At 37.9% G+C, this 244,357-nt stretch overlaps 3 protein-coding genes across 4 annotated transcripts; 2 read left to right on the top strand and 1 right to left on the bottom strand.

The window, feature by feature from the left end:
- Positions 1-5,031: 5,031 nt before the first annotated feature.
- Positions 5,032-47,093, top strand: LOC134533812 (uncharacterized). 2 transcript variants are annotated; one of them, XM_063371494.1, is made up of 13 exons: positions 5,032-5,053; positions 10,517-10,656; positions 13,268-13,504; positions 14,555-14,712; positions 16,215-16,362; positions 27,840-28,049; positions 29,758-29,974; positions 31,496-31,650; positions 35,029-35,268; positions 36,458-36,564; positions 37,785-37,926; positions 38,603-38,716; positions 42,576-47,093. In XM_063371494.1, exons 2-13 carry the CDS (start codon positions 10,590-10,592, stop codon positions 42,593-42,595), a joined length of 1,815 nt encoding a protein of 604 aa, XP_063227564.1. In that variant the 5' UTR covers positions 5,032-5,053; positions 10,517-10,589; the 3' UTR covers positions 42,596-47,093. The 2 variants fall into 2 exon arrangements, with proteins under 2 accessions (XP_063227564.1, XP_063227563.1); XM_063371493.1 differs by having other exon boundaries at positions 5,033-5,053; positions 38,603-38,783.
- Positions 19,963-24,382, top strand: LOC134533811 (uncharacterized). Its single transcript, XM_063371492.1, has 2 exons — positions 19,963-20,414; positions 22,862-24,382. The coding sequence occupies exons 1-2, from the start codon at positions 20,240-20,242 to the stop codon at positions 23,632-23,634; spliced, it is 948 nt and encodes a 315-aa protein (XP_063227562.1). The 5' UTR covers positions 19,963-20,239; the 3' UTR covers positions 23,635-24,382.
- Positions 47,094-51,658: 4,565 nt separating the features above from the next.
- Positions 51,659-188,036, bottom strand: LOC134533813 (proton-coupled zinc antiporter SLC30A1). The gene is made up of 9 exons (XM_063371495.1): positions 187,806-188,036; positions 93,079-93,268; positions 81,174-81,429; positions 80,161-80,340; positions 78,536-78,661; positions 74,108-74,286; positions 60,462-60,548; positions 57,311-57,517; positions 51,659-55,650 (listed from the first exon to the last, which is right to left on the bottom strand). Exons 2-9 carry the CDS (start codon positions 93,265-93,267, stop codon positions 55,360-55,362), a joined length of 1,515 nt encoding a protein of 504 aa, XP_063227565.1. The 5' UTR covers position 93,268; positions 187,806-188,036; the 3' UTR covers positions 51,659-55,359.
- Between the last annotated feature and the right edge of the window lie 56,321 nt (positions 188,037-244,357).

Genomic DNA, 244,357 nt, shown 5'->3' with positions numbered 1-244,357 from the left:
ATACTCTTTTAAATTATAAATATACCCTCAGTCATCCTAATTTACAGAGGTATTTTGGGTCACATGATACATTTTATATGTATTTCAGAACATTTATGGAAATATTTCGGTTAAATGTTTCAGAAATATTGATGGGACATTAGTGGAAACATTTCAGAAACATTACCATTTGATGTTGCAGGGAGGTTTCATTGAAACATTTCAGAAACATTACCATTTGATGTTGCAGGGAGGTTTCATTGAAATATTTCACAGGGCGGACATTTGGACGTTTCTGAAATATATCCGAGATGTTTCAGGTAGGTTGCGAAATGTTTCAAACATGTTACAATGTTTCAAAAGTTATATTTCTGAAACATATCTGTAACATTTTGTGCTGTATGGGATTTTACACTCAATATTTTTTATACTATCATTATTTCAGTTATTTCACATTTAAAACATTTAAATATTGCATGTGTTCCTCGCCATCTCCATTTTCGCTGTGCACGATTATGATGGCTGCTTCCATCCAACACCCTCATATTTTAAACCCCATCCAGTGCAGGTCGATCCTAAGGCATCATAACTGTTGCTATCTCGGGTTCGAAACCCAGGGGAGGGGTGGGCGGACTTAGCGAGGGCTGGCATGAATTTGCTGATAGTAATGTGCCGTCAGCCGCGGTCTCGTGTTCGAGATCGGGCGCAGGTCCTAGCGGGTTGGCTGGCTTTTTTAGCGTTTTCTGCTCCGGGAGAGCGCCAGGCTAGCTCGGTGTCTAACCGTGTGATGGTCGTGGGTTCGTTGCCCCAGCGTGGTCCGCTAGAACCGTCGGCGGTGGTGAATTTTGTTTCCTGATTGGGTTGTTTAAGTTAATTGACATACACTGTTTGGTTTTTCTACGGGTCGCACGTCGCGCACGGGGGGTGCGGGGTGGACTTTTTATTGTTCACGATTGACACTGGTTCATTACATTGGGCGCGAGGTTTACTCGGCGGTACATGACTGCCAATGGGGCGTCGGAACACGTAGAAGTTTTGATTACACTATGATTACAATTACACTTGATAAAATGGTACTCTGTGGTGCTTTTAAGTACACGGTTACACTGCACACGTTATTTGAGCGGGGCACCTGCGTGCCCTACGTGCGTTTACTTAAGTCCTCACGCCAGTTGCAGTCGAGGGAGAGCGTTCAATTAGCATCGGCTAATTTCGTAATCTGTAATTGGCGACGCGCGGGCCCACCTGTGCGGACCGCGGCTCGCTATTAAATTAAAACACGTTTAATCTTGAAGTTAGCCTGTGCCTGTGCACTAGGTGATTAAATAAAGTTCTGGGGTGGCGGGAGACGGCTCGTACCGAATACTGCACGGCCCCACGTAATGCTTTGTGTGGGGCGTGTTAAATTGATGCGGCTGGGTTAGGCCCTACACCGTAAAAAGGACCGGGCGCACACGGGGAGTATTAAAAAGAGGTTTTGGTTGTGACTATAATTACCAGATGGACGTTCGGTGAAACAAAGAGATGCTGGCTCCCCGTGGGACGTGCGTCCGTCCCGGTCCGCGAGTCGCGCTGTACTGATGTGCAGCCCTGGCGCGAGGGGAGGGGTAAGCTCCCCGTCGCGCCAGAGTTTCTAAAGTTCCGTTATTCGTAAAAATCTATATAATTAACTAATTTTAAGTGGCTCTAAATTCACATAATAAAACATAATGATTAATCTAATATCTATATATGTTATAGAAATGACATTTAATAATTTTGTCTAAAGTAAGTTTGAATATTAGAGTCAAGCTGGAGACTGTCTGTTTCTTGAAAACTACTCCAGTGGCGAACGATAATGCTAATTTGGGGTGGTTTACGTCACACGTTTCCCTACTGAAATTAGGCTGAAGGCCGCAAGGGTTGCACTCACAGCTGTTTTAGCGGAAAACCACACGTGAGTGAGCCGGGCACTCCTACGTCGCACTTTATTAATTAGGGGCTTTTGTTTGTTTTTGATTACGTTATTATTGCGTGGGGAATTTTGTAGGCACGGTGAGTGCATTGCATGCGTAATTAGAAATGGTTCGCTATTCTCTACCTTGGGCTGCGGTCCGCTCACTTGACTCGGGTGGGCCATGGCTAGGGGCGCTTTCCGTTAGCGGAGCCGAGTACTGGCGGGTGCAGGTCGGGCTTTGGGGTGGCCTTCGGCCGTACGATGTCAAATGTTTCAGGAAGGTGCCAGGCTAGCTCGTGCTGTCCGACCAAAAGTTTATGTGTGGGTCGTTAGCCCCAGTGTGGCTCACTAGATTCGTTAGTGGTAGTTTGCCATGTGACTGGCTAATTAGGTGGCATTGCACTCCCTAGGAGGCTTAGTCTGCTGGTTCCTGACTAAGAAGCCGAAACTGGAACTGGTAGGGTAGGAACAGGGCTTTTCTGCCATAGGAGGTACAATGTCAATATGATGCCTTTTTATTATAGTCACCCTGTAATAGGGAGCGAAAAAAGCTATTATATTAATTTGTCCTTGACATAATTGTCCCACCTCTACATAGGGTGTCTTAATTATGGTGTTACAGCATCGTATGATTAGCAGAAGTTGGTGTTCCTGATGCTTCGATATTGTTCTTGCTTGAAGGTCTTCTGGTTAAGTTACTATGGCAACCAACCAGATCGCTAATCAACAACTGCAAAAACTGATGTTTTGAATTTTTATTGATTTGTGAACATAATCATTGTAGCATATCCAGTTTTGATATATTGAAAATGTGTAAATGCAAACAATGCATAAACATTGTTCTTGAAATATTCAAAGTAGGTTTCTGTATTAACTGTTTAGGATTGATTTTATTTTATTTATCTACATAATATTTACAAGGTTAGTTTCTTGCAATTAATGATATCAAAAGTGCTTAGTTCATGTGTTAAGTGTAGGCTTACATGAAATTTATTGTCACAGGTTTTGTTTCCTAATAGCATTGCTCACCAATAAAAAAAAAAACTAGTAATTTGTCTTAATATATTAACATTTGAAAATTACAAAAATGTTAGATAGTTTCCCTAGAAATACATAATATTAATTTTAATAAACCGGTTTTTCGAAACTTGTCAAAAAATATTTGTTATTACCATTCCATATTACACGAATTCTTAAAATGCAGTAGAGTATGTTTGCATTCTCTATGTATTTATATTGAATATTTATGGAATCCTCATTAGTACCTATGCATTAAAAATTGATCGTTTCCAAATATTCGGTATTCCACAAGTTTTAGGGTAAATTTACAGATATAGAGCTTCCAGAAAATTAGGTAAATAATAACTAAAGGAAAGAAACATTTGACTCGATTAGCTATAGTAATTAACTAATTATATATAAAGTTTTTTTTTTTTACATATTCAATCTGTATTATTATTGAATCTGACTTCCAAAAAACCTCTTAAGTTATTAGCCTATTACAGCGATTTTGTTTCCTAACCTAACTAAAACTAAGTGTGTTTGGGAGGGGTCCGGGTTAGGGAGGGACCTAAGTGTGTCTCAGGCCGAAGCCTATCACGCCTTAGTCATGCTGGGATTAGCCATGCAGGGAGAGGGTCACATGCATCATGTGCTAGGAGGGGATTGGCCAGCCATGGCAGCGATTGTTGCCATGACTAACTCCCCTCACTCTTATCTCTAGTCTAATCTGGATTAAGTTGGGCCCAGGTAAAACCTGCATAGACACAGGGAAAACCCTGGGCACTTTCATGCGGGATGCAAGTTTGCATGCATTAAATGTAGGGAAGTACAGGAGACAGAGGATGGTCTGGATGAAGAGTTGGCCAGAGTAAAAAGATTCTACCATGCGGGGGTTGGGCACCTGAACTCAAAGTCCGCTTTGTTGTCGTCCAGGACTGGAATTCGATGGCCAGGGACGTAAGCGCCCCTGGAAGTGAGTGTAACACGAACCACTCACATCCGCTCCAGACAGCAGCACATATAACTAAAAGAAGGAAAATTAAACATCCTACAAACTAAACTAATTTTTTTTCCCTTGTTCCTCAGAAGCTACTTCTCTACAAATTACTACATTGTAATACTTTCTAAGCTTGTGTTGTCTTATTTGGATTTAGGCCTATATTTCTTGTGAATTACACATCAATACTAATTAAATTTTTAGTCCCGATTAGTTCACCTAAAAATACTCAGTTCTTTAGTATAGCTAGGTTTAAATTAGTTCCTTGAGATTTCAGAGTAGGTACTAAATTATTGAGACTTGGAAATAGGGTTTGTATTAACTGAAAGTCAAGAACTTGTGAATAATTGATTGTTTTTACAACAAAAAAAAAAAAACTTTTTTTATAATGATCGTTTTGTATGTAATACAGTTTTCACTCGATTTTTTGACTCCTCGCAAAAATTTATAGATTTGGATTTAAGTAAAGAGAAAACCAAGGATATTATTCATAATCTTTTTAAAAATATTTTAGTTACTCTTGTATGGTGTACTAACCTTCCTTGTAGGCCTGAGAGACAAAATTACTGGGGTGCAAATCATAATGCGAGGTTAAGTCACAAGACTTAAAAACTCATCAATTCACATTTATTCATTATCGTTGATAAACTATTATTATTTGTTATATTATTCTAGTATGCATTAGAAATGCAGTTAAATGAGCACACATTACACAACGGAAATTTAAAAGTTTGAAAATCCAATACAAACACATGCAAAAACTGCCTAAAGTAGTATGATCTCAAAAACGCAGTTGACGATAATTCCGGTCTATGGAAAAATGAGGTAGCGTTGAGGCATTTACATGTGATCCGTTCGGTGTTCCTGTTGTTCGGAATTTAAGTTTTAAGACAATTCTGAAAGTCTTATTTTTTTCCTTTAAAGTTCAAATAAGTAAAATTAATTTTTATTTATTGATTTTGAATATACCTAGTGTAATTTTACATTTATACCTCATTGGTACTATTATTATCAGTTATTTGTAAGTAATTCATATATTTTTATTCTAAAAATTACAAATAATAACGTACGTACGTTTTGAAAAATTTTTATAGTTGGCAAACAACAAGTTGACGAACAAATCAACAACTTGTATATGTTTAAGTAGTTGAGTTCACAGAGACTGTAATCTGTGGTCAGTCTGGATAGTGAATTACAGCATGATGTAAATTTGCAGGTTACCGAACAATTAACTATGGAGGTGGATAATAGTAGTTTAACTAAGAGGAAATTGCTAACTGAGGAAGTTACTGAGGTTGATAGACAAGCTAAAGCTCATAAGATTGCAGATCCACAGCAACACAGTTCTCCTAATAACAGGTATGTTCATCGTTCAGAGTGTCGTTACCCCATTAACCATCCTGGCCCATATATTGTCCTGATAGAATCAATGCAACATAATATAGGTAACTTACACCCTTTGACCATTGGCAAAAAACTTCATCCTAACCCTCATATTGTCCAAATTCAGCGCTCGGGGCCTAACAGGCTGAAGATTACCTTCGCTACCCTACAGGCAGCGAACCAATTTGTTACCTCAGATCAAGTCAAGTCGCTTCAGGTTAAATGTCTTATTCCCCAAGGTCTAATCCAGCGGGAGGGATTGATCTATGGCATCCCTTTGGACGTGGCTATCGACGATCTGCTAGAGGGTATCGAGTCCCCTCAACGCGTCATACATCTTGAGCGGTTGACTAAATATATAGCTCCAGATACCCGGGTGCCCATTAAACTAGTTAAAGTGACGTTTGAGGGACAAACTCTTCCCGAATATATTGCCATCTTTAAAGAGCGTTTCATCGTCAAACCTCGTGTTCAGTCAGTCCTTCAATGCCATCGATGTCATCGTTTTGGTCACTCGATCAAGTTATGTCGATCTAAGGCTCTATCATGTGCAATTTGCTCTCAGGAGCACTCCTTGGATACATGTCCCCATAACGATTCTCCATTATGTGTCAACTGCCGGGGTAACCACCCCTCCACGGACAAGGTTAAGTGCCCTGCTTGGGAATTTGAGAGGGAGATAAAACGGGTCATGGCCTACAATAATCTCTCATATTCGGATGCGAGACAGCAGGTACAGCGCGCTACTGGTCGGATATACCCATTACCTAAAGATCGTATGGATCCCCACCACTTGCCGAGACTCACCAGCTTCCCCCCTCTGACGCAGCCTTCACCTATCGGTCCACAACACATTCCCATTTCTGATCACTCTTACGCACAGGCTATTCACTCCGACTCCCTGCATCCACCCCTTCGACCGGATGGGTACAGGGTTTGCTATAAAGCAGTACCACCGATCACGGATGTCATGAGTCAGAATTCTTTCAATCTTCAACATTATTATTCTCAGTTTCGGCCCTACACGCCTGACATCACCAATGGTGTGGCACTGCCGGGGCCTCCCGACGGAGGACTGTCCTCTTCTCCCCCTATGATGCATACGCGTCATCCTTCACAGGATGCCCTACAGGACACTTCCTCTTCTGACGTAGCTCCACCTCCACACTCCACACGATTAAGGCTTAACATGGAAAAACTTAAGTCATTGGTCGATACCATTGAAATTATGATAGCTACAGCTAAAAAGGAAACTGATTACGCCTTCGACAAAGAAAGCCTCATCGCGGCTTTTGTCCAGGTGCTCGTTTAACAATGCTTCTCAGACACCCCTTCTTGCTTCTTCAGTGGAATGTGCAATCTCTTTCGGCTAATAGGTTCCCCCTGCTCCATTTTCTCTCTACAGTCTCATGTGATGCAGTTCTTCTTACAGAAACTCTCTTAACTTCAGGACATCATGTTACTTTTCCCGGCTATAACTTATACCTCTCGAAAAAGCTGGATAGGGGTACGGCAATTCTGGTCTCTCGAAGACATCCCAGCACGGAAATTAACGTGTCCTACCCTCCCTCTATGCAACGCGTAGATGCTATCGCTATCAGGCTCCTCCTTGATGATGTTCCACTCACCATTGTCTCGATTTATGTCCACCCCCGATCTTCGTATACATCTCAAGATTGGGAAGACTTTTTTCAACAATTCGATGGTGCTGTGTTCATTGGGGGTGATTTTAATGCCCATCATATCTACTGGGGCAACAAATCTAATGATGCAGCTGGGATCAATCTTCTTGACTATTTACATACGTCTCCTTATATTCTGTTAAATGGTACACAACACACCTGGATGGGTCCTCCTACTGCGTCATCTACTGCAATCGATCTCTCTTTCATAACGTCTAATCTGGCTGGCAACTTTAAATGGGAGGTTCTTTCGGACAACTGGGGCAGTGACCACTTCCCTATTCTTATCACCACGTCACAGCCCACTACCTCAAGGCACTCAGAAGCACACTGGTATTATACTTTTCTTACATCACGGGCCGATTGGACTTTGTTTTCTTCGTGGCTGGAATCTCGGACCGCAGCTACGTTCTGCTCTTCCAATGATGACCTCCTTCGCTTATACTCTAGCTTCTATAATAACCTCTTCCAAGCAGCTCGTGCATCTATGCCATTCCGGTTAAAGGGTTCTGTACATAAACAAAGTAAGGCTCCCTGGTGGGATGAACACTGTGCCAGTGCCAATCGGCAGCGCTTAAACGCCCTACGAACGTACAAAACACGGTCTACTTTGGATAACTTTATACTTCTTAAGAAATCTCAAGCATTTGCTAAATTAACCTGGAAAAAGCGTAAACAAGCTCACTGGCAATCTTACTGTGAATCTTTTTCACGTTCTACCTCTCTGAAAACGTTATGGCGACAATTCAATACTTTTAGACATAGTCTCACATCCACGGCCTGGGCATCTCTGCCTCCCCATTTACTCCATGACTTCATGTCACTGGTCGCTCCTCCTACAGTTTCCCCTCCGCCTTTCCTCGCTGACGTTCCTCCGGTTCGCCCCGCGTCAAAGGATAAGGTCTGTACCTCGCTCCTACAAGACTTTTCTTTTTCAGAATTCTCTCAATGTGTCCAGACAACACCTGATTCTGCACCCGGACCGGACTTGGTTACTTATAGTATGATCCGTCATCTTCCTGTCAATGCGCAGTCCTTCTTATTGCACATTTTTAACCTCATTCTACGGCTTGGCATTATTCCACCTAGCTGGCACGAATTCTACATCCTTCCGATACTTAAACCAGGCAAGTCTCCTCTTGAGGCCACCTCCTATCGACCTATCGCTCTCCGTTCGTGCTTGGCTAAATTGTTTGAGAAGTTACTCAAAAATAGGTTGGTGTGGTGGTTCGAATATTATAACCTCCTTCGTCCAGAACAATTTGGCTTTCGTTCTGGTATGGGCACTGAAGATGCAATCTGCTCCCTTTACTCCCAAATTCGTTTAGCCTTTCAACGTAAAGAGATATTCTCTGCCATATTTATGGACATATCTGCGGCTTTTGATAATGTCCAACTTCCTATCCTGTATTCGAAACTATGCAAATTAGGACTTCCTCGTCAGATTATCAGGATCCTTTCTGCCTTACTCTCTTCTCGTACTTATACACCGCGGATGGTACGGCCTGCACCTTACACCCGACAGGTGTCCCAAGGATTAGTGCAAGGAAGCTCTCTTAGCCCTCTTCTCTTCCTTCTCTATACTCAGGACCTTATGTTTCACATTGGAACTTCGGCTAAATTAACTGCGTACGCCGATGATGTGGTGTTGTGGTATCGTGGTTCTACTATTCTTGACACTAGTACTACTCTTTCAGCTGCCCTCACTCAGGCTCAAAGTTGGTTGGGAACGCATGGATTCAGTCTGTCCTTATCGAAAACGAAGATAATACACTTTACACGAAAACGGGTTACGACGCCTGCTCATGCTATTTCATTGGATGGTGTTCCCTTACCTATAGTCACGTGCATCAAATACCTTGGTGTTTTCTTAGATCAACGGATGCTCGGTATCGCTCACATTAATTATGTCATTGATAAATGCTCTCGTCGGTTACACCTCCTTAAGGCTCTAGCTGGGAAAACTTGGGGGGCTGATGTCCGTAGTCTTCGCTCGTTTTACATTTCTACTATCCGACCGAACCTTCTCTACGGTAGCCAGGTATTAATGTACGCGTCCACTTCTCAGTTGCAAAGGTTGGAAACACTTCAGAATACTGCTATGCGAATCATCCTAGGTGCGTTTAAATCCACACCTATCATGTATATGTACATTGAACTAGGCCTTATTCCATTATCCTTATATCGCCGTATGCTATATGCCCGCCATTGGGTTCACCTTCGTATCGTCAGGCTGCCAGGTTTACGACGGGCTATGGACGCCCTATATGACATCCCCACTCCAGTTCTTACAGCTGCTCGATCCATTGATCCTGGACCGTATGGCTATAAATACTGCTACTCGTTTGATGTTCTTACTTATGTCCCCTTGGTTCGTATAGAGGGTCGTAAAGACAAACCCCCCGCGGTGCTTCGGCAAATATACTTGGACCTTCTAGCTTCCTACCCCTCTGCCTCTCGCATATATACGGACGGCTCTAAACGTCAGGATGGTGTGGGTGCAGCATGGTTTGACTCCTCGCACTGTCGATCTGGACTTTACAGGCTTCCTGAATACATTTCCATCTACTATGCCGAAGCGTATGCAATACTTATGGCCTTACAATATATTCTGTCGCACGTGGTTCCCATTCCCTTGATTGTTTCCGATTCTGCCAGCGTTCTCACGTCCCTCTGCTCATCTCATCAGACCTCCGACTTGCTTCTCTTACGTATTAAACACCTCTGCCTTCAAATTGAACCACATTCGGGCCCTGTTACATTCCTTTGGGTTCCCAGCCATGTGGGCTTGGGGGGAAATGAAACTGTAGATAAGATGGCTAATTTAGCCATATCCACCGGTCACCTAGTACAACCCGCCTCGTACCAGCCTCTGCTCCCTCTCGTGAAGAGATACTTCAAGGAGATTATGTTCCAGGATTGGATTGCTTATGCCCACACGCATTCATCACTCTACCCTTCTCTCCATCCCTCTACGGTTCCAGTTTACAAAACTCTTCCCCCATATGCTTCTCGCCGTCAGGCGGTCATGTCCTTCCGTCTTCGGTCCGAACATCTTCTGACTCCAGAGCACCTCTGTCGACTGGACATGACACCCCATCCGACCTGCCCTTGTGGGGCTCCTGTTGCGGATGTTCAGCATCTTTTATTGGAATGTCCCCGTTTGAGTGCGAGAACACACCTCCTACGTACTTTTCAAGAACTGGAATTGCCGTCCCCACTTTCATACCCTAATATGGTATACACCTCCACCCATGCTGCATATTTGGCAATCATCGCTTACTTTTTGTCCAATGGTATCACTTTTTAACCCTGGGGTTGCTCTTGTAACTTCCTTGGTGACCGGCCCTCCCCAACTCCTTGTTCCATGCTCCACGGCCTACTCCACCCTTGGTAGACGGGCCTCTACCAAGAAGATGTAGTTTATTCTCTAGCCTCCTCTTCTGATTAACATGCTCCCGACACTCTGAACTATGGCCGTGGGCTTCATGCTGTAGGCCACTATCCAATAAAAAAAAAAAAAAAAAAAGTTTAAGTAGTTGTACCACGCCTAGCATCGTAATTTTATTGTGACTTTTTAATGCTTTGTTTTTATTTATAGTTTTAAAATATGAATAACCATAAACCCATATGGGTGAATTTTATTCCGGTTCTGGTTGTATATGTTGCTTTTGTGGGTAAGTTTAGTGTTAGGAAGTATTCATTAGGGCGTGCCTTGTGTATGCTGTGTTTTTATACTCTGTGCGTCTTTATACTCTGTATATATCATAATAACGTTAGTTTTGTTGAAAAATGCTTATTTTCGTATTTTATTTTGTTTTAACCCTAGAAATTATATATATTTTAGGAAAACTGATTGGCAAATGAATACCTACTGGCATATCTAAAACTTTAATAAATTCACGTTGTGTATGTTGTAATAAAGTTAATTATCGGACGTGGCGGCTCTTTTGAACGGAAACACAAAAAAATTTCGGAAAACATGGTTGTCACACACTACACACGTCCATATATTTACCTTGAAGGGATGGGTTCTTATTTCCTACTAGTGAAAAATAATAGTTTATAGCTTACATTACTACACCAGCATCGGAAGTCGCGGCTTCGGGGAACGAAAAGTAAATAAAAACGAAAAATAAGTTTTTAAAGTACTAGAGATGCCCCTAAATTTACCCTGGAAATATGGTTTCTGAATTCTTACTGGTTCGTTAAAAATAACATTTTAAAGCCTACATTACAATACCTGTGTTTTCACACTGCCGCTGCCATTCATTGTTTACCCACAATTGTGCATCTCTTTGTTTACCATAACTAGCCAGCTATAGAAAATACGCTAATTCTATTCTTCCATTTCATATATTGTAGTTCATCCCTGGATCCTGAAGGCTTAATCCTGATGGCTTGATCCTATGGTACATGATGGTTGTTTTAATTCAGTATATTGTAATATCCTGATGACATGATACTGTTGGCTTGATCCTGTGGTACATGATGCTTGCTGTTTTAATTCAGTACGTCAGAAGATCCTGTACATAAAAAAAATTGTCATATAATAATGAATTATATTCGTAAGTCAAATAAAAAGGATTTTTTCAACCTACAATCAAAATTCATTCTTATTTCACAATTTCTTTTATGTGCAGGAGCTTCGGTAAATATGTAGTTGAGCGGTATTTGCGAAAAAAAAATGTTAAAAATCCGAAAATACCTTTATTAGATGCTGTTCAACTTCCTCTTTCCATTAAAAGCGGCGGAGATAAGAAATTCCAAATACTTTAGGAGATATCGCCGTTCTTATTTTGCTATACAAGACCTGTGTAATCAATCGACCTTCAACATTTTTTTATTGCCGTGTGTTACTGTGTTTGTGAATGCCTAATTAATGAAAATGGTCGATTAGGTCAGGTCAGTTACATTATAAACACTTTGAAACTAAGCGTACATTAAAAATAATATGAATTAATTTCAATGGTTCTTTAGTTTTAAAGTATTTATAATGTAACTGACCTGACCTAACAAACCGGGACAAAGGAGGAACAGTAGCAACTCACGTAAAAAATTTTTTGTTACTTATTACTTGCGCAACAATAACAAATAAGACTTTAAAATTAGAAACGTTAAAAACTCGCCTAAGTTGGAGGCGGTAATTAAGCACAGTTTTAAACAATAAATAAACTAAATAATCACGTATTGGTTCATTTGAATTCTGGCCTATCAGGAACAATCACATGACATCATTATCCAATAAAAAATAGATACTCGTAATCAAGAAACAATGGTGGATTCCACATGAATGTGATGAAATTTAAAAATTTGATGTCTCCTAAAGTATTTGGAATTTCTTTCTCCGCCGCTTTCAATGAAAAGAGGAAGTTGAAGAGCATCTAATAAAGGTATTTTCGGATTTTTAACATTTTTTTTTCCGAAATACCGCTAACTACATATGATGAAATTAAAAAATTCGATATCTCCTAAAGTATTTGGAATTTCTTACCTCTGCCGCTTTTAATGAAAAGAGGAAGTTAAAGAGCATAAAATAAAAGTATTTTCGGATTTTTAACATTTTTTTTTTGCAAATACCACCCAACTACATATTTACCGGAGCTTCTAACGTACTGAACTAAAACCGGAAGCATCATGTATCACAGGATCAAGCCAACAGGATCATGCTATCAAGATATTTCAATGTACTATACTGAATTAAAATTCAGCAAGCATCATTTACCACAGGATCAAGCCTTCAGTATCCAGGGATAAACTTGGATACATGAAACACCAGCCATAAGGAATACAGAATATACGATGGCTGTAATCAAAGAATTCCCTGGAAAGACTGCAATATTCAATGTGTCTGCTACTTCAGTGCACAGCTCGAATTCCTCACAGCAAATGAACGACATTAATTCAATTAAAATTTTAGGCTCCCATTAGACTCTTTTGTTACAACGTGACTCAAATGAGTACGTACTTTAAATGCAAACATTTCGTATTACAATTGCTTTTTCTATTAAAAAAGAAAAGTGAAATACAAGCATTAAAAATTGCTGACAACTGCAGTACAGTCATTATTTAAACAAATTTCATTATTACAACAACGCTTACATTGTCTGGGCCTTTAGGTGGGAATACCACACTGTAAAAAGAATACAGTCTTACTGAGCAAATGAAAATGTTATTAAAAAATATGGTGCTCAATCAGTGTTTTAATGTTATAGTAGGATAAACTTTTTGTATTTGATTTGAAAACTAATTGCTTGTGTGACCATAAAAAATTTGTTTGTTTTACAGTAGGCACTGCAGAGGCTTGCACCATACCTGTGATCATTCAAGGTTCATGGTTTTCGTGGGAGAACGGCAAGAACACACTGACTGACATTAATGCCGATGAGTTCAAAGGGAAAGGATACTGTGTTGACATCAAAGAAGAGTACCACGTCAACTACACATTTGTGTTCAAAGGGAATGAGTGCTACCATTGTGTCAAGTTAATTGTCAGGACTGTGAATGTTCTTGAGAAAATTGAAAGTGAGTATTTTTCAAACTGTGTGCTTGGAGATATATTTGGTATGGCCGAATTTACAGTAGTCATCACGTCGCCATCCTTCATCCAATCATTTTGTCAGTCGTGTGGCCTGCAACTTTTCAGAATGCCTGAATAATTCTCTCCGTCCAACTTTCAAAAGCTTGCTGAGCTTTTATTTTTTATTGGACAGACGTTTTTACGAAATTATAACCCTCTTAAATGTTTTTAAGGTAATACCATTCAGCTTTCATCATCTTAAAAGGCTTCAAATTTAGTTTATTAATTTAACTGTGTTCATAACAGTGTTAAAATTGTTTTTAAATACTTTAGATTTATTTTGTTTAAACCAATATATATTTCTGAAATCCAGTTAATTATAATTGCAATCAGTATGTTATGAGGGAAGGCATGACAGTTGTTGATTGGTCAGTTTAATAGCCTTCTTCCAATGCGTTAGAAGTTTGGTTCTTGTCGGGGTGAAACTTACAGGAAACATGGCAGACTTTTCACTGAGCCGCTGAGTTATCTCAGGGTGTTCCCGTTTTCACTGTCAGTATATTTTGTTTGATAACAAAGGAGAATTTAGCAACCAGGCAACCAATTTAAAGAGAAAAATTTACTAGAACACAAGTACTGACAAGTTCTTTAAATTTTTCTCTTTAGATCAACACCAGTAAATTGTGTCGCTGCACCATTTTGTTTCACCTCACCCATCACCTTCATCCGAAGTTGATGAGACTTCTAACCAGTGATAAATCGAATCCCAATTTTCTTTAATTTGAATCTTATACAGTATCTCAAATGTATCCTTTGAATCAGAACATAGGTGCCAAGTGTAAAAAAATTGAATAGTGTACAATAAATGAAAAATTATAATTAAGATAGAAGATTTGATGGTATTTGAGAATTTGATTGGCCCATCCCTAGTTTTAACATTAATTCATCCATTTATACAGACTTATTGTTGAAGAGGATGACCTGGGACAGTTCCGTCAGATTGCGTGTTTTGAGAGAATTGGGTTTGCGTCATTAAGTTTTCTTTTCTTTCGCAGCTGGCTGTGTCAACCTGCGGCCAGGAGTTGAGCCAACCGTGCAGAATGTGTGTCGGGATCTGGACCCCAATCAGCAGCTCATCACTTTGTTCTCCGAGAACTACTATCCCGTCAACTGTCGGTCCAGTCTGGAGGGAGTGTGGCAGTTTGCATATCAGGTACGTCACAGTAAGAAATTTTTTTTAAATGTTAAACTTAACAATAATAATTAGTAATATTTTTATGGCATTGGCAGGTTTAAAGGATTTAAAGTATTGCTGTTTTTACCTTTTCACATTAAAATAATTTTTTTAAATTGAAAAAAAAAAAAAACTTTTTTTTTAGTATCAGCTTAACTTTATATAAAAAAATATTTTGATAACCATCAGTTTGTGATGATATTAAAATGGATAATGTTTATTCTCCCCGTGAAGCAATATGCTGATCAGGTAACATCAGAAGTGTCTGTCTATGCAGTCTAATTATATTTTTACATAGAAGCCTTGAACCTTGTATTTCAACAATATGCTGCTGTGTAGACTTTAAATGTAATATAGTTTTTTTCCTTCTGTAAAAAAAAATGTCGGCATGTGAAGAATAAATTGCACTTATTAACTCTATGTGTGATACACCTTTAGTTTACAAAGAGTGTTTTGTAGACTTTGCCATTTAAGTAATGTGGATTTGGACCAGCTATCTTTCATTCATTCGTAATTTAACATTTATCAAAGAATTTAGTGTACAGGCTTCATCAAGCGTAATATTATGAGTAAAATCATTTTTTGAAAATATTAATTTGAGGAAAATTATTTAACTGAGTGTGTGCCAGTAGGATGTCAGGATTGTGCCATCTCGTGTGTTGTACAAGAAGCTGCACCAGATGTCCTAAGATGATGTTTACTGTATGCTATTTGCTATCAGAGATTGCTTCATGAAAATAGCTGCTTTAGTTCACAATAATTTTCGAACAGGGTTGGGTCATTATGCTTACCTAAATTTCCTTAAATACATATTAGATAACTTTTAGTAATGAAAATATTATAAATATTAATACAAAATCAAGAAGCATATACCTATTTTAGTATTTAGATGTGCAAAAATATGGTTTTTTGTACTAAACAAAGTATTTTAAAGTTTCTACACTAAAGAAAATTTTAAAAATATAGTCACAATTTTTGTGAGTTGGTGGGAATGGTATAATTTCAATAATAGCAAATTGCATGCACCCAATGATTGTTCTGGGCATAAAAGTAAGACTTAACTTTTTTGAAAATTGCTGGTAGGCCAAAGCATTTTGTGTGGTGGAATGGAAGGGAATGTATTTTAATGATTAGTCGTTATACTGCCTCCAAAATGTAATGCAGATTGCAGCGTGACTCCAAATGTAATTTATAATTACGTATGGAATATTATGCATTTTTAAGTGTTATTTTTATTAAGAATTTTATGTACATAATATATGCAACAAGGTTTTGCTATTGGTACAATAAGACTGAATCAAATATAATTTAGTAGGTTAAATTTACAATAGACAAATTATGTTGAAAATATATTTTGCATGTTTCATTACAAGTACTGGTTTTAACAAATTTAAAACCACTTAAAATAACACATAGAATGTAATTATCTTATTGAATGTTGCGTGAGTTAGCTGTGACTGCATTTGTTTGTCTCTCCACAGAATCGTTTTAGGTTCACTGGCGAATGTAACAACCCAGATGCCACTATAAGGTCGTGCCAAACTGCAGGCACCCAGTTCCTGATCACTAACCAGAAGTTCAACATTACGTACAAGAAATGCTCAGGCATGGCTGGAACTTTCGATGGTTGTAAGTTGAAGAAAACGTAACCTTATGTTTGTTTAACAGTCTCTTTGCTGTTTACATATTTTGTAATTTCATTTTTGTATTATTATTTTTAATGTTTATAAAGGGTTCTAAAATGGTTAATAGTGACACAAAATGTAGCTTACCTAATTCATTATGTTGTACACTGGTCATAGGTATGAGTGTATAGTTCAACATAGTTCTGATTATAGGGATGAATTTTGTTTCGTACAGTAGAATCCCGCCGATGCGACCCCCCTCTGATGCGTCCATTCCGTTTATACAACCATTTTTTGAGAAACCGTGAAAAATTTGAGCAGAGAAAGTCAAAAATTTGAGTAAAATCGGCTGAAAAACAAGTCTGTTACACTTTTTTGGGCGCTATGTGTTCACGTTTATCTTGGCGAGAGCTGTACTGTAAGCAGGCAGGCATACAAAAGACGGCTAAAAATAGATACCACCCCTCCAGACTGTACACGCGGCAGTGTCTAGCCGAGCTCGGCACGTTCACTATCGCACGAAAAGCCATCTCAGCTGTCATGTTATCTTACCCGCCCCCACGAAAAGCCGCTGTGGTAGCTTCTGCGAGAGCGTAAGAAACTCGTCATGCCAGGCTGGCGGTAGCGGTGGCTTGACGTCGTACGTGGTGACGTGACGCGATGCTTACCTCTCCCATCCCCTGCTTATTCTTCAAGGCTCATCCCTCCCAGAGCCACAAACCATGTAAAAACACCCTCCCCCCCTTTCCCAACTAACATTTCAACACATTCCCTCCCTTATTTCAACCTTCTGAGTGAGAAACTGTCAGCATCCTCTTCGCCTCCCACACCGCGTGCGGCAAAAGCCAGGTTGTATAGTTCATTCTCGGTAAAATAAATATTTTTATGGGCTTATACGACTGTCCTTCCCCATTAATAAATACTTTATGCGTTTAAGTTATTTTGATACAATTTTTTTATTAGTCACACAGCAGTTTCTGCTGAAAAATCTTTAATACCTCGAATTTTATTGAATAGAAAAATTTAGCAGGGTCGTAAATATATTTATTTTACTGCATAGTTACTTTTCCATCTGCATTCCAACGTGTTTTTTTATTTTTTATTTTTTACGTTGTGAAGGGACGTGGAAAAGGTAATTGCTTGAGCTGTCAAAATAAACATCGCTGACAGCAAGGGCGGGAGCGCATCCTGTCGGTCTGTCGCTGTGATTATCTCAGGGTTCCTACAATCTGGAATGTCAGGGATAGTCAGGGAAAGTCAGGGAAAAATAAAGGTGTCAGGGAAAGTCAGTGAGATAGCTGTAAAGTCAGGGAAAGTCAGGGAGATAGCTATAAAGTTAGTGAAATGAAGTGGAAAGTAAAATTTCGAAAAATAACTCTGAAAGAAATAAATCTAATCAAAAAACATCATAGGTCTGGCTATTAGCTATGTACATAGATCATCTCTAGTTGCAATAAATTCTGTTCCGCTCACTGTATCTTTTGAAGGTTACTGCAGTCTTCTGCATGCAGTAGTGAATGAAGATGTGAAAGTAGTAAAGAAGTTCACTAACTCGGCTTGTATGTCTTAAGTTTTGAGATATATTAAGTATTATGCTGTATTTACCATTTGTAGTGTTTTGCCAACACACTTACTAGTTTGTTTCAAAATACAGTGGAACCCCTGAATTACACTTTTCAAGGGGAAAACTGAAAAAGGTGTAATTCGGAGGAAAGTGTAATTGAGGGGAAAGTAAAATTTTACTAAAAACTACATGATGATAGATATAATTATTCTTTAAGTCAACGCTTGATGTAATAAAATTTTACAACAACTATATTATTTTTGTTTGCAATAAACTTTAGTATTTAATGGCAATCCTAAAACTTAAGTAAAAATATGTTATAGGCCTAACATTAACAACTTGATATTTTTAAATTTTTTTGCCATTGGTCCACATTGTTCTGCGGCATTTTCGATGGACGTTCGATTATGAACAATTGTGTTTAATGTAGACATGAGAAATTCTCAATGCCTTGGCTAAACCCACACGCGATCCAACGCGGTTTTCATACTAACTCAAAATATTCCATTTTTGCTTAACTGTTAACAGCGTTTCTTTCACGACCACTCGCCATTGCACGAATATCGCGAAAAGTAATCATAAACGTGAATAAATTATCTGTAAAACGTGTCAATAAAGCACGAAAATTTACGTCAAGGTAAACAAAAACAAAGCCCAAAATCACTGGTACCAAACAAACAGAGTGGCGTGCAGTATCTGTTGCAAACTTTTGCCAAGGAGTGAGAAACTGTATTTGCTACGTGGACGTGTTCCTTTCACTACATGGAACGATCACCCTTGAAAAACACCATATTTCAAGGATTTATATATTTTACGGTGATATAGGATGTTAAATAACGCGAACCTAACTTAACCTTTCACTTTGTTAAACTTCGGAACTGTTCGGGTGGTGGTTGTGGCTCTCTTGCCTGTGAAAAGAAGGCTACCTGTTTGTTGCATGTGGAGTAGTAAGCTTTTGTGTGTAACCATCCACCTACTTTGTTTTGTTCCAGGTTGATTATGTAAAGACTGTTACAGTTCATTATGTCTGACAAAAAAACTGTATTTAATCAGCTGTGGCTGAAGCCAGCTCTGATTCCAGATTTTTCAGCATGGGTACGTCCTGTAGATGGGCATAATACTCAAGCATTTTGTAGTCTGTGTAAAAAGACTTTGAACTTGAGCAATATGGGAAAGCAAGCATTAGTTACTCATGGGAAAGGACCAACCTATTTGAAAATGGTGGGAGGTGCAACAAGTCAGACTTCTTTGTCTTCTTTTTTCATAAAGATGCCAGGTAATATTGCAAGTTGTTCTGGATCAACAGCGATTTCAGGCGTTAACCTAGACAAGGGACAGATTAGTGATTCTTCTTGCTCAAATAGTGTCTTCACGTCACAATGCACTCAGCTTCAGATAAACACGGTCACTAGTCTACAGAATGTAGTGCCTCAAAGAAATCTCAACAGTTACGTTTTAAAAGAAGATACAATGAAAGCAGAGATTATTTGGAGTCTGCAGGTTGTGTGCAAGAAAATGTCTTTTAATTCTTGCAGTAACATAAGTACTGTATTTAAAATGATGTTTCCCGATAGTGCAGTTGCCAATGCATTTACTTTAGGAGGAGATAAAGTTGCCTATGTTCTTGTTCACGGGCTAGCACCGTACTTCCAGCAGAATATGCTAGATCGCCTGAAGTTGTGCAACAATTTTGTATTATGTTTTAATGAAGCATTGAACAAAGTACCGTATTTACTCGCGTAAAGGCCCCCCTTTTTTCCCCAAATTTTGACTCCAAAAAAGGGGAGGGGGCCTATACGCGAATTTGGAGGAAAAAATAGATTTTTCTTTTCAAGTTGTGCGTCTTTGTTCGAATGATGTAGGCGGGGGAGGCAGCGATGCGGCAGGAGGGAGAGAGAGGCAACGACTCCGCAGGGGGGAGAGGCAGCGCTAGGACAGGGGGGGGAGAGAGGCAGAGGCAGCGCTTTGACAGGGGGGAGAGAGGCAGAGGCGTGGCTTAACCTCCCTCCTGCCAGCTAGCCAGCCAACCAGACAAAGGAGTGTTAGGGCCCTGACACACGAGCGACCGAGTCGCGCGACTGAGACGCGCGACTCGGTCGCCGGGAAATCGCTTGCCATAAGATAGCATGGGCGTGGGTGAGAACCTGGCACACGGGCGACTGAGCGCGTCTCCATCGCGCGTCTGTCGCCAGCAGACGCGAATCCCCGCGACAGATCGCGGCGACCAGTCGTGCGGGAGCCTTGCACACGGGCGACTTTTAGCCGCGCGTCCGAGCGACTGTCGGTCAGTATCTGGTTGTATGTGCTGGCGAGGAAGATGGCGTTCGATTGTGACCGTTTTATAATCGAAATAGAATCAAGGCCAGCTATTTGGGATTCCAGATGTGATGAGTATGCTAACAAATGCAAAAAGGGAAAGGCATGGGAAGAGGTGTGCGATATGTTCGTTGAGAACTTCAAAGCCATGGATAGCGTCCATAAAAATAAAGCAGGTAAGTGTAATTTATAAATATAAGTGGTTAGTGGTGATCTGAATATTTCGTGCAGCCCTGCATTCACTTTATTTGTTTCAAATGTATTATAAACATAATTGTTCTACGTGAAGCCTATTTACTAGACAGAGTATTGCAATAATTTTATAAAACTTATAAAACGAATATAATATTTTTTTTCATTATTCCTTTATAGAAACGTTACTACGTTTTTAAATGATTTACAATCGTGAAGATTACTGTTCAAAATATTTACATTATTGTCGAAACTGTTTGGATGTGCCCGCTGCATTTTCGTATCGGGTGTTCTCTTCAAACGTCCGTTTAAGTATTCATATTACCACGAACCACCTGATATTGGCAATAATTACAACACATGTGAAATATTGTATAGTTAATATATCTCTTAACAACAAACAGGTGTGAAATTTTAACAGTTCGTGTTATTCTTCCCTCATAAAATACAAAACCACTGTGCGTGCATGTGAGTCATTGCCAATGTAAATAAATTAGCTATTAATGGAAGGGTTTGTTTTCAAATTACATTGCAGTATTTTGCTTCTACGCGGAATTCATTGTAACTTACGCTTATGTCTAATGTTTACGATAAACATAGAAATACAAGTAAAATACGATATAATATTGTTACGAACGTGGGAACGATAGGGTTCGAAAGGATAGCCCCTTTTTTTAATTAATTATCACTATTTTTATTGGTGCTACTATTTACAGTTTTATTTACAAGTTATCCTGGCTTGATATAGGCTCGAAATAAAGAAAGTCTCTCTCAGTCCGTCACAGTCTTACCGCAGCCACAGATCGCCGTAAAGTGTCCGCCGATGTCACACAGGGCACTTGCTGGCTTCGCCGATGTTATACACTCTCTTCCCAGAAGTCGCCCGGTCTTCGCCGCCTCGTCGCACAGGTCTTCGCCTCTCCACACTGCGCCAGACGCGCCACACAATTATCTGCTCTGATGCAACCGCCCCCTGCTGATATAGAGGTCGGCCTTACATTTAGAACCTTCGAGATGCTCTTTGACATTGCGCAACTAGGGACGTCCAGGATTATGTGCTGGGGCCGGCGACGATGTCGGAGAACATTCAAGAACCGTTCCATTGACCGACCAGGTGCAGCCAGGTCATTAGCGCAGGCAGGGCGAGGGTGAAGGGGGGGCAGGCAGGCCGCGTGTCATCAAGATAAAGATAAGGCACGCGCGGCGCTAATCTGTTTCCGAGAAGAGCATCGCTCCGTCCCCACTGCGACTGGGCTTGCACGTAACAATATAATTAAAAGTAGCGTAACAACTAACATAATTCCAAAGTGAACACATTTTCGCATACGGAAATTTTGTTTTCTCTATATTTTGTTTATGCCACAAAATTCACCATGGCTACTGTCCAATGTAACGGTTATACGGTTATAACTATTACGTTGTTGAATGTGACACCTCTATAAAAGTTAAATTTCACTAGTATTGTTCACTCTTCAAAGCAAAAAATATTGCCATGGCACTGACCCTTGTTCACTAGAAAAGTAATCGGAAAACTTTTCTCGGATTGTTAAAGCTGATCGTGTATTTCCTGGTCGTGTAAGCGGCTCCCCTTCATCTAGTCCCACGACGTTCAGAGTGCTGTCAAATTCAACACCATCCCTTTCTCTAACAAAATTGTGTAAAATACAACATGCTTTCACTATAGTTTCTGCGTTTTCAATTTTCACGTCCAATGGCCTGTGAAAGATACGCCACTTATTTGTAAGTATGCCGAAAGTGCATTCGATGTAACGTCTGGCTCGTGACAGCCTGTAGTTAAATATTTTCTTTTTTTGAGTAAGATTTTTCCCACCATAAGGCCTCTGCATGTGAGTTGAAAGAGCAAATGCTTCGTCACCTACGAAGGTAAAGGGAAGTGGCTCTCCATTTTCAACTATTGGCCTATCACTTGGGATGTTCAACGTATTATCCTTCATCTTCTGAAACAGCTCACTGTTTTTATATATTGCTGAGTCTGATGATTTTCCATAAGAACCAACATCAACAAATAAAAACCTATAATTAGAGTCGCATAATGCTAACAACACCATGGAAAAATATTTCTTGTAGGAAAAATAGGTTGACCCACTTTTAGCAGGTTGAATAAGCCTTACATGCTTGCCATCTATTGCTCCTAAACAGTTTGGGAAATTTGCACGTGTTCCAAAACCGTCAGCAATCTTCAGCCAGTCCTCTTGCATTAACTGCGGGAAACATGCTTCATGTAAAAGCCGCCATATTGTTTCACACACTTCAATAACAATCTTGCGACATGTGGAAATTCCACAACGGAATGTGTAATGCAATTCTGTGAACGAACATCCTGTAGCAAGGTACCTGCAAAAAAAAAAAAAAAAAAAAAACACACACACTAAAAATATGCACCTTACATTATTGTTTTTTTTTTTTTCAGCTGCAGATCTGCAACGGAAATGGAAGAATCTACGTGACTGTTTCAGAAGAGAACTGGCTAAACAGAGGAATTGTAAATCAGGTTCTGCAGCAGATGGCAGGAAACAATATATATATTTCCAGCAGTTAACTTTCCTATTGCCAGTATGCGACACCAAACCTACAACAGAAGAATCTCCAGACTTGCACACGCAAGCCACACCCGCAGCAGCTACATCTACGGCACCTACTTCTCTTAAAAGAAAAAAACCGTCACCAGAAACAGAAGAACTTGAGCTACTTCAGTCGCTTAGAAGAAATATGGAAAAACGACATGCAGGTAGAGAAGAAGAAGACAGTGACAGGCATTTCTTGTTGAGTCTTTTGCCGTACTTCAAACGTCTGCCAGACGATATGAAACTTGAAGTTCAAAGCGACTTTTTAAACACCTTAAGAAGGTACAATCAGGTGTCAATTTCTGGTCATCGATGTCCTTCTCAGACTTCTGTCTACCCTCATTCTTCTCCATCAGTGATCACAGGCCCATCATTTGTTTCGCTTCCATACCCTAGTAGTAATACAAGTACCTCTGGAGTACGCAACCAACAATTTACACCCACCATCAGTCAGTCTTACAACTACGGGTCTCATTCAACTTCAGAAACATCGCAGTTAATGAGTCAACCCCAGCAGCCGCTGCAATGCCACGCCTTATCACCAATGTCACCAGCAGCTTCCTCATCAGTATCTCTCCAGTCTGATACGTCAAGTATTTGTGAAGACTATTTTAACTGATACCTAATAAATTATAAGACATGTGACCTTCATGGAAAGAGCAGTTTCAGTGAATAACAAATAAATATGTTATCTAACAATTTTCTTCTAAATTTATGAAAGAATTTATTTTCGTGTGCAAAACGATAAACATTTATGTGTTGGATCTTTGAGACAATATCGTGTCACGTAATAATAAATGTTACTTATTTGGGGTATGTTCAGAAAATGTTTTTTTTTAATAATATGATAATAAATGCTTCAACTATACCCTTAAAATACATGTAACTGTCTAATTAAATTATAATTTCAGCCGTAGCCAAACACATTTCACTCCTGTGTTCCTTGTACAACTATGAAATGAACTATTTGTCTGCTTATACAAGTGTACCCACCTTAATGTAATTGCAAGTCTCTCTTCAGCAGGGATACTTCTTCTCATACTTGTGTCAACTTTTTCAATGTGAATTTTCAGTACATCCAGAAGATCCGAGAAAGTACTCCGAGACATTCTGAAATAGTTAAAATATTTCGAATTGTCTTCTTTTAGCTCACTCATAATCGTATAAAACTGGCCCCTTGCTAAGCTGTCTGCAGTTATTGGGTGCATCCATAGTACACGTTGCCTGCGACGACGCCGGCGCCGACGGCAACGACGCCTTAGGACAATGCCAAGAACTGTTTCTTCGTCGGTGTCCATATTCACAGTGAAGAGTGTGTCGCGTGAACCTGGCACACGAGCGTCTCGGTCGCGCGGCTGAGTCGCTCTACTCGGTCGCTTGGACGCTCGACTGCAGTCGCGCGTCTCAGTCGCGCGACCGAGACGCTCGTGTGCCAGGGCCCTTAGAATCCTTGACCCACTTCCCTTCCTCCTTCACTTCCCCTCTTCTCACCGACAACACTCCACATCAACACAGCGGCAGCCGGCAGCGCGCGAGTCCAGCTTTCTTTATCTTTATGTCGTTTGAGATAGGACTAACTGCTTACGTCTGGCATGCCTCACGACGGTCCTACTGAGAACGGACAAACTATAATACCAGTCTCTGTATCACTGCCGCTTACAAAATCACCTCCCGCCGGTCACAATACATGGCTTGTTGTTTGATGCATGCCAAGCTGCCCTGCCCTCAGATAAACCCAGAAAAATACGTTTTTAAATTTTTTCTCAAAAATGTTTACAAAACAAGGAGGGGGGCTTATACGCGGGCGGGGCCTTTACGCGAGTAAATACGGTAATTCAGCGAGGACAAATGGACATAGTAATTAGGTTTTGGGATGAAGAAAAGCAAATGGTTATTACCAGATATTTGAACAGTGTGTTTCTTGATAGAAGCACAGCTGAACATTTGCTTAGGAATTTTTTGGATGGGATTGCTCCTCTGTCACCTTCCAAAATAATACAGGTGTCTATGGATGGCCCCAACGTCAATTTGAAATTTTTAAAATGTCTCCAAGAACACATCAGATCCACCACAAGCAATGAAACTTTCACATTACTGAATCTGGGAACGTGTAGTTTGAATGTGGTTCATGGTGCTTTGAAAACTGGCATTGAATCTGTTGGATGGGACATTAGTACCTTGTTGCTACACTTATATTTTCTTTTCCATGATTCTCCAGCTCGACGAGCATTATTTACAGAGCTGACGGAATGCACAATATTTCCTTTGAAGTTCTGTAATGTATGATGGCTAGACAATGCCAAGTGCCTTAAAAGAGCGTTAGAGATATGGGATCATGTTGCAAAATTTGTTAATGTAGCCAAGCTTCCGAAGACAAAAGTTGCAAAAACCTTGATTGAAGCCGTTCGTGATCCATTTGTAAAGTGTAAATTGGCATTCTGCAAGAAAATTGCAGATGAGTGTGAGCCCTTTCTTAAGAAGTTTCAAACTTCAAAACCCATGAGTCCATTTATTTTTGAAGCAGTGCAGAAACTTCTGAGAGAAATTATGAACCGCTGTGTAAAGCCTGACGTGTTGAAGTGTACTAGCACAAATCTGCTCTCTATTGATGTAAAAAAAATCAGACAATTTGATCCTAAGCAATAAAGTTGATGTTGGATTTGCAGCAAAACGTTTTCTTGCAGAAGTATCAACCTCTGTAACGGAAAGAGAAAAGCTTGAGTTTATGCATGAATGTCGGGGTATGTTGACAGCCATGACTGCCAAACTTCAAGAAAGATGTCCTTTGAAGTACAAAGCAGTTAGAGGATTATCTTCTCTAGATCCCTCGATTATTCAACACTCACCTTCGCTTGGTCAGAAAAGGTTTTCTTTTCTTTTAGATGAGCTACTTGCTTCAAACAAAATAGATGATGAAGTTGCAGAAAAGGCTAAAAAAGAATACTGTAACTTGTGTGATATGAAGAAATCTGTACTTAGTGAAATGCTTCAAGAACACTGCAAAAATAACGAGGAGGCAAGACTCGATAGTACCTATGGAAACTTCATGAGAGGAAGTGAAGTGTACAAAAACCTGTGGGAAGTAATTAAGATATGTCTTGTGCTCTCCCATGGTAATGCAACTGTGGAAGGGGGTTTTTCAATTAATAAGTCACTATTGGTTGAAAACATGCTAGAAAAGACAGTGATAGTGCAACAGGCAGGAGGGATTGAGAATGTGAAAATAGATAAAAGGATGTTAGATTATGTGAAAAGTGCTCGAAAACGATATCAAGATTATTTGGAACTTAGAAAACAGAAAACAAGTGAGGAAACAACAAGAAAGGGAGAAAAGAGATTGTTAGAAAAACAAGTGAAAGAGTTAGTAGAAGAAAGAAAAAAAATTATGAGGGAAATAGAATAAAAAAAAGGAAGCAATGGAAAGGGAATTAAAAGAACTTGAAAAAAAAAAGAGCTTTGCTGTAACTAGTATTTCAAATTTTTTGAATTTATTTGTTACATGTTAACATTTCGTTTTGTAATTGAATTACATATTTATTGAATCACAGTGTTTTGAATTTTTTAATATTCATGTCAAAAATGGAAGTTTTAGTAAAGTTTGTGCTTTGTGTGTGCTTTCTGATATTTATATTTAAGGTGTGGTACGGTTAACTTAAGGAAAGGAGGAGGCCAATATAATTAGGGCACAGTTAAAACATCAATATTTTTTGTAAAACTGAATTTTTTTTTCGTAATTGGTCAGGGAAAGTCAGGGAAAAGTCAGGGAAATAAATTTGACTCAGGCTGTAGGAACCCTGTATCTACTCCAAAAACATATCACAGCAGTTCAGGATAGCATTGTTCTTATATCTTTCGTTTATAGCCAAATGTTTTCTACCTGATCCACACAAGTTCCTTAGCCACGTTTTGAACGAAAATATCCACCAGCCGGCTAGCATAGCCAAACTCGCGTGACGCGAATTCACTTAGCGCAAGTATTTATCGGAACCCATTGTTCGGGGTATGTGAGTCAGAGGTGTATAATGAATTTAAAAAGTTGTCTTTTTTACACTATACGCGATAGACTATTTTAGTTTTCAATGTCAATCAAGACTAAGGAAAAATGCTTTGTATCTTAGCAGTTCAAGAAAGAGAAGGTGAAGTTACCTTTAATTAATTATTCTATGATGACCACCTTTTAGGAAAAAATGTTCGACTGTCTGCTTAGTGTACTGACATTTTGCATGGACTAAATGTGATTTTCTGTTTTTTCCTAAATTCTTGCAACAAAATACTGATGTTTCATAAAATAATTGTAATGAGATACAATTTTGCATGCCTAATAGCTTGGCTGCAATCTTCTACAGTAGCACAGATAATAGAGAAAATACTATCATCACATACACTAAGTAGCACTACGTCATCCTAGTAAAGTCTTTCTACTATTCCTCTGCCATCACATTAATTTTTTTTTCCTGTTTGCACCTCTATTCCATAATCTAATTTCTACTTGTTCCTACTCCTCCTTGACTTAACTTTCTCCAATCTTCTGCTGAGTTCATATTTAATTGTGTTCTTGAAAACTGTTATATTTACAAAGCCTTTCACATACCCAAATATGATGCATTGCTTCTTCCATTCTCTTTGTTAGTATAAGTACTAATACTCTTTGAAACAACTTAACTGCTGCTTTAACATTCAGGCAGCCATGCGTTTTGCATATTGATGATCAAATTTAACTTATGTTTTTGTGGTGTATGCATTTATTTTTTAATGATGGTGAAAGTTTTTTTTGTTTTAATTTTTAAATCTGTATGCAAATTTATGGTTGTAATTTGTTTGAAGTGGTGGAATACAGCTGTTTGGGAGATTGGTTTGTCGACAAGAACCACTTCTTCGCTGTGGCGAACACCAAGGAGTCGCGGAAAGACGAGAAGTACAGGTGCTTCCTGAAGAACAGAGACGACGACTTGTACATAGGAGTCTCCATCACAGCCGAATGCAACACCTTGAAGACCGTGGAGAAGAGTCCGGAGAGGTTGCACGTGACACCAGGTAACGACCGGTATTTCACTTCCGTATCTTGAACTTTGCATTCACGTTATAGTGCATTACTGTTCCAGTCAGTGACGAAGCAAAAAGTTTTTGGTTGTTAATTGTGATTGCAATTTTTTTTCTACTCCAAAAAGTCACAACGTTTTGTTAAATTATTAAACAGCTTGGCATGCACGAGGTTAACCAACCTCGAAATCTTCATGTCATACTCACCATTGGCAGAATACACTACGCAGGCATCGGACAATATATTTACGTAATATTATTTGTGGTATAATTTTAATTAGGCTTAAGAAAATAGGCACTGAAGGAAGTGTATAACTATTACGGAAAGGGTAATTATAGTTTTTTGATTCTTCGCATTAATAAAGTTACACAAGTGTCATTGCTATTGAGTGTGCATGGAAATTGAAAACACGTGAACATAAAAGGGCATTACTCCGAATCTAGTACCGTGCTTGTTAAAACAGTGCAAAATTCTTATCTGTAAAGACCGAAAAAATGGCATAGCCAACATTTTGTCAAATTTCAACATTTATTTGGAAACTTAACATTTTCCATGAAATACTGTTTTTTTTTGTTGTTGGTTGGCACCATTTCTGATAGCATCATGTGGTACATTGTAGATATTTAACACAAGAACTAAGATATGATAGTATTTTGATAAACTCTTCTTTTGCTTCTTCTTCTTTAAAATCAGCACTAATCAAGTACAATCCAGGGTTGGCATAAATTTGATACGTGTGCTATGAGTAGTAACTCATCCTTAATTTTTTATGTCTTTGGTTATTTTGTGAAAAAACAGGATGGGTTTAATTACATGTGAAATTAATACGTATTATATATCTAGACCTAGGTTTATGCTTAAAGTTTTTGGCGTATGACCTGACACTTAATTGCAGTCATTTCTCAAGTAGAGAAAAATTTTGCTTCCTGGTAAACTTCCAAAACTAGTGAATATTAATACTTGACTAACCTATCTGTTTATGTGCTTACACTTTTGTTTTAGTAATTGTATAGTTATGTGCCCAAGATATAACTGTTTATGGTATTAAAAGTCATCTTACCTTGTGTTTCACGTATATGTTTTGCCCGGTCTCCCTTTGTTAACATTTAATTAAGTTTATTTTATTCATATAATCTAAAACCATTCACATTTTGTATGTACTATCTTGTTAATGCCAGGTGATAGTACTTACCATTTGTGTGCATGATTCAACAGCAACTATGTTAGTTTGATGGTTCAATTTATTGATGGCTGTAGAGATATAGACTTAATTACTTAAAGAGATTTTTGGAAATAGTTTCTGTCACGTAACAAATATTTTTTTTAAATGCCACATACTGATGCATAGGCTATAAGAAAAACAATTTAAGAAATGAAGGCATAAATTAGCATTTGGTACCAACTTTTAGAAAATTACACTGAATTTTCACATTAATTTTATATTTTTACACTGATTTTTCATACTACTTTTGTGTTTTTACACAGGATTGGTGCACAGCTTTTGCCATGTTGGAACATCACTTTTGGTCAGTTTTATTTATGGTTTTTTGGAGTCACTACTTATCAGGCATGGCCATGGTCCCGAACATGTTGAATTGAAGATGTTCACTGCACTAAAAAGTTAGGTTTTGGCGTGATTGCAAAGCATACCAAAATGAGGCCTTTACCTCGAGATTGAATTACACTCACTTCTTGTTTCAGTGAAAGCTGAGGTAGTGGAGCCGAGATGCCATCTGCCTCAGAACTTCACAGGGACGTGGATCAACACGGCCAACATCGATGCAGATGTGCAGATCAACGAGACGCACATAATCGAAACGTGGTACCCTGACGAGGGACGGTACCGGCGGACAATCTACGTGTGTCAGGAGAAGAGGGACTCACGCTACATGATGGCCAGACTTACCGTGGACGGATGGTTGGTCACTTTCCTTTTTTGATGCATGCACAACTATTTTTTTCCGTTCCGGGCAAAAAAAGAAACATACGTCAAAAAAAAATTAAAAACTGGAAAGGGAATTCATAATATTTACGGATATGTTTTTAGTAAGCTAAGTACTGTAATGGTGTTTTAAATATCACATTCTTGGACATTTGAATTATAATGAAAAAATTAAGTACACTGTCATGCATCAGTTTTGTTTTATTATGTTGTCTTTGGTTGCCATTTTTTTTCCAGAGATATTAGGAAAAGGAAATTGTTCTTAACTAAGAAAAGAATTGTGGCATTTAAGCATAAATAAAATATATTGTCTATGTTCATATAGTTTGAAGATGTTTTATTTTAATTAATTATTTGGTCAATAATGAAACATTACACAGATGTCTATGTAAAATATGTAATATTTGTATGAAAATAGGGATGGGTCAATTCTACATTTCTTTGATTTTGATTACAGAATTTCCCTCGATTCCAGGTTGTGTGTTTCTAATTACCAGTCTTACTTTTTTTCTGAATGAAATTATGGAAAGTCAAACAGAAGGTTAACCTGAAGAATGACACTTAAGAGGTCTAAATATAAGTACATTTTCTGAAAATTTACATTTGAAAAGCTTGCAAGTATTGCGAAAGTGCATATTTAAAACTGATCAAAATCCATGATTGTGTGTTCTTGTGGAATTCCTCTCTTTGGCCTTTGATCTTTAACAGTCCTGATTGTAGTGTTATAATTGATTGCGTCCGTGAACGTTTACATTGAAATGAAAATGGTAACTGATCATGAGAGATTTTCTGTTTATCGTGATTCAAATTCACACTAGGTTTAATAACACAAGCTATCGTGGTTTTAGTATATTAGTGCTAGGCGAGTTGCATGAACATTGTCAGCTTACAGGCTGGATAATATGCAATTGTGGTAATAATCAATTTATGTGATTCCTTTTTACATCCAAATATTGACAGTTTTTACAACCTACCATTCTAAATATGATAGGATTCCTTACATGGTTCCATTCCTCCTTACAGCGTGAGAATCGACGGTTCCGATTCCAGGTACAATCGGTGGAATCGAAGCACCGAAGAATTGATATGTCCATCCCTAAAAGTAGACCTTATGTATGCCTCTTACATGGTGTGTTTTCTTACTTATTTGTCAGAGTAAATATCTGTAACCCTAACATTTGAGCATTATCTGTCAGTCACTTTTTTTTAAATACAGTTAAATACTTTATCATTTAGCTGGAGAAAATTTACATATGCTACCATGTTTTCTCTTTTTTTACATTAATAATCACAGTATGCCTAAATAACAAAAGCTCTATAGTACCTATTAATGCTAATTTATGAACAACCATGCATTATTAAATTATTATAAACATAGCAACCCTTATAGCTTGCATGCTAGAGGTCTTGCTTTACTTTTTTTATATTTGGTTGGTTAAACTGTAATGTGCTTGTGTGTAATGATAATTGTCTAAGTGATGTTAATTTTCTGTTTAGTCAAAAGGATTACGTTTGCTTCGACTTCGTGCCTAGACATCATAACATAATACGATTCAGAAGAGGCATTGCAGTTATTAAAGATAACTTTCATACTGTGTGTTCATGGGTGCAGTTCAAAAATAAAGAAGACTGGAAATACGACCTCTTTTTGGGTAAGTTTGTTGGTTTTTCTTAATGGTCTTTAAAATAGGTACAGTATTTTCAATGTGTTTAAACAACAGATGAGCCAGATTTAATAATAACACCGAGTCTAGTCTACACTTGATCATTTTTTAGTAGAGTCAAGTCCTTAACAGTCAAGCTGGAGAAGTTGCAGAAATTTTTAAGAAATATTTATTTTCCTGTTGTCAGAAGTTTTGAAGACCTGTAAAATCAAGGGGAATTTTGGTTTAGTAAATTAAAATTAAGAAAATATCTAGTATATTTATTGCATAGTTTTTCTTATTTTTTAAATGATTTTGAACCTACAGCTTCCTTAGACATAATCGTCCTCCTGACTCAATTTTTTTTTGTTGCAATCTGAATTGAAAAATACCCTTTGCAGGATAGTGAAGCAACATTAGAAGTAGGCCAGTGCAAATCAGATTTTTAGTTCAAAATGAATACAAGTATCCAATTATTCATGAATTTGAATATAATAAGATAGAAAATTACAATCCCACTAAAAATTTTCTTCATATGTAGTAGCAACATCTAGAAAATTAGAAAATAATACTAAAATAAAGGTTTGTTTAGTTAAGTCAGCTACAATAAGCATATGGAAAAATGTTTGTTGAAATATTTAAATTATGAAATACTATTTTTATTTGATTAACCTAACCAACCTTTTATTTCAGTTCAGTTCACCTTATTTTCCAAAACCTGCTACAGTGCTACTCTACATATTGATCTAGAAAATCTTTTTGAACTGTAAAATACCTGGAAATCCATTTCAATCTATTTTCCGAAAAACGTGGGATCTTTTTTTTATGCTGTATTCCCAAATTAGTGATTCAATGAGCTGAGATTTATGTCTTTAGACCCTAGTTATTCACGAGTTTTCTTTGTTACTTGCAGCCAGGTAAGTTGTATTTTAGTTCAGCAATATTATAACACAATTTTGTTCATTTCATCTGGAAACTTAAACTATTATTTACGTTTTTTAATATATATTTTTGAGTCTAGACGTCAGTTTCATCATAGATATAGACAGCATGTAATTTTCTACGGTATCACACGGTGTTAGTTTGATTGTGACTCGATTTTTATGCCTTTCAGACTATAACAATTACTGCTTTTAATGCCCATGTCAATGGAGTGTCCGTGGTTTGTGGTATTCAGTCCATGATTGTTGACATTTTTTTTTTCCCACTTATGGTGCGTGTGACGAAAAGAATACAAATAGTAATTTGTTTTAAATGACAAATATGCTGTGTTTTGAATTGTTTACGCAATTTTTTCCATTACTTTTTAGCGAAGCAGTAGCGGAAAAAAAAACTTTGAATACTTGTTCCATGTTTAAAACATTGCTTATTGTTCATGTTTTTGATTAAGTCCCATTAAACATCAAAAAAGGTAATTTGTATGGCACAAATAACTTCATCTCAGCAATGAATGTTGATATATTACTCACGAGTTATGTTACGTTAAGTATTCGTAAGTAAACAAATATTTATTTTTAAGTGTTAGTATTCGAGGTCAAATCGAATACGAATAGTTCATTATTCATATTTGTATTAAAAAATTTGAATATTTGCATAGGTTTAATTATAAGTAGTAAAAAGAATCCCCTATTTTAAACAAATTCCTTTATTTTCACGCGATTGAATGGATATACTAACAAAAAATGCAGGTGTTTTTTTTTTTTTAATTTTTACATTTCTGAAACAAAAATTGCAAACATTTTCTGGTTAACGATTGTTCCAACTTCAAAAAACAGCAATTTTCAACCATCATACTCATTTTTTAAAATTCCTTTTGCTATAAACAAAAAGCAAAGCTATCCTTCATTTTGACTAGATAGTTAAGCAAAAGACGAAATATTTGATCACATTCAGGTTTGTGCTTAACATTTCCAATTGCTGCTGTAGTAAAAAAGAAGTTAATTTTAACAATTTATTTATTTTTTTTTTTTCTGTGGAAAACTATTAGAATGTAAATACAAGATTAAGCCTATGAAGTGCTTACAAAATATGCTGATCGTATGTCAACTATGTATAGAGTATAGATTTTAAGAAAAATTTGAGTTTTGTCCTGTAGAGTACAATGAACTCTACTTGAGAGTTGAGGTGAACTGCAGCTTACAGCGGCTCAAGATTTTGAATCTAGGCCCATCTTTTGTTGAGACTGATGGGTATATTTTACAAAATTTGTTAACTTAAATTGTTGCATAATTATGTCTAGGGGCTGGAAAATTTATCATCTATTTTCTCTAAAATTAGCATCTATTACTGTGAAATTAGCATTTTTAATGAATTTTATTTTAAACTTATAATTTGCATACCTCAATTTTGTACGAAAACATTTATTCAATGCCTTTCTAAATATAATCACAAAAAATTATTTAATGCTTATTTTACTTCAAAAATTGGTAGTGCATAATGGTAGCAAACATTTGAGTCACAGGTTTGATTTATAGAATAATACAAAAATCAACTGGGTTAATTGGGTTGGACTTAATTTTCAAGTAATTTCCGATACTTGTATCTTGACTTTATCACCGAGACATGGTTTTTACGCGAGTTAATTGATGCCATTTCTGAAAATGTCACGCAGAAGGTTATAGATCTTTAACACAGGAAACAAATTTCAATAACAAAGTACATATTTTGATATGTCTCATACATACTATTTTTTACTACAGAGCCCATTGATTTTATTTACGAACACTACAAATGTAATAAGTTGCTCTTTGTGCTGTATTTGTACGCCTTGTATCTTCATATATTTGGTTATTTATTGAGGGGGGAAAAAAAGAAAAGATGGATTTTTTTTACAGGAGAAGCTGCACCACATTTTATGTAACACAAAAATTTTATTTTTCAAATGGAGAAAAACTATTTCCCCAAAATAAACATCCAAACAAAATTGAAAAATAATACGATATTAACCTATCTTCTCATTTTACACTAACATTTTAGAAATCTTCTAGTCTAGCTAAGTAACTGCTCTTTAACTGTTTATCTAGTTTATTTTTTATAGAGTTCTTTGAAATTTATGAATATACTAGATTTTTTAAAAATTAAAACAAATACACCATAATTTTGTTTGGCAAAAACTTGATTGGCCTAAAATATAATCATAAAAATCTTGCCTCTAATAGTTATAGAACACATTTACTGAAACATTTTACTATTAGAAAGATGGATATTATATGTCATATTGGTAAACTTCCTCCCTAGATATTTATTTTTGTATGTACGTGTTTGTGTGTACACAAGCAATGTGCTACTGTCTGTGGATGTAGTGCAAAATATACGTCTTAAAAAAGAACTTGTGCCCCTTCAAACAAGGATCCTGTCTGTGCAACTGATTGGTGTTAATGCTTGCAGCACAGAACCCAGTCCCGGTGCGCTGTCCCGTGGCAGGGAAGTTCAACTTCACCCAGCGAGGAGAGATCCTGTTTGAGACCCGCATCCTAGGCGGAGTCACCCTGTCCCCCCGCCCCACCACCTACTGCCAGCAGAACATTTCCGACTTCTCTGTTTGCGACACGGACCAGAAGGAAGTCACCATCGACGAGACCTACTGCCTCAGCGTGGACTACAAGGGACGGCCGGTCGACATTTACAGTACGTTTCTCATTTATCTGTTCTCAGGAAATCTGATGCCTGGGTGTGTGTGTGGAATATATCAAGGGCCTGATAACTTTTACAACTCTGTGTATGCATTTCCATTACTTTTTAAACTTTGCTGATTTAGAGTTTGGTCTCTGCAGCATAAAAGACGTTCAGAAAGCAAATGTATAAACAGTACTTAGTAAAGAGTGCTGGGCTGGAAGCGGGTGGCATGTTTTGACATTTGGGAAGGGGGAAGGGGAGGGGGCCAACTTTACAGCAGAAACAAATTTAGGAGAGAAGGGGGAAGGATCTTGTAACAGCTACATTAGCGCTCTCTCACCTCCCCACCTCCTTTCGAGGAAATTCCGAAGTGTTATGCAGCGTCATCTGTCATCTGAGACAACATTTTAAAGGCAGTAAAAAAAACAGCGGTTAAAACAGGCATAAGTAATGCAGTTTAGACCAGAGCATGTATTTTTTCAACTAAGCTCATCCAGCCCTCGGCCTGTCATATGATGGTACAGTGATGGTTATGTACTAAACATAGTGTTATGGTGAATTGTTACTTAGGTTTATCTGTACCAATCACAATAAAACCCAGTTTTTCTGTAGACAGTAATGTATGATGAGAAATGGTTACATATACTGCTGGTATCTTGTCAGCAGTTGCAAGTTACCAGACCTGTGCAGTGCAGTCCAACAAAATATTCAGTTTGAGAGCTTTTAATGAAAGCATCAAAATGTTAACCCATTAGTTGCAAGAAATTTGCTGACAATATTAGTTTTTTTTAAATGCACTTACTTGACAGAATATTTTTTATAAAAACCATAAAATATGTCAGTTATTGGTATTGAATCTGTAAAATATTAATTATGGAAACCTGTATCAGAATCTGTTTTTTTCCGTATCGGGCCATCACTAGAATATATGTATCATAATTGTCTTGTCTAAAAAAATTGAACTTTTGTGATGCATGAGAGCTCGGAAGGAAATGCTGTAGGTAAGAGTATGTTGTTAAAATTTAGGTATGTAGTTGTGTATTCCAACTGTTCCAAAATTAGCTTCTTTGCTGAAATGTGACCTTTTCCAAATGCGTGAGTTGAATGTTCTTTAATGCAATGGATTTAAAATTAAATTTCAGAATTCTTTAAATTGAATTGTATATTTTGTCATGTCACATTACACAAAACTCTTTTGCAGGTGAACCTGATTACAGGATGAAGTGCATTGGGTTTTGGAAGGAAAATCTTAAGTCATATCTAATTACTTATGATGAATTAGACCCCTTCAGCAAGTACAGATGCTGGGTGAGTTTATTTTGCTGCAACAATTTCAATTTTGAAATTTATGCGTGTTGTTAATAAAAACTTAAATTCTATTCTTTGACCTAAGGTGGAGGTGATGCTAAATATAAATATCATTACTAACTAAATAGGAAACTTGGAGGTGGGATCCTCATTTGCTGAACATGACTGATGACTGATGAGTTTATAGCAGCAACAAACAGCATTGGTGTGTGAACCAAGTAAGGTTGTGCTGATCTGATTTTTATTGGTCGGATTGGTTCCGATTCGGTTTTACATAATGAACCTCGGTTATGGTTTTGGTTCTTACAGAGGAAAAAAATCTCATTGCTACACTTACACTATTATTTATATTAACTGGGTCATTATTTGGTTATTAAAAAAATTTAGGGAAAAGAGGTGTATGCACTTTGTATTTTTTTACGTATTTAAAAACCGTTGTCTTAGGAAGTGAACTGTGTTTGTCTGTTGTCGTCGTTGTCCATTTTGTCACATTGCTGGGTTTGTCTGTGTGTGTCTATGTTGTCATTGTGTTTTCCAAGGTCGTTGTTTTTTTTTTACTGAAATCGTTGCTATAGTCTTGTCACTGTTTACTATTGTTGTTGCTATTGTCTTACTGTTATTGTTGCTACTGTTTTGTCATTGTTGCCCACTGTGTCCGTCTGTGCAGTAATAATGTTTTTACTAATTCCTTCCAGGGAATTAATTTTTTTGTCATTGCCCGATTTTTTTTTTCTGTGTTTGTTTATTTATCTTTCTTGTTGTTATTGAGACATACAGTGTAATCAGCAATGGCGTATGTCCAAAACTACATTTTAAATGACAATGGCTTTACAAAAATAAAATATGAACATTTTCTAAAATGGTCTAAAATACCAATAACTACAACATTATGTTAATTCTATAGTCACCATGCCCTTGAATCTTGAATATGTCCAAACCGTACACCACGCAGTATTTATTTAATGTCAGAAAATTATGATAGTATTGCAAAAAAATATTATTTAAATCTAATAAGGGAGAAAAGGTTAAGTATGTATAGAGTCAAGATTTTTTGGTGTTATAAAAAGAAAATTTTGTTTTTAAAAATAGAGGATTTCATGTTTATTGTAATTTTAAAATTAAAGTACTTGTAAAATTAGTACATATTGAGCACAATTGTGATTATCAACTGTGTGGAGGCTGATGCACTTGAATAGAGTGTGTTTATTGCCATTGAACAGGTATACCAGAGAGCAGGCTTGAATAGAGTACTGATGTCTCAAGCCCTTGGTCCTTTCTGCGACTTGAAGCAAAATGTGACGAGCTGGAACCACACGGAAGGGGCGGCTGTGGCAGTCGACATGACAGAATATGAAAGAGAACGTAAGTGTTTGCCCGCTTGACTGTGTTTGGTTGCAAAGTTTCGATTATTTTATTTGAAAAAAAATTTTTTTCTGGTATTATAAGATTAAGTCAAAAAGTGTTTGGTTTTGGAAGGAGGTTCATATAACTAGTGCTGAATTATGCTGCAGTACTTTTTGAATAAGGTAACACATGTTTAAAGGAAGGTCCCCATGTTTACAAGAGTCTGAAACACAGCTCTCTTATAATGTGCATTGTAAGTTTCAAGTTTGTTTATTGTGCGGGCCAAACACCTTGTGAGCTATCAGCGCATGGGTTTGGAGCGTGAGAGGTAAACAGGACAGGAAGGGAAGTAAGGGGAAGGAACTGCATATCAGCGGGACCCCGCCAAGGGGGTTGGGAAATCTCATAAGTGCTGCATTTTTCTTTTAGTGCTTTATCCGTTCATCAAAATATGTTGACCATGTGGTGCTTAGCAAACGATATGTAGATACGTGCATTAGAAACATCAATGTTTCTAGAACAGTGGATCAGTTGATGTATAACCAGGCCGTCCTGATCCTGCACTATTTAGTTTCTTAGAACCTCGTTCCGATCAACGTGTTTCCATCAAACTGTGAAGCCCAGCTCGCAAAACGTTTGGCCCGCACCGTGAATGTGTATGTATTAATGGTTTGTTTTATGATTGTTTCTGCAGGGGACCAGTGCCCTATGTACTTCGACGATGGCACCAACCCGTGGCTCCAGTCTGAAAACTACATCAAAGTGTTCACGTTTGGGTCGGGAGGAGCGGTCTCTGCCAGCAGCACGGGTATGCTGTGCACCATTCTCCTGGTTCATGTGTGGTTCAGGGCGCCGGCATGATCAGACGTGTGCAGGTGGGTGGAGGCGCCACTCAGCCCGCCAAGGTGTTGTTCTGAGGCTTGAGCCTTCGGGCGGGTTGTGATTTCATCTCGACAGAGTGCAAAGTTTGTGCTATTGCTCAACCTCAGGTTCCATCATTTGCAATACTGTTTATTAAACACTGCTTGGATATTCTAATATACAGAACAAAAATATTTGTGAACCAATATTTTACTGTCATCACTAAATGTAGAGTCAGGAATGGTAGTAAGGTGGCATTGTTTTCCCCATAATCTGTTGTATTTTCACTGGGAAAGGTTTAGCTGTTAAAGCGTTCTGTGGTACCAGGTTTATATGTACCCTCTTTTATCGCATAATCGTCGCACCCATATTTTAGGGCGTCAAAATTTGGATTTAAAAAAAACTAGATTCCGAGCGCTTTGTGTGGGTATTTTTCCCATATAAAACAATGTACGTATTTGAAAGTAGAAATATAATATTTATTCGGACATTACCACTTATTTAATTAACGGAAATACGAAGTTGTCTGACATGTAAATTTTCTTTTTAGACGTTTTTAAACGTTACAACCTTTATCTTAGTGATGGCCCGATATTCGATATCCGATATCGGAGATCGGTAATATCGGCACATTTTTCAATATCGGACATCGGTAAATACTTGCGATATTTTGATAACCGATGTTTGCTCTCGCCAATAATACTTCTCACATAACCTTAACTGTAATTCCAAGCTTATTTTCCGCGGGCGTAATTTATCTTTCTTCACGTCACCATATTACCTAGTAATTCCAAGCATATTTTCCACAGAAACAATTTCAAGATTTCAAGCCTATTTCTTCTTTCTGATACTGCAATGCATCCCGACGCGACAGTACAATTCTTCCATGTGTACACAAATCCCAGTCATTAGTGCATATTTATTCGTTTCAGATATTCGCAAAATGTTTTCGCTTATGAATTTTCGAAGTTCACTATGTGTACATAAATTGAAATCATAAACGAAAATAATTACGATATTTAATTTAATAAGTGGTGTAGCCGTAAGTAAACATGAAGAAGAATAAAGTTGCTGCTTGATATAACCATAGAGTAAGTAAAGGGATATAGCATACATTTTCTTTCCGTGTCGTTTCATGGTCGCCAACTGCTGTTCTATACAAAAACATTACGTAAGTTTTTACAAAAGCTAAAATATGAAACGTGTTTACGTAGAGCAAGTTGCAGCAAAGGTATTATGTTGGCTATATTGAGTGCATTGAAAACAACATAAATAAAGATGTGTGGTTTTATATACTCTGCAGTACGTTTCAAAGTTGTATTGAAATTACTTTTCACGTATTTTTAATGTGTTTTCGCACCAATAAATGGAGTGATACACTTGAACAATGGTCACAAAATTTACTACTTGAAGACCTTCCTTTCTAGCATGACGTTTACCGTGATGAAATTTTACAAAGGGTACAAAAGTTTGATGTTTTTCGGCGGTAGCCTACAACTCACGTAGTTTAGGTTCCCTACCACGTTCGTGCAACTTCGGCTTTCTCTCAAAAATTGAAATTAAAAAAAATCGAAGTGTTAGGTTATGTTAGGTCAGTCACAACATGCTTGAACTTCTGATTTAGCGGCTGAAGTGGCGTTAATAAACTTCGGAAATCTTCGGAAATTCTTGCAGGGAACCGAAACTACGTGAGTTGTGGGCTTCCCGTTTTTCGGACGGTATTTTTCGTAGATTACAGTTGAGACACTGGACTCAGTACATGCAGTGGCTTGTAATTCATACATTATTAGCAAATACACTAGAGACTAATACCGGACAGCTACAATATTTCTCAACATTTCTCCACAAAAATCTGAAATTTGTTTCCTTGTAGTTACAATATGTTTTTTGCATACTGTAGGTAATACCTACACCAGAATATTGCTTTATCTGGCCTTGAAAAACAATTTAAATTTATAAGACCTTGAATTTAGAGAGCTTATTTGTAGGCCATTATGATAAATTCATTATTAGCTTTCATTTAATGTGAATTTACTATATTTTACAATTAATAAAAATAATATACATTCACATATGTGTTTTATTAATATTTAACATTTTTCATTATTGTCTCTAACAATACTCCAGAACCACAATTTTATAGAATTAGTGTTAGAAATGAGATAGGCCTATTATCAGAATATCGGGTATCGGTTATCGGATCGGTAAATTTGGAAATATCGGTATTGGTATCGGGTTTTTGGATATCGGGCCATCACTACTTTATCTGTCCGTCTGCGTCGCCGCGGTGTACCTCTTACGAAAATGTAGCCAGCGCTCGTTGCAATCATTAATGTTTGATTATATTGCTTTCCGTATAGAGCGTGCACACGTAGTCAAATATCTATATCTCACCGATTCATGCAACGCACGCTCTTTGTCAACTGCCGAGTTAACTACATTTGATAGCCCGCACTGTTTCGTGGTGTGTACAACAATAGTTACGCGTTAGTTCACATCACAGATTCAAGTGGCTTGCGTTCAGGTCACAGATTTTGTTTTTCTATTTAAAGTTGAAGAAAGGTTTTTGTTGCATGAATTATTAATATAAATTGTTTCACATGCTCTTGTATACTCCACCTTTTTTTTTAAATAAACGTACTTTCCGTGAACGGGTTTTGTGTTTATAAATAACTTACCTAACAAAAATTTTTTTTTCCGCATAATTGTCGCACCCCTACTTTTCAAACTTGGTTTAAGTATAAAATTTGCGACGATTATGCGAGAAAACACGGTATTTACGGTTCTTGGGGCTAGTCAATTTGCTGAGAACAGGCAAAATCAAGAACCAAGTCTTACACATTTATAATTGTAACTATGATTATGTAGTTTTGGAGATATTCCATTAGAATAATTGTAAAACATTAAACATTAATTTTTGTAAGGTAAAATTAGAGTTCATTTTAATATTGTTGCTCATTTCTGTCTAAATAAATGTGGTACCCTATATTATTTTTGTGTTACACATACTACATAAAGTGAATTTACCAGCCATGACCATGACTAGTGAATACAGTAGGCCTACTTATATTGTGCATTCTTTTGTTTGGCATGTTCTGTAATTCAGCACCAATTTGAATTTATACATCAGTATTCCTGCCAGATGGTTCACTATTTGTGCTAGTGTCACCTGCAAGGCGCACTACCGTCAATAGTAACCTTTGTTATAATTTTTACGTTGTTGGATTCTAATATTGTAAAAATCATTTATTGTTTGTCCTTATGAAGGTTTATTCTAATTTTTAACTACATAACTAAAAAATTACTTGCAGGTAGGTGGATTAGGACAGGTGACATTCAGATTATAAACATGGTGCCTTTATATGCATGGCCACTAAAAAGTATTGGGTGATTAAAAGTCTTATAAGTAATCAATATGTAATATTCTTTCAGTTCTCGTAAATTATTTTACAAGTCCAGATTACTCAGCTAATATATATTTTGTTTTATGTTAACGTTTATTGGTTATTCTTGTAATCCGGTACGGGCGAGTTCTCGAACGTGCTGGGCTATAGAAAGAGCTGTATTTGTTGTTTTCATTCCACGGAAACCTTCGCCCTTGAATGAATGAAATTTAACAATTGACAGGCCAACAGTGGCACCTGCAGATTGGTGTCTGATACAAGTAGGTGTGCCTTCGAAACTTATCAGGATGTTTTCCTTGGCCATTTTACTTTTTTTGACAAGGCTGATTTTTGAGTGACAAATATATGAATTAAGATTCCCATGCTTCATTAAACTTAGTGTTTTGTTTTATGTAATTTCAGGGTTTGGCTCTCTTCAATGACGTTAAGAGAAAGTGCCTTCATTGGAAGATACAGAGAGGTGATTTTTGTCACATTCCATTCGTGCATGCGGTAATAATTAGAATTATTGAATCGTATTGAATTGATTGAACTACAGTTTGCACTTTTGAATCATGTCTGCTTTTTTAACATACAAGTGGTTAGTGAAAGTGGTTTTAGCAATTGATGAAAACTTTATAGTTGTGATTATCTCAAGATCAATGAAATATTTTTATATTAACTTAATGAAATATTTTATGTAATTTTGTAGTGTATTTTACTGTTAGTGAGAAGTTAACGTGTTTGTACTAATGCCAGCACAAGTATGAATAGTTTTTAGTAAATTTTTGCAGTTTAATTTTAATGCTGGAATAAGTGGTGATCTGGGAACGAAGTTCAAAATATTGAAGCTAGTTTTTATGCAAAGTTTAGTGTGGCATCAGTATTTCTGTCTCCTAGTCAAACGATTATTATTTTTTACCTTCTTTCTTAATCTATATATATAAAATTGGATGTTGGTATGTATGATGTTGATAAACTCTGACACCGTTTGACCGATTGCCATGAAAGTTGGCACATTGAAGTGTTTTTCCATGGCATTGCAGCAAATCAACTTCTAAACCAATCACCGTGAAAATAGGTATTCATAGATAATTGAACACAGGGAATATTTTTGCGATAGCCATTTTGCTATACCTCGCCACTGCATGGTGCTGCAGTGCATCAACTTTTACACTTTTCAACCGATCTAAGTGAAAATTGGTATATTTAGGTATTTGAACTCTGAGAATATTTTTGCATTATCCATTTAGCGATAACTCTCCACTAGATGGCACTGCAGTGCATCAACTTCTATGTTGTTCATCCGATCGCCATGGGTAAATTCATTTTTATAACAGAAAATCACAGGTCATAGACTTACAAACAGTTAGTGTATGTTATTTCTTTATGCTCCCAACACAGTCATATAGTAAGTTTTGGCAACTTCTTATCCTCCGTGGGGAGACTCCTTCGCTTAGTGAATTTTGCGGCAGCTAACTATAAGTATACACAGGTAGAACAACATCTTTTGGGTTCTGCCAGTAATAGGAATTATTTTGCACACTTGACGTTCAAATTAAGAAGTCATTTACTGCCTACATTTTATTTCGAAAAAAAGTTCCCTTCAGCCTTTGTTCAGCCTGGGTAATGCCGGGTACTGCAGCTAGTATCATATAAAGCTATGTCCTTTCTGAGATAACCGAGGGTAGTGAATGATTTCTTTGTTTCTTTCATGCTAAGTCAGTCTTGCATAATTTATATTTATAATGAAATGATACATTTAATAACAGGTTTGTCTAAATAACGTATTTAATTCTTGAGGCCAATAGTTTTTACAAAAAATCCTTATTTCTTTTTGGTTTTATGGTATCTGTTTTGTAAAAAAAATTTTGTACAGATGGTTTTCTTATTTTTAGTAGTAGTAAATTTTTTTATTAGTAAAAGCAAGAGTACTAACTGGTAGTTTGTGAAATGCTGTCCTGCAAAAACTTTATTTACACACATTTTGTGGTTGTAATGTTTTGCCTGTAATTTTGTTAGATAGATCCTGATGCTTACACATAATTGTAACGAAGCCGTCCATAATTTTTGCCTTTTAGGCTTAACATGTGTTAAAGGTTGTATATATAACTCAGACTGTTTTTATAACTTTATAACAGGTGCTGTGCTGTGTTTTTATTTTGTTTTGTGATTTTGATTGTATGTGGAATTTTTTACAAAACTTTTATATGTATTATGACTCTTCTGCACTCAAACATTGTTAGCGTAGTGGAGGGGCAAAAATCAGTATCATTCCTGTATGCATTTTTATTTATTAGGTACAGTATTTGTTTATCAGAAACTTTTATAATTGAGTTTTATTGCTTAGTTAATATATTTTTATGTTTTGAATAGTTACATTCATGTGACTCCTTTACTATAAAGAAAAAAATTTAGCAAAATGGATTAATTTATTGAGGTTTTTAACCGTATTAAATAAAAATTGTGGTTTCACAGTGATTAAAGTAGGGGTTATACAAAATGTAGTATATTTTTTGTGTGTAAACTTATAGACAAATGTTGTGGCACTAACTTTTGGACCTTAATTATTGGTTGTCATGAAAATAGTGTGATTTTACTTATATATCATGTATAGTGCCTGTTCTGAAAAAAATAATGTAATCTATGCAAAGAAAGTTGAAAGAAGTGCTGAATTTACCTTATTGGTGATTTGCTGTTCAGTTTATTCACTTCATGAATAATGGTGACTTCATCAGTTAATTCACAGACCCATTTCCTCATTTATATAGCAAATATATTTATAGCGACCAATTTGAGAATCTGTTTTTTTTTGAGCTATTTATTCTATGTACTGTGATAGAAGAAAGTTTTATCATGTGTACTATGTATATTATCTACAGTTTCTTAATAAACCTATTACTGTAGTTTGAACTGGACGTAGTTATGCAGAAAGGAACCAACCCACATGAAACCTATTCTGAGTATTTTGAAGTAAAATTTAATTATAAGTTGTAATTCTCCTATAGATAATATAATTTGGGTATCATTTTAATGGTCTAGAATAAATACTGATATAATAATAGCAACAACGGTACGATCAACCTTGTACTAGTTTAATTTATTTTCAAATAAAATATAACAAAATTGTGGGTTGGTTCCTTTTTGCATTTAACTGCGTCCAACTGACAAATTAATGCAGCAAAAAAAATCATTTTTATTTTTTACTTTTTAGTTTTTTTATTTTTCCCTTGAATGATTCGTGAATATTGGTTAGAAAGTAATAAGTTTTAGTAAAAGAGTTAAAGAGTTATTGACAGAAAAAGTATTAAAACAGCATTCCAAATATTGAGTCTAAAGGTTAGGAGCATAGCTAACTATTTGTAGTTCCTCAAGGATACATTATTATGCTTTGCAAAATATTACAGCAAATAATTTTTTTCTCATAAAAAATGATACATATGTTAGGCTGGGTTTAGGTATATAAACTATGCCAGAAAATGCAAGAACATTAGAAAGGCAATAAATACATGATGCAGTGAAAAAAATTACACTTAATTTAAATTATTGAAACTTTCATATGTATGTACAATAAAAATGAATAATTATCAAAAGAAGCCTGTGGAAGAAATATGTTTTGTAGTTTTACAATTTCAAATTGTAGAGTGATGCCATCTTGTGACTTTTGTGCTTTTAAGAATGATTGAGATTTTCTTGCATTGGTTGCTTGTTTCATTGTTACAATGATTAAATAATTGTGTGGTTTATAAACACGGCCTTTATAAGTCCATTTAATGTTCCAACATTTTATGTCTATATTTTAATACATTTCTTATAAATAAGTTTGTGTGAAGTGTCTTAAATCAGTTTTCCAGATTGGTTAATATATTTTAGGATATATATTTTATTGAAAAGTTTCTAAATTGAAATATTATCTGAGCCTCTGAAAATTGTAAGACTGTACAAATATCAGTAATATAGAGTCACTTAAGGCTTGTTTTATGAAATCAAAGCACAAATAATTAAACATTTAAAAAATATTGTTTCAAGTTACTTTCTTATTTTATCTCTGTAGTTCATATTTTATTACATTTTGTTCCCAACATTTAAAACATTTAATATATTTATTGTAATTCATAATTCATGTTATTGTAAAGCTATTGTTTATCTGTGAGCCGTATTTTACTGATATCAATTATTTACCAATAATTGGCTATTCTAATGATTGCACATTAAAATTGGTACATCCCTGATTTATAGTAAGGTATGATTGTATTTACAAATACTAAACACAATCTATAAATTTTTACATAGTATTTGGGGTATGAAATAAAATTAAGTAGATGTATTTTTGTTAAAGTAACAACTTATTAAATTTGTTGAGTTTCTTTGTAAGTACATCAGTTTTACACTGGTAATTTTTACTTTAATTGTTTATTGAATTTAAGGATCTGTCTTTCATAAACAAAGAATTGAAATCATTGTGTATAATCAAAACCCTTATTAAAAAATATAAATATCTATGTATTCTAAAAGCCCATGGCAGCTGTAAGCGTTTAAGCAGTACAGAGTTGTGTATGCATGGTAAAACGAGGACTGTGAATTTTTAACACACACACTTGCACTGTTAGAGTGCTGTAGTCTTGACAGGTTCCATTTGCTTGAGTCTGTTTGTAACCATTCAATCTGAAACTCATCTGAACTTTTCTGTTTTTCTCTACTTTCCATAAGTATGTTTTAGAAATGTAAGAAATACCAAAAAGACTCTGAACTTTTGTAATCCATAAAATCATATTTGTATAACTTCAAAATTCCCTTTAATTGTGAAAGCATAATGGTTGTGTTGTTGATTTTCTTAATTTTTAAAATTTTAACTGTTTGTACATTCCAGTAAAACCTGTTTTTTTTTTTTAATGTGTATCTTGAAAACAACTTTTGTAATAAACATATAATTTGTTTACAGTCTTTTGAATTTCTTTATTTTATAATAATGTTTTTAAAAAATGTATCAAGAGAAGAAATGCAAGAAATCCCATAAAGTCATGTTATCTTAACCTATATATAGGTATATTAATAAAATTAATAAAAAATTGAATTAGTCAATTTTTCCCATCTGAGGCGTAGTAGTGGCCTACACACGAGGATGTATGATGAGCAGTGTTCTGCTTGTAGACTGCCACAGCCAAGCATGGATGCAGCAGCTGGTACTTAATAAAGTTATCAAGGTTCGAGTTAGGTTTTGCGATGTAGATGATAAGCATTAAGGATACAGGTGGAGACTCTCTGGCTTGATGCTGTGTGTGGGCCCCTTCTTGCACCTCTGCGTGATCTGGCCTGCTCTGAGCATCTGACTTGCAGTTAGATGTCCCACACGTCTTACCAGCTACCGGTAGTCACCACGTGGTTTCACTGAAGACACATGGTTCAGCAAAAAAATATGCTTTATGATTAGGCACTGTGCTGTTTTGATTTTTATTGCTCCACAAACATCTTAGCTGGGAAAACATTATAACTCACATTCCACACTCACATATTGTCCACGTATACGTTTGTAAACTTATTAATCCGACCAATAAACCATTTGATGCTTGAAAACCCGTACAGATTTTAACTCCAATCTTCTCAACGTTTTCTCTCAAGAGAGTCGTTCGGCATTTTTGTGCAGTATTTTATGCAATGTGAAGAGGTGTTTGCTTCTTCACCTAAAATTTTGTCACATCTCAATACAATTAATTGAGTTCAGTTGAGATGCTGGCATAAATTTTGCTCAAATGTTATGCTGTTGAGTTAATGGGTCCAATTTTTTAATATTTTATAAATCACCTGTATAGATAATTTTCTTTTCAATTTATCACCACCATGACCACTTGATTTAAAAACACACATAAAACTGATGTTTTGAAAAACAACATTTTGTTTGTATAAGTTTAAAATAAATTGCACGAACATAGACACTTTGTGACAGCAGGTGGGAGGTAAAACAAATTAAAAAAACTCTGTACTATTATAAATACCCTAATTCTCTTGTCTCAAGTAAAGAACTGAAGTTAGCAACCCAAACAAGTTTTGTTTATCTATGATAGTTTCTAATAAAACATGCCAAAAAAATATTATTTACATCCATGCTGTATTTAAGATAAATTTTAGCATAGCAGAATCTAGCTCTTAGGAGATATTCAGGACATAATGCAGCATTTTACAAAAGAAATGAGCTTTCGTGCAAAACTCGACATGTCCTTCACCAGTAAAAATGTATGTTTCAGATGTTTTGAGACCCTTTTTCTGAGGTGAAGACTACCATCTCACGATACAAAACACAACATATCCAAGTCATTTAAAAGGGTGAATTATGGGTTTTTGTGCAAAAAGGGTCTCAAAACATGTGAGAAATACATTTTTACTGGTGATGGACATGTTGAGTTTTGCACAAAAGCTCCTCAAATAAAATATGGCCTGACGTTTACTGTAATTATGTACTTTAATGGGTGAGTACATTGAGATGGATTAAGAAAGAGAGTAGAAGTTAGTTAGAAATAGCGGTGGTTCAATGAGGGTTGAGAGAGAACGGGGCAATACATGCGGTTGTTCACATGTAAAATGTAATACATAATATAGGTTACAACTTCTATATGATTTGGCTTTGTACCTACAAGGTTTTGTCCTTAAGGGTTCTTTTTTAAATTTTTTTTTATTTTTACTGGCTATAAAGTCTTTCATTATATCCTTCAAATATCCTATTCCTCTATCTGTGACATTTAACTTATACCTTGTGTTGGTGGTCACGCACCCACTTTCTTATATTCTGAAAGTAGCCCAAGAATAATATTTAATCAAAAACATCATTAGATATTTGTACAGGTAATGATGAACTTTTAAGTTTTTATTGTGAAAATTGTTTTTATCATTTAATTATTTAAGAAGGTACAGGAGAATAATTTATTCTTCAATATAACTTAAAAAAAAATATTGATGGTATTTCAGAGCCTGAATATAATCCAACCTTTTTTATTCTACCAGGGAGTGAGAATGATGGTGGAGGTATTACCTAGTTCAATAAAGCTCAACAGATGGCAGCACCTACCAAAAACATTTTACAATGTCAAACCAAAAGTAGCCATTTCATCTTAATTCTACCAGGGAGTCAGAATGATGGTGGAGGTATTACCTAGTTCAATAATTCTCAACAGATGGCAGCACCTACCAAAAACATTTTACAATGTCAAACCAAAAGTAGCCATTTCATCTTAATTCTACCAGGGAGTCAGAATGATGGTGGAGGTATTACCTAGTTCAATAATGCTCAACAGATGGCAGCACCTACCAAAAACATTTTACAATGTCAAAACAAAAGTAGCCATTTCATCTCCATTCTACCAGGGAGTCAGAATGATGGTGGAGGTATTCTCTAGTTCAATAATGCTCAACAGATGGCAGCACCTACCAAAAACATTTTACAATGTCAAACCAAAAAGTAGCCATTTCATCTCCATTCTACCAGGGAGTCAGAATGATGGTGGAGGTATTCTCTAGTTCAATAATGCTCAACAGATGGCAGCACCTACAAAAAAAAAAAGGAACTGATGAGGCAGTTATAGCTTCGCATATTATCCAGTTAGCTTTATTTAATCAGTTTAATAGTAATGTAGGGAAGGTAAAGAAACTTAAAAATAATCTCTAGAGCATCACCTGTCAGCTCTTTGTGTTTATTTAATTATTTTTATAATTATGATACCAATGCTATTAAGATATTTGAATGAGAACATTTCAAATTGTTAAAATATTAGTGTTTCAATCTAAAAAGATTTTTTTTTTGTAAGCATTGTTGAAGGATTTGGTTTATGCTCTATCACATTTTCAACTATCATAATGTAGCTGTAGATCTAATAATTATTTTTAATCAAATAACATCAAGCTAACAAATAAATCATTTTTTTATTGACAGGGAAGCTAATTAATGTTTGCATTCAAAATCATTAGCTTACCACTTTTTTATTATGGGTGTCAAAATTGTCATTATTTAGACATTCAGGTTTAAATAGATAATTCTGTCAGGCCAAAATTTTCGAGTTGGAGGTTCTTTGTAATTTATTTGACTCTACTTTCAGCATCTATGTTTATTAAAAATAATATGAAAGAACCAATTTTTGTTTAAATAAAATTAATAATTAAAGTTTTGTATATGTATGAGTTCACTGAAGTTTTTCACAAATGTGTTTTGAATTTGAAACCTGTAGAATTATAATTTTACAAATATAAGATTTCCATATTGGGCTTTTCTACTATATCATGTCATGAACAAAATAGTGTCATATCTTACAGCAATGACTGAAGCATAAAAAATAGCCTGTGCATTACTTCTAAAAATATTATCACCGCAAATACCCTAAATAAACTTCTTTAATTGTAGGAAAAAAAATTATATTTGTTATAACAACAGTTGTTTAATGACTACGCATGTTTTACATTTACCATTTTAAAAGCTAATGTGTTAAAAAAATCACCTATGCAATTTAAAATATTTTAAAAAAATTTTAACTGTAAACAAAAATTGTTTAAAACCCCATGTAAACAGAATTACTCATACAAAAAAATTAATTAGGCCAAAAATACATAGAAACAGAGCAAACAATCATTTGATTTTTATCAAAATAGGTAGACTAAATACAGACGTGTTCCTATTAAAAAATATTTGTTGGCAACAATTTTAATGAAAAGGTTGCTTCAATGTTTGATTTTTATCATTGTAAAATTCAATAACATGGAAAATGGAGAACATGTACATACATATTTGATTTTACTCTTCGGTTCCATGTGATTATAATGACATTTTTATCAGTTACTTGTAAGTTTGCAACATTATTTATTTATTTTAAATTTTTGACTCACTAATTGCTCTAGGACAAAAAAATGAGCTCACAAACAAAAGCTTTTCCTCGAACATGTTTTACAACCTACGTGACCGATTAGAATAAAAGCTAGGCTCAGATTCTGGAACTTCAGCTCATCTGCAATAATTTCAACAAAATTTGTTCATGTTCCTATCCTACCCTGTAATATAACACTGGGCCCTACCGAATCAAACACTAAATCCGGGCACTGGAAATATGAAAACATAATGAAAATTTATTTATAACTGCAGACCTTGTGCTTTTAATTTTTTTAACAATGAAATGATAACCAGATCTGGAAGAGCGCCTGCTTCCGGAGAACATCTGCAGTGATGCAGATGATGCCCTTCTTTTGTGGGAGACTGCATCCTGCATCCTGCATCCAGCATCACATGTCTCCCTTCCCCACTTCCAGTTGAGGAACTGCGAAGAGATTGCTGTAGGTCTCACACCATTGCAATCCAGGTTCAAATTTTCTTGCAAATATTGAGTCTAAAAAAATGGCTGTTGCAGACGGTTGATACTTACTAAACTCATGGTTTCCCCCAAAACTGATATGTATTTGTTAGTACTAATGTAAGTCAAGTCTGGAACACAAGCTCATCCAATGCAAAAAAAAAAAAAAAAAAAAAGGCAAGATTTTCATTGTGTTAAAAACTTTTATAACAGATATATTTTTTGTACACTGTAAAAATATTTCACTTTTATTAATATAAGCTTGGAACATCAAAAATAGCAACACTTTGAACACAATTTGCCGTTCATAATTCTGAACTCTCTTTAATAAAACAATACTGCTGGGATCTGTTCCACATCTATCGTATTAGCTAATAGTCTAGGTCTGGTTCAGTCTAATGTGATAAAGTAGGAATACATTTTTAGCCGCACATTTCACTGATGAATTGTATTAGTTCTCTTTATATTTAATAGTATGTAGAAATAATACACAAAAATAAGTTGTAGTTACTTTTCAGTTACAATATTGTGCATGTAAGCATGTCAGTATTAGCTAATAATTTAAATAGGGTTGTGCAAATATTCAGTAATCAAAATATTAAATATGCCATGTTTTTTCCTTTTAGTTTTTATATTCGCCAAGATTAGTTTTATTAAGTTAACTTACACGATTGATATTTTAAACACAATAACTGTATGTATGTGTCATTTGATTTTTGGAAAGCTTGCTAAAATGTCAAGGTATTGGTTAACATTGTTTCTTTTTTTAAAGTTGACTTAAAATTAGTTTGATGAATATATTTTTTTGACTCAAGATTTTAATTGCATAATTTTTTTTGACTTGAGAGATCACTAACCAAAAGACACCCAAATAATCTGCATTCATGCATTTTTAATGCTGATGTGAATTCATTATTTGTGGGATAGAACTATGCACTTTTAACTATTTCTAGGCCTGTTATTATTTAACCTTGCTAGTAAGTTTAACAAAACACCATCAAACAATTGAGTATAAAGGCACGGACACAATCAACATAAGTTTTCACTAACACAACATATTATTATACGTAACAGTTGAACTTCACATAATTCAATATAACTAGCTACAATCCTGCATTGCGATATACATTTACACAAACTCAATATTAGTATTAGTAGTGTTCGCTTTAGCTTTAAAACTTGCTTAATATTGTGTCATTGCTAAAACTGTGATACCTTTTCCGTCAGTTATAAGTCCTGAAAATCCCACTAAGTAGTCATTTGAGAACTATAATTAATAAGAATAAAAATGTTTTTACTAGTTTGTGCAGAATATTTATTTCATTTGTTTATCAAGTTTGTATGACGGAGTTGCGCTATAAACATTATAGCACACTTTCCAAAGAAGAAAAAGTTTATTTATGTGTTTATTTTGAGATTCTTGTACTATTATGGGGTTTATTCTTTAAATGAAATTTTTTTCTCTTTAAGATTACACACTGCCAACTACAGCAGCATTAATTTTTCAAAGGTTAAAACAACCATCATACTCCATGGAAGTTTATGTCATGTTCATGTGGGAGAAGCCAGGTCACTGTGCTAGTTTTGTATAGTGTAAGTGCGTATTGCTATAACTATACATGTGTTAATATTATGTTGACTGTGTCTGGGAATTTCTGTGTCTGTTTTTTGTGTAATTTATATTTTACATGTCCTCTTTCTTTATGTAACTCATCTGGTAACCCTACTGAAAGTATATTTAAAAGTTAACTCAGTAATAAACATTGCATATATTTATTAAAGGTTATCAGTGTTTGCACAACCCTCAAGTATCGTTTTTATCCTTTACTTCAAAATCCACCCCAGCCTTTATAAAACAGCAAATGCTGGAGTAAATTGAGCTATGTGTACACTTTTTAACCAATGGAGGCATGCAATTGGACTATTTACATAAAACAAACTGCACACACAAGCGCCATCACTGACTGACTCGGCCAATGTCGGAGGACTGTTTCTACCATGCACTGAAGAGAATCACTTTGAAGGAAGAGACAATCCTCGAAGCATATAATTTTATGGTGGTGTTTCCATATTCACTGTTTATGCATAATTTTGGCATGAGGCTTGGCAGTAAAGTGTTAATGACAAATGTTGATGAACCGAAAAACATACATAAATCAATAGAAATACTTTAAAAATGTTTGCATTCAGATGTACATTATTAACAGTTGGTAAAGAAGGTGTTTACTGAAGCATGACTGTGCAAGCCTTTTCTCAACCAATACCAACTTTGGAAGTTTGATACAAACACAAAATAAACGTAATAACATTTTAAATACCCTTAAAAATAGTCCATTCAAATTACAAACCTTCGAATAAAAAATCAGTAACCTTACATAAATTTCAGTACAAAAAATAATAAAGTTATAACATGCCTAAAAGTTGTGAACAGCTTTCTAAATATTTTTTTAAAACATTTAGCTGGATTTTTTTTTGTCTTAAATGGCATTGCAGTGTAAGTGTGGGCAAGACCCAATTATCCTTACAGTTATATCAGACATATGGATCCACAACTGGTTTCAGAATATGTTTGTCCCTCACAAAACTAAAAATTGACGGCATTTCAAACATATGAGACATGCATAAGTCAAAGTAGGAAGAATTTCAGTACATATATAAAGGAGGCAGATTATCTCAACATACTTTATCAAAATAATCTTTAATGTTGCATTCATTGCATTACATGTGACCTACACAAAATCAGCCGGATGTAAAAAATAATATTGACTACTGACTGCCTTATGAATTCAACTCAAAATTTAAGGATCTAATTCTGTGGCTGGATCGCAAGGCTCATTTGTCACTACCTATAACATGATGCCTTTGTAATGACAGCTACAAATGAAACTATGCAATTGTTGAACACACTAGTGCAATGATTAATCATGACTTAGTATGTAATTTTTCTTAAAAAGCTTAAGGTCTAAAAAATATTACGTACCTACTTAATATTAGAAGTGGGCGAACCTTAGAAAATAGAAAATTTTGAATTAGTTATTTTCCATTTTCAACAAGTGTAAAAACAACATCATTTGGTGTTAAAAAAATATTTTAAAAATGTATTTTGTATATAAAGTACAAATCATGTTTGGGGAAACTTCAAGAAGAAATGAAGTGTCTCAAATGTAACAAAGTCTTTCTTAATCTTACATTGGTTATTTATAATGTTTATTTCTTACTTACTCATATCTATTAGAAATGCTAGTAAAAATCTTAGCTATGTCTGAAGCTTGACTTGACTTAAATTTTTTTTATAATATTTTCATAAACTAAGATTTTAAAATTAAATATCCAGCTTCGCCCAACTCTATTCAATACAATATTTTTTTTTTAAAATTACATTAGTTTACTTAAACAGTTATACATGTGTGTTATTTGCACATTTAAATCATACTCTCAGATAATTTTGATACACTTTTAGGATTGCTGAACACATGTTGGTGCCAATTATGATTTTACCAATGAATGAATCCCAATACAGTAGCTAATCTGGCTCCTTTACTGTTAAGTCTAATTAGTGTGGAACAAATCCCTAGCTATCACAGCACAGCAACACATCTGTATTAATGTCCACATGAACTTAAAAACAATTCAAAAATCAAAACTAGCACAATTTCTTCCATAATGCATGAAGGCATGAACACTTTACTGCTCAAAACTATCTGGAAATTGACAAGCATTTGGTAACTATTTAATAACGAAGGTGTGTATTGTCTCTTGTGATGTGTGTTGTGGGACTGACTGAGATCATGTGCTAGTACCCCTTTGGGGCGGTTTCCAAAAGACACCTACTAAATTACGTGATCTCTCCAAGTAGCTAAATCTCATTGCAAAGGTTCCAAAAATCACTTTTTACTGTCTTTCCCTTCATCAATTTCAAAACTTTCACTGGGTGTTGAAGGAAGCGACTTGGTTTCTATTCTCTCCGAAACAGAATCACTGTTCGTCACCTCAGAGGTATTCAACACTTTCGTCTCACCACACGCACACTGGGTTTTTGCACACTCCTGCTTGTCGACAGAAGTTTCTTGGGTCTTCGGAGCAATAGGATAAGAAATTTCTAGTTGTTTATTCGGAAGGTCAGACTTCAACTCACAGACTTTATTCTTCTGTTCCGATTTGTTTTTCTTGACACTCTGTAAAGAGAAAAGTGAAAATTTAAGATATCCACACAACATTGAACACTGGCAGAGAAACCATATGTTAAAAATTTTAATGTAGTGTATCTTTAACACACTCAGGATGATTCCCATGCATGATAGGAGCACACTGACATCTGTAAGGTGGCAATTGTTTTTCTCCAGTCAGTCAGTGTCTCCTCGGAAATGAGTGGAAGTTCTGATACTGAATGTATGACTAAAGCTAACATTAATATTTTCTGGGTGAGGGGAGTGAATAGCCAGTGTTGGAGCATGCACAGAAGTCAAGAATCGGTGTGCATCATTAGTCACGTGAAATGTCAAGAACTCTGATGGTCAACTGGTGGCCAATCAGTGGCCGTGTCTGATCCGCGACATCATTTTGTATGGCCCCTTAGAGAATCACTCAATAAAACAATATTAGGTAAACAGTGTATTGTTAACTGTCTTTGTTGGCATGAATGTAGAATAAGATGTCAGGTAGACATTGTTATAAAGCTAAATTATTCTCACAAAAATATTTAAAAAAAATTATTTATATTATTGTAACCTATATATTTTTTCTTCACAATTTTTCTGGGATTTTTTTTGTAAATACTATTTTTAAGAGAGTTATTCATTTTTTTTTTGCTTTAGATGTCACATATAGTATTTATTGGTTATCATACAGAATAATACAACAAAATAAATGTAAGAAATAAATATATAAAAATGGATATTGGCACATATGACGTTGATAAACTTCAAAACCGTCTGACCAATCACCATGAAAGTTGGCACCTCTGTGTGTTTCATTACGAAGGTTTTTATGACATCCATTTTGCCATAACTCGCCATTAGTATATGGCGCTGCTGCATATGAACTTCTATTACTGTTCAATGCATCACTATGAAAATTGGTATATAGGTATTTGAACTTGGAGACTATTCTTGCACTATCCATTTAGCAATAATTCATCATTAGTTGGGGCTGTAAGCACACCAACTTCTATTCCGTTCCACCGGTCACCATGAAAATTGGTATATTGTGATTTTTACTATCCTTAATCCTCAATAACAACAAATAGTACTTGTGACTGTGATTAGTATTTGGCAAGTGAGTTTAAACAGGAATACCATTTCAGACGCTTCATAGATTTAAGATTACATACAAACTATCCATTTTAAATATAAAGAGGTAAATAAATAAACACTGGTAGGACAGCCAGTGGCGTAGCCAGGATATGTGTATGGGGGGTGTTAAGAAGCATGCCCTCCTCCCCCCCCCCCCCGTATTAATACGGGGGGTCCGAAGGTCCTCCCCCGGAAAAAATTTGGATTTTAAGGTGTAAAATAGTGCTATTTTAGCAGTTTTCGGTACACTTAAATTTAAATACTGTAATGGTCAAAAATTTTATTAATTTATAATATGAAATTTGTTTGAGTGATCAATAAGAATTTGGTGCTAAGGGGGGGGGGGGGGTTGAAACACAAACACCCCCCCCCCCCCCCCCCCCTCCCTGGCTAAGCCCCTGAGGACAGCGTCTTTCGGGTTATACTAGTTTTGTACAAATTCTCATATGCTTGACCGTCGAATTCATCTGAGGAATGGTGTCCGGCCTCGGAGAAGAGTGAAGTCGGCCCTGTACCTTGTGGCCGTCGCCGGTCCAGACTGTACCTTGTGGCCGTGGCTGTGTCCATGGCCGTGGCTGTGGCCGTGGCTGTGGCTGTGCCCGTGGCCGTCCGAGCGCACGACCACCTTGTCGGGGTCCGAGGAGACGTCGGCGCAGCAGTGCTGGGCGTGGCACTGCTCCGACTTGCAGTTGACCAGGCACAGGGTGTCCCGGTCGCTCGGCAGCGCCGTCAGGATGCTGCTGCTGTTCAGCTGAAGCCCAAACCACGGCCGTGCCACCCGCGCGTCCCTTCCTCCCGCCGCCCCCCACCGGGAGCCACAGCTGCATTTGCGCATGGGCGCTACGAGTCCCACGGCAAGGCGCAGCGTTTCCGAAAGCCTGGCGAGCTACGAGACCATCCGCGAGTGGGTTTTCACCTTCTGATTTATAAATACTTTTTTTTTTTAAATGCTTGAAAATTCCCAGCTGATATGCAGAAAAACTTTCCTGAAATAGTATTAGTTGTCCTTGTTCTGGAATAAATTCAACAGTCACCAGGCATTCAAATAACTTCACCTACTATCAGGGCCATGTTGTTGAGCTCCCTCCCTTTTATTTGATGTGTGCAACTTTTCAAACCCCACATTTAAAACAAAAACCTAAACACTGTAAATTTTACTGTGGCCATAAACAAAATCTGTGGGTATTGCATTACTTGTACAATTTCCTAATAATTCTATTAATAATAAACTTGTTATTTTCGTCTTATCAGCGTAAACCCAAAAATTAAGAAAATCTGGAAACTCATCTGGGGCACTCCTGGTGCCCGGGTCTCGAGGATTTCGTCCCCACCCTAATAATGTGCCCTGCCTAACATACTATTTAGGCATGTCTCCTATTAGAATGTGGAACACATTGACTCGCCTTTCATCAGATAAGTAAACACTTGACGTATGTTGCCACTACGCAAGCCAGTGGGTTTTCATCAAGGCTCAAGGACATACATTCCATCACCATTGTTTTGCTTCAGCTTTCCAGCCTCGTCCCACATGGTCCATTATCACTTGTCTCTTTCATGTGGCCCTGGCTGTAAGATGGCCAAAAAAGTACAGAAGTTGGTGATGATGAAATGACAGTAGAGTATCAACTGGTACTGAATAATCTGAGGTACCTACTCTAGGCCAAATTTTCTTTAATAGGAAATAAATATGGGATATTGATGAGTGAACACATCTCATACACAAATGATTGGTAGAATCAGCATAGCGACCACTATTCTCTTGTTTGGGAAGCATTTCTTTTAGCCCACAATCCAAAAGTCCACATAAAATATTAAAAAAAAGTCTACTTTGATGACAGCAAAGTGTGTGGGAGAAGAAAGCCAGGTGGAAAGTGGCTTGATATGGTTAAAGAAAGTTTAAGAATGACTAAACTATAATCAATATGGTACCTAAGATAATTAAGACTCAAACACTTGTAGGTTTTAGTTAATCAATTGAATCATAATTCTTTAAGTATACATTCTACACGAATTGCACAAAGTAATAAGTACATACAAATAGAGGCCTTTCGAAAATCATGTATAGAACATACAGTAACTACCTTCTGCATAGTTGGACAGTATGTCCAAATATCATCAGCACCAGATTTTTTTTATAAGATTACTTTATCACAAATTGTATTCTAGGTCAGATACTTTTAACATATAGGCTACAATTCAGGGAATATAATTCTCAATTTTTATTTAGAAATTTTAATTTTTATGTATTTTGTTGTATATGCCTGTAAGTTATGCCTCAGTTCAATGTTATGACGTCAACCAGGCCTGCGCCCCAGAAGCCTGGTCAGCCTCCGCCACCTTTCCCCTCACCCCCCGTCCCACTTCCCGTACTGGCAGCCGCTCCGTAGTCGGGTGGTTGTGTTTGAATATCACGCCAAGAACTACCTCCAGAGGGCGCTGTAGCGGCAGTGTGACGTCCCCCTAAATATGTAATAATAATATTGTATATCTTTTTATTTTTTTCCCCAATCATTTGTGTCGCCACTGACGGGCGGGAGGGTTTTTGTTTTGTTTATTATATAAGTTTTAGTAAGTAAGTTACAGACGTTGCACCGACCACGTGGCGACCTGTACCTCGTGAGTAGGCGTGTGGGACGCCTGGAGAGCCCACTATTACGTATTACATCATAAGCGTGCCCGACGCTGAGAGCGGGTCAGGTCTGAGCGTACTACGGGAGTTAACCGAGGGTCCAGTCTTGCCTCACAAGGGTGACCTCACGCCCTGAGACGGATGATAGCCGGGTCCACGTGCCCTTCCACGTGGTGGCGCCCATTACGTAACAACACCGTATCGACCCTCTCGAAACCCGAACCCCGACAGTTATTACACTTCAGTAGGCCTCAATGGCAGACACAGGATTTTTAGAGGGGAGGGTAATTTAAAAAAAATTGAGAACATTTTTAAATTGGAACATGTTTATTCAATAAAACTTATATTAAATTGACACTGACACTCTGACCAGTGGCGGACGTAGGGTAAGAGGGTTCAGGGACCCTGCGTACCCTCCCAAGTACGAAAAAATGTGCAAGATATCAGTGAAGACAGTATGTTACTGTGTGAGAAGCCATATTGCCTAAGGCTACTACTATAGACCCATATGTCAGTGTGTTAGTATCACTAGGATTTTAAGGTTTAAAAATACGTGTGTTAAAATTTTAATTGTTTTAAAATTATTTTTTAGTCATCCTTAAAAATATTTGCGTATTCTTAACTGACACTGGATTATGGGTCTACAGTAGTAGCCGTAGGCAACGTAACTTCTTAAGCAGTAACATACCGTCATCACTGAAATTTTGGAAAAATTTTCACAAGTTCTGGGGGGTGAAGGATATAGCCTTCCTGTCCCCCCCCCCCCCTCGCACAACCACTCTGGCAGGACCAGTGTTATTTGTTTTGAGAATTATGTATTCTTATTTACATGCTTCTATTCCATTATTATGCTTAATGGTTTGACTTAGTGTTACAGAAAGTGTGCCTTTGGCATTACTACAGATTGGAAGAGAAAAAAAATATATGGCAAACTGACGACATTTTAGTAACATCAGTGGTACTTTTGTAAGTTGGTCGTTCACCTAATTTGAATTTTGATCTGGAACATTTGAGTCTTAAAATACTGTATGCAGAAAATATAAATTGGCAACGTTACTAAGCTCACCTTGTAGAATTCAGGTTGGATGGTGATGTGAGTGATGCCTTGGTCTCGGAAGAACTCTGTGATGTATTTCGTTATCTGTGAATAGTCCTGAAAGAAAAATCATAAAGTGATGAATTTGTAGGTACTCCTATGTACAACAAACGGTAACAAGTAAAAGGGGTTTTAATTTTACTGACATCCATTGCATTTCATATAAATTTATTTTAAGAATGACACACACAGATACTGACATAAACTAACATGAGTTTTCTCACAGAAGTTGAACCTATGGTGTTTTGGATGCAAAAGGCAAATGATGGAACATTGTTTCATTAGATACTCTGTGCTATAGGGGGACGCTGTACTGTATTAATGCTCAGTCTCATACGCTGACTTAGTTATTTCATTTTATTCTCACTACTAAATTAAGTCCTATACCTCTCTTGCATTTTATGTTTCATCTCAAATTTTCTCAAAGGCTGTTCACTACATATTACCTGAAAGAGGTTAAATAAATGTCACACAAGTATTCATAATTCACTGGTGTGAGCTTTTACAGCTTACTTAAAAATTGCATTAGTAAATATCTGGTGAGAAAATTTGTGATCTAACCAATTTGTGAAAGGATGGTATGGATGGTAATAAACTTATGGAAAATGCCTTCAACTAATAGTTATAGCCAGAAAATGAAACAACCAACTTGGCATGCCTTAATAACATGCGTTATTTACATCCACACTTATTTACTGTGGGATAATCTAGCAACATTAAAAATGATACTTATAAGAATGTACTTTTTTCAAAATTGTTTCCACAAAAGTCCCTAAACTTTACAATAACACAAAAAAAATTATATCAAAAGAGCAACTACTTATTTCCTTAGCACTCATTTTTCAAATTTTATACCTATTTAACAGTGTTTCATAATTGCATATATTCTTGAACCAGCTCAATTAGAGATTTACATTACTTATGTATTTGTAGCTATGATAATTTATATTTTTCATGAGTCTCTAATAACAAATTCATATACAATTTTTTTTTAATCATAAGACGGCTTTGATAAGAGAAACTTCAGAAGAAATCTTATGAGATAAGTTATAAAGAAGGAAAGTTACTTTTGTAAAAGAAAAAAAAACTATTAAGCAATCTAACAAATAATATTAAAAAAAAATTGTCATCAAGTTCTTTCTGTCATGTACCAACAGAACTGCCAAAATCACTAAAATCAATATATACTTGGGTTTATTATTTTACAAACTGTAACTGACTATCAAACACTTACTACACTGAAACTAAGGCACTTATGACAATCCTATTAGTAAATAAGCCTCATAAGGGCGGTATTCCAAGATATTTGGGTAAGGTAACGAATAAGCATTACCTCTGTAACCTAAGTCGCAGACCATATTCCAGAACGTGTCCAAACTCAAGCACTGTTATGTAACAAAAAAGAAATAGTTTTAATAAACTATGCCCTGCACGAGGCTAGAAACTGATTTCGATACATTCTAGCTGTCATTTGGCAACCATTGATACATTTTCTACGACAAATATCGTACAGATAGCAACACTGTTGTGCGAATTACATTGTGTAATTTAAATTTTCTCAAGTACTTTTAAAGTTGTGACTATTTCTTGTTATGAGCATTAAATTGTACAAAATGTATTCCAGGATAGTTTCACTAACATAAAGTTTCATCGGCACACCAACACGCTTGGTACGGTACGTCCCATGATGATCATAAAAATGACTTTATACAAGTTAATGACGCCAGATGTGACTCAGCCATCTCGATGAAACCAATGAAAAAGTGAGCTCTGCGCATGTGCGTCACAACAGCAACAGTCAGAACAGCAACAGATTAGGACACCCAAATCGGTTGCCTAAAAAAAAAGGGACTGGCTGTGTCCTACGTGCACTAGGAATATGGTTAGGTACAGATGCATATGCAACACCTAAAAACTTATTATTACTAAAAAATTAACCAACTATTCTATTTCATGAAATTGAAATTAAAAGCAAAATATATATACTATTTTTTCATGTTTGAGTCTAGCCGCACTGTAATCTTTGCTTATTTTGAGTTATGAATTGTCAAATATATAAAGTACCCTTATATTTAAGGTCATTTTACTGTTGAGGCTGCCTAGCATTTGACTTCGTCTAATATGCAAAGTCATTATGTCTTCTAGGTCACTTTATTACTATCAAACTTATTAAAATAAAGATATTGTGTTTGAGTTAGCCAACTTTTGCAAGTATATTACATATATCTTAATAAATCACGCAATTCCGTAAATACTAATAATAGTAGTGAAGTAGCAGTAGGTAACTGCTCCCTGTTGATGACGACTGCAATGTCGACCGAAACATCGGTGAATTATTCGCCAAGGACGCTGTTTTGGAATACAGGCCATAGTGTTAATGCTTAAAATTTAAACTGTGCAATTTGCTTTCTTTTATTTCTTTGCCTTTTGGGACACGCCCACACTACATAGCAAAACAAGCAGTAGCTGCATAAAGGCTAATGTTAGACATTCATTTAAAACAGTGAATGGATTTATCAGGCTAGAAATATTTTAAAAATACTATCATATATAAAAATTTTGTTGAACAAACATGATAATGCAATTAGCAGTAAGCTATTAAAATAACTGCGTGCAAAAGTTTATTAAATATAATTATTTTATTTAGGTGCAATGCATTTATATGAATGTTGTGGTATACATAATAATTTTTTAATAAACAATTAAAATAGAAAAAATTCACTAATGTGTTTTTTTTTTCGGACATGGTTCTGCTATGGGAAGTATGCGGAGCTCAGGTTCCAGTACCGTCCGCCGCTGTCGGAGCGCGTCCTGTGACATCACTACCAACCGTAGCCTGTGCTGTATTTAATATGTGTGAAGTGTGTGTTCCTTAAAGACCTTGATCAGAAAAACGGACGGCACAAGAGTTCAAGTACTTATTACGAGGGTCATTCTAAAAGTAAAGAACGTTTTGATCTGATGAGCCGCACAGTTCTCTCCCCCACCCCCTTCCCCCTCCTGTACCACTCACCAAGGACCTTCCCATTCCTTCGCGCCTATCTGACCGAATCTGACTCTGACAGCGAGCCCCAACGGTCGTTTACTGTTTATAGTGTGACAAAATTAAAGATCCCGCCAAATGTGAGGTTGGTAGTAAAATATGTTGTTTTTTTTCAATGCAAAAAAAGTCAGTCCTATCTAAATTTACAGACGCATAACCGAGGTTTATAGTAACGTGAAGAATGAAGTTTCAGTTCGAAAATGGTGCATCATGTTTAATGGCGGGTGAATGAATATTCATGATGGAGAATGCTACGGTTGACCTTCAGTTGTGACTGACAAACCCCAAATGGAAGGTTTTTTTTTATGGAAGTGACAATGAACTGAAAGAAGAGGTTAATGACTTGTTCAACAACTTGGCGGTGACTGAGTATTCAGAAGGCATAGAAAAGCTGGTGATACGATATGACAATGTTTAAATTTGTATGGCGAATACAAAGAAAAATAGCCAATATAATATAAGATATTGTGTGTGTTGTAAAAATGTTTTGTTTCATTATCTGAAATAAAAAAAATATATAGAGAAACAAACGTTCTTTACTTTCAGAAGTATTTTCGTATGTATTTCTCTTCCAGCTATGCAAATGCAAATACAGACTGGCTGCATTCAAGTTTTAATTAATTTTTGTGACGCTACTTCCGCTCCGGTGAGCAAAAGGAGCGTCTCTGTGATCCCTGCTTTTAGTGTTGGGCACCATCGACTAATTTCTACTATGGAATAATCAATCATGGTAAATATGTAGAGTCGCGGTATATGCGGAAAAAAATGCTAAAAATCCGAAAATACTTTTATTCTATGCTCTTTCACTTCCTCTTTTCAAATCAACCGGCGGAGGTAAAAATTCCAAATACTTTAGGAGATATCGAATTTTTTAATTTTCATCACAATACCTGCGTATTCATGCGGCGATGACCATTGTTTCTTGTTTACGAGTATCTATTATGTTTCTTATTGGACAATTTTGTCACGTGACAGTTCCGTGATTGGCCAGTATTCAAATGAACCAATACGTGATTATTTATTCATTTATTGTTCAATACAATGTTTAATTAAACGGTCAACTTCTGCCATTTGATCATTCGTTTCTAATTTTAAAGTCTTATTTTTTTTATTTGGATATTGTTGCGCAAGTAATAAGTAACAAAAATATTTTACGTGAGTTTTTAATGCTCATCATTTGTCCGGGTTTTGTTAGGTCAGGTCAGTTACATTATAAATAATTTAAAACTAAAGAACCATTGAAATTAATTCACATTATTTTTAATGTCCGCTTAGTTTGAAAGTATTTATAATGTAACTGACCTGACCTAATCGACCATTTTAGTTCCTACTGTTTATCCTTTGTCCGAGTTTGTTTGGTCAGGTCAGTTACATTATAAATATTTTAAAACTAAACAGCCATTAAATTTCATTCACATTATTTTTTATGTCCGCTTAGTTTGAAAGTATTAATAATGTAACTGACCTGACCTAATCAACCATTTTATTTATAACGCATTCACTAACACACGGCAAAATAAAAAAATGGCGTCGTTCTAATGGTTGTACAGGTGTTGTATTGCTAAATTAAAAAATTTGATATCTCCTAAAGTATTTGGAATTTATTACCTCCGCTGGTTGATTTGAAAAGAGGAAGTGAAAGAGCATAGAATAAAAGTATTTTCGGATTTGTAACATTTTTTCCGCATGAATACACAGGTATTGTAATGAAAATTAAAAAAATTCGATATCTCCGAAAGTATTTGGATTTTCTTATCTCCGCCGGTTGATTTGAAAAGAGGAAGTGAAAGAGCATAGAATAAAAGTATTTTCGGATTTTTAGCATTTTTTTCCGCATCTACCGCGACTGTACATATTTACCTCAATCATTATTCGTACCATACTATTGAATAATTATTCTATAGTTTTAGTCGAATAACTTTTCATTCGCTGCAAGCTGCAATGGTGTTATTAGTGATGACTGAATGTGTCTGAACGACTGAAAACTGTTCCAATTACTTTTCAACCTGCAAAAATATTTTTTTTTAAAATACAGATTTTGAAACCATAACTACCGGCTCAGTGTTAACATTAGCAAAATTACAGAGTACGGTACCTATATATCATGATAAGGGTGTGGACTAAAATAATAGTAATACTGTTAAAAATTAGTCAAATATTTAAAGATGTTTTCAATCAATTCTACATTATAAAATATTGACAAGTTAGGCTAGATACATTAAAAATACTTTAAGATAGTGTGGATTGTTAGTTAAATTAGGTTAGCGACATTTTAAATACCTACTTTAAAACAGTATGGATAGTTTATTAGGTTAGGTTAGCTACAGCAATAATACTGCAAAATAATTTGAAATTGAGGTAGGAATTACTGTCTTAATATGTAGCTAACAAACCATTTACCTACACAGTTTTACAGTAGCTTTATGTGGCTAACCTAAAAACCATTATTATGATATTGTGCAATTTTTTGTACTTAACCTACTTAAAATGATCAAAGACGGGTAAACTAAGCCTTCTTTAAGTATAAAAATTCTCTTTTAAGTAATAATTTTAAAATATACCAAAAAGTGAAAAAAAAATATATTTTTTAAATTTTAATTAAATTTTTTTAGAAAAGAATTCTTCGTGATAGTATAACTGCCTGTTAGCTGCTGCAAAAACTGCGAAATTCTAACCATGAATGAGAACTTGCTACTGGAGTGAGAGGTTTTTTTTAGTAATATTATTTAACCAACAATTTTATTTTTAAATTTTATCTAAAAATGATACACGGATTTGTGAGATAGCATCATCAAAACATATAATCATGAAAATGTAGCTCAAAGTGAACGATTAAATTTAATTACTACTAAACTACAACAAACACAACACACCAATTGGCTGGGAACGAATACGACTACTACGACTAATTTAATCGAATGATTTTCAAATTAGTCGCGACTAACGATAGTTTCGTAGGTACTATCGATTTAGTCGGTAGTTTTTATTCGATTGTGCCCATTACTACCTGCTTCAGTCTAGCGTGAGGTGAGAGCAGATGTCTCGTGTAGTTCTCCCAGCAATCGTTTTGTTTTAACTGATATTTTAACGCCATGGCTATTTGATTATTTTCTTTCAACCATGTTTACGTCTGGGGCTCCGCGCGTATCTCGCCAGGTGTTTTTTTTTTTTTTTTTGGCGGGGAGGATTAACCTCCTTGCCTTCTGTTTACCAGCCTCGCACCATTGTGGCATGCTGACAGGCGCTACACCTTACGGGATTTGGTATTTAAAGTGACGGCCACATATACGAGCTGGAAAACCCTCTGTTTCGCACTGAAGCCTGTGTGTCACGGTAATAAATACACCGCTGAAGAGTTGCGATTGTCAGTGCAGGTTGGTGCTGCAATAAACCGGAAACATGCGGTCACCTCACTGGACTTGTATTTCTTGACCAGGGCCGCAACTAGGGGGGAGCAAGCGGGGCATACGCCCCGGGCGCAAAGCTGTGGGGGCGCCGAAATCGCTTGCATTGTAATTCCTTCCTACTACAACTGGTAACTGGTAAAAAGTTTTTTTTAACTTGCATGCCAGGAATGTCTAATCTGATTTACAATATAACGTCTCAACATATTTAATGAACAAGTCTAGTGATTATACGGACTACTTTATGGACATAGTGGGTTCATGCATGGAAGGTACAGTAGCACAGAAACTGTTACGTGAAAGGTATGGAAAATGCTTAAATAGCACCATTTTTTCCGTGGGAGGGCCCCCGGACTCCCCGCTTCATTGGTGTGGTATGTGAAAAAAAAAAAGAGTTGGGGGGGGGGGGGGCATACATCCATTCATGCCCCGGGTGCCAGACACTCCAGTTGCGGCCCTGTTCTTGACCCCAGTCATCTCCTCCCTCGGTATTGTCCGCACGGGAGTACCCACGCTGGTCTATACATTTGCGCGTCCATGTTACCAGCAACACGCGGGCCAACTAGTGTTCCGGCTAGCTTTCATGCCACCAGGACCGCGCGCGTCCGTACAGGCGAACTAGGCAACCGCCTAGGGCGCCAAGTAGCTGGGGGCGGCGCAGCACGACACATAACAGCTCATATAATATTTTTAACGATTATTGAAACTAGATGGAAATGGTTTTTTGTAACAGTTTGGAATGTTTATATTGATATAAGTAATTATTTAAAGTTCACGGTGACCTGTTTATGATTTGTAATAAGTAAAAAAAAAAAAAAAAAAAAAAAAAAAAAAAAAAAAAAAAAAAAAAAACCACAAGCCTGTTTACATTTGATTGTTGACAAAATCTTAGGCTTGCGTGATGTATTTTGAGGCAAGGAAAAATTTTTTTGTGGTGTTGGCCCGGGGGGGGGGGATTAAGGTTTTTCGCTTAGGGCGCCAATTTACCTTGCACCGGCCCTGCATGCCACTAAGGTTCTCCGACGCGGATACGTCTCTTGGGGAGATAAACAGGGGAGGTTGCTCTCCTGAGAGCTGGCGCTGGGCCAAAATCATCATCATCAACATCATCATCAGCAACATCAGCAACACACACTGCGGAGATCAACCCGCGTCAACTTTACAATTTTTTTTTTTTTTTTAAATTTATAGCTTCCCAGGAATATGTGTGTTTTTACACTGAAATTCAAAACCTGGTTGTTAATGAATAATAGGAATATGTATTTCCATTGACATTAAGCTGAATGGATTTTTGATTTCATTGCAAAACTTTTTTTTTCTCTCTTATTTGGCTCTTCAGCCTATTCGTCCACTGAAGTGGACAATTTATATCTCAGTGAATCTTGGAGTTTATGGATGATTGAATGTGAACCTACATTCTAGTGGACATGGCTATGAACTGAATATTATTATTTTTTAAATTATAATGAAATAATAATGATCTATTAATATTATAATCATAACAAAAGATTATTACCACACAAAAAAAATTCTTGGTAAGCTGTTTTTTGGACTACAGCTGCCAGCAGGGGCGTAGCCAGGGGGGGGGGGGTTAGGGGTTCAACCCCCCCCCCCCCTAGCACCAAATCTTTGATTAATTTCTTATTCATCACTCAAACAAATTTCATATTAAAATTAATAAAATATTTTTCATTACAATATTTAAATTTAAGTACCGAAAACTACTAAAATAGCACTATTTTATACCTTAAAATCCAAATTTTCCCGGGGGAGGACCCCCCGACCACCCGCTTTAATACGGGGGGGGGGGGGGGGGGCGGCATGCTTCTTAACACCCCCCATACACAAATCCTGGCTACGCCACTGGCTGCCAGGGGTTTGTTTCTTGAATTTTCATTGCACTGAACGGAAAAGTTGTGTATTGAACAATAAAATAATTGTACTAAATTTATTTTGCTTAATTTTTTGATGTGAATTAGATGAACGTCTTACTTGACGGTCGGGCGGCCACGCCAGAAAAATTGCACACCAAACCGCAACAAACTCCACCCATCGTTCACAACCTCTGGCTCAACTGACTCCATATCAACACCAGAATCACAAGAAAGCATGTCCACGTCCATTACCAGACTATTGTCTGCATTCCCCGTCTTATTCTCGCGACGTAGACGGCTGAGGCTCGCTCGAGCGCAAATTTTGCGCCTCGTTCGGAAGCTCGTTTTACCCCACTGGCTCATTTCTCTGTTCTACTTTTTGCCTTGTTCGATACCTACGACACTTCTCTGAATTTTTAATTGCTTCTGCTCGGGTGATTTTTCTTTTTTTTTCTTTCGTTTCTCCAACATAACCTAGGAATTTTGCTATTAATGGCTGCAAAACCAAATTTAGTAACTTTATAGTTATTCTACTCAACTATAACCACCCAGTGCTAACTCACGAGCAACCTAAATTTTAAACAACACAAATCGGTCTACTACTTTCGGAGTTACAGCTCTCACTGACTTCAATTGGACGCTCCCCACCAGCGCTAATTACGTCATCACTATAAATGTTAACCGGATGAGTCACACGTAACGACCACGAGCAAAATCTTGCTCCCCTAAGATATATTTACTTCAACCCTGTAGCTTTCATAGTTTACGAGTTTTAAGCTGTGTCGAATCCTCAGGGGAAGTGACACCCAACCCGAGATTATGGACATTCATATTCCTGTAGGAAATTCGTGTCAAAAAATTGGTTGTCTGTAAAGTCGGTTTACGGACGATAGTTTAACGTGACAACGTCATAAAAAACATTGATGAAATGATTGCATACTTTTATGAATAAAATTGAATCATTTTTATTTTAATAATAAAAGAATAAATACTTGAAATTATACTAGTAATCAGATTTTTAAAATGCAAGAATAACTAACCTTTATTGCCGAAATTGTTGTTGTAATAAGCAATGAAAACCACATTAACATTTCACTTCACTTTATATAAACAGTCGACGAAACAGTTCACGTGTAGATGACTTGTGATTAATTTTAAAAAACTGGCGTTAAATTGGCAAGGAAAAAAATGTTATGGAAAAAATTTTTTTACTACTGTAATGGATGAACACTATCATCAGGTGATGTTAAAAAATAATAGAAAAAATATTGAGCTTCAGGAATTATTGGAATTTAGTTGTATCTGTCAAGATACATTGCCATTTTGCTAACAATTTAAGTTTTTGAAGGGCTGTATCCACAAAGAAACAATGCCAACTTGCTGGAAAAATTATCAGCATACATACCAGGTAACAACTTGCAGGACTTAATTTATTACTGAAGTTTATATGTTACCTGATGTAGAAAAATTCAGAAAATAAACAATAAACAAAATACTATTACTATTTTTATGCAGCAACAACTTTTTTTTGACACAATAGCTAATGTCTTATCCAGATTTTTCAAATCACCTTATTCTATGAACCATTCATGTTGTACAAATAAAATATGTTGTTATATTTTACACATGTCAGATTTATTAACCTGAAATTAATGTTTATGCAATTCTCAAAAATATCACATCCATTCAGTACTAAGTAATGTACCTGCAGTGAAACCATATCACTTCTTGTCCTGAAAACTGTTCATAATTTAATAGTCTGAAAAAAAAAACTGACTTTTTAAAATGAAATTCCAGAAAGCAGTTACGATGTTCGACAAAACATAGTCTCTGATTGCACTTATGACAAATAACACTTGTCTGGCCTTTCACACAAAGTTTGCACCTCCCTTTACTTGTGAACACTGGAAAGTGACCAACCATGTCATATCTGATGTCTTCTCCTGGTCGTGTAGTAACAGGTTTACGGATTTTTTTACGCTGCTGTTCTCCTAACTCTTGACTGCTTGGTCGTCCTCGCCTAAGTTTCCCATGAAGTTGTAATCCATCAGCTACTCGTAGTCGAAACTGTTTTAGGGTGAGCTCTGAAGGAGTGTTCTTCAGTGTGCATTCTCTTCGATATAGTAACCACGCATTATTTACACAGATGTCTAAAATTTGGGAGAAGATTCCCATGTACCATCGACGTGTTTTCATCCCAGTCCTGTACAGAGCTACTAGCATATCCGATAAGTCTACGCCGCCCATGTGTGTGTTATAGTGTTTTACGATTTCAGGACAACATACATCTACTCTCTTCTTCTCTGCTTTGCTGTACCGCTTGATTGTGGTTACAGGCTCAGATGCCACATATGAACTTGCCAAGACTACTGCCCTGTTGTCGTACCATTTGATAATAGCAATTTTCTTGTCATCTTCTACTTTCTGATCATACGAACCGCGACCAGATTTAGCAAGCTGTTTATCAGCTTTCAGTGGGCATCCCCGTAAACGGTTTGCCCGCAAAGTACCCAAACTAAATATGCCATACTCATCTCTGAGCCACAGAATCAGTTCAAGTGAGCAGAAAAAGTTATCAAAGTAAACTATTTGACACTGTGGATTTCGAATGGATTTGCACAATGCTACAACCACTTTCCCACTCATTCCAAGTTGTTCTTCCTCTGTGGTAAATGAATACCCACGGAATGTATCCTCCCCACCATACATCAAAAAATCATATACAATTCCTGAAACACCTGACCGAACAAACATCTTGTAACCCCATTTCTTGGGCTTGTTTTTCACGTACTGTCGTCGGGAGCCAGCTTTGGTACCCTTGTAGGGTATCATCATTTCGTCTATGGAGTGCCTTTTCTCACTTTCCAGTCTGATACAGTTCTGACGAACAATTTCCAAGACAGGCCGCACTTTATAGAAACTATCGTCGTTCATTTCTTCATTGTTTGCGAAATGCAGGTATCTTCTTAGAGCCTGAAATCGTTTCAGGGGCATCACACTTGATACATGTTCAAAGCTCATAGCTTCAGACCAGTAGTCTGTGTATGCAGGCATGTCCACAATACCCATTCTTAGCAATATTGCTAAGAAATCTTTAATTTCATTGTGAGTTGTGTTGACACTTTTGCCGGTGACTTGTGTAGAATATAAATTGGTGTTTTCTACTATAGTAGTTATCAAATCATCACTGAAGAAAGACAAAAAATAGTGCACTGGTGTCTGAACATTTACTGGAATTGTGAAGTTGTTGACTGGGACACTTTCTTCTGTACCAACTGCATGACAGAAGTCACCACTGGTCCAACTGCAACAAAAACGCACATAATACAGTAAGCAAGTACACTGCAGGCTCTAAATTTATGGCATATTCCAACGACTGTACTAAGTGCGTACTGATCGAGTATTGACGTATTGTGTTCCAGATCTTCTCTACACTTGCAGAGTACTATTGGTTATGTTCTATTTGCAACTTGCACTTGAAAAATGTGCACAGAGTGCAATATTTTTTACACTTATTTTAGAGTCTGCAAGCTTTTTTTTTATAGAAAAAACTCACTATTTTTAAGCATATATATGACAATTTTAAAGTTTTCAATTCACCCAGGACAGTCAAACGGAAAATGTCTTGTAAAGCTACTTTATTTTACCAATGTCTTACCTGTAAATACGTTTTGGCTGTGACTTCCTTGCTCCCTTGCGTTTTCCGCTGGCCTGTACTTCCTCAGCTTGGTCTTGAACTGCTGATGGTAGATGGTCAGTATTGACAGAAATGAAAGCATCTTCTAATTCCTCCTGCAAGCTGGGTGTCGCATCATCTTCACTAAATTCTGCGGAGTGATGATTGGGAGGTTGTAATAGTTGGGTTTCATCCTTTTCAGTATCTGACACATCAGATCCCTCAGATATATTACCCTCAGGAGGAAGTAGGGCTAGTGCGACAAGTTTTGCTGCTCTTGATTGAAATTGATTCTGAAAAACAAGAATTATGTACAGTAATAGATGTGTATAAACTACTGAATATTTATTAATTCAAGGTTACATTCTAGTGTACTTCATATTTATTCTTTATTTCCAAGTTTTACAACTGAAAAGTCAGAGAAATCATATTTGTGAGAAATTGGCATTGTGTCTAATAAGATACATATGTAAGAAAAATCAAATTTGTGAGTACTTGGCATTGTATCTTAGAGGATACACATGCCAGAAATCTATTCTTTTGGGGGTATTGGCGGTGTATCTTTTGAGATACATAAAAATTTTACAGTCGTAAAAAACTAGTGGCACAATTATTCTAATTCGTAATACCAGATAACGAACGCATAATCATTACAAAAACCATTTTTGTGCAAATAAACATGCAACAATTTTTTTTTCATAACAAAACAGCTTGATTTCTTACCTTATTTTCACTAACAACAAAGCTCCTAGCGGCCATGTTGACACTGCAGGCTCTTCAAGTTACAGTAACACTCGCTAGATGGCAGCACTAATCACAAACCACACTACACACATAAAGGCACACAACAGTGCATAAAGGAAGACGAATGAAGCCATCTTGTAGGAACATGATTTTATTCATTTAAGGTGTATCTTACAGGATACACTGTCAATTTAAGGGTTAAATATAATTACGAACAAGTTTTCACACAAATAAACTGTGATCAAATATCTATCATCAATTATATGAATCACCATAATTTTTTAGTCAATTGTAACATAACCTATTATTACTGCACTCACCGACAGATGCTACTTTTTAAAATAATAAACGAATAAATACTTGAAATTATACTAGTAATCAGATTTTTAAAATGCAAGAATAATTAACATTTATTGCCGAAATTGTTGTTGTAATAAGCAATGAAAACCACATTAACTTTTCGTTTAAATATAATTATGAACATGTTTTCATATAAATAAACTGTAATCAAATATCTAACATATTACTGCACTCGCCGACAGATGATACTTTTTTTAATAATAAAAGAATAAATACTTGAAATTATACTAGTAATCAGATTCATTTTCTTACGTACATTTGACGTAGAAATTATTTCATATTACACATTTATAAACAAAGTTTTTTTCACTTCTGTCGGTGCGGCGCAAGCGTACAATGAGCGTAACGGGACACAGCGTAACGGGACGCAGCGTAACGGGACAATGTGCGTAACGGGACACTTTACATCGATTTATTAGACGTTGTCACGTCAAACATTGGAATGAGGCATATGTTAGTAATTGACAGAGTGCGGGCCAGAGGACAGAAGAGTGCCAAGCGTGGCGCCGGCGCACCTTGGTGCTGAGGAAGACCACGTGCGCCGTGGTGTAGACGCGGCTGGCGGTGAGCCGCCACACGTGCAGGTCGTGCACGTTCAGGATGTCGGGGAAGGCCTTGAGCAGTTCGCCGCGCAGGGAGTCTATGTTGATGGTGTCCGGCATGGTCTGCAGCAGTATCAGCCCCGACTCCTTCACTGCAACAGCGGCGAGCGGGCCGGTTACAGTCTGGCGCAGATGCCGCCAAGACGACCATCAGGGGCGTAGCCCGGGGGGGGGAGGTTAGGGGTTTAAACCCCCCCCCCCCCCCGTAGCACCAAATATTTAATTAATTTCTTATTCATCCCTCAAACTAATTTCATATTAAAATTAATAAAAATTTTACCATTACAATATTTAAATTTAAGTACCGAAAACTGCTAAAATAGCACTATTTTACACCTTAAAATCAAAATTTTCCCGGGGGAGACCCCCGGACCCACCACTTTAATACAAGGGGGGGGGGCATGCTTCTTAACACCCCCCCATACACAAATCCTGGCTACGCCACTGACGACCATAACACGCTTTCGATTGTCTGCGATTTTCAATGGACGACTTGAAATGGGGCGGAGCCAAGTAGTTCGAGTAACCGCCAGTAGAAACGCCACTGTCAACTGTGGGAAACAGTGTGTGAATAAACAGCCGTAGGTATATAACGGAAGATGCTGTGTTGAAAGAATTGTCGTGGACAAAATCTTTAAGTACTTCATTTGAATTCATTTGATATTGGATCTGGTTTTAAATTTGTCGGGAACTTAGGGAGTAAGAGGCTTTCTAAAGAAGGGTTATAGTTTATTTGTTTCTTCACATTACAAGATTTTTACACATCCACGAAATCACCTCGTTTTTCTTCTTGTGCTCCTACAATCTGAAAACTGAAATACAGCTTTAAACTGAGTGTTTTCTTACTTAAGCTATACATAATTTTCTTGGAAACTTAAAAGTACCTCATCTGAAGAAAAAAATTTAAACAGATTTTGCCTTTAAATTTCGCAGATGTAGTGAATGTGTGGCCCACTAACAGTCCTATGGGAGGGGTGACAAGGGAATCTGCCCCCCCTTTACAATGCCAGCAAACTATAAAAAAGAAAAGTGATACGAAAACTACTCCAGGCTGAATCTGTCCTTGTTATTGTAATTAGCTTATATTCTAAATATCACTTGTAATGGTTCAATCGTGATTCTGACACAACCAGGGGAAAAAAAATCTGGAATGAAGTAGGGGGGAGGGGGGGGGATTAGTTGCGGAAGAAGTCAGGACCCCAAGTGGGCGGAATATCGGATATCTGAATCTTCGCACTTGTCTGTTAAGTTTTTGCCCTAGTCTGGGGAGTCATGAGCTACATTAAAACCTAGTCCATGCTTGTTCTGTTCCATACACACGCTATTGAATTGTCATTCACAGATCTGCCCTGTACAGATTCTGGCGCTGGATGCTGTTCAACTCTCCCCAGCATCGAAACGGAGACCTCCCACAGTGCGCGATCCGAGTGCAAGCACATGCTGGGACTTTCGGGCAAGCAACCCGCCATACTCTGCTTGATGACTGTCATCCTGCCATGCAAGTCAATCCTGCAGCGCTTCTCGGTACGACCACCGTTTATCTACATCTCGTCGAAGCTTAAATCTTTCTGCACACGTCCAGCTTCAAGGATACGTGGTAAGGAAGTTCGTCGTGAATTCTCCTCTCGTCGTCGGTCGACAACACGGAAGGACTCCGCGCTGCAAGTCTGCGAACCTGCGCAATAGCAAGTAGAGCCCGTTCTACAATGGCACGGAATCGTTGACGGATCACGTAAACGGGGACGGATCTCACGGAACACATAGTACCTGCAACAGCACGCAGACGGAGTCGGGCCCTTACGGATTAGTTCGGCAGTGCTGAGCTCTTCCGTTTATATTGCTCCGTGCGACTAATAGACACGCAGTATTTGGCTCCGGTGGTAATTCATGTTTATTTATGTAATAATAAGGTTAAACATTACTTCAAGTACAAGAATATCTAGTGTTCTATTATACAGTTAAAACGTCAGGCTTTTTTTTTCTTTTTTTAAATAGCGCTTGTAGTATCGCAGCCAGTGAAAGCATGCGCAAGTAGGAAACGTGGCTTTAAATCTCTGTCGTGTAGTGTGGAATATATAATATATATAACATTTGCTTGTTTACACATTTTTCTTTTCTATTGTATCTTTCATAAGACTTAATTCCTATTGTTTCCCTTGAATGTTCGTAGAACAGTACAACTACATTTGATCCAAAGTTTTTCATAATATATGAGAAGGAAATATGGAAAATATGAAAATATTTATTTCCGTGCTGCCAAACTACATTGTGTAAGCCACCATCAATTACAAAAATAGACCCATATATTACTTATCTTGATTTAATAAATGGCTTGAAAGTATTATATTTTCCTTTGATGTTATTCTCTGTTCTTTTTAATCATCGTGATGTCACAAAACTAATGTCGTAGCCATAGAAAAAATTCAAACAGGTAAATAAATTTATATCTGCCTGAAAATGAAAAGAAAAAAAAATAACTCAACTATTCATTACATAAAATTATAAACGGAATGGTATTGAAAAATTGATATCACCTTTCAAATTAGTTTAAAATAAAAAGTAAATATTTTAAATTATTATAAATTTTTCATAGACAGTTAAAAAAATTCTCTGAAAAGAAAAAAATATAATTTTCAGAGTAAATAAAAAAATTCATTAAATATTCAGCCCGTTATGATTTGTATAGTCTAAGTTGTGCGTATCATCCCTCAAATTATAACCACCCTAACTCCGTCAATTTTAATAACAGCAAAAAAATCAATGTATCATTTTTATATAAAATTTTATGCTGTGTAATTTTTATTCTGGACTTTTTCTTCTATCTTTTATCCTTTTTGAATAATCTTGAAAAAAATGTTATTTAACTTATTTCACCCCTTCTCGGAGGTTGAAATATTTTTTTTTCATTTATCGTTTTCTAATACTTCAAAGTCACTTATATAAAAATTCCTGGATTTCCTCCAAAATTTCGATTTAAAGGCCTATTTAATTGGACTAAGAAACGACAACACACAACTATGCATGCAGAAAAGTCACACTGAGGAAGAAATCCTCCATGGCCTTTAGTAAGGCCGAGCACACATAGAATGAGGCACGACACGACACGACGGTCATTTTTTTCTGATAGCAGTTGACTTCCGTGTATTTTCATTCAAGCAATGCACACAGAATCAGACGCGGCAAGACGCTACAAAACTGTGGCGATCAGACACGAGGCGACAACAGCGAATGAATGCACTAACTTCTTCGAAAGCAGACTGTCTGATGGCTGATATGTTCTGCGAATGCGCGAGTGTTAAAATATTGACAATAAATACACGCTGTAGTGTGCATACCCTTATTTAATTTATAGTAGGGTGTTTATAGCTGACTAGTTACATACTGTTTTTCATCGTCACTTGTAAAGTATTTTAAATGATTTTTAAAGTGAAACTTCTTTGCAGAGGGAGGACGACAATTTTAGAGCGTTACGAAAATTCCGAACACACGAGGGGAACAGTTAGGTGCCAGGTGGAGGAACAGGTTAAGGAGACGGCAGGGGACAGGTAGAAGTGACACAGCATACTTGCAAACTTGCATGTTTGAATACTTGCACACTAGCGCACTTGTGTACTTGCACACTGCATACTTTCACACTTGCGTACTTACGCAATAGCATAATTTAGCGCTCACATACTTGCATATATATATACATACATACATACATACATACATACATACATACATACATACATACATACATACATATGCCTATATATTTGAACTGCGACGTTAGTTATATTAAAAGCAAGAAGTTTCACTTCTGTCGCACGTGGACTCTTCGCACACATTTTTTTCCTCATTATTGATCTGGATATAGATCAATTATGCAGTATGTTTAGTACAGGAAATGCCTATTTTATTGTAATCCATCTTTAAAGGAGTATCACGACAAACGACTTGATTTCAAGAATGTGTGAAGAAATAACGTAACGAAAATACGGGGTTAGCCTGTCGCGAGGCACCGTGTGGGGTCGCGGCGCGTCTTGCCTGATTCAGTGTGCGTCCGGCCGGAGGAAGCATCCCAGCATCTGTCTGGAGCTATTCCTGCAAGTCACGGAGCACGGAGAGCAGAGTTCAAAATGGCCGCACAGGGATTCCAATCATTGTCCTCTGGAACGCAACTTGAGCGTCTCACAATTTTTTTTATTTAAAAATAAATAATTGGTTCGTAGTTGATTTTCCAAAACAAACGAGCCCAGCCATCATCGACTTTGACTTTTCAGGAGACCAACTGAGACGATACAAATTTCCACCCGTGCCTTAAATAAGGACCTGAACCCATACAGAACTACTACTTACTGTACGGCGAGCTGAGAACGACTAGTATCACGGACGACAGTATGGCAAGAGCAGGGTCGACGTATTTGGCGACACACTCGTCCGTGAAGTAGACAACCAGAGAACACACCATCACAAGGACGCAACCTGGAACAATTTGAAATATGCAAATCATATGGTCACAATACAAATATAAATATTTTATAACTACCTTTATTCTTCCCAGACACATTTATGAAAAATTATCTATAACAATTTAAAAAAAAATTGAAATAAAATATGTGCCTTAACTCCTTAACGATTTATCACAAAAAAAAAAGCCACACGTTTACTAAACAACTATCATAATATTGTGGTCATTAATAAAACAACACAAAAAAACATTAAATAATGAGTTGATTCAAGAATGTAACACATCGATTTTTGAATTTGTCACTCTAGAAACCTCAAATATCAATATTTTAAAAGTCGGATGCATTGTACCTGAAAATTATTTAGATTATACATACTTTATTTATTCCTTTAATTACATCCATTTGATTAGAAAAATGGAACCTTAGGCGTATGATTATCTAAGTATATCTATGAAGCAAGAAATTGCCAATTCGTTATGGTAAAAATACAGTATAAACATTTTGTAAAAATAGTGCATTCCAACTAATTCATCTAAACATATCAACTTCTGGCAGACTTTTCTATAAATAACTGCACATAATTCAAAATTAAAAAAAAATGTTTATATAACCTTTTTCCACTTAGGTAGAACATGTTGGAACACATATTTAAATGTTTAATACCTTATTGACTAAATTAAACCATATAAAAAAAATAAGTGTGTTTATACGAGGGATATCCGGAAAGTCAGAACATTTTGGTCATTAAAAAAATGAGCTCGTGCAAAAAAGGTTTTATTTTTTTGAAAGATTTAGTTTACTACATATCTACTTCACATTTTCACATAGTCTTCATCAAGTTCCAAGCACTTTTTGTAACGCTGCACCAGTTTCTTAAACGCCTCTGCGCAGAATTTCGCCGCCTGGAAATTAAACTAATTGACATAGTAATTTTGTAATTTTTTGCAGTAATTGTTGATCCATGTTTCATCAAATCATCCAAAACGACGCCTTTTCGTTTCAAAAAACGATAACCATCATTTTTCGAATCTAGTACGGAGATCGCTTGAATGTTTTCCATAGTTGTTTACTAAGCGCCTGCACTTAGGCTACACGCATTGCGTACTCAAATTCCATGTTGCCTCTGGCCAAGGCGTGCGTTCCATTCCCAGGCGGCGAAATTTTATGCAGAGGGGTTAAATAAACTGGTGCAGCGTTACGAAAAGTACTTGTAACTGTGTGGTGACTATGTGAAAATGTGAATTATATATGTGTAGTATCCTATCGAGAGAGGTAGAAATGAGACCCACGTTTATCTTCTTCAGATTCAGGGGAATAGTGTGTAAATGGAAAATTTGGGCTGATGGAGTACAAACCCAAACTCTACCCCTGCCACAAACCCAAACTCCGCCCCGGGCCACAAATTGAACCTTTTTTAGTAAAACTAGGTTAGTTTGGTTTCAGTTTGATGTCTGGTTTGTTGTAAACATTGAAGCTGGGAGGTTGTTTGACGGACACCTGCAGTGGACGCACCTGTGATGTCGCGCGCCACCTCCCACGACTCGCGCCGCTGGGCGAACCTGGCGGGCAGCGAGGCGCGGGTCGGCATCTGCGGGTGAGAGCCGCCCTTGTCGGCCGGCGAGGTCACCTTGTCCAGCACCACGTCGCCGCTCGGCGTCACGTGCAGGAAGCTGCTCTGGTGGAACGTGTATCCTGCGAGCGGCAAGCACCAGCACTGTTGTGGGTAGGTTTGATGGGGCGGGAAGGAGTGATGTGATGAGGAGGAGCTATGTGGTGGGGAGGGGCGACGCGGTGGGGAGGAGCGATGTGATGAGGAGGGCGATGTGGTGGGGAGGAGCGATGTGGTGGGGAGGAGCGATGTGGTGGGGAGAAGCGATGTGGTGGGGAGGGGCGATGTGGTGGGGAGGGGCGATGTGTTGGGGAGGGGCGATGTGGTGGGGAGGAGCGATGTGGTGGGGAGGAGCGATGTGATGAGGAGGAGCTATGTGGTGGGGAGGGGCGACGCGGTGGGGAGGAGCTAAGTAACTGAAGCACGTTGTACTGATTTCAGCAGTAACTATTTAAATTTATTACATTGGTTTGATGAATATTAAAATTTTCTGCGCCGGCTTAGCTACTTACGTAACGAGCATAAGACCACTTACTTTCAGACCACTGAGTGAGTAATAAAGGTCCTTATTGATTGATATAGTCTGGAACACCAAGTTTATAACAATTTATATATTTTATAAAATAATCATCACAATTTCAAATGAACACACACTTTTTATTTTCTTCTGTTTATCCTCCTCTCAATTTAATGTAATAACAACCGTTTTATTTTCTTTCTACCAAAGATATATCAGGTGCCATAGAGCAAAATTTGTTTCTACATATCACAGTACTAATTTTATACCATAAACAAAATTACAATTTTGATGCTCACTAACCAAAACAATTAAAGTAAAATACTCTGTATGAGTGTAACAGTACAACGTGTACGGGCCAAAACGACGGCCGACGGCCGGGGGACGCGCGGCACTCACCGCCGATGAGCAGGTAGCACAGGCCGTTGAGCAGCAGGCCGACGGCGCCCAGGGACAGCACCACGAGCGGCTGGTGCATCTGGTGCTGGTGGCCGATGTGCACCAGCGTCTGCAGCGACTCCACCACCACCGAGAAGCACAGCGACGCCAGCACCACGCCGCCGGACAGCATCATCACCACGTCGATGCGCGCCCAGCCGAACGTGTTCTTCAGCCTGCGCTCCGACGAGTACGGCTGATGGTCAAGATGGGCATACTGTGAAACCGTGCAACACAGCGGTGCGGGTGCGTGCGCTCTGGTGCGGCGGTGCGTGTACTCTCTCCAGCAGACGTCCGTGAGGGGAGGGGTGCATTAGAAGGAGAGATGAGACCCGACACCACACAGAAACGGCAAGGCCCAACAGCATACCCAGAGTCAAGCAGGAGGAGGGAGAGCATTTTTCGGAATTCCTTTACCTTCTTCAGAAGCTCAACATTACTACACTACACTATCAACTGTAGCAAGCCACAAGAATAACAAAACCACTTAACAAAATACTTGAACGTTACATGTTAGGCATGCAAATGTTATCACAATTCAACTTAAATACCTAGGAATTTTTTTTTAGTTAAATATTCTATTACTGGTTTCAGAAGCTATGACAGCGAGCCAAATCTGAAGCACTAGCTTTATTATTATATTTCAATAGTGGTCAGCTTAAATAAATATAACACATGTTTCAGCAATAAAAATAGTTTTTCTTTTGAGCTAGTTAATTGATGGTAACTATCTTGTAACTGAGGTTAGGGCTTTATTAATTTTAACCAAATTTTTTTTTGAAAATACGTTTTAAAAACTTTGGTTATTTGAGAAGGAAATTAATTGAAAACTCCCTTTTCATTTTTTATGTACTTCTAGTAGAAAACTGAACATTTCCTAACACATGTCTAGGGAGTTAGCATAATTATAAAATACTTGCTTCTTCGGATACACCATTAGACACCATAAGTTCAATATGAAAAATGAAAAAGAAAAAGGTAGTTTCCCGCCTGTGGCAGGGTCTACATGGATGGAATGGGGCTGTTTATTACACAAATATGTATTACAAATTTACACTTGTACTGTTAATTTTGCAAATAAACATAATTGAAAATCGGACACAAAATTTAACGTAGAATTCTTGAAAATAATCCCGAGATTGCTCAATAAAATATTTGCTTTTCAAGTAATAACATTTCTGGATCAGAATCACGTAGCCTACATAATTTCTGCGCCAGCCGCTAGAATTCGGTGCTTGAATCGCAAACGTTGCTTTCCACCATTAAGAGCAGATAGGAGCACGAAACAATAGGAAATTTTAAATTTTTAGAAACGGTTCCGATAAAGGGAAAAAGTCTTGAAAAAATCCCAAACTCCAGTTTGGGAACTGAGTTTCAACAAGGAATTTTGTTTTAAATTCTGTTCAATTTCTTAAAATTCGTCAAATAGTTAATACTTTATAGTTTTCCCACACATTAGAAGATATACTTCTATGGCATTAATACAATATTAATATGAAACATTTTAAAACACATATTATAACATTAAAAATATGTTTATTTGTTAATGCCTAAACGATACTGAAATCAGTTCTCTAAATACTTCCTACAAACAAAAATTTCACCTTATTATGCCGGTTCAACATTTTTTTATTATATATTATACAGTGTAAAAAATATTCCAGTAACAATATTCGAACCACGTTCCTTGAGGTAATCAAGAGCGCACTCTACCACTGTGCTAATAAGCCTATTGAAAATAGAGAAGGTGATTATGATATTATAATTATTGTAATGCAAGTTTTATTACGTATTTTAAAACTTTTTAATACATATTTTACAATGACTATTTTAATTTAGAAAATATGTACCATGGTTTTTTAACTATCATTAAGTTACATTAAGTACCCCAATACGTTTGTTATGTTCTCTAATATTTACGAAAGTGACTACATACGGGTTTATATTGCTACACCTGAGTCCACCATATTGTTTACATATTTCCGTTTATCGACTTCCGTTCCATTTTCACTAAATTACTCCTACTAAATGCTGTACACCGAGAGCTAAAATGTAACACATAATTAAAAAAAAAAAATAGATTTACCAAGACTCCACACGTAATCATTCAATTAAAATGAACTTTATTCTCTCTGTATACGCTGATATCCCAACGGTTATCTTTTAACAAACGGAGTGAGGAAAAGCAGCGGTAAGACAATCGGTTTGTATTCCGAGAGCCCGGATTATATTCCAATCTTGCAGTCCTGAGCTCAAATTTTCCTCTTCATTCCCGAGATAACTAAAGAAAAATGTAGTAATGGTTCATATATATATATATATATTCCTACAAACACATTGATCCCGCTGCGGGACCTGTATGTATTCTCCTCACGGGGCAGGACTGGTTTTTCGGCGAGGGCTCCTAAGCTACAGGGAAACGGATACGCCGTTTCATCGCGACCAGGAGGTGATCGAGTACTGCCACTTCACCAACTCAGCTAACCTGTAGTCAACTCAAAGGAATCCCCCATCCTAAAAACATCACATGGCGCTCATCCAAGTCCATCACACCTCTGGGACCGTTCATCAGGAAACCCAGATAGCCTTGTACTTTCACGAAATACTCCTTTGGAAACCATTTGCCAAGACATAGTTTATAATATTACAAGAAAGATATACTGTAACAATGTTCAACACGTTTTTCGGGATACTACAAAGTATTTTTTTTACGAAAATTAGCACATAATTTTATTTTTTTATTGATGTTTCATTCGTTGAAAGATAATCGAATGTTCAATAATTGTACTTTATTTAGTTTTAATTTTCTCATTTATTTGCGTAGTTTATACTGGTAAGTTCTTGAGAGAACGGTTTTACAAATAAATTTTAACTAGTGAAGCTACTTGGACAACACAAGAGTATTAACACCCCCGTTAGGAATAAAAAACCAGTATTACTGAGAATACGATTTTCTTTTCATGTAAATGTAAAAATTTACACATATCTGTAATTTTACACTAATACTTCTGTTCCATTACAAAATAAAATATAACAGTTTATCACCGTTCAATGCTTCCGCCTATCAACGGGGTGGGGACTCCTCTGGTATGGGGACTCCTCTAGTTTGCAGTAGGAAGTCATCCCAACATTCGCCTGGAGTGACTGCGAGTAGCCTCGAGTGACTGCGAGTAGCCTCGAGTGACTGCGAGTAGCCTCGAGTGACTGCGAGCAGCCTGGAGTGACTGCGAGTAGCCTCGAATGACTGCGAGTAGCCTCGAGTGACTGAGAGTAGCCTCGAGTGACTGCGAGTAGCCTCGAGTGACTGCGAGTAGCCTCGAGTGACTGCGAGTAGCCTCGAGTGACTGCGAGCAGCCTGGAGTGACTGCGAGTAGCCTCGAATGACTGCGAGTAGCCTCGAGTTACTGCGAGTAGCCTCGAGTGACTGAGAGTAGCCTCGAGTGACTGCGAGTAGCCTCGAGTGACTGCGAGCAGCCTGGAGTGACTGCGAGTAGCCTGGAGTGACTGCGAGTAGCCTCGAGTGACTGCGAGTAGCCTCGAGTGACTGCGAGCAGCCTCGAGTGACTGCGAGTAGCCTCGAGTGACTGCGAGCAGCCTCGAGTGACTGCGAGCAGCCTCGAGTTACTGCGAGTAGCCTCGAGTGACTGCGAGTAGCCTCGAGTGACTGCGAGTAGCCTCGAGTGACTGCGAGCAGCCTCGAGTGACTGCGAGCAGCCTCGAGTTACTGCGAGTAGCCTCGAGTGACTGCGAGTAGCCTCGAGTGACTGCGAGCAGCCTCGAGTGACTGCGAGCAGCCTCGAGTTACTGCGAGTAGCCTCGAGTGACTGCGAGTAGCCTCGAGTGACTGCGAGTAGCCGGGAGAGACTGCGAGTAGTCTCGAGTGACTGCGAGTAGCCTCGAGTGACTGCGAGTAGCCTGGGTCTCCAGATCGGGAGTCCAGCGCCTGAACACCGCGCCTTCACCTCTCCCCATCTGTCCGCGGGCCTGACCTTGATTATCCAGGCTAATAGAAACCACGAAGTGACGAGGATGGAGAGCGGTGACGGGACGAAATTTGGCGGTGCGTGAACGGGATTACTCCGAGAAAGAGCTCACTTCCCCTTCCCGGCAGGCAGCATCGTCCGCCACGTTCCGCCACTTGTTCGACCCGCGAGTGATCTGACCTCTCGGCACGACGAACAAGCCAAGTCTACGCTTAAATGAGCGACTCGAAGAAAAACACGCGCATTCTATCTAAAATTTTGTTTCTAGGTAATGCTTATAAAAATGTTTGATGCTATACATAACGTACCCACGTTTCATTAAAACATTCGTTATAAACTTTTTCACCCCCCACCTCCGACTATTCACAAACTATATGTTTAAATGCTATCCTGCTACATAGGTGTACAACAAAAGGTCAAAATGTGTATGAAGTTTGTATGAGGAAATGCGTGAGATTTTCGTTAGCGTGTGGAGTAACTGTCCTGCACTTTTAAGGGCTTCTAAAGCTCTTCCAGGTGTTTTATCGCGACCTTCCGACTCTTGTGGCAGTAATAACTGGTCCAGTTTGGTACGTATATCTTTACGAGCCACTGTTATTGTATTTACACACAAGCATTCTCATCCAGTTTCCCAGAAACATTCTTCCGCTGCCCATGTTCAAGAGCCAGACGAAATTGTCCGATTTCACTAAATGGAACCACAAAGCAAAACTATAAGACAGTGGCATAACTATTAATTTCTAATTTACTTCGGAAGGGGTGGTTATCTGATCTGTAACTGCATTTGTAACTATATCAATTTCTGAACGGAGGAGGTTTTGATTTAGACTCCTCCCGCTTAATAGTCAACACCAGAAGATGCGGTTGAGAACTAGACACGGCGAGACGAGAAACTTAGAAAAATACCTACACGCAGGCCGCATCGTGCTGTTCATTGAACTTTTTTTTTATAAAGACTCCACATTGATTTTATATTAAAATTATTGTATCATTTGTTTTAAAATCTGATTTTTATAGTCTGAGGGGATTTATTTTCTACATATTAAAAAAAAATTGTGTTTCTGTGTAGATTTTGTTCGTTCTGTGCCTTAAAAAAATAATGTCATTTTTTAGTATTAAAATCGATAAAGGTGATTTTTTTCTATTATTGGATTACATTGTTTTATAAACGTCCTTCTATGTTTTTTTAAATGTAATTTAAATAAAAAAATAATCAACAAACACCGTTGTTAATATTGAAACTTCTCGTCGAGACTTGTAAGGTTCAACACAAGCGTAGACAAGCTTGAACGCTTCCGATGCTTGTTTCCTAGACCTCCCCGCGGCGTCGTCCGCGGCTGGCGATCGCCTCGCATGAACACGGGAGTGCTGTTCTCCCAGGCCGCTCCACTGTTTACACAGCGGTCCAGCCCCCCCCCCCTCACCCCTTCTCGTTCTCTTCGCCAAGCCTTTCAGCCCACGAGCCGGTCCCCAGCCCAGACAGCGCTGCGCACGCAGGCCAATGTTTGGCATACCTCAATAGTAAGACCATTCAAGCTATTTAATTTCACTTGTATTTAAGACGATAAGTTTAAATCTCAACTTCATAAAACCTTAAAATTGTTACTACTTTTGTAAATGAGAAACATCAATAAAAATTTTTTTATCTTGTTTTTTAAACTCGGCAAAACGGAAAAGACAGCGTGGCGTGATGAAAGTGACACCGGCGTTCTAGCTGCAATGTACTCTTATTAACTGGTAGGCATTTTTTGTGAAATATGCGTGTGTTCTGCTACAAGAACAGAAGACTATATGCTTCCCTTCAACCTCCCGTCGTTGCATCAGCTACATAAAATGTTACAAAGAAAAAAAAACCCGCAGGGCTGTTACTCTACATGCTAACGAAAATCGCACGAATTTCCTCATATAAATCACATTTTGACCATTTGTTGTACACCCATATAGCAGGATAGCATTTAAACATATAGTTTATGAATAACACACATAATTCAATGACTTGACTTTTTTTTTTTGCAAATTAAACCGCACTTGTGTATGTCAAATATCAGATCTTCTAACATTATTAAGGGGGGGAAAAAACGTGGAGATCCAATAGCATTGAGTGTCCACCTGGTACTAATGCTTTATTTACTCTATGGCGTAGACTACTCTCAGAATCCTCATCGCTGTTACCGACTCGTACTGTAATTGTGGGCCATTCGGTAATAAAGGCATTAGTATGGTGTGCGATAAGGCTTCCACGGTAATATCTAAAAATTTCAGTTGTTTTTACATTAAATATATTGTTTTGCATAACACTATCTTACGTTTAACAGGTTGTATATCACTGCAGAGATTATGGGATTTTCAAGTATGGCAATGAAAAAGTAGAAAAATTAGAATCATCCGTTCATGATTTGGTATAAAAATCTTTAAATAAATAGCAAGATATTTAATTTTTTAATCTAATACAGTCATATCTTTTGTATTACAATTTAAAACTCTCTAACCAATGTTTACGTTATTTATTTTCTTGAAATATCATGCAGATTTAATTATTCTGAAAATTCCTCTCGACAAAAGAGGTACTTTAAAATGTATATGATTAGTATACTATCACTCAAGTCAAACTGTATTTCACGTTATGTTGGTATATATTAGCAGTTTATATTAAATTATTTTTTTGGCATTTTTAATATCAGTTAGTGTTGATTGAAACACTAATGCTGTACTTTTGAAAGAAAAAGTTTTTTTTGTTTGCCATTGAGAAATGGCACATTTTTTTTAGGGGCTTGGGGGAAGTGTGCGATAATTTGCGATTATTTTGGAACAACGATCCCACAATTTTCACAATAGACGTTAGAAAACTTACTTCTCATACAATATATATATATATATATATATATATATATATATATATATATATATATATATATTGTAAATGTAACATGAATTTTTCATGTAAAACTATAGATATTTGTAAATGTGTACGTTTATATTAAATAAAACTGTATTAATAAAAAAATAGTGTTCGCAGTGATACTGTTTTCGGGTTCCTACCCGGTCATTTATGCTTTGTGTGTGTGTGTGTGTGGCCCCAGTACCTCCAATAGCTAAAGTTACTTGTAAGCCGTTCCCTGAATTTCTTTCTAGTATTTACTGCGCACATTAATAAACATAGTAAAACAAAATCAGGTCCAATTATTAAATCTCCTATTATCTCTTCCGAGATTAAAAACAAATTATTCTTGAATGAAACGTCAATTAAATTTTTAAAAAAAATATGAGCCAGTTTTTGTAAAAAAAATAATAGATACTGACTATCATCTTGAAAACACGTATTTCATAGCCACGTGTTGTTACAATATATTTATTGTAGTATTAGGCCTACAAACTATTTCATAGCAACTGGTTTCCAAAGGAATCTTTTGTAAAGGTATAGTAAATATTTTTTTTTTCTGTGCAGTCTCCAACGACCTCGGATTCGTCCTGTGTCGCTCCGTCAACACGAGGAGGAGGCTCGTGACACTCGCGAGCCACACGCGCACGAGCCCCGTCGCCCGCTGCGCTGGGAGAGACCCCCCCCCCCCCCCTGCCGCAGCTCACGTAGCCTTCGTGATGGACCGCTTCCTGTCCCACACGGCCGGAGAGGATGAACCAGACAAGTGCTCCACTTCTGGGTCCTCTCTCTACCCCCCTCCCCGCCCCATACCCTGCCGCACCACTCTAGACTAAACACCGGAGAGACCAGTTCGAGGTCGCAGACAGCGCGGCTTCGCACCTACAGTCCGTCCCAGCTATTACGAACCTTTTTACGAATCCTCCACAGTGACACGGGAACGTAACAACGGAAACGGACCCGGACACGTTGACGCTTCTGCAATGCACGAAAAAACGTGACAATCGGGGAAACAATGAGATCGAATTCACGGTCACGAACAATTTGATAAAAATTAAAAAAAAAAAAACTGAAATCCGAGAATAAAATATGGTCAGGATTTACGTATTTTGTAAAAAAAAATAAATCACACAGTAAGGATGGCACACTCTACATTCTTGTACTTCAAACAAATTTCACGTATGTATATAAAACGTAAAAAAAAAAAAAAAAACGAACGCCGTGGCCAAATACATAGTATGTATTGGTCGCACGGTGTAACGTAAACGGAGGAGCTGATCCGTATGCGTCAGTGTAGGCATGCGTGCCTTGAGATCTTTCTCCGTAACTGTGCCATTGTAGAACGAGCCTAGTCGTTTCCTTCCAGTCAGAAGGCACTCACGTATGGAAAATACTTATTCTAATATTTAATCGCAGTCAAAATTGGCGAATACTATATATATACACACACCAACACACACACACACACACACACTCACCTACACACACACACACACACACACATATATATATATATAGTAAATGGAAAATGAATATTCATGAAACATTACAGATATTTGTACATTTGTGCAGTTACATAAAAACAGCTGTATCACTTCAAAATAGTGTTCGCAGTAATACTGGCTTCGGATTATTACCCGGCTTTATGTTGTCTCAGTAAACGTTATTTGTAAACCGTTCACTTAATATCATCCCAGTATTAACTGCGCGCATAATAAGCGTAATAAAACAAAATAAAATCAAATTATTGAATATTTGATTCAATTTCCCATGGTTAAAAAAATTATGATTGAATGAAACATAATTTAAAATTTAATATTATGCGCCAAGTTTCGTAAGAAATACTCAGAATTATCTCCAGAATCCTATTTCATATATGTAAAAAAAACATAGTCATGTGTTGTACAAAGATGCAATATCTTTCTTGTAGTATTACAAACTATTTCTTAGCAACTAGTTTCCAAAAGAATCTATTGTAAAAGTATAGAAAACTTTTTTCCTGTGTAGTTATAGTTAAATATTGGCCAAAATATGAAAATTTTAGATGTCGAATCCAAAACGTACATATTAGCTGTACAGGACAATATATTTCCTATATAAATGTTCTTAAAGTCGGTTAAAATAGGTCCATTTTGTCTGTTCAGTTTTTTAAATTGTTTATTTATCAAATTATGTTTAGTAATTCAAAAATTACAAAATATTTTTTTTATTTGCTGTTCATAATAGGTTTATTAAAGAAGTTTTCATATTCTCTCAGTTATTTGTATTCAAGTTAGCTCAGTTATATACGTTTTGTTTCACTATAGTTTGATATTTTGTTAACATTTGTGTAGTTGATTTCATAAAACAAATAAGTAAAACAAATATAGACACTATTATTACTACTATTAGTTTCTCACACAAGGTAAGGCTCACCTGGAGCTTGGTAAAGCTGAAAATGCTCACAGCTGGTTAAGAGTTTGCATGTACATAAAGCCTCGATTACACTGGACGCGGTTTATTACTAGCCACCCACCTACGAATGAATACACTCGTTGCTAGGGAAATATTTTAAAGTACAAATGGGACGTATTTATGCAATTAGGAACCAAATACTATTTCATAAACTTTCATCTGGCACATCAATACGTTTGATACCTATGTCCCGTAATGTTTACGAAAGTGTCTATATACGAGTTTATGTTGCTACACGTGGGTGCGCCATCTCTGTCACATTTCCGTTCATCGACTTCCGTTCCATTTTCACAAAATTACTCCTAAATAATGCCGTATACTGAGAGCTATGATGTTTAAAATATAAATTAACATAATTTAACAACAAAAAATGTGGCGCAACGGTGAAAAGTCGTACTCGCATTCCAAAGGACTTGGGTTGAAAGGGAAGCATACAGTTCACAGGGATGAGAGCCTCACCCGAGCAGTTCCGAAGTTCTTCGAAGTTTGCCGATCGCTCGTGAAAATTCATCATATTGCAAAGGATTTATATAGTTTATGGTTATAGAGTATTTTAAATAACATTAACCTAACTAAACAGACCTTTCATTTTAGTTACGATAACCTAACCTAACCTCCCGGGAAAAAACATATAGAACTATTATTTATTACACTGACTGAACCTATCCTAACATAACCTTTTACTTCGGTAAACTTCGGAACTGTCCGGGTTGCGGGTAAGGCTTCTATTTCTGTGATGTCCCTGTGAGGTCCACTAATGCATTTATTTACATTTGTTTAGAACGATATATACAACTCGTAAGTAATTTAAAATTATAAGGAATTCTTCGTTGGCAAGTCCGTAAATTTACTGTAATATATAACAGTGTGTGATAGATCGGATCCGGAGCGTGAAGGAGAAAGAGGGGGAGGGTTGAAGGGTTTACACTGTAGACCATTAGCATAACCGGAATAACAATATGTAAATAAAAGTAGGTGAAATTGCACGTCGCACGATAAGGCACACAGAGTTTGAAGTACCAGCAGTATAAGTAAACACAACTGTCATTAACTTAGGTTTTTCCTCATTTGTCTCCCCCACAAGTTTCACTGTCCAATAAGTTAGAATTCAGTGACTTGGTGTAAGCTTTTGGACATACGCCATTGCTAAGCACTTTTACTGTAGAAGAAAACTAAAAAATACCCCAAAGACAAAAACACAAATTAAGCAAAAAATTGCTGTTGTCAACAGGATCTAAACACCACATAATATTCTATAACAGGAATATGTTTGTTGACCATATTTCTGTTATGGAATATTATGTGGTTTTTATATACTGTTGACAACAGCAATTTTTTGCTTGATTTGTGTTTTTGTCTTTTGGGTATTTTTTAGTTTTCTTCTACAGAAAAAGTGCTTAGCAATGGCGTATGTCCAAAAACTTACATCAAGTCATGCACTCCCATTGCACAAATCTTTACAAGATAATATAATTCAGTGGTTCCTAAACTTTTTCAGCTGGTGACCCACCTTATCGGAATACCTCCACGGTTTATCGGTCCATGGTGGAGAAAATAACCTTATTTGTATCGTATCCCTTCCTCATGTATACATAATTTACCATCAAATATTGCAAATATGCTTGTTTTAAGATACCGATTGATTATTGATAAAGAACTTGTGTTCTGATTTGAAAATGGTTGACAAAATATAAGCACTTTGTAGCAAATCAGTTATTTATTTAAACAATAGATATGTATTTGCACATAATTCTATTGGTTTCGACTTTTATTATCTTTTCTGATTATTTATTCGATGGTTTCTGATAGTTTTAGGATCGAGTCACGTACCCAACAACCCTTCCGCAACCCACTAGTGGGTCGCGACCCACCGTTTGGGAGTTAGATAATGTGTTAGATAATGTAAGTTAGTAGATAATGTAAGCTGAGTTAGATAATGCATAGAGACCGGAAAAAATTCGCGGATTCATTTCATGATAGGCTGAAATTCAAACATGTGTACAATTCTGCTGGTTCTGCTATTGGCTCGCAGTTTAACTGGAGCTCTCTGGGCCAATGAGAGACTATCGACCAAAGAAGCGTCGAATCACAAGCTACCCAGTGGAGACGCCTCACAATTTAGTACCCAATGAACACGCGCGTTTACTTGAGAAATGCAGAGGATAATGGAGGCTATCCCACGGGTCATTGAATCCGCGAATTTTTCCGGTCCATAATAATTAGGGCCATGGAAATTTCGCGAAAAGATCCCGAGAGTAGCTGGAAGTTAAAACACTGTAGCATCGTCTGTGTTTCGTGATTGGGTGAGTTACTTTGAGGTGCATGTCGATTGTTACAACAACCAATCACACTAATTCAGTGCGGAAGCAAACTCGTCCTTAGTGGCTCGTGCAAACAAGGCAACGACTTCTCTCGCAGACGGCCGCCAATCACAAGTAATAAACCGCTGGTGTGGGTATACCTTGTTGCAGTCTAGCAGGCGTTCAGATTTTTTCTCGAATTTTTCCAGTCCCTAATAATGCAAGGTGTGCGTGTAGGTGTGGGAGGTTACCTTGAGGTGCACGACGCAGCCCATGAGCGACACGATGTTGCACATCATGTGGTAGGCGTCGACGAGCAAGGTGAGCGCGTGCGTGGTGTGGCTGACGACCATCTCGGCCACGAGGAAGGCCGTGGTGAGCGCCACCACCACGTACAGCTGGAAGGGCCGCAGGCTCCGGCACCAGTCCTTCATCGTCATGCTGCGGGGGCAAACACGTCACGGGAATTGTGGGGCGTGCTCTGTCGGTTGCGTGCCAAGCATTTACCGATCCCACACGTAAACTGATTCGAAATGTTTCTTCGGACTTACGCCATTGTATGTCATAAGAAACCGCAATAACAGACAAGAAAAATTAGACACTCAAACCCGCATAAAACAAGCCAAAATCAAAGTAAAAAAAATTAAAAACATACACAGCACAGAAAATTCTGTCGAATAAATTAGTCAAAATAATTATTGCAGATAAGATAACAACCAGAAACTAGCAAAAAAGATCAGTAAATAAAGACGAGTAACGACCTCGTACAACACAACGACTAACATAACAACGCCAATATGATGCTAAACAGATAAAATTAACTACAAAACTTCAAGGCAAAACAGCGATGTGATAAAACATACATTCTGGATACCACAACGACGAGACAGCATAGACGAACCCCGTGCGCTTCCTAAGACAACAGCCTGAGTTAACCGGCAACATTGAATTAAGGAAAAAGGAGGTGACAGAGAGGCCGGTGATACTAAGGGCGCGGTTACACGGGAGTCTGAACTACTTCAGGTGAACATGTTCAGCTGTTGAGTGCGGTTACACACAGTCTGAACATGTTTCGTTCGAGGCCATTTCCCATTTAACTTAAACAGGTTCGCAAAGTAGTTCAGATCGACATATCTTCTACATTAGCCTCCGATTGGCTGTTTATAATATAAACAGTCCTTTGCAGAAATTCAAAATGGAAAGTGTTCCTGGCACAAGTTCGAGTAATATTTTACCGAATGCAACAAAAAAAATGAAAAATTGATCCTGACCTTAATTTTCTTAAAACTGAGATAGGTAATCTCGCTCAAAAAATAATAAAAAATAAGCTTAAGAAATTAAATGTACATGTTGTTTAAATTCTCGATTTGTAAAAAAAATATTGAGCAATATGAAAACACATTCCATTTCTGCTGATAATACTGTATAAACAAGTGATAAAATCCCGCGTTTTCTAGATACAAAATGGAGAAGATCAACAACAATCATTCGTTGACAGTAGACAATCGGTTTTAGAGCTAAACACACTTTTCAGCAACTACCGTGTAACCGTACACTTTCGCGTTTGTAAACGTGTTTACTTAAACATGTTCACCTGAAGTAGTTCAGGGTCCCGTGTAACCGCGCCCTAAGTCACTTTCCAAAACGCTACATTTATTATGGAAACGGGAGCAGGCACAAACACTTAACATATTAATTACTGACTCCTACAATATACTATCGAGTCTCTATTACTAAACCTAATACGTCACTGTTCATTGTCCACACGAGGTATCATTCCCGGTATACGATTCATTAATGTCACTGTTTCCAAAGGAGGGGGGGGGGGGGGCGGCTAAAAGATCAGCGAACACCGTCCCAGTTCATTAAGCGAGGGTATAGTTTTAGACGTCAAAACACAACGGTGGACACGGGCCGATTCTGCCCCTCAGACTATCCAGTCCTGGCCTTCATAACCGCAGCCGTCGGAGTCCGTGGTAAACACGATATCACTCGTGTGCTAGCTGTAGAGACCGAAAATGGGCTCTATCACCAGCGGCGACGAAGTCCTGTAGCGACCGCTGGGCCGCTCGACGTGGTAGAAGACTCAGGTGTGCAGTCCGGCTACAAGCTCGCGAGCCGGGCGCGTGCGCGGGCTAATATACCCGGCAGCCGAGTGACGTCACGTGTTACGTAACCGCGGCAGTCCACAGACGTACTGCGGTACCACTTACACCTTTGAATATATATACTGTATAGAAGTCGCGAGTGGATAGGATTTACTCTACGTTTATCAGAAGCGTATGATGAGCAGCTTGGGAACTTCACCGCTGCAGTGCCCTGCCGTAACGTCCTGTATCGTCTTAGTTGTTATTTACACGTTAGAGCGCAGCACTGTCGCCCGCTGTCATTCCCCGCACCCCCCATCTATCATTCACTGCAGCTCGAGGTCGTTCAACTGGAGGGGGAAGGGGTGTTTGAAGAGTTCGACACTTGTCCGCTAGGGACCACCACAAGTCGATGCCCTAGAGATGGTGGCGATTGCGGCGGTGAATTAACCAACTACCTCAAAACCGTATTAGAAATTTTAACCTGGGCTGGCGACTTCTATACAGTATATATATTCAAAGCTTACACTAGACGAGGCCGCACGAGGCTTGGACGTCCCGGTCGTACACCCCGCAACACAACAGTTGCGCGAAAAAAAAACATATATTAGAGGCAGCACAAAGATAACAGCACAGACAAAAACAGTGGGGTTTCTAAGAAAACAGTTGCGACGTTTCGGGAACTGAGATCTGTTCCCGTCCTCAGGCACAAAATAACAGTCTTTGGCAACTGGTTTCCAAAGGAATCTTTTGTATAAGCACAGAAAATTATTTTCTGTGCACTCTGCACTTCGAGGGCGCCATGTTTGTTGTGTGGAATAATTGGGCACGCGGATCTAATGTTCATTATAGTGTGTTGAAAGCTAAACACAGGATGACAATATGATTGACAATAATGTTTGATGGACAGGAACCAGGCCTTCCTTCAGCAGTGGTTAGTTTAATCGCCCTTGAAGATAACCAGACATGCCGAAACTTTCGATACACCTTTATTTCCACAGACGTGTCCTCAAACCAGAAGCCAAGACTCTGGCCAAGAAAGAATGCCTACGATCCAGATGTAAGTGTAATGCTACACATATAATACAACTTTAACTGAGCCGTTTCTGTGCATCGAATATATTTTTTTTAAATAGTGATAATTTGGGTATTAGGAAGTAACACAAATACTAAGAACCACAAATTTTTAAACTTTTTGCCTGTATCTTCGTTTGTTACATTATCGCGCAAAAAATTATTCAATGGATTTTGATCAAATTCAGCTCAATAATAGGGCATGTAGTAGATAGCAACATTTAGTTTATCTCGATAAGTCACATTGTTCTTTTATGAAGATCTTGTATAAATCTACAACTTATCGCAACTCAGCGAACGAAGTTGTATGCATAGTTAGTTGTAGAAAATAGTCCAGTGGATATATATATATATATATCCACTGGACTATTTTTCTTCTTTATATATATATATATATATATATATATATATAAAGAAGAAAGTCTTTAAGTCTTTGTGTTTGTTTTCATATTTATTTACAGTTAATGTCGACTTGATAAATGTTTGCACTATTGACCGTAAAAATAAGAGAAACGTCACTGTGTACACGAGATTTGGAAAAACCACCCCCATCAGACTTTCCCGCCCCCTTAAGCAGAAGTTTGATATTTCTCTGTGAAATAAGAAAAAATTACTGTATACATTTCCTGGATTAATATAAATATGCCAGTTATACCAAAAATTTTGTTTTTACTAGAGCAGTATGTAAGAAAATGTAAAATGTTTTACTTGTAGCATTACAATAAATTAGTTCGGCAACTAGCTTCCTTGGAATTTCATTGTACAACATAAAATAAAATAAAAATTACTTTTAGTGAAAATTTGCTACACAGAACTGTGAAACGGAATTGCATATGTTCAGTAGAAACAGAAAAAAAAAAAGCGAATTTCAATTCCCGACGGGCAAATATCCAAACATTTGTTCCTGTTTTCTACATCTTACATTGTTCGACCCACAGTGATACGACTTCCGTGAATGCCAGCAAGGAAGGTCAAGAGTCAAAAGGTGATCAATAGGGACATGTATTTTCCGCAAAAAATACTTCCAGACTAGCTGAGCGTTAAAACTCTGTAGCACTGTCTGTGTTTCGTGATTGGGTGAATTTCTTTCGGGTACGTGTCCACTGCTAGTAAACCAATCACAGCCATTTGGTGTGGAAGAAAACGCGTCCTGAATGGCCTGGTCAAGGTGCGTGTACTTTCCTCGAAGTAATCTGCTCTCTCATTAGACTGCAACAGGGCCGGATTTAGAGGTCTGGAGGCCTCGGGGCAACAGAGGAGCGGAGGCCCCCTGGCCCCAAATTATTTTACAAATAAAATGAACAATTTTTTTCGTCGAGTTTTACAATAAATAATTTATTGTGAAATCAAGTAGATTCTCTTAGTATTTAAAAAAAAAACATACATAAATATGATCGGAGACAAGAATTATATGAAATTAAAATTTAGTGTTAATGAATATTTCTGTAAATATTTAACAATAATATAATCATGTATGTACAAAGTACTGTAGGTAAAGGTAAAACAGCGAAAAAAGAATGTCAAAGGATTTGTGGAGGCCCTCCGTTTGTGGAGGCCCCGGGGCTTTCGCCCCGGTTGCCCTCCCCTAAATCCGGCCCTGGACTGCAATAAGATATGTTGCGCTAACTAGTGTTCCCTTGTAACTGGTGGCCCTCTGCAAGAACAGCCGTTACACTATTTAAAGGCGGAGCCATTAAGGACGCGTTTGCTTCGGTAGTGAATGGCTGTGATTGGTGTGCTGGCAGTGGTCACGTACTTACGATAAACCCAGCCAACCAAGAAACACAGCTTCCTTTGCAGATGGCCACCAATCACAATGAAGTAACCGCTGACGCGGGCGTAACTTATTGCAGTCTAACGATCGTTCAGATTTTTTTTTTTCGCGAAAAATACATAGAACGTTTGCTTGCGGCTCGCCCGCAGCTTGAAACTTGAATCGGCATTTGTATTGTGCCAGATTGGCTGGATAAAGCTTGATCCAAGCTGTTCCAAGCTTAAATATGGTTATTGTGTTGACACCTCCTACACGATTTCCAGGATTATGATTGCCAAGATATCGTGCAAACTGTAACCATAATTCAAGATTGTCGTAGTGAGATTTCTGATCGTGTGGAAACTACAGTAAGCTTGATTAAAGTTTGATACAAGTTCGCAGGATTATCGTGGCAGGCTCGCTTCATTCTGTCGGAGAAAGAAAGAGCGTGTTTGCGTGTTATCGAACAGTCATCATGAATCCTCGGTTTACTTTAGAAGTGCGGTTTGTTTCATTTGCGGGATTTCATGAACAGCAGACGTCTCAATTCAGCGTGAGCTATGACTACAGACCTGCGAAACTCTCGTTATTTCATGGCGCCAGGCTGAAAACCAACAAAAGTGTGCTTGCAGTGGCGGTCCTAGACTCTGCGGAGCTCTGGGGTTTTTACTTCTCTATGGAGGCCCTCCCTAGAATATTTGAAAAATCAACTCTTTCAAACAAAAGTTCAAGACAACCTGGAACTTAAATATCGAAATTTTTTAAAAATTTATCATTGGAAATGTTGTCATTCTTTCCTGATAAATTATATTCGGGTCATATTTGTAAATGCATACGATCAAATCCCGATGGAAACACGTATTTATACATGGCAATAAAATTATTTGAAAGTTTTTCTAATACGAAATCATTAATTGAAATGTTTATCGACCAGCACTTTAATTTACGTGCTAAATATTTTAATTTTACTTTACCCATTAATTACCATTAATTAATAAATAAAAAAATAAATGAAAATACATCGGTGCGGTGCCTGGAGCTGCCCCTGCGTGCGTGATCAAGCCGAAGTCACGTGCTCACTGGCTTCTGACTTGGTCGCACCTGATTCGGCCGGATCTTTTCCCAGGTGTTTTGTCACTGGCTTCTAATACTTCGAGGCGTGTCAAATAGCACGTGATCTAATGACCAAAGAGTGCGTGTAACTCAGTTAACGTGGTATAATTAAAATCATTTTGGCAATTAAAACCTCGACTAGTGTAAGTGCTTTCTTTATATCTTTTTGGCGTCAGAAACGTTTCAAAACAATGTTTCACGAAAACTTGCATTGAAATTCGGCCTTGAAACTTTACTCCTTGAAGTTTCACTTCAATAACACGTAGAGACCGGAATAATTCGCGGTTTCATTTCGCGAAAGGCTAGAATCAAAATGCGCTTAACTTTTTGTTGCTTCAGTGATTGGACTACACTTGGCCTGGAGGACCTCTGAGCCAATGAATAACCCTCACCGAAATAAGTATCGAATCAAAAACTTTCCAGTCAACAGGTTTCACGAAATGTTAGCCAATAAACAGGTGTAATTTTCCCGAACACATAAAGGATCATGAAGTCTATCCTAGAGGTCAATGAAACCGCGAATTTTTCCAGTCCCTAATAATACGTACTTGAAACCATTTTCTTTCGAATATGGCCGATGGCGCGGTGCACAACAATAAGCTCAAACCCCATTCAACCTGTGCCGCACGCCACCACGTGAAGCCCGCTCAAGGCATCGGGGACCGACCAGTTGTCTTAACCGTCTGCAACGTATTATCGTCCTTTTCACGTTTCACAATGTTTTACGAAAACGTTGTATTACAATTCGGCCTTGGAAATTAACTCCAATTGCACCCAAAGAAGATTCACTTAAAAAAAGAAATTGTATAGTAACGCGAATTTTGCAGGTTGTATAGCTATGAATCGGGCCATGTAATATTCGCGAAAATATTTTCAGACCAGCTGCGTGATGAAACTTTGTAGCATTTCTGTGGTTCGTGGTTGACTGGTACATACTTGTCTATTGTCAGCACACCACTAATAATAGCCATCCAGTGAGGAAGCAAACGCACCCTGAATGGCCCGGCCAAATTTTGTAATGGCTTCTCTTGCAGGCGGCCTCCAATTACAAGGGAACAATGACTATTACAGTCTAATAAGCGGTATTTTTTTCCCGCGAAAAATACATGCCCTTAGCTATGACTAGAGACCTGCAAAATTCGCGGATTCAGTGACCTCCAGGATAGACTCTACTACACTCTACACACTCAGGCAAATGCCACCTGTTCATTGGCTGCTGACCTGTGAGTCGTCTCGACCGAGTGTCTGTGATTCGACACTTCTTTGAGCGAGGGTCTCTAATTGGCCCTCATTACTCCAGATTAACAGTGAACCAATGGCAGAAGCAGCGCTAAGGTATAATTATTTGAATTGTAGCATATCACGAAATGAATCCGCGAATTTTGCAGGTCTCTAGCTATGACTAAAGTACTTATAAATAAAGCACTAACCAACAACCCTCTCGGCGCAAGACGTTGACACAGCTGCGTGGAAAGCAAAACTTCGCCACGACGGAAAACCAACGAGTGTCTCAGTATCATCGGTGCGGTCATGAAGTGTTTTCTTTTAGTCCTGCATGAGATAAGTGGGGCCGTGTGCAACGATCTAGTTTTAGCACGTGTTACCACTGTAGCAGTGACTATACAGATTATGGCACACAATGAAGTTCGCTTAAGCACAGAAAGGCTAAAGTCAGGGGAGGGGGGGGAACGTTGATGATTACATCGGGCTGCGAGCATCTGTTTAGCCTACTCCGTGACACGAAAGTGACAACCAAAACATTATTACCATGTTATTTAGGGATTTAAAAATGATACAAGAGTAAGTTAGAATCAGAAAACCTATTCAGCGTTCGTGTCTAAATTTACAGAGGTGACAGAGACTAACACCCCAAATAGCTCCATCGCTTTGCCATTAGAATCATTATTTCTTTCTAAAAATGTCTGTATGAAACACGGCTGTTCCTGTTTGTTCGTGTATTCATTATTTTCGTTCGTTTTTAACACAGTGGATGAAGCTAACCATGAAAAGAATCGCTGTATCATTCATTACAATCTCGGAGCAGAATTCACAATGACAGCTGTGAAGCACATCATTAATATTGCAGAGCCAAGATTATTCAGCGGATTAATAATGTAGCAAAGTAGAATTGAAGCACATATATTTATATCTGGTTGATGTTGATGATTAGATCACAGTGTTTTTGACACGGCCTTGACGACCTTGGCTCAGTGATAAACATGGAGAAGAAGTGGGTATCCAATCATGTGTAACCCACCAAATAATGTGACATTTTTATCTATTTCAAAATGAGTAGGGACTGGAAAAAAAATTGGCTGTTTCGATGACCTTCAGGATCGACTACAAAGTACTCTGTATACTTGGGCAAATAGTGCCAGTTCATTAGCTGCTTGCTCGCTTGTGAGTCGTCTCAGCTGGTTTGCCTGTGATTCTATACTTCTTTGGTCAAGAGTTTATTACTGACCCAGAAGCGTCCAGTGAGCCAATATAAAAAGTAGCTTAAAGGTATAGGTTTTTGAATTTTAGCCTATCGCGAAAGGAATCCGCGAATTTTTTCCGCTCTCTACTAATGAGCAGTTTAAAAAGGTTACATTATGTATAGGCTAGTTGAGTTGCATGACATAAATCTGTTTTATAATCGTGGTTTTGCGTATTAGTTGAAAAAAACTGAACACAAGTATTCTTCTTCTATTAAGAACTAATTACTTCTAAAATGGCGAGTACTCACTATAAAAAAACACATCAACTAGATAAATTATTTTGGGAATGATGCTGGTAGTGGAGGGAGACCACTATAACTTTAGATTGGTCTAAGGCGTGAAAAACCAAGAAAAGATGAATGCAGAGACTCAAAATTTTCCAGGCGATCATAATGCGAGTAGCAGAGAATTATTGGGTGCATTTCAAATCGCAAACAAGAGTAGCATTGCTGCAAAACAATCCAGGCAACAGATAGGCAAAAGCTAATTAGATATTTCGTTTAAATTTTCTGTAATAATAACTTCGCCAACGTATGCACAACTATTTACCTCTTAAGCTGTCCGTGGTCTTTCATGAAATACCGATTTTGCGTGAATACGTTATCAGTGACTGTGATGGATAACTGACAAAATAGTTTTATATTATAACGCCTTATTGTCTAAAAGAAAACATTTAAAAATAATTCAGACGTGTTTAGGATAAATGGATAGCAATATGGCCAGGCGAAGAATGGAATATTCTATTTCAAAAGATGGGAAAAGCTCCCTTATGTATTTGTGAGCAAGTCGGGGTTGAATACGTTTTTGGTGCTTATTGTCTATAAATTCGGAGGTCTCATTGCAATGGCGTAACCAAAAATGAAAATGGGGGGGGGGGGGGTAAGGGGAAATTATTCTGAATTCAAACTCTTTCATGTGGGAGGAGGACCCATTGTGTCATGATATAATAAACAATAACGAAAGGAAGAATATCAGTTAATAAAAAAATTAAAATTAATTTTTGAGGATAAGTTAAACAATTATTTAACTACAGCTCCTTGCTCTTTTCGGAAATCCACGGACGGCCATTGCTCTGCATGGCTAACATATTTAACCTGTTTTCACCGATTATGCTTCTTAAACATAGGTATAGTAATACATACTTACATGTAATAATATTTTTTTTCAGAAACTATTGTTTGTATTTTTACTGTTCATAATTTAATGGCAGCTGCCCTCAACCCATCCAATCTCCCTTGCAAACTCCCGGATACACCCTTGTCCCATTGTATTTGAAAAAAAGTTGAAATCGCACATTTATTTCTACCTTCATACAAAATATGAGTGGAAAAAAAACTGGACACATCGCGCAGGAAACGACAAACCGATACGGCCCTCTTCAAACACTCTTGTCTTCTCCGGTGGCATCGTGTGCCTGGGGCGTGGTCACTTCTTCACCTTCCCGTCGCTGGTCTCAAGGACTCCCGTCGTCGAAACTCGAGAGCAAATACAATGAGAGCAATTATTTAGCTAGGATGGTCTCGCCTGCCTGTGATCCTTACCCGTCAAGGAAATGCTTGGTTTCGTATTTCGTCCTCTAGTTTGGGACCAGAAAAAAATTCGTAAGTTGATTTCAAAAGTGTGTATACATAATATTTTTGAAGTGAAACTTTTTGCTGAGGGGGTAACAATTTTCGAAATTAATAGGTATGTGGTGAGAAAACCGAGAGAGGAAGGGACTAGTTAGGTACGTGAGGTGATACGGCAGAGGAGACAGCATGGCCCAATGTTTGCACACACCAGCACCAACTTTTGCACACACTTGCACACACTTTGGAACACTTTTGCAAACTTGTACTATTTTACACACTTGTACACTAGCACACTTTTGCACACTTGCACACTTTTTACACACTTGCACATATTTTCGCACAATTTTGCATACTTTCACACATTATTACACAATTGTGCACACTTGTGCGCACTTTTGCACACTTGCGTGTGCGCGGTTGTTTCTTGGGGTGGACGTCGCGCTATCCCCACTCCGGGGCCGTTGGCGCCGTCAGTGATCGCTGGAGCAGCCTTGAGCGGGCTCCACGTGGCGGCGTGCGGCTCAGTGAACCCCGCCATGCTGCAGGGATAGGCGGGTCGCGGCGGTAGGGACCCGCCTGCGCCCGACGCCACCCCGACTTTAGGGAGTATTTGGGCAGAGGGAAACTCAACGGGGTTTGAGCTTATTGTTGTGCGCCGTGCCACGGACCATATTCGCAAGAACACATTGTGCTCTCATGTATGTATTATTAATTTAATTACTTGTGTAAATCAGTATTGTTGAACAGTGTCACGTATTTTTTTATTGTTTGAGATCATACCCGCATCCTTACTATAATGAATGACTATTTTTTGTTTAATAAAAATATACTTATAATTTATCTCTATCTTCATCTAATAAGCGAGAAATTTCACTTCTGTCACACGTGAACTCCACGCACACATTTTTTCCTAGCTAACTACAATGTGTTTGAAACATCCATATAGGACTATTAGTTTAAAAAACAGAGGGGAAGCTAATTTTCGTATAAGCTGGCCAAGCTTAAAATCGGATACTCGTTCGCACACATGACAAAAAAAATGACACTCGATTATATAAATGACCGTGCAGTAATTTTGTAATTTTACTCGTAATATTTTAAGTTTATTAAAAATTATTTAGTTCGCGTACAAAAAGGTTGCATACACTTACTCGAATATAATATTTAGTAGTAAAAAAAATATTGTTGTACACAGAAAAAAAATCATCGTTACATTTACAAAAAATTCCTAGTGAAACCAGTTGCTAAGAAATACTTTGTAATACTACAAGAAAGATATTGTAACTTTTTACAACACATTGCTATTTATATATATATTAAATACGTTTTCCGAGATAATACTATTTCTTACAATAATTAGCGCATAATTGTATATTTTAATTTCTGTTTCATTCAAGCACATTTTTTAAACCATGGAAAGTATAATGGAATATTTAACAATTTGATCTTATTTTATTGTATTATACTTATTATGTGCGCAGGTAATATTGTAAAGCTATTAAGTGAACGGTTTACAGTAAAATGAACTATTTGAGGTACTGGGTACAAACCCAAACGCAGTTTTACAGCGAACACTATTTTTTTAGCAATACAGTTGTTTTAATGTAAATGTACAAATTTACAAATATAGGTAATTATACATGAATACGCCCGTTCCATTTACAAAAAAAAAACTACCGTGTACCCAAAAAAGTTATTCCGCCCACTCAACTGTTTATATGGTTTTGTATAAATATATATATTTGTATTTGTATTTATTATAAATACATGTATTATTATTTATTTATATTGAAATTCAGTTAGGCCAACTTTTTGTTTGTATTAGGTAGACATTTTTTTCGCCATATACAAGCTAGAGTAGTGAGTTTAAAGAAATATGCATTTTTTTGTAATTGACTTCGAAAAGTCATTTCTGTTAACAACATGTAAAATATTCCACTTAAAAATAGTCTGTTTCACGTATGTCTCAACTGACAGAATATTTGAACAATCGTTTCGTATTTCATCGATTTATTGACAAAAAATAAACCGCTTAACAACAATTAAATAGTGTTCAAATGAGTTGAAATTAAGTGTTTTTTTATCGAGCTAACATTTTTTTTCTCAGTGTACCAGTGTTGGACTAAGCGGTTCAAGATAACTCACTTAGTGCGTTGACGTATAAAAAAAAACAACTGCGTTGAAATATTATTAAGACTGTTACAGAATTTAAAATTTTAGACTTTATGTTTTGGTCCGTCAAAGTAAAAACCTCACTACACAACGGAAGGGTAAATTTTCTTATACTCCCGGTGTTATAACCTCACCAGCAGTATGATCAAATCCTGAGCGATAATATTCCCGATGCTTTTCAAGAACGACTTACTTCAAATGCAAATCACACCCAACTCTGCAGAAAATTTTTTTTCCTGCTAGGCTCTGCTAGGCTCTCGGCAAACAGACCCCCTGTCTTTAACATAACGTCTAAATTTTCGTATAGTCAAAAGTTTCGTGATTTTAGCTTACCGTGCTAGTTAGAATAAAAAAAAAAAAAAAAAACAGAACAATTTTCACGCAATAACCAAGCATTTTATCTTCCCAATATGGTGGATAATATGTAATCAATACCTTCATAAATATTTAAAATATATATATTTTTTTAAATATGGCACAACAGTTTTACATCACAAGCCTATACTATGGCTTAGTGCTCCCCCCGTGGTAGTGCTTCATAAAAAACAACATGCAAAGTCAAACTGTAAAGTCACATGGTGAAAATTTTCAATTATGTAAAGGCTTTTCGCGTCAGGAGAAGGTTTAGTCTCGCAAATATTTTTTTTCCTAACCGAACTAAAACTAAGTGTGTTTGGGAGGGTCTGGGTTAGGGGAGGGACCTAAGTGCGTCTCAGACCGAAGCCTATACGCCTAGTCATACTGGGCATTAGCCATGCAGGGAGAGGGTCGCATGCATCGTGGCTTTGTGCAGGGCTTGGTCAGCCGTGGCAGCGATTGGCGTCATGACTGCCACGCCTATCTTAAAACTATGCTAAGTTTGTGCCCAGGTAAAACCTGCACAGACATGCGGGATGCAAGGGCATACATTAATTGCGTAGGAGTACATAGGATACAGAGGATGTCATGGATGTAGAGTTGTACAGAGTAGAAAAGAGTCACCTTGCTGGGGATTGGGAACTTGGACGCGTGGTCCACTTTCATGTTTTCATCCATTACTGGATGTATGACCAAGGACCGCTCGCACCGCTGTCTCACAGAAACCCAATAAGTCCCCGAACATAACCAAAGTTTGCTGCTCGCTCGAGCAACTTGGTGGTCGGAAATTTAAAATAAATCAGCATATGGTGATATTTACGCAACGAATTTTTCATTGTAATTACGAACAAGTACACGTGAGAAAACGTACGCTCCAGGGGAGAATCAAAGAATAACAATTTTACGTACCATTTTAAAGTAACTGATCTTACACAACAAGGCATTTTATTTGTTAATCTCTCCTAGGAAATTTTAAAACCTATCCTACAACGGCAAAAAAAAATCTTTAGACTTTAAGTCTTTAAGTCTTTGAGTCTTTAAGTACTCGCCAGAGATGTGTAACATGTAACCTCGGTAACGAGCGAATTCACGAGATCTCATGTTGCAAATACACTTGTAACACGAAACTAGGGCAAGAAATTTAACGTAGAATTATTTAAAATAAAGCTGAGTGTAATTTATATTTACGCAGACTGCGTTTTCATCCAAATTTCTTGACGCGAATCACACGTAGTTTCCGCACTCGCCGCTAGAGCCCACTGCTAGAACTTTTACGTCAACGATTTAATCATTCCATTTGCAGACCGACATTTTAAACTTTATAATGAAACGGCTCCTATAAAACCGAGAAAAAAAGGACTTAAAAAAAAAAAAACGAAATCCCGGATTTGTACCTGATTTTCGACACGGCATGCTATTGAAATATTGGACACATTGTAAAGATAAATTAAACTGTTTACGGTTTCTCTTTGGCTTTGTGAAATGTGGTTCGCGCCACCCGCCACAGACGGCAGCGCCGTGGTTGCAATCACTCCTGCGCCACGCACGAAGAGCTGCGGAGAGCCTCCGCCCGCGCGGCCGCAGACCACGCGCCAGAGTGGGCGGGGATCGATACTCGCCGCGTGAGGCGCCGGGAGGTCTCTGGCACGCCCCCGTCCCCCCGGCGAGAGAGGGGGGTCTCGTCCCCCCCCCCTTGGGGGACGTTTTTACCAGCCAGCCAAACATGTAAAGTCGGTTTACGGACGATAGTTTAACGTGACAACGTCACAACAAAACATTGATGAAATGATTGCATACTTTTATGAATAAAATTGAATCATTCTTATTGAATTACCACTATTTTGTATGGATACAAAGAAGGAGAGAAATGAAATCTACAATTTAATATATAAATTTAATTTTATTTGCACTCATTAATTTAAATATGTTTATTACTTTGACGAACAGATTATTTTAACCATAACTTTTATACATGTTTGCTACTTAACTTCTTCCAATCTGTGTTATTCTGTTAAGGATAGGACGATGATAGGAAAAGTAGGAAACGAACGGGAGTGTTTCAAGTTTAATGTACCTCGAAAAAGTCAAATCGATGGTTGTTCCAATCGAGTGGAAGAGAGATAGATGCGGCGCAAGCGTACAATGAGCGTAACGGAACAAAGCGTAACGGGTCAATGTGCGTAACGGGACAATGAGTAATCGTTTTTCGTGCGTGCAGCCAGCGTTCATCGATTTATTAGACGTTGTCACGTCAAAAAAATAAAGCAAACGAGCGAGTCTTTTAATACTTGCCAGCGAAGTGTGACATCTGACCTCAGTAACGAGCTAATTCACGTGTACTCACGTTGCACATACAATAATATAATAAGAAACTCTTACTCGAAATTTAACGTAAATTCAACGCTCTCATCATTTTTTTTCATAACGTGCCAAAAAAAATATAACTTCAAAGAAAACTATTTAACATTTTACCAGCAGATAATTTTCCATTTATTGTTTTTTTATGGTGTTAAAATTAAAAATACTACACTGAATTAATTATGAAAGACGATCAGCTATGTTGGATGACTCCGACCAAACGAAGATAACCGATATGACAATTCGGTTTATAAAATTAATAAAATTATCGAATACAATCCTATCTTAAACTGACACAATCAGTTGGCTTTCATAATGTTTTGAAGAGCTAGTAGGGCTAATCTGCAATAAAAACATATCCTAACTGTGGTGTCGACATAGTTATCAGGTTGCTCGTTACAAGTCAAACAGAATTTTTAAAAAGGGACACCCCAGGAAAAAAAATATCTAGTGCCACATATATTTCTACTGCTAGAAAATATTGCGGTGACCATTTAGTGAAAGCTAGATAAATAAAAGTTTGGGAATGAAAATATTCCTTTCGATGTTGCCAAGTAATTACATCAATGTAAGCCATCTTGTATTTCTGGAAAACAAAATGTTTTCCGTATGTGGATGAAATGCACAGTTTGCCAAAGGTGTGCGCACAGACACGTATCAAGCCTGACGCCACAGTAATCAAGGACAGGCGTGTGAAGCTATGTACAGCAACACAGGCGTGAAAGTAGAAGATAACATTTTTTACACATAGTTTGTAAGCTGGATACAAGCAACTGTGATAACTGTTTACAGCACGGGCTGATAATACTAATACATCACTGTATTTACCTCTGAATGAGTTATCATGGATTTCTTCGTCATTTTTATAATGTATCTAGTTACTCTGTAAATATTGGAAATAGGACCAACATTTACACGACGTATTTTTTTTTCCAAATTATGCTTAGAATAACCCCTGAGAATAAAGATAACACCTCGGGCATCACTGTGTGCAAATTTTTCTCAGTGCATCGCAAAATAAATGGAACACGTTAATTATGAAGTCCCATTTTTTGTTTGAGATTTTTTGACGAGGTTATTTTTCACCTTACATACTTATATTCAATTTTCATACTCTTCCCAATAATAATCAAGCATCCTAATATTTACTCACACGCCATCAGAATGAACCAGCGATTGCTAACTGGTTATAAACGACTCCACAACTTCTGGCTTCATTGTTCGAACGGTTGTCCTCAGCGCGTGACCAGAATTTAAATGCGCCAAGGCACTGATTTTCAACTGATAAAAACAGGAACCGATTTCGCTTCGAAAAACGCAAGTCATGTCTGTGATCTGGACGAAACTCGATCGAATCAGGAAGTTTCCAGCTCTGAGAAAAAAATCTGAATAGTTGGGTTAAAATTAAACTGAACACCTCTGAAAACCCGTACCTAGAATAGTTGTAATTTACAAACCTGCAGCATCATCAGTGTTTCGCAACTGGGTGAGTTTATTTCAGGTACATATCTAGTGTTTAGGTCAAATAAATAAGTGGCATTACTTGCAGACGGTCTCCGACCACACGGAAGGAACAGCTTACGCAGTCTCATGAGCATTCAGATATTTTTTTCCCATGAAAAATATCTGTCCCTTTCGGTAGCCCACGCATCCATCGTGTTATATTGCGCAAATGGCTGGGAACACTGTAACCGGGTGTACGACCGTAACTCCGTTACTCATTTGCGCGACGGTTTTTTCAAGAATGGGAAAATATCAGCTGGTGCAACCTACGGACCATGCAACTCAGGCGGTGAGCCTGACGGGACCGAAGGGGAACCGCGCAGCAAAATTAATCGGCCTGTGACGTCATACCGGATATACAGCGTTGTGCTCGAACACAGACAGACCAGACTGCAAGAGACCAACGCAGAGCGCCGTCCTGCTGTAGTTCTGCAGCGGTGGTACACATGCTGGGATGGGTTCCTCAGCCTCTGTGTATAGCCAAAGCTCTAAACACTTCCTGGTTGCGTATGCGGCGTGATCAGCATCCACGCCCATGGGGGCCCCAGGGCGGTAGGGCCACTAGGCTAAGAGCGCCGGGTCAAAACAAAAAGGAGGGGGGGGGAGGGGAACCCCTTGCACGGCATAATCATGTAGCTCTGCAGCAGCGCACAGCCTCTGCGTGACGTAGTACGAGACCCAGAGTAAGCTGACAGAGACTGTGGACGACCGGCTGAGCCGGTACTGGAGAATGGTAGCTGTCCGCAACTCTGACTTGGTGGTTGACGAGTCCCAGGGCAAATGGGGAGAAGTCGGTAAGCTGACAGAGACTGTGGGTGACAGGCTGAGCCGGTACTGGAGACTGGTAGCTGTCCGCAACTCTGACTTGATGGTCGACGAGTCCCAGGGCAAATGGGGAGAAGTCGGTAAGCTGACAGAGACTGTGGGTGACAGGCTGAGCCGGTACTGGAGACTGGTAGCTGTCAGCAACTCTGACTTGGTGGTCGACGAGTCCCAGGGCAAATGGGGAGAAGTCGGTAAGCTGACAGAGACTGTGGGTGACAGGCTGAGCCGGTACTGGAGACTGGTAGCTGTCCGCAACTCTGACTTGATGGTCGACGAGTCCCAGGGCAAATGGGGAGAAGTCGGTAAGCTGACAGAGACTGTGGGTGACAGGCTGAGCCGGTACTGGAGACTGGTAGCTGTCAGCAACTCTGACTTGGTGGTAGACGAGTCCCAGGGCAAATGGGGAGAAGTCGGTAAGCTGACAGAGACTGTGGGTGACAGGCTGAGCCGGTACTGGAGACTGGTAGCTGTCCGCAACTCTGACTTGATGGTCGACGAGTCCCAGGGCAAATGGGGAGAAGTCGGTAAGCTGACAGAGACTGTGGGTGACAGGCTGAGCCGGTACTGGAGACTGGTAGCTAACAGCAACTCTGACTTGGTGGTCGACGAGTCCCAGGGCAAATGGGGAGAAGTCGGTAAACTGACAGAGACTGTGGGTGACAGGCGAGTAACTTCAGCTGAGCCGGTACTGGAGACTGGTAGCTGTCCGCAACTCTGACTTGGTGGTCGACGAGTCCCAGGGCAAATGGGGAGAAGTCGGTAAGCTGACAGAGACTGTGGGTGACAGGCGAGTAACTTCAGCTGAGCCGGTACTGGAGACTGGTAGCTGTCCGCAACTCTGACTTGGTGGTCGACGAGTCCTAGGGCAAATGGGGAGAAGTCGGTAAGCTGACAGAGACTGTGGGTGACAGGCGAGTAACTTCAGCTGAGCCGGTACTGGAGACTGGTAGCTGTCAGCAACTTTGACTTGGTGGTCGACGAGTCCCAGGGCAAATGGGGAGAAATCGGTAAGCTGACAGAGACTGTGGGTGACAGGCTGAGCCGGTACTGGAGAATGGTAGCTGTCCGCAACTCTGACTTGGTGGTCGACGAGTCCCAGGGCAAATGGGGAGAAGTCGGTAAGCTGACAAGAGACTGTGGGTGACAGGCGAGTAACTTCAGCTGAGCCGGTACTGGAGACTGGTAGCTGTCAGCAACTCTGACTTGGTGGTCGACGAGTCCCAGGGCAAATGGGGAGAAGTCGGTAAGCTGACAGAGACTGTGGGTGACAGGCTGAGCTGGTACTGGAGACTGGTAGCTATCCGCCACTCTGACTTGGTGGTCGACGAGTCCCAGGGCAAATGGGGAGAAGTCGGTAAGCTGACAGAGACTGTGGTTGACAGGCTGAGCCGGTACTGGAGACTGGTAGCTGTCAGCAACTTTGACTTGGTGGTCGACGAGGCCCAGGGCAAATGGGGAGAAGTCGGTAAGCTGACAAGAGACTGTGGGTGACAGGCGAGTAACTTCAGCTGAGCCGGTACTGGAGACTGGTAGCTGTCCGCAACTCTGACTTGGTGTTCGACGAGTCCCAGGGCAAATGGGGAGAAGTCGGTAAGCTGACAGAGACTGTGGGTGACAGGCGAGTAACTTCAGCTGAGCCGGTACTGGAAACTGGTAGCTGTCAGCAACTTTGACTTGGTGGTCGACGAGTCCCAGGGCAAATGGGGATAAGTCGGTAAGCTGACAGAGACTGTGGGTGACAGGCTGAGCCGGTACTGGAGAATGGTAGCTGTCCGCAACTCTGACTTGGTGGTCGACGAGTCCCAGGGCAAATGGGGAGAAGTCGGTAAGCTGACAAGAGACTGTGGGTGACAGGCGAGTAACTTCAGCTGAGCCGGTACTGGAGACTGGTAGCTGTCAGCAACTCTGACTTGGTGGTCGACGAGTCCCAGGGCAAATGGGGAGAAGTCGGTAAGCTGACAGAGACGGTGGGTGACAGGCTGAGCTGGTACTGGAGACTGGTAGCTATCCGCCACTCTGACTTGGTGGTCGACGAGTCCCAGGGCAAATGGGGAGAAGTCGGTAAGCTGACAGAGACTGTGGTTGACAGGCTGAGCCGGTACTGGAGACTGGTAGCTGTCAGCAACTTTGACTTGGTGGTCGACGAGTCCCAGGGCAAATGGGGAGAAGTCGGTAAGCTGACAAGAGACTGTGGGTGATAGGCGAGTAACTTCAGCTGAGCCGGTACTGGAGACTGGTAGCTGTCAGCAACTCTGACTTGGTGGTCGACGAGTCCCAGGGCAAATGGGGAGAAGTCGGTAAGCTGACAGAGACTGTGGGTGACAGGCGAGTAACTTCAGCTGAGCCGGTACTGGAGACTGGTAGCTGTCAGCAACTCTGACTTGGTGGTCGACGAGTCCCAGGGCAAATGGGGAGAAGTCGGTAAGCTGACAGAGACTGTGGGTGACAGGCTGAACCGGTACTGGAGACTGGTAGCTGTCCGCAACTCTGACTTGATGGTCGACGAGTCCCAGGGCAAATGGGGAGAAGTCGGTAAGCTGACAGAGACTGTGGGTGACAGGCTGAGCCGGTACTGGAGACTGGTAGCTATCCGCCACTCTGACTTGGTGGTCGACGAGTCCCAGGGCAAATGGGGAGAAGTCGGTAAGCTGACAGAGACTGTGGGTGACAGGCTGAGCCGGTACTGGAGACTGGTAGCTGTCCGCAACTCTGACCTGATGGTTGACGAGTCCCAGGGCAAATGGGGAGAAGTCGGTAAGCTGACAGAGACTGTGGGTGACAGGCTGAGCCGGTACTGGAGACTGGTAGCTGTCAGGAACTCTGACTTGATGGTCGACGAGTCCCAGGGCAAATGGGGAGAAGTCGGTAAGCTTACAGAGACTGTGGGTGACAGGCTGAGCCGGTACTGGAGACTGGTAGCTGTCCGCAACTCTGACTTGATGGTCGACGAGTCCCAGGGCAAATGGGGAGAAGTCGGTAAGCTGACAGAGACTGTGGGTGACAGGCTGAGCCGGTACTGGAGACTGGTAGCTGTCAGCAACTCTGACTTGATGGTCGACGAGTCCCAGGGCAAATGGGGAGAAGTCGGTAAGCTTACAGAGACTGTGGGTGACAGGCTGAGCCGGTACTGGAGACTGGTAGCTGTCCGCAACTCTGACTTGGTGGTTGACGAGTCCCAGGGCAAATGGGGAGAAGTCGGTAAGCTGACAGAGACTGTGGGTGACAGGCTGAGCCGGTACTGGAGACTGGTAGCTGTCCGCAACTCTGACTTGATGGTCGACGAGTCCCAGGGCAAATGGGGAGAAGTCGGTAAGCTGACAGAGACTGTGGGTGACAGGCTGAGCCGGTACTGGAGACTGGTAGCTGTCAGCAACTCTGACTTGGTGGTCGACGAGTCCCAGGGCAAATGGGGAGAAGTCGGTAAGCTGACAGAGACTATGGGTGACAGGCTGAGCCGGTACTGGAGACTGGTAGCTGTCCGCAACTCTGACTTGATGGTCGACGAGTCCCAGGGCAAATGGGGAGAAGTCGGTAAGCTGACAGAGACTGTGGGTGACAGGCTGAGCCGGTACTGGAGACTGGTAGCTGTCAGCAACTCTGACTTGGTGGTAGACGAGTCCCAGGGCAAATGGGGAGAAGTCGGTAAGCTGACAGAGACTGTGGGTGACAGGCTGAGCCGGTACTGGAGACTGGTAGCTGTCCGCAACTCTGACTTGATGGTCGACGAGTCCCAGGGCAAATGGGGAGAAGTCGGTAAGCTGACAGAGACTGTGGGTGACAGGCTGAGCCGGTACTGGAGACTGGTAGCTAACAGCAACTCTGACTTGGTGGTCGACGAGTCCCAGGGCAAATGGGGAGAAGTCGGTAAACTGACAGAGACTGTGGGTGACAGGCGAGTAACTTCAGCTGAGCCGGTACTGGAGACTGGTAGCTGTCCGCAACTCTGACTTGGTGGTCGACGAGTCCCAGGGCAAATGGGGAGAAGTCGGTAAGCTGACAGAGACTGTGGGTGACAGGCGAGTAACTTCAGCTGAGCCGGTACTGGAGACTGGTAGCTGTCCGCAACTCTGACTTGGTGGTCGACGAGTCCTAGGGCAAATGGGGAGAAGTCGGTAAGCTGACAGAGACTGTGGGTGACAGGCGAGTAACTTCAGCTGAGCCGGTACTGGAGACTGGTAGCTGTCAGCAACTTTGACTTGGTGGTCGACGAGTCCCAGGGCAAATGGGGAGAAATCGGTAAGCTGACAGAGACTGTGGGTGACAGGCTGAGCCGGTACTGGAGAATGGTAGCTGTCCGCAACTCTGACTTGGTGGTCGACGAGTCCCAGGGCAAATGGGGAGAAGTCGGTAAGCTGACAAGAGACTGTGGGTGACAGGCGAGTAACTTCAGCTGAGCCGGTACTGGAGACTGGTAGCTGTCAGCAACTCTGACTTGGTGGTCGACGAGTCCCAGGGCAAATGGGGAGAAGTCGGTAAGCTGACAGAGACTGTGGGTGACAGGCTGAGCTGGTACTGGAGACTGGTAGCTATCCGCCACTCTGACTTGGTGGTCGACGAGTCCCAGGGCAAATGGGGAAAAGTCGGTAAGCTGACAGAGACTGTGGTTGACAGGTTGAGCCGGTACTGGAGACTGGTAGCTGTCAGCAACTTTGACTTGGTGGTCGACGAGTCCCAGGGCAAATGGGGAGAAGTCGGTAAGCTGACAAGAGACTGTGGGTGACAGGCGAGTAACTTCAGCTGAGCCGGTACTGGAGACTGGTAGCTGTCCGCAACTCTGACTTGGTGTTCGACGAGTCCCAGGGCAAATGGGGAGAAGTCGGTAAGCTGACAGAGACTGTGGGTGACAGGCGAGTAACTTCAGCTGAGCCGGTACTGGAAACTGGTAGCTGTCAGCAACTTTGACTTGGTGGTCGACGAGTCCCAGGGCAAATGGGGATAAGTCGGTAAGCTGACAGAGACTGTGGGTGACAGGCTGAGCCGGTACTGGAGAATGGTAGCTGTCCGCAACTCTGACTTGGTGGTCGACGAGTCCCAGGGCAAATGGGGAGAAGTCGGTAAGCTGACAAGAGACTGTGGGTGACAGGCGAGTAACTTCAGCTGAGCCGGTACTGGAGACTGGTAGCTGTCAGCAACTCTGACTTGGTGGTCGACGAGTCCCAGGGCAAATGGGGAGAAGTCGGTAAGCTGACAGAGACGGTGGGTGACAGGCTGAGCTGGTACTGGAGACTGGTAGCTATCCGCCACTCTGACTTGGTGGTCGACGAGTCCCAGGGCAAATGGGGAGAAGTCGGTAAGCTGACAGAGACTGTGGTTGACAGGCTGAGCCGGTACTGGAGACTGGTAGCTGTCAGCAACTTTGACTTGGTGGTCGACGAGTCCCAGGGCAAATGGGGAGAAGTCGGTAAGCTGACAAGAGACAATGGGTGATAGGCGAGTAACTTCAGCTGAGCCGATACTGGAGACTGGTAGCTGTCAGCAACTCTGACTTGGTGGTCGACGAGTCCCAGGGCAAATGGGGAGAAGTCGGTAAGCTGACAGAGACTGTGGGTGACAGGCGAGTAACTTCAGCTGAGCCGGTACTGGAGACTGGTAGCTGTCAGCAACTCTGACTTGGTGGTCGACGAGTCCCAGGGCAAATGGGGAGAAGTCGGTAAGCTGACAGAGACTGTGGGTGACAGGCTGAACCGGTACTGGAGACTGGTAGCTGTCCGCAACTCTGACTTGATGGTCGACGAGTCCCAGGGCAAATGGGGAGAAGTCGGTAAGCTGACAGAGACTGTGGGTGACAGGCTGAGCCGGTACTGGAGACTGGTAGCTATCCGCCACTCTGACTTGGTGGTCGACGAGTCCCAGGGCAAATGGGGAGAAGTCGGTAAGCTGACAGAGACTGTGGGTGACAGGCTGAGCCGGTACTGGAGACTGGTAGCTGTCCGCAACTCTGACCTGATGGTTGACGAGTTCCAGGGCAAATGGGGAGAAGTCGGTTAGCTGACAGAGACTGTGGGTGACAGGCTGAGCCGGTACTGGAGACTGGTAGCTGTCCGCAACTCTGACTTGGTGGTCGACTAGTCCAAGGGCAAATGGGGAGAAGTCGGTAAGCTGACAGAGACTGTGGGTGACAGGCGAGTAACTTCAGCTGAGCCGGTACTGGAGACTGGTAGCTGTCCGCAACTCTGACTTGGTGGTCGACGAGTCCCAGGGCAAATGGGGAGAAGTCGGTAAGCTGACAGAAACTGTGGGTGACAGGCGAGTAACTTCAGCTGAGCCGGTACTGGAGACTGGTAGCTGTCAGCAACTCTGACTTGGTGGTCGACGAGTCCCAGGGCAAATGGGGAGAAGTCGGTAAGCTGACAAGAGACTGTGGGTGACAGGCGAGTAACTTCAGCTGAGCCGGTACTGGAGACTGGTAGCTGTCCGCAACTCTGACTTGGTGGTCGACGAGTCCCAGGGCAAATGGGGAGAAGTCGGTAAGCTGACAGAGACTGTGGGCGACAGGCTGAGCCGGTACTTAAGACTGGTAGCTGTCAGCAACTCTGACTTGATGGTCGACGAGTCCCAGGGCAAATGGGGAGAAGTCGGTAAGCTGACAGAGACTGTGGGTGACAGGCTGAGCCGGTACTGGAGACTGGTAGCTGTCCGCAACTCTGACTTGATGGTCGACGAGTCCCAGGGCAAATGGGGAGAAGTCGGTAAGCTGACAGAGACTGTGGGTGACAGGCTGAGCCGGTACTGGAGACTGGTAGCTGTCAGGAACTCTGACTTGATGGTCGACGAGTCCCAGGGCAAATGGGGAGAAGTCGGTAAGCTTACAGAGACTGTGGGTGACAGGCTGAGCCGGTACTGGAGACTGGTAGCTGTCCGCAACTCTGACTTGATGGTCGACGAGTCCCAGGGCAAATGGGGAGAAGTCGGTAAGCTGACAGAGACTGTGGGTGACAGGCTGAGCCGGTACTGGAGACTGGTAGCTGTCAGCAACTCTGACTTGATGGTCGACGAGTCCCAGGGCAAATGGGGAGAAGTCGGTAAGCTTACAGAGACTGTGGGTGACAGGCTGAGCCGGTACTGGAGACTGGTAGCTGTCCGCAACTCTGACTTGATGGTCGACGAGTCCCAGGGCAAATGAGGAGAAGTCGGTAAGCTGACAGAGACTGTGGGTGACAGGCTGAGCCGGTACTGGAGACTGGTAGCTGTCAGAAACTCTGACTTGATGGTCGACGAGTCCCAGGGCAAATGGGGAGAAGTCGGTAAGCTTACAGAGACTGTGGGTGACAGGCTGAGCCGGTACTGGAGACTGGTAGCTGTCAGCAACTCTGACTTGATGGTCGACGAGTCCCAGGGCAAATGGGGAGAAGTCGGTAAGCTGACAGAGACTGTGGGTGACAGGTTGAGCCGGTACTGGAGACTGGTAGCTGTCCGCAACTCTGACTTGATGGTCGACGAGTCCCAGGGCAAATGGGGAGAAGTCGGTAAGCTGACAGAGACTGTGGGTGACAGGCTGAGCCGGTACTGGAGACTGGTAGCTGTCAGCAACTCTGACTTGATGGTCGACGAGTCCCAGGGCAAATGGGGAGAAGTCGGTAAGCTGACAGAGACTGTGGGTGACAGGCTGAGCAGGTACTGGAGACTGGTAGCTGTCCGCAACTCTGACTTGGTCGTCGACGAGTCCCAAGGCAAATGGGGAGAAGTCGGTAAGCTGACAGAGACTGTGGGTGACAGGCGAGTAACTTCAGCTGAGCCGGTACTGGAGACTGGTAGCTGTCCGCAACTCTGACTTGGTGGTCGACGAGTCCCAAGGCAAATGGGGAGAAGTCGGTAAGCTGACAGAGACTGTGGGTGACAGGCTGAGCAGGTACTGGAGACTGGTAGCTGTCCGCAACTCTGACTTGGTCGTCGACGAGTCCCAAGGCAAATGGGGAGAAGTCGGTAAGCTGACAGAGACTGTGGGTGACAGGCGAGTAACTTCAGCTGAGCCGGTACTGGAGACTGGTAGCTGTCCGCAACTCTGACTTGATGGTCGACGAGTCCCAGGGCAAATGGGGAGAAGTCGGTAAGCTGACAGAGACTGTGGGTGACAGGCTGAGCAGGTACTGGAGACTGGTAGCTGTCCGCAACTCTGACTTGGTCGTCGACGAGTCCCAAGGCAAATGGGGAGAAGTCGGTAAGCTGACAGAGACTGTGGGTGACAGGCGAGTAACTTCAGCTGAGCCGGTACTGGAGACTGGTAGCTGTCCGCAACTCTGACTTGATGGTCGACGAGTCCCAAGGCAAATGGGGAGAAGTCGGTAAGCTGACAGAGACTGTGGGTGACAGGCTGAGCAGGTACTGGAGACTGGTAGCTGTCAGCAACTCTGACTTGGTGGTCGACGAGTCCCAGGGCAAATGGGGAGAAGTCGGTAAGCTGACAGAGACTGTGGGTGACAGGCTGAGCCGGTACTGGAGACTGGTAGCTGCCGGCAACTCTGACTTGATGGTCGACGAGTCCCAAGGCAAATGGGGAGAAGTCGGTAAGCTGACAGAGACTGTGGGTGACAGGCTGAGCCGGTACTGGAGACTGGTAGCTGTCAGCAACTCTGACTTGGTGGTCGACGAGTCCCAGGGCAAATGGGGAGAAGTCGGTAAGCTGACAGAGACTGTGGGTGACAGGCTGAGCCGGTACTGGAGACTGGTAGCTGTCCGCAACTCTGACTTGATGGTCGACGAGTCCCAAGGCAAATGGGGAGAAGTCGGTAAGCTGACAGAGACTGTGGGTGACAGGCTGAGCCGGTACTGGAGACTGGTAGCTGTCAGCAACTCTGACTTGGTGGTCGACGAGTCCGAGTCCAAGGGGTCGCTGCAGCCTCACTCGGCTGTGGAGGAGCGAGTGTCTGACTGCCACGGGAGGGAGCGAGTGAGCGGGCGAGTGCCAAGGCGCAGACCGCCTCCCGCTGCCCCCCGACCCGGGTCGAGGAGACCCGCGACACGCCGTCCAGCGGCGCCGACCAGACACCAGTCCGGACGACGAGTCCCGGAGCGAGTAGCGGTCCAGACTCCAGGACACGCGGAGCTGCGGTCAGCGAGCACGAGTGTCGAAGCGAGTACACACAGTCGGTATCGACACTTTTGAGAAACTAGTCAAAGAATATTCACACTGTCACAGGCCGATGCTCGACATAAACTCTGTATGGACAGTAACTCGCTGAGATGGCCCTGTGAGCTATGACTAGAGACCGGAACAATTCGCGGATTCATTTCGCGATACGCTAAAATTCAAATACATATACCTTAAAGCTGCTTTTGTTATTGGTTCACTGTTCATCAGGACGACTCTGGGCCAATGGGAAATGCTCAACCAAAGAAGTATCGTATCACAAGCAAACTAGCTGAGACGACTCACAAGTCAGCAGCCAATGAACAGGCGTTAATTTCCCGAGTGTACTGAGGACTGTGTAGTCTATCCTGAAGGTCATCGAAACCGCGAATTTTTCCAGTTCCTAGCTACGACTATAGCAAGGTGAAATGTACAGAGTGAAATCCTTCCCAGGATTTTATTGGTAACACGTCTTGTAGCGAGTTTACATGTTGCCCGTAACATGAACCGGACTCGCTATAGGTGTAGAATGCCCGTTTGTAAAATTAACTAGGCGTGCGATTAAATGCAACGTTTTGTGTGTGTTCACCAGGACCGGAAGCACGGCGATATTCATGTGCCTGCGCGGTCGTCTTAGTTATGAAAAGATAATTCACTCGTTTGCGAATGATGTGTGCACATATATTTGGTTGAAAATACTATTGTAATGAATAGCAAATGAAACAAGGGAGTTTTTTTTGTTAGTACATGCTGCATGTAACCCCTACAGTTATTAATTAGTTCAACAACACAAATACATACTTGATAATTACACCAATTCCTAATGTAAATCACTTAAAAACAAAGACAGCATTTTAAAAGCTAGACAACTAAAAATTTTAAAAATTTTTAATGAAGAAAAAAAGTTAAAATTTACTAAACACAAGGCTACAGCCTGATAAAAATTTTAGACGTGGATATAAAATGTTCCTCAGACTGAAGCGAACGTAATTGTAATGTATTTGATAGTGTATGTATGCACTAGGAAGTTGTGATATTTTTTGTACTTCAACTCCTGTTTTTTTCCACCCTTGCAGTTATGGTTTTTCGTATAATTTTTTTAAATATAATAATATCAAACGGATGCAATATTTGTCATATTAAGGTAGTTATAGCGATTTTTCTGTTATTTTAAAAACCTCATTTGTACCCCTTTGGTCGGAATTTACCCATTAACGAAATCAACTGAGATTTTCCATTTTTGTATATTATGAATTTGATTGTAAGTGATTTTTTTTTTCAAAATAACAGTTGTAATCGTCTTCATAAAAAATATATACATACGTACATAAAGATTTTTTAATATTAATACTAACTATTGAGATGACGTAAGTTTTATGGTCTATGGACAAAAAAATAAATAAATATATATTTTTTTTAATTTTCTGGAACTTTCACTATGGTAATTATTTGACTCATTTTGGCTTTTTTTTTCTGTGTGTTTGCATATTCATATTTTTTTCGTTCTTTATTGACACGACATGTAACCAGCCATGACGAATGCAAAATAAAAGCCTAAATCAATCTTTCCCATAGCGAGAATCATTCAGCTGTGGTGGTAAGTTCACGCAGGAGAAATTCTCAGATAATAGTGACGACAAAGGACATGCCCGTGATATGGTCTATAAGGAGGGAGAGGGGTATCCAGCGCGTACAGACAGGAGGAGGAAGAGCGGGGCACCTAAGCACGTCCTGCCCAGGACTTTCTCCTTCAGGCGCTCGGCTGGCCCCGTTTAGCGCCGGACACACAGGAAGGGCGCGGCCGCTTCCCGGATTAAGTCTTCAGCGGGGCCTCGGGACACCGCCGTCACTCAGAAACACACAGGGCGGGATTTTAGAAGTTACGCCGGTCATGAGTTGTGTGGTTCGGCGTTGATTTCTGATAAGTCATGGCTTTTTATAAGTTGTGATAGCTATAAGTCACTTTTTTGACGTGACGTCTAATAAATCGATGAACGCCGGCTGCACGCACGAAAAAAGATGACTCTTTGTCCCGTTACGCTCATTGTACGCTTGCGCCGCATCTATCTCTCTTCCACTCGATTGGAACAACCATCGATTTGACTTTTTCGAGGCACATTAAACTTGAAACACTCCCATTCGTTTCCTACTTTTCCTATGATCGTCCTATCCTTAACAGAATAACACAGATTGGAAGAAGTTAAATAGCAAACATGTATAAAAGTTATAGTTAAAATAATCTCTTCGTTAAAGTAATAAACATATTTGAATTAATGAGTGCAAATAAAATTAAATTTATCAATTAAATTGTAGATTTCATTTCACTCCTTTGTATACATACAAAATTGTGATAATTCAATAAAAATGATTCAATTTTATTCATAAAAGTATGCAATCATTTCATCAATGTTTTGTTATGACGTTGTCAGGTTAAACTATCGTCCGTAAACCGACTTTACAGACAACCAATTTTTTTCTAAGTTACGACGTTGTGTTTCTCTAATTTATGATCGTTCTAAGTTAATTTTTTTATAAGTTACGACGTTGTGTTTCTCTAAGTCATGATCGTTCTAACTTATGACGGTTTTCAGTTATGCGGTTTTATTTCCTCGAGAATTATAAGTAATGTTTGTGTCTAAGTTATGTGCCCGAATTGTACTATTTCATTTTTTACTGTATATTTATGTTTTTCTCAAACACCTAAACTCAAGTGTTAAACTTTTACTTTCAATTAAAAATGTGTTTTGAAAACTGTTATACTTCAGTACTGAGACCATGAATTTGTAAGTATTCCAATGCCAATCTCTTACATTTAATGTTATTATTGTTGTAACTACGTGTATGATAAGACTTCCCAGAAAGTCCTGTTGAAGCTCCTGTTGTAGGGGTCCGTCCTTTCCACTTCAATTCCCCAATACCCGCAAAAAATAAAATACAACAAAAAATTCTTTTGAGAGACATTAAAAATAACTTACTCTAGGCTGCAATTGACCCTTTGAAGTCAGTTCAGTTCTAAAAAATGTATTATTTTACTAATTTAGTGCTACTGTAATATGTGTAACAAAAAAAAACGTGAGCTAGTCTCTCAGTACTCGCCAGAGATGTGTAACATCTAACCTCGTTAACGAGCGAATTATTGTGTTATCATGTTGCACGTAGGATACACTTAGAATATGAAAGTCGGACACGCAATTTAAAGTAAAATTATTAAAAATAATGTCGAATGTGATAAATATATACATAAATTGTGTTTTAAACTACATTTACTCACACGAAAAACACGTAGTTTTCGCACCTAGAATTGGCTGCCGGAGCAGCTACGTTGACTATTGAAACATTAGATTTGCAGAGCGAAAGGTCAAACTATATAAATATAATGAAACTGCTTAGATGAAAGCGAAGAAGACTTGAAAAAAATACTAAATACCGGCTTCGGAAATGAATTTCGACAAGGAATTTTTTTTTAAATAGTGCCCAACTCGTTAAAATACATTAAACTATTATTATTTTCCTTTTGACTTTGTCAACTTTGGTTCGTGACGTCCGCCACAGGTGGCAGCATCGTGGTTGTTAAACATTTTCCGTTCCAGGCGACTTCCGTTCCACTCACGAAACTACTCATACCTAGAGACCTACAAAATTCGCGGATTCATTCGGTGATAGGCTAGAATTCAAACACATATACCTCTTAGATAATTTTGCTACTGGCTTACTGTTCATCTGGATGAATCTGAACCAGTTATAAACCCTCAACCAAAGAAGGATCGAATCACATACAAACCAGCTGAGACGACTTACAAGTCGGCAGCCAATGAACTTGCGTTATTTGCCCGAGTGTACAGGGGTATGTGCAGTCTATCCTGAAGGCCATCGAAACCGCGAATTTTGCAGGTCTCTACGATACTGAAGGACGTATACCGAGAGCTAAGTTGTTACACATAAAAAAACATAGCAATTGCAAGAGAGTCTTCAACTTCATTAACAGGTGCAAAGTGAACCAAGAACTAGTGAGTAGCGCGATTATATTCAGCGAATTTGTTTGCGAATTTGTCGGCGAGTAGCTGGCGAACTCGCTGAATCCACGTTACCGACGCTTGGAAGCGTTCAATTAAACATGGCGATCAACGTTGCACCGAGGTTGCTGGCTGGCCTTCGAGTGAGTTTGTTTGTTTGTCTGAAGTAAGGTTTTACGTCACAAATTCATGCAGACTTCATGCAGGCTATGCTTTAACAGCTATGCAGCTATCTTCACGAAGTTATAAAGAAATATTTAGGAATCGGGACCTTAAAAGTAAATGTGTATGCACTACCAAACTGTGTAAAACTCAAACAGTGAAATTCTAGTCAGTAGCTTTGAGACTGTAAGTCAAACAAAAGTTTCAATTACAGATTAATACCAATCTTTTTTTTTTTTTTACAAAGAGCAGATAACTGAGTGTACGTCTGGTGATATAAAATGCAACGCTTATGCAGTGAAACTTCTGTAGTTAACAACTAAAACCAGGATAATGACACGAAATTAATAAGAGCAACTCGTGTTTGTTGGTTCCTATGCCTCGTTCCAGCGCATGTTCTAAAAATTATTTCTTGTAAGCACTACGCGAATAGAATGCACCATAAGAACCAGTAAGACAACAAATATCACAACTCATAATACACCAGAAAGACTGTTTTGGAACAATAGAAAAAAAAACACATCGTAAATAGAAATAAGCGGTGGATGTGATAATTATTTTTGTGCAGCTTAATGCAAGGATGTACATGTGTGTGATTATTTCTATTGCGTTTTGATAGGTTTAATCGACAGTTTAATGATAAATAGTTTTTAGTTCCTACCATAGTGTACAGTTTTTAACATAATGTTCATCTCGTAAGTCATAGATTTGTTTCAACCTATTTTTATTTATTTATTTTTAAATTTTAATATTAGTGTCCAAACTTTTTACCAGTAAGAAATTTGACAAACATTTATGGACCTTCATTAAAAAAACACACTGAAATTAATTATTAACATATTTTATGTATATTTGATTTATGATTTATTTCTTTAATTAACCTTTTCTTTCAAATTTTAGGCAAATTTTTTTGGTAAAAGTAAATAAAGGTGTTTTCCTGTGGTAGATTTGAAGGCCAGGCGGTCAGCGATCTAGCTTGGAAACATTAAAAATTAAACTAGCAGATAAATAAACAAACCAACACGCGAGCAGAGGCCACGGCACCTTCAGCACTCGGTGCTCACTAAGACACGCGAGTGCTGCGCAGGCGGGTGGGGTGGAACACCACACTAGCGCGGCGCGCCAGCGACCTCTAGCGGAGAGGCCGGAACCCGCCGGATTTTTTTTTCCTAACCTAACTAAAAACTAAGTGTGTTTGGGAGGGGTCCGGGTTAGGGAGGGACCTAGGTGCGTCTCAGGCCGAAGCCTATACGCCTAGTCATGCTGGGATTAGCCATGCAGGGAGAGGGTCGCATGCATCATGTGCTAGGAGGGGCCGGAGCTACGAGCTTGTTGGGATGCTGAACGCTGACCCCGCCGTGGACCGGAAGCCCGTCAGGAGGCCCTCCCCCACCCCTTTCCCCCAGCTTCCGGTGCGGACCACCGGCCAGCCACAATACACGCGTGGCGAAAAAACAACAAACTGTTACAACAGCTCGACCGATGGAAAAAAAAAAAAAAAAATGTGAGCGGGGTCGTTCAGTACTTGCCAGTGATGTGTAATCATCTAACTTCGGTAACGAGCAAATTAATGTGTATTCTCACGTGTTAAAAAATACGAAATACGAAACTCTGAAACGAAAGTGAACGTACAATTCTTTAAAAAAATAATGTAGAGCGTGATAAGTGTACGCAAATAGTGTTTTAAACTACATTTTTCTTGACGCGAATCGCAAGTAGTTTCCGCACCCACTGCTATAATACGTCGACTTATCGAATCATTCAATTTGGAGAGCGAAAATTTAAATTATATAAAGAAACGTCTCCGATAAAAGCCGAAAAGAATTGGGGGAAAAAAAATAAAAAAAAACTAAACTCCGGCTTTAAACCTGATTTTTCTACAAAGAATTTTATTAAAATACTGCCGATCTTGTACAGATTCGTTGAACCTTTAGTACTATAACGTCTCCCTTTGGATTTGTGAACCACACTTCGCGCGATCCGCCACAGATGGCAGCACCGTGGTTACACATTTCCGTTCCAAGCGACTTCCGTTCCATTCACGAAATGACTCCTGCCAAATGCCGTACTTCGAGAGCTAAGATGTTTACACGTATAAAAAAGCCTGCATTTATTTCTCAAACGCGTGGGAATTTTCATTTGTCAGAAACAGGTTTTCACGTTGGCAATCCATACGTGGATTTCCAATGTGCTTTACAGCAGGAGCGGTATGTGTGTCATCTAGAGGGAGTATGAGAACGCCATATACTTAGGGCGCGGTACCTTTTAATATACAAATGATTATATTTAAAATTCTCTATATGTGGCATTGCGCACATACGCTGAGCAATAACCTCGAATAGCATTTACGCTTCCTTTATTAACAAAACCTAAACTAAACTGTCGCCAGGCTTTCAGATATCCTAAACCTACTTTATTCGAACAGCACGACTGAGCTGTGTGAGATAATATTAACTTTCACACCAATTTACTAACTAAAAAAACAAAACTTTGAGACAGCATACAAGTAGGTAATTAAATATGATTACATTACATTTAATGCATTTTATCTCCGTCAAAACCATTGCTACCTACATTAAAAATCTTTGTTCATTAAATGGTGGGATGGGATAATACAGAAACATCACATTAAAGCTGTATTGCTCTTCTCATTTCGTTAAAAAAATGCTTAGACGTATAAAAAAAATTTAATTAGCAACATCGATATAAAAATTCTAGATCTCAAACAATTATTTAATTGCACTAAACGTTTTCCGCAATATTTTCCAGCATTAGACGAAAATTTATCACGCCCCACAATTTTTTCTCTGTGTTTCCCCGCTTTTCTGAAAGGCTGATAACGAGCATTCTGCTATAATGTCGAAACCGTAATTAGAAGTTGTGCTTATCGCAGATTAGGTCTACTGGCGCTTAAAAACACACGTTATGAGGCAGGTTTGAGATAAGATTGTATTTGGTAATTGCGGTTAGTAAACCGGGATGGTGATGGTGATGGTGATGGTGATTACATCATGTTATCCGACACAGCTGAGCGTCACTCAGTAACTAAATGCAGTAATTTTCACTTCAACATCATAAAAAAAAGAGACGGAAACTAGTCTGGTGGAATGTTGAGTTAATGGGTCAGTGTTTCTTTGTCTTTTTAGTCTGAAAGACTTTCACTCGATCCAGAAGAAGAGAGAATGGCTGGAAAAAGGGGTGGTGGAGGGGAGGGATGTTTGGGAAGGAGCACAAAAATCAAGTATGTATATAAAAAATACCAATCGTTCACAAAGCTCTCAACTCTCTTTGCACTAGCTACGACGATTCAACGAAAAGTGTATGAATGCAATTACTAGAGACCCGTGAATTTCGCGGGTTCAATGATCTCCAGGATAGACTCCAATATCCTCTACACATTCGGGCAAATGCCAACTGTTCATTGGCTGTTGACTTGTGAGTCGTCTCGACTGGGTGGCCTGTGATTCGACATTTCTATGAGTGAGGGTCTCTAATTGGCCCTCAGTCCTCCAGATTAACAGAGAACCAATGACAGAAGCAGCACTAAGGTACAATTATTTGAATTTTAGCATAACACGAAATGAATCCGCGAAATTCACGGGTCTCTAGCAATTACAATAAATTTAAAAACTTTTCAACGATGTTTTCATCTAAAAGTAAATGCCGCGTGCTTCGTGGTTTCAGATAGCTTGATCTTCGTATGGGCTATGTCGTATTCCGAGTTCTATGTTCTGTGGTAAACAAGGTAAACATACAGGATAAAGAAGAATAGTGTTTGCTGTAGGACTTAAACAAGATTTTGAAGGGTTTTGTTAGTTCATTATCCAAGAAAGTAGCCTCTGTCCTAGTTACTTTACGAAGATATCCGTATACTTACGAAGATGTCTCGATAATTTGTAACTGGGCTCGCGGAAAGCTGCGCTTATAAACCAAGCGTCCCTCGTTCCTAAAATAACGCCTTTTGCGCGCTCGCGTTCCCTTGGCGCCGAGTGGACCTTGGACCATGCGTTGGCACGCTCTTCCAAGGCAACACGTCAAGAGCGAGCCCTTGATGTCTTCCTTGCGTCGCGATCGGGGTCTCGTGTTGAAATGCAGCGTTGACATTCCATGGTGAATATAACAACCCAGAAAAAGAAAAATTTACAGCGTGAAATTCTTGACGTGACAACGTCTAATAAATCGATGAACGCCGGCTGCACGCACGAAAATGGATGACTCATTATCCCGTTACGCACGTTGTCCCGTTACGCTCATTGTACGCTTGCGCCGCATCTATCTCACTTCCACTCGATTGGAACAACCATCGATTTGACTTTTTCGAGGCACATTAAACTTGAAACACTCCCATTCGTTTCCTACTTTTCCTATCATCGTCCTATCCTTAACAGAGTAACACAGATTGGAAGAAGTTAAATAGCAAACATGTATAAAAGTTACAGTTAAAATAATCTCTTCGTTAAAGTAATAAACATATTTGAATTAATGAGTGCAAATAAAAATAAATTTATATATTAAATTGTAGATTTAATTTCACTCATTCTTTGTATCCATACAAAATAGTGATAATTCAATAAAAATGATTCAATTTTATTCATAAAAGTATGCAATGATTTCATCACTGTTTTGTTATGACGTCACGTTAAACTATCGTCCGTAAACCGACTATACAGACAACCTATTTTTTTTTTAAATTAAAATGATTTCATGGACGTAATCCATGGTATATTAACACTGGTTCTCAATAGGAACACTTCAAGAATGGAATATCGAGATGAACACACAAACCACGCGGAGAAAATGCCAATAGGAACAGGTGCCTAAACGTTACGTGCCTAAACCGCACGTGTAATTCCGTTGAGAGAACTTAATCTTAAAAGAAAAAAATTACAGAACATAACCAACACAACGTCGAGACAGTTACAAGAAAAACAGAAAATAAAGAGAAAGAAAAAAAACAACCTCGGGCACCATAACGACACACAGACGAACACAACGATGAAACTAAACAGATAATATGGATAACAGTTGACGGAAAAATTTCATTGAAATCAATCTTCCCATTTGCAATAATAATTCAAAGACGTTTTTTTTCTTAAATGCATAAATTTTGGAAGCCAATTCTAACAAAGTGTTAAATTTTGACGATATTTCGAGTTCGAATCTTTACTAAGCCGGGTTACAGTTCGATTGCCTTAGATGTTTTATATTAGAATGTTTGAGTTATTTAATACCTTATTATTATTGCATGGACGGGGTCTTAAAAAAGCAATTAGAAGGCTATTATTCTGCTTTCATAAACCACAAAAGTGCGAGCCAATGAGTATACTTTGCAAGCGTTCAAATTACAATTCACTTTCCTTCTTTGTTTTCTTCTTTATTTTATATGTAATTTTACTGTATATTCTGAACGAATTTACAATTTTATCTTACAAAATAATGAAGAAATTACTTTGAGAATTTTTTTTTCTACATTAAACGATGATTTCCAAGCGAACATTATTTAATTAACTTACGATTGTAAAATATTACAAGTAAGGTTTCGATGGAAGAATGTATTTTTCTTAATTTTTTTTTATTTTGAACTCAGCTTGGAGTTTCATATTAGTAAAATAAACATCTAACCGCAGATTTGCAAATATACATAGGGTAAGGTGGACAGTTTCATTTTTGTTCAATCAAACGCATACTGTTACAATTTTCTGATTACAGATCTTTTTTTCAGTAGAAGAGAGTATGTATAAAACTCACATGGTCTTGTAATTAAAAAAAGGGGTTTGTTACTATATAAAATAAAAACTTCCTCCAATATTTTACCAAGTGAGTTGATTTGAAGGTATTGCTCCAACACCGATTTTGAATCATGTCACAAAACTGCGAAAAAAAAAAAACGAAAAAACATTTGAAATCGGAATCATAAAAAAAATCAGATGAAAAACTTTGTTTTATTTATAGCAAATATTTAATAGCATAATAACTAATATTGTTTCTTTTTTTTCTCAAATGTATAATAATGTATTTCAGCGTATTTTAAATTAATATAAGTGATATCAAAGAATGATTAATTTCGAGAGAGAAATAATCCACCTCCCGTTCTCCCCACCAAAATTTATCTTATCTTACCCTACATTATTACAACTATATTTATTATATTACATTATAAATATTATCATTATAAAAGTACGTAGTTTGAAATGTACGTTAGTGCTAACCAGAAAATTTATTTCGGCGTTGCTTCCAGCTGTGTGTATGACTCGACACACTGTGAAACCTCTGACGGCGGCGCAAGACTTCCAGACGTTTCGCCAGTTCGATCGCTCTCACCATCGTGTGGGCGGGGCGCTGCGTGGCTCGAGAAGCGCGAAAACGCCTGCACCAATCAGTTGCGACATTCGAAACCCCCGCAACGTTCCGCGCCGGCGTATCTCGCGAGCTGTGACTCACCCAACTTCAGTCCTTTCTTTGGCAATCCTCGAGCAACCGACCACTCAGCCAAAACAATTTTTTTTTTTTTCGTAACTGAAACTAAAATATTCATGTAAACTTACATATATTTGTATATTTGTACAATTTTACATGAAAACAACAGTATCACTACAAAACAGTGTTCGCAGTAATAGTGGGTTCGAATTGTTAACCAGGCATTTATGCTTTGTGATGTCCGAGTACCTCCAATAGTTAAAGCTATTTGTAAATCGTTCCTTGAATAGCTTTACAGTATTAACTTCGCATATTAATAAGTGTGATAACACAAAATAAATACCAATTATTGAATATTCTATTACCTTTTCCATGGTTTAAAAAAATATGCTTGAATGAAACATCGATTAAAATTTAAAATTATACCCCCATCTTAGTAAGAAATACTCAGTATTATCACGAGAAACCTATTTCATATATGCAAAAAGAACTATAGCCAAGTGTTGTACAAATTTACAATATCTTTCTTGCAGTAATAAAAACTATTTCTTGGCAAGTAGTTTCCGAAGGAGTCTTTTGTAAATGCACAGAAAATGTTTTTCTGTGTAGCTAAACAAGAAGTCAATTTTGGCCTAGCGCAAGCAAAAAGCAAGAATGCAAAGTTCAGATGTATAACCAGCCTCTAATTGAATAAGGGGGACGCCAGGACAGAGATTAAGGTGCAACGGCGCCTGCACATTGTAGGCATCTCGACGCCCACTCTTGCGTGGTAATTGCGGGCGCTATTTCAGCGTCGCGGTCTTGGCAAGCGCTCGGACACAGATGCACCCGAGGCGAACGTGATCTTAAGGGTGTGCGTCAAATTTTCCCCTCGTAATCGGCTGGCCAGTGCACTTTATTATTTCAAGGGGCGAACACTCTAAACAAACACGACACGACACGACAGACACGAAAGGTACAGCGTTCCAACACGACAGCTTTAACAACGCAGGGTCGCAATACCACGACAACATCCACACGACAAACTCTATAATGGCCGTCGGAAAATATTTCAAACCAAAATGCGTTTACAAAATGCAGTATAAAATGCGCTAAAAACAGCGTAGAAGAGAAATAGAACCTGATATCTCAGCCCTTCCTACATTTCTTTTTTTTGCTGATTTCGGTAGTCCTTGAACCCAATGTGATACAAACTACCATTAGCCTTAAATTTATCAATTAAACGTTCTACACTGAAATATTCCATTCGCAAATTAAATATTCACCAATGAACAATAATAAAATTGAGCATAAACACAATATAAAACAGACGAAGGCACACTAAAAATGTGAAATTATACCCAAAAGTAAAAGGAAAATTTCGTTTTCCATCATAAAAGACTTACCAAGTAGGTGGAGTACAGTATTGTGCGGTTACTTTTTTGGCTTTCCGTCGCGCGGGCCGATACGACAGTATCGGAAATGGAATATATTTCTTGCGGGCCATCGGGGCGTGTGTTTCGTCGTGCCGACGTCAGAGGCGACCTCGAATTTCATTGGCTGCCGAGCGTGTCGCGCCCGTCGTGGCTCAGTGGCTCCTGCTTTAAGGAGGTGAGTTCCCCGAGTCGTTCCTCCCTTCGTGAGTTCGGCGGGCATCGCGCGCGAACCTCGCTCGGCGCGCCGGCGGGAGCAAGAGTTTCGATGGGCCTTAAAGCGGCGCCACGCGAGTCTTCGTCCGGGATGCCTGCTATTCACTTGCCCCCGATCAGTCCACGGACATACCTGAAGGTCCGCCGCTCCCTCATGCAACCTCGTGGCCGGAGTAATAATAATAAATAATAATAATAAACACCATTCTGCGAGATTTTTTTAAGAAATATTCTCGATTTTACAGCATTTTTAAACAAAGCTAACCTAAACCAGCAAACTTTTTATTCTAGTTACGACCTTCCAGAAAAAAAACCTAATTTTTTGCGAGGATAATACGTAAGTACTTTAACAACGATTTTATGTAGGTATTACTAGCTGAACTACCTAGCGTTGCCCGGGATAAACCATCGTCGGGAGCTAATTTTTTTGGAAAACTCTGTTCTCAGTTGATGGCTATGTTTTTTTTTTAAGGAACATTGCTGACGAGTTTTAAGGCTGTAGGACATTTACTTGAAAAAGACGGGAAAATTTTCATCTTTAACACCCCCACTAAAATTTAACGGAGACGAAGAAAGCATCAACAATGCAATAGCCGTTGCCTAGGAGACGATGCAATCGTAAAAAATGCAACATTCGTTGCCATGGGGATTTTCGACCAAAAATGGTAATTTTGATCTGTAAATCCCCGCCGCCCCGAAAACAACCCAAGGAGATTAATTTATATAAACAATACAACACGTGTTATTTTTTTAAGACTATATTAATAAAATTTCACTATTGTAAATTACTAATATAATAAGCGCGTTTGGACCCCACGCACACGCATTTTTTTTAAGTACCTATAGTAAAAATATTATCTTTGGCTGAGATTGCAGATAAAAAAATGTATACAAGTATGAGAGCGCTAAATTATGCTAATGCGCAAGTATACAAGTGTGAGAGTATGCGAGAGTGCAAGCATGCAAGTATGCAGTATACAAGTGTGCATTTGTTTTGAGCCACTGCAGGTCTCTCCTCACGATCTTCATTGGATTCCTGAGACACAGTAATCCTCAGTATTTTAGGCGTTCTAGTGTATTGAGAAAGGCTCTAACCTTTTCTTAAACAATACGAAAAAAAAATGTATTAAGTAGGCACCCAAATCACAAAGCTAAACTCATTCAATTAGTTTTTCCTAGCCAAGAAATCAAATATACATAAAACATATCGAAAGATCCTAATCAATTTCGGTAAGTTTCGGTAAGTTTCGGTAAGTTTTTAATATCAATATCACAAAGCAAAATTCAGTAAATCCTTATATGCTAGCCAAGTAAATTCATATTAGATTGTATTCTTACAAATAAGATTGCGACGATAAATACTGTCACTGAGGTAAAAAAAACTAACGGCGCCATCTATCGGTTCTTTGGTGAACTACAACTTGAGTCACTAAGGTAAACATTCGAAAACTTCTGTAAGCGCCTTTTAAAAATCAAGTGATGAAGCTCCATATATATATATATATTTTTTTTTCAATTTTTCTACGAACTTTACTAAGCTGAACAGACTCCCAAAACTTTAAATTAAGATAACTTTTTTTTTCCCTTTGCCGATTTTGATGAAATAAAGACTATATGTTGCCCCAAACTACGCTCAAGTTACCTGTAAAAATCCAATGAACATTCGTCTAGTAGTTTTGGATATTAGCGTGTTAAAACAGACAAAGTTTTTAAAAATAGTCTTCCTGAATTCTATTACACTCCTTACATCACCAACAATCAGTTTTTGGCAAATATATTCAATGAACGACAGTTCTGCAGTTATATTATAGTATAGATTTATGTAAGATGTCCTAACCTAAATAATTTTTTAAATTTTAGTTACGATCAATTAAATGTGCAAAAACCTACACTCGAAGGGTTCAAAAATATAACTGTTTTTTGCGAGGATTTTATTTAAGTAACACACCTAACATAAACTAAATATTTTTCACTTTTAGAACAGGGGAAAAGAAGTCCAAACATGTACTAACACGAAATGACATAGTGTAAAAAAAGGGAGGTTTTTCCGGGCCAGGCTAGACTGAGGTGCGTGGTGCCATCTTGAATTGCAGTGACCTTGAAATTTGACCTCGATCTCCGATGACCTTGAAATATGACACGTAGATTAAAACAAGCTATCGCCAAGTGAAATTTGACGCTTTAATTACGTTTTCAGTTGAAATTTAAAAAAAAATGTATATCTATATATTAAAAAAATTAATTCAACAGTGCGCCAAACCTTCATTATTTTTAAAACATCGCTCAACAATGAAAACGCGTTGATCTTTCTTGTAGCGCTCCAGATTAACTAACCCTGAACTGTCAGCTGTCCCGCTGGCTTTTTTTTTTGTTGGCAACACTTCAACGAACAAATGGCACACAGTTATAATCTTGCGTGAATTTTGGGACAATCTATATCAATGGTATTTAAATGTAAGGTATTTCTATGCCAACGAGTTTAGAGTTCCAGTTTCAAACCATACGAGTGCAACATAATAAGTATATATATATATATATATATATATATATATATATATATATATATATATAAGCGTGTTAACTCAGTACACGGGATGAAAGCGAAACTTCTTGGCAATTAAAACCTTGACACGTAAGTATATCGTGAGGGATAAAACGGCAGAGAGAGAGAGAGAGAGAGAGAGAGAGAGAGAGAGAGAGAGAAGAAGAAGAAGAAGAAGAATTTTTTAAATAAATATGAATTAAAAATTATTACTAACTTCAAAATAACTGCTCAGTACATTAATAATTATTGAACAATCAATAATGATTAATTAACAATAAATATTACTCACGGTTGAAATACTCACACTATAAAAAAAACTGTGTCCTGTTCCACTCACAAGATTGGTTTAAACGTTTTTTCAAACTAGCATATATTTAGTTGGAATTAACATATTTACACACTCGTTGGCTCACAATTGTAATACGGTGTGTGATTTAGTTAATCAAATAATAATTCGTGACAAATAATTACCCTGTCGAACTAAAGAGTGAAAATCATTATACCAGCAAAAAATATTTAGTTACATAGCTAAAAAAATACTCATATAACACTGTTTTAAAATACTGATTTACACAAGTAATTAAAATAATACGTACTTGAAAGAATATGATTTTCTTGAGGATATGTCCCGTGGCGCGGTGCACAACAATGAGCTCAAACCCCGTTGTGTTTCTCTCTGCCGAAATACTCCCTTACTAGATGCCAGCAAGTCGGCTGGCGTCAGGCGCAGACAGGTCCCTACCGCCGCGACACGCCTATCCCTGCAGCATGGCAGGGTTCAACCTGAGCCGCACACCGCGACGTGGAGCCCGCGGCCTGACAAGTTCTCTGAACCGATTGCATCCGTTTAGCAAAAAAAAAAAAAAAAAAAAAATTGCCCTTTGTCTATGCAGGTTTTATGTGGGTCACTTTAGTTATCTTTTAGGATAGGCAACCAAAGGGGCGCCAGCCATGGTGCCAACTGCAGCCATGACTGGCCAATGAACCCCAATTAGCACACGATGCACGCGCCCTTGTTCTGCATGGTTAAAACCCCGCATGGTAGAGTGTATAGGTCATCCTCTAACCTGCCCCCCAACCCCCACACACACCCTTAGATTAACTTGTGCTAGGAAAAAAAACCCTGCATTTAATTTCGGTTTGGAAACTTTACTCCCATCGTGCCCAAAGAAGTTTCACTTCAAAAAAACTGAAATGTGTAAAATATATGACGGGCGTCCGACTCGGCAGTCGTATTCGGCGCATATTAGCGGGTATCCCACGCACGGAAGCGGCTCGGAGCGCGTTGCGCAACAGCGGCGCCGCTCCGGTGAAAGCAGACAGGTACACAGACCCGTGCAGACAGCCTGCTTCCTTCCTGCCCCTGGCGCAACTCGCGACCTCTGCGCGGGTCGCTGCGACGGCGCGGCGGACAGACCTACGACCTCGTCAGGGCTACGATCTCGTCAGACCTACGACTAGGGGCAGGCGTTTCTCGCGAATAAATCTGAACGCCTATTACACTGCAACAAGTTATACTCACGCCAGCGGTTTCCACCTTGTGATTGGCGGACGTCTGCGAGGGAAGTCGTTGCCTTGTTTGACCTGAGCCACTCAGGACGTGTTTGCTTCCGCACTGACTCGCTGTGATTGGTGTTGTAACAATCGATATTGGCCTGAAAGAAACTCACCCATTCACGAGACACATACGATGCTACGGTGTTTTAATTTTCAGCTATTCTCGGAATCTTTTCGCGAAATATGCATGCCCTAACCTACGACCGATTCCCCCTGCACTGCTTCGGACTCCCTCAACGAGACATTCTGCCAGCTCTTGCTTCTGGTCGCCATATACTTTCGCAAAGGAACTGCTGGAAAATACGCATTTATTTTAACTTTTAGTTTAATTTATTGAATTGAAATCTCTTTGGGCACGATGGAAGTGAAATTTTAAGGCCAAATTCTAATGCAACGATTGATTTCTTTTTTTCTCTTTTTTCCTAACCTAAATAAAAAAAACAAAGTGTATTTTGGAGGGTTCCTGTTACGGAGGGGCCTAAGTGCGTCTCAGTCCGAAGCTTCTACGATTTTAGCGATGCAGGAGGGGTAGCATGGCATCTTGTGCTAGGAGGGGATAGGCCAGCCATGGTAGCGATTGGCGCCATGACTAACTCCCCTCTCACTCTTATTTTTAGGCTAAACTACTAGATAAGTTGGGCCCAGGTAAAACCTGCATAGGCACAGGGAAAACCCTGGGACCTTTCATGCGGGATGCAAAATTCATGCATTAAGCAAGAAGACTTCAATTTAAATATAAAGTGATGCACCAATTTTCGTAAGAAATACTCAGTATTATTAAAAAAAGGATTTCTATATATGAAAAAAAACCATAACCATGTGTTGTACAAATTTACAATATCTTTCTTGCAGTGTTACCAACTATTTCTTGGCAAATGGTTTCCTAAGTAATCTTTTGTAAAAATACAGAATTTTTTTTGCTGCATACTGTGTTTTTTTCTCAAAACTGACAGTTCTCTGAAGCAAGGCCAATTTGGTCCACGCATCCTTCCGTCTTTGTTGTTCTGTCAGGAGTTTTTGTGAACTACCCCATGGGGTTGTCAGTAAACAAACAAGCACTGTTGATTTGCAAATATATCTTGGGAAATGGGACACAAAAGAGTTATACTTGTCATAACCGTCAATTCTGAGATAAACTGCAGCCACTTGATAAAGTTACAACGAGAATTTCACGAATTCATTAGTCATTAACCCCGGTTCATTTAGTTCATCGCGAGAGAGGCTGACTAAAACAAGAATTTTTTTTTCTGTTGTAAGCACGAAAATCCCGACGTAATAAAGGTTTTAACTATTGATTTACGGGTGCAATCATATGTTAAATAAAGCAAGCAGTTAACAGATAAGACCGATAATATTTCATATGAACCCAAATTGTGTTAAGTCTCACTTCATCGATAGTAAGCGCAATATAACTGACGAAAAAAATTAGAGTAAAGGTCTCTAATACACATTATTTTATCGCGGTAATTTAAAGAGACAAAAAATCCATGTTACTATACGTCTTGAGCCATTTTAAAAATTTGCGAAAAAGCTGAATTTTTGAATAGTCAAGAAAATAGGAGGCCAGCAATTCGGGACATCTGCAGTTCGGGAATATGGGCGCGAACACGAACCTTTAAAGCACCCTCGTGCTGCCATTTAATTAATCACTTCTCCTCGCAGACACAAGCGAGTAACTGCTTCCAGGAAGAAAAGAAAGACTGCTCCTAACGCACACTCTTCACGCAACACGGCCGGCTTTGTTTCTCGGAATGTTATCTCGGCAACGAATCTTGCAGCACACCCTTGACGGTCGAACCCGGTAGAATTAACAAGTGCGTCCGCTTCCCACGCAGGGCTGCGTGTTACTGTTTTTTTTTTTTTTGGGCTGACTTGACGCGGATAACGAGGTCATCATAGACGAGAGTGGTTTATTATTGTGTATCAAAAACACAGCAAAATTGTGCTCTTATCATTGTGTATTAAAACTTCGATAAAATGATGTTATTTCTTTGTACTCAAATATGGCTACAAATGTATTATTATTGTGCATGAAAACATTGCTACAATTGTGTTACTGTCCGTCAAAACATGGCTCAAATGGTGCTATTCCTTTTGGTAGATGTTTAACTATTGTATTGCACTATAAATCCTCCTCCCCCACAAATAAAGTGGAATTCCGAAAAATGCACTTCCTCCCTCATCTTCCGTTTTGAGCTATACACGCCCTTGTTACAAACAATCCAGGGAGCTTCGTAAATTCACGCATGTCTTCAAGATACACAAATCCAAAGTATATTGGAACAGAAATCATACAGCATTTAGTTCAGAAACCGTCCAACTAACCCATGCTATGCCTCAAGTAATTTTGGGAAATCACGGTAAGCCGAAATCGTAGGTCTGGACCTTGTTTCTAGGGCGGGTCATCTGGAATTCCAGTCCAGTCCAAGTTCCTATCTCATTCCATGCTTCCCGCGTAGTCTAACCAGAAATACATAGGTAGTATTTTCACAAAAACAATTGTTTACGAAGTCAAGTGACCTCCGTAGCGCAATTGGATGTATGCCGAATCTCTGTACCTACGAGGGATTCTGGGTTGTCTCCCGGTAGGACTTAAGTCTAAAATTTTTATAGGATAAATTCGTTACAAAAATATGTGCAAGTCAATAAAAATACTTCCAATATAATCAAATTAATGTCAGTAAAATGTTATAAAAAGTGGCTTTTTGGTTCGTTGATTTTGAAAACTTCCAACCAGCTAAACATTGACTAAAGAAAAAATATATATTAAATAAAATAAGGCGATGAAATGGTAAGACATATTGGACTCGCATTTCGGATTGGTCTTGTATCATTTTCTGGGAAAGGTTTCTTACAAAGTGAAATGTTAGCCAATCAAAAAGACTGCTGTTCTTGAGTTATTAACTGTGTTGAAACTAGTAAATGATCACCCATTTTCGAACGGTTTTGGATATTTTTGAAGTGTATTTCAAATAATCAACTGTCCTGGACAATTTTTAACCCGGTTCGGCCTTCATGACTTCGATTTTCCATGTTAAGTTCAAGTCACTGCAGGCGAGTGCTGAGATGGTTCCTCACCCTAGATTGGGAGATTCCTGCTTCAATTTTCCCGACCTACGTCAGTTGAAACTGCAAACAAGTAGTTTGTTCGAAATCCTTGAAAATGGAGTATGACTAGTTACAAGGCCAGTCCGCGTATTCAGTGAAGCGGTGATTCCCTTTAAACATTGCACTAATCGGCAACAGCGCGAATGAAACCCCAAAAAAAGACGATGTATCGAGATCGGCTTCGAGGAAGGAGGCGCGTGATTGGCTCGCGCCCAAAAAGGCACTGACCCAATTGGCCGGCGACTCGTGGCCGTCGGACGCCGTGGCCGTCAAACACAGGGGAGCCCGCGCGAAGGTCGTTCGCCGTCGATGATCGGCGAGGCTCTTCGGGGAGTGACGACACGAGGACTTCCTCCGCCGCTTCTTCGACCAGAGCCGTCAGAGCTGCTGTCCGGTTCCTGACGCGCCCGTGACCTGTGATCTGACGAAGAACTAACACAGGCCAGCTGCCCCCACCCTTACGAAGAGGCAAAATGGTGTCCTTCCTTTTTTTTATTTATTAAAACCTTTGTAAGAGACAGTTATATTTTTATTGTGTTTATTAACACATCGCTAAAATGTTGTTCTTCCTTTGTTATTGAGCATTAAAACATGCCTAAAATGGAGTTCTAATGCTGTATTAAAACATGGCTAAAATGGTGTTGTTAATATGTATTTAAAAATTGCTAAAAAGGTGTTCTTCCTTTGTTATTGTTTAATATTGTATGACAAAATGAACCCTCCTACCCCTCTAATAAGGTTGAATTCCGAAAAATGCACTCCCTTCCTCATTTAACATTTTGAGCTAAATGCGGCCTTGACACAATCCAGGGTTCTTCGTAAATTTACAAATATCTTCATGAATTTGTAAGTGCTGCGTTAACTATATTTAAATTTAAAATAATTAAAAATTATTATTTTTAAGGCAAAAAACATTCTTCCTTTTGACGTCCATATTTACAAAGTTTACAAACGGAACATAGAATACAAAAGCAGGAATCCGCTCAAGTTTCTACAAAGATCCACTTATCTACAACTGAAAAGGACTTTTCGTTTATTTAAGTTACTTTCTTCTTAGCCCAGTATATAAATTCTATGTAACTTTTAACGCAGTATTTATCTCAGATATATTTCAACACTTTATTGATATTCCAAAACTTTCAAACCTTTTACCCCAAATAAGTAAATCTATTTATTTGAAAATATACAGTCGTATTTAATTTGGAATGGAAAGTTTTCAACTATGCAAAACTTTTTGTCTCATTTTTTTTTAAATTTCATATAAACGCCTTCAAGTAATCGTTGAATGTTAAATAACAAGATGTTAGGCGACAATCACACAAAAGTCGCAAAAGTATGCGATCTTTATTAAAGTGCATTTTATGTTAACAAATATTCTGATGAGATAGTTTAACCTCAAATATTTTAAGAACAATCACAGTACTTTATTTATAATTTTTTTACTAGCAGTCCACGACCGGACGGAAATAGAAAACATTTATCATCGGGAAGTCTGTCGCGTTCGCGTCGCGTCCAACGCATCGCTCCCGTCGTAGCACAAGCCACGGGTGTATTTGTGTTACTGAAGCGGTATGATAAGTGCGACGCTCGCATAGGATAACTACGAAATTTGTGTCGTAACATCCAACTGTACGGCGGATAAATGGAGATGAAATGTGATGCAAGTCCTTAAAATACAGTTTAGAAACGAAATGCGTAAACCGAACTACTCATCCACCCATCTGCGCGTTTTTAAAATCATGTCGTAAACAGACAAACCACTGATATATCTTGAGTAGTTTTCAAACCCTGTTGGTTTTTTTTTCTAAGCCTCTGCACACCGAATGTGTGTCCGGGTAGGCAGGGCCCGTACACGTGATAGAATTAGAGTCGTCACACTTTACAAGCTGAGTGAATTTTATCTTCCCAAGGAAAGAAAGTTGTTGCGCTGCAAAATCGCAGCCACTCCAGATGCCGTGGCGCGTGGGTTCTGGCGGACGATGATGATGGGTGGGGGGGGGGGGAGAGGGGGAGAGGCAATGTCTCCGCATGTAGTTGCGATGCAGGCCGTAACCAGTAATTTGTATCCCTCCGCGGGGCGTGTTCGATCCGCTGCCGTTCCTGTACGCTCGCTACTCGCGGCTCGCGAACCGAGACGGGCGTCGCCGTATCCTTCGGCGGGGATAACACCGTGCACACGAGACTCTTTCCCGGGGTGGACGACGGACAGTCGCTCCGTAGCCGCGGCGCGGGTGTCGCCCGCCGGTGGGTAGACACTCTCTCCGCTCCACTACTCGCTCTCTCTACTCTCGGAGGCGTTGGGCCCCTTTGATACCCGCGGAGGCCAGGCGTGGAAGCGCCCAGACGCCGCGTTTGACGTCACAAGTGTCTCCTGGCCCGATGGCGCACGCCTCGCCCATCCCCCGAGGCGACGACCCCAGAATTATCCAGACCTCTCTGCGCCCAGGCCTTCAGACAGAAGTGGTGGGTGCGTGGAGGGAGAAGGCCGCTAATGGCGGAGACACAAACACACACACATACACACACATCTCCCTTGCTTGAAGACGGGGGGGGGGGGGGAAAGGGTCCGTGGCCTGCCGGACTTCCCGGCTGTCGGAGGCCAGCGTAACAGTATCAATAGATCAAAAGAAAATTTATTAAGCTGAGCCCCATGTGTTGAGAATTTTTTTTTTAAAACACACAACGAACAAAACAGTTTACGGATATTTTTGTATAATTATAAATTTACATAAAAAAAACAACTTTATTACTGAAAAATAGTGTTCCCAGTTATACTAAATTCGGATTCTCACCCGCGCATTTATGCTTTGTTTGTTTTTTTGTCCCAGTACCCTCAATAGTTAAAGTTATTTGTTAACCGTTCCCCAAATAGCTTTCCAGAATCAAATGCGCACATTAACAAGCATAATAAAACAAAATAGGTCCAATGTTTTAATATTCGAGTACAGTATTCCATAGTTTAAAATTTTTTTCGCTTGAATGAAAACTCGTTAAAAATACAAATTATGCGCGATTTGTTGTAAGAAATACTCAGTATTATCTCTAGAAACGTATTCCAAACATGAAAAAATAACCATAGTCATGTGTTGTACAAAGTTACAATATATTGCTTGTAGTATTACAAACTTATTTCTTGGCAACTGGTTTTCAAAGGAATCTTTTGTAAAAGCACAGAACATTTTTTTTTCTGTGCATAGTATACTAGGGGTGTTGCGGAAAGAATATGATATAAGTAAAGAACCACCCCATCATATGCCGTAATGCCAGTGTTGTGTCGCACCACTGCGCCAGCTAGCTCCATCCTGTACCGTTCCATCTCCAAAGCTGGCCGTTGTGAGAATTTCATGTTTGAGTACCAAATATCTGTTACCGTTCTTCATCGGATGTGACCCTCAACCGTCAAATGTTTGCTCAGGGCCCCACGACGTGGTGGCGACATAAGCCCAACACAACATTGACAGTTAGTAGAGATAAGATTAAGGCAACCAGACAATGATGATCCGGACGCTGCGATGAGAGAACTTCGTGGAAAAAAAACAATCGAACGAAAGTCAATGACGAAACACTGGGACGTCGAAGGAGAAAACCTCTGGTCTACGCGAAGCGAGATGCAGAGACGAGAGTCGAAGACAAAGCATTCCTGCAAAATAATTACTAAAGATGGTAAATATATAGGGGCATGCAGATTTCGCGAAAAGATTTCGAGACTATAGATGAAAGTTAAAACACTGTAGCACCGTTTGTGTTTCGTGATTGTGTGAGTTCCTCCCAGGAACATATTGATTGTAACAACACCAATCACAGTGATTCAGTGCGGAAGTAAACGCGTCCTGAGTGGCTCGGTCAAATAAGGCAACAACTTCTCTCGCAGACGGCCGCCAATCACAAGGAAGGAACCACAGGTGCGCATGTACCTTGTTGTAGTCTAATAAGTGTTCAGATCTTTCCGCGAAATGCCTGCCCCTATAAATAAGCTCATGATTCACAAGCAATCCACAGAAAGTTAATAAATTATTGAATAAATTATTACAATAGTTGGCCACAAAGGTCTGTATTTAAAGATAAAATACATTTTTTTTAACAGTAGATATAGCTTTTTTTTTCTTTGGTCGGTCCTGGTCTACGCGCGCAGGTCGAGGCGCAAAGGAGCCCCAGCAACTGGTTGTTCCCAGCAACAGGTTGTTGCTATTTAAATAACACGTGGCGAGGAGCTGGTGAAGTCTATTTTGTCGTCTGCTGGTGACGTCACAACTGGTTCATCAGGTTGAAGGGAGGTGTCGCTGATGTCAGGAGTGTTGGTGTGATTTTAATAAAGAAATTCTTTTGCAGTGGTTGGGTACTGCACCGAGGGTTTAATTCCGCAACATGGATAAAATCGTGGTTGGTAGTTTTTGTAGGTTTGTTATTGGTAATCAATATATTTTATTGAACTTTATTTAATTCGGAGATATAATTATTAATATTAAAACCATTGCTACCCCTTTTACACCGCATATGAGTTTGCAAAATGGTAATATTGTGGTTGGTATTTTCCGAATGTCTATCATTGGTACCCAATATCTTACATCACTATGCTTGATTAGTTTTGTAAATATATAATTAATTATATTAAAAAAATATTTACCCCTTTTTCATACCCCTTAGGGAAAGAATTCTGTTAATTTTGTACATAGCCTAGGTTAAACTAGCCAAATACATTTCTAATAACAAAATATTTCATTAAAATCTGTCAAGGTGTTTTTGATTGATGCTGGTACAAACAGACAAAACAGACAAATAATACAATTGTAACAACTAAATTTTTTAATTCTAAATAATATCAATTGCCATTTACAATAGTTTTTTCCCATCATTTCGCCTGAATTAACAGAATTTCGGCATCAAACTATTTTATTATTAGTAATACATATTGAGATAAAAAAACCCATCATAAAACTAATATAGGATAACATATTACGTAAATACCTTCAGGAGAATTATTGACTCTAATTAATACAGTAATATCACTATTATTGGTAAAGTGCGGAGAAGTCACTAACACCAATCAAAGCCAAAAGTAGAAGAATTTTTGCAAGCAATAAACACAGCGTAAGTGTTATAAACATTAATATTTAGCCGCGAAACATATTGGAATCTTTACCTAATTGAATGGTTTACAACAACTACAACTTGGTCTACATAGTCTGTACATTTATTTTGTTAATGGAACAGAAATATTCGTGTAAAATTACAGATCTTTGTAAATTAATACAGTTACATGAGAACAAATTTGTCACTACAAAATAGTGTTCGTAGTAATATTGGATTTGGATTCTTACCGGGCGATTAATGCTTTGTGTTGTCCCCGTACCTCCTATTGTTAAAGTTATTTGTTTATCGTTCCCTGAATAGCTTTCCACTATTAACTGAACACAAAGTAAGCACGGTATAACAAAATTAAGTCAACCTGTTGAAAATTCGATCATCTTTTCCATGGATTGACGAAATGATGCTTAAATGAAATATAAATTAAAATATAAAATTATGCAACAATTTTCGTAATAAATATTCAGACTGTCTAGAAAAAAAAAACATATTTCATATACGCAAAAATAATCATAGCCATGTATTGTACAAAGTTACGATATATTTATTGAAGTATTACAAACTGTTTTCCAAAGGAATATTTTGTAAAAGTACAGAATTTTGTTTCTGTTTATTACTATTCAGATATTTTTCGAAAATCTCAAGCAGTTCTTTTTTTAATCAAACATTTTCTCCCCTCCCAACCAAACACCCACTTTAAATTAGATCGGTCTGTGGAAGTGCTTTGAAGCTGTTTTACACTGCTGTGAAACTATGTTTAATTTTACTTGCGACTAATTCATGGCGCGTTCAAGGCAGCCATTTGGCACGTGTTACACTCTTGCGGCCATGAGCAACCGCCAGATGTTACTGGCTTCTCGTTTCTCTCGTTTCCACACCCTCTTTGCGCGGAGTACAGTTATAATTTAAGCTCTGGAATGCTACTCAGGGACCACGTAAACAGGGTGCTATTTCATTTTTTTCTATTTTTTTTTTATTCTGGGGCAGTGCTGAGAGAAGAAAAATCTCATTCTTCTTGCCAAAGTATGTGACTGTTATCAAATACTTGAGGTTCAGGTTCATCCTCCATGTTAAATGTTTTTTTAATTGGAAGTTTTTACAAACAAATAATATATATTTTTAATTTAATCAATACGCTAAACGCAGAAACTGATGTTTTAACGAGTAACCACCATGAAAATTAGTTTAATAAAAAAATAACACGTCATAATCATTTGCAACAACCCATAATTTGCTACCTTAAGATAGAGAAATATCCGTTTGAATAATTATCTTTTCCAGAATCATAACAACTACATGAAAACGCACGTCGCAGAGTCTTAAGTTCGCAGTTCAAAGTTCTCCTAAAGGCTGGTCGGTCGCTGCCACATCTGCGGTATCGCCTCTTCGCAATATGGCCTAATAAAGACGTTCCTCAATTCCGTCTTCGACATGATTTCGTGAGATTTTCAGTGATAACACGGGTATTTAAACATGCAGAGTATGTTTATAGAAGTGTAAAAAATAATAATTTTTTGCTTATGCTGCAAGCTCCCAAAACATTTTTGTTGGATGAACAAAGTTATATAAAATTGGTTAAATTTAATACTGTTTTGTACCAATGTAAACTGTAAAATATGTTTTGGTAGTTTTAACGTAACCATTAAGTTTTTACGAAGTCATTATTTTACTAGGAAAAAATTATTAGCGAGTACAAAATGACGCCAAAAGTCATTTTGGTGATCCATAAAAAGTTTTATAAAAAAGCTATCACATTATTTACTATAAAAGTTTTTGCAGCCACGTAATTCTTAGCAATATTTTTTTTACACATTTATTTTTGTCAGCAAAGAACTGTTTGTCTTAAAACAACTTGGCAAAAGAAAGCTGCAATTTATTCAATAAAGTAGCGCAAGGTATACTTTCTCTTCTGCAGTATATTATCGTAACTACCTATATATTACATAAAGATACATATTTAACACTCATATCCGCTTTCACTAAGTGCGCGTGTTATTGATAAGTGGTCGTCGTACAAAATTTATCACCTGACACTTTTACGTTTCATATTTTACAATTGATTATATTAGTAAGAGTCTAAATGTACCACAGTAAATAAATGTGAAATTTATTACATTTGGTTTTCTGTATTTATGTTTAAAGTTCGGCTTTAACCGCCATGCAGTTTATTTATTTTGCTGATTGCAAACAATTTTTCAGATATATTTAGAAAATTTGGATTGTTTGAGTAAAGTAGCGTGTATTACCCAACTGTGGGAGTACCGTAAATTAAATGATAATAAATGATATTGATGCAAACAGCTAAGCAAATATTTTACTTATAAATATTTTTTTCTGAATTTCTAAAACAACAGAAAAATATAGAAAACAAATGGCGTAAAACTAACAACAAAAAAGCAATTTTCAGTGCCTATTGAGTGAAATGCAATTTTATATATACCTATTTTTATTTACTTATTGGGCAGAGAAGAGTCTTAACGGGATACGGTTTGAAAACTAACTTTCTCGCTAAACTTAAACTAATAAGTCCAGAAACAGGTAACGACAAAAATTTCCTAGTCCCTCAGAGAATCGGATATATGTTCAACTGATCGCCAAGAGAGCTAGCACACTTGGTAGAGCACCTCAGGTGTAAAGATTTATCTACTTTTAACTACAATTTTCAGCTAAAAAAATTCTAATAGAGTGTATTTTAGTGGCTTGTAGATAATTTTCTCTGACACGTAAGGAATTCAACACGTCAAATAAAAAATTTGTAATGATACAATGAAGGCACAGTGCGAAAATATTGTACGTCCACAAATTTTTATTGGTTTTGAGGTTTTGGTTTTTTTTTAAGATTGTGTAATAACTAGAGACCGGATTCATTTCGTCAAATGCTAAAATTCAATTATTTATACATTTTTGCTGCTTCTGCTATGGATTCACTTTAAATCTGGAGAATGTGGGCCAATTAGAGACCCTAGAAGTATTGAACCACGCGTTGCCCAGTTCATACGCCTCACAATTAGAGACTTGCAACATTCCTGTTATTTCCTGGCGTCAGAATGAACTCCATAATATAGTACTGAAACAAGTCGGTGTCTAGCATCCAGTAGCTACTGGCACATTTTTTTACCTTCCAGCCGTATTGATTTTGATTGGATCTTTAGAATTTTTTAATGATTTTTTTTCTTCGAGGAGTGTTCAAAACTGCTTATGATAAGGGGCATGCATATTTCGCGGAAAGATTCCAAGACTAACTGAAAATTAAAACACTGTATCGTCTGTGTTTCGTGATTGGGTGAGTTTCTTTCAGGTACATGTCGATTGTTACAAACTCCAATCACAATAATTCAGTGCGGAAGCAAACGCGTCCTGAGTGGCTCGGTCAACTAAGGCAACGACTTCTCTTGCAGACGTCCGCCAATCACAAGGAAGAATGCACTGGTGCGAGTATACCTTGTTGCAGTCTAATAACCTTCAGTTCTTTTTTCTCGCGTAAAATGTCTGCCCCTTACCAATGGTCCAATGAGAATGTAAATGTCAAGTGTATAATGATATGCATTCCAGTCTCGCTCCAAATAATAAAGCGAACTTCGCAGATATTTTCTCACGAGTCAGCAGCCAATAGACGACGTTTGCACAAGTCATGCCACTCACTAAGGGCTGCACTTGTAAAAGCGTGACTCTGAAACAGGTTTGATGTCAAAACCATATCTTATAAAAAACTTTCTGTACATTTTAAAGTTTTCTGCTTATTGTATGCATATAGACCAAAATATGGGCATTATAAAAATACAAGCACCATATACAGAGTTGTCGTGTCGGTTAACCCCAAGCGCAAAACTCTCGGGCCGCAACCCCCCCCCCCCCCCACACCGGAAAATTCCGCGGTCCCCCCTTGGGAATACTTCAGGTTTGAACCCCTGGTTGGAGTCTACCCTGGAGGTCATTGAAAAGTTTTTTCGTCTCTAGTAATAACACAGTGCATTCACAATATACCAGAAGACTGGAATTATCGATGTTGTCATAAGGTACGAAACACATATCATATCACTAGGAGTTAGGCGTAGTTCTAATTTCGATCCGGCCATTAGTAAGGACTGAAAAAAAAACGCGTTTTCATTTACCTTTAGGGTGTCCCGTGTATACTCGGTAAAATGTCATCTATCCTATGGCTACTGGCTCATGAGATGTCTCATCTGGGTTGTCCATGATTTAGTACTTCCTTGGTTAAAGGTTTATCATTGGCTCACATTTATCCAGATAAAATGTAAGCCAATCGTGGCAGCGGTACACGCGTATAATGATTTTAATTTTAGCCTATCACGAGATGAATCCGTTATCCAGAGATTTTTTCCCAGGCAACTTCTTGGAGTCGTTTCTTATTTTCGGCCATGTGCGATTCCATTACTACAGGGAAAAAAACTTGTTCTGTACTTTTAGAAAAGATTCCTTTGGAAACCAGTTTCCAATAAATAGTTTGTAATACTATTAAGAAAGATGTTCAAAATTTGTACAATACATAAAAATTGTTAACTTTGCCTACATGAAATACGTTTTTTCTAGATAATACTGAGAATTTCTTACAGTAATTGGCACTTGATTTTATACTTTAAACATTGTTTCATTTAAGAATAATTTGTTCTAAGCCTTGAAAAAGATTTTCCAATAATTGGGATTTATTGATTTTTATTATGAGTAACAATTGGGGATTTATTGTGTTTTATTATGCATATACATGAGCGCAGTTATTACTGGAAATCTATACAGGTAACGGCCTACAGTTAAATTTAAGTAACGGAGGTACTGGGACAACACAAAGCATAAAATCCCGGGTAAAAAACGGAACTATATTATCACAGCCCATCACTATTTTGTAGTAACACAGTTGTTTGAATGTCATGTATAAATATACAAATATCTGTAATTTTACATGAATATTACCGTTCCAATTACAAAAAAAAAAAAAAACCGTGTCAAAGTACCTAGATTGTGTCTTTGACCACACTCTCTCTCTCTGACGAACTCGTCGACGAGGAGAAGTGATGTGTGATTAAAAATTAAAAATTAAATAAATAAATAAATAAATGAAATATCGCGAGCCTAAGAAAAGCAGGACTTGCAACGCCTGCGAGCTAGGCCGTCGACAAGGAAGTTCCCCCGGGAGCAACGGGAACTGTGGAGGTTTAACGAGGAAACTGGACGGAAACCTCGACGTAACACGCGGAAACGCAGCCGGCAATCGGGAGACGCGGAAACGGAGGCCCCCGCGCGCCGCGAGCGAGGCGAGCACTCCGCGTGGTTGCGGCGTCAGGGCGGCGGCCGCTGGATCGTTCCTTCGACGGGGCACCGGCCGACACGGCTGTGCACGAGTGTTCCGACTTCCACCCGCGGGAACACAGGCGCAGCGAAGAATAGCGATCCAGCGATCATAACATTGGGCTCTAACACGCAATTCCCTAACATTATAAATGCAGAAAAAAAAACTGTTTTAATAGATATACAAGGAACAAGAATTAATACATATAAATAGATAACTTCCATGACGTTTTAACTCGCGTTTGTAATCCATGTAATAATAAGTGTATAAGTGTGTAATAAGTGAGTGCTCATAATTATTGTATATGAATATGTCTAGATGTATAAAAGGTGAGCTTCTTAAGTCGTAGTTATTAATGAAGAAAAATAAACTGAGATATTGTTAGTCATATAAGATCATCGTGTGGAAAATGAGGTAAGAAGAACCTATAAAACTTGGGAGTATGTAGAGGAAGACTGAAGATTCATATATGCAAAAATAACCATAGCCATATGTTTTACAAAGTTACAGTATCTTACTTCTAGTATTACAAACTATTTCCTGGCAACTCGTTTCCAAAGGAATCTTTTTTGTAAAAGTACAGAAAATATTCTCTGTGTATCTTTATTTCCTTCACGTACCCTCCGTGTTTACTTCTATTCCAAACTGAATTTGCGGTTAGAACCGGAACATACTAATTGTGGGTCGCGAGTGTTTGTGTGAACACATGGCCGCTGCGATGTTTAGAATTCGTAGGGGAAAAATATGTTAACTGAATCCATTTGGCTGACTGCCAGAAAGGAGGGAGTCATGTTTACAAGAACTATTCAGCAAACTGATAGAAGGACGTTTTTGCCCACTGGGTGTTTTAGGGTGTTAATAGCATGAAATAACTCCGGACTGAAGTAAAACTACAAGGCACAAAAAGAGGTACATAATAGAAAAAAATGCCGTCAGCAATTTCCCTACCGTCGTTGAAGCCAATACAATCCAAATGGGATAGTTTCATAGATCATTTTGAACAATTATAATTTCTTGTTTTTCTTCATATTGAATTGAATTCATAACACATAATTAATTACAAATGGTCACGTAAATTTTACAAGCGATATTTTAATGGGATGAAAGACACTTAATGGAAATTTGTATTTCAACACTTGAAATGAAAGCAGATAATCTTGTGGTATAGGCTATATAGTTCGGGATTAATCGTTTGTATAAAACATTTGTCGTGGAACCTTTTACTACCCTATTTACATCCAAGATTTTGGATTTCTCAAAATAGTAAGGGAAAAAACAATGGCACAATGTTGGAGTGCCATTTTTAATTGAACACACGTGTAATTGTTTACACCAACTGATTTTGAATGTTCTATTGGAATTTCGTAAGCCAATGACGTCTCCGTGCGCAAATGACAAGAAAAATGTTTTCTAAACGCTTATAAGTAAAACTACAACGAATTAGTGCAATTTGACCGGGAAAAGGTTTCAACTGGTTAAATATAAATTAGTAAATAGCAGTTTTAACATTTTTCTGGTGAATATAGGCAGATTTTCAGGAATCTCCACAGTTTAATATTTGATGGGTGTCACATCAAAAAGTTGTTAAGTGCCAATTCTAGAGATAAAGATATTATTTCCCCAGAACGCCGTAAATACAATTTGTGTATGCTCTCCGGCAAACGTTGTAAAACTATATTTTTTAAACTTTTTTTAAATTGTTACAGACGAGCATACCTATACAAATGGGTATGGTGTTTACAGCTTTTTGGTTCAATAAACTTTCATTTCAGAAATGGCACTTACAAAGTTTTGATGTGGCACACTTCAGTTTGAAGTATGTGGCTTACGGATCGATCACAGGCCTAAAGCTAGTTTGAGATCCCCAGCCGCTGACGATAGATGAACACGGCGTGGATACGGATACCAGGCAGTGACTCGCCACACAGTATTTTTTTTTTGACGTGACAACGTCTAATAAATCGATGAACGCCGGCTGCACGCAAAAACAGGATTACTCGTTGTCCCGTTACGCTTTGTCCCGTTACGCTCATTGTACGCTTGCGCCGCATCTATCTCTCTTCCACTCGATTGGAACAACCATCGATTTGACTTTTTCGAGGCACATTAAACTTGAAACACTCCCATTCGTTTCCTACTTTTCCTATCATCGTCCTATCCTTAAACGAATAACACAGATTGGAAGAAGTTAAATAGCAAACATGTATAAAAGTTAAAATAATCTATTCATTAAAGTAATAAACATGTTTGAACTAATGAGTGCAAATAAAAGTAAATTTAACAATTAAATTGTAGATTTCATTTCACTCTTTCTTTGTATCCATACAAAATAGTGATAATTCAATAAAAATGAATCAATTTTATTCATAAAAGTATGCAATCTTTTCATCAATGTTTTGTTATGACGTTGTCACGTTTAACTATCGTCCGTAAACCGACTTTACAGACAACCAATTTTTTTTTTTCATCAGTGATTCGTTAGTGATTACCAAAAATAAGGCTTGTACCTGCTTGTGTCGCAGTCACCAACATCTGGCTTGGGGGGTCGCGGTGAACAGAGGCGGTCGTTCAGCGCCTCCGTGGACTGTTCAGGGAGGAGGTAGGGGACAGTGTTTGAAGAAGTGCTCGCTCTCTGGCGCGACTCCAAGGGTGAAGAAGCGGCGCCCAGACAACCGCCGGGGCAGCAACCCCCTCGCGCGGAGGCGGCGCGCGCTGCTATAACGAGCACGCGGAAGTCGCTCGAGAAGTAGGCCCCCGTCTAGTCGGAGGGATATTTGTTTATAGTAAAATGTGTAGCTCATTGATGTAAGATAAACATTACTATAACAAAAAAACAGCTCGCAGCCACAATAGAAAACAAGCATTATTATTAAGAATTAGCAGGCAGTAGTAGGCTATAGGAAAAAAATGAAAAAAATTAAGAAGATGCATAACTCCTGAAATTCCCATACCAAGGGGCGAGATCTAGGAGAGAGTGTTGTAAACGGAGATATCTGCAGGGATACTCGGGAAGCGGCAGTACCTACCGGGTACCATTTCTAACCCACCTGGCGCCACCTCCCACGAGGCACGGAGACGGTAAACCGATGAAACATCGCCTTGGAAATATCGATGTTTTCGACACGTCGGTCAATTCTAATGTACAAACGTTTACGCATACTTTAAATAATATAAAATTTTTATTTAAGCACATATAAACTAACATAAAGCAATTATATAATATATAATAATATACAGCATTAATACAACTTATTATTTTAAAAAAAATTTGAAAAAAAAAACAGTATAACAATAAAAAAAATAATGTGAGAGAACAAACTCTAAATGCTATTGGAAACAATAACCTAAAACAGAATTTCCAGAAGTTCTCAAATAACGACCGTAGCCTAAAGCTTTGCGCGTCCCTCTGTGGCACACGCATAGACGAGCCTGTCTTGCAGGAACTATTTAGTGTTATCAACGACCACAGACGAACGAGGGCGCTAAGGGCGACACTGGCTTGTGGATCGGCTGCTGCACCGCCCTTGCGCCCAAGGTACTGAACAAGCGCGCAGTCTTTTCGCTGTCGGTCCGCCTCTGGCCCTCGCAATGTCAACCGATCACTAGAGCCATTTTGAATGGCGTAGTAATGAAAATAAACATATGCTACACGAAAGAGATTTTACCGGTTCTTCTAAACAACAACAATGATAATTAAACAGTTAATCAACATCGTATACCTATGCATTTCATTAAATGGCGCTTTCAGTAAACAAATTACTCTCGGGATTCTGAAGTTGCAGATTCCCTTGAAGAAGAATATAAGATTTTTTAAAATAAAAAAAAAATAAAAAAATTCAAATTCAAGTAAAACGAAGGAACTAGATATTTAGTCTCCTGAACTCAATCGCTTCTCCATTTAATAATTAAGATGCCCAAGTGTACACGAGTGCAAACTACTGACCCAGTCGATAAAAACAGCATATCATATCAGGTTCTAATAAGTGTGGTGGTTATCAGATAAAAAAAGTTGGGTGTGTATGTATATATATACACACACACACATAGTATTGTGTCCAAAAACGTATTTAATACGTGCAAATATAACCATAGAAATGAGTTGTAAAAATTTACAGTAGATATTTTGTAGTGTTACAAATTATTTCTTGGAAACTGGTTTCCAATCTTTTTTTAAAGTACAAAAAAAAATCTGTGTGGACAAACAACACTGTGACAGGATGTGCTCAAACTGCACTGTCATCACAGCTGTTGCAGGCGCCTCTAGTGGTGAGGTCTAGTATCACGTAAATGAGAATTGCGACCATGAGTGCTTGCTGAAAGCATAGGAGCACGTGGTTTCGAGGTCAGGCGAGGCACAGAAAAATAAATCCTGTGGCTATTACAAAAGATTCCTTTGTAAAACCAGCTGCCAAGAAACAGTTCGTAATACCACAAGAAAGATATCGTAATTTTGTGCAACACAAGGCTATGGTTATTATTTGCATTTAAGAAATACCTTTTTTTCGAGATAACTCTGAGTATTTCTTACGAAAATCGTCTCAATAATTTTATATTTTAATTGATGTTTCGTTCAAGCATAATAATTTTTTTAAAATCATTTAAATGATAATTGAATATTCAATGATTGGACTTCATTTTGTTTCATACGCTTGTTAACGTGCGCAGTCAGTATAATGGAAAGCGATTCAGGGAACAGTTTACCAATAACTTTTAACTGTAAAAGGTGCTGGGACAACACAAAGCGTAAATGCACGGGTTAAGAATCCAAACCCAGTGTTACTGAGAACACTATTATGTGTGGTGACACCGTTGTTTTGTTTTTGACGTGACAACGTCTAATAAATAGATGAACGCCGGCTGCACGCACGAAAAAGTGTTCCGTTACGCACATTGTTCCGTTACGCCGTGTCCCGTTACGCTCATTGTACGTTTGCGCCGCATCTATCTCTCTTCCACTCGAGTGGAACAACCATCGATTTGATTTTTTCGAGGCACATTAAACTTAAAACACTCCCATTCGTTTCCTACTTTTCCTATCATCGTCCTATCCTTAACAGAATAACACAAATTGGAAGAAGTTAAATAGCAAACACGTATAAAAGTTATAGTTGAAATAATCTCTTCGTTAGAGTAATAAACATATTTGAATTAATGAGTGCAAATAAAAAGTAAATTTATCAATTAAAGTGTAGATTTCATTTCACTCCTTCTTTGCATCCATACAAAATAGTGATAATTCATTAAAAATGATTCAATTTTATTCATAAAAGTATGAAATCATTTCATCAATGTTTTGTTTTGACGTTGTCACGTTAAACTATCGTCCGTAAACCGACTTTACAGACAACCAAATTTTTTTTACAAATATCTGTAAATTTTACATGAATATTCCTGTTACATTAATATGTGTGTGTGTGTGTGTGTGTGTGTGTGTGGAGTTGTGTAAGCCACGCACGGACGAGCTCACCAGTGGTAGACGCTGCCTGTCGGGGGCTGAGATCGCGGCAGGACCGGACACTGCTCTGGAGACGGCGGGAACTGTGCGCCGACCGGGAGACGCGCCCCGGGGTTTTATCTGCGACTCTTGTTCTTGTTGGCCCGCGGCGCTGGAGCCGTCTGGGCGGAACAACCCTGCCCCACCGCGGCCTTGCGCGGACCCGCAAGGGGAGACCGCACAGCAAGGCTGCGCTAGCAGCGACCCGCACGACTGTCATCGCGTTCCTTCCCTCCCTTGGGCTACGGGTCCCGGACCCCTCCCCCTCCCTTTTCCCTTTTCCAGCATTCCAACATAGAATAAGAAAGTCACACCAAATTCGCTACGTATGAATTATTTTAAGCGGATTACTGTCATACTTACTGGGCTGCAATAACGTATTTCCCCCCCACAATCACAGCTATCGACCTGCCCGTTACTTAAAGCACGTCTTTCATGCACTGAATTTTTGCTTGTTTCATGTATTTAATAACATTAATAAATGTGTTTTACGACTTGTTTTTTTTAAAGAAATCACCAAATAATTAACTTAAGAACATAATATTAAAATTAATAAAATAAAATAAAAAGATACGAAAGGTTCAGTTTCTTCAAGCAAAATCATTACTTACTTGCAAAGGTTGGAGTTCTAAAAGTTTGTTATTCCCTGAGATTTAATTTAAGCGTTTCTTTTAAGATTCAGTTATATAGATACACTGGACCCAAATGAAGTGATAAAATAAAGTTACTGGTTTACAGCCCAGACACAGAAACAAAATAAGTATTCCGTTGTTAAAGTTAAGCAAGATGATTTCAACAGATTAGAAGTTTTTGATCACTCTGAAATTATGTGCTTGTAGATAAATTTCCTACATCGAGAGTATTTCTCGATTTGACAGAAAAATATAACACATAAATTTATCAAATGGATGTCAAGAACGCATTACTGTATAGCGATGTCGATGAAAATGTGTAAATTATTAGACCAGAAGCAATTGAAACCGAATTTAAAGTTCTTAAATTAAAGAAATTAACGCGTGGGCTTAAGAAATCTCCAAGACATTGATTCATGATTCAATTTGTATTTGAACACTCCTAATCTGACTATTGTTTGCACTTGATAGCGACGAAAAAAACGTTTCTTCTATTGTATGTCGATGACTCTTCACTGATGGGCACCGATAAAAAGGCAGTGAAAGTGTACGATAGAAAATTTGATTGCAATTCAGAATGAAGGATTTGGGCAGTGTGTTAAAACTCTTAGACATTATAATCGAACAGCATGACGACAATATCATCCTGGATGACACATTACTGGGAGGATATTTTGGAGCATTCTAGAATGTCAGATTGTAAACCAGTATCGACTCTTCAAGAAATTGGTTTAAATTTGATGGAAGAGTCAAAAGATGAAGATTAACGAAGCAGCAGTGAGTTGCTATATCTTCTACGGAGGCTGAATATGTTTCAGTAAGTGCTAGTGTCAGTGAAGCTTTGTGGTTGAAACGATTATTTAATGATTTAGATGTGGTCATGGTGAAGCCGAATACACATAATATATAAGGACAGTAAATCGGCAATATACATGTCTCGAAAAATCTAGGGATTTAAAAGCGTCTTATTAAGTAGGTAGACTTGAAATATAATTTTGTTAGAGATAAAATTGCATGAGGTAAGATATATTTTGAATACGTTAAAATTAAGATCAGTTAGCAGATATTTTACCAAACCTCACTCAGCATCCTTTTTGGTCCATTATCAGTTTTCAAAATTGATAAGCCACAAAAACAAAACAATTGTAACTGTACGACCATCCTTATATCTACAATAAAAGTGATGATTCCTTTACACTAAAATTAAATAACTTTGTAAACATTTAACTTTTAAATGTGCAATAGATCGATTTTTAAGTTATCACAAAACAATTTTCGTTAAAATCCATTGCATGCCTTTAAATCACATGGTTTGATGCATTATCTACACGTTGGTAAAAGCATAGGGAGTAAATTCAGGTAAGAGGTTCGTAGCCCCTATCTCGTGTCAGTCTCCTGTTCAGAGGTATACTGTTGAGTGAGTTGAGGGGTATTCTCTCATAATGACTATAACAGTAATAATACTGTAAAAAGAAAAAAAAACAAATTATGGTTTTAGAAAAATCGTCGCGTAGTTAAATTAAAAAAAAGCGCATGTAACTCAGTACACGTTAAAGAAGTGAAACTTATTTGGCAGTTCAAACCTCAACTCGTAAATATATCGTCAGGGGTAAAACGGCAGAGAGAGATAGAGAGAAAAGAAAAAGAAGACAATTTTAAATAATGAATAATTAATAATAAATATTACTCACTGTTAGAATACTCACACCATAAAGAAAAAAAAGTGCATGTTACTATTTCTTCAAACAATTCTTCCGTTTGGAACACGCCAAATCTCTGAATGAATTATGAAACTTGTAACAGGTAGCGCTATATATGCGGGAAAAGCAGAGAATGTACCAACAACGTTCTCTATGCTATGTTCCTTCGAACCAGACACAGAAAAGAATTTTCTGTACTTCTACAAAATATATTTTTTAGTAACCAGTTGCCAAGAAATAGTTTGTAAAAGCTGACTACAAGAAAGATAATGTAACTATGTACAACAAATGGCTATGATTATTTTTGCATGTATAAAATACTCTTTTCGAGATATTACTGAGTATGTCTTACAAGAATTAGCGCAATATTTTATAATTTAGTTTGTGTTTCGTACAATTTCTTTTTGAAACCATGGAAAAGATAATCGAAATTTCTATAATTGGACTTTATTTATTTTTTGCTGATGCTTATTAATGTGTGCAGTGAATACTGGAAAGCTATTCAGGGAATGGCCTACAAATAACTTCAACTATTGGAGGTACTGGGACAACACAAAGCATAGGTAAATGTCAGAGCAAGAATCCAAACCCAGTATGACTGTGAACACTATTTTGTGGTGATACAGTGTTTCATATAAATGTTAAAATTTACAAATATCTGTAATTTTAAATGAATATTTATGTTTTATTTACAAATAAAAAACCTTACAGTGTAGAGCCCAGATAGCAAGACGTGTGGCCGTCACCATAGCGCGGACTGTGCCAGGTATTGTTTTAATACCTGCTCTGTGCTAAAAATAACGAGTTCAAAATTAAAAATAGTGTTTCCCCACAACGAAAAATGCATTGGGTCTCGATATTCTACGTTGCTTTGAGTTAATGATTGATTTAAAATGTTTATTAAATTACGAATCATTACTTCAGAATCAATTTTTTAAAAGTTATATATTAATTGATGTCTTTTTACAATACTACAAATGGGATACATTTTTTAACCGTCTGCTCTTTAATGCTCGATCGGAAATGAGACACAAGGAGTAGCCAAATTTTATTAATTTTTTTTTTTAAATTCCTAGCTAGCTTTATTTAACAGTTCAATTGTAAGTGGTAACGACGAATTCGAGGCAAGAAAAATCTTTCCATGGTCGTATGCAGAACCGATGCAAATATTTTCTGCGCTTCGCGAATTTCCTTAGAGTGTATTTTGAAATCTTCATTAAAATCACGGAGTATGTATTTATTCTTCGCAAAATTTCGTTACTGGGTTTGCGGCCCCGCCCTGGATTCCCCGCCTCACTGCCCGCGACCATGACACGCTGGTTTTTAACTCCACCTCAACCGACCTTGGACTCTGCGAGACGAGCAATAAACGATTGGAAATAAAAAAAAACAACACTTTTTAGGGGACGCACCACAACGCCGAACGTACAATAACGCCGAAAACCATAACGCCGAATGCCAAATTGACTACAACGCCGACAGCTAGAAAACTGCTGTGTACCACAACGCCGAAATACAGTAACGCTGAAAAATGTCATTGCAGGACTGCCATAAAGGTTAGGTTAGGTAAGGTAAGGTTAGGTTAGGTTAGGTTAGGCTAGGTTAGGTTAGGCTAGTTAGGCTAGCCTAGTTTATGTTAGGTTTTGGTATTTCGGCGTTAAGATACATTTAAGAAACACACACAAATTCATTCAGTTGTTCTTCATTTTGCTCCTGTGCCCCCCCCCCCCCTCCTCACAGCAACATTTTTCGGCGTTACTGTATTTCGGCGTTGTGGTACGCAGCAGTTTTCTAGCTGTCGGCGTTGTAGTCAATTTGGCATTCGGCGTTATGGTATTCGGCTTTATTGTACGTTCGGCGTTGTGGTATTTCGGCGTTGTGGTAACGACCCGACTTTTTATACCTAAAATGTTATTTCTGGCAAACTGAAAAAGTAGGTTCTGCGTTAATGATTCCCCGTTAACTGACTATTAATTCGAGTGCTGAAGGTGTAGGTTGAGATATAAAACACACACCCCCCCCCCCCCCCAAAAAAAAAATCAAACACATATTTATCATTCCTCCTAACAAATGGAAATAATTTTAAAGCATAACGCGGGAAAAAAAAAAAGGTTCTGTACCCCTTCCCCCGCAACGTACAAGGCCACACTAAATATTTTACGTTTACGGTCTAACAGTTTTTTTTTAATACTGTCAGTATATTTTCTTTATTTTTCTCTCAGAAACGACCACAACCGTATTACCGTACAAAAAAAACTAGGTTTATATAGTGGGGTAAAGTATTCGTACACTTAACTAAAGAGGCAATCTATTGAAATTTAAACATAAAGAAATAGTTACTTACGGGAAGTACATACGTAGTATGATTATAGTTAAGGCGTTTTATAAAGCAAGATTATTAAGCAGTTAATTATTTATAACGATAAAAGTATCTACTTATTTGTGTGTATATTATATGTTATTTAATATTTCAAAAGAAACGATAAAATATCTTCGAATATTCCATGTAATCAAACTTATTCGAATTTTTTTTTTTTCAATTCTTTCAGCAGTCAAATTAAAAAACATCTCGGACAAAATATTTTGGTACTATTCTTAAAAGTGATTATAAATTCAAATTGTTGCGTTAATTTTCATGTTAATGTAATTATGTATAGTTATTTTTAAAGTCTTTCAAACACTTCCATCCTTTTTTTACCTGTTTGGTCCTATTTTCAAACAACGAATTCGTAGATATATTGCATTTATGTATTTTATACGTCAGCCTAAAAGATTTTTTTTGTAAAATTACGACAGTTACTTTGTGAAAAATAAAAAGGCTATATAATAGAGTATATAAAATTCGAGTCAACGGCGGTTTTGAGGTATATGGACCATGAAACAAGGTAGACATTTTCCTGAAGTCTCACCACGGTAGTATTATTCAAACTCAGACTCTTTATTTTCCTCTTGTTTGCACGATCATACTAAGCGTAGTTGTCAATCAGTTGGTTCGAAAATCATGGTGGACAAGTTTTGTACGCAAAACTCATGTGTAATGGCCGATCACTCTCGCTTTCCAATACAGGATTTTTGCAACTAGCGCTGATCTTGTTTTTGTGTGTAATGTTGCCAGATGTAAGCCACGGAGTACAAAACGTTTTAGACAACTTTGTACTGTTTGAGAAAAATAATATTTCTGTAAGTTCGTTAAGTATCTATTATGGAAAAAAAAACTTAATCGTTGTAGGCTGAAAGGGAAATTTCAAATGATAATTGGGGAAATAATGCATATTTTTGTTGCATTTCGTCGAAGGAATAACAATATTTTTACTTCTAGGGAGACAGAACGGAATGTTGCCATTTTATTTTTAAATGCCTATGTACAATTTAATAGTAACATTTCATTCTGTTCAAGCATAGCACATGATTTAATATGATATTTTTTACGAATTAATTCTACTGCAATGATCCTGTCAAAATAAACTATTTTTGTCTTAAAAAAATCGAAACATATTAAAATGAAAAAAAAATAAAACTTTATATAATTTACGATGGCGTAAAAAAATGAAAATTTTACTGTAACCTAGCCATATGCAACGCAACTAGTGCAACGCAACTAATTAGGTCGCAAAGTATAACCACTCTAACAACAGTGTGCGTCATTTGCTCTGTCCTGCAGGTGGGGGGAGTCTCTCTCACACGCTATGTTGAATTTTTTTTTTTTTTCAATTTTATCGCTGTTAATATAAATTACGGAATATTTCCGTAAACTTAACGCTAGGCCTCTCTTCCAATTTTTTTTTTTTGTGCCGTCACATCCAAATTTCAGCAGACATTAAACTAAACGTGACGTAATTGCTGTAAAAAAAATTGGTTGTCTGTAAAGTTGGTTTACGGACGATAGTTTAACGTGACGTCATAACAAAACATTGATGAAATGATTGATCCAGAAGAAAATGAAATATCATATTCGGTCTGAGACTGAACCGTAATAGGTTTTTGCAACCAAACCATTTAAGCATTAAAAATATTATATTATTTGAGGCAGAAATTTTTTTAAAATTTTCTATCTTTTGTAAGATAAAATCTACCTCTGCATACTTTTATGAATAAAGTTGAATCATTTTTATTGAATTATCACTATTTTGTATGGATACAAAGAAGGAGTGAAATGAAATATACAATTTAATTGATAAATTTACTTTTATTTGCATTCATTAATTGAAATATATTTATTACTTTTGTAGTGTCGCGCGCGCCGTATTTATTTTTACAAGTACAAAAAAAAATTATTATAGCGGCCGGAATTCGATCCTTTAACCTTTGGATTGGTAGTCAGCGATGCTACCCGCACGGCCTCAAGGCCATATTGAGAACAATTGTTTTAGATGTTATAAATTAATAATATTCCACGCACCATATTTGTTTGAATTTCTTTTAACTATCATATTCTCTGTTGGACTCGATATATTTACACGCTCGTGGGCTCATAACTATAATACGGTGTGTGATTTAGTTGATCAAATAATAACTCATGACAAATAATTACCACTGTCAAACTAAAGCGTGAAAAGTATCATACCAGCAATAAATATTTAGTTACACAGCTAAAACAATACTCATACAACACTGTTTAAATATACTGATATACACATGTAATTAAAATAATACGTAATTGTAATAAAGCCATTTCCTTGCGAATATACTCCCGTAGCGCGGTGCACAATAATAACCTCGAACCCCGCTATGTTGTCGTCTGCACCAAGCCGTGTGTGGCGACATGCGCAGGCGTGATCCAACCGGCGCGACCCGCCTATCCCTGCAGCATGACGGGGTGAAACCTGAGCAGTACGCCGCCACGTGCCGGCCGAGTTCTCTGTACCGTCCGCAACATACCAGAGAGATGTCACGCATGCGTGAACAGGACACATCCGTAGTGGGACAATTTTTTGGGTGTGCAGCCAGCGTTCATCGATTTATTTGACGTTGTCACGTCAAAAGTTACGCATATGTTTGCGATTGTTATCACTGGGCGACTTTTAGAACATATAAATATACGTAAAAAATATCCGCGACGGAACAGCTAATACAAGAGAGGTATTTACATAAATAGCCCTTAACGGGAAAAAAAATATTTTAAAAAAAGCATGGTATGTATGACCTTTGAATATATATACTGTATAGAAGTCGCGAGTGGATAGGATTTACTCTACGTTTTTCAGAAGCGTATGATGAGCAGCTTGGGAACTTCACCGCTGCAGTGCGCTGCCGTAACGCCCTGTATCGTCTTAGTTGTTATTTACACGTTAGAGCGCAGCGCTGTCGCCTGCTGTCATTCCCCGCACCCCTCATCAATCATTCACTGCAGCTCAACGTCGTTCAACGGGAGGGGGAAGGGGTGTTTGAAGAGTTCGACACTTGTCCGCTAGGGACCACCACAAGTCGATGCCCTAGAGATGGTGGCGATTGCGGCGGTGAATTAACCAACTACCTCAAAACCGTATTAGAAATGTTAACCTGGGCTGGCGACTTCTATACAGTATATATATATTCAAAGGTATGACTGAACCTGAAGAGAGAGTGTTAACGCGCGCGCCAGGAGGTGAGCTCCTGCCAGGGGACTTGGAGTCGGGTCCGAGTGGCCGAGCGCCAGCCAGACGCACGACTCGGTGTTTACGCCGACTGGGGCGAGTGCCCCGTGGGAGGCGGGAGCTGCCGCCTCCAGGGCGTCGACCCCCGGGCGACTCGCCGGAACACCTCCCACGCCCGGACCTCGGGAACACGGCCTGCAGAGGCCGCGTGTCCGCTCCGACGCCAACACCGCGTCTCACCGGCACGCACCGACAGCCTTCGCTGCAGAATTCGTCCGGAAAAGTTCAAAACGAGTTGAAAACTATCGTCCTACTAAAGGCCATAGGCGTGCCTACAGGGGGGGCCAGTTGGGCCATGGCCCCCCTAATGGAATCACTCAGATCGGCATTTTCTCTAATGCCTTCGTTAATATTCGTATATTCCTGGCACTGTGACACTCAAACCGTTTTTCAGTGTTGCAGCGTGCTAATTAACAATATTTTTAAACATTTTATCGTTCTGGAAATACAGTCGCCTTAGTTTATTTAAAACACGAGGTCCCTTAAAATAGCCAAGCAAAAAAATTTTTTAATAGGTTTTTAAAGTTCTGTGGTCTGAATTGCTGTGTTTGCATTCACTAAAAATAAGTTCATTTCAAGGTACCTATATCTGGACCAAGCTATTGGAAAATTCGAGAGGGAAAAATGTGTAAGTACCCTTTAAACATTGTCTATGGAAAAAAAAACATATTTTCAAGATTGTTAAAATCATACGGATATAAATATTAACTAGTAAACATATCTCGTTGATACTGCACAAAAATATAAACACGGCAATGCGTGAATGTATTTAGGCTATTTAACATTCTAAATTCAGCTTCTGATTAAAAAATTTTGCAGGGCCCCCCCTAATGGAAATGTCTGGGCACGCCTATGCTAAAGGCCCGTCTACAATTGCAATGTCCTAAACTGTGTCCCAAGGACACTCGTCGCTGATTGGTCCACGTGACCCCCTGACGTCATGCGTCAAGTGGGCGAAGGTCCGAACCTACCTGGTCCGAAGACATTCGTCAATTTGAACTTTTTGTCCCAACCTGTATACTTCGGACACAGAAAAAGAACAGAACACTCACGAAATTTTTAATTTCCGGTTCCCGTTTGAAAACGTGGTGTTTTTTTTTTTTGTTATTGAAGGAAATGGAAGGTGTTGTAAGTCAAGAAGAGCTACTTTGCCTTACTGAATAAATATATAATATTGAACTCCCACTACTTTCATAAGTTCAATCTCAAACTACAAAGCATCAAAACAATAAACAAAAACATTTGGTTTGGCACATTTACTGCGCTCTGGTGACAACTTTAGAAATCAATACATTCGGACATCGGACACGCAATTATTGTGGACAGGGCAGTTTTCGGTGAGACAATGTGACGTCACTCACATTCGGATAAGGACACGGACCACGCACAGGTTCGGACTATTGTAGACGGGCTCTAACTGTCAAAAAGTGCTTCCTGAGGTCAATTCGCACATTTCAAGTTCAAATATTATAGAAATTATTTAAGATTTAACACTAAGCTTTGTTATTAATATTTACTTCTAAAAAAAACCTGTACAACCAATGCAAAGCTTACTGCTGTCGTAAATGATTACATTGAAATATTTGGGGGTAGCAGAGCGAAATGTGTCACCTTAAAAAAACATTTCTCTGAATACGACAGCGATAAGTTTTAAAAGTTTGTTTAATTAAACGTTATTCGGACGCTTGGTGCTTCATCTTAAATAAATTTCTCTGCCGTTTGCAATAAAATAAGTTAGTTAAAATCTTACTTCTAAAGTATGTACCATGGTTGAATTATTGGCACAGTGATGTCCAGCACCAGAAAACGGAGAAAACTTAGAATTGTCAGGCAACCTACAATTTCTGGAAAAAAATCATCAGGGGACAGTCAATGGGGAAAAGAAAAGTTTGCTCAGGATATTTCAAATGAAATGATTAGACAAAGGTACATCCTATACTTGCGATACGTTCTTGTCGTTGGGCGTAGATCCCGGGGAGGGGGGAAGGAGGGAAGGTTGTGCGCCCCCCCCCCCCCCCTTGGAGTTAGGAAGCCCCTCAATGAAGCGGCCTGCTTACTGTGGAAATGGGGTTGATGATAAGCGTAAATGTCAAAACTTATGTTTTATGGGGAAAAAAAATACTGTTAATTTTAAAGTTTTATGCTAATGCACGCATAGAGGCCGAAATATGCGTCGAAACACGAGCACAGTACATACGCAGAGATGTGTCGATTAAAAAAAACCACGCGCAAAACTCTTCGGCCCGCGGGGGCCTTGAGAATTACTGCGATTCCAACAGATTTGCGCCCCTGGTTCCGTGTTACGCTACAATGCTGGCTCGCCAAGTATTTTTTTTTTTTAGGGTAGAGTTGTATTCCTCGGCAAGTGAGGCTGAAGTCCATCTGTGACGGAGCCTTGAAGTGAGATGTGAGGAACAGTGAGTACTTCGCGAATAGTTCCCGGGATGTTGTTACAGCGCAGACACGGACATTGAGTACAGCACGGCCTTGATGACCCTGGGCCAGTTATAAACCAGGAGAGCAAGTGTTCACCCAACCACGTGTGTGACCGGCCAAAGGACGTGACCTTGTTATTGAACATTTAAAAAAAAAACTTGATTATACGGAGATAATTTGAGTCTATCCTGAAATGAAATGAATACACGAAATAATCGTGTTCCTACACAGTACAATATATATATATTTTTTGCAAATGAAACAGAAATATTCGTGTATACTTACAGATATTTGTAAATTTGCACATTTACATTAAAATAAAACACTTTCACTACAAAATAGTGTTGGCAGTAATACTGAGATCCAGTACCTCCAATAGTTTAAGTTATTTGTAAACCATTCCTTGAATAGCTTTCCAGTATTAACTGCGTACATACAAAATAAAACCCATTTTTTTTAAATATTCGATTATACATGGTTAAAAAATAACTACTTAAATGAAAAGTCAACTTAAAAAATATATAATTTTGCGGCAATTTGCTAAAGAAATACTAAGTATTATCTCAAAAACGTATTTCATAAATGCAAAAAATAACTGTAGCAATGTGTTGTACAAAGTTACAATATCTTTCTTGTAGTATTACAAACTGGCAACTGGCTACGAAAGGATTCTTTCGTAAAATGACAAAAATAATTTTTCTGTGTAGCTTTACAATCATAGGAGTTCCATTTCAAGCTGGCATTGAAAGAACATGTTATTACAATATATAGTATTTTTTTAAAAAGCCTGTCACTTAGTGGATAGTACAGTTTTAAACAGTAAATATTTATTCTGGGCTAATTTTAAGGTTCGAGAGGTTATCCGCTGAAATCTTAAGAGCGACGTGGTGGTTTAATGGAGCCCACATCAGTCCAAGTCAAGGCATGGGTGTAAATTTCTAAATGTCTGAATAACTATCAAAATGGAAGTTACAGTTGTCAAACATTAGTCATTAAAGGGGGAAGGTTGGCTCGTTTTTAACGAATAATTACCAAAGAGATAATCGTTATAAAATAAATATTATTTAAAAAAAATTAAAAAAAAGTGTTCAGATAACTTTTCTTCCATTAAAGATATCCAGGTTCGATTCGGCGTGTGAGTGAACTTGAAATATTTCGAAAACATGAAACGTGGTGGACGTTGCTGTAACCAGGGGAAGTTTCCCCGGGGCTAACCCCACCCATTCGTTTCATCACAGCTCCTTAGTATCTCATCAATCCTCATCATCTCTATGTCTGCATGTTGTTAAGCTATAATTATCAATCCATTCAAAGTTTTATTATAATTTTGGGAAAACTGTAAAAAATTAATAATAAAGATTTTTATGACTATTATAGTATAAAATTTTAAGCTATGTTATCGTAAAAAATTAAATATAATTGTTTTTTTGTCATAAATTTGGAAAACTGTAAAATTATTGTTAGGAACTTTTTAAAATTGTGTGTTGGTACTTGTTTCGCGTTTTCACCAACGTTGTGTCTCTACGTTTATTCTGAATTGTATATTTAACAGTGTTTTTTGTAACTGTGTGTCTTTTACGTTTTTAAAGTTATATATATTAAATTTTAATGCATAAAATCAAATAAATAAATGTTTTATAAGAAATAATAAGTGTCCGCTTCAACGAGAATATTCAATGCGCAAACTGATTTAGTTTGCGATATTTTGACGAAACTCACCTGTTACGATCCAGATAAAACTTCACAAAGGTTTGCTCGCGTCGGCTATCGCGTCGTTTCGCGATGCTTCAGCGCTAACGGCGTTCCTCGCCCGTCTTCGCCCGCCTTTCGAGCAAAACGCTAACAATGCACAATGGCTTGCGGAAATAATAAACCTGGTCGCCAGTCGTCGTGTGTTTGTCCCCGCGTGACCGAAGAGCGGAGAGGAGTGGAAGATTGCACACAGTTATCTCCGCGAGAACACGCGCATGGATAGTTCGGGCCATTGCGAGTCCCCCGGACCATGATGTCAACAGAGAAACATTAACACGGAAAGGGGGGGAAATAACACAGTACTGTTGCGAGGATGCTAGAGGCGAGGAAACCAGGCAGGCCAGTCCGGCCGGCACGGGGTCCAGGTGAAATCGTTATAAGTAAATTTAAAGTGTAAACATGAGTCAATAGATAAAACTGTATTCAATTAATTGGGCTATCTTTTTTCAGACCTGTTGTTTCTCACTTGTAACAGTACGGTAATACGGTCACAAGCCCTTGGATTTATAAGTCGACGGAATAGGTGTCTGTTTCATATCTGAAGTCGCTCTGGCTAGCAGTTAGTTAGAAAAACAAACCGTATCTTGAAAAGGGCTGATTCCAGAAGTTTGGTTAATAGCTTGAAAGGAATTCGCTAGTGAAGAATCTAGAAAAAAATGATCTTGAAGTAGGTATTTTCAAACAAAACTGTTAGAAACATGTCAGCAAGATATAAGCGCTAAAATTTAATTGCAACTTTAAAAAAATATATTTTGCTATCCAAATGGGTAGGAGGGTGTTCGCACATTGGCTTCAATTATTAACATGGCAAGGATTGAACACTCTCCCTCACTAACTTATTACCTCCAATCAGTCACCAATCGTTATCAACCCAGGCAAACGCGCGATAAAATGGCTCTGTCTACACATCACAAACCATTGTTTGTATCATTCCTATGTATTGCAGGAACAATGGAGTTAGGAATTGTCAGGAGATGTCATTCTGATATGTAGTAAGGTGCCTTTTTCACCTCGCCATCGCCAAAATGTTTCACCCAAAACATTGCGGAAATGGTTTTTGACCACGTTTGATTTTCTTTAGTAAGAATAAGTTAGAATATCCGTCGTTAAACAAAGTCATTTTCATAAAAAAATGTGGGCGATTCCTTCAGTAATCGCAAATGAAGTGTTAATATCTAATCTCGGTAACGAACTAACTCATGTGTTCTCATGTTGTTCATGTTGTAAATAAACTTATAATGCGGAAGTCGGACACTAAATTTGAAGCAGAATCATTTTTAAAAAATACCGAGCTTGATAAATAAACTTATAAATAAAATAGTCGCTTTTCAAATACCAAAACTTCAGGATGCCAATCACACACACAGGTATTTTCTGCGCCCACCACTATAATTCGTTGCCTGAATCGTAACCTTCACTTGCCACCATCAAAAGCAGATAGCATTTATTAGCACGAAACAACGTAAATTTTAAACTATTAGGAACGGCTCCGACAACACCCTCCGCCTTTGATCTGATTTTGACAAGGAATTCTAAAAAAAATACTGGCCATCTTGTTAAAATTCACTAAATAATTAATACTTTAAGTTTCCGCACACATTGTACGTTATAGGTCTATGGTATTATTAAAATATACCCTGAAACATTTTACAAAATATATTATAACACTAAGTATACCTATGTTTGTAAATTTGTTTGTGCATAAACGACTGAAATCAGTCTGTAAATACTTCCAAAAAACAAATATTAACCTTATTGAGCTGATAAATTTTTATTATATAATATATTTATATGATCATTTTATTTAAACACAAGTAAAATAAAACTATCTAGTGACGAGATTTGAACATCTCCCTTGAAGTTACCAATCGCGCGGTTTTTTTTAGCTATGCTAGTAAACCTCTTGGGAATTTAGGAGGAGGGTATGTATTATAATATCTTTAATGTCAGCATTCTTAGGTATTTTTTAAAATTGTGATTAATTTATACTGTGACTATTTTAGTTTACCAAATATTGTCAAGGGTAGTTTCCATATCATAACTTATAAAAATGATGAGAAAAGAAAATTAACATGGCGTGTGAAAGCCAGCCTTAAACGTAAATATGCACGTGGTTAGTAGAATAATGTGTATGATGGACACTTAGAAAGCTTTTGAAGGGTTTTGTTACCACTTAGAATCTATTATTGTGTGTCTATGTCCAAATTAATTAACTCAGTGTACGTATATTTATGATGATTTACGTAAATTTACGAGCATCTCCGGATGATTTGCAACATGTGTTCCTCGTTAATTTGAAGAGAAAAATTTTAAAAGGTTTATTTAAAATTTTTAAACGGACAAACATAATTTAAAAAAAATAATCAAAACAAAAGAGTTCCATGACCTGAGATGTTGGAACGTACTGTGGGTGTGACAAACAGTTATAAGTAGAGACCCGGAAATTTCGTGGATTCATTTAGTCGCAAGCTAGAATGCAAACCTTCACACTCTCGCACTGTGTTCATGATTGGCACGCAGTTGTTTGGACACGCCCCTCTACAACCGTGAGCCTATGATGCCCAGCTAGCAGAGAAGTAAGCGAATCAGGTAGTGCCAAATAACAAGGATAAAAATGTTCTCGCTAAGAAATCAACCAATGGGAAAGTAAACATGGGTCGAGCACACCTATAAATTTGAATTATATCCTGAGGCCAGAAGAATCCACGAAATTTCCGGGTCTCTCGTTATAAGGAACGGCACTGATCCTCGCATTGGGCTTAGCTGGCCCCAGGGCAAGTTCTAGCGAAGGCGGAATGAAATGTTGACTTGCGATGTGGAAATAGCCCGACAAAAAAATCCTTCCCAACGCTCCCGTTTTCCGCGCCAAGATCTTCCCTTGGCAGAGTGGTCCCATGCGTAAATTTAATGAGAATCACATTTAAAAAAAGTTTATTCTTATATAAATAACTAACAATTACTACCACGAACCAGTTTTTTTTTCTTGTACAGCCTATCGGCAGCAATTTATAAACTATGCAACGAGATAATAAGGTCATTGGCAAAACACGATTAGTTGTTAACTTAACTCACCTAGCATGGACATCCCTTAGGGTGGTCCCTGGTCGGGTTCAAGAGCTCTTAAAGCGCGGGGGCGATAAGGGCGACACTGGCTCGCGCATCTCACGCAGTCTTCTGGTTGTAAAGCTGAATTTTCTTATTTATTTTAATTCTTCAGAAAATTTAACAACATTTGGCGTTGTAGATAATCATATTTGTGAATTAAATGCTAATTTTTACACGGGCAGTTTGTTAACTTTGACTAAAGAACAAGTTGATAAAAAAAATAACATTAAAAATTACTTTTTTTTCCGAAATAGGTTACCTAGAGCCAGGCTATTACAAAGGGCAGACTGTACACACAATAGTCATAACAACTTACAGACTAATATTTTTACAGAAGTACTTTCTCACAAAGTGGGACAGTATAACAATGTCAGTTGTCACTCGAAAGCTGTGTCTATTTAGAGCAAGTGAGTGTATAGTGAATGAGAACACAGATAGACATACAGTTATCTCGAGTTCTTTATCAGACGCCAAAAAATCCAACAGCAAACAAGTGCGAAGTTCATATTGCTTGCAGATAACTTATCAGATAATATAGGTGAGATACTTCTGCTTGCTCTTCCCCAGCAGACTACAATATCATCACAGGCTGATGACAAGAAACATAAGCTTAGCAGGACATAAAACTGCTCCAAAAGGAATTAACACGTACTTATTCCCACATAGTAAATGGCACACGCCTAATAAACCCTGTACGATTAACAGTTTTTGAATTGTATCGTGAAACATTTCAACTGGACAGTCATTCGTCAGCTAACGTGGTGATTGATGACTTTTCCCGACTTTTATTCAGTAGAATTCTAAGAACAAGAAAGTAAATAGTATTCTCATAGTTTGGTCCTTGGTGTTTAAAGGAATGTTTTGGAATTAATGAATATTTTGGCTGCGCATCATTGATTTACTGATTCTGTAACGCCAAAGAGATATGTATACTTTGAGACGGGCGTATCACGAAGCAATAATATTAGCTACTCCTTATAGATGTGTATAAAATTGGAAATGGTAGTGTAACAATAGAGAAATACAGCTACATAAATGGAACAAACACACCTTGATTATTAATTTAAAGTGTCTGTTGTATTCATAATTTTTCGACGAGTGCCTAAGGTGCCTTACAACCTCCAAGTTGTTTCAGCAAAGACGAAGCCTTATCTCTCGCACAGGCTTGTAGTGGGAACAACTCGGATATGATAAAATGTCCCATTTATAAACCGAAACAATGGTAAAACTCGAATCATTGCTTGAAAGCCATTAAACGATTTTCGATTAAAACAGTCTACAGCTAACGTCTGTAGTCGAGATCTGAGCGATTTTAACAACACGGAAAGCAGAAAGAACATCATTAATATCACATGCGCTCATAGAAAAATTTAACAAACTATAATTTAATCAATACAAAAAATATGACAAAAGTTTTCAAAAACGCATGTGGATATTTTTGTTTATAAAAAAGGCTACGTGTGTCATACGTACAGTAAGGCTGGCTTGCCCAGACGTGACGAAGCAAAGTACGGTACTAATCAATTTGATTAACCTGCAATGTTTTTGCTTAGATTTTACTTACCTGACTGCAAGCCGCCCTAAATAGCTCGGAGATAAGCAAAACTATCCCAAGTAGTAAACATTTCTTTGTAATTACTACCTATTCCCAAATGACAAAAATATATCTATATTTTTAATAGAATGCAATCGTTAGCGGTACAGGATATTTGACAGTAAGGTCTTACATAAAATCTTTAACATTTGATTACTGGATACTATTAAATTCTATATTTTAAAATGAAAAAAAGATACAAGAAAGTGAGCTTTTCCGTTGCTAGTAACTAGGCAGATTGATTTTTTGTGCACCAATTTTACAGCTCGATTATCGTAGATGATGTTTTAGAGAAAGAAATTACAAATACAAGAATAGCTAAAATGATAAATATTAAGCTGGTTTTGGAACACATTTATGTGCCAAACTTTGAAAACAAAACAAAAAAATACAGTTAATCACATCTTCGAGCTACTCGCTACAATACTTGAGCACTTAAAGCAAAATAGTTTACAAGAAAAATTCACTGTGAAATGTTTTGTTTGTGGCCAGCAATTCGATTATTTCACGAACAAAACCAATTAGTTTTAACGGAGTACGTAAAGTTGCAGATGCCAGGTAATAGATATCTTCATGTTCACTCAAGCGATGTTGTGAAATCAGTCATAGATAACCGTTTAATTTAAAACTGATACTTTTTATTTCACTACATAAACATTAGTTTTGTGGGAAGAGCAGCAAAGTTTCATTGCGCTGTTCCACGAAAAAACTCTTATTTTTGGTAGGCAGTGTTCAACATTTTACTACTGATACATTCACATAAATTGTTAAAATATTACAGGCTGCCATTCAACAGCCCATTTATAAAATAGCTTCATTCGTCTATGCATTGACGAACTGGAGAAAGAAAGATACCTACGCTTCAGCAGCATATCCGCGCGAGCGAAGACAGCGATAAGAGATAAGCAGAAGTGTGTTAGTAAATATTGCCCTGACCCATGACCCTGCACCACACAAACTATCTTGCGTGCATAACGGTCTGGAAAAACTGAGGCTGGTCGCGCAAGGCACACCATAGCCTCCCTTGTTGATAAGGCACTCGCCAACTTAGAAACTGGGGGCCACACAACGTGACTATTTCTGAAGTTAAGTAATCCATCGATGCGTGAGAACAATCATAGACTGTCTTTCCATAAGAACATTAATACAATTATAAATAAGAATTGAAGTGCCTGTCTGTGATTTTTATATATTAGATGTTAAATAATTGCCTGCTAGCAAATTAAATATCTAAAAAAATATAAAGTAGGAAAAAAAAAACTTTGTTTGTACGAAATGAACATGATTTAACTCAAAATCTGCGTATGCAATTGGCTTTAAATTCAAAGATATGTTGATAGCAAGAAACACAAATTCTATTTAGATTTTAGAGTTTAAAAAATGTGTCAATTGATTTTCACGTGTAATAAATAATTTCCATATTTGAGTCACTTAAATTAATAAGTTAATTACAAAATTAGTTCTAAGTATTTTTTCATTAGTTCAGCGTTGTCTTAAGTTGAGGGTAGTAAGTACATGATCAGGTATACGTAGCATGTTTTCCGAGTTTGTGATTTCACTTCATTGTTTGTGCTGGCTCCTGAACGCAAAACAAACAAAAAAAATTGTTAACAGGGAAGATTTTGTGTAACTAAAACTTAAGTAATTGTAGCTTAAACGTAATAGTAAACAATATCCGATCTTATTTTCATCTAAATAACTGTTTAATCATTATTTCCCTGCCAACCAAGTCGCGGGACGAGTTTTTTTTCCATAAAATCAATAAACCAGTAATACTCAATTAATATTTGCAAAGCATATGAACGTGGACACATGAACGCATAGACCACTAGGAAGGACAAAATGAAAACACGTAAAATTATTTGAATTATTTTAAATGATTAGGTTTTATTTCTTTACAGCCTATATCTAATTACTCTCGTAATTACAAAAAAAATCGATGTTTTTAGAATAGTCTATGCGTAGCCGGGCCGTGCTGGGTCGGGGCTATTTCGCTCCGCAGGGCTCCGCCCATTGTTTGTCTGTGGCGGTCCGTGCCGAGCCACGGAGTCCATCTCACAGGGACGTTTGGCCTGCACTATACTGGAATCCAGCCGTTCCCGACCCAGGGTCGCGCCCACGCTAAACGCCACGTAACGGGGTTAGGTCATCCGATTGGCAAGCGCAACACGAATTCCGTTGAGGTGAAAGCGGGAATGGCAATCCGGCCGAAGTGGTGGAAGCTGGCGTGTTTTTTTTTTGTTGTTGTCAAGGCTTCAGCTGTTATAACGCGTCGTTACGTGTACAAGTTGGTCAATTCAGGGGAAGGCCGTGCATGCGTTACTAGAAACAGGGTCGTGTATTTCGGGGCTAGTGGGGTGACAAGGGGGACCCCCCCCCCTCCAGAATTAAGAAGACTCTCACTGAAGGGGCCAGACTGCGCTTGCGAAAACCCGTGACTGTGAAACGTGGTTGATAAACGTAAACGTCAAAACTTATGTTTTATGGAAAACTTTTTGTTTATTTTAAAGTTTTCTGCTTGTTGAATGCAAATAAGCCAAAATACAGGCAGTTTACAACATACAAGCACCCCATCCAGAGATGACTTGTGTCTGTTAAAACTCACGCGCAAAACTCGCCCCCCCCCCCCCCAACCCAAAATCGAAATCCACCAGAGGTAGCTGAAACGGTGAGTCACAGCAACACCAAGCCGAAGCTACAACCACTCTAGCGAACTCCATGCAACAGACACCATAGGTGAGGTGACATGCAGCAACAAACCCAATGCAAAATCAAAACAAGGAGAGTACCAAAACTAAAAGCCAAACAAACTGAAGCATTATTAAAATGAAGACACTACACAACAGCTAGAAGAAATGTGACAGTCACAAGAATGTAATAATTTAGAAACATTAACTGTCAAAGTTAGATAAATTATACAGTGTAGACTGTGTCTACAAAAAAATTATTAAGTACCTTTACCATCAAGAAGTTTCGCTGAAAATACCTAAAATAAAATACGATAATAAAATGGAACATGAAACGTATGTCAACATATGTGACATGGACACTGAAAAAGAGCGTGAAGATTAGAAAAAACTTAATGTTTATAAAATACGTAGGCTTAAAAATTACAGCTTGGCTGCTGTGTAGAAAATCAGTGGATGAAAGCAAATAGATTTTATTTGGTTTAAAACCACCATCTTAGTGCTAGTTTGGAAACGTGTAGGAAATCATCCACACACATACAAATTAATTAAAAATCTTTCTTCAAATACTGGAATAATAACATCTCTATCGGATATCACAGAAATGTAAAACAAAGTTATTCACATTAATGGGTGATTCAATATTTAAGAAAGTGTGTTACAACACCAAAAATTCACATGGGCATGTTTGCCATAAAATTAAATTAATCGACTGGGAATAATAGTATCCTTGATAAAATTAAAACATCCTAAAGGAATTAAAATTAAACTTAACCACCGAATATATCATGGAAATTAAAATGACATTCACGTCCAAATGATGAAAAGTATAAAATACCTTAATTAATGAATATAAATCAGAAGACTCTATACAAAAAAACGAAACACGAGATTGAAAAAAACTATCGTACCTTACTTATGAATGAAATATATATTTTTTAATTTTAATCACTCCACAAAACATATTAGTATGTCAAAATGAAACGATAAGTGGCTTCTTAAAAAATGCCCAAATACATGGCTTAACACGAGTTAAATAAAACAAAGTCCCGTTTAAACAGACGTGTGTTTGTTTACAAACACCTGGCTGCATTGCTACGCAACGAATGCTGGGAGCAAGCAAAGGAGTGGGGAGAGAGTGGCGTAACTGCGCGAGGAATGCTGGGAGATAACCAGGTGACCTGAAGGACACGGCGCAACAGCCAGCTGCTGGCCATAAAAAAAATTATATCTCGGACAACGAGCGAAAAGATGTTACGTTAAACGTAAACAAAAGCTAAATTAATTACTTGAATGCCTGTAAACAAGGGCAGGTGCGACAGAATACGAAAACAAATAACAAAACTTACTATCACGTAAAAAAATGGAACTGCAATTCTACTTAATTTCACAGATGTGAGGTACGATAAAAAACAACTCTCATAAAAGACTGTGTCTGAAAATTAAGAGAACTCAGATGAGCACGGTGGTTGCGTCTGGCGCGAAGGATTCACTCTGTAGCGTCACGGCGGTAGCCGAGGGACGCGGGAAACATCGTGTATCAGTGCGCAGGGAGCCGAAAGAAGTGCGAGGGTTCGAGGCAGGTCAAACGTGGAAGTATTAGGGCCAGAGGAGGGAAAACATTAACTTCACAAGAAGTAGTCCGCGTAAGGGTAAAAGTGGGCAGGTCAGGACGCAGGATTCTGGCGCCGGGCACGGGGAAAGATTTTTGCGCGAGTAAAGCACCGCGCTGAAAGAATAATGGGGGAGAGGGTGTTAGCGTGGCGTGATACGCTTTTGCACGGGATACACGAGATGCTGTGAACAGCACTAAAAAACAAGAACACCGCCGCTTGGTGACAGGATGCTGAAGACGCCGAGCCGAGAGGCTTGGGAAAACTGTATAACTTAAAATAAAATTCCCTTAAATAAATCTGAAATAATAACTTAAATATATATAACAAATTAAATGCCACAAATCACCCAAAAGTGGCACACTGTGCATTACAACATAGGGGTACTGCGTAAAGCCATTTCTTTTTTTTAGGCTGGTAATATACACCATGTCGATAGGACACCCGAAACACTGGTTGAAGTGTAGTGTTGGCGTTGTGGAAACAGTTTTAAAGAACTGTAATCTTTTTCATACTTATAAATAGAGATACGGAAATTCCGCGCATTCATTTAGTCACAAGTTAGAATGAAAACCTTCACACTCTCGCACTGTGTTCATGATTGGACCGCAGTTATTTGGACACGACCCTCTACGACCGTGAACAAACGATGCCCAGATAGGAGAGAATTAAGCAAATCAGGTAGTGACAGTTAAGAACGAAAAAATTCTTGCTAAGAAATCAACCAATGGGAAAGCAAGAATGGGTTAAGCACACCTATGACTTTGAATTCTATCCTGAGGCCAGAGGAATCCCCAAACATTTCCGGTTGTGTACTTATGAATGATAATCAGCCATGATCAAACTCCATTTTCGCAATGTTTTTGGTGTTGAAATATGGCGATTGTAAGGTATAATCTCACTTACAACAACGTTACAACATTCAATCTCCTCAAATCCGTAAGTCGAATGTATTATATTTTTTTAACCACCAATCATGGAATGGTCTTGGGCAGAACGTATCGTTAGGGGCAGGTATTTTTCGCGAAAAGATCTGAACACTTATTAGACTGCAACAAGGTACACCCGCACCAGCGCATTCTTCCTTGTTATTGGCGGCCGTTTGCGAGAGAAGTCGTTGACTTATTTGACCGAGCCACTCAGGACGCGTTTACTTCCGCACTGAATCACTGTGATTGGCGTTGTTACAATCGATATGTACCTGGGAGAAACTCACCCAATCACGAAACACAGACGGTGCTACAGTGTTTTAACTTTCATCTAGTCTCGAAATCTTTTCGCGAAATCTGCATGCCCCTACGTATCGTCCATATAAAGGTTGAGGACGGATGGGGTTGAATGTGGTTTGGTGGATCAGCAACGGAACGCTCTGTCAGGAGAAAATGGAACTCTCAGATGTAATAACACCGACTTACGGGGACCCATCCTAATTACTTAATGTACCAATAATTTACACCCCGCAATTTAAAATCGTTACGAGTGGGGGAAAATGGGCTCGTAAGGGTAGCCCAATTAATTTTATACACTTTTATTTACTACTATAATTTATTGCACTAATTAAATCCCCTCACTTAATGTCTGTTCACAGATCACTAAGTATCTGTCAAGTCCACGCTCTTCGCTGGAGCTAGGCTCGACAGTGGTTCGCCCCTTACCACGCACCTGTCCGCACACACACACACACACACACACACACACACACACTCGCACGGCCCCATCTCGCCGAACTCGCACTTCACTCCATTAGCCCGTCGGAACTCCCGCAGAAACCGGCGTCACCGCTTTTATACCCGTTGGCCGTCCTTCTGGAACCGCCTGCAGTGGTTGTGATGCGTCGCGTCATTCTAGGGCCGACCCGACGCTCGAAGCATCCAGAACAGCGGCGCGTAATTCACGCTACTACACGCAGCGGCCTCTGAAAGCCCGCGGCATTCCAAGGTCGCTAAGGGATAGATGAAAAAGCAGAGGGAGGAGGGCACCGGGGTTGCGAAGCCGGGCCTCTCTAATCCCCGAAGGTATGCACGCGTGACGTCAGTGGCCATGCGGGGCCGCCAGGTACCTTGCTTCCCGCGCTCTTAATAATATATATATATATATATATAAAGACTGTACACGTTACGGTGGTCATAAATACGTACAAACATGATTTTCCCATATCACATAGCTGGGAAGGTTTCCAATAAATTCTGTTAGCAAAAGACTCGTAATTTTCGTCTCTCCATTAGAAATCTCAAAACTCAAACGAGGCCCACTTGTGCCTGAGACACAATGGTTTTGCCAGCCCTCCCTCCCTCCCTCCCCCCTACACAGCCGACTCATCCGACCCTCCACCCTTCCACAAATTCGACGATCCTGACGTCAACAAAACCTTTATCAATGTGTGAATTTCCTTTAGCAGTACACGACGGCCTTGCAAACCACGTATCACGTATCGAATCACCAGAGTAAGTTACTCATAAACGTTCAAATATTGTGTCGCCCCACTACACTTCTCACCCCACCGTAACGTATAACTTGAGTTATTACCGGCGGAATACTCCTGCTGTCACATCACACAAAGCAAAAGAGAAAAAAAAAACTTATTAAATAATATTTTACTACAAGGATATATCCTCTGAACACAATATAGTGCAGTCCCACAACTTTTCCTGTAAGAGAAATAAACGAATTTCCCGGATAAAACATTTTACTTTTTTTTTCCTGTTTTGTGCATAAGTGTAGCACTGAAGTGATGAAAATGTGCTCTATTTCTGAGTTGTGATTAGCTTCAAATTAATAAAGCATACATATTCATGAATTAGATTACATTCTTTCACTACCTTAATAGTGAAATTTCGCCTAGTTTTATTTAGTTTGCAGAATATTTTACAAACTTAAATGTTATCATCGTAATCCCTTCAGTGATATCCGTCTCCATTTTTTTTTCTTTATTAATCTATTAAATGTAGGCTACATACATTTTACTTTGAACGACTTATTTTATTCGGCAACGCAGGGTGTTTTATTTTAGCAAAATTTTAATTTTAGAATTAAAAACAAAAGAAAACCTTGTAAAAAAAGCATAGCTGGATTGTATGCTTTCAGTAATGGTAACTATTATTTGGAATTTTGCGTTAACATCTTCCAAGCAAACATATATGGCAGTTAGTCTGAATAATAAATATTATAAACTTTGCGATGACAAAACTGCATTACTAAAATAACACAATCTGCGTATAAAATTTTTCTGCTTAAAACATATTTTCCTTCCTTTTACATAGAATTATAACAAGGTTATACTTGAAGTGTTTATATGTTCTGTCTGTCCTCACCCACATTGTATAGTTATTACATTTACTTGTCATTGAAATTGACTTCGGCCAATTCCTACAGATCATTGGGAATCATAGCGATTGCAAATTCCGTCATTAGCCATTTTATTTTCGTTCCGTGGGCATATAATTTTTTAGTAATTCCTATGGACAAGTAACTTTATACGCATGTAATATTATGTTTCTTTTTACATATTTTATAGCAAATAAGGTAATTTCAATTCCCTGTTTAGCTCTTAAAGGGATTTATTACGGATGGTTCACCATTTAATTAATGTAAATACCGGATTTCTTTTATATGTTACTTCTTTTTTTCCAAAGGTTAATTTTAATTTTTTTGTTTATTTTTTAAAGGTGATTCTCCTACGCATGGTTACGATTTTTTGCAGATTTTATTGCCAGACTCCAACTACGCGTTAAACAAACTTTTAACAAATAACTGATGATGTGTAGCACGCACATTTGGTGACAAAACCGGCAAAAGAGCCATAATATGCAATGCTTTTGCAGTAAAACATTTGTATAAAAGTCATAAGATAAAAATATGACACAAATACAACAATCTATCATGGCACATGAGGTCTTGTCTGACGTGTTTTGTCTGAATTTCGACGATTCTCAAAAGTAGTACCAAAAGTTATACGTATCATTCCACCACTTTTGTTCTGCAAAAGTGTTAGAGTAGTTAATTAACTTGATTGTCTGTGTTCGTAAACTTTGCAAGGAATAGTTGGGGCATTAGTGTTACTGGCAATCCTTTTGACGACTGTTAAATTTGAGACAACAAGCAAGTTAAATGACACAAGCTATCGGTAGGGACAAGATATTGCTGTTTTATTTTTAGGCCAGTCTAATTTTTAAAACAAAAGATCCTTTTTATGGTTTTCATTCTCACACATTGTCTTAGTTCAAAAAAATAGTGTGTAATATATATACGTATAAATATACGTATGAACCTAAAATATTTGTTAATACTTATTTCACCAAAATAGACTCATTTCGACTGACAGTATGCACGTATACAATAAAATCATTATTGATAAGCATGTTTTTTTATACAACTACAAATGTCAATAATGTAAAAAAAAAACGTTACAAATGAGATGAAAGATCAAACAACATAATATGATTTTTTTTACATTCCATGTAGTTCATACATTTTGGTAAAAAAATTCATGTGATTATTAATAACTTTTTGGGAATGTTCCATACTGAACGATAACGTTTTATGTAATGTTAACATGAATTAAGATTTTTTTTTTTTAATTTGCTGGTTGATTTCAGGTACTAGGTTAAATTCTGGTGCTGAGTGGTGTATTTACGTGTGTTTCGGTGTTAACCGTCGTATGCGTGTTTCAACGGTGTTATTTCGGTTTTTTTTAAATCTGAAATTCGCCGCACAATCTTATCCCTAGCGATGGGCTACTTCCCGAGGACGGCGACTCGCTCGTCTGGGCCGCCGCCGGTCTGGGTCACGCGTGGGAACTAGCACCCCTGCCCCCCTCGTCAATTCCCGCGGCAGGTTCCCAGGACGAGCCGGCTAGCAGGACCTGTGATCTAACGGCACCATCTCGTCCTCGCCGTCGGTCCAAGGTCGCCAGGGAGAAAGTCCACATCCCAACCCTCGACGCCATTTCCATCGAGTAACGATATCGACCTTGCGTCGTCACAGCTGATCTTTATACTTCTGAGGGCGCCGCCTGCCCGGTCCTACACAACAATTTTAAAATTGAAAATTGGAAATAAGACTTTTTATAAAAATATACCATTCATATTAAACGTTAGGTTTATTTTGAAAACAATAAGAAAAAGTAAATCCTTAATGAAATCATATTTTTTATGAATAAAAATTCATATATATGTTTTACGCAAACTAATATAGCACATTTTGGTGCAACAAGTTCGCACTTGCGAGTAATTATAAGCCTACGCGGCGTGGTGTGGCAACACTGAGTGCGGACCAGAATGGCGGTGGCAGTACTGTCACAACAAAACATTTCTTTATTCGCATATTTATTTTAAAAAATTGGTTAAGTTGTTTCCTTAAAATTAAAATGTTGTAAGAGTCAAAATAATTATATTAAGAAATTATAATCACATTTTCTTCACAAGTAACATTATTAAAAATGTATTTATTACTCAGCTCTGAATATGAATGACATTCTGATGTTGGTACAGGCGGAATCCTTAGTGTACAATAAGCACATCTGAGATCCTGTCTAGTGACAGCTGCCTGCTCTCTCCTACCTTTGAATATATATACTGTATAGAAGTCGCCAACCCAGGTTAAAATTTCTAATACGGTTTTGAGGTAGTTGGTTAATTCACCGCCGCAATCGCCACCATCTCTAGGGCATCGACTTGTGGTGGTCCCTAGCGGACAAGTGTCGAACTCTTCAAACACCCCTTCCCCCTCCTGTTGAACGACGTTGAGCTGCAGTGAATGATGGATGAGGGGTGCGTGGAATGACAGCGGGCGACAGCGCTGCGCTCTAACGTGTAAATAACAACTAAGACGATACAGGGCGTTACGGCAGCGCACTGCAGCGGTGAAGTTCCCAAGCTGCTCATCATACGCTTCTGAAAAACGTAGAGTAAATCATATCCACTCGCGACTTCTATACAGTATATATATTCAAAGCTCCTACACAGCACACACGACCAGTCCGCCCACTAGCGCCGCTCTCGAATCAGTGGCCAATTGCAAAACTTCACAAAAAAAAAAACTCACACGTGAACCTATACCTAATGTCCTTCTAAAATATACTAGTGAAAGAAAGGTAGCAAATCCTATAAATATACACATCTAAAATATAACTTAAAAACAAACACTAAAACATAATACGTCATTCTAATCCGGTTGAAAAATTCTCAAAGTTTCTGGAGTACGTGTTACCAACTTCACACCTTTGTTCTTGCAACATATTTTCAATACCACTGTCATATCCGGGCAGAACTATATAATGTTGTTTAGAAAAAAAATTACATTCTTAAAAACCAAACTCATTTAAATATATGTGATAAACCACTACGCAAACATTAAGTGATCTAAAATACATAAGTACATGTTTTAAGGCTTTAAAAAAAGTTTGAAAGTAACTGAGAGCAGCTGTCTGATACTCCACAGTATGTGTGCACGTGTAGGTAGCGCCCTTAATACACACAAAAAACAACGTTATAATTAGAGCGCGCGTGTGTGTGTGTTTGGAAGAAGAAAACCTGAAACATACTGGCCCGATTTCAAAAATCCTTTCAATGTTATAAACCTACGTTACTTCAAATTAACATTGGCTTAATGTATTTTAAAATTTTGTTGTTTCCATTAGATATAACAATATTTATAGATAAAACTGAAGGGAAAAAAACCCACCGAATACCATTTAGTAGATTACAAGGTGTTTATTGTGTAACAAATATCTACGGCAACGTCAGCTGTGTTTCCTCATACCGGTGCGGGAAATGTCGTTCTGTATCCCGACTGTTCAAATGACAGCAGGTAAAGAACGGCGATATATACTTCGAGTATGCGAGCCATCTGATGGGATTATCGACAAAACAGTCGCGATCATATCCGAGGCGACAACATCGAATGACTGCTCCAAATTCGTCGCGAGCAGACTGTCTGATGGCTGCAGTGTTCTGCGTTCGCGCTAGTATTTAAAAATAATCGTATTGTGTGTACAGCGGACTAGTTGAATATGCTTTTTCACTGTTACTTTATTTGAGTAAATATTCACTTGTATAGTATTTTGATTGATTTTTCCTGAGTATGGTTTTGTATGCAGATCGACTAGTAGGTACGTATGTATGTTTAGAACAAGCAGGAATTCCCTATTTTATATAATCCTTTTTTTGAAGGAGAATCACGAAATAATTTGATTTCAAGAATAATGCGGGAAGAAACGAAGTAACGAAAATACCTCATTAAGCTGTTGCAAGGACAGGGAGTTAACATATCGCGAGGCATCACGTGTCACGACATATCGGGTCGCATCTTGTCTGATTGTATCCGATAGCCTTATAGCAACTAGTGCTGTACTTGCTGATCGCCCGTGCGAGGTGTCTGTTTCGATCATGCTCAAGTTCTGCAAACCGAGGCACAGAGAGAGAAGGTAAACCGTCTATGCGGTGCTAAGAAGAGTGCTGAGGTGCAGTAATAACACAGCAAAGATAAAAGATTGTCCATCCAGAGGACCGAGAAACCTGAGATTCACTTACATCGAGGTGTGGGGTTATGCAGCCACCCGCACCATCCAGCGACTCCAGGTCGCACAAAACCAAGCCCTGCGACTCATCACTGGCATGAATCGATACACACGCATTCGAACTCTGCACAGACTTACAAACATGCACCTCATCTCACAGATGGTTCTCAATAGGAACATAAAATTCTACAACACTGCCAGGGCGCACAGAAACGCCCTAATTCGAGAACTGGGGGGCTACGACCCGGAGGAGGTCGTTAGCTACAAACGCCCACGTCTCGCAGCACCCTGAGCGCACCACGGAGACTGGCGGGACTCGTGCGCTGGCTGCTCACGGCTCCCGGCCGTGGGGACTCGGTGCGGGGGTCGAGCCACGCACCACAGACTCCGGGACCAACCCCGCACTCACGCCTGAAAGAGAGGGAAGGGGATACGCAACACCACCGACCCACAGATCGTTCCACAGCCAATAGACTCAGTGCACGCTGCCCGAGGAGCTCCGCACTGCGGGTCAAAAGTGTGCGGCCACAGGAGGTCGACAAAGGCAAATCTAAGAGGACGCAGTCGTTAAAGGTGCCTCGAAGAGCGAGCAGGGCAGGCGGGCGCGGCGTTCAACACGCCGCGGCTGTACTGGCGCCTGCGCGCGCCCGCGGTGCGACAGTCGCGAGTTCTCTCGGGGGCTCCAAGCCGGTAGTGCAAGGCGAGACAGGAACATCTGGGGTCACCGGTGTGCGAACCCTCGACTCTGGCATTGACCGCAACGAGTGCAGGGGGAGGCGGGACGGTGGTGCCTACTCTAACCTCTCGTATCGGGAAACCCGGCCGCGAGTCTGTGCGCTACAGCGGCGAGCCAGAGCACTGGCTGTGCTACCACATGGCCGGCGGTCTCCTGGAGCGTGCGAGGGACTCGAGTGGCGGCCTGTCGCGGGGAGAGCTCCCAGTGGTCGTATTGGGCGGGGCTGTCGCCCTGTGCAGTGTGTCACTTCACTCATCTCCACAATAATTCACATCAGTAGCGGGAAGCATACCTGGAAGCAGGGGCTGGGCCTTTCACTCCCGCGCGCCGAAACCGATCATCAACATCATCATCACATTCTGAGAGCCCAGAAATGAAAGACTCAAAAGTAAAAGAAAAAGAAAAAGAAAAGAGGAAGGAAGGGAGAGAGAGGGGGAAAAAGAGGGAAAAAATCTAAAATGACAAAACTACACAATCTTTCAACGCTGACACACATACACGCTCTCTGCATATCCAGGCTGTTAACTCTGGCAACTAGAGCACCGGGCAGGCAGTATGACTGAAACTGCTCACATTGGGACTCGAACCCGTTTCTAAAGCTCATTCTTTTTTTTCTTTTTTTTCTCTCTCTCCCCACTTTCTTATCCACAAATAGCCCTCAGCAGGGGGTAGGTTTTTAAAGCCCCGACCGCCCCCACCAAAGGATACAAGTTAAACAACACTATAGAAGTAACTCAGCATCATATTTTCACAGACATCCACACATAAACTCTATTTTAAAACAAGAGGTAGTGGGCGGCAATCCGCGGCCTGGAACTCTTCGCGGGCCCTTGGTTCGATGCTTTGTTCTGGCATACGGACCACGAGGCCCGCAACTGCTATGATGACAATACAGTTTGCGGCACACTGTGTCGCAGTGTTGTCTGATAAGCAAACAGTCTGAGCACTTACAAGTAGTCAGAAGCCCGAATAAACCGCGTTCGTGCACCTTCAAATTTTTTTTTGTACTGATGCAAGATTAGGTTCGTTACATTCAATTTTCACAGGAAATTGTTCTTTTTTTTTTACTTGTAGGGTAGATTTTTGCACGTCTAGGAGATCGCACTAAAATGAAAAATTAGTTAAGTTAGGCTAGTTACATAAATAATACGTAAAATCGTTGTTAAAATATTTAAAGTTACAGCAAAAATTTGTTTGTTTTTTTTCCTCGGGGGATATTGGTTTTTAAACATCTAGGTGATTATAACTTATATGAAAGGTTGTTTAGATTATGTCAGCAATATTTAAAAAAATACTCTTAAATCGAAAGAAAAAATGCGAACAAGTCTTTCAGTACTCGCTAGATATGTGTAATATATAACCTCGATAACGAGCAAATTAATGTTTTCTCATGTCACAAAAACCCTTATAATAATACCAAACTCAGGCACGACGTTTAGCATAAAATTCTTAATAATAATGCCGAGCGTGATAAATATACGTGAAATGTGTTTTCAATTACATTTCTTGACACATAGTTTCCACACCCACAGCTAGAATTCACTGTCGAAACAGCTACGTCGACTGTTGAATCATTCAATTTTCAGACATAAATTTTAAACTATTTAATGAAACGGCTCCGATAAAATGAAGAAGAAAAAAACTTAAAAAAATACTAAACCCCAGCTTCGGGCCTGATTTTCGAAAAATTAATTTTATTTAAATATTGCCATTATGTTGAAATTCATTAAACAGTTAATACTATAAAGTTTCCCTTTGGCTTTTTGAACTTTGGTTCTACCGCCATCCGCCACAGATGGCAGCACCGTGGTAACACATTTCCGTTCCATGCGATTTCCGTCGAATTCACAAAATTACTCCCACAAAATGTCGTGCACCGAGAGCTCAGATGTTACACTCACAAAAAAATTATCCCGCAAAATGGTGTGTTTTTTTTTTGTATCTCAACCACGAAGTTTCACGAACGAGAGGGGAACTTCGGAAATGTCCGGAACTAGCTACCAGTTCAGTGAATGTTAGGCTCCACCACTCGACCAGTGACCTTTGCAGTGAGGTGTAACGGGCAACCGCCCACGGACGCTGACAATGAAAATTGTATGTGAAATCAAAGGGCAACGCTTCGGAAAAAAATTATTTGTCTCTTTTGCAACCACGATAATAAATATTTTAGATTAAAAAAAAAGATAAACAAGTTTGCAGTCACAACATTAACATTAGGTTTGTTTGTTTGGCGGTAAATTTGTTCTGCCTAAGTAAAGCACTTATTTAAAGTATGAGTTAAAACAAGTTAAATAATTACATTCGTATGAAAACATGAAGTTTAGAATATTTATCGAAGGATATTTGACCTTGACGTTACCAAATTTCCTAACATCGCAGACACAAGAGAAAAAAAAAGGGGGGGGGGGCGAATTAATTTCGCATAAGTTGTGTTAGGCAAATCGGACCATTTCAAATCATCCAAAGCAGGTGCGGAATAAATACAAGATATTAACTTGAAGTTGACAAATATTTGTTTTTAAACGCCTTCAAGTTTCATAGCTGTCACGAAGGAAAAAAAAACTAACCTGGACTAGTACCAGTTTCAGGTATCCTTCGTCTACTGTAAGGAACATCATTGACTGATATAAGCATTCATGTATGCATTTTAAATTTGTTTACACTATATCACAATTAGGTGATGAGCATTCTTAACTGTAGCATAGGGAGATAAATTATATCAAGAACAACTTTGCATTGTTATTTGAGTGATGCGTTGCAGTAGGATACGGAGGTTATACAACAAACCCCCCCCCCCCCCCAACCACCCTGAAGTTTTTTTAAAGAAGGATGCTAGATATGGGGGTGAAGAAAGAATGTTATATTGGGTGACGCAAGGTGAGTTGTTACCACACCTGGAATCAGAAACCACAAATGCAGTCATGCGTGTTGAGAATAATAATGTAACTGTCCAAATCCCTTGTTGACTAAATTTTATGAGTACAAAATTATTATTTTTTAATCCCCTCCCGGATTAAATTCCTGTATCCGCCACTGGTGCGTTGTGTTGCAAATGAGTTCACCACACCGAATAAGAGTTGTATTAACTGGCGCGCAGGTGGTAAGAATAGCCTCGATTGGCCGTTCCACTCCTGGCAGATCTTAAAATAGCTGAACAGTCGGTTGCATTTCTTAACAACGTGTGGATGGGGTGCATTCAAGAAAATAAATATGTACCTTTAAAAAAAATGTAGAGCGCAGTAACGCAGTGATAATACACTGATCCACCACGCCGAACTACTAGGGTTCGAATCCTAATTCGCCCATCCAGAAATCAGTTAATCGAAAATTTTTCAGTTAAATTCTGGGATAGCTCTTTTCTAAAGGCCATGGATAAGTCCTTTCCTTATACACATTACTTCTCGTTTCTAAAGACCTTATTTTCAATTACTTCTCGTTTCTAAAGACCTTATTTTCAATGCAACATAGTTATTTTATTTAAAGGAGAAAAAATAATTAACACTTTCAACTTAGACTGTTAAAAAATTCTACAAGAAATTCTGACGTTGTGGTCTTCGATCTAAAGATGATGTAGTTAGTTAAGTCCAGCGATAGCAACGTATTTATTTTAAATGCTGATACAAATGTCACGATCCTGGATACCTAACATTTTTTTTAAAATAAAAAATTTGCCTGTTTATGTTAAAATGTATGGCTGTAATTTCTTAGTACATAAAATTAAATTGGAATGGGAAAAAAAAATGTCATGACATATTAAAATTATTATTTTAACACTTAATTCATATAACAGTATTGCACAGAGTAGAGAAAACTCTTGCTTAGAAGGTTGTGTTTCGCGCTTTTGCCCGAGTGTGTTTGTTTACAGTGGCCTATTCGACTGAAGTGCAACTAGTCACTCACGTGCTCGGGGTGTATGCGCAGATCTTGGCAGAAGAGTTTTTTCCCGCGCAGCCGACGGCCGCGTCATGTGGCGGCGCGGAGCATAACTTCCCGCTGCACGCACGCACACCTGTTACCCCTCACAACAACAAAAACAACAACAACGTGTCAGAGCACACGCGCCGACGCGACTGCACAGGTCGCGGACACACAGCACCCATGCGTTGGCCTCGTCGCCGAACGCATGACTGTAGGTGGTGCGGGCGAGACTAGAAAGCTGGACCCGCCGCGGAGGTGGCGAGCGTGCGAGCGCCGCAACTGGTGTCGCCATCTGTGACCGGCCGTCGGAACTACGTGCAGCGCTCCATTGCAAACACAAGCGAGCCATTTTACGCGGGAGACAGACGAGTGCGTTGGCTTGTGGCTGATCACTTTAATAAACTGACAGTATAATGTATAAGCCTATTATTATCTTGAGTGGATCCAGCTATCGTTTCTCACGTTTTGCCTCCAGAACTGTTAAAATCAGCTGTTATAAACACAAGTTTGTGTTAGTTTTCAAATTAATTGCACTCCAATAATTACTATGCGCAGCGAAATATTATATATATATATTAGTTAGTAATATCAAAATTAGTATTGAAACCTTGTAATTGAAAGTGAAACGAATATTTGTACCTTAATATACGCGACATCTATCAAACGCCATGACACATTTTTTTTTAATGCGCAGCTTGCGCATTCGTTCTATATCCATTCTAAGTCCATGGCGTCGAGTAAATAAATAATATAGACCTATTCTTGTCTGCGAAAGAAACCAGAGGCATAGGCGTACCCAGGGGGGGTGTTTTGGGGGTTCAACCCCCCCCCCCCCCGAAATAAGGCAAGAAAATTATGAACACTCATGTCATTCGAGCTCAATTTCTAAACACAGAGCAACGAGAGAAATAACGTCAACAAGCCTCCCAATTGGTGAGTAAACGTAAACAAATTTGAATTGCAGTGGTTGGTTCATGATAGGTCAGTCTAAATTCTCAAATCGCTGTGATTGGTCTATGGAATAATCAGTTCAACTTTACTTTGATTATGTTTTAGATTTGCTTAGTAGAATGGGGCATTGAGTAACAGTAGTGGTTGCGACCTAATTTCATACAAAACTCTATAAAACTATTAAAACGGGAGGGGGGGGGGATGGGACGTTTTTTGGTCGTTTTGTCAAGTCGAGTACTTTCATGTACATCTGTACGTATAACACGAAGAAAAAAGTTCGATTATCGCAAGGTGCGTAATTTTAAACGACTGTTACAAACATTGAAAAGCTGAAATGTAAATTTCTCGCCTCAGATGAAAGGGACCTCGTTGAGTGCAACGTGGTGTGAAGTTGTGTTTGAGTCAGTAGCTTAATGGCCTCAACTCAATGTGTAGGGGTTTTTAGCGAATATTGTAATAGAACAATATAATTTTATGTATATATAATATACTAGCCGCCCGACCCAGCTTCGCACGGCTATACTAATAGGGAAAAAATGAGACTAAATATCCCATTTACAGTAATAATAAATGAAATAAAATGCAATTAATTTCGACAAAAATTTCTTACAATCCTTTGTAATGTACCGGAGAGAAAACTAGTAGCACCGATGATTTCCCGATTCTCAAGCACGCAACGTACAACCTTTGAATATATATACTGTATAGAAGTCGCCAGCCCAGGTTAAAATTTCTAATACGGTTTTGAGGTAGTTGGTTAATTCACCGCCGCAATCGCCACCATCTCTAGGGCATCGACTTGTGGTGGTCCCTAGCAGACAAGTGTCGAACTCTTCAAACACCCCTTCCCCCTCCCGTTGAACGACCTTGAGCTGCAGTGAATGATTGGTGGGGGGTGCGGGGAATGACAGCGGGCGACAGTGCTGCACTCTAACGTGTAAATAACAACTAAGACGATACAGGGTGTTACGGCAGCGCACTGCAGCGGTGAAGTTCCCAAGCTGCTCATCATACGTTCCTGAAAAACGTAGAGTAAATACTATCCACTCGCGACTTCTATACAGTATATATATTCAAAGGTACAACTGATGTACCCGTACTTCGCTACGGCAGTCTACAGGCAGAACACTTGCGCCGCTCATTATACATGCCCCTCCTTGTGGGTACGCCACTGCTGCACCTCGAATGAAAAAAATCAAAGCAATGCTCGTTGCCATGGAGATGCAGAAGGCATAAACAATGCAAGAACCCGCTGTCCCACTGTTGCCCTGGCTTAACCACACATGGGAGTTGATTTTCGGAAAACGTCATCCTGCATAACATGAGGAACATTACTGTCAAGTTCAAGTCTGGAGGATATAAAATTGAAAATTTTTGATATTTAAAGTCCCCGTAAAATTTTAACGGTGATGAGGACTGCATTAACAGTGAATTAGTTTTTGCCATAGAGACGAATGAAGCATCAACAAAGCAACTGCCGTTGCCATGGTGATTTTCTACCAAAAACTGGAATTTTGATATTTTACACCCCCAAAACTCCCTTTGGGAGCTGATTTTCGGAAAATCATATCTTAGTTAGCGTCTACATACATCACAAAATTAGTAACTATGCTAAGTTTCAATCGGTTGAAAGATTTCAAGTCAATCGTAATGAGTCAGTCAGTGGTATTTCGCAAAAATATATTTTTAAATTTAAATAATTTTACATAAAATAATAATTAAATCTATACAGAAATATCCCTTGAATTTAAAAAAAAATAGATCTAACCGATGCCCGTTGCCATGAAGACGCAGAAGGCATAAACAATGCAAAATCCCGTTGTCATGGAGATGGAGTACCCACTGTTGCCAATGCTTAACCACCCTTGGGAGCTGATTTTCGGTAAACGCTGTCATTAATCGAAATAAAATGTAGCCTATACATAAAGTTTGACTAAGTTACAAATATTTGTGCGAAATTTCATTAAAATCAATGCAGTAGTTTCAGAAATTAGCCTGGACAAACATCGTAACACGAGATTTTTATATATAAAGATTTAATTCTGTATTGCTACACTTAAATTGTAATGCCTGAATTAAAACAGCCCGTCGCATCCGTCCGTCATCCGTTCGTCCGTCAGCCGGCAAACGATATACAACTTCACTTCACTGCTTGGATTTTGGTCTTGAGCGGTATCCGTTTAGCCATAAATAGCAATTTCATTATTCTTTTTCATCATCTTTTATCGCAAGTGTATATTTTGAATAAGTCTCAATTTTACTCCCATGTCTTACCCGGGACTCGAACCCAGAACCTCTCCCACCATAAGCCGGTGTGCATCCGACTACACTACGGAGGTCGGCTGGCGATTTACAACACTCCGTTCGTCCGTCATAGTAATATTTCTCCATGTCAATGCTGACAACTGTTGAGAAAACTTAACAATTTGGGGTAAAAAAAATTATCATCTGTAATTATATTACTTAAACAATTATGTAAAGTAAGTATTTGAAACTCATTAAACTCAGAGTTTTTTTTCGGTATTTATTTTCACATTTCCAGAGTTACAATACGTAATTATAATACTTCCGTGACTTATATACCATTTTTGTTTCAAAGAAGAGCTTTCAAAATGTGTCTAAACGTAAGTTAAGAAATGACTTTGGAATCACCTAAACAATTAAACAAACTTTAATACATTTTAACATAATATTTTATATGCAAACACCTAGAAGACATTAGGAGGTTATAGTTTCATCCGTTCACCCGTCGAAAGTATAAAGTTACCAAGCTTTAGACGTACGAGTGGATGACATTTTTCGGTCCATCTTATTGGGTGCAGGTCACGTAATTGACAGGACGGATGACGGATGACGGATGGACGGGCTATTGTAATTCCGGCCTTAGTTGCTAACACCCTTACAATAAAATTATACCTACAGCAATTATTCTATTGTCATGCCGTCAACTTATTAGGAATAAGTTTGTAAAGTGCGTACGTTTCGTTAAGTCAACTAATTATATATATATATTTTTGTGTTTTTGTAGGTATTTTAATATTGTAATGTGAACATACTTAAGTTAATTGAAAGAAAAATTACGTACCTACAACATTACATATCAACAATAGCCCAGTTTAAAAAATGAAAATAGAGACTATTCTATTTATTTACTCAAGAAATAATTAATTTTTGGTGTTTAAGCAGTTTTTCTTAAAAATATGGAAGAACACCCCCCGAAAAAAATTCCTGGGTACGCCTATGACCAGAGGTGTATGATAAAAAGGGGGGAGAGGAAATTGGGTGGATGTATTTCCCTCCCAGAAATTAAAAAAAAAAAAAAAAAAAAAAAAAAACATATCATTCCCACAAACAAATGGAAAGGATTTGAAAGCATAAAGAGGGTAAAAAGTTCAATCATCCCCCTTCCATTCAAGTTTCTTTCTGAAATGAAATTATGCGTATGCTCCCGCACGAAACCACAATTGGTTTACTATTTGCCCGGGGAAAAAACAACTGACAAATACCGTCACCGACGCCGACTCCACGAGTACCTCCACTGCTGCTATGCGTAAGAAACCGCTCAAGTAAATACATTTGTGAAAAAGGTTCTTTTTTATGTTGACATTGAAGGCATTTCATCGTCTATCCGCTTCGGTAGTCTCTGTACCATGTTGTTCACATCGACGGGTACGTTGATCACATGACCAACTATACCATAATTACCTTCGTAGAGTAGACGACGAATTTGCTCGAATGGTAACCGCGGCGAAATCAACCCAACGCTGAATCAGGTCAACCGGCGACAGGAAGTCCAGTTTCAGGGAGATGACAAAATCCATTCTAGTGCGACAGCGTTGAGATTTTATTCGCATCTATTGACTTGCTACAGGTACAGCATGAGGGAAATTCCGCTATATATTTTTACGCCGGGGAATTCAGTCTGAAGGAATGGAATGTCGAGAGCTTTCGCGTTCTTTTAAATCTCTGTCGAACCTAAGTCGATCACAAAAGCTGCAGGATAGACCAAACGGATCGGTTTCGAATACCGCTTTGAAGCGCTCGTCCGCTGCACGCCAATGGTCCTGCATCGCGTCACTTCGACTGATGTTAAAATTCCTCAGTTCGGAGATATCTTAGACATATGTGTGGGTGCTATCTTCACTCGATGTGTCCATGGTGCAGGCACATCAGCGGTGGAGGTCAGGGGCGCAACAACTAAATTTCCAAAAGGGGGGGGGGGGGCAATATACCTTTTTATAAAGAATCATCGATCCCCCTATTGAAGCGGGAGGTCTGGGGGTCCTCCCCCGGGAAAATGTGTATTTCAAGGTGGAAAATGGTGCTATTTAAGCAGTTTTATTATCTAAAAATTGATTACACAGCACTCTCTTTGCCCCCGTTTGCCCCCACTTCAAGGTTGTTGCGCCCCTGGTGGAGGTTCTTGTGGTGTCGGCGTCATTCACTGAGCGCGCCGTGGCGGCTCTGCGACGCTCCAGAGACAGTCTCGCTCGGCGCCGGACACTGGGTAACTTACCCGTGCGTGGCCCGTAGCCTCCTCTTACCAACGATAGGGTTGGTTGATAATTTCGGATATCTCTTGCACGGGCTGAGGCCGACATATTGTATTTTAATCCTTGTTTACAGTCTTAATTTACATTTTTAAATATAAGTACATTTTGTCCAAACTACAATATTTTCGGCTTAAATCGATCGATCTGAATAAACTCTACACACAAACACACGAACCACCGCGCTGTCACGTCTGAGACGTGAGCTGCACTGAGTAGAAAGGAGCGAGAGCGACGGTTTTCACCAACCTGCGCGGTTCCCCTTCCCCGTTAATCCGCCCGCCCGCGACGCAAATACACGGTCGTATCAGTGAGATGACTATGTGCGTTAATAATGACACCACACTTACGTCTCCAAGACTAATATTTATGGAATTTTTAAGTCAAGACGATATAGACCTTTTAGTTACGGTATAAATTTCTGTTCTGGTACCCGTATGTCTCGGTGTGATTTTATAGACGTCTCACGTCAAAAACAAATGTTCTTTTTTTCTTTCATTTATTTTTATAACTGTGACACTGAAATGTGTGCTCTATTTAGTGTGATAAAAGTAGGATATTTTAACTTTGGTGTTTATTATTATTTATAAATGCTAATGAGGCATGTCACTCACTACTTGTTGAAACAACATTGTTGGAAATAAATTGTTCTCTAGGTTACACTCACGAAACGCATTTCGAGCAAAATGTTTGAACGAGCAGAACTATAATTATGGAAATTGAGATTATTTATCTGCTGCATAGATCAATACTGTTGGGTGTCTAGCGATTAGCGTTTCTGGCAAAGTCGGAATGATCGCGCACGAGGACGACGAACCGTTATCGGTAAAGGTGGCCAACCTGGTGGCCTTCTACACGCCGAGATGCGTGGGCGCGAGCTACCTGCGCCGGCCAGTGCCATCAGAGTCGGCGCCGTCAGGGTTGGTACCGTCAGGTTTGGTGCCGTCAGTGTTGATACCGTCAGAGTCGGTGCCGTCAGGGTCGGCGCCGCTGAAGGGAGGTTCCACATCCAACTCCAACGAGTCGGGCGACGGAGGGATGACTCAGCGAGTCGACGACGAGGCGGCCGGAGAGATTGAAGGCCAGGAGACGGGCCAGCAGCCGCAAGGTTCCACCGTTCACGAACCAACCCGCCCGGAAGGCTGCGAGAAGCCACCGCGGGGTTCCCGCTGCGGTAGACCGGCCGGGGCGACGTCGGACGTCGCCGGCAAGTCGCACCTCGCCGCCGACGGGGCGACGAAAGCGCGCTGCGACGCGAGAGGCCCCAGGCTGTGGCTCCCGCCCAAGGACCCGAACTCCCCGGAGATCAGCCGCCTGTGGCCGGTGCTGCGACGGCGGCCGGGCCAGACCCTCCCGGCGGGGAGGACTCGGCACGAGCCTCCCACCCGCGTGGCGGCTTGGACGATCTCCCCCGCCGATGTGGCCGGGAGACGGGAGTGGCTGCTGAGCGACCACCCTCCCCAGGGGACCCCCGACTGGACAGGGGTGCACGCCTTGCCTCACATCGTGCTGCGGGCTCGTGGACCCGCGCCACCTCGCTGACTGCCTCGTGCGCGCCTCGGCTCGCTTGGACCTCCCCTCTTCGGTTGTTGTCGTCGCGTCCTTGTCAACTTCACGTGCACCGTGTTCATAACGTGTCAAACAAAACTTCACTTTGCAATAACATACCATACACCCCCTTATGTAATATATATAAAAAAAAATATATATATACGTTAATTTACGTGTCCGAGTTTAAAATTACATAAGTTTATTTGCAACATGAGAACACAATGAGTTTGCTCGTTTCCGAGGTGGATGTTTTCGCAAGTAACTGGCGTAAGTACTGAAAGATTCGTTCACTTTTCTTTTAAATTAAATTATTATTTCGTAACCTTGAATTAAAATTAAATTGGTTGCCATTTGTTAAGTTTTCGTGCATTGTGGAAGCAGCAGACACGATAGTGATATATTTCGGTCGATCCTTCTCCGTTTCTGGGTAATTGTAGAGAACGGACCTTATGGCCACGGTAACGTTTACTGTCTTTATTTATTTATTAGCTTTTTTTTAATTGTAGAGTTTGAAAAATTGTACTTTAAATAACAAGAAGGGGGCCTGACAAAATATTTTTCCCCTGGGCTCTCAGTTTGTTTAGACAGGCCTGGAATGAATCTTGCATTAGAAAATTAAAAAAAAAAAAGAATAGCTGTATGTAAAATTAACTGCGAGGTTTGGATCTCCGACGTGTTGGTTTGAACAGCTGTCGCTAGGTAGCAGAGGCATCCATTGGCGCCACAGGAAACTGTAGGAACGCGGACGTAGTTCCAGCTATCTCGCCTAGATGTCTGGTCTCTCGCGAACTGCTAGATCTCCATGGCCTAGGTATAATATATTCCTGTCTGATCCGCGGGCAAATGTTTTTTTCGTTCTAAGCGCCTTCGTCACTCTGTAGCTACTGCTGACGATATTAGCGCTAGTAAAGAATGGGCTTTAAATGTAGTTTTATAACATGAAATGACAAAATGCTAAAAAAAGAACAAAAGTGAATTAAATAAATCATTACAGCTCCATTTATAACAATAACTTGGCAAAATTAAGTGAACCTATTCCCGCAAAGACAAATTTTAATAATGTGTAATGCACAAAGCGAGGTAGGTAGGTAGGGTTCAATGAGTTAAAAAATTACGTTGTTTTATAGGAATAAATCTGGAAAAAAATCGTTTTTTTGTAAGCCTAGGCTTAAACAGTTGAACAAAATCTACTCTAAATAAAGGCACAATCTTGAAATGATGGTTTTATTTTTAATTGCCGTAAAGCTAGATCCCTTGTTACGAATCTGTATGTAGGAAATGGATATAAGTTCGCTGTGAAACTGAATTATTGGTGTTGATGTTACCAACGTTGCATTTAACCACCAAATGTCAACCCTCTTCTGAAAAAAAAATCAAGGTGGGTAGAAATGCTACATAACCGTTTTTTTTTTTTTTTTGTTTTTCGTGAATACGTCTTTCGTGGACCGTCAGGTATCATTTAAGAGGAGATAAATGAAACTCGATATTAATGAATGTATTTATTTGTAATTTTTCAGGTTTATCTTAAAATTATATTTTCCATTTATCAAGAGTGAATAAATATTTGCTTTACATTTACATTTGCTTTACATAATGCATTTACATTTAATACATTTCCATATTGGCCTTATGTACTGGACGACGCAATCGGCGGCTCTACAGCAGCGCCAGACGCTTCAAGTCCGCGGCGCTCTCGAAGACGTCTCACTCGCTCTGTCGGCGAGTTCTGGCGCTCGTTTTCTTCGGTACGAATAGCTTCAGCGTTCGCGCACGTTCCCGCCGCCTGCGTCTCTGGGGCTGAACCCTTCTGTAACTGCGCGGCATTAGGTACCTGAAACAAGCAGTTTTAGAACATTTTTTTTTAAACCGACACCCGGCAAAACTTTTCACTCGATAAAATTTTTTTTTTTCTGCTTGGCTAACCTTTTTATGGCACCTCAATATCCACACGACGACGCACAAACATAACTAGTGTAACCCTTTCCGTTGCGGAGTTATGACCAATTCTTTGGTAGCGCATAGTGAATTTCGAGGCTCTTTTTCAACCTTCCCTCCTTTCCAAAAAAAAAAAATTACAAACGCGAATTACACACTTATTTTCAGCGCCCGGCGCTAAAGTTTTTTTTTGCCTGAATCGTAAACGTGGCTTGCCACCATCACACACAGATGGCAGCAAAAACAAACGGAATATTTGAAACTACTAGAAAAGGCTCTGATAAAAGGAAAAAAAAAAAAAAAAGACTTGAATGAACCCTAAACCCTGGATTCTGGACGTGATTTTCAACAAGGAATTTTATTAAAATACAGTCCATCTTGTTTAAATTCATTAAAAAGTTCATACTTTAATGTCTCCGTACACGTTATAAGTTATACTTCTATGACATTACTAAAATATTAAACTGAAACATTAAAATAAAATTATGAAACTAAGAATATGTTAGTATATTTGGTTTGGTTAAACAACTGCAATCAGTCTGTTAATAATTACTACAACCAAACCTTAACCTTATTTGAGCTGATTCAACATTCCTGTAGAATATAATTAGATTATAATGTTATTCAAGCGCGCACTCTACCGCTGTGCTACCGGGCCTATTTACATATTGCATATTGCATATTTTTTTATATGACTATTTTAGTTTACCAAATATATTCCGGGGTAGTTTCACTATTATAAAGTTTCATTTGGCACACCAACACGTTTGGCATGCCTCCTAATGTTTACCAAAGTGACTACTTACGGGTTTATGTTGCTACACGTGGGTCCGACATTTTTGTGTCACATTTCCGTTATCCATTTCCGTTCTATTTTCACGAAATTACTCTTACCAAATGACGTACGACGAGAACTAAGAAAAAACGTTGTAACAGATGTTTTCCATCATCCTGTAACATATTTTTTCACTGCGAGATACGAAAAAAAAAAGGGTTTACATGTTGGTTTTACACTACTTTCCTGTATCAATAATTAATCAATAAAAATATTATTTTCATGTTTGTACACTCAGAGGAATTTGTTTTGACAAAAACAACCTTAGTCCATAGCCAAGAAAGTTTTATGCATAATTGTATAACTATATTTGCATATGATTTTTTTCTAAATATCTAAGAGGAGCGAGGAAGTATTATTTATGTTACACTATAGGTTTCACATAAAAACACTAATGAGCAAAGAAATAAAATGGTTTGCTTTTCTTGAAAAATTTCTTTTTCGGACTAGGGTTTTTATTGCCAAAAACGCTTTAATTTGTATTGACTATTAACTACCAATCTGGTATTTACTATTGAGAGATATCTCAGCTTGTGCAAAATCAATGAATGATTTCATCCCGCGCAGTTGTTCGCAAATATCTAAATGTAACGAGTCCTCTTCGACTGAAGTCGAGTCCTATAGCGATGCTGGACTCAAACAGTTGACACTCTCCACGCAGATCGGACTACAAGCTTGCTTTCGTGACTGCTATTCCTGGTTATTTAAGTGATTATTGTTAACAAAATGTAAAAATATGGGACATAAATTACTACTACTACTACTACTACTACTACTACTACTACTACTACTACTACTACTACTACTACTACTACTACTACTACTACTACTACTACTACTACTACTTACCTCCGGACTCGTCTTGCCTCGAGTGTGGAGAAGGGAAGTGGTGATGTTACACACACGACTATTTTACTCGCCACTGAATGATTTCCAAGCGTCTAGCAACAAGTAGTTCAGGTAGAAATTAAGGTTCGTAGTGATCCGTCTTAACAAATCTAATTTGGCGAGAGACTGCTATAAAAAACGCACACGATTTTCAAAATTCGTTTTAAAATCGCACAATAGTCTTGACCTTTTAATAAGAGTTATTTTTGAGATATCGATACATTTTTTTAATTTACCAGGGTTTTTTTTACAAGTAGTGAGAGTTCAAAGATAATACAACTAGGAATACTGTGTCACTTTTAGGTAGTTTTCAAAGAAATCATGGTGCAACTTTCGAAAAAAAAAAAATAGTTTATCGTGTCAATAGTTTATATATATAAACTATATATTATATAACATTTTTGTGGACACGATAACTGTCGTAATTTTCTACATATCACTTTCAAACTGATACATGAAATATAGTTGTGGAGAATCTCGGCCGAATTCGTTAATGGGCAATATCCGACTAAAGGGGTAGAAATGGGAAAGGTTTATTGAAAAACAGAAAAATCTCTAACTCTCATAATATAGAAAATAACACATATGTTTGAACGTATTATAACTCGTAAGAATAATACCAAAAACTTTTGTCTGAATAGGTTTTTGATACGACTACAATAACTACAAGAGGTTGAAAAAACAATGGCTAGAGAACAAAAAAAAATCATAACGCCCTTCATAGTCAAAATATCGGGAAAATTTTGCATTAATCTTATAATTTTTATCTAAAAAGTTTGTCTGAAACAATTTTTGATGAGACGAACCATTGTGGCAGGGGATTGAAAAAATTAAGGAGTATAATTAAAAAATATATCATAATTATTTACTTACCATGTACACTGTTAAATCCGTTATGTTTTATTGTAAAACCTTAAATTATTATTTACAACTTTAGTCTGAAATAATTTTTTATCCGACCAATGATTACTGCAAAGGATAGAATAAACTAGTGTTATAGGACAAAAAAAAAAAAAAAAACTCCCTTTGTAGGTACAACATCGAATTCTCACAAATTATGTATTAATCTTATAATTTTTATCTAAAACTTTTGTCTGAAACAATTTTTGATTAGAAGAACCATTGCTGCAAGGGGTTGAAAAAAAAAGAGGGCTTGAATTTAAAAAAAATTCATAACTCTCTTAGAAGGTAGGCTAACCAATACGTTCAATATTAAAAAAAAATTATAATTTTTATGTAAATCTTTTGTGAGAAATAATTTTTGTTAATACAAACCATTATTGCTTGGGGTTGGAATGAGAAAATAAATAAAACTTCCATACCTGGTACACTATCGACTCATATATTTTTTTTAACTTTATAAATATTGACTAAAACTATTGTTAAAATAAATTTTTATTTACCCAACCATTACTGCAAGGGGTGGAATAACAAGGTTTGAAAGTAAAAAAAAAATCATTATCCGTTATAATTTGTTGTATGAATCCTAAATTCATCCAAAACTTTTGCCGAAACAATTTTTGATGAAACTAATTATTACCGTAAAAACATGGCTTGAAATTTAAAAAAATAATAACTTTTTAGTATTAACCATCTTAATATTATCTTGTACTTGGTGCAGAGCAAATTTTTATACGACCACGTTATTATTCAATGATATTAAAAATAGTGTTCGAAGTTCAAAAAAATTAAATAAATACCTTAGTTGGCAGCGTTTTAATCTATTCAATGCTGGATACAGTGAGTTATATATATATATATATATTTTCATTTCTGATTCATAGCATTTGGAATAGTGTTGGGAATATTTTGTCATACAATTATTTTTGAAGATATGTCTTGAACCTGACTGACCTGCTACAATATCTTAATGCAAATTTATATTTTATTCGATGTTTTAGTGAAAATGCTTTTTGGTTAGGATCTTGAAGCATTTCACTTAAGTGTCAGTGGGCCCTTTGGTTGAGGTAAGCGCCAAAAGGTCAAGTTCAACTGACGTGACCACCGCCTTAAGTTTCCGATCTGGTTAAGGCTATCACTTGCACACTGTTTCTCGTGAAAAAAAAAACGTTTAAATATTAATGCACACTAAAACTGCTGCAAACGCGAAAAAAATGACATCAAAATTCACAATTGCTGGGCTATTGCTATTGACGGGTTTGGAATACTGGTTTGGTCTTTGACTAGGATACTTATGTTTTAATAAAAATAAAATGTTTCAGCAGTAGAATAATGTAAAAACGATACTAACTTAAGAATGTTGTGTGAGGGAAAAGAAGTAATTTGTTGAACATTTCAACGTGAGCTTTGCATTAGCAGTCACCAAATATAGTTTGATACACAAGCAGTTATATTAATGACGAAAAACTTTCGAAAGTGGGGCGTAAAACCTGTACTTTCTCACTATGAAAATTATTTAAGTGGAACCAACCACTCAACTTTCATTGCCGTACGTACTCATTTCCGTGCTCAAGTTCTTTAGACCAGTAATGAGTTAGAAGCTCGTTTCCATAGTCAAAGGTTGAAGTATGACTATAAATGTGTGGCTCAAAACACTGCTAGCACCCTAGTGTGGAATATGTCGCCTTGTAAGATATTACGGTGAACTTGAAGAGTCCATGAAATACTTAAAATATCAACACTTTTCTGCTACCAATAACTAAGAAGTAAGTTATTTCATCGTACTTTTGATTGTCTTTGCTTTATTGGGGCATATAATAAATTTTTAATTTTTTAAAAAAATTTTGTCAATAATTTTCAACAGCCCGAGTCCCAATAAATGATGTTCATGCATTAATTGAAACATAAAAATATAAATTAAATATTTACAAAGTCACAAAAAGTAATATAATTTAAATCAGTATAAATTTTTAGGGTTCATCAACTTTGATATTACTTTGTTAAATAATTTAAATTCCAACATTTTCTTTACAGAATATTCATTATTGAACATTCATACACTCATTATATTGATCAAACAAATTAAAATAATGTTACAAAATTAAAAACAATGTTTTAAGATGTGCAATTTTTATTTAAATATAACAAATAGTTTGATTAGACTACCTAAACATTGATAACTTCAGATATTTCAAGGAGATAAACTTTTTTATTTTTATTTTTTTTTTCCTTTGGGGCTTTATAAAAGATCGTGTCTACGTTCCGCCGCTACCTAATGATTTGCCAGAGTTGAGACACAGAAACCAGTTTTGATCGTCACCGCAGAAGTTTTGTAATAGCGATACGTTGTTGATTTTGATTTGGCAAGAAAGCAATTTTTTTTCAGGAACGTTGGAATATTTTGTAGTGTCTCCAGAAAAAATAAAGATTATTTTTCATTATATAAGTTGTTTGGAAACTCATCAGAAATAATTCAGGAAGTAAATCTTTCTGGAAATTGATATAGAGTCTATATTGTTCACATAGAGCATATATATCAATTACTAAGGGTTATATTCCCCATTGAAAACAAGTTTCCTTAAATTATTTCTGTGAAAATAGTGAAGAATATTTTCAATTAAACTACAATTATATGACTAGTTCCTCGCCTTTTTAACACAACTTTAACGGTTTCATCCTGTATCAAAATAATAAGGTTGGGGCACTCTCTTATACCAAACAAATTTTGTGCCTTCCAATGTTGTCGATATTTAAAGTAAATTTTTTAATGAAAAAATAATAGAAAATTGAAAATTTGTGGTAGCATTTTCAGATGATTAAAATATATATATTAAATAGTTTCTCGCAAGTATAGCCATTTTTGTTTCACTTTGGTTGGTAAAAAAAAAAAAATTGGGGTTACATTTGAGCTGTAAATTTTTATCTTGATAACAGAACAACGAATGCCTAAAAAAATGAGCAAAACATAATAAATAAAATATTTATAACTTCAAGCTCAATCGATTGTTGATTATTACTTTACAATAAACGTATATATATTTTTCTGTCTAATCCTCACAATCCATTCATTTTCAAAAAGAATCTTAAATAATCTGGCTATAAGGTCAAAGACGAGTGATGAATTTAAAAAAAAATGAAACTAGGATATTATTAGCCTATGATAAAAAACTTGAAATCATAATAAATGCAGCTACAACCTTCAAAATTAAAATCTTTGAGAAACGTAGAGTTTAATATTTTCAATGCTATCCAAAAATTTTGATGCTTACTTCTCTGCGATTTGTCTTAGAAACTGAATCAAGAGAATAAGTAAATCATTGTGTCTCAGTGATTTGTACGTAAGTAATACCTATAATGTGCTTTAAATTTTGTACAAGGAGAAAAAATTATATCCATGATCCACAGCTTATGTATGTTACTAGCTGCAATACCCGGCGTTGCCCGGGCTGAACACAGAGTGAAGGGGACCTTTTTCGAAATCAGATGTAGTTAGTAATTGTCTTCTTTATTTGAATGTCAAGTGTGAAAATTAATTTATACCACTTTCAGATCCCGACAGACGTTGTTCTGCCAGTTTATAGTTATTTACTGGTCTGTATGTAATTTAGACTTTATAAAGCAATATAGAAAAAAGCTGAAACATAAGAGATTACTAATATTGAAAAGATTCCATTATCTAGCTAATGCTCGGCCTGCATTGCAATGCCTCATTCAGTTTTGTTTTGTAATATGTTTGAAGTAGTTCCACATATAAAAATCATCTATCCACATCTATATAGATCTATGTATCTCTCAATATCTATTTATATCTTTATATCTACATATATACTTCCCACTATCACTATATCTTCTATATATAAGTCTCTATATAGCTCTATACATTTATAGGTATATCTATTTATCTAACCCATTTCATTCTCTATACCTCGCTCTATCTCAACGTATCTCTCCATCTCTATCTCACTATATATATATATCACTCTATCTCTGTCTCTCTTTTATATTTAAATAAACTGTGTCAAGCGTGCGCACTTATACAACAAAAACAGACGAAGTGCCGCTATATAAAATGAAATACGCACATTTTTTGAAACGATTCGTGCTCCAACTATTGTTGTAACCTCTCAGAAAACTTTGCGGGCATGCGCATAAAAACTCACCAAAATTTCATTGCAATCGGATGAATGGTATAGGAACGCATACGGCACAAACAAACAAAAATTAAAGACATGACAAACGCATCAAACGATGGTGCGTTTAAAATTCAAGGCAACTCTATCTATTGACGAAGTTAAGAACAAAACTGTTATTAGCGCCTATATTTTGCTAGCCACTGCGAGCTCCACTAGGCGGACTGGTCTCACCAAGGAGAAAAATATGAATTTTCCAGACCTTACTATGTGTATGATCGTGTGTCAGACATAGACAAATGACACTCACTATTTATATGTCTATGACCTATGATTTTTTCTGTGATAAAATTAAGTTATCACTTTTTCACTCCCTTAGGGATGGAATTTCATATTAATATAAGGTCTATGTGTTAATCCAGGTTATAAGCTAGCTGTAGGCCAAATTTCATTCAAATCCATTCGGAAGTTTTTACGTGAAAGAGTAACAAACATCCATCCATACTTACAAACTTTCGCGTTTATAATATTAGTAGGATGAATAAAATAATGTTTCAAGCAAAAAAAGCTTTACTGATATATACTTTTTTGAGTTTTCTTAAACGATGTCACAGGAGAAACATTAAAAAACATTTACATAAAATAATTAATTTTTATAATGAAATAATGGTGTATTTAGAACATACAACACAGACAAAAAAATACAAACAGGAATCGGCCATGGCATATTGTAAGAACCGGTCTAGCATTTTCCTGGAGTAATTTCGGGAAACCATGGATGGCGGGAACGAGATTCAAATCCGGGTACTCTAGAATGATAACCCAAGATATAACACTGCGCCATCCCACTCCATAGCGTTATTGATACTGATTAGTTAAACAAGGACAATAATTATAAATATCAAATTATTTTGATGGCCGAAGTAAAATATCTTAGAGGAAAAACTATCAGCACCTTGGGTTATTTTCATGGCGTTTAGTGTTTTATTTACAGTTGGTCAAAGACCAATTTCCACATTTCGGAAAAAATTGTGACCGGAATATTTAAACCTAGTAATTCAAAAATCACTATATTCCATCACTCCTATTAGCCAAAGTCTCATTTTACAACATTTTCTGTGCCTAAGATCATATCGAAGTCCAATTTCAGAAAGACATAAATTTTTGATGGCTTGGATATTTGTCGAAATAAAGGTAAAAAGTAATACAAACAAGTAAATTGTCTTAGTTAAGAGTATCATGAGGAGTGTGCTACTAATGTATCACTTTACTTGTGTAGGCTTTGGTTATTTTATTATAGTTTGGTACGTAAGAGATTATAAAATATGCACAAAAATTGTGATACCTCTATTTTTCCAGGTATGGATATCAACGTGTTTTGGACACTAGCATTGGTTGTTCAGTTACAGTATGTCACACAAATACATTGTTCCCGGTCATTCGCCGACGTATCTCTTAGAAACGACAGTGGGATATCTGCAGTGGTGGAATATGTAAGCTCTGTATTTGACAAAACTTTCAAAGGAAATGTCCACACGCTTGTCGTCAGCACCTGCGAGTCACCAGAGCCAAAGGTGACGAAAGAAGCCGTGCGCCACTTTCACAACACTGCGACTGTTCGCATCTTCACCATGGGCAGTAGCGCGATCGCGTCCGGTCTGACCTTGTGCGGACAGTACGAAGATAACTGCCAGAGACAGAGGATATCCGACAACATGGAGAACAGCATCGGGTTCGTTATCTTCACGTCAGTGGTCACCGAGCGATGCATTGTTCCCGAGCACTGGAACGAGTCGCTCTTCTGGAACCCCAGAGCGAACTTCTTAATTGTTGTAACGCGATGCACGCCAATTTTCCAGAAGGTTATTAATGTTATGTTGAGAGACTGCTGGCATAGTTTGGGAATTGCTAACACGGCAGTAGTGATGCATCTAGAAGATCCTCATTCTTCTCGTTTAGATTCAGCTATTTGGTTTATTGGTTATAATCCATTTCGTATGAAAAATATAAAACTGTCCGATCCAAACATGAGTCACAATTTTTTCCCCAGCAAACTGACAGACATCCACGGGTATTCACTGACAGGTACCTACAAGAAAGGATCTCGAATAACGAACAACGAGAATAAAAGCAACGGTAACTCCAAGCAGGATTCCCTAGATTGGCAGTTCATCAAAATATTTGCTGGGAAACTGAACGCGACACTGATGGAATATGAAGTGGATGAGTCCGCGGAGCTAAGTGGACACGACATAAAAATTTTGCACACAATAATGACACCAAAAAACTCAGTGCATTCGTCGTATCCACATGGTGAGTCATGTATAGTTGCAGTTGTACCAAAAGCACTGCCGATACCTCGATACATGAACATAATTTTGCCGTTCACGAAAAATATGTGGCTAGCATTTTTCCTGTGCATGATTTCTGTCATTATGTTGTGGTATGTTTTCCTACCTTGCGAATTTACAGAGGGAGCTAGAATTCGGAGACCTGTGTGTTGGTTGGAGACTTTCAGGCTGATGGTTTTTGTGTCCACCACATGGGCACCGCATCACGGAGCCCAAAGAACTTTTATCTTCTCATGTTTGGTGTACGGTTTGGTGGTGAGTAACTCCTACCAGGGCGCACTCACTAGTTTCCTGACCGTCACCAAATACTACCCTGATATAGACACACTGAAGGAACTTCTGGGTTCAGGACTGAGTGTGGGAATCTATATGCCAGAAATTGACACAGCGTCGTTTGTGGACATGAATGATGAATTACTTTCTTGGTTGCTGTTTCATTTGGTGACATTTTATTCCGAAGAGGAAGCATATTCCATGATGATAGAGCACAGGAATGTCTGTCGAATCATGGAGAAAGAAGATGCCACATACATTGCGAACATACCCAAGTATTTCGAGGATGGCGTCGGAAAACTTCATGTCGCGCGTCAGTGCGTCTGGACGCTTCTGCAGGCGTTCTCGCTCAAGCCAGGGTCTCCGTTCCTAACGCGATTCAGCGAAGTCGCGAAGAGTCTCGTAGAAGCTGGGTTTGTGGCCAAGTGGAAGCAGGACTTTAAGATCACTGCTCTGAGGTCAGGTTCTATGGTGAGCAAAGTGATAAAACCAATCCCCATAACAATGGAACATTTAGAAGCTCCACATTTCATACTATTTTCTGGGCTCATGTTGAGTGGTTTTGTTATATTTTTGGAAAAAATTCACCGTTCTAAAAGTTTGAGTGTCACGCTTTCACAGAAACGATTTCAGAACGCTATACCTGGGACAGGTTTCAGTGTGCTTGAACGAAAATGAATCAGAAACTCTACATTTGACAAGAAATTAAATTAATTGTAATCTTTTTAAATTCATAATGAAAAAATCATATTTATTTAACCACACTAACTTTAAGGAACTTAAATATTTTGCTGTTTATATATGTTTTATGTATCTTTAAAATAACTTTCCAACAGCTGCCCATTTTGCTAAGCAAAGCATTATCATCATGCGTTATTCAGACTAGTTATTGGCGAAGGTAAGTTATTAAATTAAAATAGTAAAATGCATCGTAACTCATGTCTTAAACATTTTTTCATTCAATGAAAACGTAATATAAAATGCAACTTTCGACCAACTTTCCAAAAAAAAAATTAGTTATATTTACACGACCATACGTTTGCGTTAGTGGACAAGGGACCGTTATAACTTATATACTTATTAATAAACTAGCTGCAGTACCCGGCGTTTCCCGGGCTGAACACAGGGTGAAGGGGACTTTTTTCGAAATCAGATGTAGTTAGTAATTGTCTTCTTAATTTGAATGTCAAGTGTGCAAAATTATTTATATCACTTTCAGATCCCGACAGACGTTGTTTTGCCAGTGTATGGTTATTTACCTGTATATATCTAAAAATTGGTGGTCTGTATGTAATCTAGATTCTATAAAGCACAATAGAAAAAAAGCACAATAGAAAAAAGCTGAGAAATAAGAGATTACTAATATTGAAAAGATTCCATTATCTAGCATTTCAATGCCTCATTCAGTTTTGTTTTTTAATATGTTTGAAGTAGTTACACATATACAAATCATCTATCCCTCTAAATATATATATATATTTATCTCTATCTACATTTATATATATATATGTATCTCTCTATCTATTTATCTCTTTATATCTACATACATATATACCTCCCACTATCTCTATCTCTTCTATATATAAATCACAATATAGCTCTATACATCTATATATCTCTTTATCTAACCTACTTCATTCTCTATACATAGCTCTATCTCAACTTATCTCTCTGTCTCTCTCTATCTCACTATATATATTACTCTATTTCTCTCTCTCTTTTTATTTAAATAAATTGTGTCATGCGTGTGCACTTATACAACAAAAACAGACGAAGTGCCGCTATATAATATTAAATAAACACTTTTTTTTTAAACGATTCGTGCTCCAACTATTTCAAAATAGTTATACCGTCTCAGAAACCTTCACGGGCATAAGCATAACAAAAAAACACGATCTGCCGCCATATAATATGAAATAAACACATTTTTCGAAACTATTCGTGCGCCAACTATTGCAAAAAGTTATGCCGTATCAGAAACCTTCACGGGCATGCGCATAACTCACCAAAATTTCATCGCAATCGGATGAATGGTATAGGAACTCATACGGCACAAAAAAACGAAAATTAAAGACATGACAAACGCATCAAACGATGTTGCGTTTTAAATTCAAGGCAACTCTATCTATTGACGAAGTTAAGAACAAAACTGTTATTAGCGCCATTATTTTGCTAGCTGCTGCGAGCTCCACTAAGCGGGCTGGTCTCACCAAGGAGAAAAATAAGAATTTGCCAGTCCTTACTATGTGTATGATCGTGTGGCAGACATAGAGAAATGACACTCACTCACTATTTGTATGTCTATGACCTATGATTTTTTCTGTTATAAAATGAAATTATCACTTTTGCACTCCCTTGGGGATGGAATTTCATATTAAAATTTGGTCTATGTGCTATGCCGGACTATAATATATCTCTGTGCCAAATTTCATCCAGATGCGTTCTTTCGTTCTGGCGTGATTGAGTAACAAACATCCATCCAGCCAAACTTTCACATTTATAATATTAGCGGGATTGTTAAACCTTACCGTGCGTTACACCAAGCCTGATTTATGTCCATAGAACCATGCCAGAGAAAAAAAAAAGACTTTGATATTTGTCTACGAAAAGAAAAACAAATTAGCTCGTTCAATTACCTCTAGGTAACATTCTAAGATCCTAAACTCGAGCAAACGTCCTCTCTCTATTCACTGGCTGCTTAGCAGTGAAGTTTCTCAGCTAATTTTCCCGTGATTAGATACCTCTTTATTTTTTATTGATTAAATGTCCTCACGGAAACAGTAAGACGATTGCTAACAAAAAGTAATATATATATTTTTTAATTTTTATACTATTGCGAAATGAAACACTGAATTTTTTTGCGGTTGAATGCTACTTGGTATCTCTGAAAACATTTGAACGGTTGGAAAAAAAATTATAAAATACAAACATTCTTTCATCATATTGAAAAACTTTCCATATACATATAATTATAAGATACATCCGATTTGAAAAATAGTGACTATATTACTGAACAACTCAAAGATACTTTGACAGTAAAATTATCCATTGAAATATTAAATTTTATACGGCGACAGAATTTTTACGTGTAATCCCCATAGTATGTAAGATTATCTACTTATTTCAAAAGTCTTTATTTGCCTTATTTTGGTTTCTTCAAGAACAAATACAGTATTTTATAATAAAATTGTAACTATAAATGTTGCGAAGTCTAAATTCAACTATATGAAATCCTAAATCATACCCTTCATTTCTGTTGGTTTAAAGTTGTTCGTAATTAATTTTATTGGTTATGGATAAATGACAAAGGGCCTAGGCTTAGCTAGTTTGTGATAAGTAAGAACTTAATTTCGTCAGCATAATTATATACAGGCCATTTAGATAAATGTAATCATTAAATCTCCCTTGTATATGTTGTTCTGTTATTAACGTTTTTAACACATATTTACTAAGTATAATATAATGGGTGTAAAAGTCGCCTTAAATGATAATAATAACGAACCCTTGCGTGAAGTAAACACCCATTTTATTAAAATTATTAAATATCTCCTGAAAATATTTGCTACAGAACAACAAATACAAGAGAAGCATCGTGATAAACTTTACAGAAAAAGCTCTTCGAGACAAGTAATGCCATAAACAGGAAGTTATCACCTTTCCATGTGGAAGGGAGATCTAAAATAGTATTTCAAGTCAAACTTTCTCATAAAACTCATTTATTTTCAATTTATAAGATCCTAAATAAAACAAAAATTAATTTAAAAATTCGGTTCGTGATAAAATATTTCTCTACTCATAAAACCAATATTAACAAGAATCTCCTAAAATTATTTATTCATTTATTTATAGTTGTGTTCTATGTAATTTTAATTTTTTTATGCAAGAATTTTGAAACATCTTACCAGAAATCTATTTGAATCAAAATTGTTAAAAAACAATGAAGTTCTTTCTAAGGTTATCAGTTACTCAGTGTCTCTGGAAATAACTATTTGTTAAAAAGAGTGTTGAAAAAAAATCATTTAAATAATTTATTCAGTTAAAAGAAACATACTCGTAGATGACTTGAACCAACAATTCGTTTTTAATGAAAAACTTGTAACTTCTTCACTAACCTTCTGCATAACAATAATTATTTAGAAATCTTATCAAATTAAATTTACTCGAAATTTTGCTATGGAAAATTCCCTAGCACTTTATCAGCTGTTGATGATATAGTGAATATTGCAAAATAGTACTTTCTAAATAATTTACAAACTTTTTCTCACTTGCAATCTGAGATTCTTGAATATTCGCGTAAAAATTGAGGATATTATTTAAAATATTTAAAAAGAAATTATTTAGTTTCCAAGATAATTTAAAATGATTATCCGGGATTTAAATTACGTAACTTATAAATAAAAATATTCTTACTTCAGGTAATTAGGAATCTTTTCTAAATCCGTTAGTAGTTCCTTTGTATTGTACGACTGTAAAAACTTTGAAAGGACTTTTGTGAATGTTACTTAATAAAGTTAAGTATTTAAAGGAGAACTTTAGTAATATTTATTAGGAAAAAAAGTTTGGAACCGGAAAAATGTTATTAGTTATGAAAATGTAAAAAATTATTTCACAAGCGATTAGTAACATCGTATGAAACCAGATATATTATTTGTGCATTAAAATGTGCAAAATATTAACTTAAATATTGTCTGTCCTGGATAAAGAAGGGCAATTAGTATTCTAATTACTTGTTTTCCAACACGCAGTCACATAAAATAGCCTTAAATGAGTTTTATCATTCCGATTTCAATCATGATGATGCTTTTATTTCTGTAATATATATATTCAACGAATTTACTACCTAAAAGATTTTTACCCCAAATTATCGTTAGTAATGACAACGTTAGTAACAAATGTACATTCATTTGCGAGCAGGAAAACATTATTTTATGAGCACTATTTGAGTGCAATGAAACCGATATTACCACAGCAGGAAATGTCATTGATATGCATGAAACATTTGTAACGCAAACATATGCATAATTTATTTTTGACTGGCTGTGTATTCCAGCGTTTCCTAATTATCTATTTGAGTTGCGATGTATACCATTAAAGTATGATTAGCATATTACGGCTCTATATAAGCATTCATCGCTATAAACTAGCGTTAGTACCGCTAGTGTCTCTGGGAAACTACAGTGAGACTACATTTCGAGAGTTACTTCCACCAAGGACTACATTCGGTCGGACGGTGAAGTTACTTTGAAAAAATTCATTAACAATAAAAGTAAACAATAGCATTTTTATCAGATTTAAATTGCTGAAGATTAATGCATTTCAGGCGTTAACTGCCATCATAATTTTACTGCGACACAATTTTTATTATTATATTTCTTCCGCACTATTACTTTCCGGATTAAATCATGTGATGAAGTATTTATGTGAAGCCTATGCAAAAAAAAAAAGGTCTAGAAATATAGCTACATGATTATATCTAAGATTAGAATTCGGGTAAAATAAACAAAATATTAAAAACGTTCGGTGAATATTATTATTGAAACTCATCCAGCGTAATAACATTTTGTGGATTCATTTTACCTGATTTCCATGTAACTTGTTCCAAGAATAGTAACTGATATTTATTAATTTTTAAGAGTAGTAAGTTAAGAAGGTGCCATAACATACATACATAGTTCTGTTGAGGGTATCAGACAATCATCAAAGTTTTAGAAAAAATAATAAAAAAATAGTCAAAACTATAAATATTTTTTCGGATTAATTTTTAGGCATGGAAGTGCATAGAGTCTTATACTTATTTATACTTCTTACTTATCTACGTTTGGTAGCCAACAAGCTATATTTGCCGTCTTTTCGAAAATACGATTGTGAGGAAAAAAATAGTTTTGTAGTTGTAAGAGAGCTTAAGGATATATTTAGATTGCTGTTTGCAAGAAGAGTTTATACATATGTCACAGACATAGAGAAATCTTCACAATCGATGATAGCGAATAATTTTCTGCGACACATACATAATAGTTTCTCTGTGCGTGTTTTAATTATGAAAGAAGGAGTACTGGCAGACAGCCTGACAGAGTGCAGTAATGGAGCCAAATGTAATAAATTCAGAATTTCAGATAACATTGAGACTAGTATTGGATTTGGAATATTTATTGGGAAGGTCATCGGAAGTTGTCCTATTCCATCTCATTGGAGGGAGTCTCTCTTTTGGAATCCCAGGGCGATATTCTTGGTTGTCATAACTGAAAACTCAAGAACCTTAAGAAAAGATCTAGCCAAAATGCTTAAAGATTGCTGGAAAAATTCGAGTGCTGCTAACGTTGTAGTGTTGTTTTCAGATAGTCCAAAATGCTCAGTATTTAGAAATGAAACCGTGAATAAGTTTTCGTACAACCCATTTAAGAAAAAAGTTATAAATTTGAAACACTCAGATTTTAGTGAAGACGTGCTCACAAAAAAATTTCACAACACCCATCATTATAAATTCAGAGGAGCTTACTTAAATGAACGTTGGTTTATAAGCTTCAATAAGGATGACTTCGGGAACCTACAGCTTGGAAGTCTCGACGGCAACATCGTAGAGACGTTCGCGGAAAAGACGAACGCGAGCTTGGCCCAGAAGAGAGTGGACAGGTACGAAGAAATAGGGAACTACGACGTGTCGCTGATGCACATGGTGACGACGCGGGCGAACTGCCCTTATTCGCCGTATCCGCACGACGAGAGCTGCATAACGCCCGTCGTGCCCAGGGGCCTGCCGATCCCACGTTACATGAACATAATCCTGCCCTTCACGCCGACCATGTGGCTGGCTTTCCTCGCGAGCTTGGTCGTGACGAGCGTGCTGTTCGAAATCCTCCTGCGCTTCGGTCTTTCAAAAGGGGCGCGTTACCGGAGGCCGGTGTCTTGGTTGGAGACGTTCCGGCTCGCGATCTTCGTGTCAACTCCGTGGACGCCATCACACCTCGCTGGGAGGATCTTCCTGCTCGCGTGTCTGTCGTACGGCTTGGTGGTGAGCAACTCCTACCAGGGATCCCTCACGAGTTTCATGACTGTGAATAAATACTACCCAGACATCAAGGACTTGCGCGAACTGATGAATTCCGGTCTAAGGACATCCAGCTACATATCAGATTCAGGAACTACAGACACGTCATCTTTTGCGGATACAGAAGACACGTTCATCACTTGGTTGATGGAGAATTTCGTCTATGTAGAAACAGATGAGATGGCATTGGACATGGCCTTTCAACACAGGAATATCAGCCGATTTTCAGAGAAAGAATACGGCATGTACTTATTGAACAACCCAAAATATTTCCGAGATGGGCGTCAGCTCTTGCATATGGTTCAACAGTGCGTGTATAATCTCTTAAGAACATTTGCTCTGAAAAAGCATTCACCTTTCCTTGCAAGGTTCAGTGTTATCGGCAGGAGACTTGTAGAGTCAGGGTTCGTTGACAAGTGGAAAACAGATTTTATGTTTACGGCCGTTCACTACAGCAATACATTTGGCGTAAGTGGTCGAGTAGTTTCCATTGCTATAAACCATCTTCAAGCACCCTATTTCTTGCTTTTCTGTGGGATAATCCTAAGTTGCTTGGTTTTTTGTGTGGAACTGTTAACCAGTTAATATTTTATCCGTTGTAATTTTAAGCAAAAAAAAAACTACAGAAATTAAGTTACTGATTATTTTATATTTTACAAATGCCTAAGTTAAAATTAACAAACATTGCCTACTAATGTGATGATAATTATGTTCATGACACGACCTCACCAAATGTTTAGTGTAGCACTGCTTTTCTTCATACGATGACGCGTTCTAACATGAAATATTTAGTATTTATTTTGTCAATGTTTACGATATTGTTAAATCTAAACTTAAAAAAAAATATGTTTTTTTTCTGTGTTCGTCTTAGACAAGGCTACTGACGCTAAAAAGGAAGCGAGAAGCAAGATTTGATAATGGCAAACAGTGGTTTTTTTTTTTGCTATAAATTATTTCGAGTGGTTTCATGTCATGTTCCTCGTTTTAAGGTTTTCTGCGTGTCTAAAACTGCTACCGAGACAGCGATAACCTAATCAAGCACGACCACCCGTACTCTATTCAAGCCAAATTGCAAGCGATAAAGGTTTACTTTGTTTGTTGAACTGTACACTCCACACTCGGTGCCAACAACTATCAACACATACACTGATCGGTCATTACAGAACGAGGACTTAGGAACAGAAAATAAGTTTGCAGTGAGGACTGTTAAAAAACTATTTTAAGTCATTTAAAGTAAGTAAAAGTGTACGATGTGATACTTACAACTATGATGTGTGATGTATCTAAAATATTACAAAGTTAAGTTTTGATTTTATTAACTTTATTTTTAGTGATAACTGTTTTAAATATTTTATAGGAATTAACTAACCAAAAATTGTGCTTTTATTTATACAAATATTAAAGCAAAATTAACTATGGTCTCTTTAAAATTTATAAATGCATTTTCATAAATACTTATTATTTATATATACAAATATATTTAATATATACAAATATTAAAGCATAATTAACAATAAATTCTCAAATATCAACTATTAAAAATTAAACATAAAATAAATTGATGCATTTTTTAAACTAAATAGTTAAAATGAAATTCGATAAGGAAAATTGCTTTACATGTTATAGTTGAATGGTTTGTATTCAAAAAGTTGTCGCTGCAACTGAATTTGATTAATTAGAATTGTGTAGTTTGATGTTGAACCATATATGTATATCACAATGTTGAAGAAATATTATGTGCACGTAAAAAACAGACGGGTAAACATATAACAAGATTTCACATAACAGGAAACAGTTGACTGGTCTTGATAGTGTTTTTGATAAGAGTAGCTGAGATGTTGAAGTAAGTGGTGGTTGTAAATATGGTCGGAGAAGTAAGACAATTTAAAAAGATAATTATCGCAGAGGAACGATTGTGGTTTTGGTTGTATATTATTCTAGCATGAACTTTCGCCAGTTATTTAGGAGGTTCTATGCTGACGAGTTGCATTAATAAGTTATTTTTCTCGCAGTACTTAATTCAAAATGACACTTAAGGCAAGGATGGACTCGTTTGTAATACTATTTTCTTACAGGTCTACTGGCTAACCACCAGTACTGTGAAAAAATTAACAGTAGTTAAAAAAAGTTAATGAAATTTTGATTGTGTGTTATTCGTTTGGAAATACTTCTCAAAGTGCATTTGGATAAAAATTTTGCAGTATAATTGTGTTTAAAATTAACCACGAAAACATAAAACAAACATGTAATAAAGTTTATAGTTTTCAATAAACTTCTTTTTATTTAATAAATGTTCATCTTGGTGTTTGTACAGTGTCTTATACACGTGTTTACATCATTATAAAATAGTGGGGGATATCAGGCTCTGCCACACTATGTATGATGTACATGCTTTATTTGTTTATATGAATGTTCTAGTGTGAATCAGTATTTGACCATTTCTTTTGCGATGATATAAACATTGTTTTCAAAGATTTCTGTGGCATTTTTATTCCAAACTTTTGTATGTCTTTATGATGATTATTCAATTGAATTACAGGTTACAAGAGTGGGAAGAAAAATCACGAGCATAGAAAACCTAAGATAAATACAGCAAAATACTTTTTGACGTGACAACGTCTAATAAATCGATGAACGCTGGCTGCACGCACGAAAAAGTGTCCCGCTACGCACTTTGTCCCGTTTCGCTGTGCCCCGTTACGCTCATTTTATATTGCTCTTTGCTAACCTGAACCTCCTAGCATTGCGACCGAGTCCCTGGCATAATTCTGTTTTCATGCATTTCAATGTAACATTTTCATTGCTCTTTGCTAACCTGTTCCTCCTAGCATTGCTGCAGAGTCCGTGGCGCAAATATTTCTCTTCCACTCGATTGGAACAACCATCGATTTGACTTTTTCGAGGCACATTAAACTTGAAACACTCCCATTCGTTTCCTAATTTTCCTATCATCGTCCTATCCTTAACAGAATAGCACAGATTGGAAGAAGTTAAATAGCAAACATTTATCAAAGTTATAGTTAAAATAATTTCTTCGTTAAAGTAATAAACATATTTGAAATAATGAGTGCAAATAAAAGTAAATCTATCAATTAAATTGTATATTTCATTTCACTCTTTCTTTGTATCCATACAAAATAGTGATAATTCAATAAAAATTATTCAATTTAATTCATAAAAGTATGCAATCATTTCATCAATGTTTTGTTATGACGTTGTCACGTTTAACTATCGTCCGTAAACCGACTTTACAGACAACCAATTTTTTTTTGTGTGACAGCTGTAATGTAATCAGCGATGAAAATTAAAGAAGGTTAGCTTCCGTTAGTAAAACCACATAAGTGATTAAACTATATTTAACCATTTATATTGTGCCAATTGTGCCAATTGTGCGGAGTATTGTGCCTCATTATTCATATTCTTGCGATAATTCTTGACGTGGGAGCCAGTGCGCCGCGCCATTAGTCCACCCACCTCACAGTGGTGTCGTGAGGGAGCGGGAGATCAAGGCACTTGACCTGTTATCTCTATTCACTGGCGGCTAACTTCTTCGAAACATGCATAGATAAGCTTGTGTTACGATATGACAAATGCCTCGATAGTTTTGGCTTTTATGTATTAAAATAAGTAAGACCCTACTGTACTTTTGGTAGTAGAATTACTATGTTACGTAAATTTCCTTTTTTTATATAGCCTTTCGGAGGTTGAAAAAAAAAACAGCCCTCGTAATTTTAATGATAAAATATTTTGACAACGATAAAATTCGTGGTGGTTGCAGGACATAATTCAATAAAACATTATTCAGAACTTCAGTGTTCATATTAAATACTTTCTCTATTATCTAAACTAATAATAAAACTATTAGAGGTAAACAGTCTATAAATTAGATGAAATTATAAAAAGAAATATTGAAAATGGCTTGATTACATTATTGGAAAATAAAAATATATAGATTATAAAATTGTTGTCTCTTTGTCTGTTTGTCTATTTGTCAGTTTGTTTTTTGGTCTGTTGGTTCCAGCAACAATTGAAAAATATTTAGTGTATTTTTGTAAATTATTTTCAATTATTACAGTCTTTGGCTAACATAAATCTATGCTATAAAATATAATTACAGAATTCTACCTATAAGGGGGTGAAAAAGGGGTGAAAATGGTTTCAAGATAATTATTTTAAACTCTGAAACTAATAAGAATAAGAACAAACATTTGTTATCAATAATAAACATATCAAAACGACCAACTAAAATTTTACTCTTTTGGGAAATTGAAACTATAAGGGGTTTAAAAAGGTTAAAAAGGGTTTAAAATTTAAAAATGAATATTTGCGAATCTACTAAGTTAGAGGTTAGAAACTAAGGAAAACCTACTTGCAAATAGAGTTAAGTATTGTATTTTCCCCATTTACCAAAATTCGTTCTTTAAGGGAGTATAAACGAGGCAAGTAGTTATTTATTGTAAAAAAGCGTATGTCCAAAACTAATAAAGGTGGAAATAAAATATTTAAAATGAATAATAAAAAAAAATAAAACACAATATTTCTACACCATTTTGCGTGAGTATACTCCTAAGGGGTGTAAAAGGGGTAAGTTTGGTTTTACAAAAAAAAAAAAAAAAAAAAAATGCGTACTTCAGAATCTACTACATCTAAAGTAAAGAAACTAAGAATAAACATCAACATGAGTTACGAATTGAATTTTTACAATTTTTAATACTCTAATTTTGATGGGTGAAAAGAGCGTAAGTATGGTTTATTATAAAAAAATTTTATCTTCAAGTAAATTAAGCGGGAGGTAACAAACTCAGAAACAATACCGTAAACTATACGTTTTCATAGCATGGTTTTACATTTAACACTTTTATACTTTGGACTGAAAAAAAGGTGAAAAGGCAGTCAGTTGTGTTTCATTAAAATGTCATATCATTAAAACTAAACAAGTGGGATGTAAGCTATTCAGTAATATTTGTAAACATTAAATTCCTACTAACGCTTTTTTACAACTTTCTGAAACTCTACTTCTAAAGGGGTAGAAATTTTGTATATAGTGGTAAATAAACCTCATAAAATTAAAAAAGATGTAAGTGCGATATCATTAACGTAAAATATATACTCGAATACATCGAAACGGCAGGCATTAAATCACATACTCAATTAATACAAAAAATTAAATAAGCTTAAGAATTGCAGCTTTTGAAAAAAAAATATTTAAACGGTTTGGTTTCAAAATAAATATATACACTTAACCTTTATTGTGTATATTTCTTCAGTAAAAACGTTTGGAATTAATTGCAATTACAAAATATCAGCGATACCCTGGAATAGCGCGAAAAAAAATCCGCGGGTTATCAGCTAGTTAATTAAAAAAAAGGTTGTTCAGCTCCATCTTTAAATACGTATTCCATCCCGGGGAAGCACTTCGGATCATAAGTCGTAGGTATACATGTTTTCAACTTATTTTTGTCGTGATGAACCTCACAGCCTAAAAAGTTTTCCGATAGAAATTCAGACTCACTCTGTATGTCAGCAGAAAAAAAAAAGAAGAGAAATGTAGCTCGGTGTGTCGCCAACACGCGAGTTTGATTGTAAAAAAAAAAAAAAAAAAAAAAAAAAAACGCAGGCCGCGGCGAGAAATGATAACTGGTCTGCGTGCACGTTGTTCACGACTGGGGCACTAAAGAGCAGCGGGTGGGCAATATCGCCCACCGCCACGGCCACCTCCGGTCCGCCGCACCAGCAATTCGTTTCCGATTCCAAATGCATCTGGCGATTAAAAAAAAAACAGCCAAATTGCAGCGTCTGACCAAAAAGATAAAAATAAAGTAACCTTAGCAAAAGTTCGATGTTCGTGCGTTGGGGGACACAGAATTCTAGGAATTGCAGGCATGTGCATTGTTGGTGTCCGCGAAGCGGTCATGATTAAGCTAATTATACGCATTGTGGAGAATACAAAATTAATTTGTTGTCACCACAAACTAGTTGGCAAGGCTAAAAGTCACAAAACATTTAATGGTGGCCATAAAGTGTGGCTTATTCAGTGTCATGTTCATTTCATATGATCGAAATTGCTAGTATAAAGATAAACCACATATATTCCACACATCTTTGATTCTAGAAGTATTTCAATATATTTTTTTTTTGCGGGGAGGGGTGGTGTGGCTGAGGGGGAGGGGGCAAATAAAAACACTCTGTTGAGGGATCCAGAATTACTATGAAAGAACAAACCATAACTACTCAGCAGTAATAAATTTTACATAAGCTCATCAAAATTTCAGACATTCTTCAAAAATCACTTATAAAAATTATGAGATGCTCACTGAAATAATCTAGAGACATCACAGCATATGTTATGTACGTGACACCCAATCGTTAATAAAATATACTCTGCTTGGCACATAGATTTCACCACCTGAATAAATTTATCGTTCTTTACCTTCAAGAAACCATAGCTAGAAGATCGCGAGAACGCATAATGTTTTAGTTGATCAGCTTAGAAAATTCATTTAGAGCACGTCAATACTTTTCTGCTTGAGCTTACGCATCGATGACATTAAACATAGTACAAGATACTTCAATAACGTATATATTTCTCATATAGCCTATCTGTGTATCGGCATATAGAAATTTGTTAAAAAGATATTGTCTGAATAAAATAAAAATATAGCCTTAATTAAATGTATTTTGAATGTTTAAATCATTTTTGTGTATCAAAATACGTTTACAATTCATGGTAATAATATTTTTTGATTTTTTAATTTTAATCAAGCGAAGGAAGCAAATAAAAAAAAACAAAAAAAAAAAACGAGCATTTTCCTGCGGCCTACAAATCCACGCGCAGTGAGTTTTCAGCTGTTGTACTACGACCGTACTTTTTCACAGCGGCTGCCCTAGACTTTGCGGGGCCATGGGATTTTTTATTTTACTTATATGAAGATCCTCCCCATGAAAATTAAAAAAAAAAAAAAAAAAACCCTCTTTCGAACAAAATTTTAAGCCGAACTGAAACTTAAATTTCGACGATGTTTTTGATAATTTATCTTAAGAAGTGCTGATATTGTCTTGATAAATTATCTTCGGGTCAGTTTCGTAAATTCTTATGACCAGATTCAGGTAGAAACGCATAATTATACGAGGCAATAAAGAATTTGAAAGTTTTTCTAGCACTTTAACTAACAAGCTAATGATATTATAATTTTCCTTTTCCTATTTATTTCAATATTTTATACAGAACATTAGACAAACAAGTAAAATAAAAAATGAAAATCTTTGGTGCAAGGGTCTTGGGCGATTGACCGGCTTTCCCTGCCCTGCTTCTTCATTTATCAACGGAAATAGTTATTGGTAACAGGTCTTTTAAACGGAAATTTTGTTTGTTAAAAGAAACAAAACTATATGGCTCACTATTTGATTCTCCTGAGAAATTAGTCCCCTAAATTTATAATTTACTTTTGCTATTGTTTATAACTTTATTTAGCTTTTTATTATAACATAAATCGTAGGTTTTTGCTTCTAGGTTGAGCCCACGTTCGTGGAAATGAGGTTGGACCCAACGTTGCGGGATGGTTGGTTAAATACATCTTCAAGATATATTGCCAACTGTTGTGTGAATCATAAGAAACAGACCCTACACTCCGTGAATAAAACAACTGGAAGGTGAAATAACTACTGAAATTTTGGTTTTTCCATCTCGTTGACATGGGAGGCCAAAAGGGAAGGAAGAAGCCATGGGAAGATCAGTTGTAGCAGAAAAGGAATTCACGGGTTGAGGAGGGTAGGGAGGGGGGGAGGCAGGAATGACGTCACTGCTTTACGACAATGTCCGCCACGTTGTCAACTTGCGAAGAATTCCGGATTCGTCCCAGCCGTTACTCGAACCCGGATGCACGTGGTGAGAGGCGGGTAGTCTAACCACTTTTATTTATTTATTTATTTTCAACTAAAATTTTGGCCCTTTGGTGATTTTTTCATCTTTTAAATCACTGACAAACCCCGTTAAAGATTTATTATTCAAATTTTGACAATTTTGTTAAATTTGACGTGTTTGTGACCAAATTTCACCGTTAAAAATTCACAGGCATGTCTTACCCGGGGACTCGAACCCAGAAACCCTAGCCTTGCAAGTCTGTTTGCGTACGACTGCGCTACTGAGTTCGGGTTCCACTCAACCACCTAGGCTTCCTAATATATAGGGATGAGCATCGAGCTATGTGTACCACATATGCAAATATTTTAAGTTCAACGTTCTTTGAATGATTCTTGCAAGAAGATTTGATTTCAAAAAACTTGTATGGCCATTTTCCATTGCTGGTTTCCACTGTATGTCATAGAGAAACCACAAGAAAAAGAAAGATGAATAACCTATCAGACTGAAAAAAAAAAATTATGTTAAATTTTCTTAATGAGAGAGTTTCATAAATCATTTAATTTCTGTAATTTTTTTTTCGTTTTTTTAAAATGAATTAATAACATAACTCTGGCTGATAACCTATAAATAAATAGTTCTAACAAATAATATTTGTTTATTTAATGATTTTGATAGTTATTTACTTTAATTGAAACCACGAAATCATGTACTAAACAAAAAATTAAAATTTACCACTAGTATCTACTTAAGTATCATTATTTAATTATTTTTGTATTACTCTAAAAAATAATAAAAAATGGTTTTCTATAAACCTTGAAAAAATTGGGCTTTTATGATTTTGGGGAAACCATACTATGTAATCAATTATAAATGACACCCAAAAAGTAAAGAGTTTTATGACAAAGATTACATATAAAAGATTTATTTCAATCTCTACCTATACCACACCAATACAAAGTGATAGGTAATTATAGCTCTTAAATGTAAATTTTCTAATAAGGAATTAGAAACCATGAAAAAAACCGCTTTTAAATTTACAGACCAATTTATAACAATAAATTATGTTGAAATTGTGAAATTATTAAAATATATAAACATAAATTTACAGAAAAATCATAATTTATGATAACACTCCCTTAAACTTTTCTAAACAAATAATGCAACGCACAAATTAACATTTGTTATAAAACAGACGCAAAGAAATTAGCGCAGCTTGTGTTACTTTCCGATTGAAATAGCATAACGCTTATATGAAAATGTTTTTATGAATGCAACATAGCCAAACGAAAAAATATTTAAATAAATATAAGTATAAAAACTGTAAACGTTTGAAGTATTTCTGATGTTTGCGATGTAGTGGTTGAGGTATTCATGACAAAGAAGAAAAACACGGGGTACGTTCTGAATATTTTGAAAGCAGAGCGCATTTAAACGACAGTGACATCTGCAGCAAAAAGGCAAATTGAATATTGTTTGGGGGGAGGGGGGGGTGTAGAGAGAACAACCTAAACCGCCAGCCGAAGAGCTTTCGAAACACCACAAAGGACCAGATGGCGTGCTATGCAACAGGAACAAAATAGCCGTTTGTCCCGTCGGGAAATAACAAGTGCGCATCTTTCACTGTTAACGTTTCATGGTTAAATAATATGGGGGGAGAGCATGCACAGTTTCACTCGGCCGAAAACCGCTTCAGCGCGAAATTAATTAAACATTCCAGTTTGTGTTTTTGTTGTCTGGAAAAAAAGGGGGGGGGGGATTTTTACAACCCCCCCCCCCCCTTTTGCAGCTCCAGCAACCGAAACCCAGAAGTCGTGGCCAGCCCGCCCATTTGCGCGTTTCCGCCGGTAAATTATGTTCAGTTCGGCGATGTTATTTGCACCGCGACCATATCCCGCTGTGCATTAAATTCATCTGGAGTGCGCTTGGCACACGCAGCTGTTATAAACGAGTGGCGTCATGCGTAAAAAACAACACGCAATTTTAAAAAAAAGCACAGCGAAAGATCTTTCATCCGGCATTATATTATTAAGCACTATCTGTAATCCGCCACCAGTCAAACAGCTTATATATATATACATCCTGTATATATATATATATATATATATATATATATATACATACAGGATGTATATATATACAGGATGTATATATATACAGGATGTATATATATATATATATACACAGGGTGTAAATGAAATGGCGGAAAATCTTGCGGATGCAGGTAGCCAGACCTACATCAAGAAGACTGGGTATAGGAACCACCCCTCTGTTGCCAATAGTATGGGCGCAAAACCACTGTGAATGTAGTATTGAGGAAACGGTAAAGCGAAGATAAATCAACAACCACAACTAATGAAACGCTGACCTTCCGGATTCAATTAAGATGCATGACAACACGTATGCAGGGAATTAAAGGTGACCACAATTCAATCGCATACGTAGGAAACATGGCGTCGCCTCTGTTACTATGCACGTATTACTGTACCTGTACGCATGTTCTAAGCTATCGTTGTGAAACAATAACAGGAATGGCATAAGGAACATAAAAGGTCCTCGTACTTGAACACGCTCAGACAAACCGTTTCTGAGATACAGGCACTCAAAGTCGGCGGCTCGCCAGGAATTGGGTCGCATCTGTCCAGGGCAATGGATCGGAAGAGGTGGACCTGTATCCTGGCCACCACGGTCACCGGATCTTAATCCTGTCGACTTCTTCATGTGGGTATTCCTTAAGGAAATAGTGTTCCGTGAACCTGTAGTAAGTGTGGAAGAGTGCATTGCCAGACTGCATGCTGCTGTTGTGCAAGTAACCAACGATCACTTGCGCGCGGTGCAGGCGGCGGTTGTGCGTCGGGTGCGTGCTTGTATTGAGATGGACGGCGGACAACTTGAACACATGTTGCTTTGAAATACAGTATGCCAGTTGTACAGTAAGATTGTTGCGTCGAATGAAAACATGCTTATGTTATCACTGTGTCGCGTAATGTGCTGGCACGGACACGTTGGAGCTACTGTGCTTTCCTGCGAGTTTAATCCATACAATAAATAATTACAGCATTACACGTACTACTAACTGCGTCCCGCCTGCACCCTGCCCCTCCTCCTTCCATGGTGTCACGTTGTTGTATACCTCTCGGCAATACGTCGTTGTACGTCGCTAGTTTTCCTCACACGCATGTCACCACGTGCGGGCTTCGCGTGTTGCCTACCTGTCCGCATTGTCATAATGCTCCGACTTTGAGTGCCTGTATCTCAGAAACAGTTTGTCTGAGCGTGTTCAAGTACGAGGACCTTTTATGTTCCTTATGCCATTCCTGTTATTGTTTCACAACGATAGCTTAGAACATGCGTACAGGTACAGTAATACGTGCATAGTAACAGAGGCGACGCCATGTTTCTTACGTATGCGATGGAATTGTGGTCATTTTTTATTCCCTGCATACGTGTTGTCATGCATCTTAATTGAATCCGGAAGGTCAGCGTTTCATTAGTTGTGGTTGTTGATTTATCTTCGCTTTACCGTTTCCTCAATACTACATTCACAGTGGTTTTGCGCCCATACTATTGGCAACAGAGGGGTGGTTCCTATACCCAGTTTTCTTGATGTAGGTCTGGCTACCTGCATCCGCGAGATTTTCCGCCATTTCATTTACACCCTGTATGTGTGTGTATATATACACACACACATATATATATATACACACGTGACGTCATACTGTCCGAACGCGTCACATTTCTACGTGGAAGCCCTGGTCCGCGGTGGTAAGGTGCCGCACTCCCGAGTTGAGAGACGTAGATTACACAAGCCGCTGTTGGGTTAATATTTTCATTTCAATTCACTCTCACAAATACGCCTGGCGACCCTACTAATCATCTTGTTCATCTTCCTTTTTAGTATTAACAATCACCAAAAATAGGCCTGTACTGGATGTTTGCTGAACATCGTGTATTTCCCACACATCAACGCTCTCAAAATCCACGAACATGTTCCGAGTGTGGCCGGAAAGAGAGCTCGCTTAGTCAGGCGTGTATTTGTGTTGATGAGGCGGTATGATAAGGTCTACTCTCGCTGGTGCTTCAAGCGCGGTATCGCCTCTTAAGGCCCCACACATAGGGTTTGCAGAGTTTCAGAAAGAAACTCGCGACTTGAAATTGCTTAAAATATACGAGCGGTGTCTGTTTACGAAAAACTTTTAAGAATGAGCTGAGGGCGGATGGGTAGTTTTTTTTTCTCTGTATTTCGTTTGTAAACTGTACATTTAAAAGAGTTAAAATTGTTTAAACGCGTATTTTTAGAATTATGTTTGGAGATGAAACACCCGGTAAAAGTTTTAAAAGCATCCAAGGGCCTTGCTTTTCAACTTTATCTTCATTTCTCCGCCATATAATGCTATCTTTACCGCTCATATGTCATAGTTGTCCTATGCGCTTCGAGGAGACTGTGCGCCAGTTCTGAGCCTTTCTTTTAGAGACGATACCGCGCTAGAAGCACCAGAACCATTTCACCTATCATCCCGCCTCACTAACACACACGCCCTTAACGAGGTGGGCCTCAGCGCAATGCTATGGGATTGGCACTAGGTCTTCTCGTCGTACATAGGACAACTACGAAAATTTGAGCCGTAACCATAACATCATACAGAGGAGAAGTGAAGACAAAGTTGTAATGCAAGTTCCTTGAGTGCATTCAAAAATCTGTACCGGGTGTTTCATGGTTTAAAATTACTCTGAAGATACACACATTAGCCACACTCACAATTCTAAAAAAAAATCAGTTTCAAAACGAAATAAAAAAAAACGTCACTAGCAATTCTTAAATGGTTTTCGTAAACAGAAACCACTTGGGAATCTTCGGCAGTTTTCAAATCACGTGGTTATTTCTGAAGCTCTGCACATCGTGTGTGTGCCCGAATAGGAGGGGGCCTTAAGTCACAATTTCATCCGTTTAGCACTAAGCCAGGAGTGTAGGAGAGAAGGATATTCTCGTGTCGGGGTTATCCCCACCACAGCCGAGTCGTTTTGGAGTGGGGGCAAGGAGGAGTAATGGCGGGAGAAAGGAGGGGTAATGAGAAGGGGCAGGAGGGGGGGAACCAGTGTTTTTTTTAGGGGCTGCTGGCCGCAGCGAGAGATCGTCGTTTGTGCACATCTCCACTCCCCTCCACACACCCGGATATATCCCTGCCGTCCAACTGTAGCATTAAACTGTCGCTCTCGCCCGCCCCGTTTTAACGAGCTCTCCGCAATGCTGGTTTATACACCTACGTACGTCTCCCGCCTACATCCCTTTACACTTTCCCCTTCTGCTTAACCAACGCAGTTAAGCGCACAGAGTTTTTTTTTATTTTTGAAAAAATTCTATTTGGCTCCCACTTCCTTCCTCCCCACCCCGAATCCCTCTCACACACTCGACCACCTAGACACGTTAATCAGACATGTTGCAACAATTTGACGGGTTGCTGAGCTTACATACTGCCTTTCCTGTCACAAAAACGGTTTACAGAAGCAGCTTTTTACTTGTGATGCGTCTTTTTCCAGCATTTTTATATATAAATTTATTTTTTAATCGAATTTGCGTAAAATCAATATTGAATCCTAGCTGTGGCACTCCGGTTTTAAACGGGTGGATACACATTTTTGACAGCAGAAGTTTTTTGTAAAGAATCACTTTGAAAAAAAAAACCTTACATCTGTATCAATATCAAGTTGCCAACCCACCGATATTCCACGAGATTGCTCGCATATTCAAAGTATACAGCGTGAGTCAGAATTCGACCTAACAACTTGGGCTGCAGGTTCATCATGAAAAAAAAGTCTAAAACTTAAGGGCGCCGTTCGGCTGAAGCGTAAACGCGCTACGGCGTATATAGAATGTCGTTCTTGCTCGGAGCTGTGTGGCGGCTTTAGGAAGTATACTGTTGCTCGCCACCCTCTTCTCTTCTTCTACCTCTCCCTGCCCCTGTTCCTAGTACCCTCTCTCACCCCTTGCCCATTCGTACTGCTGGCCTTGACACGACTGGAGCCACCGCCTCGTCTTGCGCCAGAATCACTCTTCGCTTCTTCAGTCAGTTTGCCATAGTTGGCGCGCCAATTACACACTACAGGTTGTGTTGCGATATTTCAAAATACTTATTTTGTTTGTTTAACAGTAAGGTTTTAACACTGAAAGGTATTGTGTATATGTCACACAGACAATTGTGACCGCGTGCGTAAAAATTATTCTGTCGGAATCATTGTCTTAGAAATGCATGTCTGGACACTAATATAGCCTACATAGACTTCTGATTTCAATTTATTTGTTTCTCGGTTATTCGTAAAACTAATTTAGAACCTCTATGGTGCCACCAGTAGGCCTACAGCCGTGTTGTGAATGAGCCATTTTAATTTACAAACTTTTAATACCAATCATGTTTAACCATTGAAATTTTCCTTAATTTTTAATCGACTTCAAAAAAGGAGGAGGTTCTATTCATCTGTACATATGTTTTTTAAATGTATGTTTGGACGAAACTCCTACTCTTCATGCATAGGACAACTTTGAAATTTGAGTATTAATCGTAAATTTATATGGCGGAGAAATGAAAATAAATGTGTAATACAAGTCCCTTGAGTGCTTTCAAAAATCTGTACCGGGTGTTTAATGCCTAAATATTATTCTGAAAACACGCTTTTTAGCCATTTTCACTCTTATAACAATACAGTTTAATAACAAAATACGGATACAGACTACTCATTCGCCATAAGCGTATCCTTAAATGATTTTCGTAAACAGACACCACTCGGTTATCCTGAGCCTTTTTCAAATCACGTGGTTTCTTTCCGAAGCTCCGCACACCGTGTGTGTGCTCGTGCAGGTGGGCCCATAAAGAAAACGATAAGCAGCGAAGCGAAACAAAAGCACCTATTACACGAACAGAACCAGCTCATTGAGAGATATTTATCACCTACTTTACGAAGCGATGTGTGGCTCAGTGGCAAGAAAGACTATGGACACTCTTTCCAGATAACCACGATTATAATTCTTTGTCAATCCATTACGATCTCGGTTTTCCAAGCTCTCTTGAAATAATTCCGGGAAAATGCTGAGATGACTCTTTTCGGTAGGCGATGGACGATTCTTTGTTCAGTTTTAGTAACCTGTAAGGTAGAGGTCCCCCCCCCCCCCCCTTGCCAATAACGACCTTTAATGACTTCCAGTACAGACAGTTAAACAAAGTAAGTTTTTCAAACATTAAAAAATTGTTTTAAATTGTACTTTCCTTCTCCAAACTTAAGTTTCATTGTTGAATTAAGCATACAATTTAATATCCATGATACATTTATGTTCCAACCTGTAAGCAAGCTGGAATCTGGTGTCTGTATAATGGTTCTTAGAGCTTGCATTGACACTATTTTTAACTATGCTGCTCCTTTACTACTTATAATCATTGACACAATTAAACAAACTGTTTGTAAGTACATGTAAAATGAACTGAATGTAATACGGAGTTATGTAAACAGTTCTTTCGTATAGTGATGAAATACAACTAATGCATATAGTGTTTCATGACTTTAGTAATGCTATTAAGACATCAATCCCAGACAAAAATTTTTTGTTGTATGACCTGCTCAGTTCTTACTCACCGATTTACTGAACCACGCATGTCGACACTCAGTGTTTGAAGTAAGCCGCCAACACTCTGCTCGGGGCAGTTTCTTCCACTCTGTCACTTCCACGCGACACCCAAGCACAATCTTGAATGCCAGTTCTGAATTCCGTCTCGAGTCAGATAATCCCCCCAAGACGTCGTGCAGAAATGTCCAGTCCACAGCAGACCTCCACCCATTGTTCCTCCGCAAACGAAAGAGTCTTATTACGATATCTATCTTACGAAGACCGATCCGTAGGGTTAGATATCTCCATCCGGTTTACGAGACACTGCTGTGCCGAGGAGAGAGAAAGAGATATTTAACGTTGTTATGAAATCAAATAATAGCAGCCTCGAACCTTCCGAGCTGGGAGGGCGATTTATTTCCTTCTGCGTACTGTTTATCTTATCCTGAAGCTTTGTGTCTGGTTTCCACAACGCTTTCTTTGTTCGATTACCTTCCTTTCATCATACTTATAATCGTCTTGCTTGCTCTGGAACGATTCAAGCCTGTATTTATTTCTGCATTATGTTAAAATTTCCATTCTAGTATCGCCAAGTCAAGTTAATACTGTAATTTTTTTTTTTTCGACTTTTGATGGTCGTAATGGTTTACGCCTTCTACACTGAACCATCATACATAAACAATGTATAATAAGTTATTTCTACGAATAAACATGAAATTACAATTTGATTTCATTTTAGTGCTAACAAAAACCAATAAAATACTGTAAGAATATAAACATATAAAATTACATTTAATTATATTTAAATAATAAACAAAAAATAAAATATTGTTTAAAGTAGAAAAATATTGAAATATAAAAAAATATTTTTATTAGGATACTGTCATTCTCTCACACACTCACATACACATCCAGTATTCCCTTGTTAACGTGTGTGGGAATTTAGAGAGCCAATTAATTTTAATAAGATTTATTTTTAATTACTTGGTAGACCGTGGGTTTATAGCATCCTGGTAGAGGCTGGTCCAGAAACGAGATGGAAGTGACTGTGAAGGATTTCGAAATTGTTTTGGTTTTATGCGTGGGTATTAAAAGTTCAAGACTGTGTCGCAAGCTTAAAAACGTAAAACGCTGTGATAAATATTGAGGAGTATATGCTTTTAGTATTTTATGTGGCAAAAATAGTGTGTTCAGCCATCGTTTTTGGATAAGTTTAAGCCAGCATATTTTTTTTCTTTATGGTAAGAGTGCAAGTGATCACGCAATTTAAGATTGTAAATAAAACGAACGCAAGTATTTTGAAGTTTTTGCAGTCGTTTTCCCTAAGTAATCTGCCATGCCATTGCATACTATGTCACAGTAATCAAGATGAGGCAAAATTAATGACTATTCACTCACTCTTTCGCGATAACATACTACTCTTTTATTTTGTTATTTCCTCCTCCGAAATGGGAATGATTCCATGGTCGATGATTCCTGTTTTTGTTTAGCAATTTTCTTTGAAAATTCTATCTGTGTTCAAAATTTATAGTCTGCTGTACGCTAACAACTGTTCGCAAAACACAACTAAGCCTGAATATTTACCACCTAAGGCAGTTTTTTTTAATTAATCCCCTGTTTTTACGGGTAATAGTTCGATTCACAAAAATGGTTTCAGCTAAAGGTTTTCGATAAAGTTTAGGGGTATTAAAATAATTTATAACATGGATTTGATATTATATCTATTAAAAAGTAAAGGCTTTTTTGTTTTTCTAACCTTGTTATTTCCACCCCTTGCAGTGATTTGTTACATAAATTTTTTTAGACAAAAGTTTTCATCAATATTTAAAAAGTTAAACAAAAATTAAAATTAATTCGATGGAGTAAATGGTAGGGAAGTTTTTTTTTATTTCCTTATTTCAACCCCAGGTTTTATCAACCCCTTACTTTAATGGTTTGTATTATCAAAAGTAATAGTTGGTCGTATAAAAATTATTTCTGACTAATGTTGTAGATGATAATTAAAAGTTTTGGGATAAAACAGAGCGGATTTAATAGTGTACATGGTACGGAAATTATTAATATATTTTTTTTTAAATTGCACCCCTTTATTTTTTCAACACCATGCAAAAATGTTTCGTCTTATGAAAAATTGTTTCAGACAAAGATTTTAGATAAAAATTGTAAGATTAATAAACAATTCAAACTTTTTTTTCCGTGTTTTAAGTTAAATAATTAGAGAATTCCAGGATGGCAGCCAATATAGCGGGGGCCTTGCAATGCATGAGTACTGCACTCTAGCGGGTAAAAAACGAAACTTATATGACAGCAGCACCGTCTAACAGACGAAAACAGTATGTCGGCAGTGGCCTCCAGCAGATCTAAACAATATGGCCGACATGACTTCATACTGACTGACGTAATATCTACCTTGGAATTAGTGGTGGGATGTCAATCTGCCCGTGGCTTCCATGGAGGGAGGATCCATTGCCATATTTGTTTTGCCCTCGCCGGGTTCGAACCGAGGACTCCATGGCACAAATAATTTTATTAAAATTTAATCAAATTATATTTTTTATGAATTATAAAAACTTTCCCGAATTTCTAAGTTAATAATTACGGAATTACAATATAACGGAAATTTTTTAAAATGGCGGAAAGTTATTTTATTAGAATTTCATAATTTTTTTTTGTACATTTTGAAACTTTTCCCTATTTTTTGCTTGAAAATTACGGGGGCCTTAACGAAAATTTGAACACTAGAAATTGGGGCATAAGATGGCGGAGAATTCTAGAACTAAAAATGGTAGAAACAAAATGGCAGAATCCAATAAGGTGGATCAAAAAAGGCAGAAAAACAAATTTGTAAATCCAATATGTCCACCGGGGTCAAGGAAAAGGTCAAAGGTCATGGTCACAATTGAAGATCGCGGTCGGCGCCTCCTTCCTCAGCCAGTAGCTAGTACCCGGAGGAACTGTTATAAACTACTGCAATCCTGTTCTGGGTTGTTTATGATCAATAAAGTTATTGAATTTCGTTTGTGGTTTTAGAAAGTAGTTTTGTTAAGCTCATCACATATCAATTATTACTTTTCGATGCATAACGATTTTTTTCATTTAAAGCGTGGTTAAAACAGTAGTTTCACGATTAAACATTAATAATAATGATATATTCACCCACGTACACCGGTGTATTAAAAAAAAACATAATTCGAAACAAACACAAAACATACACACAGGCCCTTTCTCACGCTCGACAGCTGAATGAGCGGACAGGCACCCTCCGCGGATAAACTCGCACGCACACAACACAACATGGTGTTTCGCAAGCGTTCGCCGGAATCTCAATTAACAATTTTTAAAAGAAAATTGTATGTCTTGAAACAGCGATTTGGACCAAAAAAAAAAAGGGGATGAGTTTTCTTACTGCAGACTTAACCAGTTTTTGAATGTTTTGTTAGTATAACAATAACATATATATTTTTTAATGGTTACAGGTTTAAAATAAGTGAACCCAGTGTCCGTAAATTCTAGAAGACCCTTGGATAATTTGTAACAAGTGTTCTTTGTAAATTTAAGGTGAAATTTTTTTAACAGTGCAGCTGCTCAGCACCACGGCCCCCGTAGGGGGTTAGTGAAAAGGGGGGGGGGCGGATTACAGAATGTGCTGAATCGAAAAAATGCCGGATAACAGGGCCGACTCCACTGTCATCTCCGCCCGGAGCACAGCTTGTGGGTTTCGGCCTGCAGAGCCGCTTGAAGGGCGTATCGACCTGTCTCGTCCGCGGGTTGACGCGACTCGCACGTGACGCTCCCCCTCGCGGTCTTATTAAACTCCCCGGGTGGGGGGGGGGGGGCATCGCCCCGACTCTCTCCTCGGCCGTGCGCGCCGCGTCCAAGTCGCGCTCGACGGGCGTGTGCGAAGCGCAAGGACTCCTGCGTGCGGGCGCGGAAGTTTCGTCCTTGATTTAATACAATTTCTTTGAAATGTTTGTCGTGGGAAATGTGCATAAATGCTTAATAGTAAATAATAAAAAAAATTGGTTGACTGTAAAGTCGGTTTACGGACGATAGTTTAACGTGACGTCTTAACAAAACATTGACGAAATGTTTGCATACTTTAAGGAATAAAATTGAATCATTTTTATTTTAATAATAAAAAGAATAAATACTTGAAATTATACTAGTAATCAGATTTTTAAAATGCAAGAATAATTAACCTTTATTGACGAAATTATTGTTGTAATAAGCAATGAAAACCACATTAACTTTTCACTTAAGTTTATAAACAGTCGAGTGGAAGAGAGATAGATGCGGCGCAAGCGTACAATGAGCGTAACGGGACACAGCGTAACGGAACAATGTGCGTAACGGGACACTTTTTCGTGCGTGCAGCTGGTGTTCATAGATTTATTAGACGTCACGTCAATAAAACATAAACCCACAGAGAACAAGCCTAAGTCAGCTGATGTCAAACAGATGGACCCAACGATGAATCAAAAGAAGGTATTTTGTACAACACAAGGACGACAGAACAGATGAACACGTTCATACTGAAATATCATGCAGCACGAGAATTCAGTGGAAGGAATTCAGTCATGAAAAAAATAATAACAGCACAGAAGACCACATGGGCTAAAAACGACGGGACAGTTTCAAGAATAACAGTAAATGCAGACAGAAAACAAACCCTGGACAACGAAGCAAATATACAAACACAACAATAAAGAAAAAAACAGATATTATGGGCAACACAACGACGAAAACATCGATGGACACGGTAGGTTTTTCTGTGACGAAACATTTGCGACGTTTCGGGAACTCGCATCTTTTCCCGTCATCAGGGAAAAAAATACTTGTTTTGTATATGAATTATTTCCGCGACAAACAGTGTAATAATGCAATGGTGTATGTCCAAGAAATTGTATTAAAAAAAATCACCATTGCATGAATCATTCAAAGAAAGCTCTTCTTTAAGTCTTATACTAAAATAAAATTTATTTCATGAAACTTCCCTTTGCTTTTTTTCAGCTAATATCATAATGATACTTTTAATGTGTAATGAAAATTATTCTAGAATTTTCCCCCTCCCTTCTTCATTTAGCTTTAATATAAGTACCGCAATTTGAAAATACAAAATATTCGTAGAGTAAACTACACATCTTGTGCTTTCAAATCACTGCGCAAAACGTCTGTAAAGGATAAGAGAGCGTAAAATATAAATATTTAGGAAATTATTTCCGTGGAGCGCCTTGTCACCAGCTAGGCGCCGTTGTCTTGAAGTAACTCACGCCTGGTGAACAGACAGACCGCAACGCACAGGAAATACGCCTGCTGCTTACACCCAAGGTGAAGAAAACGTAAAGTAACTTATGTATTGTGTACATCAATTCACCTGCACAAATAGCTAACATTAAAACATTTTTCTAGATTTTTTGTTGACTTTATTTTTATTTATTTTCATACGGTATTATGCTGACCGGTAAATGGCCGGCGCGGCGGCTTTCAAAATTAATTAAACTAAAATTATAATTTAAAACTCCACATAAATTAATGCCATATACGAGGTTAGAATACAGTGGGTGGCCAATTCCACATGATTAAACAGTAAATGTGTGAAGACGGTATTTTTCTTCCTTCAGCTAATTGTTGCGCCATATTGGTTAGTCGCCCAAAACTTTGGCCAAAGTGTAGTGTTTTGCATTGTGGTAACGTGTTTTAAATAACTATTTTTTATGAAAGTAACTTGTTTCTAACAATGGAGATACTAATTCGTACTTGCTAACCATAATCAGACCTTATCAACGACTATTTCTGCAATGTTTTGTGCGGAACAATATGGCGATGATGTGGTTAAAAAGACACTTCAACCACGTCACAGCATGCGTATCCTGACAATTCCTAACTTAATGTTAGGACCCAGCATCCCTCGAACTAAAGTTTGCGCTTCAACTAACTGCACTTCGGAGGTTGGCTGCAAAGAATTATCACTATCAGAAAAAAATATCCATAAACCACAAACGTTCACAATGCCCTGTGCCTTTATTAGTGAAAAGAGAATAGTGTGATACGTTTTAAATATTATAAGCTCTTCAATTTTTGAAATTATTGGCTTAGTTTAACTATTTTTATCATTGAATAAGCAAAGACTTTTAGTTTTAATACGTTATGTAGACAAAATTCATGTATTTTTTTCAGCTGCCACTGTTTGGTCCTAAACTCTGTTTTTGCTTTCTATTTTATTTTATTTAATATTATTCAAGGGAATCTCAAATGATAAATACGTAGTGTGTGTTTCATCACATTTTCTGATGGATATTTACAAAGTCTTTACTAAAAAAAATTGAAAGTGAAAAGTGACAAATTTACAAGCATATACTTTATATAATATAAATGAAAAGAAATGAAAGAACCCCAGCTTGAATAAGTTAGGATGATTTATTTTTGTTGGGTTACAAGTGGCTTTCGAGATATTTTTGCTTTGCGCTTGTTATAACTTTTTAATATTTTTTAAATTTTGTTTTATTTTAACAAGTGTATGTATATACATACACTTTCATCCTAAAAATATCTCTGTAAATTTTATTTTAATATCTGTTTTTATTTTAATTTTATTCTGTAAACCACGGTAAACAGTAAGTTATGAATGAAAAATATTTGTCTTAATTTTAATGGTATTTTAATCGTATCATGTGTCAAGCACACTCATTTAAATAGTTCTCGCATTCACCAACGCCTGCTTTAAACATCATTGCGGAATCAGACAAGTATTCACATGAGCTCGCAGTAAAAAAATAAAGTTCGAAGCTTGGTTTGACTAGCTTTAATGACATATTTCACCGGTTTGTTTATGAAATTAAATCGTACGTAAATCTGATAAGTGACAAGCATGATCTAAAAATTTCTGACAGTTTGAAACAATTACAAGTTGTTTATGAAAATCCCACGTTCAGAACTTATTCACCCATCTTGTGGATGCTTTTAAAAACTAATAAAAAATTTATAGAAAATTATTTTTCACGAGTTTGACTTCACTACACCCATATTAAAATCAATAAAGTATTCGTTGTGTAGACTATACACCTTGTGTTTCCAGAGCATGAGGTCACGTATTTATAAATGAAACTTCCCGTGAGAATTGATTTCTGTGGAACACCTCGTCAACACGCTAGGCAACATTGATTTGAAGTAACTCAACGCCTGGTCGAGAAACAGATGGCAACTCATGCTAGGTTCGCCTCCTGCCTGCATTCAAGGTAAAGAAACAGCAATAGCGGCGAATTCTGCATTTGTTTTATTTTGAAATAAGAGCGAACCTCGCCATTCACAATATTGCATTAGTGTCACCCGCCCTAAAGCATCATGTTTAAAGTCAGTTCATTGATTTTTCTTCCATTTCATGTATGGTTACCAGAAATCTATTAATGATTAGTTGTGGAACCCGTCACTGACGGGTGGTGTTTCCATTTTGTCACAAAACCTTCTTATGCATTCAGTGCAGTGTACATCATTATGGCTAAAAAAATACTCATATCCATAGTGTTATCACCAAATCACTATACAGTTGTAGGATAAAAATTTTTAAAATTCAATTTATTTTGCTATTTTTTATTTATTTTATAATTAAAGAAAAAAAAATACATTTCTTGATATTTGAAAATTAGGAACAATATATATGCATATACTAGATAATGCCCGTCATGCGTTGCAATGCCTCAATCAATTTTTTTTATAATTTTTTAAACGTATACTAAGCATCTCTCTTTATCTATCTAATTCCTTATCTCTCTATGTATATCTCTATAACTCTCTCTATATTTCTATTTATATCTCTATCTCTCTATATCTTTCTACATATATATCTCTATATATCTTTCTAGCGGACCCGACAGACATTGTCCTGCCCAAATGTACATATGGCGGTAAGTATTTCTACGCTGGACATTTTGTATCTTCTCATTATACATACCCCTCCTCTTGGGCACGCCACTGCCGTTACCAAAAACCTTTCCCATGTTTACGCAGAAGGCAACAACAATGCAAAAGCCCGTTGCCATGGAGGCTAATTATCAACAATGCTTAATTTTTTTGCTTTTAAAGCGTGTTTTTTTAGTTTTTTTTAAACTCAGAATCGAGATAAAATATCCAATTGTGAATCTAAACCATCCTCGAATCCCCGTGAACTCACACAAAAAATTTCATCAAAATCGGTCCAGCCGTCTAGGAGGAGTTCAGTGACATACACACGCACACAAGAAATATATATATATAAAGATAAAAAAGTTTTAACTCGTTCGCTACAAACTCACTATTGGGTCCTGTATCAATTTGAATAAAATATTTCAGGACTATTTCCCCAAGATCCAAGCGTATTTGCATGAAGAAAAAAAAAACATTCTCTTTGTTTGAATCCAATAAATGAGCCAATCCTACTTAAAATTTTTATCAAAACCGGTTTAGTTTTCAGGGAAATTATCAATTCACACAAACGTTAATTAAAATTTCACATAGCTATTGTAGAAAGCAGCCTTATAATGAAGTGTAAATAATATTTTTTCCTAAAACTCATATATATTTTATTGAATAAAAAAATGGGTTCGTGTACTTATGTATGCGCATTAGAAGTTTTACTTACTTGGGGTGATAAAAAAAAATTCTAACGTTAACTTGCATCCAAAGATTTAATAGAAATAAAATATTAAAAAGACTGGAGTGATATTATAAATAAAAAAATACAAACTCAGTATTCAATATTAATATAAACTCGTGTATAATATTAATTATCTCATTTAGCAAAATAATGCACATGAACTTTAATTGATCAAGAAAATCAATAAATGTGCGAAGTGTTTATTATAATTTATTTTTTTATCAAATAATAATGTATAATTTTTAGTGCAGATAAATTATACATACAGAAACATAACCTCACAAAAACTGCCAGGAAAACGGCCAGGAGACTTCTAAACCTTTCACAGACACTCCCTGCCAGCGACAATGGAAGCTTACAAGTAACCTGGCTTCGTTATACATACTGGATCATAACCTTACTAATATAAATACGTTTGGAAATGTTTTTAAACACCACATTTATCACTAATATTAACGATAAATGAACGCTTTTAATTACATGAACCAGTATAAAATATTAATCTCTAAAATATGTGATTAAGCGCACAAATATAATCTAAATTTTATGAAGCATTATTTTACTATTCAGCTTTATTTTCATCCTGTTAACATTTCGTTGCATGGTACGCCCGCATCGTAAAAACTCAATCTCATCATCTTTCTTTTTTTAAAACGTGCCTGAAGAAGTAAAACTTCAAAAACAAAATCCACCCCAATTTTATCCTATTACATGTCAGTTTTTGGAAATGAAAAATAACTTATTTTTTTTTTGTGTTCATTTTAATACCTAGTTTCTTATATTTCCTTTTTGTTTGTTAGACGATTAAAATATTTAGTTTTAAACAAAACATAATTAATTTTCACCTATTTCAGGTTGTAATGTTGGTAAATGACAAACTAAACTCATTGTTTTCCCCTGTCAAAATCTTTGCTGTGGAAGTTAAGAAAGTGGTTAAAATGTTTTGGTAGTTGTATTATTCTATTCAATTATTCTCATATCCCGATTTATCAGCTATGAAGATTTTATATATATTACACCCCTTCTAAGCTTCTAAATTTCGAAACCAGTAATAAATACATGACATAATATAATTATTCTTTATGCATGTTATTTAAATTTTTTTAGTACTTTATATTATATTTATTATATTTGTTAGTATGAATATTTCTTTATGAAGGCAAACATACTTTTTTTGTAAACACTTAAATATATATATTAGAAAAATAGTAATAAGGTTTTATAATTTGTTGAAATTTACTATGAATATCCCATATTTTAAATTTAATTTAAATATATTAAGAGATTATATTTTTATAACAAAATGTAACGAACCAGGTTACAGCATTCTCCACTTTTTAAATAACGATTTATTATGTTGTCAGGTCCTGTATATGGTTGTTTTAAATGTCATGAGAAGTTTTTGTGTGTTTGCAACATTTTTTATGATCATAATTAACATTATGCTTCATAACTAATGGATAATAATGGATAAGGCCAATATAAATGCTCTTTTTCAAATTTAATTGAAATCGGTTTAAAAGTAAACACGTGACTTGATGTAAGTTTTTGGACATACGCCATTGCTAAGAACTTTTTCTGTTGAAGAAAAACTAATAAATAAAATAAATAAATAAAAATAAAAATAAAAATACTCAAAAAAAGATACAAAAAACACACAAAATTAAGCAAACAATTGCTGTTGTCAACAAGGATATGAACACCACAAAATATTCCGAAACAGGAATATGGTCAGCAAACAAAGAAAAAACAAAGAAAAATGTACTAAGAGAACGAAAAAATCCCCACAAATGATGACAACACAAAAATATTGAAACCCAAAATAATTCAGCACAACAGTTGAAGCGAGACAAAAAACATGACAAAACGAAAAAACAAACAAATACAATAGTTTTACCTAAACAGAAACAAGCGACGTTTCGGGAACTGTTATCTGCTCCCGTCCTCAGGCAGAGACGCACATGGCACGGAAACACAGGTGCGAGTCGATTAAATGTCTTCTCGGTGACAAAACAATGCACAGCAGGTACTAAATTTTTTCAAACAATATTTTTTAAAGAATAATTTTACATATTTCAGAATCAATCTGGCTGAAAAGTTGTAGTAACTTATATATTGCACAGTGTAGCGTACCGGTCGTTTATGATTTTAGACTTTTAGAAAAAAATATATAACATTCCCAGGGTTGTCTTGCTCACAGCAGGAATCATGGTTCGATATCGACAACCGGATTAATGAAAGAGTTGAATCACGAAAGGACCGCGCGAGGTTTTAGTTTGCAATTTTTTTTTATGTGCTTGGCAGAAATGAAAAACGACTTTATTACAAATAATCCTTATCAGCAGCAGGGGGGGGGGGGGGGGTAGAGGTAAATCGCTAAGTGACAACTTGTCGAATTACCCCTTCCCCTCCCTCCATCACCAGAGATTTCCCGCCGACGTCATCACTAATTTACCGCAGCAAATGTAATTTTTCACTTAGTAATTTTTTTCAATTGACACCGTCCGCGGAAGGGTGGAGTGATGAAAAGGAGTTGGGTTGGGAAGGGTTGTGGGAGGGGGGAGAGGATAGGGGTTCGATGGAATTACCGACTGCAGTAATTAATGTTACATGCTAGTCCGCGGCGCTAATGCCATTGGTATAATAAACGTCCGGACGTCATCATCATAGCCCGCCGGCCCCAGATATACGTACATGCATGCGTATACGCGCGGCGGTCGCGCGGCGGGCAAATTCCATTTGTGTTTGCGACGGGCGGGAAGGTTTGTTGGGGTCGGGTGTTGGAGGGTGGGGGGGGGGGGAGGGCTGTGTTAGCGGTCGACACAGGCGGATCGAACAAAGCAACAGTTACAGTCGATTCTTCGCGCGCCGCTTAGCTGACTGGCCATGTTTTAGCGGGGGGGCTGAAAAGTATCCAATCGGAATGGTTACCATTCCGGAAAATATACATCCTCATGTGCCCAGAGAAATCCGGAATGGTTACCATTCAGGATTTACTGGCAAACATCGTATAACTGAAAATCCTGAAAAGTATCCACTGTATGAATGGTTACCATTCCGGCTTTTATTGCAAATGTGCTGCTAGAAAAAATCCGGAAAAGTGTCCGCAGCTGAATGGTTACCATTCCGGATTGGATAGTTTTCCGTGTTCGTTCTGCGATGTACGGAAAAGTATCCGCTGCCGGAATGGTAACCATTCCAGTCTTGTGCGCGCAAATATAAAAGTAGCTCCTAAAATCCTGAAAGGTTACCATTCCGGTTTTCCTTGCCGATGCACTTAATTTAAAAATACTGAAAAGTGCCCGCAGTGTGAATGGTTACCATTCCGGGTTTAACTGGCAATGCACTTACTTAAAAAATTCCGGAAAAGTGCCCGCAGCCTGAATGGTTACCATTCCGGTTTTCGCCGCTGGTGCACATCTCTTTAATAATCCGGAAAACTATCCATTCGGAAAAGTATCCGCTGAAGGCGTGCAGTTGACTCATTAACCCGTCGCTAGATGGCAGCTGAAGATGACGTCCTCGCAAATAGTGTTAACTGTACACGAGAGATGGCGTGCGCAAATCAGTTTCATATCAATTTAAAACAATTATAATTTATTTGCTTTTAGAAATCTAGGCCTATATTCCTTCGCCTCACCACGCAAGGCTCTGAACTTACAGTGTTTGAGATGTGTTACGCTTGCCTAATATGTGACTGTCAGCAGCAACCAAATAATATATTTATTTTAGACTAGCTAATAACCCGCGACTTCGTTCGCGCATTTTCTGGAGTATTGATAAAATCATACCTTTAAAAAGCCTACATCCAGCATTCTTTGCTGTAGAAAAATAAATTTTTATGAAAAAAATAACTTTTTCATTTTTTACATGCTTAAAAGACGAAATCAGAAATTTAATAAAAAATTGTTATTCAATGTGCTTGTTTTCATTCTTATGTTTATTCATGGATCCAGAAGATTATGAATTATGCCTATTTTTAAAAAAAAAACCTTAGGCCTAACGTTCTTTAGGGGTGGAATTTCAAAATAAACTGAAAAAATTTTTAATTTGTATTTTTATCATAAATCGAAATTTTATTTTAGTAGTTTCAGATACATTTTTTAAATAAAACATAAACTAAAAAAAAATATTTTTGTTGTTAGTTTTGTATTTTATTTCAGCTACAAACAAATATCATAATGTTTAATTACATTAGGAGATGTTATCTATATTAATATTTAAACAAACAATCCTTATTCAACCTTAGAGATAAAGTTTCACAAACGATTGATGTTTGATATAAGAGTTTGTTTGTTTTTTATTGACAACAAGAATTATTCTCTATGCTTAATTAAAAGTTTAAAAATAAAATAATATTCTTATAAATAATCTTGCTCCTATTTGCCCGTTAGTGTTTGAATTTCCAAAACACATTATTTGTGCGTGGAAGTTTTCGTATGTTTATTATTAATAGCCAAAAACATAAAAATTTCGGAAAAAAATATTATATATTTTTTTAATGTAATCTTCCATTTTACATTCTTTAGGGTTAAAACTGCACGAAATTAAAACAAAGATGGCGTTAAAAAAATTTGTATGTTAATTTTTGTACCAAAAATCATTAATTACACATGATTAAGTTCGCAGAAATAATTATACTACTTAAAGCATTCATTCCCACTTTTTTACCCCTGAGAGGTTAAATTTCTCGAAATGCAATTGTTTTTGGAAGTTTTAGTATGGTCATTATTCGTACTCCAAAACTTTTATTCGACTTATATGAATTCTGAAATAATAAAACTTTTAAACATACACGCCCCTCATTCACCCTAAGGGGTGAATTAGGCTAAATATAAATAACAGTTGTAAGATTTCCAATTGTTAATACTGGTAACCAAATTAAATTTCTAGATATATACTAAGCCGTTATTTACAATTTAGAGGTTCAATTTTGCATTATATATATAAATTTGTATGTTTATATGTTTACTAAGATTAACAAAATCATTCAAAACTTTTATTTTATTCCGGAGATACAACAGGTTTTTAAATACATATTTTCCTTTTCACGACTTAGGGGTTGAAATATGCAAAAAAAAAAACATACTGTAGTTTGTTTTTGTATGTTTGTTAATGTTACCTAAAATCATTTGAAATACTTAGTTTAAAAAATATTGTTAGTTTCACGTGCGTGTATATTATTACCGAAAATCATCCAAAAATCTTAATTCAATTCGTTTTAAAATCATTTGTTTTCAAAAACTACATACCCATTTTTACCCCTAAGGGGTTAAATAATGCTAATATAAAAATTGAGCATGTTAGGTTTTGTTAAGTTTTTTAATTGGTACCAAAATTCATTTATTACGCTTAATTCACTTCTAAATAATAATCACTATTTAAAAAATATTTTAAAAAAAAATTTAAAAAAAGGGAACAAATGTTTATATAACTTATAATATGTGTAATATTTTCACCCAAAATTATACAAAAAGCATAATTTAATTCGAAGATTGAATCATATGTCTTTAAATTATACTTAACCTTTTATCACTTCTTAGGGGTTGAATTTCGCAAAACATAAAAATTGTTGTTCATTTCCATATGTTTATTATTGTAACTCAAATTGATTCATTGCATTTTATAAAAATTTAAGACATTATATTAATAATAAGAACTTACTTACCCTTTTCTCACCCCTTAGAGGCTGAAACTTGCAAAAAAATTAATGTTGTTAATTTTATTTCCACATCACTCTTATCCAAAATAATTCAACACAAAAATTAAAATGGATGTTATTCGTATCCATATGTTTATTATTGGTACCAAAATTCTTTCATTGCACTACATAAAATTCAGAGATATAATAAGTAAGTTTTAGAAAATACTTACCACTTTCTCACCCCTTAGGAATCTAAATTCAGCAAAGATAAAATTGGTTGTTGTTAGTTTTAATGTATACTTCCTTGTTTCCATAAATAATTCAAAACACTTCATTTAATTCGGAGATAGAATTATTTGTTTTTAAAATGTACTTCCACCCTTTTCACCTCTTAGGGGTTCAACTTCAAAAAATAAATTTTTTTGTTGTTCGTTTCCATATGTAAATTATTGGTACCAAAATTTATTCATTGCACATAATAAAAATCAGAGATATAATTATTATTATTTAGAACATACCTACCCCTTTATTACCCCTTAGGGGACGAAATACCCAAAAATAAAAAATTGTTGTCGTTAGCTTAAATATGTACATTATTATTGCCCGAAATCATTCAAAATGCTTATTTTAATTCGGAGATATAATTATTTGTTTTTAAAACATACTTAGTCTCTTATCAACCCTAAGGGGTTGAACCTAGGAAAAAAATAAAAATTGATTTTGTTCGTTTCCATATGTCGTTGAGCTTAATAAAATTCAGAGATATAACTATTATTATTTTGAACATAATTACCCCTTTCCCACCCCTTAGGGGATCAAATTGGCGAAAATTAAAAATTTTTGCTTTTAGGTTTAATATGTACATTATTGTTGCCCGAAATCATTCAAAACGCTTAATTTAATTCGGAGATATAATTATTTCTTTTTAAAAATACTTACCCCCTATCGGCTCTTAGGGGTTGAACTTAGAAATAAATAAATAAAAAATTATGTTGTTCGTTTCATATGCTTATTATTTTTTACCCATGTTCATTCATTGAGATTAATAAAATTCAGATATATAATTATTAATATTTAGAACATACTTACCCTTTTCTTACCCCTTTGGAAATGAAATTTGGAAAAAATAAGAAAATTTGTATTTTGTTTAATTGTGTACATCATTGTCACCCAAAATAATTCAAAACAATTTAATTCGGAGATATAATTATTTGTATTACAAACATACTTACCCCCTTTTCACCCCTTAGAGGTTGTACTTCGAAAAAAAAATATATAAATCTTTGTTGTTCTTTTCCATGTGTTTATTATTAGTGGCCAAATTTATTCATTGCGCTTAATAAAAATTAGAGATTTAAATATTATTTTTTAGAACCCCTTAGGGGATGAAATTCCCAAAA

Source organism: Bacillus rossius, chromosome 7 (genome assembly GCF_032445375.1).
Source record: "Bacillus rossius redtenbacheri isolate Brsri chromosome 7, Brsri_v3, whole genome shotgun sequence".
Classification (NCBI taxonomy): Eukaryota; Metazoa; Arthropoda; class Insecta; order Phasmatodea; family Bacillidae; genus Bacillus; species Bacillus rossius.
This window is presented reverse-complemented; position numbering and strand designations above follow the sequence as displayed.

Bases quoted from the DNA above. Each gene is read 5' to 3' on its own strand.
- LOC134533812 (XM_063371493.1), top strand. From the start codon at position 10,590: ATGAATAACCATAAACCCATATGGGTGAATTTTATTCCGGTTCTGGTT. The intron at 31,651-35,028 runs GTAAGTTTGTTG...TAATGCTTGCAG, and splicing joins GAAATACGACCTCTTTTTGG to CACAGAACCCAGTCCCGGTG. The intron at 37,927-38,602 runs GTAAGTGTTTGC...TTGTTTCTGCAG, and splicing joins GACAGAATATGAAAGAGAAC to GGGACCAGTGCCCTATGTAC.
- LOC134533813 (XM_063371495.1), bottom strand. From the start codon at position 93,267: ATGACGATGAAGGACTGGTGCCGGAGCCTGCGGCCCTTCCAGCTGTAC. The intron at 74,287-78,535 runs GTAAGTAGTAGT...CCGCTGTTGCAG, and splicing joins CGTTCTCAGCTCGCCGTACA to TGAAGGAGTCGGGGCTGATA. The intron at 57,518-60,461 runs GTGAGCTTAGTA...TTTGGGCTTCAG, and splicing joins TCCAACCTGAATTCTACAAG to CTGAACAGCAGCAGCATCCT.
- LOC134533811 (XM_063371492.1), top strand. From the start codon at position 20,240: ATGGCGTTCGATTGTGACCGTTTTATAATCGAAATAGAATCAAGGCCA. The intron at 20,415-22,861 runs GTAAGTGTAATT...TTTTTTTTTCAG, and splicing joins CGTCCATAAAAATAAAGCAG to CTGCAGATCTGCAACGGAAA.